Here is a 288,358-nt window from a genome sequence, read left to right as displayed (position 1 = left end):
TCTGTGGGTGTGGCCTGTGAAACCACTAGAAAGCCTGCAAGTGTTGATCTTATGCCCCCAGTGTCCTTGTCGATGTCGTTTCCGGATGTCTCATCAGGTGAGCAGTCGCACAGGCACAGTGGTTAGGGTGGGGACGGGATAAAGGACAGCGGGGGATGGAGGTCAGACTGATTCAAAAGGTATGTTCACCCTGAATGGGTATTGCACTAAATAGTGATTGTTGTTAACACCTATTTTTGTTGCTTGTTTGCAGGTTGTGTAGCTGGACCTCAGAGAGGTTTTATCTCTTGTTTGGATATGTGGCCATTCATTTATAAAGTTGGAGGCACGACAAGCATCAGAGAGGTGCTTTGGCCGGCCATTGGGATTTGATGACCTCAAAGTCCAGCTAAAATGGTTTGGTAACGGGGGAATGTGGTGAAGTAAGCTGTTGTTAACATTCAGCGCATTGCACAAGTGTTGGGGGTGTCTGGATGTACACAACATTTACTTGGGGCAAAACAGTCTTGTAAAGGTCAACGGATTAGGTGTGTTGAAATACATAAATCATGTTTACGGAGTTGATGATGCCTATAAGCAGACCCCCAGGATATAGCGGCATGGATTGGCAAATTTAGCGGCACAAAAATGAAAATTTAGCGGCACAAAAATGAAAATTTAGCAGCATTTTATTTTGGGGTTTTTCGACAACAAACACAGATATCTTATTGTTTGAGTTATTTTACAACATGGAGCTATGTACATTTTGTTAATTTACAATTCAGCCCATTTGTTTTGGTTAAAAGGCATGTTAATCTTGACCATGTATGTTCAGTTCTTCTGAGCACTCCAAATCTAGACCAGTATTGTGCTGCTGGTTATAATGTAAAAACAATAATACCAAGATCATGCAGCACATTTCAAGATGTGGTAAATACAAGTCAAGTGCTTCAAAATCAATCCACCTAACATCTACAGTTGAAAGTGGTGGAGAAATAATGCTGATAAAACCTGCACAGCTAAAATATGAATTAATCTGTGGGCAACCCTGTGACAAAAAAGCACCGGAAAGAAAGAAAAATGGACTTTGGGCCCCAAGGAATGCAATGTGGGCCCCCCGTGCCCCGTGAGCGGCGGGCCCCACCGGAAAGAACAACAACTGCAATTTGGGGCCCGCCGTGTGCCCCGTGTGCGGCGGGCCCCACCGGAAAGTAAAACAAATTGAATTTGGCCCCCGGGGCCCGCCGCGTGCCCCGTGTGCGGCGGGCCCCCACAGTAGCCCAGTAGCAGCAGGAAGGTACGTACCTGTACTCGCTGTCGTCGTCCCGGTCCTTGCTCCCTCCTGGCTCCTGCTTGCTCCCTCGCCGCCGGCTGCCGAGGAAGGTTCCTGTACTCGTCGTCATCGTCCCGGTCCTTGGCATCCTGCTTGCTCTCCCTCGACGCCGGCTGCTTCCACCTTCACCTCTTCCTGACCTGGGTGTCCCGCCCTGGGTGTCTGTCCCGCGAAATCCTGGATCGGGGAGAGTGAGGAGGCAATAAGAAGACGAGCGCGGCCGAGAGCAGAGCAGTTTCTATTGGCTTTCTATTGGCTCTCCGCGTGTGCCCAATGAAAACGGCGGATTTCGCGGCCGGTTTGCCAAAAATCGCGGGATTTGCACAAAGCTTCAAATTTCGCAATTTTTTTGCAAATCGCGAAATCGCGATATCCTGGGGGGTGAGGCGTAAAAGCAGGGTACCATTGACAAGGCTCATAGAAAGATAAATAGGGAGTTTCGCCATTTTTGCTGGGAGATAAGAATAGAGTAGATTGTCCACAAGAATACCAAGTACGAGATTAAGTCGATTTTTTCTGGATGATAGCATACATCTGACAGAGGTTGCAATAAAGTTATATCTTTTGCAGATGCTGGGGTAACATTTTATTACCCAGGTGTTGTTATGAGGGGAGTTGCAGTTCAAAAAGGGGTTTGTTTGGGGGGGCGGGTCCAGAAAAAATCCTAGACAGGATTTTTCTGGACGGCAGGTTTTGCACTTTAGGTAAGGTTAGGAACAGGGTTGGTTTCGCTGCATTGCGAGCAAATTAGCTCAAGAGGGAGGATCACTGAGTTTACAGTCATTTATAGAGAAAATACATCACGTTGGCCAGAAGAGTTGGAGAAAGACAAACAGTAATGGTGTCCTTCAGAAGACTCCTGAAGACCTGGCTCTTCGAGCAGTAGCAGCGTTCCCCCCTAGCGCCTTGAGAACCTCGCGGGTATGTAGTGCGCTTTACAAATGCCATGATTGATTGATTGATTGGTGGGGGACATTGAGAGACACAAGAGGGAGAAAATTAGGGCTTGTATAAGAATTTGATGCATTAGCAAGATTTATGTTATGCTTTGTTTGTAATTTTCCAAAGTCAATTATATGTGATGCATACCTGTTTCATTAAAGCAACCTTTTGCACACACTTATTTGGTATGTACCGTTTCATCTGATGGGGCTTTGGGTATGAGGGGGGCAGGTGGATGGTAACCTTGCCCCCTCTAGGGGTCTATATGCGAGTAGTGCAGGCCGAGCGCATTGCTGGACAAGGGTTGGCATGGGCAGGATGTAACCGCTTAGTTAGGCAGGGGAAGGACCCTTTAATGGCGATCAATACTCGGTAGCCACTAGTATGAGGTAGGGTAGGGCGATTTTAGCTTAGCTCGCCTGCCCATCATTTACCAGGGGCAAGGTTTTAATTTTTTTGGGTCAGAAAAGGTGAGGTGTTGGAGGTGCGACCTTAAGGTAACAGGTGTGTTTAATTTGTTATTGTAAGGGGGTGATTTTAGTTGCTGATGGGCAGGTGCTGGCAGGTTTTGCACTACAGGTAGTGTTAGAAAGAGAACATGTTTACCTGAAGTTGATCAGCTCGGGCAGAGGAGGGTCATTGAATGTAACGTTCTTTACAGGAAAAAGAGGTCACGTTGGCCAGAAGAGTTGGGGCAAGACACAGTAATGGTGTGAAAGGGAAGGGCAGTTGAGAAAACAAGAGGGAAGATTTTAGGACAGGGGCGGGGTTTGTACAGGAATTTGATGTATTATTAAGGTTTAAGTTATACTTTGCTTGGAAGTTGCCAAAGTTGTTTATGTGTGATGCGCATGTCTCAGTTAGGCAGCCGTTTGCACACACGTATTTGTCAGTGGTCAATTGGTATGCTGTCTGGACTGAACGCCTGATATGGCATTGCCAGCCTCACGTAATGCTAAAAAAGGAGGGAGGGAGATGCTGGGATGAAGATGTGACCCTAAGCTCACCTGCAGCACTCGGTGCCCTCTGGAACACCTACCTGCACCACTGTCCCCAATGCCCAGATCATCGGCCTGTCACCCGCCTTCATGCTCTGTCTTAGGAGGGTGAAGACAGCAACATAACCCCTCCCATGCATATGACAGAGCATGGCCTCAGCAAGTGAATCCCAGAAAACTGAGGACAAACTACTAGTCATATTACTTCTGTGAGGGCCCACAATCACAGGGCGATCAGTCCACTCACATAGGGCCCGCACTGAGTCCTGCACCTGCAGAAACGAAAGAGGGGCAAAAGTTACACGTGGTATGGCCACAGCACCCGAAAACCTGCATCTGTAACACCAACGCTCTAGCATCTTGCCGAAGATTAAACAGTGCGCAAGTAGAGTTGCCGCCTGGCCAGTTTTCTACCGACAACACCGTGTTTAGGCTGGTACGCAAATAAGCAAAATCACCCTAAACTGGTATTATTAGTTCTTATCTGTACATACTTCAACCAGAAAATATAAATAGAAATCACTTTTAAATATGTTCTAGAGCTGCATTAATGACTTCCCACTAATATTTTAAATAAACAAAGACAGAAAAGTAATGCTTCAAATAAAAAATACATGCGATTTTTCAAAGTCCTATTTAGAATCTTACAGGGCACAAGTGGAGGGTACATGTGGGTAGACGGCGTCTACCCACTCTTTTCACAGGGTGGACGCAGTCTACCTTGCCAAGTGGTTGGAACCCTCAGAAATAGGCTAAACTTGTCCTGGGGTAACTTTCAAACACCAGGACACAGTCAGTAGCGCCTGCACGTTGTCTTCTTTAGTTTCAAGCAGCAACATGCAGGCAAGGAGAGGGCTTATCAGTTTCCAGCTGGGCCCATTACAAAGGCCGAAGTTAAGGCGCATCAGTACTCTTTTTGTTGGAGCATCCTGGCTGCGACCTATTGGGGGCCTCACACCAAAATGCAAAGGAGGGTAAACAAAGGCACACAGGTAATGCACTTACAGGTACTTAAGAGAGGCAGCTTTTGACTCTGTTCAGTCTCTGTATATAAGAGATAAGCATACGCTGTAAGAATGTCAGATATGTTGGTCTGTCCGAATATTTACAAAAATAATAATTTAAATACCACTAATTTGTTTTATTTATTTTATAGCACTATAGCGCTACTCAACCCAATGCAGGGTGTCAGAGCGCTTTCCATCACACTTACACATTATACATTGACAATAAATCATGTGTGTAAATCAATGTGTAGGATGTGGTACATAACACAGTGAGGACTACTACATGTACTGTCCTCTATAGCTCACTGTGCTACATTAGAAGGATTACAAGTCATGTACTGCAAGTAATAAAAGAATCTCTGTGTTAAACGCAGTGACCCATTAACATCAAATAAAAATCTGTCATCTGCATGTTACATAATGTGCTTTGCAGGAAACATGTTAACCCTCTTGGCTACTTTGATTTAAAACTGGGACCAGACAAAACACAGATCTCTCCAGCAAATACGTTAACCTCCAGAGTTATAGTACCATTATTATTCCCAGAGATTTAGTTGGCATACAAAGATCTCTGAAGTAGCTGCCTTAACCCCAATAGACATTTTAAAATACAGTCTTTGCAACCAATTTATGCTTGACACACAATGTTACATTTCGGGAGAGGACCATTTCTAGGGTCACCAATGATACTGTGGATGTCTTGTCTGAATCACAGCAGAAGAGATTCTGTGGACTCGCAATGAAATGAAATAAATTTGTACTTGTATAGCGCACTTATACCCTGAGGTGTCTTGGCACTGTACGCATACCGCTGTGGAACCCTTCCTGGCTTTTCCCTGTGAAATGCCCACTCCTGGGCACCCCCAAGGTGAAGCCTGGCATCCCAGCGCTGTTGGGGCCATTGTGGAGATTAAGCAAGCTATTGCCCAGAGTTGCAGAGTGGGACCCATGATTAGAATAGGCACCAAGGCGAGAATTATCAGGCCCCAGGAAATTGAGCCCAAGATCCACTGAGGCAGGAATTGGTCCTGGTCCCGGGCCAGACCTCTGCATCTGGGTCTCCCGCTCTAACCATTGAGCCACACTTCTCCACAACGGAGGCAGACAGGGAGAGGACTCATATGCCACTAGAGCTCTGGACGATAGGCGAGGCAGATTGATGAATCTGGTGGAAGGGTCACTGGATTCATCCACGAGGAGAGCATACCGGCAAGCTTGGATTGAATTTATCAGTTCAGGAGGGCAGAGAAAGGACAGTATCGGAGTTTTGTGGAAGCACAGAAAAATTATGTAGTTACATTCATTTTAGGCTTGATAATTAGAGGGTTGCCTCCGTTGTCTATAGGTGGAAAACTATCTGGCGTAGCTTTCTAAGGGAAGATGTTCTGTGGTTTTGAACCTTCAGCTGGTGAATTGAGTAGAAGAATGCTAGAAGGGTGGGCAGGGTACAAAAAAAAGATCATGCCGTTGCTGGGAGTGGTTTGCAGCATGGATGACAAAATGACTTAGTCCACTGGTGTGATGGTTTGGCTGTCTTTTGTGGTTTTTCGGCTTTCACTCCCCGAAGGCAAGGCAGGGGAAGGATTGCACATTAATGATGTTTTACAGTGAGTGAAAGGCATTGAGGGGGAAAAACAGATCAACAATATTCAGTTCAGGAAGTTTGCCCGGTGATAGAATGGGAGGAGTTAAGGAACAGAGGGTTTTCTGTTCCATCATAAGGATGGTTCACATTTGAAAAGTGGACAGGTCTTGGCTGTGTTGAGTATGGCTTTAAGGGTTTTGAGCATGCCAGAACACAGGTTCGGAACTTACTCTTTTAGATCGGTCGTAGCCACAGAAGCAGACTGTAGTAGGGTTCACGGTATGACTCAGACCAGTGACAAAGGTGTGATGATTTTTAATAGGTTTTAATATAGTTATAGAAACTATAGGATTGGGTACGATTGTAAGTCTGTTCCGTATGGGGAACATCACTTACAATGCAACTTTTACCACACAGTGCCTTTACGATGCAACTTTTACAACGCAAACCATTACAACGCATTGCACTGGGGGGCGCTCTAGGATAGGGAATATATTTAATTTACTATCCAACACCTTCCCTACTATCCACGGGGACTGGAGTTGGAATAGTAAATTAAATAATTCACTATCCAGCGCCTCAAAGCACTATGCGTTGTAATGGTATGCTTTGTAAAACTCGCGTTGTAAAAGCATGCGATGTAAAAGCATGCGTTGTAATGTCGTACATCCGTTCCGTATATCTTCCTCAAGGTCTTTCCCTGCTTGCCTGACTTTACCAGGTCTCCAGAGTAAACTTCAGGGAAAACAATAACAGGAAGACCCCTGTGTTAGTGCCCTCTAGACCACCCAACATCAGTACCCCCTGTGGTACTGGCCTGAGGCCGTAACTATCCTCAAGTCATGGTGGAAAATTAGATTTTAAGGCGTGTTTTGCAACTTTTTGGCACCCCCCCAACGTAAAATCTAATTTGTTAAATATTATAATGCACTCAAACGTACTCATGATAGAACTGCTAAACTTATGTGTGAGGTCTTAAAACCTGATGTCACTTCTTGTGAGGTCATCGGTTGTGATTCCACTTCCTGTGGTTCCACGTGTGATGTCGCGCACCATGATGTCACACAAGGTGATGCCACGCGCCATGATGTTATGTTATGCTATGTTATGGTGATTTATACAGCGCATGGCTGCCCCAGCAACAGGGCGTCCCAGCGCTAGCAGAACAGGAAGCCGAGGAAATGTAACTAAATGGATGTGAAAAGCCAGGTTTTAATTAACCTCCTGAATGTCCAGTGATCGTGAGTGTTGCGAGCAGCCTGGGGTATGGAGTTCCACAGTGCGGGGGCCTGGGCTTTGAAGGAGCGACACCCGGCTCTGCAACGGCGAATTCGTGGGACACATAATAGATGTTGATCGGCGGAATGTAATGCTCGCCTAGGAACTTAGGCAGTGCAGAGCTCCTGCAGGATTCAGGGACCCTAGCCGTGCAGAATCTTATGGATAGTGCATAAGGTTTTAAACTGGATTCTTTGCCTAATGGGCAGACAATGAAGACGGTGGAGAAGATTTGAAGTGTGGCAGTGCCTAGGTACAGCGAAAAGAGTACGTGCTGCTGCATTTTGCACTCGTTGGAGTCTAGCAGTGACTGTGTTATGCATGCCAAGCAGAAGTCCATTGATGTCACTTGCATACTCCCTAACTTGGTTAGTCCCCCCACTTCTTTTTTAGGTCGAGCCTGGACAGTGCATGCTCTGCTCTGCGAGGCATGCTGTATTCAGGTATGGACTTGAAGCTCTGCCCACTCTCCGCCCATATTTTTCATTGGCTTGTGTCATTGTCCACTGTAAACTGTGGCTGGTCATTGGTCGATAGGCTTAGTATTCCCTCTTAAGTGCCTTGTCTCATTTTGTAACCTCCCATGAGGTCACCCCCTGTTAAGTTTATTGTTACTTGGTAGGCTTTAATTACAGCCTCTGAGCACTATTTTCTGAAATAGCTTTGTCCTGCCTGCAGGCAGGACACAGTCTCTCCTAATGTTTTTTTTGTGCTTGTTTCAGTGTCAGTTTTTGGGAGGATCGCCGCCTCTATAAGCTCAGTTTACACAAAGTGCTGCTCCTGAACCTCTGAACCCGCCGCTGTCTGTGGCTCGCCCTGTCCATTGGAGGCTGCTGAGGATGTATTTCAGAAATTTTAACTACAACTTCATCTCGCTGATCGCCTGTGTGTCAGGCACGGACCTCTTCAGCCACAACGAGAACCGAGTGGGCACCTGGCTGCTGTTACTGGACACTGTGTGCTTTAAAGTGCAGACTGTGGTGAAGTATTTTGCACAAGTGTATCTAAAGTTTGGGAAGCAGTCGTACATCTTCTATTGGTATATGATTGTTTGCATTGCTGCGTTAACCTGGTGAAATAGTGGGCGAATGCCCCTGCTACAGAAATACTTTTATCTTCATGCTGATCTGCTGGGTACCCTTGCTTTGTTATTTTTTTTCTCTCTTTTTTTTTTGAAAAAGAGAAAAAAAATAACTTGAAGCATTCACACAAGTAAAAACATCAAAGAAAAAAAAAGAAATTCAATTATTAACAAACAAGAGCCACAGAACAGCCTTTGTTGGACAGGCCCCACGAAGGGCTCGCTCCCTCCCCGCACGACAGGGCCCAGACACCGGCTCTCCGGGGGCTACCCGCAGAAGCGACCCGCAACCCGTCCCCTCCGGGACGCCTGCTCCCGGATATCTCTGTGTCACGGGCCCGGGCCCCCGTCAGCCCCATTGCCCGGCCCAGCCGCCATCTTGGACACTGCACCACGCGGCGGCGTGGCCTCAGCTCGACCCCAACCCTGGGCCCGGCCAGGCCCCGCCATCCCGGCACCACCATCCATCCAGGAGGTGAACGGACCACTTGGCAGGCTAATGGGAGAAAGAAGTGTCGATGGCTCTCCCCCGCCAGGTGCCGATCGCCCCCAGCCTCCCCGGGTGCTGGCTCCACCCCCCTGCTGGGTGTCTGGACTCCCTCATCCCGGACCTCCCGACCTCCCAGTGCGAGGGTCCGGACATCAAAGGGCGCCAGACCTATAACCGAGGCAGCCCCAGAGCAGGAAGGCAGTTGTATCCTGGAGTCGAGAGACACCGAGAAGAACTCATCCTTGACGGACTGCTGGCGCTGCCGCAACCCTGCCTTGTGAACTATCGTCCTGCCTGCTGGCGCTGCCGCGGCCTTCTGCAACCTTCATCCTCGTGGGACCTGCTGGCGCTGCCGCGGCCCGTTGTACCTTCCATCCTCGTTGGGACCTGCTGGCGCTGCCGCGGCCCGTTGCCACCTACGATCTCTTCGGGACCTGCTGGCGCTGCCGCGGTCCGACCCGTCTGACCACCGAGCTCGAGGATTGTGAGCTACCGCCGTTTCACCTCAGTACCCGTAGGTACCAAGACTGTCCCGCTACCCCCTTCCCCTACTAGAGACTAGAATTGAGAGGATCATCGTGTCCTGATCTCCTTGTATCGTACTACCTTACTTCAAGAACTGCCTATAAAAGGTGTTACTCTGATCTTCGTGTGGTGTCCATCTGTGGGGGGGGAAGTTACTTGTCTGTACGATCGCTGGAGACGGCCCTCACCGGAGGCCTCTCCCCTTGTGCTCGGCCGACCCTCCAGGTCCCCGTCTAACATTGGTGGCCAGCGGCGCGATCCGAACCAACGCGTAAACCGTACAGAGAGTAACTCACCCTACGACTAATCCACAATGACGACCAGAGAGAGCGGATCTGCAGAGAAATTCCAGATGGAAAAACTGGAAGAGTACAACCACCGAGAGCTAAAACAATTTTGCATAGAACTAGGCATTGCCACCACCGGTCTGAGCACGAAAGAGGACTTCAAACACGCCCTAGAATCCTGGACAGAGACAAATATCGCCGGACCCCGGGACCCCGAAGCCCCGGAAACAAACACCACTCTGATGGAAGAAAGGAGAACGGATCTCTCCCGGGAAGAGATCCGAGAACGAGAGAAAAATAGACTACACGAGTTAGAGCTGGCACGGCTCAAATTAGACGGAGAATTGAAACTGGCAGAACAAAAGATGAACTTAGAACACTTACGGCTCCAAGAAGAGCGAGAGGAAAAGCAGAGACAGAGAGAACTCGAAGAAAAAAACTGGCATACGAACACGAGTGCAAGCTAGCGGAGATAGAAATGCGCAAACAGAACAAAGACCTAGGGGTGCCCGAGCAACCGCGCCCCCAGGTACTACCGAACAGAAGGTCCACATCCCCAAGGATGTGGTCCGTGAATACTATCGGAACGACGACATACAGCAGTGGTTCAAGGCCTACGAGATCGCCATGACTGCCCACCGGATCGCTCGAAGTGACTGGGGAGCCGGTCTATGGGGGAGATTCGTCAATGAAGGCCGGGATGCCCTGCTGCAGCTTCCGGACCATCAAATGACGTCCTATGACCACATGAAGGCCGCCCTCCTCAGTCGATATGGGCTGACGCCCGAGATGTACCGCCAGAGGTTCCGCAACTGCACCCGGATCCCGGGTACAACCTGGATAGAATATGTAAACTATTTCAGCCGAGCCTTCGAGGGATGGATCAAGGGTAGCAACGTAACAACCTACGAACAGCTCTTCAACCTTATTGTGTGGGAGCACCTCTCCAACAACTGCTTCGTCGAGCTCAGGCAGCACCTCCTCGACAGTAAATTGACTGACCCACGGCAGCTCGCCGCCGAAGCTGACCGATGGGAGAGCACCTGAGTGACCCGGAGTGGGCCAAACGAGCAGAACAGAACCAACCAAGGTCATCATCGTCCCCGAGGAGGAGGAGGACAGGGCCGGGGCAGAGACGCCGTCCCGGCCGCTCCCGTCAACAACACCCCGCCCCCGGCCGGCCGGGGCAAACCCCCGATGCGCCCGGGGTTCCGAGCCCACGTTACGTGTCATCGATGCCAGCGAGTCGGCCACTATGCCAGTGACCCGACCTGCCCAAAGAACCAGACCCCCGGACCCCGCCAGGTGGCTGCCGCCGCCCTAGGAGAAGAGCAAGTCTCCGAAGAGCCTGAAGAGTATGAGCAGGAGCAGCCCGAGTGGGAACCTGCCGCCATGACCCTGGCCTGCCTAGGGGGAAGAGACCTGATCCTGCGGGCTCCCCTACCAGCCAACACCAGGAAATACAGCCAGTGGGTGAACATAAATGGGCGTAAGGCCGAAGCCCTGCGTGACACAGGGGCCAGTGTGACGGCCGTCCGTTGTCACCTGGTGACCCCAGAACAAATCCTGCCAAACGTTCTTTGCCCCGTCCGATCGGCCGACAATTCGGAGAGCCTGTGTCGGATGGCCTGCGTCCCCTTCGAATGGGGAGGAGTCTCCGGTATGTTAAAAGTGACTGTCCGCGACGATGCCCCCGTGGACTGCCTCCTGGGGAACGATCTCGAGAGTTCCCCGTGGGCAGCCGTTGAAAGAAGAGAGCACCTGGGGATGTTAGGCCTCCCGGGCTGGGCGTGCGTAACAACCCGGTCCATGGCCGCCGACACCATCCCTAGATCTGAAGAACCCGAATGGCCAGCACCTCCTCCCCCGATCGCTTCAGAGGGAGACTCCATCCCTGCGGACACCCCGGAACAAACCCACGAAGAGCCCGCTCAGCCCCAAGACCTCCCGGACCTGGCTCAGTGGCGTCAGGAAGGGGGGCCCACCCAAGAACGATTCCGGCAAGAGCAAAAGACATGTCCCTCCCTCGAGGGACTGCGACAGCAAGCGCTCGCCCAGGGCACGGGAGACACCGCAGGGGCCCACTGGATCTATTGGGACAATGACCTACTGTACAGCGAACAAAGAATAGCGGAGCTGGGGGCCAGTCGAGTGCTGGTGGTGCCCCTCCGTTTCAGAGACTTCCTTCTGAACTTGGCCCATGATGTCCCCCTGGCTGGACACTTGGGGCAAGACAAAACATACAACGCCTGGTGACTCACTTTTACTGGCCGAAAATGAGAAATGACGTCTCCACCCACTGCCGGTCCTGCCCGACCTGCCAGGCCAGCGGGAAGAGCGGCCGCAAGCTCAAGGCACCTCTTCAACCATTCCCCGTTGTGACCACCCCGTTCGAAAGAGTGGGAATAGACATTGTGGGGCCCCTGGACCCCCGAACAGCACAAGGGCATCGATTCATCCTGGTCCTGGTGGACCACGCCACCCGCTATCCTGAGGCGGTTCCCCTTCGAACTGTAACAGCACCAGTAGTAGGTCGAGCCTTAATGGGGATCTTCTCTCGAGTGGGCTTCCCCAGGGAAGTCGTCAGCGACAGGGGCACGAACTTTATCTCCAAATATATGAAATCCCTATGGCAACAGTGCGGAGTCACCTACCAATTCACAACCCCCTATCACCCGCAAGGAAACGGACTGGTCGAGCGGTTCAACCGCACTCTCAAGGGGATGATCATGGGGCTGGAAGAACCCCTACGCCGCCAGTGGGACGTGCTACTACCGTGCCTCCTCTTCGCCTACCGAGAAGTCCCCCAGAAGTCCCTCGGCTTCAGCCCTTTCGAACTCCTGTACGGACACCCTGTTCGCGGGCCTCTCAGCCTAGTTAAAGAAGAGTGGGAAATGGCCCCCCTGAAGACCCCTCCAGACGTCTACAAGTACCTCCTGACCCTCCGTAATCAGACCCGGCGATTCAGAGAGCTCGCCAAAGCCAATCTTGAAGCCAGTCAGGAGGACATGAAGAAGTGGTACGATCAACATGCCTCCTCCATCGAATTCGAGCCGGGCCAGCAGGTATGGGTGATGTCCCCCATCGAACCTTGTGCCTTACAGGACAAATGGACGGGGCCCTTCAAGGTGATCGAGCGTAAGAGCCCCGTCACCTACCTCATCGACATGGAATCCCCCCGGAACCCCCTCCGGGTCCTCCATGCCAAGAGACTCAAACCCCACTTCGTGCGCTCGGAGCTCAGCCTGCTGATGGCTACAGACAGTGGGGCAGAAGAGGACTCCGAGCCCCTCCCTGACCTACTGGGGGCCGGGGAAAAAGATGGTTCGGTGGACGGGGTCCAACTCTCCGAGGCTCTGACCCCGGAGCAGCGCCAAGACTGTCGGGCCCTCCTGCTGCAATTTGCAAACCTATTCTCCCTCACACCCGGGGTCACCCCCTGGTGTCTGCACGACGTGGACACTGGCGACAGTCCTCCTATCCGACACCGGCCGTACCGGGTACCAGATCGGGTACGCACCTGCATCCAAGAAGAAGTCTCCAAGATGCTCGCACTCGGAGTCATCGAACCCTCTGACAGCCCCCGGGCCAGCCCGGTTGTACTGGTCCCCAAAGCTGCGGCCCCGGGCACCACACCCGAGCTCCGGTTCTGCGTCGACTATCGGGGTCTGAACGCTGTCACCCGAACCGACGCTCACCCCATCCCCCGAGCCGACGAACTAGTTGACCGCATGGGGGCGGCCCGCTACCTAAGCATCTTCGACCTGACGGCGGGCTACTGGCAGATCGGCCTCACCCCCAGGGCACAAGAACGATCCGCTTTCTCCACCCCGGATGGACACTACCATTTCAGAGTGATGCCATTCGGCATGAAAAACGCTCCAGCCACGTTTCAACGACTTGTGAACCAGGTATTGGCGGGCCTCGAAGAGTTCAGCGCCGCATACCTGGACGACATCGCGGTGTATAGCCGCCACTGGTCAGACCACCTCCGCCACCTCCGAGGGGTCCTGCAGGCCCTCCAACGGGCCGGCCTCACAATCAAGGCCAGCAAGTGCCAAATCGGCCAGGGGTCCGTGACCTACCTCGGACACCAAGTGGGGAGCGGTCTGGTGGCCCCCCTCCAGCTCAAGATCGCTGCCATCCAGTCCTGGCGCCCCCCCGTAACCCAAACCGAGGTCCGAGCCTTCTTGGGGCTCACCGGATACTATCGGCGGTTCGTAAAGGACTATGGCAGCATTGTGGGGCCCCTCACGGAACTCACATCCAAGACCAACCCAAAAACAGTCAACTGGACTCCCGACTGTCAAGCGGCCTTCGAGAGGCTGAAGGCCGCCATGTGCACCGCTCCTGTGCTCCAGGCCCCCGACTACAGCCGTGAGTTCATCGTCCAGACGGATGCCTCAGACCATGGCATCGGGGCCGTCCTCTCCCAACTGAACCCCGAGGGAGTCAACCAACCAGTGGCCTTCATCAGCAGACGCCTCCTGCCCCGAGAACAGCGCTGGAGCACCATTGAGCGAGAGGCCTTCGCAGTAGTATGGGCCCTCAAGAAGCTCCGGCCTTACCTCTTCGGAACCCACTTCCGGGTACAAACAGATCATCGGCCCCTGCAATGGCTAATGCAAATGCGGGGGGAGAACCCCAAACTATTGCGATGGTCCATCTCCCTGCAGGGGATGGACTTCACTGTGGAGCATCGCCCTGGCCAAGACCACGCCAACGCGGATGGCCTGTCCCGCTTTTTCCGCCTCGACGAGGAGAGTCCCCAAGAGGATGGGTGACTCTCCCCGCCTTCAGCTGGGGGGGACGCATGTTGGACAGGCCCCACGAAGGGCTCGCTCCCTCCCCGCACGACAGGGCCCAGACACCGGCTCTCCGGGGGCTACCCGCAGAAGCAACCCGCAACCCGTCCCCTCCGGGACGCCTGCTCCCGGATATCTCTGTGTCACGGGCCCGGGCCCCCGTCAGCCCCATTGCCCAGCCCAGCCGCCATCTTGGACACTGCACCACGCGGCCGCGTGGCCTCAGCTCGACCCCAACCCTGGGCCCGGCCAGGCCCCGCCATCCCGGCACCACCATCCATCCAGGAGGTGAACGGACCACTTGGCAGGCTAATGGGAGAAAGAAGTGTCGATGGCTCTCCCCCGCCAGGTGCCGATCGCCCCCAGCCTCCCCGGGTGCTGGCTCCACCCCCCTGCTGGGTGTCTGGACTCCCTCATCCCGGACCTCCCGACCTCCCAGTGCGAGGGTCCGGACATCAAAGGGCGCCAGACCTATAACCGAGGCAGCCCCAGAGCAGGAAGGCAGTTGTATCCTGGAGTCGAGAGACATCGAGAAGAACTCATCCTTGACGGACTGCTGGCGCTGCCGCATCCCTGCCTTGTGAACTATCATCCTGCCTGCTGGCGCTGCCGCGGCCTTCTGCAACCTTCATCCTCGTGGGACCTGCTGGCGCTGCCGCGGCCCGTTGTACCTTCCATCCTCGTTGGGACCTGCTGGCGCTGCCGCGGCCCGTTGCCACCTACGATCTCTTCGGGACCTGCTGGCGCTGCCGCGGTCCGACCCGTCTGACCACCGAGCTCGAGGATTGTGAGCTACCGCCGTTTCACCTCAGTACCCGTAGGTACCAAGACTGTCCCGCTACCCCCTTCCCCTACTAGAGACTAGAATTGAGAGGATCATCGTGTCCTGATCTCCTTGTATCGTACTACCTTACTTCAAGAACTGCCTATAAAAGGTGTTACTCTGATCTTCGTGTGGTGTCCATCTGTGGGGGGGGAAGTTACTTGTCTGTTCGATCGCTGGAGACGGCCCTCACCGGAGGCCTCTCCCCTTGTGCTCGGCCGACCCTCCAGGTCCCCGTCTAACAGCCTTCAAACGTACACAGCGGGCACTATTATATATCACTTTTGCTTGAAAACAGGTGTCAGGTTAGTTACACAGGCTGGCCTCATATTTCCGTAGCGTGTTGGATACCAACATTCACAATCACAGTCAAATGTCTGCCGCATCAGGGAGTGATTCTGTGGCTGAGAGAGCCTTCCCGGCTAGATATTCTTGGTACAATCCCCAGATGTTCTTGGGGCGATTCCGGGTGGGGAGTAGCTCGCTATACAATTCCGTCTGTGTGTTGCACAACAACATATCCCGGGATCACTCCTGCATAGTGGGTGTGGGGCCATGCGTCCAACGCATTGCTATTCTACGCTTTGCAATTAGCAATCCCATTTCAACCAATCTTCGAATTTCCTTCTTTAATTTCTTAGTGTAACTCAACAAAGCAATCAGCGGATCAAGGGGCATAGCCACCTCAGTAATATCACTCAGTGTCTGGAACACCTTTTCCCAGTATTTAGCAATTGTTGGCAGGGCCGGACTGGCCGTTGTGGGCACTGGGCAATCCCCCGGTGCACCGCACGGGTGGAGCCATTTTTATTACAGGACCGTTTTTGCAGCATAGCTTCAAAATCGTCCCTGTAACAAAATCGGCCGAAAACCGCCCGGGCAAGGTGCTCGGTCGAACCCCCAGCGGGGGGATGGAAGGGTGGGGGTTGGCGTCTGAGCACTTTGCCAGGGACGGTTTTCGTTCCCAGTCCTGCCCTGATTGTTGGACATAGCCAGGCCACATGTAGAAAATCCGCAGGGCTCGTCCTACACCTTTCACACTCGGCTGTCTCACACAGCCCATACGGAAAGAGGCGCTCAGGCATGTAGTAGACTCTTTGCAAATATGAAATGAATCAGTCGGTGACGACCGTTCAAGGAGACCCGCCGCGTTGCCTCGCAGCTGTATCTCCAGGTGTCGTCATCAATGATCATACCCAGATCATACTGCCACTCCAACCTGGACTCTCTGTAGAAGTTCTTACGATAGGCCTACACCACACCATAAATATTGGACACCAGTCTACAGGGGGATTCTGATTTCAATATAATTGTGAGCGGGGTCACCTCTAGAGGCTCTGCCATTTCATCAACTAGTATCTCTCTCATAGCATGCCTCACCCTTTGGTACAGAAATATCACTACGGGTGTGACTGCAGGACCCTCTGTCTCGACATCAGCCCACATACGAGCTCTCCCATCCAGGAAGGTCACCAGCTGTAGTTATATTGATAGTCTTCAATGCCGTGAGCACTGCCCGATCTCCACTCATAGGTAGCCAAGTACACCATTCCAGCCGAACAATTGGGGAGTATAATATATTGCACGCCTGTCTTTTCACCAGGTCATGCCACACATGCACCGTAGAGTTGATGGAGTCTAGAATTCCCTACGGCGATCTGGGTCCCTGCTTTGTTACTAAAGCGGTCGCTCCTAAGGTCTTTGTTTTCAACCATCAGGTAACAGGTGCAACTCCCAGCAGGTCTATTTCCGCTTATCATCCTTCCGAAGTCATTACAATTGAGTCCCAGTGCTCTGGAAGACTATAACCAATTGTATTTACCTTATGTTACCACTAGTAATATTGTTGACATGTTTGAGCCCTGGCTGGGCTGAGTCGGTGTTTCATCATACTGAAGTTGGTGAAATTAGTACTGTAACACTCTTATTCCAATACTGAAAGGTTTTCGTGTTGCATAAAAAGGACACTCTCATTTAGGAGAAAAAATATATTTTTTAATACATGAGGTGTGAGAGAAGATGGGGCGTGGCTTGGATGCCGACCGAGGAAGCGGTGTGAGCGATCGGCTCCACGCCGGATCCCACCATTAATCCTGATATTGACCTGATTGAGCACCCCTGAGTGGCGTTTATCTACCGCCCAGGGTGTAGAGGGACCACGGGTGCTCGGCGGAGGATCTGCTGGTGCCTGGGCGCGACGCGGTGGACGACTCCCGAACCTCGGCGGAGCTGAGCGTTCGCAAAAGAAAGATGGCGGCGCCGAAACGCTGAGGAGACGGAGCTCGCTCAAAAGTGAGGAGCCGGGCGGAGCTGGAGTGCCGCGCTTGCCTGACCGCAACGAGTGGAGCGGGACCCTTCGAAGAATCATCCCGGTGCTGAGCGGGCGGGTGCACGGCTCTAACCGTCCGAGAGGCTGGCGGGCGTGGCGCCCATCCCCCCGCCTTCCTGCACTGGCGGAAGGGCACGGAACTGTTTGTTTACGAGCCGATGGGCCTGTCGGGGGCTGCGGCGCCCGCGGCTGAGTGCTGACTCGGGGGATATTGAGGTGGTCCTCCGTCACCCTGCGGAGGGCGCGGCCCCGATTTGAGACGTTTGCCTGCCGCACAACTCCACAGAACAACGGCGGATGCTGGAGATATGGAGGGGCAATGACGACTCGGCAATGGCGGCTCGGCGCATGACGCTGGCGGTGACCCTGGTTAGAGACAGTTGGTGCTCATTGAGGAGCTAATGGACTGCCGATGGGGGGAAGATGCAGAGCGCTCTTAGGGGGATCAGCGTCATTGTGTGAGCAGAGACCCTACCTGGGGCAGACTGCCGCCTCCACCATTGAGCCCTTCTGCTGATAAACACGTTTCCGCCCTGCACGTTCTTTGGCTATTGAAGTGGAGCTACCATGCTCCGGTATTGTGGGAAGCGCCCTGGGGTCGGGTGTGCTGGAGGTGCACGAAGAAGTGGCACCCTACAGATGTTCATTGGCCACGGGCGATTGGCTCTGACGCTGCCCTAGGCTGGGCCCTGCTGGGTAACGCTAGACACTGGTTTCCCCACGGCAGGTAAACGGGGGTCGCTCGTTGGGGTGACCCCGAGGGGGTGCTGGAGGACCCTGGGATGGCCGCTACTGGTGGCGCGCCCGATGTGTAACGAGGCCAGACCGACGTGATTTCCATGGCTCAAGATGGCGGGGCCCCGGCCCCCTTGGAAGCGACGACACAGGAACAACGGCTGAATCGGCGGCTGGACAGCATATTGGAAGCGATAACTGTGACAAAAGACTCGCTACACCACGACATTGCGCAGGTCGCTACAGGGCTGGGGCTCCTAAAGGCGGATCGGATCATGCAAAGCTTTCTGACAAGGTGAAGAACAACGCACAACTGTTGAAGGAACTGAAACCGGCGGTGGTCACTGTGGAACATAAATTGAGCGATATCCAGAACCGGTTGGCGACCCTGGAGAGACGTGCGGAAGCTGCCGAAAGCCGCAACCGGAGGAACAACGTGAGGGTCGTGGCCTTCCGGAAAAAATTGAGGGAGATGACGCTGTGGCCTACATGGAGGACTGGTTTAAAACGGTTGTGGTGCCGGAGGGCCTCTCTCCCTTCTTCTCCCTTGAGCGAGCACACAGGGTTCCGGCTCGACCGCCTCAGTTGGGCCGACCGCCTAGACCGATGGTGATTAAACTTTTACATTATAAGGACCGGGACCTCCTGATACAGCGAGCGCGCTCGCAAGGCCCGTTTCAAGTGGACAATTGCAAGGTAACGGTCTTTCCGGATTATACTCAGGAAGTCCAGAGAAATAGGGCGTCCTTCCTGTCCGTGAAGAAAGAATTAAGGGACGAGGGGATTCAGTACTCCCTGCTTTTCCCGGCTAAGTTGAGAGTGGTCCTGGATTGGAAGACACAATTCTTTCCGACCCCGGATGAGGCCTGGTCGTGGCTTGAACTTTATCGTGCTGGGACGGACCGTGCTGGTAAAAGTAGTAGGGACACGCAACCACAGCTCCGGGTCAGAAAATCTCAACGTATACGTAAACGGAATAAACTTAAAAAAGCGTTGCAGGAGGCCCAAATGGCCGCGGACAGGAAGGGCGCGCTAGCAGCGACGGCAATCATCACGGGATCGCAGCAAGAGAGGGCGTCTGAGGGGTCGGACTCTGACGAAGAAGGAACGAAAACGGGAGGAGATGAGTCGGAAGCGGAGAGTTCGAAAGGCCCAACGGTCACCCCACAGACTTCGGATGGACTGTTCAATGAGTGATATATTTGGAATGTACCCATTTCTGCCTTTTGTACAGGGCGGTTTATCTGAATGCTGCACGAATACTCAGGTATGGGGCTGAGACTACAAGATGGGATTGAGGGCGTGGGGTGGGAGCTCGGCTGGCTTTGGGTCGGTTCTGATACACCCCCTAGTGGCCCTTAAGGCCTTCTGCGGTAGTCACCGCGGAGTAGTGTAATGTGTGTTGTGTCACAAGTTTGGAACGGGGCTGAAGCTGGGTTAGTACTTCCTGTCCTGGGGAAAGGGGGTTGGGGAGTTTTTTGGGGAATTTGGGTTGGGGGAAGCAACTACTGCGATGCATGGGGCGCTGGATTGGTACTGATTCTATACGGGGATGACTACTATGGGGACGTTACCTAATCTGAAATGCATTTCATGGAATGTCCGTGGACTTCGAACGATGGTACGGCGTCACAGGGTGCATGCTCACTTGGTGAGACGTGGCGTTCAGATTGCACTATTGCAAGAAACTCATTTGACTGCAAAAGAATGCACCGCATTGCAGAGGAGGTGGCGTGGGCAGGTGTTTGGAACCACGTACTCAGCGTTTGCCAGAGGGGTATTGATACGGGTAAGAGCGGGAATACAGTTTCAGGTCCTGACCCAGCGGATAGATCCGGAGGGTAGATATGTGGTGATAGAAGGGAGGCTATACGGTAGGGAGGTAACACTCTGTAGTGTGTACGCCCCAAATGCTGATCAGGCCCTTTTCTTTGATAAACTTTCGGGCTCGCTGGCCCATTTCTTGGCGGGCCCCATCATTCTGGGAGGGGATTTTAACTCGATACTTAATGTGGACCTTGATAGATCGCATCCACCATTAGCCGCATCGACGGTGCGCAGGTTAGCCACTCAGAGGAAGGAATGGCAGGAGAGATGGGGATTAATAGATGTGTGGAGAGAACAGCATCCTAATACGAGAGATTATTCATTTTTCTCAGCACTACACGCATTACATGTAAGGATAGATTCGATCCTCTGTAGTGGTCCCCTGGCTGCCCTGGTTAGCCACACAGAATATTTAACTAGGACAATTTCAGATCATAATCCGTTACTGGCCTCCGTGCAGTGGCAGCAGGTGAGATCAGTGATCCCCACTTGGAGGTTGCAGCCCTGCACACTAGAAGATCCGGTGTTTGGCGAGGCGTTGAACAATATTTTAGGGAAAATGAGGGCTCGACAGCCACGAGATCGGTGGAATGGGATGCGATGAAAGTGGTGGTGAGAGGCGTGTGCATGGGCAGATTCTCGACTGTGAGGACGTCACTTCTGAATGATCTGATGAAAGCTGAGGATGTGCTCAGGGGATTAGAGCAGCGTAGACCTGAACGGCCTGAAATGCAGGAGCGGTTGCTTGAGGCTAAGGAGATTGTGGCGAGGGAAACTGAGCGACTGCGGTGCTATGATTATAAGCTGTACACTGTCAAGGTGTATGCAGAAAGGGATAAGGTGGGTACGCTCCTTGCCAGGCTTGCCAACCCAGAACCTAGAGGGTGCCCGATAATGAGCATAAGAACAGAAACAGGTGACATAGTTTACTCGCAGTTAGCGGTATTGGAGCGCTTCAAGACCTATTACACGGCTCTCTATGAGTGTCAGCTGGAGGTAGAGGCTGCCGAGATAGATACCTATTTGGAATCTGTCCCTTTACCGGTACTTGCGGTTGAGGATGCGGAGGATATAGGGGGACCCATAACGCTGTCAGAGATCAAACTGGCCATTAAACAGATGGCCAGAAACAAGACGCCGGGGGTGGATGGCCTGCCTATTGAATTTTACGTGAAATATATCGACATATTGGCACCCAGGCTATTGATAGTGTATTCGGAATCGAGACAGAAGGGTTATTTGCCCGAAACGATGAGGGAAGCACTGGTGGTCCCATTACTGAAACCGGGCAGGGAAGCATTGGATGTGACGTCCTATCGGCCCCTATCTATGCCGACGGTGGATTATAAGATCCTAAACCGTATACTGGCCACCAGACTGTTACCATTTATGACCAGATTAGTTCATGGGGATCAAGCAGGGTTTATCCCTACCAGGAACACATCCATGAATATACGCCGCCTGATCCAGATATTGGATAATGCCAGGGACTCACCACACGATCCGGTGGTATTGTCAGTCGACATTGAGAAGGCTTTCGATAGTCTTGAGTGGAAATATCTGGATGTGGTATTGGCAACATTCGGCATTGGTGAGGGTTTTAGGAGATGGACAAAGGTTCTGTACTCCTCCGCAACGGCGAGGTTGCAACTGGGACCGATTATATCTTTGGCTTACCCTGTGCGTAGGGGGACGAGACAGGGATGCTCGCTCTCTCCTTTGCTATTCGCGCTGGCCGTGGAACCTTTAGCAGCACTGGCGAGATTAGGAGCGGAATTTCAGGGAGTGACGCAGGGAGCGAAGTCGCATTTCATATCACTGTATGCGGACGACCTGTTACTGTACCTAGCCGATCCCGACCGAGCACTGGAGGGAGCTGTGGGAATGTTATCCAGATTTGGTAAGATATCGGGCCTTAAGGTGAACTGGACTAAGACATGTGTTTTCCCGTTAAAAGAGGGCATATTATGCCCCCCCCTTGGGTTGGACGTGGTTTGGGAACCTTCCAGCTTTACATACCTGGGCGTTCGGATATATCATGAGATTGCGAACCTATTGGAAGGTAATGTGGGGCGATGCGTGCGCGCGCTGAGAGGTTGCATGTCCTTTTGGGCGTCCCTCCCCTTATCTGTGCTGGGCCGAGTGGCGCTATTGAAGATGGTAGCACTTCCGAGGTTACTTTATTTTTTCAGGACTTTACCGGTATGGATCCCGCAGAGCGTGTTCAAAGACATACAGATGCTGGTGACTGGCTTCCTGTGGGGCCATGGTCGTCGCAGGGTGGCGTTGAGAACCCTGACTAGGCCCAAGCTCGAGGGGGGGATGGCAGTCCCCGATTTCGAGTTATATTATCTGGCAGCTCAATTGCAGATATTGACGCAGCATGTGGCCAGGGAATTCAGGGGACCGGACGTTGATCGGGGCCTCGGTATTCAGAGGCATGTCTTATCCTACGTAATTATGCAACAGAAACTGGATATGAGGGACCTTACGATGGAGGAAAGGACACTCAGACTCTGCTGGAACAGGAGTCTGAAGCGAGCGAACAGCACCCGAGCATATGCACCAGAGATCCTGTTGGGGATGCTGACTGCGCTGCCGCATGGGGGCGACTGGTCTCCGTTATCTGACTGGGAGGACTTGGGATTGCAAATGGTGGGAGACTTATACCTTGAGGGGACGCTGGCCCCCTTCCGGGCGTTGCAGGAACAGTTTGGACATTTTCTGCTGCACGCAGCGGTGGTCGCAGCGATACAAAAGCACTGGATGGGTGGGCTAGCTGAACCGGAGACGACCTTGGCGTGCCAATACGTGGTTATGGCTGCGGGCACTACCAAGGCGGTGACCTGCCTCCATGTTAGAATGCAACGCGAGGGATTAGAACCGCTGGTGGCGCTGAAGGCGAGATGGGGTCATATTCTGGGGCGCACGTGGAAGGGAACGAGGAATGCCCGATTCCAGCAGGTACACTTCTTCATTATACATAGAGCTTACCTGACACCGGAGAGGATTATGCGACACTTCGGGGCCCAAGACGCTGTGTGCCCGAGGTGCTTGACACCCGCGGTGGCTCTGGATCATCTGCTGTGGGGATGCCCAAAACTGGGGTCGTACTGGCCTGAGGTAGGGGATCTCCTGAACATGGTAACAGACAGGGAGGTAGACTTTGACATGGCGGCTTGCTTGCTGCTATGGTTCCCTCACACAAAGAGGACGAAAATCACAAGCAAATTTATCGATCTGGGACTTATGCTGGCTCAGAGGGAGATTACCTGGCACTGGAAGTCTAGGGAAGGCCCATCAGTGAAAAGGTGGATGTCTGAGCTGTTGAAATGGGCCGGTTGTGAAAGTACTATTAGGATGCGACAGGCTGCCAAGACTGATAATGTCAAAAGTTTGGAAATGGCGAGGGCATGGGAAATGATAGTCCAAGCTCTGCGTGATTACTTGGTGGAGGATGAGGATGAAGGTGAGGGGCAATGACTGTCCAGGACTCCATGAGGCACAACTGAGCAGTAGTTACCCCCGACTAGTGGTCTTAACCGAATCTACTACATCATATGTACACCCGCATCAGCAGCAGTTGGGGAAGGAGGGGAGGGGGAGAGAGGGTCGCATAGGGGTAGTTTCGCACACTGATCCAATTGTAGAGAGGGCGGAGAGATGGTTCTACTGGGAAACAGCAGTGCAAGGGCCCCGAAGTTTTAGGCGAGACCCGGGAGGCGTGAATAGCTTCTTACCTAGTGATCCGTTACTAACAGATATGATAGGATCATACAGCAATAGGGACTACACACTGATACTGACTCCGTAAGTTGTTTTTGTGGTAGGTGATGCAAGGGAAGTTGGAAGTTAGGGGAGTTAAAAGCGGAAACTGGATAATACTGGTAACCGACCACCCGTGATGGGTGAGCACTGTGGCATCTTATTATATGTATGACCTGCCACGCCGCCCGACCCCCGGGTTGTGGGCTAAATGGCTGTGTACGATATACCTGCCAACTGTATGCTTGATGATGTCGTAAGTGTATTGGTTTACCTGATCTGAGGTCTTGTTTCTAATTCCGCAATAAAAACTGTTTTAAAAAAAAAAAAAAAAAATGAAGTGTGAGAGAAAATTGGCCACTCTTTTTCTTAGTAAATTCTTGTTACTGGGAACATGTTTACAGGAGTGCTGCAGCGGAAAGATATGCCATCGATAACTTCAGCACAGCGATGGGGATAGCATGCCAGCTTGAAATATAAAACATTTTTCTGGTGATGGAATAACACCGCAGCAGTTTGCGAACAACTGTTGACAGACTGTACCGGCCAGTTTCCCTCTGGCACAAAAAGCTGTTGCACGTACATACACATTATTAATACCAGGCAGCATAACCTTCCATCGAGCATCTATCTACCCATGAAAGCATCACAGGGCGAACTGTTGGTGCACGGTCAAGCGCCTGGAATCAGTCGGGCACAACTTGAGGCGCACTGGCAGTGTTAGAACGTTGCATGTTGAACCTGCAGCGTGGTTCTTGTTTGTGTGTGATGGCTCAGGCCCAAGTATCACTGTCAGTACATGAGTAACAGCCCAGTGGAAAAAAGGTAACCCTATCTTGTACAGTAGGGGCGAAAGGCCGAACCTGGAGTGTCACGTGAGGGTAGAGGCTTCCTGGAGGGAAAAATACTTCTTGAAACCTTTCTATTGGTAGACGGCTTTCGGTATTTCATATTGGCATGCTTGTAGAAACATTTGGTATGGGCTCTGGTTATGTAGGAAAGACAGAACTGGCAAATAAACCTGATGGGCATAATACATATTTCATTATTAAGTGCACTTTTAATGATATATTGGCGTTTGGAAATCAGTTTCTCAAATGAACTAGTATTTTGGTGTTTTAGTAACAACAATCTTTTGTGAAGAATGAGTTGGAACCACCCAAAGGCTTTAGTTTTATGAATTGTGGAAGAAAGGTAGCACCGACTTCAAATTCGCTTTATTCTGAACCTTGGTTAAGACTTTGTGAAGGTAAAAGTAATCTGATTTTACTGAAATATAGAAGATGACTAGCATGTCGGTAAATCAGACAGGTGGCTGGCTGGTGGCTTGGAAATGTCAGTCTAGCTGGAGAAGAGTCAGTCACGTGTTTGCTGTGTAACATGTTGTTTCTCAGCATTATTTGCCTTGCAATCGCACACCTTGGCCCTTGTTCTTATTTTCCCACAGGCCTCTGCGCTTCTGGTGATGCAGTGCCCTCTCACATTAGCATCTTAATGTAGGGCTGACTTGACAGCTCAGAGGTCTGCATTTGCTATTACTACAAATTATTTTTAAATTATACATAGAGTGGCACTTTGCTCTGCCATGAGTATTTTGTCCTCACTAGGTGATATTGGATAGTTGGCGTATCATTCCATCTCCTATGGAGTGATTGCATTGCAATGCATGAGCAACTCTCATAGATGCATTGTATATTTATAGCAATCAGTTTTTGGTTTTTTTCACTACCACTTCAACAGGTTCTTTTTTGAGTTTTAAGCAGGACTAAACATAAAAGCCAGTCCTACTGCCTTTACCAATACATGCATATATTTATGTTTCTCCAAGTGCATCTTAATAACTGCTGTTACTAAAAGTACGATGGAGATTTGCGTCCTGTTCTTGATTTAGGCTAGCAGGTCAAATGCTCAGAAACCTTTCACTGCTATGGAACGCTGGGGTCGTGACCTATGTTCCCTGTAAAGAAACAAAAAATAGGTGGCATTGGGCATGGATAACAAAACACACACTCAAAGCAATTGGAGCAAGGACAACTTTAGAGCAACAGCTCTAATGTTAACAAATGCGAGACCTATTGCATGCAAATGCTTGTTTAGGGCATGTACCCTGGTATCTTGCCCTGGCCTTTGCAGACTCTTAAAACAACAGCAAATGGCCGGTATTTTTCCTTTGGACAGGTCACAGGTGGCAACCCTATGCATGAGTCTCGGAGGGGCGGTGCTGCTGCTGAGGTCGTTAGTGTCCTCATGCAGACGACGAGCAGGCCTGGTGGGACTAGCAGCATACTGCCGAGCCTCAGGGCTGTAAAACTTCGTTTACCCCTTGAAAGAAGCACTGAGCCAGGTCTTGGAAGTACAAGTATTTATTACAACGGAGCGCCGGGGTTGTGCGTGCGCTCTGTATCGCCGCGGCCGCCACACAAAATGGCCACCTTCCGGTTTCCGGTCGGGGACTTCCGGTTCCGGCGCACATCCCCAACTACTAGAGCGTCGCCACATATCTCCCCCCTTTTAGCACTCAACACAAGAATGAGATAAAACGTCTTACTTAATGTCCATATCATAGTCTTCAAATCTCTTGGGAGTTCTCACGACTCTTCCTGCTCTCGTTCTCACCATTCCTTTCACCATCTCTCCACCTTGCTCCTCGGGCAGGGTGGTCATCCCTAGTGTCTCTGTCCCTTCACCATCTCCTAGATATCTCTCTTCTTCGTTTCCCATCATGTCCATGTTTCTACCTCTCTCTCTCTCTCTCTGTTGATCCCGCCGCACGTGTTCTCTTCCTCTTCCACTTGCTGAACCTCTCTTTCTACTTGCTCTCGCCTTCTTCCTCTACCTTCCTCGTTCACCATCTCTGCACTACCTTCCACACCTTCTTCGGTTCCAATGGTCCACTTCAGTATTTTGCTGCATTTGGCCATTCTGTCCTGCGACCATACTTTGCCGTCGCTGAGCAATGCTGACCTGCCATATGGCTCCACTACCTGCAGGGGTGGAGTGAATTTGCTCTCTCCCTTCTTCCTCATGGTCGCCACCTTCACTCTCACCCAGTCTCCTTTCTCTAATGACACTTCTTGTACATTCCGTCGCTTGTTGAATTGTTCCGTGTAGGTCTCCTGAGCCTTCTCTAAGTTTCTCCTTACTTTCGCCGGCGACCACTTGCTTTGCATGACCATTTGTCTCCACGCGATGTTATCCTTGGTAAACGGCTCCCGACCCCTCAACACCTTAAAGGGGCTGTAGCCTGTGCTGCCCGGAGTGATGCGGTATGCCCATAACATTTTGGGTAACTCTCTCTCCCAATCCTTTCCGTCGTTTATGGCCGCTTGGATTGTTCCCATTATCACTCGGTTGAAACGTTCCACAAGCCCATTCCCAGCCGGGTGGTATATGGGAGTGTGCTTGACCTCTATCCCATTCCATGACATGTATGCTTCCCATTTGGCTGAGACGAACTGTGGCCCATTGTCACACGTTATCAGGTTGGGGATGCCTTCCTTAGTGAATACTGCGTTCAAGAACGATATCACCGCCTCCGAGTCCACAGCGTCCTTCACCGCTACCTCCGGCCATTTAGAGTACCTGTCCATCAATACTATGGCATACTTCTGTATTCCTTCCACATTCAGGATCGGTCCAATGATGTCGATGGACAACATTTCCCATGGTCCACTTGGCACGGGAAACTTTCCTAACTGGGGCCGTAGCATGACTTGGGACTTGTCCGCCTTGGAGCATGAGTCACATTGTCTCACGTATCTTTCTATCTGGGCATCAATTGCTGGCCACCAGTACGCCTGTCGGGCTAAAGCTTTGGTCTTCGTGATCCCTTGATGCACTTCATGCAACAACGTCATCAAGTGTTCAATGAGACTCTGGGGGACGACGACTTTGTCTCCCCTGAGCAGGAACACAGGATCCTCCCCAATTGACAGCTCTTCTCTCACCTCCCAGAATCTCCTCAGGTCCTCCTTTAGATGCCTCTTCTCCTGCCACCCATGGGTGACATATCCTTTGACTGCCTCCAAATCTCCGTCTTGCCTGTAGGCCTCGGCCCATTCCTGCGCACTAATCACTTGCTCCATGTCTTGTATGGTCGCTACCGTGTAGCCTTCCCATCCTGGTGTTTCTTGATTATCCACTCCTTCCTTGGCTGCTGCTCGACTTAGGAAATCTGCAACTTTGTTCTGAGGCCCTGGTATGTACTCCACCTCGTACACAAAGTCCAACAGCCTCAGTGTCATTTTGGCTATTCTCAGGGTGGCGTGCGCATGCCCACTGGATGTTAGGACCTTGACCAGGGGTTTGTGGTCTGTGGGGACTAAGAACTTGGCTCCCCACAAGTATTGGCGGAAACGTTCCATCGCCCACACCACCGCGAGCATCTCCTTCTCAATGACACTAAACTTCTCTCCATTTGGTGCCAGGGACCTGGATGTGAAGCTGACTGTAGTTAATCTTCCTTTGGCATCTCTTTGCATCAACACTGCCCCAAGGCCCCGATCACTGGCATCAGTGGTAAGTATGGAATCGGCAGCCGGGTCAAATCCTTCAAGTGGTATGGCTTCCCCCATTTCCCGTTTAAGGGCTTCAAATTCCTCCTGCTCCTCCTTGGTCCACTTGAACCAGTTCCTCTCCTTCAGCAACTGGCGTAGGTTGTGTGTTTTGGTAGTGTGACCGGCTGTGTGGGGATAGGCAAGATACGAGTCTTAGTAGGGTTCAAACTTGGCTTTATTGACTTAAACAGTCTGTCTGTACATGTCTGTCTGATCTGAAAATGACGCGGAGAGCGGCTTCTTTCTTTCCTGCTTTTCCGGATGACGCCCTCCTCTCTGCGCCGGGTCGGGCTCCGCCGTCCTTTCACTTCGGGATCCGTCGTGGCCCAGGTTCCACCGAAGGGGGAGACAGAAACAGAGGAGGTATCAGTTCTCGGTAAGACACAACTGTGGCTTTGGGAAAGGGGGTGAGGGAACACTGAGTGTTTCTATTACGGTCAGGTATGTGAGGGACGTGCACGGGACTTTACTCTAAGGGATTTAGGATTCTCCCTTCTACTGGAACCGTAACCACCCCGCAAACCTTCCATGCACCTCTGTTAGCCACGCCCCTCCGGGGGAGTGGCTGGGCGACGCGTGGGTCCGTTGTCCTCCTGGATCCGTCGCTCCCGATGGTCTCCATAGGAATCCGAGGCGTCTTCTTCCCGGCTTCTCCTCCTCTCCCGGTGAGACTCCTGATACAGATGCCGCTCCTGAAGCGCCGCTGCCCTCGGTCTCTGCTGACACCTCCGCTGTTACCACGCTCCCTTCCCTGGAACTGCTGCCTTCGGCTACGCCGCTCCACGCCTCTCCTCCGCTCCACGCCTCTCCTCCGCTCCAAGCCTCTCCTCCGCTCCACGCCTCTCCTCCGCTCCACGCTGCTCCTCTGCTCTGCTCGATTCCTCTGCTCCGCGCCGCACCTCCACTCCACTCCGCTCTGACCGCTCCTCCGGTGTAAAGACACACCTGGTCCGGCAGCTGGGCGTCCTTTAAGAGAATGTCGGGCTCCTCCTCCTCGTCACCTGGTCGAGGCCAGTTAAAGGAACCGTGTTCCATGTCTTCCTCATCACAGCTGTACTGATCTTCCACGTGGTTCCAGCTTGTTTTCTCTGACACCTGTGGAGACAAGAGGGGGGGGTCACAGTTTACAGGCACACTCCGGGTTACAGGGGGTGAGCGCATCGCCTCCTGGTTACACACCTCTCCCCCGGGACACTTCCGTTCGGGAAGGGGATTACGTGACAGGTAGTCCGCCCCAGTGTTGTCCACTCCCTTTTTGTGACGCACGGTGAAGGCAAATGGCTGCAGTGCCAAAAACCACCGCAACACCCGGGGATTATTGGATCGGTTACGGGCCATCCATTTGAGGGGGGCATGGTCCGTATATAGTGTGAAGGGACGTCCTTCAAGGTAGTAGGCCAGTTTGTCTACTGCCCATCTGATGGCCAAGCATTCCTTTTCCACCGTCGGATATTTTAACTCCCTCGGGAACAGTTTCCGACTAACATATAATATCGGATGGTCCACCCCGTCCTCCCCTGTCTGCGATAACACCGCCCCTATTCCATAATCCGAGGCGTCGGTATGTAGTGAAAACGGCTTGGTGAAATCCGGCGAGGTCAGGATAAGGGTCGTGGTGATCATTCGTTTTAGCGCGGCAAACGCGCTCAACATGTCCAATGTGGGTGATAACAACCCGGATTGTTTGAAGTTGGTCTGGAGGGTGTTCGTGAGGGGAGCAGCAAGCTGGGCAAACTGGGGGATGAACCGCCTGTAGTATCCGATAAGTCCAAGGAAGGCACGCATCTCCTTTTTGGTGCTCGGGAAGGGGGTTTCTGCAATGGCTCGGACTTTCTCAATTTGGGGCTCAATGAGGCCGTGCCCGAGCACGTATCCAAGATACTTCACTTTCTGGAAAGCCAAGCGTGTTTTCTTTGCGTTTATAGTCAATCCAGCTTTCGCGAGTGTCCCCAACACCCGATCCAGATGGGCTAGGTGGGTTTGCCAGTCCGGACTAAACACTACGATGTCGTCCAGATATGCGGATGTAAACATCGTTAGATCCTTCAATACATTGTTCATCAATCTCTGGAAGGTGGCAGGGGCTCCATGAAGCCCGAAGGGCAGGACGTTAAACTCATAGTGTCCTGAGTCCGTAGAAAAGGCCGTTTTGTGACGGTCTTCCTCCCGCAGGGGCACCTGCCAATATCCTTTGGTTAAATCAATGGTACTAATGTACTTGGCTTCTCCTAGTTTTTCTATTAATTCGTCGATCCTGGGAATCGGATAGGCGTCAAAGGTGGATATTTCGTTGAGGGCGCGGAAGTCCATGCAAAACCGGCGACTACCATCCGGTTTGGGTATCATTACTATCGGACTGGACCATTGGCTATTTGAGGGATGGATCACTCCCAGTTGCAGCATGTCGTCTACTTCTTGTTGTATCCCTTTTCGTCTAGCTTCGGGGACGCGATATGGTCGGATTTTTACCACCTGACCTGGATGGGTTCTTATCTGATGTTCTGCTAAGGATGTCCGTCCCGGCTGGTCTGAGAAAACAGGGGAATGCTTCTTGAGGGTTGTCATTAATTCGTTCTTCTCCTGAGCCATCAACTCGTCGTTGATCACGAGATGTCGTAGGGTACTCCTGTCTGTTGGGGGAGTTTGTTCGACCAAGTGTACACCTGAAGGAGGAGGTCCCAGCCACTTTTTGAGCATGTTTATGTGGTACACCTGGGTCTTCCGGGGGTGCACCTGCAGTTTGTAACTGGTGTTTCCGATAGTGGATATGACAAGATAAGGCCCTCCCCACTCGGCCTTAAACTTTTGATGGGAGGAGGGTAACAACACCAAAGCCCAGTCCCCTTTTTGCAGCCTCCTCCACCGTTTCCCTTTGTCATAGCACGTTTTCTGCTTCCTCTGACTTTGCTCTAGGTTGGTATATGCTAGATCCCTCATCTTTCCGAGTTTCGATCGGAGATTTCTGGCATACTCCAAGGTGTTCATAGTCTCTTCGGGGGTCTCCTTCTCCCACGCCTCCTTAGTCATGTCCAGGAGGGATCTTGGTTGTCTTCCGTAAAGTAGTTCGAAAGACGAGAAGCCTGTACTGCTCTGTTTTTGCCCCTTTATCACATACAGAGCTAGGGGCAATACTTGATCCCAATCCGACCCGTTCACCTCCAACATTTTCCTCAGGGTGGTCTTTAATGTTCTGTTATATCACTCCACGAGACCGTCGGTCTGCGGATGGTATACCGCGGTACGTATTTGGTGTATGTTGAGCAGATGACACACCTCCCTCATTAGCTGAGACACGAACGGGGTCCCCTGATCCGTCAAGATTTCTTTGGGGAACCCCACTCTGGAAAATAGTTCAAGCATTTTATCCGCAACCTGCCGAGTGGTGGTGGAGGATAGTGAAAACGCCTCAGGGAATCTGGTGGCGTAGTCCACCATCACTAAAACATATTGGTGACCTTTCCGGGTCTTTGGCAGAGGTCCGATAAGGTCCATTCCCACTCGTTCGAACGGCACTCCTATAATGGGGAGCGGCTGTAGGGGTACCGCTGGGGGGCGAGTCATGTTCTTTTTTTGACTCGTTTCACACTTCTGGCAATATTCCATGGCGTCCTTATATATGCCAGGCCAGTAGAAATGGCGGAGGATGTTCTGGGTCGTTTTCTCGGCCCCTGTGTGGCTGGCTACGAGGTGTGCATGTGAATAGAACAATACCTGTTCCCTGAACGCCAGGGGGACGAGCAGCTGCTCTGGCTCGTCTTTATTTCCCTGTCGGTATAGGAGCTCACTTTTTTATAAAGATACGGGGATAAACAACGGGGTTCAGGCCTTGGTTCCTCTGTGCGTTGTCCCAGGCGTTGAAGAGCGTGGCATTATTGGACTGCGAGAACCGGAAACTGCGGTCCAGTACCCATGGTTCCTGGGTCACCAGAGCCGGCTTAGGGCGTTTCCCTTATTGTTTTCCCAGGCTATCGTGGAACATCTCCAGAAATGCGGGGTTGTCCGTCCCTATAATGAGGTCCTCCGGGAGAGTATCTAACACCCCTACCTTAATGCTCTGCGGTCTACCCCCCGTGGGGTATATGGGGAGGAGCGCTACCGAATAGGAGCGGACGTCCCCATGAACACATCGAATATAGACCCGGTCGTCGGGGAGTAGGTGGGCTGCTTTCACATGTTGGGTCTGTACCACGGACTGACGGCACCCCAAATCTAACAATGCTTGTATGTGAGTCCCATTCACCCTCACACTCACTCGGAAGGCCGGTCCCATCTCCGCCGAGTACAACACTGTTCTAGGGAGGTATCCGACCTCCATGGGCTCTTCGTTGGGTTTTCTCCTAGGACACATCCGGGCGATGTGTCCCCAGTTGCCACAGTCAAAGCACTGAGGACCACTGTGCGACTGGGGTTCTGGCCGCCAGGGTTTGGGTATCACGGCGTCCGGCATACGTACCGGTTTCCTCTCTGGTTTTACCAAGGGCCTTATGTTCTCCTGCTCCCACCCCGAGGAGGGTCTGGGTTGGGCCCTCGTAAAGGTGGTGGCCATCTCCACAGCTTGGGCGGTAGTGAGATCATGGTGTTGTCTTAACCACCTCTGAGTGGCATACGGCAGGGCCTCCAAGAACTGCTCTAGATACACCCTGTCCATTATCTGTTCCTTGGTACACACCTGTGGGGTCAGCCATTTGTCTGCAGCCATCTTTAAACGCACAAACAATGTTTTGGGGTGTTTCCCCGGGGACACCCCTCTCTTTCCTAAATCTGATCCGATAGGCCTCAGTGTCCAAACCCAGATGATCCAGAAATATTTTTTTGATGTTGGCATACGTGGTGTCGCCCGTGGGATTAGCCACCTGATAGGCGGCCTGTGCTTCCCCAACCAACAGGGGGGCAAGAAAAAAAGGCCACTTGGCCACAGGCCATCCGCACGCCCTTGCAGCCCTTTCGAAATTGAGTAAGAACACATCCGGGTCCTCTCCAGGAATATATTTCTGTAGAGACACCCCACCGATGCTGTGGGGTACTGTGCCTGCCGTTGGGGCTACCGTAGCTATCACAGGATCCAGGGCATGGGCAGTCACGGCCGCCTTCATTATTTCTCTATCGGCGTCGGCCGACTGTATTTGCTTCTCAATCACCCATTCCAGCCTTTCCTGTCCCTTAGCTAGTCTCTGCAGGATCTCTTCCATCTTCGTTACGCAGATGGGTGGGCTGCCCGCATTCTTCACCACTGTGACCGGCTGTGTGGGGATAGGCAAGATACGAGTCTTAGTAGGGTTCAAACTTGGCTTTATTGACTTAAACAGTCTGTCTGTACAGGTCTGTCTGATCTGAAAATGACGCGGAGAGCGGCTTCTTTCTTTCCTGCTTTTCCGGATGACGCCCTCCTCTCTGCGCCGGGTCGGGCTCCGCCGTCCTTTCACTTCGGGATCCGTCGTGGCCCAGGTTCCACCGAAGGGGGAGACAGAAACAGAGGAGGTATCAGTTCTCGGTAAGACACAACTGTGGCTTTGGGAAAGGGGGCGAGGGAACACTCAGTGCTTCCATTACGGTCAGGTATGTGAGGGACGTGCACGGGACTTTACTCTAAGGGATTTAGGATTCTCCCTTCTTCTGGAACCGTAACCACCCCGCAACCCTTCCACGCACCTCTGTTAGCCACGCCCCTCCGGGGGAGTGGCTGGGCGACGCGTGGGTCCGTTGTCCTCCTGGATCCGTCGCTCCCGATGGTCTCCGTAGGAATCCGAGGCGTCTTCTTCCCGGCTTCTCCTCCTCTCCCGGTGAGACTCCTGATACAGATGCCGCTCCTGAAGCGCCGCCGCCCTCGGTCTCTGCTGACGCCTCCGCTGTTACCACGCTCCCTTCCCTGGAACTGCTGCCTTCAGCTACGCCGCTCCACGCCTCTCCTCTGCTCCATGCCTCTCCTCCGCTCCACGCCTCTCCTCCGCTCCACGCCTCTCCTCCGCTCCACGCCTCTCCTCCGCTCCACGCTGCTCCTCTGCTCTGCTCGATTCCTCTGCTCCACGCCGCACCTCCACTCCACTCCGCTCTGACCGCTCCTCCGGTGTAAAGACACACCTGGTCCGGCAGCTGGGCGTCCTTTAAGGGAATGTCGGGCTCCTCCTCCTCGTCACCTGGTCGGGGCCAGTTAAAGGAACCGTGTTCCATGTCTTCCTCATCACAGCTGTACTGATCTTCCACGTGGTTCCAGCTTGTTTTCTCTGACACCTGTGGAAACAAGAGGGGGGGTCACAGTTTACAGGCACACTCCGGGTTACAGGGGGTGAGCGCCCCGCCTCCTGGTTACAGGTAGCAAAGTTGGGGACAAACTTGCTATAGAATTCGGCCATTCCCAGGAATGACCGGACATCTTCCTTCTTTTCAGGCTGAGGGGCATCCTGTATCGCAGTCATATTGTCTCTTTTCAGCTTAATCCCCTTCTCACTAACTTCATGCCCTAGGTAGGTGATGGAGGGGACTCCAAACTTACACTTACAGCCTGATTCATCAAGCTTAATTGCGCTCGCAAAGGGCCAGATTCTGAGAATCTGGCCCTTTGTGAGTGCAATTTTTGCATTTGGGATTCATCATCCCAAATGCAAAATTCGCTATTAAAGAATTCGCATATTTGCGAGGAATTGCATTTAAGGAATCTCTATTTGAGATTCCTTAAATGCAATTCATGAACCATTTTAAAATACCGAAATCGCTATTTTGGGCCGCTATTTACCGCGAGGTCAAACCTCGTGGTAAATAGCGAAAACTTAGAAAAATGCATTTAAATGCATTTTTCGAAGTTGCATGTTACACACACACGTCCTTTGGACATGTGTGTGCGCAACACCAATGTAGATTACATTTCAGGGGTGCTACAGGGTGTCCTTTGGATACCCCTGGCACCCTTGAAATCGCTATCTTATTTGCGATTAGCAAATTGCTATTCGCAAATAAGGAATAACTCCCCATTCATTCCTATGAGCCTTTAGGCCCATAGGAATGAATGGGGAGTTATTCCTTATTTGCGATTAGCAATTTGCTAATCGCAAATAAGGAATGTGTAGGAATCGCATTTCTTTATGCAATTTCTACATGAATCCCGTTTTGCAAGTCCTTAATAGCGATTCCTTATGAATCGCTATTAGGGGCTCGCAAAACGGGAGAATGATGAATCAGGCTGTTAGTCCATTCCGCAGTAAGCCCGTTTTCTTGCAGTGTGCGTAGGACCGTGTGTAGCTTCTCGTTGTGCTCTTGCTTGGTTTTTCCCATTATCAGAATGTCATCCTGGAAAAACTGAACTCCATCCACCTTCCGAAAGAGTCTGTGCATCAGGTTCTGGAATACCGCTGCGGCGGATGCCAGTCCAAACGGCATTCTCACGAACTTGTAACACCCAAAAGGTGTTATGAAGGAGGTTAAGTGGTTGCAGGTCGGATGCAGTTTTACCTGGTGGTAGGCCGACGACAGGTCTATTGTCGAGAACCACTTGACATCTTTAGTCATGGCCAGCATTTCATTGATGCGTGGGAGTGGGAATTTGTCTATTAAAATGTTTTTGTTAAGCTCCCTGAGGTCTACACATAGCCTCACCTTCCCATTTGGCTTCTGAGCTACCACCAAGGGCGATAACCATTCTGCGCTCTCGATAGCTTGAATGACTCCGCTTTTCTCCAGTCTGTCCAACTCATCTTGCACTGCCTCCCTGCAGCGGAACGGTATGTTCCGTACCTTGTGGATGACGGGCTTCGCTCCTTCCTTTAATCTTATGACGTGTTTAAATTTGGCCAATTCTCCTATTTGTCCACTGAACACCTTTGGATATGCCTTGTGCCAAGCTTCGCTTTCCTGTCCGCCTTCCATGTCCATCAACAGTACCTTTTCAATGCCTCCTGGATTCAGCTGTATTCCCAGGGCGCCTTGATCCTTCCAACTGAGCACTGATGGTCCTTGTTCCGCTACATATAGTTTACACTGTGCTTGTCTTCCTTTAAATTCAAATAGCAGTGGACAATACCCTAGCATGGGTATCCTCTGTCCCGTGTAGGTGACTGGTCTCACATCCATGGGGCGTAGTTCTTCCTTAACTCTGGTCATGAACTTCTCTTCCCAAACTTGTCGTTGCACGATCGTGATGGGGGCACCCGAGTCTGCTACTATTTCAATCGGGATACCTCCCATATGCATGTTGAGTCTCGGCTTGTCCGTTTCCTTGCAGCCCACATCCAGGACTTGGACGTCGATGTAGAGGAGTTCTTCCGTGTCGTCTTCTTCCTCTTGCGTTTCTTCCTCTGCCTGGCCTCCTTTGTCAATGTATTTGACCGTGGCTTCCTTGGTCTTTCTACGACACACTTTCTCATAATGTCCGAACACGCCGCAGAACGTACACTTCGCCCTGAACGCTGGGCATACTTTGTCGTTGCCTAGGTGCGACATGCTTCCGCATCTGTAGGAGCTTGGTCTTCCTCCTCTACCTGTCTTCGGATATGCTCCCCCAGTGGGTTGGCTTCTTCTGGATTCTAGGCCCTTTGGTGGGTCACGTTGCCTCTGTTTATCCCCTTTGTTCTGCGTCATGATCTTGTAGACCGTTTCTTTCCAAGCTGATGCCCACGTGTCTGCACCAGGACACACTGATTCGTCCAAAATCACTAGAGAAATCGGAACTTGAATCCCACGCGTGTCCACAGTACTCTCCAGCACGCACGAGGACAGGCAGGTGTCATACAAATTTCCACAATCAGTCAAAAGGAAATCCCTGGGTGAACACTCGTTAAACTTTCAAGCCACTTAGGTACACATACGGAATTAAACGAAAAAAGGCTACACTAAAGGGAATACATATTAATTTCCACACCAAAATTGGATCGTTCACAGTCTATTTTTAATAAAAAAAATACACATAAAAAGATAAGCGCTTGAACAACACAGTTTAAAATTTCAAAGAAGTATTCTTTGAAGAGGAAAAATAAAATCAGTTAATCATAACACTTCATCACATATCTAAACAGCTCTAATTATAGAATTACGAACATAGAAGAACACATACATGTCATTTCATCACATCATAATTAACACGTAAAGGCAGTAATCAAAGACCTATTGGTAAACAACCCCCTAACAAAAATGTGGCTCCTTGATATTTTTGCCACTGTTAGTCTCTGGATCCAAAGGCCTGTAGCTTTTTTATCTATATGAACAACAGTGACACTGGTGCATGTACATCAGTTGTTCACTAGGCCCTGGTTGGATTCTCTGTGTGTAAAGAATGCGTCGACGCGTTTCGGTGCAGAACAAGTGGTACTGTAGCACCTTCTTCAGGACTTCTTAAATTGGGGTTACTCGCTTCAGTCAATGGTGACTGTCAACTTCTCCCTTCTATATGGGGGAGAGGATCCAAAGAGGTATATTTATGATATTCAGTATACTTCTTCAGTCGTTCAAATGTTAGTCCTCTTTCACACAAGATGAGCTCCCTGTAGTAGGGTATCTTTTCTGTTTTTCAAGTTTTTTTTAAAGTGCTTGGCTGTATATCTTAAAATTTAATAAAACTCTCCTCGAACGGGCATAGGACTGGTTATCTCCTTCAAAGAACTGGATGTGTTCTTGCCTACATAGGAGCCGCGTCTCTGCCTCGTTCCAACACTCTCACTTCCACAGCCATAGAGTTGAAATTACAGCCCGTCGTGTCTGCTGCCCCCATGGGAGACCAGTGGTACTGCACCAGTTACTCATCAAAACGTGAGGGAGGAAGGACCATTGGTTCATCATGCAGCCAGGAAGACGTCTCTTGGTTTGTAAACAAGTCTGGCCGGACCGGTCTCTGCGGCTCCCCGTGAAGAAGACAGACAGGCCTTTGGCGGACAAGCGATAAGAGCTGTCAGTGCCTGAATAAGACACAGCTGCTTTCACCTCTGCAGACACGTTGCTGAATAGCAAAGGGGTCCCCAAACTCATTAGACACCATGCACCCGGATGTGCTCGACTCACAAGAAAAGCAGGTTACTCCAGGATAGAGAAGCACCCAGTGGGAGCCATGGATTAAGCATGTGATGGGAAAGTTGCAGGAAAGGAAAGTTGATAGTGTCAAGGACGCAGGGCAGCTTTTACCGAAACGCTGCACTACACCATTAAACTCTTCTTACCCACTCGCCAGAAGATAAACATAGACTGAAAGCAAAAAGAAGAGATCATCGGAATAAGGCCTTCCAAAAAGTGCTATCCACCTGGGGCGCAGCTTTAGGGGGCGGGTGGGAGATACACCCCTCTGCCCCCCAAATAAATGTATTTTGTGATAAATAGTTGGGTGCAGGTGCTTTCAATCGGGTATGGGGAGACTGTCGCATTTCCCACAAATTTGCACACACAGAAACAAAAATGCTCACACACTCTTCTTCTCTTTGTTTGAAAAAACTTCACAAATGTTGGTTATTTCACAAAATAATGTGCACACATTCCCTCTCTCTGTTTGAAAAGACTTCACAAATGTTGGTTATTTCACAAAATAATGTGATTTATCTCACTTAGGATCCATATCAATCTGCATTCCTCTCTATATCTGCTGCCCCCTTAAGCCCCTAAGCCCCTCTTGTCGTTTAATATGTTTTTACATTATGTGCCAGCTCGATTACTGGGAAATGTAAAGCTCACCCTGCTGCCAGGCACCAAGATGTGAAAAGAAATGATAGGCCTCCCAATAATTAACCGTTGTTGTGGTCACCTCCAAATTAGCCAGACAGCACCACCTTGGGTCCGACAGTCACAATCACCTGTGTTGACAAGTAAATGCTGGTTTTGAGCACCAAAACCACCGGCTCAAATTAAGCACTGCTCTCCACCAGACATCAATCACTCCAAGGCTGGAGCACCACAACTGCTACTCTACACTGTTGCAACTCACTGGCTGTATCATTCCCCAGGCCCCTGCTTTCACCTCACCTTACAAGCGTAGCCAAAGTGACCCCTCATGAAGGAAGACTTGTACCACTGACTGTGACGGCATCTACCTATTTATGACAAGCAGGACAGTGATGTGCCGTTACAATGGCTTGGCGATGGCCTGGAGGGAGAAACAAGAGTAAGCCACACTCATGCGCGAAGAGTCTCTACCCCAAGCTTCCCAATGCGACTGTCCAGACACTATCATCTGCTGCCTTGCAGATTATGGCATCTATGCAAAAATCACAAACCCTTGACACACCATGAAGTAACCTCCAAGCTTATGGGTCAGCCATCGACAACTGTCATAAAGTTTTGCCAATCTATTTTCACCATCTTGCTAATTTTATTGAAAGTGCATAATCATTATCACAGGTAGAGCATTTTGCAACTTGACTGTAGTCAGAGCATCACACCAAAGACCAAGAAGCACCTGTGACACTCCTAAGCAACAGCCGACCAGTGACAATCTCCTCAATCCATCTGTATCCTGGTTCCGTCTTCTGCACGCCTTGACGATGACCATTCTAGGAGTGTGTAGACAGTGGCTCATTTGTGACACCGCAGCGGCATGTATGCAGCGCATGCGCATTCCCTATGCATCCCACACATAGTCCCATGGGGAACATGGAGAAGGAGCCTCCACAAGCGAAACATGGATTTGGCTCTGCTTGATTAAAGGATACTGAGCTGGAGGTGGACCAGAGTAGGGCTTTTGAGTATTGTCAACAAGTTTCTGAAACCCTTTAAAACTGTTCTGCGAGTCAGGCAAATCAGCAAAAGCAAGGTTCCTAATGGACTACAGCAGCACTTCTGCTGCACCATTTTGAAGTATGGACACTAACCACAAACTATCCAGAGCATCAACAAGAAGAACCAACTCTGTACTCTACAGACTTTATCCGGCTGTGATGCGGAGAAGCCCAGGATCTCTTGACGGCATCAGTGTTTGTGCCCTGAGTTACATGAGGTTAAACTATGAACTCTAGTAACAATGTCTTCTCACGGCGGGTGGTCATTGTCCCAGAGTCCCCTGATGCCCTCCTGATTGGCTCTTGACTCTGGTATTGATGGTGGTGCCCGTTTCTGTTTAATTATTTTCCACTGGTGGATTCTTTGACCTTTATTTTGTTTTTTGGGAAGAATGTAGTTTCCGGAGGACAATTCACAGTGTAACCAGCTCCCAGGGGGCTGTGCATTATGCCACCCCGCACCTGCATCACCAGGTTATGTGACTGAGCTAATAAAAGGGATCCTGCTGCAAGGGCCAGTACTTCAGTTATGTTCAGATCCCAGTGGATGTATCCTTTTTTTAATCTATTATGTGGGCCTTGGGCCCAAAACAGAACATTGCCCTGCTAAGCCATGCCTTTGCCTTTGGTACTTAGGTCTACCCAGCCCTATTATTGGGCGTCTACCTCTCCTTTCATCACTTTCATTTCTGGAACCCCAATGAAGCGTTCGAAAATGCAGTATATTGACTCTGTTTAAGGTCCATGCAAATAAAAATGGGAACTGCAATATTCCATCACTGAAATAGGGGTGACCATTAATCAATAGGTTGTGGCAAGATTCAGGTAGCAGGGCTGGCTGTTGCTGTTTCTTTGTGTTACACTGGTACTTTCTTTTCCCAACGAGCTTTGTAGGAAAGTAGGATCTGCTTTCATGGTAACCCCCACTTTTTGCTAGTGTCATTCTGTTTTCTTACTAGTCTGACTAGCATCCTGCTAATCAGGACCCCAGTTACTGTGCTCTCTCCCTAAATTGGACTATGGTAAGTAATTTGGTACCTTCCTAATTGGCTACTGGTGTACCCTTCTGAGTCCCTAGTGTATGGTAATAAGGTACCCAAGGCATAGGTACGCCAGGGGTTTCTCATGGGCTGCAACATGTATTATGCCACCCATGAGAGGCCATTCAAAGTGTGACTATAGGCCTGCCATGTAACCTACACTACATGACTAGTACTGGTAAACCAACTGCTTAACACTCCTTCTGGAATAAGCCTGAAGGCTGCTTTCTACAGCTACAACTTAGAGAACTTTCTAAGGCTGTCTAAGATCACTAAAATCACCATCCGGGTCATCCGGATTAGTGCAGGGTTCTTCACTTTAATAAGTGTGCACCATATACTAAGCCATACTCCTACAGGCTTTATTTAAATTAAATAAATATTTACAGAAAAGACAGTCCATTGCAGTGGTGTACAAAGTACTTTGCAGTATGCAGTATGGTAGAGTCACAGCTCGCTCATATACTCCGTTTCCATCTAGATCAGCTCACTTTTTTTAATTTGACAAGTGCCAATCCCTTATTTCAGGTGTGGCTATTTAGAAGGTGCAGCCATTCTCTCGGTTTTCAATTTTCCTCCACCCATTTGTATCCTTTCCGTTTCACATCAACAAATAAATATGTTTGGACTTTGTCTAGGCTATTCTGAAACATTCTTCAGGGGCCACATTTTATGCTTAAATAGTCTTAAATTCCTAGTAGCCCAAAGAAGACTCTCTTTGACTGGGTTTATAAGTCTCCATAGCCTGTTGTTTTTGTCTTCTTAGCAGGATGTGCCCATGCCGTACAAAATTAGTTCATAGGACATGGAAGATTGTTTTGTTGGGGGGACCCAGGGAGAGCCAGGCGCGAGCTGGTCTTTCCCTGGGTGCGTTCGCGCGAGTAATCGGGAAGCAGGTGGGTTAATTAGGGGAGTAGATATGGGGAAGTCAGGCTGGCGGTTGGGAACTGCGTAGCGGGAGGCAAGGGAGGGGAGGTTTGTTTTGCTGGCTCCGCGTCTTGTTTACCTTTAGTGGGGGCTATGGAGGAGGCGGCGGAGGTCCGGAGGGCTGTCCAGACGCTGTGTGCAGCCGGGCGCGAGGACCTCCTGCGGCCCGGAGTGCCGGCGGAGGCGTGGGTGGGTTTGGCCCGCCCCCATCGAAAGGCTGCTGAAGGCGTGTCTCGGGCGGTGACGGCATGTTTGTCACCTGACCCGGACGGAGAAGCTGCCATGCCGGCGGTTTTCGATATGCCGGCCCAGGTTCCCACAGACTCGGGGCCCCCGCCGGTTGACCCGGGCGCCCACCAGCAGGTATGTCTTTTACCCTTTTGGCAGTGCTGGCATGCGTGGGGCGCCCGGGGGGAGGCGGGGGCGTTCTGTGGGCCGGCAGGCCCAGCGTTTGGTTGGGCCCCCTCCTGGTAAGACCAGGAAGCCTTCTGTTGTTTCTGGGGTGAAGCGGGGGCGGAGCCTCGACCCCACATGCCCCGCCTGGGCACGGGCTACTGCCACTGTTCCTGGGGGCCCCTCCCCTTCTGGGCATGATGTGTCTGAAGGGGCTTTGCCCTATTTGTGGGTGAATGGGCAGTGCTACCTGCTGTCCCCTGCCACCTCCGTGCTGGGGCACGCTCCCCACCCTTCCCTCGGTGTTTTTGCTCAGGGCTGCCCAGACTCCGGGCCTGCTCCTTCTGTGCTGCCAGTTTTTTCCCCCCTCGGGGGCTCCCCCCCCCCCGGACACCGCCTTGGTCGCCTCTGGTGATGTCCCCCCCCGCCCCCGGCCCCCAGGTCCATGGTTCCTGGCCGGGTCCCCCCCCCTTCTGCTCCCCCGCAGTCCTTGTCGCCTGGTGGGCTGGGTCTGGACATTGGGGGGGCGCCCCCTGTTCCCTGCCACGTGCTGTTCCCGGCCCCTCAGGCGCAGCCTGGTGCCTCCCAGGGTGGTTTGGCGACCGGGTCGGGTGGTGGCTCTGGGTTGGCGCAGGTTGCTGGGTCCTCCTTTGGGGTTCCCCTTGCCGCTGTGGGGGGGGGGCAGTTTTGCTGATTCTTCGCATTCTGGCTTGAGCGGCCGCAATTTTCAGGTTGCTCCTCCAGCTGGGCGGCTGTTGCCTGGTTCTACGGGCTTGGGAACTGTCCCTACGGCTGTTTCCAGTGGTGGGATCACGGGAGAGTTATCTGGAGCGGATCTCTCTTCAACAGCTCTGCACGCGCGGAGTTTTCATGACATTGATTGGCAGTTTTATGATGGGGGTATTGGGGATGGGGCTCTGCCCAGTGGCAGTGCACAAGTTTCTTTTTCTGGTGATGCTTTACGTTTGGATATTCATGGAGATGATTTGGAAGACGGGGAATTGAGGGATATCGATGTTGGGCTTTTGGCAGCACGGGCCCAGAGGGGTGGGCTGGGGCAACCCCCTGTTTCTCGTATCTTGCAGGCGTCTTGTGCGGACCATGCAGCGGTACGTGAGGCGGCAAGGAGTAGACCACCTCCAGGGGCTCCTGTGGATTTTCAGCAGAAGTCGGCACAGTTGCCTAGAGGTAAGGACGGATGGTGGGCTGTGTGGAACCCAAGGGAGAGTCTCCCGGCTAAGCGTACCCGATCAATAGGTACGGGTGATGGGGTTATTGGTGAGCGAGTCGCTCTGGCACCGAGGCTTGAGCGGCCGGTGAGTTTGACTGTTTCTACTGTGCACAATGCGGGGGAAGTTTCTTCTGTTGGGGCTGGGGTGGCTGCTGTACAGCCTGCTACGGAGGATAGTATCCTGCCTAAAAAATTGCCATATTCTGGGGTGGGGATGCCTTTGGGGTCCCATTTGTCCGAGAAAACTAAAACCCGCATCTGGAATGGTGAATTTGTGGATGTGTTTCGGCTTCTCCATCGCGATGTCCAAGCTAAGGAGGGGTCGAAGGAAGAAGAATTGGAATTGGCTCGGAGGCCTCGAGTCCCGAAGTCTATTGAGAATTGGACTTCGGCCTTTTTAATTTATGCCAGCGTTTATTCCCAGCGTCATCCGAGTAAGGCGGTCGACCTGTTTAAATATGCGGATGTCATTCGTAAAGCGCATAGTTATTTTGGAGGCTTTGCCTGGTTGTCATACGACGAGGAGTTCCGGGCCCGGATGAGTGTTTTTCCAGAGCGTTCATGGGGTGAGGTTGATGCGGAATTGTGGCTCCAGTGGACGGCATCTGCTCACCCGCCCGCTACGACCCACACGGCTAGCGGGCAACCGGTACATTATCGGCCCTTTCCATTTCGCCCCGCTCTTGCTGGGGCGGGGGTTTGGGGCAGAGGGCAGTTTTCCGCCTCTGGCGCGTGCTGGCATTTTAACAGGGGTTCATGTAACCGACCAGCATGCCGATATAAGCATGAGTGTTCGCAGTGTGGGGGGCGGCATGCTCTCACCCAGTGTTTTCCCGGACAGCGTTTTGGAGACACGGGAGGGGTTCGGGGGGCAGGGGACAGCCTTCTCACTTTGTCTCAAAGGGCTCCTACTCCTATTAAACTGGATGTCCTTGATTTGTGGTTGGTGGACTATCCTGATTTTGAGGCTGCCAAGATTTTGTCCTGGGGTTTCAGAGTAGGTTTCAGGATTGGGTATCAGGGCCCCCGTTTGGGCAGGTGGTCTGACAATCTCAAGTCTGCCAAGGAGTCCCCACAGGTTGTGCAGAAGAAGTTGGATGCTGAGCTTGCAGCGGGCAGGATTGCTGGTCCTTTTCTTAGCTGTCCTCTCCCTGATTTGATAGTCTCTCCGCTGGGTGTGGTACCAAAAAAGGCGGCTGGGGAGTTTCGCCTCATTCATCATCTTTCTTGGCCTGAGGGTGCTTCCATCAATGATTTCATTGACCCGGCTGATTCTACTGTGACATATGCTTCCATGGACGACGCCTTGCGGCTCGTTCGCGTGGCTGGTGTTGGTGCCCTGCTGGCGAAGAGCGACATTCAGTCGGCCTTCCGGCTTCTGCCCATTCATCCTTGGGATTTTGGTCTCTTGGGTATGCACTTTGGTGGTTATTTCTATGTGGATAAGGTGTTGCCCATGGGCTGCTCGGTGTCCTGCTCCCTCTTCGAAACATTCAGTTCATTTCTGCAGTGGCGCTTCACTTTCATCAGCGGCCACGCCCTGGTCTGCCATTACCTTGATGACTTTCTTTTCATTGGTGAGGGTCAGTCGGGTCAGTGTCAGTTGGCTTTGGATACTTTTCAGGCTATGTCTGCGGAACTGGGCGTCCCTTTAGCGCCGGATAAGACCGAGGGTCCGCGTACTTCTCTGATTTTTCTGGGGATTGAGATTGATACCCTGGCTATGGTGGCACGCTTGCCTGCTGACAAAGTGCGGGAGATGTCTGCTTTTATCAGGTTGGTGCTGGGCGAGCGCAAATTGGATCTGCGGAAGGTTCAGAAGCTTTTGGGGTATCTGAATTTTGCATGTCGGGTTGTTCGGGCAGGTAGGACGTTTTGTAGACGTCTTGGCCTCTCGATGTCCGGCGCCAGCCTTCCTCACCATCGGGTGCGTATTACCACAGCTGTCCGTGCCGATTTGAGTGTCTGGTTACGTTTCCTGCAAGATTTCAACGGCGTGTCCTTGTTTTTTGCGGATGAGGACATTGTGTGGCAGGTACAGCTTTTCACGGATGCATCAGGAGCCAATGGTTTCGGCATCTTTTGGGAAGGTCGTTGGTGCGCGGCTGGCTGGCCGGGGCATTGGCGGGACCAGGGTCGCAGCATTGCGTTTTTGGAGCTCTTCCCTTTGTTGGTCGCTCTGTACATCTGGGGGGAGGAGTTTCAGAATCGTTCTGTTTTGTTCCATGTGGACAATATGGCGGTAGTTCACCTCGTTAATAAGCAGAGGGCCCGTGATTTGCGTGTCTTGAAGCTCTTGCGCGCTTTCATGTTGCGGTGTCTACAACTGAATATTGTCTTTAAAGCTCGGCATGTTCCAGGGGCTGCTAATTGCATCGCTGATTCTTTATCTCGATTTCAGTGGCCCGAATTCCGCAAATTGGCTCCTGGGGCGGACCTCGAACCGACGCCGATCCCACAGTACGTATGGGCATTGGGGGATTGAGGGTGCACCACTTGGTGGAGAATTCAGTGGCTGCGTCCACCCGTCGGAGTTATTTGAAGGCCTGGCAGGAGTTTCTGCAGTTTGGTAACGACATGGAGGGCCCAGTACGGGCTGGGTTATCTGATGAACAATTTGTCTTGCAGTTTGTTTTGCATTTGGCGGATACAGGCCTCTCCCACACAACCATCTCGGGCAAGTTGGCTGGGGTGTCCTTTTACGGGCTGCTTTGGTGGGGGAGGGATCCTGTTGGGGGGGTGTTGGTTCGGAAAGTTTTAAAAGGTTTGGGTAGGCTTCAGGCTGGTGCGCAGAAGCTGCGTCAGACGGTGACTTATGATTTGCTTCAGCTGCTTTTATCACGTTTGAAAGGGTGCTGTTACGATGCATTTGAGTGCCAGAAATTTTGTTTGTGTTTTGTCTGGTTATTCTTTGGGGCGTTTCGGGCCTCTGAGCTGCTTGGTTTGCGAGATAGAGTGGGTATGACTAGCAGTGAGGTAGTGGTGGAGCATGACAGGGTGCGTCTGTGGTTGCGTATGTCCAAGACTGATCAGATGGGGAGGGGTAAGTGGGTGTTTTTGGGACGGAGCGGTGTGTCTTCTTGCTGCCCTGTGGGGGAACGGGAGGTGTTTGTGTCTTCCCCTCACTTTGTTCCGGGGGCCATTTTTTGCCATGCTGATGGCAGCCCCATTATTGTTTCTCAGTTGTTGGCTGTCCTACGCAAGGTTTTATTGGCTCTGGGGTGGGATCCTTCTCAATTCGGTACCCATTCCTTCCGGATTGGGGCAGCGACAGAGGCCGCCAGGTTGGGGTGGGATTGGTCGCAAATTCGACGTATTGGGCGTTGGCGCTCCAGATGTTGTGAGAAGTATGTGAGAAAATTGATTTTTGCAACGGACAATGGCTGAATGCACAGGAACAAGTCATGAATAAATTACAACTAGTGCAAAATGCTGCTGCGAGAATTCTAACTGGTACACCGAAATTCTCATCCATCTCTCCCATTATCCGCCAACTACATTGGCTGCCTGTCAGAAGTCGCACAAAGTTTAAAGCGCTGTGCATCATTTATAAAACATTGAACGATATTGGACCTGACTTCCTAAAAAAATCTATCACTTTCCATAAACCTAATCGTTCCTTACGCTCTGCGGCATCTCAGCTACTCTATATTCCACGCACTAGGAAAGCAACATGGGGTGACAAACGCTTCACAGTTGCTGCCTCGAAATTGTGGAATCAGCTCCCCCTTAATATCAGATCAAGTTCTTCCTTGCTTATATTTCGGAAGCATATAAAAACTTGGCTTTTCAACCAGTAAGTCCCTGTGGGAGCTCCCTGCAATCTTAACGAACCCCAGCGCCGAGACACCGCAAGGTATTTGTGCGCTTCTAGAAATTTTATAAATAAAGAAATAAATAAATAAATAAAAATAGTTCGCCTGTGCTATGCCTAACATTTCTTTTTCTTCTAGGTCCTTGGCCCTCGGTCGCTGGAGCAAAACGGAGGGTGTGGATTCTTGGTCACTCTTTTGTTAAGAGGGCTGCTGTGGCCGCTGCTCGTCAGCTTTGTGGTAGATCTCTGGGTTTAAGCAGCCTGACACATGAAGTCTCCTGGCATGGCACAGGGGGCATGCGCTGGGGCGTTCTCTTTCCTGCCTTGGCTTCTTTGGTTTCAAAGGGTTGGGGGGGCCCACCAGATTTACTGGTGCTGCACCTGGGGGAAAACGACTTAGTTTCTCTTTCTGGTTTGACTTTGCTGAAGTTAATGAAACAAGATCTCGAAGTCATCAAGACCACATGGGTGAGCACCATGGTGGTATGGACTGAGTTTGTGCCTCGATTGCAATGGCGTGGGGCGAGGAGCTATTCCGCCATGGAGAAGGCACGACGCAAAGTGAATAGAACAATGCGACTTTTTTGTAACCATTTATGTATATACAGTTTGGCTCATTATCATTTGAAAGTTTCAGAAACGCATTTATTCTGTGAGGACGGTGTCCATCTGTCTACATTAGGCACTTCTTTTTACCTTCTGGAGCTCAGGGATTTGATTGCCAAAGTTCTTCAGGTGCAGTTGTGGTGTGCTCCTTCCCTTCCGCTTTTAGGTGGGGCAGGAAAACGCTAAAGGTTTTCCTGGGTGGCGGTTTTTGATAGTGGGGTGGGCAGCCTGGAGCGGGTTGGCCATCCTGAAGGGTAGCTCGTTGGGTAATCCTAGGGGTAGTAGTCAAGAGTTAGTTTCGGGTCTGTTAGGTAGGGATGTTTAGGCATACTTGTAGATTGGAATTTTATGAAATAAATAAATAATGAATGTGGTCAATAAATGTATTATGCACCTGTCTTAAAATAAAGTGGCCTTTCTTGCTCCTTGAAGAAGTGTGGACAGTGATTTCTTGCGCGAGGGGGGACCCAGGGAGAGCCAGGCGCGAGCTGGTCTTTCCCTGGGTGCGTTCGCGCGAGTAATCGGGAAGCAGGTGGGTTAATTAGGGGAGTAGATAAGGGGAAGTCAGGCTGGCGGTTGGGAACTGCGTAGTGGGAGGCAAGGGAGGGGAGGTTTGTTTTGCCCCACCCACCCTCCCTTTATTACTTTAGTTAGGTTTTTTATTTTGCGGTGCTCTAGGCGCTGCTTAGGTCTTCGGGCTTTGCCACTGTTAGGACAGGTGTCTTTGTTCTTTAGGAGGCGGTTTTTGATAGTGGGGTGGGCAGCCTGGAGCGGGTTGGCCATCCTGAAGGGTAGCTCGCTGGGTAATCCTAGGGGTAGTAGTCGAGTTAGTTTCGGGTCAGTTAGGTAGGGATGTTTAGGCATACTTGTAGATTGGAATTTTATGAAATAAATAAATAATGAATGTGGTCAATAAATGTATTATGCACCTGTCTTAAAATAAAGTGGCCTTTCTTGCTCCTTGAAGAAGTGTGGACAGTGATTTCTTGCGCGATGTTTTTTCATCAGTTTACCCATCCGCTTCCACACTTCTTGGGCATAACAGCAGTTCCATAAGAAGTGTAGGACTCCTTCTTCTCCTGTGCATGTCTGCCCTGAGCACTTTTCATCTTTTGCCAGCTTTTATCGCTGTTCGAAGCTTTCTACTAGTAAGCATCCAGTCACAGCCATCCATTAAACGTCCTTTTGGATGTTTGTCAGTTCTTTATTGTTTACTCGTCCTCAACCCCCTTGGTTTGTCTTTCAGAGAGGTTGCTTAGCATATGCAGGGTTTCAGAATCCTTTATGTCTAGCTTTAGTCCCTTTTTCTGGCCAGTTGTTTGAAAGTCGGTGTTTCTTTTCCCCAAGCCTGAATAAACAGTCTCTGCGGTTCAATATTTTTGGGGTGGTGAGGCAGTGGGGTTTGCTATTGTCCATTGTTCTTAGTCCATATGTGTGAAGTAAAAAACAAGTGGAAAACGTAATATATACAGTGAGGACATTCTCATTCTCTGTGGCTTCTATGCACAACATAAATACAGTGAGGCTGAGGACATTTATTTATTTATTTTTTATAAAATGTTATATAGCGCGAATTCTATGTGGCTTCTATGCACAGCATAAAGTATTTAATGTATAAAAACATAAAGAGGTTTGGGACGCCCTTGCCCCCGTTTTTCTTTTCGATTATACTCTGCTGCTCTGGCATTACCGCTGACAGATGCAAGAAACGAATCTGCTTTCCTCGCAACCTGGAGTCATCCCTGGCTCAATCCTATTCAGGCCTCCTACAGTGTGAGACTGATTTACATTTTTTTGGTAGGCCTGATTTTGGATTTCTGTCCGGCCCTGACCCCCCCTGCTGATATTTTCACTAATTACTGCACGGCCCTGGCACGCAAAAATAACCATCGACACGTGCTTCTCCTCGTCCCCCAATGACTCCCTCCCGCGCGCACACGCTCAGCAGCTGCACCGGCTCCAGGAGACGTGACGTCAGCAGGAGATGCGCTGTCACAAAAGAGGAAGGAGGCTCGGCTGCCGGCCACGCCTCTCCCTCCCGCCATTGGCCAGAAAAACATCGAATCAGATGACGTGCCGGCCGGGTTTCCGTTTTCCAGTGGGCCGCGGGTTACTCGCGGTCATTCACCCTCGCCGCCACGAGGAGAGCTGCGCTCGCGCCCGAGCCGTTGCCGCTGCCTCTGCTCAGGTATGGACGGCCTTGGGTGGGGTTTGTGGGGCCCGGTATGGTCAAAGGGGCAGTGGGGTGTGAGGGAGGGGCGGAGGCACCGCCCCCAGGGGAGGCGGCGTGGGTGGAGCCGCTGTCAGAGACGGCAGGTGCCGAGGCAGAGCTCACGCACCTGGGCAGGTGAAGAAGTGGTCCGTCGGCTAGACTGCCGACTTTGTTGATGGAGACCAGGGTTCGAGCCCCGGAGTCGCATCCACATTCTGGGCAACTCACTTAATCTCCTCGTGCCTGAATGTGTAATGTAAATATGGTGCTCCAGTACCTTCGGGTCGAGTTCGCGCTATGTAAATATGCTAAAAAAAATAAAAACATTCTCTCTTGAATCTTTAGAGGGGGAGGCGAAGGGGGTGTGTTATAGACCCATTGCTCTGTCACTCCAACTGGTCTAGGTTTGTAGTGTGAGGTTAGGCACTTGCACTCCTCACGCCATCATCTAATTTTTGGTGCTGGCAGTTAGAGGCTCCTCTTTCTGTATAATTTTGCATTTCTCAGTTTGATGGTGTCAGCCTCGCCTCACTGCAGCATCACCTCTGAGGTCCACAGGGATGGAGGAGGTGTGTTGCAAGAGGACGTGGGAGACTGTGGGAACACATTCACCGGCTATTTCCGGTGTGGGGAGAGGGGTGTCTTGCTCCATACTCCAAGTGAGGAAATGACAGCGCCTCCTGCGCTCGCCCCCACGTTCTGCAGGCACCTGACAAGCACCACTTGAGTGAGTGCCCCTTCTGCCCTCTCAGCTTTCATTCTGGCTCTTGTCCATTGTTGGATTGGGGGCAGGGGCATGGGGTATTGGGTTGGTTGGGATAGGAGGGGCTGTGGCAGCAACAGCTGTTGAAAAGTGATGGATGGATAGTCTTTTGTCTCCACGTACCTCCTGAAGTGTCCTTGAGACCCTGTCCAGCTTCGCTGCTCGCCTCTTTGTCAGCCATGCTGATAGTGTTCGTTCTCTTAACACGTGTTGCATCCCTAACGCTGCAATGTGATCTGCATTGCACCGCCTCCCACGTCCTCTTGTTTTATACCTCCTCCGACCTTTAAAGTGGGTGTCTTCGAACGGTTATATGCTCATCCACGCTTGTAAAATGATCTAACGGTACCAGAAATTGCGTAATATATTAAGACAATTGTGTTAACGGATGGTAACAGGCTTCTAGACAAAAAGGGGTATCCAGAAGCGATTTTCGATTTATTGCAATTTAATACGCAATGTAAACATTGCACAGATATAAACATTGCACAGAAGATATACTTTTCAAGTGCGATCAAAGGGGGAATTTTAAAGGGCGTGTTCGAAAACGGCGTGCTGTTACATTTTACAATATTCCCAATTTGTAAAATTATAATTGAGGCATGCAAAGTCTTCCAAAATTGGAAAGATGCTCACTTTGTAAGTTGGTACTTTTGCTTTCTTGATACTCTCTTAAAATGGCTGAGGACTCTCTAGTCTTATTTCTTGCCTCAGGGCACCCAATATACGTAGTTTCACAGTCTTGGTATCCTTAGAGAGGGCCTACACCACAGTTACACGACCACTTCCCACAGTGTATCCATTGCCTCTTGAGTGATTCAGGGAAATGATGTGTGTAACCAGTCAACTAAACATTTGCTGTTTCTTCCTTACAAATCAGGGTACAGTGACTTACTGGAAGGGTTTAGTAGCATGTTATAGAGAGATCGTAGGCAGTAATAATGTGCTTAATTTAGGGTTGGAGGGGGGGCTAGTGGTAAATAGAGTATTTGATTCCTCTTATTGAAATTGTTAGTTTCGGCAGAAACGATTCCCTGTAAGCAGTTCAGAGATGTTGTGAGAATAACTGAATTCTCCCGAACTGTTCTGCCAGTATACTTTGATATTTTACAGTTGGTATTTGCAGTGCTTTAAATGGGAACAAAATAGTGCAGGTACTCATTTAAATGTGGCGAGTGGGCGGGGCTAGGGGCATCGCCAAAGGCAAGACAGGACATACTTCTAGACTAGTTGTAGCACATACCAAAACACATGAGAAATGGCTTTTATGAACAAAATAGGTTAAATTGTTACACAAAACAAAAGACAAACGCAGTGATATTTTAACATTTCTTTGTTTTGTAATATTTGCAGCTTGAATACTGTTATTTGCTGTTACTTGGCACACTACTATATATTCTAGAGCATGCAGACACAGAAAGAAACCAGCAGATGTGCACACACAAAGCATTCCACACATTTCCTTTAATATTCCCTCAAGAGTGTCTCGATTCCCCCCCCCCCCCTCTTTTCTCTCACACGAAAACACGCACAGGTAAACAGACAAACATAAGAAGACACTCACACAAAAGAATATGCTCGGATTAAAGCCATTTTAGCCTTGTTACCTCCCTAGACAGTCACTCCGAGCATTTGCTCGACTGTCCGCGTGGAACCCCATTGAGGAACACCGCTTCTCTTCCCATACAGCGTATTCTCCCAAGCATCCCACCTCTAAGCTGCCAGATTTTCCCAGCCCGTGGAAACGCATTATGCCCTACCCTGCGGTTTTTAACCGGGTTCCGTCACTTGATCAATGCCGCAATTTTACAACTTTAGTTTAATTGGGCATGTAGCTTAAGAAGGATATGTAATACACGCATGAATAACAATGTCCTGAAGATGATCCCTTCATTTTAATATAAGGATCGAAACGTCGTCGACACCATATACACTATATGTATTTGACTGCATCATTTGAAATGTCACAGTAGTGTATTTACGATTCATTAGTCTGCAAAATTTGATTGTACGCAGATTGCCTCTCCTTGCCTGACAATTTTTTCCCCCTCTTTGTATGTCACATCTGTCTATATGTGGTAGTAGGACACAGGCTGTGTCCCACTTGATATTGTATAGATAAACTGACTACACAATCTTATTACTTATTAAATCCTGTCCGGCTGGACAGAGAATATACAATTCATTTGATCTATATTTATTTCGCACGAGTATCCCTCCTTGTCCAGGGACCACTGTTTCTGAAAATTGTTACCTCCCATGGCTTTCTTAATTGCACTGTCACCGGGCTTCCTCGATTCCTTGTAACACAGCATGGTGGTGAGCACCTGGATATCATGCAAATGAACCCACGCTGGATAGTTCAGCGGTGCTCGGCTCACGGCTACAGAAATGTTTTGACTATCATAGACAGGTCACCAGTACTAGCAGCCAATGTGCCTATTCTTTCATGAGTACTGGTACTCTACTCAGCAGCAGAGAAGTGCCGGTACTCAGAGTGATAAAAAAATAAGAAGTGCTGGTACTTAGTACCGGCCCATTTAAAGCACTGGGTATTTGCAAGTCATACGTAAAGAGCCCTAACTACTGAATTCTGTAGGCTATGCTAATTTCCCATTGTGTTATGTTTGTACAACACAATAAATGTATAAATTTCCAAAGTTTGTTAGTTCAAGATAATTCTATGTATACTTTCGAGGCAGTTTTATAGGTTTACTATGGTACCACCTACTGCATCTGCTGTGCCAACTTCTGTAGCATAAATGCTTCCTGTCTTTCCATATATCCATCTATGTGCCTGGTTAGCCAGTCTCAGTTTTTTTTAAATCTCTACTAGTTTTTCAGGAACAAATATAGCTAGTGATGAATAATGCCAACCAAGTAGTACACTACTCGTATAAGTATCTCCAGTGACAGCCATTAAATCACAGTTAACAAAATCACACTCAGCAGAATTACGAAGTATGTCTCATGCTACAGAAGTAAGGGTAATACGTCAGCAGCTCCAACCAAGGTGTATGATGTTGAGACAAGAAATCTAGGTTAACTGGGATATTCATGTCCCTTCCTGCACCAAATTTTCTACCTATTCTTTGTGTGCTGAGATTACTCTTGATGGACCGTTTAGGCCCTTTTTCACACATGTATTTCCAAACCACTCTCTTGGTCCTCCGATGGACCGTGTTTCGTTCTGAGAGGGGTCGGATAAGAGGGTTTACCCAGCCATCCAAAGAGGACCAGGAATTGGATAGCTGTATACAAACTTATAATCCAATTCATATAGATGACATATACCGTGCACATATGATATCAGGACTGATAGACCAAATCTCCTAAAGAGATGTAGTCTCTATAATATCATACAAACCAGTACCTCAGTAAAGGCTATACAGAACAATTACAATAGTACTCGATATCCACAGATCTCTCTCGTTCGGTCCCTTTTAGTCATTATTAACACAAATGTGGAGTGCACCACCAACACCCAAAAATAATTTTGTTAATCAACTTTAGAAATTACACAAGTTGTTCCTTTATTCTTCTTGTTCATTAAAACAACAGCCGACACGTTTCGTCCAACTGGTATGGACTTCATCAGGGCTTGAAATCTGGATATAGAATTCTAGGATAGTAGGTCTTATGCAAAGGTTGAAGAACATTTGGCAACTGAATTTAGAAGTGTAATGCAACTGTACCCTCCTGGATCCAGGGACAGTTCAAGAATAAATCTGATCCTGTGCCATGTCCCGCAGCAGCGAAGGCCTTCCTTGTTTTTTTGGTCTCTCGCTTTGTAAGTGCACAAAATTATGGACAAAATTATTTTTTGGTGTTGGTGGTGCATTCCACATTTGTGTTAAGATTGACACTGGTCTTGGAGACTGCTCCTTGGAAATGGCAGGAACAGTGGAGATGCACAGCATTTGAGCTATAAGACTCACAATTTTGGACTCTATTGGGAAGATTGTTTCGTGGGGACGTGCGTCACACTCACACAGGGGTGTGCTTGTTTGGCATGCTGTTTCAAGTTTGTGAGTGCACTTTTAATCATTAATAAATCAAAATAAATGCACCATCAATTAGGAATAGCATGGCGAGTCGGTTTGTTTATTTAAATTCTTTATCAAAATCTTAATAGTAAGTACATTAGTACTTGAGCTCAAATTAAAGATGCCGTATAATCACATGCATCCGAATATGCCATAGAATAACCAAAGCTCTAGAAAATTCAGGAAGGGGCATGAGTTATGCCTGTTCAAAGTTTTCCTGTAGCGGTGAGAGACCACTGTGGCGCACACATCGTATGCTTGAGTCCAAAGTCAGGGAAGGAGTTCTGGATAGATTCTGCAAAAGAAATCCACAAAAGTCAGAGTCCAAAGTTGAGAGCAATATTTGGATAGCAAGAGTGCCAGTCCTCCATCAAGTTAAGGCATGTTATATCTGAAAGTTCCAGGGTGACACCTCCTTAGTCACCTTAGTCAGACCACTCAGTCCATTGGTAGTTCATATAGGATGATTGTCATGAGGCATAAAGAAGACACATTTTGTGGACATATAGGCGTTTCTGTATACATAAAGCTTGGATCATCGGTATAGGTGGACCTTTAAAGAAAGACCCTTTAACAAAGGCACATAAGCGAGTTCGAAAAGGACAGTTTCTCAGGCATGCATTTTCAATGTAACAAATCTAGTATCAAATAGTGTTTGCAGACTAGTGAGACCTTCTGAAACAAATACAGTTGCAATACATTTGAAACAGTAGGATATTTTCCAATGAAATGAAGTCAAGCAAGAGAGAAGGAATATTTCATGAATAAACGGTGAGGCCTTTTCAGAATTTAGGCATCACAAGCGAAAATATAAAGTGTTAAAATATGCATTTCTGTCTATGAAGTATAAATGTAATCTTCACTTTGCTTTTCTTGTAATTAGGAAGCAAGTTCATTTATTTTTAAATGTTACATGCAGCTATAACTTACTACTACATTTTTGAAAGTACCAACGTTTGAAAATATTTCAAAACATATATTCTCCTTATCGTTCTACGTGATTTGCGTTAGTACATGTATAAAGATTATTCTCTGAAAGTATTAAAGCAGAAACTTGTAGTACATGGGTGAAGCACATTTCTTTTATAATTCACTGGTTGCACATTTTCACATCAGCAAAAGACGAAGCCTAAAAATGAAAGTTTCCATCGGCACATACATTTAGTCTATGCGACTTTTTAGTTTTAATCGATTTTACATATAATTAATTCTAATGAAGATTGTTAAACAAAACACTATAACACGAGAATTATCACTTTCAATGTTATATTATTTCTCTAAGAGAATACACCAATGCACTTTAGTAAACATGAGTCTATATTATTTCTGATTATTTCATCTAGTCTACTGTCTTTCTGCATGCTTTTACAATGCAGTATCTAATATTTCTCAAGTGTCTCTTGTGTTTTTGTGTAACATGCACACGTTTAGTATGGTCACTTCAAAACGTGTCATAATCGACTTATGTGTCTTTTACAAAGTTTGAAATCTTTTCTGCTTCATCACTCTTCATTACTGCCACCTATCCGTCTGCTCATGGTCCAACACTGGTTTTCAGGTTGGTTTTCTATTTCATGGCAATGGATCTTTGTGCCAGCACAATGCCAACTGACATCCATTCTCATCGCCTTTCTTATACGCCAGCTCTTGTTCTACTTAGTGTTTTACTTTCCTTCTATGCCAGGTGCATTCAACAGGCTTTCCAAGAAGCAACTATTAATTCTCTTGTCCACTAGTTGCCATCTTTTTTTTTTTTTTATTGTTTGTAGCATTTCTTGAATTAGTGCAAAGTACTGAGGGGGTGTAGGATACCTTTACATCAAAGTGGAAGACGTTGTTTTCAGTGAGATCACAACAGAGCTGAAATGTGAAGATGTTAACAGTTGTATCAAGAATTCACATAATCCTGATAGTTTTTAAGCTTAAAAAAACATGTAGATAATATAGGACCTGGAAAAGTCGGTGCGTCTGAATTAATGACATCTATATGCTGGAAGGCGCAAGAGCTAAGGGCAGGTACATTGGCTCAAAGGTACTTTTCTGCTAATTAAGGCAGAGTATGGTAATGAACAGCATTCCCCGCTCTTGCTAGAGAATGACGTGGTTGTCTTTCTCCGTCCAAGCTTGGCCAATACCCAGATGAGGATTCCTCTCCAGTTCCTCCTACCACCGTAGATTTTTAGTTTGTTTCGTCACATAAATTGCGTTCTCACATTTTCTGCCATCGCGTGGTGTTGAATCTACAAGTTGCTGTTATTTCTGTATTTTCCCTGGCTTGTGGCGTATTATCTCCTCTGCTGTCCGCATCATGCGCAGCCAGCATTCCTTCTAATTTTAACTATGCTGTACTTTCCACATTTCAAACCGAGTGGTCGAGTTTATCATATAGTTCATCGTTTTCCAGTAAGAGGAAGGACGGGGGTTTGTGTCGAGTAGCGCATGAGTCAGTTTAACATTTCTTTTCTGTTTCCATGACGATCTAAATAATTTATGATGTCGGAGCCCTAACCAAAGCTCTGCCTCTGGGCTGGGTCCGCGGTCTTCGGATGCCTCCAGCGGGTATGGGCAGGTCGACACGACTACAGAGGGGCGCCTCCCCTAAAACCCCTGTCACTGCTCTGATGTTGAGAAAGTAGTTTTTTCCACTTGTATGACACGCACATGCCTATTATTGTCTGGGCGCGTTAGTATTGGAACCAACCGGAAATAGCAGTCTTGTGTGGAAAACATGTAGTTGACTGGAAAAATATAATATAATGTTTCGGGGGGTGGGGGGGAGGGGTGGTTGGGGTAGTTTTCATCCGCTGTCTGTGTCTTCAACATGTGTGTATCGCACAACGCAGGTATTTTTGTTCATTTTCACCCAGTTGTTTTTGATCTTTGGTAAACAGCTGTCTAGCGTGACAATAACGCAACCATAACAGGTTGACTAGCTTGTTATTCTTTTATGATCCGTTAGACTGGATTGCACAAGAGACTATGGCTAACAAGCCCCTGGTGGGGTTAGAAAGAGGTTTTCTCGTCAGAAAGTTTCTTCTGCTATTGAAAGAGGGTCTGCTATATTGTATTATAATTCCTAATTACTCATTGGTAATGTTCAAGTTTCCTTGGACAGTATTTGGAGACATGAGTTTGATCTAGGCTATCCTGCTAAACATATATGCATTTCAGATTCTGTTGTCAAGAACATTCTTAGGAATACAAATGTCTTTGGAATTTGCTGTGTTCTTCGGTGGCCTTTCGAAAAAAAAATAGCTCTGCTTACCTCCCTGGTGATTCTAAGGTCCGCAGAGGGCTTTCTTGGGAAGGGACGTCATTAGTTTCTCACACACATTGAGGGTTATTATAATTTGGTAGACCGCTGGACCTCATTTATTTTACCCCATGCACTTTCATAGTCCTGGTTTCTTCAGGGAAGTGAGTTAATGATTCCTTACTAGACCAGCATGAATGAATGAATGACATGTCTGGAAAACATCGTAGTCGCCATTTGACCTTTTCAAACCATGTGGGCTTTAATGTTGACTTTCTTTATTAACCTTCTGTGGAGTTGCACTTGCACAATTAGGTTTGTTTTTCTCCACGCTTTATTTTTCTCCTTTTTGGGAGGCTAGCCAACTCATTTTTTTTTACAACGTCTTGCATGCTCTTTTTGTGTTACTGTCGTACGATGTATTCTGCTATTAAACTACTATGTTAACTTTGAAGTAGTTCATCTTTTGGAGCAGAATTAAAACTGTTTGTCTCTGGAATATTTTGAAGCTATTTTAGGGTTCCCACTTTTCTGTTTGGAAATAATGAGAATGTAATCTCATGGTTGTAATCTACTTTCTAACAGAAAAAAACAAAGGTGGCAGGTCCATTTCTTTATCAAAGCTAGTTGTAAGTAGTGAAGGTCAAAAGTACTCTGATTTCTTTAACACTGCAATGTACGAATTTACGAAAATGCCGATGTAACTTTTTTCATTTACTGGCACCGTGAGTCATTGGAATATGAGCCCAGTCTTGGGAATGGCACTGCTTTGATGCAACCACATATCTGTGTATTTGGAGAGTGCTAATGTTAATCATTTTCTTCCCACCATTTCCTCTATAAATGAGGTGAGCAACAAAATCAGGAGGGTGAAATTACAAATTTCACTTATAAAGGGGGACACTACTCCTAGTATTGAGGACTCTGATGTACAGACGAAGGACACTGAACCTGTGCCTTGTTATCCTATTGGGCTGGCTTTTTAAAGCTTGAGGACATGGTTATTTATATATGTTATGTTATGTTATGTTATGTGGTATCTATTAAGCGCATTATCACTTACAGGTTTTTAAGCGCTGTCAGAGAGGTCTTGACCTAGTCAGAAAGTAGATTATATCCAGGCTTCTGTAAAAAGGACTGGTTTTAATTTTTTCGTAAATGGATGGAGATCGTGTTCCTTCCGAAGGCTCTCCGGCAAGTTGTTCCAGATGGGGGGGATAGATGAAGAGAATGCTCTGCCGCCTTTCGTGGACAGGTTAAATCTAGGGCAGGCCAGGAGGCTAGCATCCGAGGACCGGAGTGCCCTACTGGGGGTGTATTTGGTAAGGCGGTCCTTGATGTAGTTAGGTGCTCGGCCGTAGAGGGTTTTGTATGCAATACAGAGGCCCTTGAATTTAGCTCTCTGTCTGACAGGGAGCCAATGCAGCTGCTTGAGGAGGGGCGATGCATGTGTTCGCCTAGGAGCTTTGAAAATGAGTCTAGCAGCGTCATTCATAACCACCTGAAGTCTTGACATTAGGTTCTCCGGGAGGCCGATGTATAGGGAGTTACCATAGTCAAGGCGTGATAGTATCAAGGCGGAAACTGCAGTTTGGAGTGTGTTGAATGTAAGGATAGGGGCAAGTTTGTGCAGATGTCTCAACAGACCAGTGCATGTTGCAACCACAGCCAAGACTTGCTGGGTCATGGTATGCTTAGCATCAATTTTAATCCCCAGACTTTTTACCACTTTCGCGGATTCTGGAGATGTACCCAGCTCTAGCGGCCAAAAGAGCTCTTTCCATGCGTTGGTGTCTGGGGTGACGGCCAGCACTTCCGTTTTGTCTGGGTTTATTTTCAATGAGTTAGCCGACATCCAGTTCACCGTGAATTTTAAGATGTTTTGAAAGCGTGCATGGGCTGAGGGCACATTGTCTATCTGGATAATTATTTGGGTGTCATCGACGTAGTTATAAACTTGACATTCCAAGTGGTTTAGGGCTGATATCAAGGGCTGGAGATGGGCATTAAAAAGGAGAGGGGATAATGCCGAACCCTGGGGTACACCACATGAGAGTGGGCCTGAATCAGACACAAGGTCGTTCAGTTGTGTTCTCTGTGAACGCTCCTCAAGAAAGGAGGGCAGCCAAGCCAAGGCTGTGCCCTGGATCCCTAGCTCTGAAATCCACGACATTAGTTGGTCATGATTGACCGTGTCAAATGCCACGGAAAGGTCTAGTAGAACCAAGGCACAAGGTTTTTTCCTATCGTCCCTTAGTCTAAGGTCATCTAGGACCGATAGCATCACCAACTCTGTGCTGTGGTGCCCCCTGAAACCTGCCTGATTTCACTGCAGGAGGTGGTTGTTTTCAATGTGGTCGGTCAGGGATTTTAGCACATGTTGTTCAAGCACTTTAGCAAGGAACGGTAGTTGTGAGATTGGCCTGAAGTTTTAAAGATTTTTTGTGCTCGCCCCAGGTTTCTCTAAGAGTGGGATAACACAGGCTTCTTTGAAGTTGGAAGGCACCTGCCCTGTGGCGAGGGATCGATTTTAAGGAGTGCGAGTACCTCATTTTCAATGCTAGCGAATGCTAGGTTGAAAATTTTGGGCGGGCAGGGATCCGTTGAGGACCCTAATTTCACTCTCCCAATAATGTGGGCCAGGGAGTCGTGCGTTAGGGCAGTGAAGGCGATGAGTGGTTCGGAGAAGGTAATGGGCGGCGGCGTAGGTGTCAAAGTGCAGGGGAACTGTTGGGTGGAGTGGATATCCATCAGTAGATCTTTGACTTTTGACAAGAAAAAGGACTGAAAGGTTTTCTAGTAGCAATTGTAATATTTTCTGACACTAAGCTGTAATTATGCCACAATTTTTATTGTAGAGTGAACACAGAATAGATGAGGGGTAAACCTCCGCCCTTTAAAAAGTCAGGCAATACAGCACTACAAGAAACTACTCCAACCCTGATGATGTAGGGGAAACAGCCTTTACAACACTGAAATTACCATGCAGTTCCTTTACCACGCATTATTTACCACACAAAGCTTTACCGCATACATGCTTTTCCCATGCATGAGTTTACCACGCATGGAAAGTCTATTTACGGTAAGAATAAATGTGTGTGTGTGTAATGTTATATAAAATCATTTTCAAAACAGATGGCCCACTAATTAAGCTGCTGTGTTGAAAATTTCGGGGTGATTTGTCAAGTAGGGGCAGAGAAAAGGGGGGTGTGAGGGTCCCAAAACGCTTTTATCCATTTTAATTACCATAGGAAACTGTTGACGTAGATACAGCCCGAGCTGCTGAATGGAATTACACTAAATTTGGCAGAAAGGTAGCTCTTGGTCCAGAGTGCACTCTTTTTGTTGAATGATGTAGACCTGTTTGGTAGTTCCTTAGAAATTTAAAGATTTCTCATATATACAAATAGGGACGCGAGGACCCGTGCACCCTCCTGAACTCGAGCCTGCGATCTGATTGTCTGCCAACACCTCAAACCAGGAAGTATTGGCAGCCATCTTGTGACTCTCTTGAACCAAGCCACTATAAAAAAAAAATTTAAATGTTGAAAATCAAGAAAAGGGGCCAGGGTAGAAACACCCTGAGCTCCTAAGCCTGCTCAGGGGGTTCCACAGGGACCCTTGGGGCCAAAAAGCATTAAAATAAAAGAATTTGGTGGGAGTCGCGGTGGATCTTCGAATCTGGCTGTAAATAAAAATTGAAAAAACCTGCGTGGGCCAGGTCCTGGGGGCAATTTAAAAATGAGATGCCCTGGGCACCGCCACCTCCTGGGACTTAAATTGAATGAAGGGGGGCTGCCGCCGCCCTACCCCCCACCCCGCGGCCCCAGGGACCGTCTTCTCCCCAGGCCTTACAAAAAGCTCCGGTGACTGCTACCTCCCCAAGGCTACATTTAAAAGTAAAGTGTGGTGGGGGCATGAGCTGACCCACACAGGCCCGGCAACCACCACCTTCCCAGGGCTAAAACACTTTTGGGGGTGGGGGATGGGGAAGGTGTGTCCCCCCTCTTGGTGCCATAAATATCCCTCGGGATTGCCACCCACCAGGGCTGGCTCCAGTAATGTCCAGGGGTGGCCACCCCCGGGACATTGCAGTTTGCTATGGCTTGGCAGGGATAGTAAACTCTCCTTAGCTCTATGGAAGCAAGAGCAAGAAAAATGCTCTTGCTTCCATGAAGCGAAGCTGAATTGCTTTTGGGCAAAGGAAGCTGCATGTTAGCAGGAGGCGGGGAGCCGGCAAGGACCACTGGGGCCTTGAGGCTCCCCTTGCGGTCCCCCAAGGACGTGGCCATGCCCCGGGGGAATGGGGTCCCTGGGGCCGAAAATGGCCTGGGTAGGGAGCCCGCGCAGGCCCTCTTTCCCACAATTTTTTTTTTTTAATGGAAGGATTTGGCCATGCCTGTGGAATGGGATCCCAGGCAATATCGGCCTCAGGAGGGCAGTCGCGTGGCCATCCTCCCCCAAAAGGAAAAGGGCAGGCCCCGGGGGATGGGGTCACCTGGGCCAAAACTGACCCGCGGGGAGGGGGGGCCACGCACCCTGCTCCTAGAATTAAACAAAAAAAACGGAAGCCGGCAACTCGCTGAGGCCCGCCCCATTTCTCCACTACTCTGCAAACGTGCCTCCTGGCACTCTCTTGGTTGGGTGAAGAAGTCCCCTTCGTTGCTGAGGGTCCTTAGAGGCCAACTAGCCCACCTGTTACCTCCAGTAAGCCCCACACAGCTGGATTACTGAGAGGTGGTCAGAGGTCACGCCCATTTTTCCACCACTCAGCAAATGTGCCTCTATGCGCACTTCTGGTGGGGTGATAAGGTCCCCTTGCCTCTTGAAGGCCTCAGGAGTAAAGTAGACTTCATTCCGAAATTCACGGTAAAAACAAAGGTTACAGGGACGTTATAGTTAGGCAGACGTTTCACTGCTACAAAACCAGAGAAATTCAGCTGTTATAGTTAGCGGAGCTAACTATAACTTGCGCCCCCAAAAGCACATATTACATCACTCAAGACATGGTCAGTGACATCCCCGATAACATCACCAGAAGAGTTAGATCAAAAGAGTGGAGCTCAGCATAAAGACCACAGCGCCCACCTCTTCCCCTCAAGCAGCAGTAGGAGTGCAAAGCGAGTCTGGGCCCCTACACAGCTTATGGAGGAACACCAGAGTCAACATCATCTTTGGATTTAAAAAGCTCAGACGTGTCTGTCAAGGTGTCATCAATAGCCACTTTCATCAGTACTGCACTCCCTCCATCCAAACCAGACAAGCCCCAGGGTTGTGGGGGCCTAGCGAGTCTACCGGGAGTGAGCATGCTTCCTCTGGGCCGGCCTTGGGGGAGGCGTGGAGCACCTCCCTCCACTATAGAGCTGGATCTGCTTAGTCTATCAGGTTATTGGATTTCCTTCCACTCCCTAGTCTGTTCCAGAGTATTGAAGAAATCAGTGTTTGAATTAAAGACCACCTTTGGCCGCGCCCGAAAGAGGAGTTTATACTGCAGGTTAAGGGCCCGGAGTTTTGGCTTGACCTTTTCAAAAGAGCGCAATTTCTGTGGACTGCTCGAGTGTAGTCAGGGAAGATCATAATTTTCTGATTCTGAAAGCAATGGTCTGTGTGCGCCTGTGCTTCACGAAGGACAGAGACTCTGTATTGGTGGTTAAGAATATGCACTATGAGCGGGCAGGCTGGGGCCCCGGGAGGGGATCGGCAGACCAAGGACCCATGAGCCCTCTCCACCACAAACCAAGGCGAGAGTTTGGCGGCTGGGACCCAAAAGCGAACCACTCCTCCATAAGCCTCTGGAAATCCAACAAATCCGATATTGTTCCTCTGACATGATTTTTGGCTTCCTCTGCAAAGTCTTCAAGCACTGCTGCGGTCGTTTGCTGATTGGAGACCTAGAGTTTAAGTGTGGTCACCTCATATTGCACTACCAACTCTGCCCCGTTACACAGCCCACCACATTGCGGAGATCGTGGTGCAATTTTTATTTTTATTTATTTAAGGACTTTTATATAGCGCTGGCCGGACCCGGGGGTATCGGAGCGATTTACAGCAGTTTTTTTCACAGGAGTCATATTATAGAGGCTGTTATCTTGTTATACATATAGGTGCGGAGGTCCAAGTGTGCTGTGCAGTTTTGAGGTAGTACGTGAGTCCTGAGATAACCTCAATTAGTGCACGCTGTCTTGGGTTGAACCACAGCAGTTTTACGCAAGAGTCGTATAGTAGAGCAGTGTTATACATATAGGTTCGGAGGTCCAAGTGTGCTGTGCAGTATTGAGGTAGTACGTGTGACCTGAGATGACCTCTAGTTAGTGCACTTTGTCTTGGGATGAACCCTTGGGGGGGAGGAACAGGAGGTGGTCAGAGAGGAGGTAGGACATTGTGATACTGTGTCGGGGGCAATGGCGAGTAGGAATATGTGTTGAGGCGGCAGCTATCCCTTCAGGAGGGAGCGGTTGAGAAAAAGGATTTTTAGTTTTTTTAAATAAATTTGTGAAATGACAGGATAGTTCTGATATCTGCTGGGATGGAGTTCCAGATTTTGGGTGCGTTTCCGGGGAAGGATGGTGAACAGTTGTGGTGAGAGCACTGAGCCTTGGGGGATGCCTCTGCTGATGGGGTGTAGATCGGAGGTAACGTTTTTGATTTTTATCCTTTGTGAGTGGCTGTGTAAGGAGGAGAACCAGCGTAGGACCACCTCATCTGCACCAACCCTTTCAGAGCCTTGATGAGTAGTTGGTGACGGACCGTGTCAAAGGCTGCCGCTAGGTCCAGGAGAATGAGTAGGCAGCATTGGTAGGTATCGAGGGATTTGTGGATGTCATCTGTGATGTTGAGGATCGCGGTCTCGGTGCTATTGCCATTTCTGAACCCCGATTGGTGGGGGTCCAGAAGGTTGATGCTCTCCATGTGCTCAGTCAGTTGCAAGAGGCGCATTTTTTGAGGTTTTCTGATCGGAGGGGGAGATTGCAGACAGGTCTGAAGTTATTTAGGTCCTTGGAGTCCAGGCCTGTTTTTTTTAGTAGTGGCGTGACTTGTCCAACTTTGAGGCATTCAGGTATGATGCCGGTTTCCAGGGAGATGTTTATGATTCTGCACCAGAAAGGGGCTATGGAGAGTTTCAGATTTTTGGTCAGTTGGGTGGGTATAGGGTCAAGGATGTGGGAAGCGGGTTTGGAGCTGGAGATCAGCTTCAGGATCTCGGCTTCCGGGATGGGTTCGAAGGACTTCCATGTTTTCATGGGGTGCATGCACATGCTGTCTTTTGTCACTGGGGGCAAACTTTTGCAGGCAGGTGGGCTTTGATGTTTAGTGAGAGCTCAATCTTGGTGATTTTTTCTTTGAAGAAGGCGGTGGAGTTTTCGCACAATTCTTTAGAGGCCTCCATTGAGGATTCGAGGGGCTTGGAGGTTAGTTGCTTGATGATTTTAAACAGTTTGTTGGGCCTATTTTTTGCGTTGTCCAGGGCAGAGCAGAAAAATATGGTTTTCTTGCTGCTGATGTGTTTTTTTGTACTTCTTCGGGCTGCTTTGAGTTGTTCGAGTAGGCTTGCGGAGGGGTTGCTCCTCCAAAGTCTTTCTGCAGCTCTAAGTTGTCTCCTTTTGTTATTAATGTCCGTGTTGAACCAGGATCTAGATGGTATGTTCCTGTTTTTTGTTCTTGTTTTTGTTTCAGTGAGTCTACTTGGTCTAGAATGGATGTCAAGGTTGTGTTGTAATGGGCAGTGAGTTCAGTGGTGGATAGATAATCCGCGGTGGAGGTGAGAAGAGAGTTAACCCTTTCTTCAAGGTCAGTCATGTTGATCTGAGTGAGGTTTCTGGTCCATTTGGGAGGGTCTTTGGTAGGGGGTTTGGAGTGTGATCAGTTGAGTGCGGTGGAAGAGTAAGTGGTAATCTGACCAAACCACGGGCAGGGTGTGATTTATTGTGATTGCATCGCGTTTGGCAATAATGGCATCTAGGATTGCTCCTTTGTTGCGCGTTTCCTCTATGCAGTGTTGGGTAAGGTTGTTGTTGTTGTGTAGCAGCTCATTCAGGTTCTGGATTAGCAGGTTTTCTTCATTCCAGTGTAGGTTGAGGTCACCCAGAATTAAATTGTTTGCATCTCGGAGAGAGCAGTGGGCAATTAGGTCAGACAGGTGTTCAGTGAATGTGTTGTTGTTGCCTGGGGGGGGTGGTAGATAAGGTGACAGATTAGTGTTTTGTTGTTGCTAGTGTTAATGGTGACGGTTAGGCATTCAAAGGTTTTGTAGTTAAAGGAGTCTGTTTCCGTCACAGAAATAGTGTTTTAATGGATGATTGATATGCCTCCTCCTCTTTGCTCTTTTTTTTATCTTAGTTGGTGATTGTAAATCCTGGGGGGACAAGAGTGTCCAGAAGAGGTAGGGAGGAATCATTTAGCCAGGTTTCAGTGATGAATGCTATGTCTGTTGTGAGTGAGGATCGATTCCGTTAGCTCTGTGGCGTGCTTCGTGGCTGATCTGCAGTTTATGAGAATGCAGTTGGTGGGGGTCATCTCTGTTTTGGGTTTCTTCGCGCTTGGGGCCTTGGGTATGATAGTGCGAGTTGCTGGGGTCTGGGGGATTTTGAAAGGGCCTGGTCTCTGCCTAGACCAGTGATCACCTGGATTTTGGATTAGAGGGCGACAGTAATGGGGTTGTCATACGAGGAGACTAGGTCTGCAGCTTCAATCTCAGACTTTGCATCTGTGGGTCATTTGGGTCTCTGTGTCTGGTTGGAGGGAGGGGTAGGGATCCATCTTTGGTGGGGGGGCCTTTGAGTATAAGTGGGGAGGGTGGGGATACGCGGAGGTTTATGGAGCACAGCGAGGTTGGTGAGGATTTCTCTTAAACCCTGGATTATAGTTACTATCTGGGTTTCAAGCAGGGTGAGTCGTTGCTCAGTTTCGAAGTTGGTGTAGGTATTCTGGGCGGCTATGTTAGACTTGAGTGGGGGGGAAGAGTCTTGGATTGCTTTTTAGTAGGTGCGTTGACCGTGTGGGTTCTGGGCGGGCCATGCGTGCAGGGTGGTGGGGGTAGTGTTGGGGTGTTGGTGTTTTGTTGCATGCAGGTTTGGGGAAGTGGTTGGGAGTCAGAGATTATGTGTTGAAGTCGTTCGAGGTTGGTTGCGGGGGGGTGGAGGACTGGTGGCGGTTGGAGGTGAATGCCAGGGGTTGGAAGTCGTGTGGTCTTGTTCTCTCTAGTAGTGGTGAGGGTGAGGTCGCTAGGCGGAGGGCAGGTGTACTTATTAGGGAGCACCTGGTGGGTGGGTGAGTTCTGGTGGCGGGTCCGGTTCTTCGGAGAGAGGAGTAGGGGTGGGAATGGGGAGGAGGGCATGAGAGGGGGCAGTCAGGAGGGATGGGAAGAGGGCGTCTAAGGACTCTAGATTGTCATTGTTGGCTTGTATTAGGACAGTGCCGTTGGACTAGATGGTCAAGGTGGTGTTACCAGTATGCCTAGTGCGGTTAGGAGATGATAGTGTCAGTTTGCAGCTATGTGAAGTGTTGGTTGTTTAGGAGATATTTAGCTGCGATCTGAGGATGGAGTTCCATATTCGGTGTAGAAAATGAGGTCCATTTTTACCTGTTCTTTGGAGGAGCAGTGGTAGATTTCCGCGAATAGTGATTCAGGATGTTGTCTGATCAGTTTTTGCTTAAAGTTTTTTTTCGCTTTGGGTGAGAGGTTAGGCGAGAAACTGATCGAGAAGGAGTTTGGGCCTTGGGGTTTTAGGTGCTCCACAGAGAAGGGGATGGTATGGGCTGACATGGCGGAATGCATTGTGTCTAGATAGGAGAGGGTGGGACGAAAGTCCCTGTAGGAGAGGTGGGAAAGTGTTTCCAGAGCCGTCCTTAATCATGGGTTCGTGTTGTATTTAATTAGGCTAGTAGTAGAGAGCAGATTTGGAGGTGCTGGCGGATTGAGGAGCGGGCGGTGGGGATTACTTAGGATCTCCACTGTGTGCAAAAGGTTAGGTATTCACTTGTGTGGGGAGTTAGATGGTAAAAGTTATGTGCCTCGGGCGGCCAACTTACGGTAGGGCACAGTGGGGAGCAGGCCTGCTAGCCCAGAGGGTGCGCAGGTTTACGCCACAGGGATGATGAGGCCGGGGGGTCAAGGCGAGGCAAGATTCAAGAGAGGAGGAAACTCCTTCTGATAATTAGTGACTCACCGGAGTGGATTCAGGCAAGTTATGAAACCGGGTGTCCATCTTAAGGTCAGGCGTGTTTGAGTGGCATTGTGTTTGGCACCGGAGAGGCATAGCATCCGGGGAGAGGTTAGTCTCAGCGAGCGGGGGGTCTCGCTGCATTGGGATCGGGTCCGACTGTCTCCATAAGTGTTTTTGAAGGCTCCTTGGAGTAGTAGGGTTAGTATACGAGCATTATAAGGTGCTGGTTTTGTGGCCAAGGGGGCCATCTTAAAGTCGCGCACAGGCGTGTTGTGGGGATCGATTGCCAGCTCAGAATCTCCTCTGGAAGGGGGTCGCGTTAGACCTGGGGCTGGTCAGAGGGTGTCGAGTTCTGTTCATCTCACCAGCGCAGTGGGCTCAGTAGAAGAAGGGATTTGGTTGCAGCTTTGTGGCCCTGGTGACTATTTTGGGGTCAGGCACCCACGGGCTGCGCGATGCAGACGTTACTTCCTGATTATGAAGTTCTTGTTCCAGTTTGTATAGGTTGTGGGCAAAATAATTTTAACTGAAGATTTGTTTTTTCCCCAATCATATTTCATGCTGGTGACGGTCTTTCGGCTGTTTTGTGGCCAGGGTGGCCATTTTGAGATCAGGCACCTGCTGGGTGCCTGCTCGGAACCTCCGCTCCGCTACCTTCGACCCATGACTCCGAAGCGTGATCCACGATGGTTCCGCAGGGTGGCGAGTTTCTCCAGTGTCCACCACTCCGACCCTTCAATCCTCAGCGCATCGGTGAGTCGGGGATCCCTCCCCTACCCCACCGATGTGAAAAGTAAAACATCGACTCGCACCTCACCCACCATAGTCTTGCCTGCCTCTCGAGGCCTGGTTTGCTTGAAGAATGGTGGCATGGTCTGAGTGTGCGGAAGGCGGGTGCAGTTCATGGACCCCGGCTGCAGCTCCGGATGATGATTTAGTAATCTGGTCGATCTTCATTAAGCTCGGTGTGGGTTGTCTGTCCTGACCCATCTCCACCAGGGCACACTGACCGAGGAGTAGGTGGACTGCATTCCACCAGCCGTAGCCCGTTTACCCCGAGGCGCAGCACGAGTAGCCAAGACAGCAGCAGCCACTCAAAGCAGCATAGCAGCAGCCACGTGAGGCCCAGGGGGAAGCACCGAAAGTCCTCATCAACCTGGAGTCAGAATGTCCCAGCAGCGCCACTGCCACGAACCCTGCAATCTGAGCAGACCCCCAGAAATTTTTTCGCAGATGAGGTCCAGGCGCAGCAATAATAATGCTGGTGGGTGCAAAGCTCTGGGCAGGTGCAGCCTCCCTGGCCAGCTTGTAGCTGCCACTGCATGCGGTCTGGATGGAGGAAGACAGGGGAGGGGCACCGGAGTCCAGGGCTGCTCCAACCCCGGGATCTGAGGTAGACTGCATCAACAGGGGTCCAAGGCAGCACCCAGTCCAACTTTCTCTTTCCCGGCAGGCCCCGGCCAGTCAATGGGTGGGGTGGGGCCCAAAAGCACAATAAAGGGGGAGGAAGGGGGCGTAGGAACCCTCCCAAGCTCCTAATCACTGGTGTGGGCCTTCTATGGGCCTGAGCCAGCGCCCTACTGCAGTCTCAACTTCAGTAGTCCCTTTCAGAAGGCAGCACACCTGATTTGTCCTCTTGTAACCCTGCACTTGCCCACGGCGCTACTAGCCTTTCCGCTGCAAAAGTGACTATTTGGGTTTTTCACTGTTAGGACATGTAAAAACACATGTTCCACTTTTTATTATACATCACTCTGCCTTATTGCCCGGTAGGTCTGCCTTAGGAGTGACTTGTATGAATTTAAAAGGAAGGTCTGCACTTTATTAATTTAACTAGAAAAGTCGAGTTAGCAGTTCGGAAACTACTGTGCCAGTCAGCAACGGCGGGCTTGCTTTGATTTGCCACACTGGTGGCACAATAAGTGCTGCAGTCACAAGGGACATTTTAACTTGCAGAGTCGGGATACTGCTGGTACCATATGCTATGGTCTTATAAGTAAGTTAACTTATGCCAATTGTTGCTGTGCTAGTCAGACATACACATTTTAATGGTCTGAGCACTGGCACTGAGACCCGTTTGGCAGTCTGCAGTCTACTCCGAGTTCCAACCAGCAGCATCAGTCCAAAACCTTGAGGGTGATTATGGAAATAGAGGCATTTCCGTACAGTGTGAATCTTCAAAAAGATGGTTTAAGTTACACTTGCTTGTGGGAGGCAGGTGATAACTTATGATGTCGTTTTTCCGAGCACAGCTGTCTCGTTCTTAACCAAATCTAAAAGACCCAATACAGAGCACATGTATAGCTAAACAGTTATTGTAATGTGAAGGGGCAGCCAGGAAAATGAGATGACTTAAGTGGTCTCTGCCTTTGTCTGCCATCAGTATGTTATAGTTCTCCTGATTCCATTTTGTGCCTCGGGAAGGTGTTTGCTTAGTTCACTGACATTTGTCATACAGCTTTACTGAGGAAGGAGTAATGGTCTAGTGCACACCCAAGTCACAGAAGTTCTTCCAGTTGTCACTATTCAGGATGTAACATCTTCCGCCACTTTGCACCTATTTAGGAAAAACATTCCTTCCCCACTATGACCATATCTGATGTGTAACACCACTAGTTGGTGTGTTGATTGGAAGAGCTGAGTGCCTCAAGTGGTTAAAAGTGTATCCGTTCTTGGTCAATGAGTTTCCAGTGTCAAACTACTCCATTGGCAAAGCATATGCCCCCAAAGTTGGTTTTCTTTTCCACTGGAAGATATTGCAACAACTGAATAGTTGGTGCCACATGTGAAATATCTTCATAGGCTGCTGTGTTCTGCACTTCTTGTAACTTCGTTTTTTTTTAAATTGGACCCCAATGAGGCCATAAAGACATTCCGAGAGATATATGATGCAGAAATAGCAAATATGTGGTAAGGTATGCAGTAACACTATTTGTTAAAAAGTAGCCTGTGAGTGCATTGGCATATTTGTGTTATTAGTACTTGTTGGACCTGGCCCTTTTGGCAGGTTTATCCCCAAACCTTTTGCCTCTGACCTGTTCTTGTGGGCTTCAGGACTCTTGGCAATTTACCACTGCAAATCAGTGCTAAAGTGCATATCCTCTCTGTGTAAATTGTGATCGTGATTGGTTCTCCATGATTGGCATATATGATATACTGATAAGTCCCTAGTAAAGTAAACAATGTGTGCCCAGGGTCTGTAAATCAAATGCTACTAGTGGGCCTGCAGCACTAATTGTGCCATCCACACAAGTAGTCTTTCAAATGTGTCTCAGACCTGCCACTGCAGTGTCTGCACGGGCAGTTTTTAACTGCCATGTCGACCTGACTAGTGCACCCACTTGCCAGGCCCTAACCTTCCCTTTTACTACATGTAAGGCACCCCTAAGGTAGGCCCAAGGTCTCCCCATGGGCATGGTGGGGTGTATGCTAAAGGTATTTATTTTATAAAGTTTTATATAGTGCGAACCATATCCCAAGGGATATCAGCGCTTTACAATATGAAGAAGGTAGAGTAATATTCTAGTATCGATAACAAAAAGAATGCCAAACAGTTGTAGTAACCAAAGATCAAATACAAGTGATACATTACAAGAAGAGAAGGAGAATAGAGCTCCAGTAACAATATCATATAAGGATATGAAACGGTTATTGTCACAATAATCACAAACAGGTGGTAGACAGCGAGTAATGCAATAAACAGGTCAATACCAAGCTGCTATGGGGGCAAACCTTACATCCGAGAGGCGCAGAGAGCAAAAACACAGGATAAGAAGGATGAAGAGTTAATCAAATCTGCCAAGTTAAGGTAAGAATTTGTTCAATAGGCATCTTTTGACTTCCAGTTTGAAAGCAGTTAATGATGATATCCTGCTCAAGTCCGGTGGAAGAGAGTTCCAGATCTTTGGTCCAGCACCCGAGAAGGCTCGACGTCAAGTTCTCTTTTTATTCGTGATAAGTGGCTTCAGGAGGAAGTTTAGCGCTTCTTGAAGATCCCTCGCCACATGATAATTCAAGCTTTTGTGAAAGGTACCTGGGGGTGTTGTCGTGCAGGGCTTTGTGTGCAAGAACGATAATCTTTAACTGGATTCGGGTTTCGTAGGGCAACCATTTAAGAGACTTTAGGACTGGGGAAATGTGCTCATTTTGTTTGGTACCAGTAACTAGTCTGGCTGCACCATTCAGAGCTGACCTCAGTGGAGCCAAGGTGTACTTGAGAAAGCCCCAAAGTGTAGCGCTGCCATAGTCTAGCCTCTGTAATACCAATGCTTGGACTGCATGTTTGAAGTCATTCTGTGGAAGGAATGGCTTGAGTGTCTTCATCAAGTGATTAGCTCCCTTACATACGTTACTGATATTTTTCATATTCAAGTGCTTGTCCACGGTGATTCCGAGGGATTTGGCAAAGTCTATGATGAGAGGGGTGCAATTGGAGGCAGTGAGGGGAGTCAACCAAAGATCTAGCTTGAAGGCGTCGTTCGGAGGAAAAAAGAGAAGAAATTCAGTTTTGGCTGTACTGAGCAGGAGGTGGTTCTCAGTTAACCAATTTTGGGTAGACGTTAATGTAGAGTTGAGAGAAATGATGTTATCCAGGGATGAGATTTTCAGGTAAAGTTGTGTGTCGTCAGCGTACATATGGAAGGGAATGTTCATGTCATTTAGAGAATTAGAAAGAGGTTCAAAAAAGAGGTTGAAAAGGATAGGAGAGAGGGCGGACCCTTGGGGGACCCCCATGAGTACTGGAGAGGGCTGGGAGAGAGAGTGGTTTGCCATAACTCTTTGTTTTCCCTGGTGGAGGAAGGAGGAGAACCATTGTAGCACCAGACCCGAGAATCCCATCCCATTCACTTGTGTGTTTTTACATGTGCTGATAGTGAAATACTGTGTATTTTGTTTTTCACTATTGCAAGGACTAGCTCTACAATTGGCTAACATGGGGGCTGTCTTGTAAAAAAAATTAGGAGTGTAACCTTCCATTGGGAACAGCTAGAGATTTGGAGTTAGAGTTTAGGCTCTCTGAACTCAGAATTTAATAACACCTTTTGGAGAAGATGGTTTATAATTTTTTTTTAAAATACTATTTTTAGAAAGTGGGCATTTTCTTGTTTACCTATCCTGTGCAACTCTGCCTGTTTGTGTATTCACCATCTTGGTTTGGAGTGACAGGATCTGGTTATGTGCATTCACTCTAGAAAGTCACAAGGAGGGATTGAGGTTCTGCCTCTCCTGGGTGACTCATAGCCAGGCTGAATAGACCTCTATGCATTTAGACGATTGGGAGGGGTTTTCACTAGCACCTGAATAGGCTGTGTCTGCTCTGTACTCCATCTCCCGTAGTGAAGCTGGCCCAGAGAGGACAGAATTGGGTTTACTGAACTCAAAGACTACAAAGAGAAAATGGGCTATAAATATTAGACATAAAACCCCAGAACTTTATATTACTTCTGGAATCAACAGGCACCTCTACCAAGGAGAAGAGCTGTAACGAGGAGACTGCCCCTTTGCTATGTGTTGCTTTGCTGGCTTGGCCAGCATTTGCTGCTTATGCCAAAGAGAGGACAAAGACTGGACTTTGCTGTGAACCTGCTTGAGAAGACTCTCCAAGGGCTTGTTTGTGCTTGCCTCCTGTTCTTAAGTCTCAAGGACACAAAGAGTTCACTTGCAGCATCCCTGAACTCCACATGCCGGGAGTTCTGACCTGCCTAGTGATGTCCATTCCAGGTCTGGCCCACTAGAGGGGTTTGCTGTGGCCGCAAACCTCACGACACCATCACCAATACCGCTGCCTGCACTAAATCCGTAGTCACAGCTCACTGGGTGAGTGCATCATCTACCTTGATGACACTACAGCCCCAAAGCCATCTCTACCTCGACTCAGGCGCCTTCAATGAGGTGGCTGCCTGCACCCGGGCCACCGCCCACGGAGCGCACAAAGCACTGCCAGACATCAGTGCCTCCCACACACCATTGCAGATTCGATAACCAACGTGGGTGACTTGAACGCTGCACTGTCGTAAGGAGCAGGTGCCGCTTCACCTGCCCTGCCAAGTAGGTAACTGATGCCTCCCTTCCCCAATGTAGCAGTAAGGAACCGACGCCTTACCTCCCTTGTGGCAGTAAGGAGCAGGTGCCATATGCCACAGGCACCGCATCACCTCCCAGATGCCGTGCAACACTGTTGTTTGGATCATCACAAAAGGTACTGTTTCTCTGGAGGTGACTAGTTAGCCGGCCCACGCACTTGGTGTTCTGCACCGTACTTTGGATTTGTACCTGTCACTACGTCGAGATAGCTCCAGTTGGAGCTATTGTCTTCTGAGAACTATGTTTTTGCAAGAAACCTTTTCCATGTGATATTTGGAATTATGTATGTTGAATTTTTGTTGTTTTGGTCTTGTTTGGTTTAGATAAAGATACCTTCTTTTTCTAACCGGTGTGGTGTCCATTTGTGGTGTTTTCACTGTTACTGTGTGTTATATACAAATGCTTTAAGCATTGCCTCTGTAGTTTAGGCTGACTGCTCTGTGCCAAGCTACCAGAGGGTGAGCACAGGCAAATGTAGGTGTGTACTTTACCCATCCTGAGTAGACGGAGTGTGTAGCACTGCCAACTAGAGACCCCAATTTCTAACAATTTCTCCCATATATCTTTCCCGTGTCACTGGTTTGAAGAGATGGGCCCGCTGTTTTAGGCTTGAGAGACCAGAATCGCAAGTCAAGGGTTTGATTTATTAGTACCTTTGAATTCAGTTTGCTTTCAATTTGAAGTGTTCCTGCACAATCCAGCTGCACTTTCAGTCATGCATGTCTTAAGTGTGCTTGGAGTGTTAATCAGGTGGGATTCAGAATGGAAGAGCACTCCGTTTTCTGAATACATTTAAAACCTAGACTTCCTAATTGGTGTTACCAGGATCTTAAAATCAGCAGAGAAGTGGAAAAGATCTAGGTCGCGCCAATGTCTGTGTCTTGGAAGTGTTTGTACGACGGAAACACGCGTGGAATTGCATTCCATGTCTTAACAACATGGTCGGTCTTTCCCACGACTGGGTCCTTACCTTGCATGCCCAGGTCTGGGCGATTGGGGCCACCGCACCATTCGCTAACTTCAGTGGGCATTGTGTTTTCACATATATAGTAGATTTAAAAGCTCCTGCTGCAGCCATCCTTGCCTCCAGCAAGTTTCATGCAACAATAAAAATGTCTAGAAGCTCTGGTGATTAATGGACCTGCTGGGACTCAATCAAGTTTTGTCTAGTGGAAGTTCTGACTCCTAAATTAATTCAGAGGTTTATTATACCTTCTGCAAAGCCCTTGCACCGTGTAGATCATAGAAGTGCATATAATGTAAATAGTTCAATGGGTTACTTCTTATGTCGGTGAGATCCTTTTATTACTTGCAATTTATAAATTAAAATCCTAATATAGATCAGTAAGCTATTAACTGTCTTCCAAGAGCTGTGTGTAAACTGCAAGGTATCGGTTGAAGCGTTGATTTCTCCCTCAGTCCGTCTTTGTCCTAACGTTGCAAACTGGGTTGATCCGGGTAGAAATCAATTCTTTTTTGTAAACGCAACTCCCCACCATGGTAGTACATTTTAAATTTTGAGTTTGTGCTTCTCCAGATTGAGCAGTATTAAATTATACCCAGTATGAATTACATGTTACTCCTATGTCCTCTAGTATCCTTTCTCATGTAACATTAGATTCCCTTTCCCTTTGTCAACTCAAGCTGTGGGGCGCCTTGTTTATTTCCTTCACCAGACTTCCATCTTTCATCCTGCAATGTGGAGGAGTCATCTAACCTCTCACTGGCACCCTCAAGGGAAAGGAGGAGGAGCCAGGATCCAACTTGGCTGCTTAGAGCCGCTGTTCCGCTGAAGCCCCGCTTTCATCAACTAAGTGAGGCGCTTAATTCCCCACCTAAACAACTGTTTCAACCATCTCCGGACATCGGATGGTCGGGAGCGTCTGACGCTGTGGCTGCCATTCCAACCGGTCGTAGCAAAACAAGGTTTCTGGCGAAAATCTCACCCGGCGTTTTAACGTCAAGATGGCGCCTGAGAAAGAACGGACCTGCTTTTTGAATGACTCGAAGCAGATCCATGGGAACTTTGACCAAACTACCTACCCCCTACCCCTCCCCGCTCTACTCCTCTCCACTTTCCTGCTACTGACCTCTGCCCTCACCTGTCCTGGCCCTAGTCCCCACCCTGTTTACCTGTGAATTTTCCCTCGTCATTTGAGATCTAGCTATTTTGTCTGATGCCCGATGGAGCTACCTGGTTTAGCTATAGAGGAGACAGGTCGGGGATTCCCTCCTTGGACGTCACCTACCCAGTCGATCTTTAGCCAGACTTCCTGTCGTCTCTTCCTGCATCCTCCCTCTATTTATGTCTCTCCTTCTCTCCTCTCTCAATGTATTGAGATTGAACTATTTTGTCTGATGCCCGATGGAGCTGCCTGGTTTAGCTATAGGGGAGATGGGCCGTGGACTCCCTCCTTGGTCGTCACCTACCCAGTCGACCTTTAGACAGATTTAATTTAGTTTCTCCTTGTTGTCTCTTCCCCTATCCTCCCTTTCTCATCTTCCCTGTCCCCTGCCCTCCTCGCTCCATTTATTTTGCCCTCCATGTTCCTTAAATGTTTTCCTTTGAGACCTAGCTATTTGGCCAAAGCCCGGTGGAGCGATGGGTTTTGGGACTTCCCCCTCGACCGTCACCTACCCAGCCGGACTTTGGGCAGACTTTCCTTCGTCTTTCTGCTGTATCTCCTCCCACCCTTTTACCCTTACCCCCTTCCCCTCTACACTTCACCTATCTCGTTGTCTATGCTCTTGTAATTATTTGTCTAGCAACTGATGTAAATTGTAACTGATGTAATCTTGTAATTTTGTGAAACCTCATTTAAAGCGCTCTGATACCTCCGGGTCTAGCCAGCGCTATATAAAACTCTTAAATTAAAATAACACGCCACATCCTGATCCTTCCATTCTCAGGAATTCATTGGAGGAAGTCCCTCCAAGTCTCCAACACCGTCCATCCCCGTTCATTTCCTCTGAATCTAGAGCGCTGGCTGCCTTTACCAAGCATATGCCTACTGCCTTTACAACAAAAATCGTTGTAAAGGCATATGCTTGGTAAAAGCAAGCATGGTAACGCTTGCATGGTAACGGAATGCATTGTTCTGTCTGCTTTGTAAATACAGTTTCCCCTTGGAGGTTGGCTCAAACGGTGGTGTGCTAAGCTTCAGTGATTAGGAGTCTATCCATTCTGTACCTTTTGTCCTTTACAAGCAGTGTGATGGTTTTTCAAGTTGGGTAGCTAATGCTATTTCTAATTCTAAGGATAGTAGCTCATTTGTGTCTTTCAGCCAAGGCAGCTATGCAGTTTATCGAAGTATCAGTTTTTAGAGAACAAAGTCTTTCTTTTGTTGGAGTTGTCGAGGTCGGATTTGTTGGCAGGCACAGTTGGTATGAACCCCAGTCGCTATTATTAAATATAAACTTGAGTTGTCTATACCGCCTCACTTCAAGCACGTTTTAAACAATTAGACAATGCCCATGTCTAAACCTAAGTGCACTTTGTTGCACTGAGCTACCAGTACGACCCATGTTCTAGGAAGTATAGTAGAAAGAATGAGTTGAACTATTTGAAGCTGTCTGTTTTACCTGCCATTTTAAATGGCGTTTTTCTCTGTAACTCCACATTAACGTGGCAGCATTCACAATAAGCATTGACAAAGCTAAATGGTCTGGCTTTGGCTGCCAACTTTTCTGCTTTGGCAATGTTTATTTTGGTTTGTCTTGATTTTTGTAAAACTTTAATTTTGGTCGAGTTGGTCAACACTCGCCAGTGTTAAAATACATTACAAATAAAAAAATGGCTAAAGCCAAAAACTTTTTTTTTTGTCCCTGGACAGAACTACTTTGAGTTTATTTGGGCTCGTTGAGAAGGCAGAATGCCGTCAGTTACTATAAAATTAACTAGTCGCTGAAGTGGGCTGACCTCTTGGCCCATGTTGCAGGCTGCAGTGAGCGAAGAAAAATGTAAATGCCTGGACAACAGAACAGTGTAGGAGAGCAGGGATGGCTGAAAGCCACTACAAGGAAGTACAGTCTATGTGTGTGTGGCACAAGTTATAGTTACCTTAGGGGACGAGTTATAGTTACCATAGGGCAGAAGTTATAGTTACATGAGCTAACTAACTGGTTAATTTGTGTGGTTTTCAGAGTTTGAAATGTTATGGTTTTTTTTTTTTTTTAAACGTTTTGTATAGCGCTAGCTAGACCCGTAGGTATCAGAGCGCTTCACATACACATTGTGAAAAACAGAAGGGCCTTACATTAGCTAGAAGGCTGACGGTAAGTAAGCAAACCATGGATAAAGTATACAGCATGAACAATAAATAACTCTTGTTTCTGAACGTTTAACCTAACTAGAACGTTACTTTAACCTTTGTTTTTCTGTGAATTTCCGGGATTTTTTTAACCCCTTCGCTGCTTCTGACGGCCAACGGCCAACAGCCAACAGCCATCACATCACGTGCACTACCGCCGTAGTGTTGCGCACATCCGTTGGCCGTCGCAACCCCGCCCACTGCGCTAAACCGTGGCGGAATCGCCGCCGCGTTTCAGCGGTTAACGCAGAGTAATGTTTTATTGCCTTACGAAAAACAAACTTTCGGCTGCTTATGTGCTTCAGCCCTGAGCCAACCCCCCCCCCCCAACCCCTGCCACAAGCAGCCAAACCCACGCTTCGCATAGCCTTTAGCCGTGCTCAGTGGGGGTTGGTCACATGAGCTGGCCTACCACCAGGTCCTGTCTCCAAACCCTCGGCAGGCTGCTAGACCTCGGGGACTCACCCCATGGGGCCAAATCATGTATATTAAGGGGAGGGGGCATGCAGCCCCATCCCAAGCCTTAATTTGACCCGGGGACCGCATTCCCAGGACTAGATCCAATAAAAAGAGATCGGTGATGACTGGCCCCCTCCACAAGCATGAAAAGGCCCGGGGGATTCCATCCCCTGGGCCAAACACAATTAAATGGAGATGGGGAAGAGGGGGAGGGGGGGTTGTAAGGACTCTTTTCCCCAAGCTTTCTAAGGCTCCTGCTACCCCATCCTTGGGGCCAAATTCAAGGGGAGGGGGTCATGCAGCTCCCTCTCAGTCCTAACCCCCCCTGGTCCAAATACAATAAAAAAGGAGAGGGGGCAGTGTGGCCCCCTTTCCGGAGCCTTATTAGGCCCTGGGGACCCAATCCCCTTGGTCAAATCTAAGGAGAGGGCTGTGTGTAACCCCACCCCCCTTCCGAGAGCCGTGATAGGCCCAGTGACCCCACCCATCAGTGCGGGAAGGGAAACTGAACAAATGTCTGTTGCCAGCCAGCAGCAGCATTTTTAAAGCTCCCGCCTGCTGGAGCAGACTTATTTGTACGCTCCCGTTTGACAGGAGATTTTAAAATGCTCCCACCAGACAGAAGTAAACACATGCTTTTCTGCCTGCAGTATTGGGGGTGCAGGGAAACTGCTGTGTTCTCGGGGTTGTCTCCTTGGGACACAGTAAGTGAGCTGGCTCCGGGGGATGGGGTCCCCAGGGCCATTTTAAGGGCCGGGTGGGCCGCACAGCCCCCTCCCCTAGTAAAGACACTGGACCCCAGGGCATGGGGTCCCCAGGGCCAAAAGAGGTTTGAGAGGGGGACTGCATACCTCTTCCTCTTTAATAAAAAACACCTGGCACTGGGCCCCAAAATGGGCTTGGTAAGGAAGCCATGCTCTCGTCCCGCTGCCACATATGGCAACTGCCGTTTTTTGGGGAGCAATCACACTGGACTGCCACAGGATTGCGACAAAATGTATCTTTTTTTCGGGGGCACGGGCAGAAGGGGGTGCGGTGGTCATGGGGCCTAGGTGGGCAGGTTATTCCTATGCTGCTGCCTTTTATCTTTTTTTTTAAACTTTTTTTTAATTTTATATATTATCTGGACAAGGGACTAAGTCCTCGAGTCCTGCGATGCCGTACAAAATTTTTCTCATGTTGCTGGTAGTCAGTCGGAGTGCTTGCTCCCGTGGCAGTCTGGCTTCCATAGGAGTGAGATGGCTCAAGGGTAAAATAGCACTCTGGGCCAATCGGAATGCTTTATTTTTTAATTGGTGCTCCTGTGAGACTCTTGTGAGCCTCTTGCAGATCCAATTGCCCAGATTTTCAAGTATTTTTTAACGTTAATCTTTCAAAAACTACTGAACAGATTTACACTAAATCACAAAAAGCAGTCTGCAAACCAAGATCTAGTTTCCTGCCAATTTTGGTGTAATTCTGTTCAGCATTCTTTGCTGTAGCGCTTTAAGAAATCTATGGGAAAATTTGCTTTTGGGACCCACCTTTTTTTTTTTCTCAGCCCTTGTTGGATGGATCACCCTGAAATTTTCCAGGAAGGAGCTGAAGTGAATTTGCTTTCCTTCTATTTTTGGGTAAAGTTTCATGAAGATTCATCAAACAGCACCTACGTTATTAGCAAAACAAATTACACCTTGTTGGAAAAACTAACCCAACTACAGCTACTCAGTGGTGGCCGTGACTGGATAATTGTGAGTATAACTTCCTAGGCAATTGACAATGGAAACAAGTAAAGGGAAGAAAAACAACAACGAACCAAACCGTATATAAAAAATGCAGTGTAATTTTAATAAACACAGTTAAAAATCATATAGTGTGCTAATTAGCATCACGATCTGACAGCAAACATACAAAGATAAAAATCATTAATTTTCAGTACTTGGAAGTACTGGTGGATAGTTTGTTGGCCTCCGAAGCAGAAACCGATTCATCGAATAGCTCCTTAAGTCCTTGCGGGTAAGGGAAGGGAAATCTAGTTGAATACTGCTAAATCGGGTGATAATGGATACTTATGTGATATACTTGTGCGTGTGGAATATTTAGACACTTTATTATTGACTGCTTTTCTTGATTACTGGTAATTGTGTGTGGGGGGCTGAGGCCACAGTTTTATTGTACTAATTTTAGTCGACTTGGGAAATGTGTGAAATAAACAGTAGTTGGAATATGGTTGAATGCTTGTGGGTGCACGTGATATGAGATATATTGATATCCCTTTTAACCAGTAATTTATACTTATATGGGCATTTCTCCTTTTTAAAGTATATTTTAATCTATCTATTATAATTATCTGTGTACTTTCTTAAAGCAAATTACTGTATATGTAGTGCACATCATTTATGATCGGTATAATTTATATTTATTTATCTATTTATACAATTTATATAGCGCGCAATACCCTGAGGTGTCTCGGCGCTGCTCAGTTCATATGCTGAAGGGAAGCATTGACTTATTACTGATTAAAAAGCCATGTTTTTAATTGTTTCCGAAATGTCATCAAGGAAGGACTGTTTTTGATATCGAGGGGGAGGGTGTTCCACAATCTGGAAACAGCCACTGTGAAGCGTCTATCTCCCCAAGCCACTTTTTTTGTCTGCGGGATTGGGAGCAAATAGGCTATGGATGAACGTAAGGTTCTTTTGGGAGTATATATACACAAGGCTTTTTTTTTAAAGAATTCTGGCACTGTGCTGTGCATGGCTTTATAGGTAATACACAGCACCTTAAATTTGGTGCGACTTCTGACCGGAAGCCAATGAAGTTGGCGAACAATGGTGGTGATGGAGGAGAATTTTGGAGTACGGGTCAGAATCCTGGCTGCTGCATTCTGGATTAGTTGCATCTTATTGAGGACTTGCTCTTGGGCATTTACTAACAGACCATTACAGTAATCGACCCTGGAAAGTACCAGGGTGCACATGAAGGTCTTGCCCGCGCTGGGGGGAGAAAAGGTAAGAGTTTCTTGACCATCCTAAGAGTGTAAAAAGATGCAGAGACTACCGCATTTGCATGGCTCACAAATGATAGTTTATTATCAAATAATACCCCCAAGTTCCTGACTTTGGTGACCGGTATTGGGGGAGAGCCTAGATCAGGGGGCCACCATACTGGGGACCAAGACGGGGTCCAGCTACCAAAGATCATGACCTCCGTCTTGTCGGAGTTTAATTTTAAGCAGTTATGATCCATCCAGGAACTAATGGCCATCATGCCTTCCTGAAAGTTGGCCGACACTGCTCCTCCGTTGTTATGAATGGCCAGTACCAGCTGGGTATCGTCGGCGTACGATGTTAGCCCAATTCCATATGATTTAATGACCCTCGCCAAGTCCGACACGTAGATGTTAAATAGTGTCGTACTTAACGAGGATCCTTGGGGAACACCGCAAGGTAGAGTGAAAACCGGAGAGTAGAAGCCACCCAGTTTAACAGACTGTATACGGTCAGACAGAAAAGAAGTCAGAAGAGATTTAGCTTTATCCTGGATGCCAATAGAGGCTACACGGTCGATCAAGATGGTGTGATCGACCGTGTCGAAGGCTGCAGACAAGTCCAGTAATATCAGGACTGCTGCGCCTCCTTGATCCATAATCATTCTGACTTCGTCTGCTGCCTTTATCAGTGCCTTTATCAGTGCCGTATATGCCTGACAAAATTGCACTAAGGTCTGAAACTAATCAAAATTATTTAAACTAAAGAGACATTATTACAGACACATTTTTGAATATGTACTAATATATAATATTGCAAGCATCAAAGGTATGCAGGACATTTTCTTTTGTCTCTGGTCTAGGTTTCTGTACGTGACTGACTAACCACGTGAGATTACCTATTATTGGCGTGTTTTCTGCAATGTGAGTTCAGGCTTTAATTGATGTCTAGTTATTCAGAAATATGATCGAAAGAGAAGATAGATATATAAATAACAGGTGGCACCCCCATCTTTTCTTGCACGCTTTGCATTGTAAGCACTTGTGTTCAACACATGCCTTCTTAGTATGCTGGGAGTGTTCTAGATAAGCTATTCTGTTAAAAAATATAATCAAGAAGGTGGCTGGGGTTACTGAAATGTCTATTCCTGAGGCAGTAACCATAACGAATTAGCCAGTGTATTTTGTGCAAATACTGCGAATCTAAAAGCTGTTGAGGACATTCATACTTTTGTATGTAGGTATTTCCTTAGAGCTACGGAACAGCTTGAAGGCGATAAGGAGTGCCTGTATTTTTTATGGGAACCATATTTAGTTGTGAGAGGACGTTTAACTCTGGTTTGCTACTGGCACGCTGATGATGATTCCATTGCTGCAAAGGAGCAGGGCTCTTCAGCGTTCTTGGCTCTGCACTGGGTCTGAAAGTACTCAAGTTCACTGGTAACTTGAGATGTTGCTCCTGTTTATGTGGCTGCACGAGCAGCTGCAGGAAGGGAAGGGGCTGCTTGGCCACCTGGTGTTTTACAGTAAAACATACTTTCTGTTTGACATCGAGTTCCTGCATTGCTGTATCACAAAATAAATGACTGTAAACATTGTAAGTCTGTTGGCAACAGTTGAACCCTTGTATCATTTAAGTGCCTCCATAAGGTAGACATGTGGACAGTTCATGTGGAATCCGTTTTCAGTGGGTCCGTGAGCAGGAAGATGGTAAGAAGCATCTCTCGGTTTAACAGTTTTTTTGGACACAGCTTCTTGAAGCTGTGTCGATTGTGGTTATGTTGCGCATTAGATATAATAAAATATACACCCTTGCTGTCAGCGTGCCTGCCGCTATCATTTGTCCTGCCTAAGCAGCCCTTACCTCTGCTCCTTTACCTTTATGGGGGAGAAACCATATTCTTCTTTTTATTTTATTTTTATTTTTAAGAAATAGGAGGCAAGGAGTGTGTAATGTCACATCCTAGTAACTATATTCGCCTTAGGGTAAGCAAATAAGATAGCATGCATAAATGCTCTTATGTGTAATATGTACTCATATCAATACTCCTGGAATCTTCTGAGTGTCTCAGCTTTCCAGGAGTTCTCCTGGAATTGTGAGAATTTCCAAAACGTTTGTTAATCTGCCCCTAATGCAGGTCTACAACTATACCAAACATATGTCACAGATATTTCGCTCAGCTGTACAAGCATTGCACCACAGGTGATGGATAGACCAGCAGAAATCTGCGCTAATGCCAGAGTAAATGCAATACTGAAAACTCATCTACCTTTTTGTTTGTGATCATCCATGTACATTCTCCATAATATTTTGGCGATCATCATGCACTTTTAAAATTGGAACCTTACAATTCGATGGCGGCACCACCATTCTCATCTAGTCTGCTTTCTTATCACTACCAACTCTGACAAAGAGACTGCCTGACCCACTGTATGGCTTGGTAGTTTGGACTGGACTGTCCCTTTTGAGCCAAAGTCAAGACTACAAGTGATGGATTGGAATTCAGCCCAGAGTAGTTACTCGTGACTTAGATCACTTCAAACAATTGCCCATCCATTTGGTACTTCTCTTGTCTAATTGATGGTTAATGTGTTTATTCATCCACCGTGCCCGATAGAGAAGAATGCAACCCTGTCCAAAGGAATCCTATTTACAAGCATTTTCAAAGCTAATAGGTCTTGCTTTGGGACCTAATGTTTTTAGTGTTTAGCAGCATGACTTAAGAATAAATAAAAAAAATTTTTTTAATTATTCGGCGCAGCTAGACTCCTGTTTGAAGGCGCATGCACCACACTACTGCACACCTACAAAAAGACAAAACTTTAGCTAAATAAACAACAATAGTGCATTTTATGAAACAAGTTAACAGAAATCTCACTTCCAATACAAACAACCTTATGTGGCTAATAGAGGTCCCTTTACTACTCCACAGGGGCACCTAGTAACAGCCTGTGGTACTTCACCCTTTTCTTGCAGTATGTACAACTTTCACTCACCGTTGAGCTGAGCTGAATTTAATGCGTCCATTAGTGGTGCAGCATAATTGCAGACAAAGAGCTAGGTTCACAGTGAGCCATTTGAGGAAGGATTAATACGTGGGAAGGACTGACCTGATTCAGTGAGCTGGGTGTGATCGGACAACACCATGTGAAGCAGGGGAAGTTTGGCTAGGGTTGTAGGATGACCGCAATAAGCAGCTGGCGCAAAAGTGGGGGCAGTGTGCTGCAAGGACATCACAGCAGTTAAAGGGACAGCATTGTTAAAGTAAAGGCCCGGCATGACGCGCTTTCAAAAAGAAACCATGTTTTCCAACTTCATCACGGTGAGCCGCGCAGAAAAGGCACGCAACTGCCATTGTTAAAGTGAAAGCACGCCATGGCGTACTTTGAAAAATAAACACTTCATATTTTCCAACTTGACTAGGATGATCCGCGCGGAAAGAAAGGCACCTGGCCATCATTGTTAAAGTGAAAGCGTGGCACGGGGCGCTCCAAAAAATAAACACTTAATCTTTTACAACTTGAATACGGCGAGCCGCTCAAAACAAAAGAAAGGCATGAAGCCGCCATTGCGAAAGTGAAAACATGCATGATGCGCTGCCAGAAAGAAAATAAGGTTTTAATGCAGCACTGTTAATAAGCAGCACATGCTAAAGAACAGAAACAAATGAAAAACACCACTTTAATTACAGGATCAACGTGTCTGGGTAAGTGCGTAGCTGTTGTGCCTGGAACACCAGTTACGACGACTTAATCATTAACAAAAGATTGCTGAGAAATTGCAAATGAAGCTACAGAGTATTGTCACATGTAACAGGGCCAATCCTTATGAGAGGTTACAAGAGTAGAAAAGAAGGGACTATACCAAAGAAATTAGCCAAAGAAGAAAAAAAGCATTCCAAAAGACAGTCAAAGGAGCCAATTTAAAACATGGGTGGTGCTTAAAGCCAATATTCTGAATACAACACTTCTGGATAAGACGGCGGAAGTGCTGCCTAAGCGAGACCTCAGAGCGGATTTCCATACCAGTCTGTCAATCACACTTTCAATATGTCAAACAGAAAAACACCCAAGAAGTTATGAGACCAAGTCCTGCATTCTTTTTGAGCAGTGAAAAATAAATAGCTACTCTGCTTCGATTTCTCTACAGTTAATGTCTGAATGTGAACAATGAGCATCTGTCAAAGTGCAATTGAGCACCATGGCTAGACTTTGAGACCAAAATCCTCACATTCACTTGTCTGTTCTAGGGACCAGAAATACACTTACTGAGATCTAGCCTATGGTCAGGTCAGTGGCGTAGTAAGGTCAGATGATACACGGTGCGCAACATTTGTCACCCCGGCTTGACAAAATGGCAAATATGTGTTTAAAACACATATTTTTGCCATTTTGTCACCCCCCTCAGTGATGACACCCGTGGCGGCCCGCACACAGCGCACTCCCCTTCCTACGCCACTGGATCAGGTGCAACAACTGGAGACATTTAAACCCTGTGCCAAATTCAAGATGGCCCCTGCATGTTAACCTTCTAAAAGTGTAAAGATCACTTTTTACCCAAATTGTTGACATTCACACTCCGAAAAGTGTTATTTTGCCAATTGTTCGAGATCTGCTTTTCCCCAGAGAAAACTGCTGATCATGGAGATTTAACACGGCTTTGTCACCATAAGATGGAAAATGTTCCCACTGCAGCAAAGCATGTTGGAAGGGAACATGGCTGCAGGAGTGTCTCAGGCATCCAGCAGAACAGAATCCATTGCCAACGAAATTTGCTTGGAGCGTATTCTGTTGCTGGATGGAAAAGATTAGTTGCATCACAAGGAGCAGCACAACTACCGAAAAGAGCCATTGCATTTACGTTTTCGAAACACCAAAAACGATCCACAAACAGTACCAGGTATAAAAAAGTAAATAAAAACTGTCAACAACCCAAACGAGAATCGTACAGCTGGGAAATACATTATGCATCATGTGCTATGGGCAACAACCAAGTCATTTCTTGAATGTTTGAGAAAAGTCAAGGTAAATGGTTGCCCGAGCAAGGGTTTGGACGCAGGTCTCAGCACAATATTTCTCCTGGGGCAAGTATTTATAATCCGGATGGGTCGAATGTACTTTCTGGCCTGTAAAGGACGTGGCCCAGTAGAGAAAATGGTAGGTAAAGGATGTTGCAGCCTACCTCAATCTGCAGACCTGAGTGAAAGTCTCTTAAGCTGATGACACCCAACTGGTTATCTCTTTGTCTTCCAAACAGAACCCCCCAATCTCCCTCTCTTGGCCCCTGCTTTGAAAGAGTTGCCAGTTGGATGAACAACTCTTGGCTTAAGCATAAATGGGGATAAAACTAAGCTGATATTGTGCAACAGTCTTAATCCGCACCTCAGTCTGGGATGGCCCGAATCCTTATGTGCCCCCCCACCTCCAAGACCGCCCTCAAAAGTCTAGAGGTTTGGCTGAATAAATCCCTGACAGTGTAATCTCAGGCCACCAAGCTCTTGGCCAGCTGCTTCGGCACTCTTCGAATGCTTCAAAAGATTGTGCACCTAACCTGCCCACCCCCCCTCCCTTTTCTCCAGAAGATTCGCAGTCCAGGCACTCATACTCTCCCACCTGGACTATGGAAATTCTCTTCATCTAGGAGCTCCAGAACCGGTTACCAAAATACTGCAGGTGGTACAGAAATCAGTACCCCACATTCTGCTAAAATAGTCCCCAGGCACAACTCTGCCTGATAAACCTTGCTGTTCCCTTCATTTGCTTCCAGTTGAGCAAAGGGTCAAATTCAAGGCCTTTTGTATAGTTCACAGGGCCCTTCTATCCTTCTCCCTCTGTTCTCCTATTACACTCCTAGGAGAAGCCTTCGGTCTCCTCACATTCGACGGGTAGTAGTCCCCTGAATCAAAAAGGCGAGATGTGGAAGAAGATCCTTAGGATATAATGCTGCTGAATTGTGGAACTCCCACTCCACGCGGAGAGCTGAGAACGAACTGGCTGTCCGCAAACTATTAAAAATGTTCTTCTTTGCTACCTAGCGTTTTAGAGACTCTAGTTTCAGCTTCTGTCACATTAATAGCGCTAGGATGCCTACGGGTAGCTGTGTGCTTTATATAGCCCCTTAGATGCGATTAGAAGGGTTGAACAAAGGCGATATAAAGAGAACGTGACCGTTCTAGCAAACTAACATTATCTTCCTACAATGTACACAGCATCACAAGTAGATGAGGCAGAGCAGTGTATTAAAACATGAAGCATTGCATAAAAGAGGTGATCGTTTTTCCCTAACTAGATGGAAAGCAATCCGAAATAATTTGTACATGTATCCAGTGTGCAGGCACTTAAGTTCTGGCTTCTTCCCAGACTAATATTGTCACTCCCTCCTCTATGTAAAGCAATCGCCTAATTTACTGCAGCGGTAAGACCTAATATCCGGGACACTATGTGCAAGAAGGGCCTTGCGGTGGATTCGCTCCCATTAGCTGATCTGTGGGCTCTTTTCTGTCCTTCCATGGAGGGCCTAACATAGAACCGAGGTGGACGTGTTCTGGTACTAGCAAACTTTCCCAAACCCATGTCATACGTCTTTTAATTGGAGGTGCATCTCTTAGTCTGAGCTTTTGAAGACCCTCACGACAAGCCTTTTTTGATGGGTTACCAGGCCAGCTGCAAGAGACCAAGATGTCCTCTCTCGACTCCTGATTGCATCGCATTGCCCCTTCTAGATCTCTGTTCATCACCGGTACGCCTGGCCATGGAGAGCTTATTTCACAGGAAGAAGCACTGCTTATTCTCTCCAGTTGGGTGAAAAGTATATAGTACATTCAGATTTACTGGCTTGCAAGAGTTGGATGTGAGTGCAGCCCTTCAACCAGCTAATACTGGCTCGAAATTCTCATCACAGTGCAAGCAAGAGACCAGGATATCTGTAATGCTCGTAAGTCACTAACCTACATTATCAACTTTTGTTGCCGTAGAGTTACAAATACGCAGGCTCAGAGGTCTAAAGACAATTCGAAAGTGAAGAGGCCTTTCTCAGACTGTTTTGCAATCTGCAGTTCCAATTTGCAGTCATAAGGTGTAATTCTGATGGAAGAATGACAAAACCCATGGTAAGCCTCTTGTACTTGATTACCTCCGCAGTGCAAACATCAGGTCACACTAACCTGGCCGCATTGATGCTTGTCTCTTTATTTAACCTGTTCAAAGATTGTCAGTGAATCCAAACAGAGCGGTTCATTAAGACAGTAATGGCAAGAGTTCAACTGAATAGGTTCTAGAATATCACGTCATCCCCACCAAGGTCATGACTGAAAGCCCTAAAGGGCTCGTTCAAAGGACAATCTTTAGTAATGCACGTCAAAGGCTTTCAGACGAAACATTTCCAGAAGTTATTTCCTTTTTTTCCACAGCAAATTTTGTAAAATTATTCTCCGCACAAGCGAGAACTTTCTCGGCGCTGAAACCTCCTTTCATAGACCCTTTTAAAGGTAACAACGTATTTGCACTTTTAGCTACCCATCGAACTCAATGAAAACTAACGACTTGAAAAATAAAATCTAATCTATAGGCTCACTTCTACAACACGGTACGTGAAGACGACCGCTCAAACCTAAACGAGCCTCGTGTGCTACACAAAGGTATGTAGGAAGTATAACATAGGTTGACCGTTAAACCACCCCTCCTTTCTCCTCTCGCTATGATGCTGTAGAATTACAGAAGGTATATACTTGTTTCTCTATCTCCCAGCAGTGTTAAAAGCGACTCGTCAACCAGAAGCTGCACTTTAGGGATGCCAATGACATCGCCTTCCTCTTAAGTATGCACATTAATGTTTATTATGTATGGTCACCAACCTATAGGGTTAGCGTAAGAATTAAAAGCTAACATCCATTCCATTTCTTTAGAATTGGCCCTTGGCGCACGTTGATGACCACTTTTAAATGAACATTGAGCAAGCCTTTCCTACAAGCAGGTACGCTAGGTGTGGAACACGAGGTGGTGTTGCATTTGTTTCTCCTCTACCACTTCTGAAGAGTAGATTGTTTGGGTCCCCCCACAGCTGTACTATGTCCACTTTTTGCTAGACTTGAAGCTCTGAGAATAGCTCTTGTGTTACATCTTTTACATAAACTGTTTTTTGTCATCTGAATACCCTTAGTGGTTACATGAACGCACCTTCTCTAATGAGATCGTGGACACTGCCTTACACATCGGTCGGCAGTTATCCAGATCTCCATTTACCGTTTCTGGTGGATGGTCTACCTTCCACAGAGCACTTTCGACTTACCAATAAAATAGTTGATTTCAAGAGTGTCGTTACACCTCCGATGCTTTGCTTTCCTCTCCCTGTCCAATTGAGTAGCGGTTCCTCTCGACGAACTTTTATGAAAATTACTCGGGATCTTATAAGACCCATGAACTAATTGTTTTTAATAATTCAATTTTTATACCGATCTATTGCCCCACCCCACAACGCCCCCGTCCTGATGAAGACCCTCTAGCAAGGTTTATCCACGCCTGCACTCCAACTGGGTCGAAACGGGTCGAAACGTCGACATTACCTTCTACGTTCAGCCTCGATTATCAGTTATTAGTATTGTTTTTCATTGAGGCATGATTTTTCCTAAACAGAAGATGATTTAATTCTGCATATAACTGATTGTATATTGTGGTTTTGCAGACCTCCCTTGAAGATCTTATTCTTTCACCATCCCAACACTACCCTTCCCTTCTTCACTCTCATAGGGGCTTTTTGAAAAGTGATGTATTGTTTGTTTATTGAATGAATTACTGTGCTATGAGACACATTGTGATTAAAAAACAATGTTGTTATAATTAAGAGTACATCTATTTCTATTGGTTGTTGAGTGTTTCTATTTGTTCTCTTGAAACTGGGACCATTTTGTTTGTACTGCTCACTTCTACAACAAGCATGAAATTATAGGTTTACATATGAAAATAACAAGAAAAAAAGAATCCTGGCTTATGGGTACCCTCAATATCACTTCATTGAAAAAGCTAGTCCCTATATCGGCAACTTGGCTTCAGGTTATTTAGGCCTATTTTCTAAACTCTCTAACTGAATAAAAACATGTATCATGGAGATCGTGTTTTGTCATTTCCAGGAACATATACAATTACATATTTTCCAAAGGTAACAATTTCACAGCCAAGTCAGGAGCAATACATGAATAAAATGACGTTGTGTTTTTCCTGCGATCTGTAAAACGACAGCAATGTCTTAGACAGATTTATTGCTAATTGGTTTCACAAAATGGTAGACCAGCACATAACATGGAAAGGCAGAATGCATGGAGGACAAAGAACATGGCTGCTTGCCTTGTCCGAATCCTTTCACTCCTGTAATTAAATGTTAAAAAGCGTTTTGAGCCTTACTTAGATTTGCAAATAAGTTTGTAGGAATTAGTCCCACTCTGAAGTCATAACGCTGCCTAGCCAGTTGACCCTTACCTAAAAGTTGTTGTGCGTTTGTTGTTTTGGAGTTCAAATTTGCATCATTTCACATGTACGCCATTGTACCAAGGATTTGTGCTCTGAACTTTGACTGCTAGTCATGTCTGCTGTTATATATTTCAGCCAGCGCCTATATTGCTTGCTCATTTTTATATTTATGTACATGTTCAAATCTATATCTGATCTCCTACCTTCCACTTAATTTCATGTGGCTGTCCTAATGCCATCTTCCAGCAATATTGTTTGTCCCATACCAGTTCAGTGTAGTTGTAACCTTAACCCACAGAGCAGATCTATGTTCCTTTTTAGATCGAGTATTCAAGACCTCTTGTATATACTTTAGTATATAATTATATGTGAATGCACTTTGGGGGCTCTGGAGATCAGCCCCAGGACTTGTATGCTTCCGCTTAGGGACTTTTTTTTTCTGTTTAACTGCCTTTATTGCTCATTAACTTTGTGAGCAATAAAAATGCCTTTTAATCTTGTTATCTTGTCACATTTGCTCCGTTTTCACAGACAGAGGACAAAAGTTGGTTTGTTTTCCTACTCCCTAGAAAGGGCGAGTAGGTCCTAAAAACAGCTCGACCTTGTTAAATTTAGCTCGACTATGCGAGCGGACGAGTGGAATTTTCGAGCACTGTGTCTTGATGGAAAACGACCAGTAGAGGTCAGTAAAATACCAGAATTGTTTTCTACTGAGGGACTTTCTTTTTTTATTTTTGTGGCAACTGCCTCTGTTTAACTTTCTTGATAGAAAACGACCAGCAGAGGTTAGTAAAATACAAGAATCACTTTAGCATTCTCTAGATTCCAGTCCATAGAAATTTTCTTCCACGAGCACCCGTAGACAACAATATTTTTTCAAATGTTGTATTTTCAGTGATATGACCACTGAAGGCCCTGATTTTGTATTAAAGACAGAGCTTTGGACAATACAATTTCCTGATGAAAGGCAATATTTCTCTCTATGTGTTCCCATACCTGGTGTGTCACACAGTTTGGTGCTTACTTTCCCTCCATATTAAAGAGCATTAGATGTTTCAGCACACAGGCTAATGTGCTGCATAGCTAAATACATATAAGGTCCGAAAGGCGAAACCGATTGCATTACAAATTCTTGTTATGGATTTTTATAATAACCTTTGTACTATCTGGACTGTAAAAGTATCTCTTGAACATACTATTTTTATCAGGGTGGCCCTTCTCAGTACATTTTTTAAGATTTGGTCCATCCTGCCAGAAACTGAGCTCTAATGTTATCGAATTGTGAATTGAGCAATGCTTCTTTCCTGTTTTTGAGAAATACTTTTTTGATAAGCACCTTCCTGTCAATTGCATTATCATCCCTTAAATACACGCGCTCTTGCAGTATTTTCAATTTCCTTCCTAGGCTATGTTGTCATTGCTGTACATAAAGATCATATCTCCAGCATAGTATTTCACATATATCGGGCTGTATCTGAATATTGCTATGTTTTGGGATAGTTGATCAAATTGCATGAAAAACTAGTAATTAAACCTCTAGCCACACTAGTTTATTCACATCACTTAGAACCTACCTAGCATTTATAACGTTATGTGCCAAATTAAAAGTTATGTCTTTTTGATACGCCCACACAAAGAAAACCACCATGAAATGGATTCTAATGTCCACCTTCATGGACATCAAACATTTCAAAGTTTTCATAAACACAGATTGATAAATGAGGTATTTAACTGTCAACATTTTGTAAGGAGGAAGTGCAGAGCATTCGCACAGGCTAAATAAAGTAAGTGTTACATGGAAGGGAAGCTTCCTGTCCTTTATTATGTACTTGTTGTGTGACGCATACTTGGAAAACAAAATGTAATACATAAGGCCTCATACAACTATATTGTGCCTATCATTTACCTATATGGTTGTGCTCCCATAGATAGCAAGGTCTATTAACTAGATGTTGGATTTGGATTTAAAAAACCAAAATTAAATTACGGTGAATTGTAAAAGCAAATGTGGTACTTTTAGCATTATGTAGTTGGATTTGGAAGATGTTTTCTGAAACTATTGGCAGCAGAGACCACTTTCAATATGGGGAAAAGCACCCAATACTTATTTTTATTTTGTTCATATCTGAAAATGCATCACATTAGCGTAGTTGTTTATTTTTCCCACTACACAGCTGACCCAGATGTTTTAATTTTTTTCTGAAATGATATGTAGTATCTAGGGTTTAGTTCAGGCCATTGGTGTGGTGATGCCGATTTATTTATATAAATATAGAAAGAAGTACTGATAGCTGATATCGTGTTCTAAACGCCTGGTGGAGACTAGGCATGAGTTTTGTTGCAGGGAAGGGTGGAAGGGACAAGCCTGTGAGGACCAGCAGTGTAAGTCTAGAGAGGTGGAAAACCGGTCAGCAAATATGACGTCGGAGGATACGATCTGGAAGAGATGGGGAGGTGCTAAGTACTGCCTTGAAGATTAATTTAAAGGGGGCTTGGTGTTCAATAGAGTCAGTTGACATTGCAACCATGTGAGAAGAGTAAGGCGTGTGTCGTGTGAGTAAACCAATGGGTTGAATGGCTGCTTAGTAATGTGGACCTTCTAGTTTGCCAAAAATGAGGGTGTGAGGATTTAATAGTTGAGAATAATTTCTAGTGGAGGGAGAGTGTATCAGGGAAGGATTTGTGGACGAATGAGTGGCCCTGAGGTAGATGCCTAACATACAAGGAGGGGAGAAGTGGTCTATGAAGTGTCTAGTAGGCTTGAGTGTGTTTATGTTCTACATTGAAGGCAAGTGCTGAGGGGTTGTAAAGGAGAAAATGTTTCTCATCAGTTGAGAGGTGGTAAGAAAAGCCTAGGGGTGAGTTATAACCAAAGTTTATGTATATAAATGAGTTTGGGTGCCTGGTCGGGACTGCGCTTTTGGAGATGTCCACCAGTAGAGGTGTTGGTGAGGTGTTGGAAACACCCTGAGACAGAAATTAAGTGGTTGGAAAGGGGGGGGGGGCAGTTTAGCACTGTGCCACAGATGCTCGAGGAGGCATTAGAGGTTTCTGTCGCAGTAGACTGGGTGTATTTTTCTTATTTCTTTGTTGTTTTACCTGTGTTACAGGTCAAGTATTCACTTGAGTGATATAATAGGTAATCTATTGGAAAATGTTATAATGTTTGGAACCTTTCTGATTTACGTTTGATTTTAAAAGTGCCGTTGTTTGATCTTTGTGAAATTTTCCCAAAATGTGTCAACGTAGGTTCTGTGTTTCATGGAAAGTTTGGGGGTGATCTGTGCAGTGGGGACAGAGAAATAGTGGCACAAAATAAGGGGGCATTTGTAATCTTAATTCCCGTAAGGACGAGTTGTCAGACCTTCAGCTCGAACTGCTGGGCAGAATTTCACCAAATTTATTTATTTGGTGCAAATCTGACAGTAGTTTTTGAGAAATTTAAGAAGGAAAAGATATATATATAGATTTAGTCTCAAAGTTTCGTGAAAAAGAAGAGCTTGTGCAGGAAAATGCACTGCTGTGTTTGGTTGCCAACACTTCAACCAGGAAGTGTTGACAGCCATCTTGGGACTTCGCTTCATGGAGTTGCCCCACCCCCCCAAAAGTTAAAATATAGAAAAGGGGGCAAGGTAGAAATAACTTTACCCCCAAGCGAAGGTCCTGGGGTTCCCCTGGGACCCTGCCATGTCATAAAAACATGTTTGTAAACAATTTGCAGCAAAATCGCGATAATCACGTCAGCAACAAAAAAAAAAGCAAGCGCGTGCTCCTGCTTGCTTTTAAATAACCCCCAGGCGGGCCAGGTCCTGCGGGCATGTCATGAATGTAGGAGGGGAGTGCTTAACAAAGCCCTGGGGACTGCCACCTCCCCGTATAAAACAAAAATTAAAGGCCGGGGGATAGGATCCCCGGGGACGAAATCTGCTCAGGCCGTGGGCCGTGCGGCTCCCCTACCTTTTTTTCCCGTAAAAGAAATAAGAAGCAGGCCCGAGGGCTGTGATCCCTGGGGGCCCAAAATGGGTCAGGGAAAAATTAGAAAAAGAAAAAAAAGCCAGCAACTCACCAGAGGCCCTGCCCCCTTCCTCCACCACTCTGCATATGTGCCTCCTGGCGCGCTGCTGGTTGGGGGATGAAGTCCCCTTGGCTGCTGATGGTCCACATGGGACCAACAAGACTTCCTTTTACCTCCAGTAAGCCCCACACAGTGGGATTGCTGAGAGCTGGTCAGAGGGCACGCCCCTTTCTCCAGAAATCTGCAAATGTGCCTCTAGGCGCACGGCTTGTGGGGGGATGACATTCCCCATGCCTCCTGGGGGCCTCGGGACTAAAGTGGACGTCTTCCCACAAGCAGCAGTGCGCCAGGAGGTACATTTGCAGAGTGCTGTAGAAAGGGGGCGTGGCCTCCAAACACCTCTCAGCAGTCCAGCTGTGTGGTGCTTACTGGAGGCAACAGGAGGGGTCATTGGCCCCCAAGGACCCTCAATAGCCAAGGGGACTTCATCCCACTATAAGTAGTGCACCAGGAGGTGTTGAGTGGTGGAAAAGGGGGCGTGGCCTCCGACAACCTCTCATCAATCCGGCTGTGTGGGACTTACTGGAGGGAACAGGAGGAGTAGTTGGCCCCCAAGGACGTCCTAAGGAGCCAACTACCCCTCCTGTTACCTCCAGTAAGTCCCACACAGCGGGATTGCTAATGCAGCTCTTGGCGCACTACTGGTTGAGGGATGAAGTCCACTTTACTGTATGAGTGGATATGTAAGCGTCTATATGACTGGATGTGTGTGGCTGCATTGATGAGTGTGTGGGTGTATGAGTGGCTATATGGGTGAGTAAGTAGGTGTGTGAGTGGCTGTATTAATGAGTGAATGGGTGTGTAGGTAATGTTATGGGTCTGTGGATGGGGTTGTGAGTGGTTAAACAGGTGTGTGTGTGGGCGTACACAAGGTGTGGGGGTGAGTGGATCTGTGGATGATGTCTCTTAAGATGTCATCAGTGATGTCATTAATGATGTAATAATATGTGAGGTCAAAAGCAGTGCATTGCAGGGGCATAAGTTATAGTTAGCTTGGGTAATTGTAACTGCTGAATTTAACAGGTTTTGTATGAGTGAAATCTTAGCCTAACTATAATGCTGCTGTAACCTTTGTTTTTTCAGTGAATTTAACAGGTTTTTAAATTCTATTTCCTAACTGTTACGTCGTTGTAACCTTTAGTTTTTTCAATGCAAATAAAGTGTGTGTGTGTGTGTGTGTCTGTCTGTCTCTAAAGATGAATTTAGCTTCTTAAAAATAGAGTACCCGGTAACTCCTGTGCTCTATTTTGTTCCCAAAATTCATAAAGATGTGGTCTCAGTTCCAGGCAGGCCCATTATATCGGCCAGGAAAAGCCTCGTGGAGATGATTCCCAAATACGTGGATTTCTTTTTACAGCCTTTTATCAATAACTTGCCCTCCTTCATAAAAGACAGTGGGGATTTCCTCTTGAAAATCAATTGTGTTGAATGGCGACCCGATTTCTTGCTAATTGTAATGGATATAGTCATTATATACCAGTATCAATCATCTAGATGGTTTAGCGGCAGTGAAATATTTTCTGGGCAGCAGATCTATTTATTTAGATGGGCACAATGATATGATTGTCAAAATGATTGACCTTTGTTGAATAACTATTTCCTATTCAACAATGATGTTTACCAACAGTTGAGAGCGGTGGCGATGGGGGCATGCTTCTCCCCTAGCTATGCATGTTTACATGTTGGCTGGTGGGAGAAGCTGGTCCTTGTGGCACATCACAGAGAAATCTGGGATAATCATGTGCAGCATTTTTGGCGCTATATAGGAGATATATTTTTGATATGGGAAGGGTCCAGAGAAGCAGACCATGTGTTCATATCAGCTGTCAACAACAATGCACAGAACTTGAAATTCACGGCCTCTGTCTGGGACCATAGTGTAGAATTTCTTGATGTTTTACTATGTCAATGAGGGTCGCATACACATGAGATTACATCGTAAAAAGACTGCGGCCAATTCCACATTACATGCGGGTAGCTCGCATCCCTGCCACTTGATCCAGAGGATTCCATACGGCGAGTTCTTACGAATTCGCTGTATCTGTAGTTCTGTTGCAGACTTGAAAATGTGCTAGAAAGATGCATTTGACCACTTTCTGAGTCGAGGATATTGTAAGTCTGTGCTCAACAAAGCACTATGCAAAGCTAAACTACATTCCAGGGAGGAAGTACTAATACCCAGAAAACAACAAGTGAGGAATCCGGTATCTTTTATTGATGGCATTAACAGTGATGCACGTGATATCGGATTTATCACTACATTCAGCAGGCAGGAACGTAAAATTTTTCAGATCATCTATTCCGAATGGCCCATTGTGCTTACGGATGTCACGTTAAAACCTATGTTACCAGCATTACCTTCTATCACGTTCAGGAGAGCTCTCTCAATGAGGGATGCATTAGTTGGAAGTAGTCCTGAGGTAACTGTCAAATCTACGTAGTTAGCGAAGTGGGGATTTTTCAAATGCAATTCATGCCTTGCCTGTAAATTTGGCATGAATCTAAAGGAATACTTGACTGCATTCAGTCCTAATCCAATTCCCATCAATGAGCCTTTAACTTGTCGTACTGAATTTGCTATCTGGTATAAAATCTTTATTTGGATAAAAGAAAAATATCCTTAAAAGAATTTGCTATCTATATTTTACAATGTACTTGTGGGCTCCAATACATTGGTAGTACTAAGCTTACTGTACATAAACGTATATTAAATGCACATACGGGCTATCGTTAATTCAGACCCAAGCTATCCCGTAGTCAGACATTTCAAGTTGGCGCATCAAAACAATCTTAATGATTTGCATTACTCAGTATTACGGGCCGTCCCCGTTTCCAAACCAGAGGGTGAAAAAAGCCCCCGCCAACTTCAGTCTCATTTTATTCTGGCGCTTGATACAAAAATACAGAATGGTCTGAATAAGGGTGAATGAAGACTTGCACAACTTCCTTTAAACCTCCATGTCTGTGCCCTCTTAATTTTATATTTATCACACATTCAATAGTCTATAACCTTGAATCTTCCACATATCGTCATTCAGTTTTCCAGCTATTTCTAATGGTATTAATTGGGTCTTCCCATGATCGTTGTATTGTATGCTGAACTGAGTTTGATCCATATAACAATGTACAGCATTGTTCTTCTTCTTGTCTCTCTGCTCTTTGCTTTCATGAAATATTATTCAAGCACTTTGAGTAATCTTGTGAAGCACTTTATAAGTGTCTTGTCTGGCCTTAATGTTGATACCTCTAAGTGGCCTTGTTATTTTATTGTTACAACCTTTGTGTGTTGCACTAGGGTTACTGTTATTTTCACATTAGCACAGCACTTTATTGACTATATGGACTTTTTGTACTTCTAAGCCAGATCTTTTTCGGGAGTAATATTTCCTTATATAATGGTAATGATGCTCATTGGACAGATCTAGGATTATGCAATTTATAGACGTCCTACAATTATGAGGCTGGAGTATTTGCAATTTTGCACTGACTTATGCATTTTTATCTCCTTTGGGTATTATTTATTCCCCTTGATTTTAAGTGTTCGTTTAGATACTGTAACACACTGAATCATAAGGTAATTTTGTACTGGTGAATCAAACACCATTTTGTAATACTGTTTTTATACATCTTCTTCATTGTATGTTTACATGGATTTTAAAGGACATTGAACAGTATTTGTCATGTTTGACCTGAGTCTGTTTTTACTTTCTACTAACCGGCTTGGCTATTTTTTTTAATCTGATAGTGCATACATTTTGTTTAAATTGTTAGCTGTCATGTGGCGAGTCATGTGATCAAGATCGCAGTTGGTGATCGAAACGTGTTGTGGCAGGCACTATGCCGGAGTTATATTGGAGTTTTTATTCACGGGAAATAAATCACTGCAACGGAAACCAGTAATTGGAGTCGGCCTTATTCTTCTGTGTGGCGTGGTCCATACCTGGACAGTCCCGTTATGATCATAGATGGGCCAGGATGGATATAGATATATATATATATATATATATATATATATATATATATATATATATATATATATATATATATATATATATATATATATATATATATATATATATATATATATATATATATATATATATAATTATTTGGGTTTTAATCATTTTTTATAAAAGCGAGGACCCAGGAGCTTCCCTCAACAAAGTTTTACAAAAAAAGACAAACCTGCATGGATGCCGCCAAAAACCTGGCACCCAATGCCAGACCTGTTGACTTTGCCAATGATTATTTATTACTTGAGGCAAGTGAGAGAGCTAAAGTGTGTCCCTAGGGCAGATCTAAAAGTGGACCTATTTAAAATGTTTTAGATTTATTCATTTTCAGTAATAAAAATTATTAAAAAAATAAAAAACATGTTTTCAACACTGTTTCCCAAATAATATTTCGTATTTGTGTTTCTATTAACCTTGATACTAATTAAAATCAACCTAAAAGCAGGTTCTGGATGGTTAGGAACTTACTAGTTTCTCTTGGCAACACTGGGTTGGATAGGAGAGTCAGGTTACAAAAAAAGACCACAAGACTGTCCTTGAAGCGCAATAAGAGCAGGTTTAATGGGAATGAACCGAGGCAGTGCTTTCATCAGCCTCAGACCGTGTTCAAATAGTTTATGTAAATGAAAAGAGATTCAAACAGTAAAACAAGGACTCCTCCCAGAGAACCCCCGTCTGCCTGCTGTGTTTATCTGTACAGTCCAGTGCACCAATGAACAAGAACCGTGGCCAGTGCCTACCTTAGTGAGACCAGGGCTGGCTTTTGTGCTGGTGGCGCCCAGTGCGACGATCATTTTTGATGCCCCAACACCCAATGACAACCTCCTTGGACCCCCTCATCTCTCTAATCATAAGTTATTGCTAAACACCGCGTCCCCCTGATGTCTCCACCCACCCCCCAGGTCAGCGCCCAGTGCGGCCCCACTGGTTGCACTGCCCTAAAGCCGGCCCTCAGTAAGACCTACACCAGCAGCCCACGCACAACAAGCTGTCTGGAGGGAAATAGGGCGGTTTCATAGTTGCTGGAGAATCACTAAACCCACAGCAACGGAAAAACATGTCGGATGCATTGAGTAACATGATGACGTTTTTTGGGGGAATGACTAACTTCGAAACCACTTGAAGTCTTTGTAACAGGGCACCTGTCGGGGGGTACACTTGGGTACATGGCGTCCACCCACTATTTTCACAGGGTGGACGCCGTCCCCCCTGCCAAGAAGTTGGGCCCCACAGAAATATGCTGAACTTGTCCTGGTGTAAGACATCGGGATACATTCAGCAGTGCCTGTACATTGTCTGCTTTTGATTCCCAGCAGCAACGTGCAGGCAGCGAGGGAGCTTTTTTTCACCTCCAGCTGGGCCGAAGTTAAGGGGCCATCAGGCCTCCTTTTGTTTGAATATCCTGACTGGAGGCGGCCTGGAACCTCACGCTTAAATGTAAATGCCACAGACGGGAAACAAAGAGACACAGCGTGTTATCTCTTCACAGGAACTTGAACTTAAGAGAGGCATGCATTTGCCTTTGCTCAGTCCCTGTATATAAGAGATGCATGCACTGTGAGAATGTCAGATGTGTTGGCCTGTCCCAGTATTTACAAAAAATAAAAATTTCAATAGCACTATTTTATTTGTTCTATAGCGTTACGCAACGCAATGCAGGGTGTCAGAGCTCTTTACGTAACATACACATTATACACTGACAATAAATCATGTACATGTGTTAATCAATGTACAAGATGAGATACATGAGACGGTTAAATGGTGTAGGAGTCGCAAGTGTTTCATAGTTCAGTGTACTATATTACAAGGATTACGATTTATGAACTGCAGGAAACAAAAGGATCTCTGTGCTGAAAGCAGTAACCCAATTTACTATCTACATTAAATACAAATCTGTCATCAGAAAATTACTTGATGTGCTTAGCAGGAGGCACATTAACCTTATACTACTTTGATTCAAATCTGGGACTTCACAAAACACAGATCTCTCCAACAAATGCATTAAACTCAAGAGTTATTTCACTATTATTACTATTACCTGAGATTTACTGGGCACCTTTACAGCAGATGCCTTAACCCAATCAAATATCTTAAAATGTAGACTTTGCAACCAATTAAGCATAACAGATCTACTGCGATGTTGCCAATATCTTTGTGGCAGGGCTTCGAAAAATAAATTTATTAGCTGAGACCCAGATTTTCTGTCGGGATTGCACCACTTTTTTGGCACAACCCAGACGCCACATTTCATTTGTTAAATCTCATAATGCGCTTAAATGAACACATGATATACCTGATCATCATAAGTGTGAGGTTTTAATATCTGCTGTCACTTCTTGTGATGTCACTTCCAGTGAGGAAGATATAACTTCTATAATCAAATATGATTAGTGTGAGAAAGTGGCTCTATATATACTGGACCAGAATAAGGTACCGCATGTATAGAGTCCACAAACCCCAGAGATATATCAGAGGTTAAAGCCAGGTGTGACCTTTATCTCTAAAGTGGTAGCTTGGTCGAGCAGTAAGGCAGTACCAGAGGACAGTGTAAACCATTTGTTGTAAACATTCAGTCAGCAAAAGGTTTCACACACTCAAAGACTGAACTCCAGGCCAATTGTCTTTATATCAAAAGATATAGTTGTTTTATTTCTAGAACCGACCGGTATCAAAATCTACTGCTCTCAATACGAGAGGTCTCAGATGAGTACTTTGCAGAAAGGCAATAAACTTTGTAAATACAATAGGTACAGGGGGTGCAGTAGGCAACACAATTCTGCACACAATTTAGCATTGAGCTTAATGGATTTCCTTATATAAACACAGTTGATTACTTTGTAGATTACTTTGGTAATTCCAGGACTGGCTCCTAGTTTCAGTCCTGGGGTCTAAGCTGAAAGCAGTTTAGCAAAAACGTTTTAGGTATTGTAGTGATTTTTCAGGAATAAAAAGCTATTTTAAAAGTTCACACTTAGAAACTTTTCAACAGAAATCTGGCAATGTTATCCAATGGGAGAAAATTCAGGTTGCAGGTTAAGTATGATCTTGTTACATTTGTAATCCAGTACTGGGCTCCTGGGGCCAGCACTGGGGTCTCCACTTAAAACAGGTAAGTAATTACGTTTCAGTATTTCGTATGATTTTTTTTAAAGAATATTTCTAGTTTTCAAAAGTAGACAGAAGAAATTTCATAGAAAAGCAGACAATGGATTCCTATGGAGAAAATACAAGTTACTAGTAAACCCGCTAGGGATTACTTCTGTGGTTCAGTACTGGGCTACAGGGTACAGCACTGGCTCCTCTCCTGATCACAGGTGAGTATTTTGGAATTCGGATGATTTTATATGAATATTTTAGGTTTTCAAAAGTAGACACTTAGAAGATTTTTCGAGTCAAACCAGTCCATGTTATTCAATAGCAGGTAAGTGAGTTACCGGTTTCCTGGTGAGTACTCGACTGGTGAAGTTGTGGTTCTGGGCATAGACTCAGCGGTCTCCCAGTGTAAGGTAGGTACAGTTGGTTCACCCTCTGCGGCGCAGGGGCGGCCGGGTGCAGAGGTAGTTAGGCCCAATGTTATCCAATGGGGGACAGGGGCCTCCGGTTGGGGACTGCTGGCTAGCAGGCCACGCGGCTGTGGGAGCTGGGCTCTTGGTCACTTGCTTAGGACAAAGGGGGAAGCAGGATAGGACAAAGGTGGCACAGCCAGCGGTACTCGGGCGCCTGGGTGCAGGGTGCTTTTGAGCCGTCGGGCGCTCAATGTTATCCAATAGAAAAGGTAAAAAGGGAACCAAGGCTGCAGTCTCGGGGGCTGAGACTCTCCAGGGGCGACCAGCACGTTGAGTGGTAAGTTGGGATCTTGGAGCACAGGTAGGTACCCCAAAGGAAGGCACAGGGGGCTGTAGGGCGCTGGGGTGTCTCTGGGTGTCGGAAAAGCTTACCCTTGGCTGGTTGCGGTTGGGTGGGGCCCCTGGTTCTGAGTCTGCAGGCGTCGTCTGGTTCGTCGAGGAGGGTCTTTGGGCACTGGACTTTGGGTCCCAGTCGCCGAGGGGACAACCTCGTGGTCTTGGATCACTCGGTCACGGCACGGGCCGGGCTCGGCGGTGCAGAGTGGGCTGGTCCGGAGCTTCCTGGCTGGCACTAGGGGGGTTGATGCAGCAGAGCCTCTGCTGATGGGAGTTCCAGGCTTTAAGAGGGTCAAGGCAGGCAGGTCCTCTGGGTGTCCCAAGATTGCTGTCCACAGGTGTCGCCGGGCTTCAGGCAGGAGCAGGTTCCAGGATCCACAGGCCGGTAGGGCTGGGGCCAAGTCAGTTGTTGTCGTCCTGTTGTTAGCAGCTGCACAGCGGGTCCTCTTCCTCTTAGTCTTCTTTCTTCTTTTCTTTTCGGGATCTCAGGAAGGAAGGTTCAGGGAGCCCCTAAATACTGAATTTAGGGGCGATGCTGGTAGGGCAAGGGCAGGGACCAATAGGTCCCTGTCCTGGGGTGGGTACACCCCCTAGCCTGCTCCTCTCCTGTGGGAGGGGGGCAGGAGCCTAGCTGTGATTGGGCAGGGCTCCCCTTCTTCAAGATGGCCGGAGCCCGGGGTCGTGCTTCACCTCGTCTCCCCCACCTGAGGGGTTAGGTTGGCACAGGTAGGCACCCCCCCCTTCCTGATGTAGTTTTTCCCGCCAGTCTTCCCGCCAGAGTGGGGGTCAGAACTGGTGGGGGCCAGTTGCTGGGTACAGCAAATGGTTTGGAGAAGCTCACAGAGGCAGCATGCCTTTAAAGCTTCTCCCTGCCCATCCTGGGGGAGGAGACCTAGCACCTCACCCAGGATGTGCATTGTTGCAGGCCCAGGAGAGCGGGGTGCCCTCCACCCAGGGGTCCAGCAACATGTCTGCTGTGTGGCAGCCTCTGCAGCCACTCAGCCCAGATGTGGATTGTAGGTTAGGTTTTCAGGGTGCATCTCTAACATGCCCTCTGGTGTATTTTACATTAAATCCCACACTGGCATCAGTGCGGGTTTAATGTGCTGAGAAGTTTGGTACCAAACTTGTCAGTCTTCAGTGTAGCCATTATGGTGCTGTGGAGTTCTTAATGACGACCTCCCAGCACCATATACTCTTAATGGCATCACTGCACTTACAGTGCCCAGGAATGGCCCTGGGTACTGTAGGGGCACAGGGCTCCTGCACCTGTGCCCACACCTCTGGCATAGGGCACCCAGCTGGAAGGGTGACTGAAGTATGCCAGGGCAGTGGGTTCTGTGGGCATGGCACACAGGGATGTGTTCCAAAACATAGAAAGCCTTACAGAAGGTAAGGACTATCCCTGGGCACTCTTGTTGCACACCAGTGCAGTGCATAAGTAAGTAAATGTTTAGCAGATCTGAAATATCCTTCCTGGATGTACAAATTAAACTGATCAACAATCAATTTGTTACATCTATACATACTAAACAAACAGACCGCAACAATTACCTCCATTACCAAAGCTTCCACCAACCAAGTCTGAAACGTCCTCTACCATATTCACAACTCCTTCGTGCTAAAAGGATTGCATCGACTTCAGATCTATATGCACAAGACAGTCAAAAAATTATCACCAAATTTCCCCAGCGTGGTTACCCCACAAATCTCACTGAAAGTGCAGAACAAAGAGCATCTGCTCGAACCAGGGAAGACCTATTGAAACCCAAAGATACTCCCCAGGAGGATGATACACGCCTTGTATTTGTATCCAAATTTTCTACTCAATCTGCTAAAATAAAAGAGTCGATTCGCAAATGCTGGCCAATGCTACAATTGGGAACTGATTTCAATAAGATTTTTGACAAACCACCAATTTTTGCTTACCAACGTTCCAAAAACATACAATCTCTATTAAAACAACCAACACTGTCCACAAAGACTGTCTTCAAAGGAACTATACAGTGTCACAACTGCGGGCACTGCAGCAGTATTATACCTGGTAACATTCTGTCTCACCCCACGAAAGGCACTCCGATTCATCTTCAAGTGAACGCTACGTGTGATACAACCAATGTTGTATATTGTATACATGTTAAAGTGCCCATGTGGCCTCCCTTATGTGGGAAAAACTGAACGCAAAATCAAAACGAGACTGACAGAACATCGCAGTAATATCCGTACGAAGAACCTAAAGTCCTGCATTACCGCACATTTTGTTGCACAATCCCAGTCAAATCCGTTTTCTAGTTTTGGAAGTGGTCAATAAATTACCACACAAAGACAACAACAAACATTTACTACAACGTGAACTACATTGGATACATTTTCTTCATGCGCTGCATCCGAAAGGACTGAATGACAGATTAGAATTTAGTTGTCATTTATGATCACTCTAACTGTATTTTGATTATCATGTAAAGATTCTCTTGGTCTCTCGATTGTCTGTATATCTCCGTTTACCTAGGTTTTCCACAGTCTATTTACACCCAATGCATCTTTTTCATTTTATCTACCTGTTCTTTTTATTTCTTTAGTTCACCTTCTTATTCTCCTTTTCCTTTTTCTCTTCTCTCTTTTTTTCAATTACGACCCATTCTACTCTCATGCATATACTTTGACCTGCATTTAATTTATACATGTTTGTATTCTTTCGAAGGCCTGTTTTTTTGTTCTTTCAACATTATTCTATCTCCAGTTTACAGCCGTTTCGAATTCATCTCACTCTTATCTCCTTTCCTGTTCAATTTTGAACGCGCAGTCCTATTTTCATGCTCACGAATTTACTTTCTAAATAGGAGCATGTGCGCATGCTCGGCGTCTTCCGGTTTGCCGTTCGGTCGGACCGGACCTACCTACCTTTTCTATCGTAACTGATTTACTCCATGCCTGGTAAGCGGTCATGTCACTGGCACTACATCGTTTTTGTTTTTCACATTTTCGGGCTGGGACCTACCAGCACCGATTTAAATTGTATGCACGCCATAGTTTTCTTATCTGCCATCTTCCTACAATATCCCGCACTCTCTCGGCACGTTATGGAGGCTTTTACCTTGTCACCTTATTTCAGCGACTATTTCTTCCACCTTCCTAACTTGTTACTTTCTTTAGTCCGGGTACTTTTGGGTGCTACGATCACAGCACGGCTTGCATGTACTTTAACACTGTCTTATTTTGATTTTGTATATGATTCTAAAATCTTCACGTTTTTTTGAAGCTATGGGTGTTTACTATTTTTATGACCATCCGTAAGTTCATGGGTACCTGTTAACAGACTGATATGAGCACTTCTCTTACCCAGTTTTCTGAATTATCTAGCTCCCAGCTATCAGCTCCCTATAGCAGTTCTTTTCTTTTTCTTATTCTTATACAGATTCCCCCTGAAGAAGTGCGAACCAGCACGAAATGCATCGGGGTTTTATTCTATTATGGAATTCTATTATGGAGTACTAAATGATGTGAAATCTTCATTTATATCGTCTACATCAAAACGCCATTAACATATGATGAAATATGCAAAAATGAGACTGTTTTGATTACCCTGTGGATTGAACCAATTAAAAACTACATTGCTAACATATGGAGTATTGCTAAACATTTACTTACTTATGCACTGGTGTGCATCAAGAGTGCCCAGGGATAGTCCTTACCTTCTGTAAGGCTTTCTATGTTTTGAAACTATCCAGCACCTTTTGAACCAGGAGGTGACCTCTCGGAGCACCTATATAATTGTACATCTTTTTGACTTTTTGCTTACATCGTTTATTTTGGAGTGCAGCGGTCACAATAACAATTCTTTGAAAACACAGGGATGTGTGCCATGTCGACTCCGTGTTCAGTTTTGTACTTAGACACAGCCTGCAAAGGCAGTGTGTGGGTGTCAGGGTACAGGGCCCCTGAGGGTGGCACACTAAGTGCTGCAGTCCTCCGGGGTCTTCTCTGGTCACCATGCCCTGGGTACCTAGGGAACCATTTACCAGGGGCTGATAGGTGGCCAGAGATGCCAATTGGGTTTTAGTTTCAACACAGTTTTTGGGGAAGGAACATGGGCCCTGGGTACCTAGTTGGCAGGAACCCAGGGCACACTCAGTCAAAGTACATCAGCAGTTCAGAAAAAAATGGGGCCATACCAGTGCAAGAAATATGGCACTTTCACACACTTAGTCCCTTAAACTGTCATCACGTGGTAATTTACACCGGAGAGAAATATATATAATCTTAAGTATGCACCAGAGAAAAAGAAGAAACCACCACTGTATTCTTAGGAGAGAACTTAGTTTTATATAGTCTATTATTATAAAGGTGGCACGCATATTACCATATAAGACAGCATATCAAAATAGGAGGTTGCTGTAGGGAAAAGGTGCAAAGAAAAAGTGCTTGTGTATGGAGTGAAACGGAAGGAAGGAATTCAAATAAATGCAATTTGGCAAAACAGTTTCGCAATTTACAATAAACACTGGCTGTAAAGAGAAATACACCAGTGTGGGTGCCCCAATCCTCTGGTATTGGGGAGGGGTGATACACGGTAGTTCAGGGCCTGTACTACTGTGTATCACACCTCCCCAATACCAGATGATGCATTGCTGAGCATACTAGAAAATTAATACTGAAGAATGAAGACCTAGAATTGACTCGTAGACCGGCCCACCTACACTGGTGTATTTCTCTTTACAGCCAGTGTTTATTGTAAATTGTGAAACTGTTTTTCCAAAATTGCATTTATTTGATTTTTAAGAGAGAGAGAGAGAGAGAGAGACACTAACTACACACTTTTTATTCTTGTAAATTCAGTGAGACTGTAAATTCACCTGGGGTGGGTGGGGGAAGAGACAGAGAGTGGATACTGATAACCACTCTTAATCTTGTCCAGGGTATTTCCGAAGGGGTGTGCTGATTAATTTACCATTCTTTTTCTTTGTACCTAGTATTTTGCTGTCCCATTACAGCATTCTTTCTTCCAGTCGGATATATAGCTGGTGACAAACAGCACATAAGCACAGATGCGCTCATGTTGTCCTCTCAAGCCATCCGTGTAACACTTGTAAGCCAGCCCTCCGCTGGAGGGATTGCACATTGGATAACCATGAGTGATGGGATGGGAAGGGACATCCGGTGGGCAAGAGTGAAGCTCGAGGTGTCACTGGTGTTACTCAGAAACCTTGGATGAAACTCCTCCCTTTTCTTCATCTACAGTTTTATGTTGCATATTGATGGGTCTCATAACCACCCACTGCAGACCTTTTGAATTGTGCCATCTTAAACCTAGAAAGACACCGGAACTGAAGAAGAGAGGCTGAAGTGTATGTTGAATGGTGCTTGGTGGGGTCCCATTGTCGCCTCCAGCGGTGGGAAACAAGCTTTGTTTTCTACTGCAGTGACGTAGGTGCAATGAATAACAGAACTTTAAAAAGTCCGTTCTCAATAGTTGATAGAGGTGGGCATGGACAGCTTAAGGATTTTGGAGGCCGTGGGCCAAACATATTTGGGGGGCCCCTGTTCGGAACAGCTTTGAATTTATGATCCAATTTCAGCTCTTATGGCCCTCTTTGGCCAGGTCACTGAGTGCACAGGCACACTCCTCCAAATTCTAAATGTGTTCACACCTAATATTGAGGGATAGCCACATGATTTCAGTTTTTTAACCGCGACATGATTTCAATTTTTTTAACGCAGCACAGCTCACTAATAGTACTGCAAATAATCTGTTACACCTTCCCTTTTCTCATTTGTGAAGTCCTGTTTCAATCTAAATTAAACTTTTTTATGGATGTTGCTTGAAACATAAACACAACAGTTCTCTACAAAATGTCTATAATACAATCTCGCACATCGCCCACATTAAAAATAAATTAAATGTAAATGGTATTTAAAACGATGTGCTTAAGAATTATTAAAGGTTATCAGGGCAAAACTCTCTGTAGAACAGAACTGGTTCTAAAAGGGCCCACTGAAAGGCTGGAACCCTCGGGCACAGCCCACTTTGCCCATGCCTTAAAACGTCTCTGGATGTGGGACACGGGTATAAACATTTTTATTATATGATCATGGGTGTGAACGAAAGACTCGCGACGAAGAAGAGAGAGTTGTTGCTGCTGCTTTTCCATGCACTAGGATCAGAGAGGCAAGCTGTCTTTCGCCACATCTAGGAGTATAAAGGGGAACAAAGGGGAATTTCGAGAGGACGCCGTGGATGAATTAAAAAACACAACACTTTTTTGCTGTGGATGTGTTCGATTTTTTTGTGTGAAGTGATATCGCTGAGCATATAGTATGGAGGCCTTAATGGGTTCCAGTGTAGATTTCAAAGCAGATTGATTCATGGCCACTGCAGGTGCCAATAGGTGCATGTGTCTATACATCCTCTTTTCTGTATCATTTCCATCCTCATTTGTATATTCAAATGTCAGCAATAGTTGCAGTATTTCACGTCTTGCTGCAGGTGCTCAGTCCGGTCTGCCACAGTGGTATACAGTGCTGAATGACCATATGGGCATACACGTTTACAAATAAGGCAGGGCAGCAGGCCTGCAAGAAGTACACAGAGATCAATGCACGTTAGAAAACAAATTCATAGTTTCAGTAACTAATGCAAATTGAATGTCGACAGCCAGAGGCTTTACCTCCGACAAGCCCGGATTCCTTAGAGCGGCCTCTATTTTAAAACTCGGGACATGTCTCTGTGATCTGCCATATCGAAATCTAGAAGCATCTCTACTCCAGTAACCACCTGAATCTGTCTGCTTCCTCCTTTTGTTTGGTAATCGGGTAAATAGAAGTGTGTGCCCACGAGAAAGAGGGTAGTGTCCACCTTCTAAAGAAATTTAGAATACTTTGGTTGCCTCTGAACCTCCCCATATCCTTTCTCCCATGTCATTCAAGAATGCGAGGTTGCATCATTTTTCGTGTATCACATTTCTGTGAAAGTCTTTGCTTTTACATTAGTTTGTCAAATACATATTTTTCTCTAACACAATGGTACTGAACACGGTCTACTCGTGTGAAAGAGTTCGTTTTCTACAATACCATTGTGTGTGTGGGAAAAGATACATTGTTCTCTGTAAAGGATAGATTTACCGATATAGTCTGCATGCCTTTTCCATGGTGGCTGGACACTATTACAGTAAGAATTGTTGCACAATATGAATTATCTCGCAAGATGCAGAATAAACTTGTATGGAAATGTTGCAATCTTTTCTAAGAGACAAAAATTCTGTAGGTTTGCAAAACTGCCGCTGAAAAGTTTGCGCCCCCAGTCTCCAGTGGGTTAATATGTGTGAACAGTCACTTGGCAAATCAAACTGGGTCTGTAACACCTCTGCCACATCTTCTCAGTATACAAGTTATCACAGTGCGTCATTGAGGGCTTCTTACCTGCATGCTTTGTAGTCGAGCATCCTTCTGAGATGTTCAGTGCATTTTTTTTAGTACAGCACGTGTCGAAAAAGGAAAGGAGAGCAAAAAAGCACATGTAAACCAATTCTAGTAAAGACCCGAGAAGGTCTCAAAACATTTACAAGAATTGTGCCCATGGAAACCTTGATGTGTGGCAAATCGCACTTTATGTGTGATGGTGATGGGATATTGGATTGCTTTTCTGAGAAGGGGGAAGTTCTGTGGTATATAATTTGCTTCAGCGCCGACCGACTTAAAGCTTGCTTACATTTCTCTAAGCCTCTTTAAATCTTCAACCTGGGTATTCTAGTGCAATGTGTTTTTTTTATATTGACTAGTTAGGACACATATGGAATGCAAAGGTTGATTTGTACTGGCACTGCAACATATTACATTAAGATACAGCAATGTGAAGGCTTCAGATTCCTACCACTGGGCAGTTCGCAGTGGTAGGCCTCAAGTCGAAGAGAGAGAAGTAGCTTGAGACAAATTGTGGCACCTAGAACTCTAAATACTTTTTCCCAAATGTATCTCTTTATACAATGTTTGTTTAGTATCTCAAGCCTTACAAGCCAATACAAGTAAAACATATATGCAAGTAAAAAGGGAGCTCATCACAATTTTATTTGCTCATGGAGACCAAAGTTGTACATGGACCTACAGGAATACTGAAGGATTTCATATGGGCTGACAGGGTCATGGTCTCTGAACGATTGCTAATACCATATCATACCATATCATACCATACCATGCTATACAATACCATGCCATGCTAATACCATGATTTAAAAACACATGGAACAAACTCCTACACAGTATCACAAATAATAGACATAATACAAAGCTATCAGCAGCTAACCAGAAGTTCTACACCTCACTCCCCTTCACATTTATTTTAGTAAGCGGTCCTGTGCATCCTCTTCCGGCACTTGCTGCGGTTTAGTGCCACTGGAAACCAGAGAAACAGATGTAAGCAAAAAGGAAGGTGCACCAGAAATCCAATCAATATTGCCAGTGTCCCTTAATCTTGTATTGAAAATTATTGATCATAAGCTTTAAAATCCGCCATCAGCCAACGCGTTTTGTTCCTTTTTCCAGTAGGAACTTCGTCAGGGCTCCAACTATTAAATAGTATATTCACGCTTGTGGATAAGAGTCGCAGTAACAGCACAAGGTTTGTCACTCCAGTATCAGGGTGTAGAGTATGTTCGTGTCCCGGCTCAAAATCCTCGGAATTCCCGGCGTGGGCACGGTCACCCAGGAAACTTCCGGGTTGACCGTGCCCACGCTGGGAATTCCGAGGACTCTGAATTCGAGCCGGGAAAACTATATTTAATAGTTGGAACCCTGACGAAGTTCCTACTAGAAAAGGGAACGAAACTCATTGGCTGATGGCTGATTTTAAAGCTTGTGATCAATAATTTTCAATAAAAGAAGATGATGAACTGGCAATATTGATTCTATTTCTGGTGCACCTTCCTTTTTGGTTATACAAATAATGGACATACTTGATTTGGGAATATGAGAGGTTCATACTGGGCAGACATAAACATTTCCCTTTCCTAGATTTAATTTCGTCTATAAACATGTTTATGTATCAAGCAAGACACTCCAGTTTTAGAATTCCAGTATGTATTCTCCCACCAGGAAGCTCAAAACTTTATAACCTCTTAAGTAGTCATGGGTTAGTGGAACTGATGAATTGGCATGCATAGGGCTTGATTGCTACGCTAAATTGAGGCATGACATTTCTCTCTTTCTGAACTAGTTTGCAGTAATCCACCCTAAACACCCCAGAACATTTATCTGTTCCTAAACTTTTTCTGGCAAATTTCCTGAATACATTTGTGATTTATCCTCCTTTCATAATTCAAGCACTCTGAGGAACATGATGTGCCCTTGTTATTAGCCTTTAGATCATGTAAAACATGAGGATATCTCCTTTAGCCATTAACTCTGAGCATAGTAAACCCCGCTCAAGTCCAAGTACTTGACTTAGCCACGATTTAGAGAGTAAAAAAAGACTCCATTCCGTTGCACCCCCACCCCACCCCCACTTCCCAGCAAGAAGTTGTAATCTAATTAATTCAAAGTCATACAATGATATAGTCTCTAACTTCCCATTAATTGTTCTGATTAATGTAGGGGACCATACTGTACATGAAATGTCCCCATCTACTGTACATTACATTTCCCCATCCCCTCTAGCACACTCAAAGCTCAGTTCTAACTATGTTCAAATGGGCCCTCTAGGAAAAAGCTTTAGTGCATACCATTCCTGAGTATCTGTATTGCTGAAATAAGTGTAAGTTTTCACCACGTTGTCACTAAAGGTTACTTTTTCTACCCAAACACAAAAGCTTTTTTCTTACTGGTAATTATATGTGTATTAACATGCCAATACTCATGGAGGGCTTCAGTTTACTTCTGCCATTCTAAAGGCATGTGATCAAGTATTGCGAAATCATAAGCATAAAACATGCCTGTTTGCCAATCTTGGGAGACGGAGGAAGATTCTTTTATTTGTTCCAATGCCCTAGGTAAATTGGCTAAAAAAACAAACCTGAATGGGACCGGGGCCCAAACACAGCTCTGCTTCAAGCAATTTCTGATAAATATTTTTTCATTCAGTACGCTATTTCTACATTCCTTCAGTGTAGCCCAAATTTGTGAATGCAACAGCACTGTTAAAAAACAAGCATTTGCAATGCAATAGGTCTCGCATTTACGCGAGTTTAAGCTATTGGCATTGTAAATGACAAGGCCTTTTATTTATGTTTTAAAAATAAAAATAAAAGACATTTTAATTTGCAATGTCAATAGCTCAAACAAGCATAAACGCGAGACCTATTGCTTTGTTGGATTAGTGAGTAGAAACGCTCCCTTTTGGCCAGTACCGCAAACTAATTAAATAAACAAGCGCGCCCGCTAAAGTGAAAGAGGACCGCTCTGCAAATTTTTTTTTTAAATAAATAGTACTTACCGACTTCTGAAGGAGACGTGTAACGCCACAAGTAAAAGCTCCAGTCCTCATGGGAGGTAACAAATGGCAACAGGGCGGTAACCAGGAGGGACTAACAAGCCTCATTATTAATTGGAAGCCAGCATTTACCAAGGACAATGACACCAGCCAAATCAAAAATATGGCCGGAGCGAAGGCGAAGCTTCCACAGCTTACTTGACTACTGCATGCCTCGCAGAGCGAGTAGCGCAAGCGCACTGCCGCTAGGCTCGACCTAAAAAAAAAAAAAGTACGCCGGGAGAACTGTTCCATTCACAGACCTTTTTTCTTCAGAATCTGTCTATCCACCAGATTGAAGGTCTCCATACCATCTGTGGGGCAGGAGTACAAAGCACCCATGTCCCCCATGGACATCTTGGTGACCTCCCACGGAGCCAGGCAGTTTTCCATTATGGAATAAATTGCCTTGGATTCTATTTGCACTGGAGGTATCAAATTATGGGCTGAAGCTTATGTCTTTAACTGGGCTAATATACATTTTGTAAACACTTTGGCATTAATATGAATTAAGGGAATACAATACGCCTGTAGGATGATTCTGGGCTGGATCAAACACTTAAAAAAAAAAATGGGTTTGATTATTGCTTTTGCCCAGTTTCTGTGGCTATCTGTTCCTCAAACGCTTTTGTGAAAAAGATGGGCATAGGCTAGTCTGCCAACAGTCAGAATTATTTCTCAAAAGAGTGGCTGAATATTGTCACGTCCTGCTGCTCGAATCCGATTTATTAATAAATTGCATCTTTACCATAATGACAAAGCTGCAGGTTATCATTTATCACATAGGTCAAAACAGCATTCACAACACTCCAGCATGAGTAGGTATCTGAAAGATAACTTATGCAAACTTTATCTGTGATTAGATAGTCCAGATCATTAAAGAAGTAGAACAGTAATCCCATAACAATCCAAAATCTGCGACAATCTCCAATTTTAATAATTTTGTGTGTTTCTTACCACATTAAAGAGCAATAAAACTGCATTTTATCCCACAAGCCAATTTTGATTTTATGTTTAACTTTATCTATTTAAGCCAGTTATCAGAACTTCTTAGACCCTTGTAGGCATGCAAGTGTTTCCCCATGTGAGGACACCCCTAGGTACACTATGAAATTATTTCTAGTGGATATATATTGTGGTCAGTATCTCGGTTCCTGGATCCCCAAATGTATTCCGTCATAACCACAGGGATTCTTAGTTCAGAATGTTCATAGGGAGATGGTCCTTATTAAGTCCAATAAGCGAGTGATTATTTCCATGTCCTCACTGCATATCTGGAGCTCTGTCTCAACCGAGATCGATTATTTGGAGACATCTTTGCCTGAGCAACTTGAGAAATCTGTATTTGTTGAGCCTGTTTATTTACAACCATAATGGTTTCCAAAATGCTCTGAAGCTTCCTTTGCATAAACAGCATCATTAGATTCACCATGGGTTGACTTGAAGTCCCTTCTATATTCACTTCTTTGAACTCCGGCGGCCTGCCTGTGCTGTCCCCACACCCACAGTAAGATGATAGGGTCCCGGATGAATAGCATAAGATTGTGACACCAAACTGTTTTTCCCAGGGACCCTCACTTTAGATATAGCAATATTGCTGGTCTGAAAGGGCAAAGTTGTTGAAGATAACCAGCCCAGATTAGTTACTGGGCTCAGTCTCCCCTGTAGCATGCACAAGTCTGTTCTCTGTTCAATTTAGTTGGATTCCCAATGTAACACTTGCGTGCTATCTCCAGCATTCCGTTTGAGACTTTTTAATGCTAAATGTTTCTTAATTAAATTATTTACAGAAGTGTTTACCCGGGACACTGACATTTTCCCTGTAACATGGATTTAAGATTTCTCAACTTTCTTTTTTTACCACAGTTTTTTTGGATTCAGGCATTTCTTCATTCAGGTTGGCCTTGCATAAACTAGCTTCAGAATCATGGTTGATAGTTTATTGGAAGGTATCTATAAACGTTGGTTCAACAAGGGGTCCTGAACTATGTCCTTTGGCTTGTTTGGGACACACTTTGTGTGCTTCACATGCTGACGTATGGTGTACACTCTGCCTCACTTTGTACGATAAAGAGGCAGACAGAGATGTGGGCGGTGTTCCCATCAATTCAGCAGATATGTTTAATAGTGATAAATGTGATTGTGCCTTAAGTACATGGAAAATAGCTGGAGACCAGTGCTTCAGCAAGAGGAGGATTTGATTAATCTTTAAAGTCTGTTTTATTTAAACCTGGACACTAACTCCGCTCCGCTGGTGGAGTTTGCGGAATTGTGCATACTTCGCGTTCCGCGGAGAACGCGAAGTTCCTGCAAAACTTCTGACTCTGCAGCGGAGCGGAGTTCAGCCCCTGACCCACCCGCCTCCCGCAATCTATATATATTTTTAATAAAATGTACAATTAAAGTAAAATAAAAGCGCACTTACCTTATTGCGGCGTCCCAGGCTGCCCCCGCCTCCTCGACGTAATCCCCTACATACGACGTACGTCATGGTAGGACTTTGCATGCGCAGTCCTACCATGGTGTACGGGATTACAGCGAGGTTGAGGAGGGGAACCCTGGACGCCGCGATAAGGGGAGTGCGCCTTTAATTTACTTTAATTGTACATTTTATTTAAAAAATATTTATTGCGGGGGTGGGAAGCACCGAGCGGAGTGGAGCTCCACAGAGTTTTTGGCCAACTCCATAGAGCTCTGCATAGAGCAACTCCGCCTGCTCCACCCGGGGTTCGTTTTCTTTCAAACTAAGACATTCGACCTGATTATTGCACCTCCACCACTTCAACCAGATATGGGTTTAGAACCGTGTCTCCCAAACTGGACGATTTTTGGTGGGTCCGGAAAGTACAAGCAATAAATAACGATGCCTTTCAATCATGTATTTAACTAGTCATATTTGCTGAGCTTTAAACACAGAGAGGAAACGTCTGTCTGTGTAATCTGACAAATGACGGCCTATTTATTAACATGGTGACTGGTGTTCACAAACTCCTTACTTTGCAGTAAGAGGTTGAAAATTAAAGTTAATTATGTGACAATCTTGTTAGTGTATAAGGAGTGGCTAATGAAAGACTGTAGGATATCCGTTTTTGTAACAAACAACAAAATGGAAATACCTGTAAATGAGCTGTTGACATTCAGCAAGCCACGCAAAAAATAGCACATTTAATTGTAATTCTGAAGTGTGATGGGAAACAAAGATTTTGTTTGCCTGAAAACAAATCAAGACACTATTGTTGATGGAAAAATGATAAATGGGTGGAAATCGGGTTTCAGTGAATATTTATCATTTGTGTGCAGTATACTTTTATCAGTAAAGCTGCGTCTGTGAATGTAGTGGCCGTTCCAATGGAAAATATGCAGTCTGTGAATTGGTGTGCTACCACATGATACTTTAGTTACATTAAAACATTGCCCAACCCCTGTCCATTAAAGCTAGGTGGGCCACAAAAGTTTGTCTTTTGAAAAATTGGGTCAGGGTCCTAAAGAGTTTGGAAGTACTCGTATAGACTAATTAGTTTGCTGTGTTGTACTACAGAATTCTACTTGAAATAGGGGCACTTGGACAGCATGCACAACACAATTCACCACCCCAGCTCTGGGAGGTCTACAGCAATGGACTCTTCTTAACCCCCATTTCTTACCCTGCTATTTTGCACAGAAAACACTAGCATTGTTAATGTGTACATTTTTTCTGTTGGGTACTGGTGTTTTTTGGGTCTGCCGTTATTATGTCTGATAATGTCCGTTCCCACAGAGAGTTTTGAGTGATAGTTGGCACTCCGTATAGTGGAAGTGCTTGACTAGCATCTACGAAGATAACTGTACTCTTAATCCACAACTCTCTACTCTATTCTCCTCTATGCCACAAACTTTTAGCCATGCTGAACAGCAGCCACACTGGTGTACAACATGGATAAAACATATTGGCAAAGCAAGTAGACCCTGCATAGGCAAGACCTATTGGCTTTGCCAATGCTTGTTTTACTGGTTGTTGAGTTCAACTATTACAATGTGTAAGGTGGATAGCAGGCAGGAATCGATAGAGGGCTGACACTTTCACCCTATGACTGACTGACTGAATGGTAGGCATGATTTCATGTACTGTGTTCCACTTTGGTGGGGAAGCTCTCTGGAGCGACTCCTGCCGTGGTGGTGGTGGTGGTGGCGGCGGCGGTGTGGCTGCGGCGCTCTTAGTGCAGGATAATGGCATGCACAGTAAATAGTGGAGTTCCCTCCACCAAGCCGTGTCACTTTTAAGGAGGCCAAGAGTATGTGCTGCAGTGATCAACTTTTTTAGGTCTCGCCTATCGTTGCAGCGCCCATGCGCTGCTCGCTTTGCCAAGCATGCAGTATACACTATAGCATGGAAGCTTCGTGGAAGATTCACCCACTATCCGCCCATCTTTTTGATTGACTTGGGTCCTAAATGCTGCCTTCCCAGTGGTTTTAGCCTTGTTAGTCCCGCCTTATGACGAGCAAGTCGTCATTGGTGTCCTTCACTGCACAGACTTTCTTCCCCACCCCTCCACCCCTCACCCGCAGTCCAATGCCTTCTCGCCAACCCCCTTCGTGCTAGTCACCCGCACACATTGCCATTTGCAATACAATAGGTCTCGCGTAAATGTGAGTCCTATTGCATTGCCAATGCTTGTTGCTCTCTGAAGCAGGAAATCACTTTGTTTATTTCCGTTTGGAAAAGTGGGCAAAGAACGCTCCAGTAGTCTGATAGAACATCGCTGGGCATTGATAGAAAAACATAATTTAAACAAATGATGAACATGTTGCCGCTCGACCTCTCTGAAGCAGGAATACTTCAACTTTATTTCTGGTTGGAAAAGTGCGCAAGGAACCCTCCAGTAGTCTGATAGAACATCGCTGGGCATTGATGGAAAAACCTAGTTTAAACAAACGATGAACCTTTTTTTCTTCACCTTATTATTGTCTTATAAGGTGTTCAAAGATGGCTACCAGTTTAACTTCATGTCACTTGTCTGCTTCTAGCGGTGTCTCACCCGCACTCTACTTCCTTTCTGTAGGGCAAGGAGGGGAAGTGACGTGCCTGCTGCATAGGACTAGGAGAGAGAGGTCGGAATCTGAGAGGTGATAACTAAGGAAGGGTAGGCGTCTCGGAGACAGAAACACGACAGATCAGCTCACCCGAATTTGCTCTGCTCTAGTGAGTTCTGATCTAATCATGGCTTCCCAGAACATGGACCCCACCGCTGCCACCAACTCCAACACCGGCCGCAAGGGAACCAAGCCTGGGTCCAGCGCCGCGAGCTGGGGATCCGTCGGTAAAAGGAGCTGGGGGGTTAGCAGTGGAAGTTTCTGTCCATGGTTTTTGGTGTGCTGAGTGAGAGTCCTCTAAGTGGGGACTGTGTTAAGGGATGTAAGGAGGGGTTGGGTTGAGCTTGCCTCAGTACTTCAAATGGAAAATAGAAGTGCACGTACTCTTTACCAGAGTATCTGCTCGTTTCTGAGAAGTACAGGTTCGCTCCAATTAAAAGTAATGCGTTTCTCTTGAAGTTCAGGTACTCTCTCGCTCAAAATAAAAAGTGCCGGTACTCTGTACCAGACAGTACTGGCCCATTTTAAAGCACTGGCTTGCTGCACGTAACTGGTCGGCTGTGACTCACGCCCATGTCGGAGGATGTTTTATATCATGCATATCTACAGTTTTTGGACTGTCACTGAGTTAGTGTTGCGAAGTGTTAGTCCTGGTTATGTAGTGGTGGGAAGTGTTTTGGAGTTTACGCGGACATGAGTGACTGAAGAACGAGGGGATGCTTTAAAACCGTAAAGTTGCGTGGTACTCTGGGGAGCAGTGAGGCAGATTTGACCAAGGGTTACCAACGAGGTGGAGGTCCAGAAACTGCAAAGATGTGACTGGAGAGTAGGGTGTTGGGTCGTTGACCATTGTGAGGGCGGTGGGAATTTTGCACAAAACTAACTCATCTGCGGTGTAGATACTCCGCAAGTTCTAGAGAAGAGGTAAATTGTATTTCTGTTTCTCAGTATTTTTGGGGGTAGGAGATGGGCTTTCTGAAAGCTGGAGATTTGTTTTTGATTGGATTTAAAGGCATTCATAAAACATATGTGGACATTGTGGGGAAGCGTGGCTCAGTGGTTAGAGGCGGCAGACCCGGAAGCTGAGATCGACCGTGGACCAGGGTTCGATTCCCCTCCTCAGCGGGTCTCGGGCTCATAAATTCTACGGTCTCGACAATTCTCGCTCCGGTGCCTACTCGACTCACGGGGTCACACTCTGCGACTCTGGGGAATAGCTTACTTAATCTCCACTACGGCCCCTCGCGGCGGGATGCCTGGCTTTCACCCTGTGGACACCCTGCCGGGGTTTCTCACAGGGGAATACCAGGACGGGTTCCCTAAGCAAGCGCCAGGATGCCCTTTGGGTGACAGGTCTGCGCTATATAAGTACACCTACATTTACATTTACATTTTACACGTTTAATTCTAAATAAGTCCTGGGCAGTTACTGCAGAATTTTGGAGTCTTTATTTCTGCCTGTTTCCAGCAGACCGCGACAGTCTGTAGAAATGATCAAGGAGTAAGTAACGGTGACTAGGACAAAGTACAAGGAGTTGCGGGGGCAGCTAGCAGCATAGGCTCACTCTTTGAAGTATTCACTTATGACAACGGTTAGTCCCCTGAGGTTGTTGGTGTGGGGCGGGCCTGGGCAGCTTGATTATAAGTGTGTTTGAGTATGCTGCCCAGCGGGAGTTACTCAGTCATCTAGTTATGGGATTGTTCTTCCCCCTGTAATTTAAAGTGAAACACGGACGCAGAATGACTCTACGTGGCACTGGATGATGGGTAGACAACCCCCCCCCCCCCCCCCCCCCCCCCAGCGGTGGCCAGAAACCTAGAAACCCCGCCAGTGGGTTCATTGTAATACAGAATAGGGCTTTTACTAGGCTGCTAATTTCATTAGCGGAGAGATCCTCGCGCCTGAGATAGCAACAGCGCGAGCCATCAACGGTCGGCAAAGCAGGGTATGGGAGGAGGCGTGCGCCTAAGGAGGAGCCATGTGTGAAGAGCCGTCTTGCCCGCTGTACGCCTGTACCGCTGCCATGGAGGACAAACCAAACCAGCAGTTGGTCTACCGGGCCGTGCAGGCACTGTACTATGACCCCAAACCCAGTGGGGGAGCTTCAATAATTGGTGAGCGCTGGGGGTTGGGACCCGGGTACAAGGGTTTTAAAGGAAAGGACACTGTTCTGTAGAGTTTTTACGAGCATATCACATGCCATATGTTGGCAGCGCATTGAGTTAAGCGAGATCCGTGTGAAACTGGGCAAGCGATTAGGGTCCGTTTTGGGTGTGAAGTTGCATGCATCGGCATCTTTGATAGTTTCAGTGGGAGTGTTCGGGAAGTTGGTCCGCACAGGCCCATAAGAGCTAACTCTAGGGAAAATAAAGTCGAGGTCGCAGGCAAGGCTGAGGCTCTTAAGCCAATCATATTACTTTATTTTCAGATATGGACTTGAATCAGCCAGTAAGTTAATGTCAGTTCCGAAGGGGCTGCATTCAGAGGGTAGTGTAGGAGAGTTGCATCTCTAACAAATGGTCCCATAGGAATGATTGGGAAGTTATTCTCAATTTGCGATTCGCAATTTGAGTATCGCAAATTGAGAAGAATTTCAAGGGTGCAAGGGTGTCTTGAGGACACCCTGCTGCACCCCTGAATTTTACATGTGTGCGCATATGGCACACATACATGCCTAAGGGCATGTATGAGCGCCACATGGCACCTTCACAAATGCCAAAAAGTGCATTTGTGATAGAAATCGCAAATTAACACCAACTTGAAGTTGGTGGAAATTTGCGATTTCTTAAGGTGAATTTGCTAAACTTAAGTGTTTCTTACATAGCATTTCAGAAATCGCTTTTTGCGATTCCTTAAATGCTCGCACAAAGTTAAGGAATCGCAAATTAATTTTGCGATGCCATTTCCTTCATACATCCCGTTTTCCTGATTTTTAGTTGCAAACGCTGCTTTTTTGCGAATCTCAGCGTTTGCGACTAAAAATCCCATTGATACATCTGCCCCTATGTCTCATGCATTCCCCATATGCATTCCCCATTGAGCTGTCTTATTGGGATTGGAATTTGTGTCCTGCAGGATACGCAGAAATATATGAAAAGGGTGCAGTCACTCACCACAGTTTTCTGAGTGGGCTAACAGGGTCGTGTTGGGATAACAATTAGGCACTCCTTAAAAAAAGTGGCCCGATTTCCCGGATCGTGTCAGATAAAAGAACAGTAAGTAGATGTTTCAGCAGCCAGGCTAATGTGCTGCATATCTAAATGCATATAGCGTCCCAAAGGCGAGACCGATGGCATTGCAAAATGCTAGTTATTAAATATATTTGTGATTGCATGTTGTTCCTGTTGCAGTATTATAGCTGGCTAAGATGTTGCTTCATAGCATTAGCTCCGCAACTAACTTGGTTTAGGGCCGTGCTTATTATCTCTTTGATGCTATTTATTACTCGAAACAGCAGCTCCCTGTCCTGTAGAACAGACTTTATGACCGATTCTGGCGTGCTACTATTTAGAATCAGAGACAGGCCTTACATCCATGACGAATCCGCCTCTTGGTCGCTGCCGCTTCTGCCTCGAGCGTCTTCCTGTTTTTATTAGACATTATTTTGTGAGCTCGCGCTTCTGTTTCTGGCAAGCAGTGGAGGCAGTCTTGCCCGATGCCTGTGTGGAATTTGAAGAATTGATGTAACGCAGCTCTGCTGCTCGTGTGAAATGTGCTCCCCTGCCTGTCCCGCTCCTTCGACGGGTGTTTCCGTGCTGAAGGGCCGCCCGGGGCGGCTCTCAGGAGGCTGCTGCTGGTTCTCGCCTGTGCCCCGCACACGGTGCGTCATGCAGTCCGGCGTCCGCCGTCCCCGCCTCGGGCTGCTCTGGGGTTACTGCCGAGCGCGCTTGTGCAATCCGTGGTGGTGCGTCCACGCAGGAAACGGCCCTTCTGACTGTACAGATGCTGGGGTTTCACATCTGCTTAACTGTTGGTGGGAGAACATAATGTACTGCTGAATATTCATTCATCAAGGGAGCCCGGCTCATTCATGCCCCGGCCCTCGGTCCGGATAATAGCAGCGTGGCCAATGCTGCGGGAAGTTATCACGCTCCTCCCTCGCACGTTAATCTTTGAAATAAACCGCCTGACTGAGCATTGTACAGGATTTCTGCTCGGAGAAAGGGGAAAGTGGTTGTGCTAGAGTAGACGCTTTACACCAACTAGGGTGTGAAGGAACTCTATTTTAAATGTAAAAAAAATTCTAAGCGCCAAGGTTAGACCGGAAAAACGAGTTCTTGGTCCACCAGGATTCTCTGTTGGGGAGGTAGGCACTTTATAAATAACTTATTTCATTTTATCGTTCTTGGCACCGTAGTAAATATTTGATGTTCCTTATGACTGCTGAAGTCCTGTTAGTAAATGAGAAGCTTTTTTAACTACATGATAATTGTAGCCACTAGAGCCAGGCTAATGGTTGTTTCCAGTTACTCAGGGCAAGAAAAGAGCAATGTGTGCTCCCTGTTCCTCGGTCTGCCAATGCATCATTGTTGGTGCCACTGAGACTCAAACTTTTCTTCATCCAGTGGTGTATGGTTCTGAACCAGCTTGAAATGTTCGTGTGTTCCTTTTTTTATTTTTGTGTGCTCCTACTGGCGTAAAATGTAAGAATTTAAATTGATATTTGTAAAGCGCACTACTCACCCGCAAGGGTCTCAAGGCGCTTTTACGAATACCACTGTGTAACCCATCCTGGCTTTCCCTGTGAGGTGTCCACTCCTGGGCACAGGCCAGGCATCCTTAGCGTTGTGGAGATTAAGCAAGCTATTGCCCAGAGTTGCATTCCATGATTGGAATAGGCACCGAGGCGAGAATTATCAGGTCCGTGGAATTTTTGAGCCCAAGACCCGCCGAGGCGGGGAATTGAACCTTGGTCCCGGGCTAGATCTCTGCATCAGGGTCTGCTGCTCTAACCATTCAGCCACACTTCTCCATTGAGCCACACTTCTCCAAACTTATGATTATTTGTAATTAGCACATAGTAAGAATTTCCCAAAAAATGAAACATAGTCACCTAAGAATTGGATATGAACTCACATATGAAGCTGCATACATCTGGCACTGGGGTTGGACCTTTTTAAGAGGTGTTAGATTTTGTAAAACAGGAAAGATAAAGATGAGCTCTGGTTTCTAATGTGACAGAGCCAATTCTGGCCTTCTGATTTGTATCAGAAAGGAAACCGGTACACCACTGTGGAGCTACACCATTAAATCGTGCTCTCCTTTCAATACGATGTAAAAAAAAAATTGTGATTCACAAAAATAATTCTAGATCATACATTTCCTTATGTTCCCCTACTGCGCTTAATCTACTCTTCCTGACTGTACACGGAAGAAAATATTGCTGAAATATGCATATGCGTTAGCATATGTAACATTTTAAATGTTTCCATATGGAAACCATGTAAAATGTTTGAAATGTTTGTTTTGTGGTTTCCTGCTATTTTGCATGACCATTCCTCATACCCTTTGGAAGTACCCTTGCTCCCACTCCTACTAAAGTGTATTAATTAGTTTTTTCCCCAGAGCTCAGTGGAATTTGGCATTGGAAACATCTGCAATTTCTAAATGCTGGTGCATATGGGGTTTTGTAATTTCCCACTGCCAATCCAACTTTATGTGCACATAACTGAAATGCATGTGACCAAAATATTTAGTGATTTCAATCCTACATGACTTCCTAATTCCTTTATCCATTGTGTTCTTAAACGTTAGACTTTGTAAAATGCGTTTCCTGTATCTGACATTTGTCAGTCCGGCTTACCTTTTGTCTAAAAGATACCCTCATCAACTATATAAAGCTGTAATTCCAGAGTCCATCGAGCCTTCTGAGATGCCTTGCTTGATATTTTCATTACTCAAGTACCTTCTAGGCCACACCCCAAGAGTTAATCTGCTCTTTTGGGTTTGCTGTTTCTAGTCACTCCAGTCCCAATGCCACACAACTCTGCACCTCCACATGTTCCTATGAACGCAGTTTCCGCTGATGTTTTGAACCTCTTACGCTTGCCCTGCCATCAAAACCATCAAAGTCTGTGGACATTATCCAAGAGTTAAAAGAGAAAGATTGGGCCTATTTTTCTGATGAACCTTGGTACAGGAACTTCCTAGGATCTAAAGATTTGCCCATATTAAGGAACTCTTCAGGTCCCACTGGAATGCTCCAGTCATGCCTAATAAAGTTATGGCTTTAACCCTTTGGCCGTGGCGCTAATTTCACCGCGGCGCTGGGGGGCTGGGCACAGCGCTTCCACGTTCATGCTGGAACCACGCAGTCATGAGCCACGGGCGGTGTGTGCTCATGACGGCGTGGTTCTGTCACGACCCCGTCCGCTCACTGGAATCAGTGCCACGTGGGCGGAGCGGCCTGCTCATGACGGAACCACGCCGTCATGAGCACTCGTCACCTGTGGTTCTTGATGGCTTGGTCAGGTCATGAGCAGGCAAGGGGTTAAGGAGGATGACGACTCAGAGGCGGATAGTCTCCTTTTCTGATATTACAGATGATTGCCTCTCCCTGGGCTTACAAAGTCCAAGTGGCCTGAATGCATCTCCAGAAGGGGACATCCCTTAACCTCCTTCAGAGGAAGTCTCTTCATTTCATGAGAAGGTACAGAAAGTAGCAGAAGACCAATCTTGCAGCCTTCCCCCTCAGTCTCCGGGCTTTTACTACCTTTCAGTGAGGCACTGGTTCCAGGGGTCAAAACGTATGTTTCTGGTAGCCTTGCCCACTGCAAAGCCATGTGCCTTTGTGTGCGATGTTTAGGCCTGAAGAAGCCTTTTCCACATTCGATCAGTGATGTTCTGATGCTACCAGGCTTCCTGAAGTCCACGCTGGAATTTGAGGACACTTTCATGCAGCAGCATTCTGCTTGGATGTGCTCCCCTGGCCTCCACTTACAAACTAAATCCTGGCTCATTTCCTACCACTCCACTGGACAGGGAATCCAAGAGGCTGGATACCTTGGGAAAGACTTTTTCTTCAGCCAGTCTAACACTGCAGTCGGTGAAGAACCGCGTGCCTTTTGAGCCGATAATACCACTCACTTTGGGACTCGGTTATGCAGGTGCTGCCTATATTTTCGGTGGAGGCTAGAGTCGTACTCTTGTAAGCTATTTCTGACTAGAGGGATGCAGCTAAGTTTGCCATATGCTGTGGGCTGGATACAACTGACTCACTAGACAGAGTGCATTGGTGGCCTTCAGTCTCCATGCCTGGTTGAGAACCACTGGCTTTTTGGAGGATGTACAGGTCTCACTCATGGACATGCACTTTGATGCTCACGTTTTTTCAGAGACATGGCGCACTCATCGCTAGAGCACTTCAAGGATAGCTGAGCTAAAGCCAAGTCCTTGGGTCTTTTCATCGCCCCTTGAAAACTCCAGTCCACCCTTTCGCTCCTATCGTGGCTAAGGAAGGGACTTCCAGCTGCGTCTCTCCCTGCCCGTCCACCACGGCACGCAAGCTGAGGATGTGGTACCCTCAGACCCTGTGAGTCAGGCAGCCATAAATTGGGCCAGTCCACTAGTCCCCCGACTGCAGCAGTCTTCAAGCCTCTTTAGTTTGCCCTCCGACCATCATAGGCACCCAGTGGGAGCGGGATATGCCACCACCTGCACCATTGGAGGTGGATATATCCGACTGCTGGGTTCTCCAGATTGTCTGAAGGGGCTACTCCCTTCATTTGATGACTACCCCTCCGTCCATTCTACCCACGTGTGACAGCCTTACTTTGCCAGGACGTGTCGGCTCTCTTGGCCAAGAGATCCATAGAGAGGGTGCTGGCAGCAGAAGTAGGTCATAGTTGCTATTCCCACTACTTTCTGGTGCCCAAGAAGGACTGAGGTATTTGTCCTATCCCAGACCTGCTCCCTCTCTATTTCTTCTTTTAAAAAAGGAAAAATTCAAAATGCTCATGCTCGCTCATGTCCTGCCTGCTCTGGACCCGGAAGACTGGATGGTACCATAGTACTTGCAGGATGCATACTTAAACATCCCTGTCCTTCCTGCCTACAGGTGTTACCTGTGGTTCATCATGGACCACAAGCACTTTTAGTTTGCCATGCTTCTTTTTGGCCTCATCAGCACCCCTCAGGTGTTCAGCAAGGTGATGGTAGTGGTTGCTGCTCATCTGTGGAGATCAGGGGTTCCAGTCTTCCCCTATCTCGACAACTGCCTAGGACGAGCCCATCTTCAAAAGCCAGTCACCTCCCACCTCCAGACTACAGTAGACCTCCTGCATTCGCTGGGGTTCACTAGCAAGGTGCCAAAGTCACACCTGACCCCTTCTCAGATGCTTCCTTTTTATTGGCGCTGTTCTGGACACAGTGCCTGGCTGATGAGGAGTGAAACCCTGAAACCGGTCCCAGGGTGCTTGTTTCCGGTCCAGGGAAGGCCTGGCAGTTCGGGTTGGAGTATTCCCATGGGGAGCAGGGTCAAGACTGATTTTGTATATAGCTGGCTCCAAACTGGGTAGCATAGTGAACTAAAGAACTATGGCTTAAACACAGATCTCTTGACTGGGCTGAGTGGTTGAATAGTTTCACCACTCTGTCCATCATCTTGTTATGTATGCTTAATTATTAGCAGGCTTGATATGGCAACTCTCTATTGGCTTCCGCAAATACGTTTTTGTTAGCTAAATTACAGGCCGTGCAAAACACAGCTGATCTGTAATCTTTCCTCTATATGTGCTTCTATGCCACTCTTGATATTTTTACATTGGCTACTGATCAGAAAGAGAATAATTTTCAAAGTCTGCTGTTCAACTCACAAATCCTTAATTTGTATAGATCCATTTTATCTGCATCAGAAGCTTTAATGCTTTCATCCTAATTGGACCTTGTAATCTATTAACAAAGCTTTTCTTACTATCCCCCATATCCGACGGTCAAGATGTGGAGCAGATCCTTTTCATATCTGGCTCCCATCTATTGGAATAAGCCTTTCCAGATCCGCTCTTGTACAGATTATGCTAAATTGAAACAATTATTAAAGACAGATTTATTTTGAAACCAGTATGTTGTTTCCCTGCTGTTTTTGTGCCTAGATACCCCTGTAGGGGTGATTTGTGCACAATATCAAATTATATTAACATAACCACTTTGAAACAATACATATTGTACAGAAACCACAATGTGGTTCGATTGACAGGACTCCGCATGACATTGTCCTAGGGTACCTGCAAGTAGAACTCTTGCAGCTCCGACTAGAGTTACTTGTTTTCTTGGAGCTGGACTAATATGAATATTTGGATGAATAAATTGGACTGATCCTGATTACCCAGGCAGAATCATTGGACCTTTCCATCTGCAGTCCATTTGTCTCCCCACATTACCCTGGGTGGGAATATGGGTGCTTGTGGGTACTTTTACAAGCAAAAGTCTGAATATAAATAAGCTTGTTTGCTGGTGTTCACAAACATTTTGCCGATAGTTTAACTCCCTAACACACGTAAAACTGTTTCTGTGAAAGGCAGGAGTTAGTGCCTCTCTAGGTTGAAAAATGAACGGGAACAGCACATCGTTTGGGAGTGTGGTTTCTTTAAAGTCAAAGGGACTATGTGAATCGGAACGATGTCTCTTCCAGACTATCTATGGGCACTTTATGTTATCAGGGTATTTGTAGAGTGCGCAGCTACTCGACAGAATGTCCCTGCGCTAGTGTAGTGTGGCAGCTTTACTGAGAGCAACAGCGCAAAGGCTACTGCTGGAACAGCCAAGTTTTCAAAGACTTCCTAAAAGGGCGGAGATCTTGCATCTGTTTTAAATTTGGCGGCTTACTGTTCCACAATTTTGCGACTTGAACCTGATAGGATCAACCTGCTATTCGAGATCGGCGGAACACAGGGGTCCGTGCCAGCTACAGAGATGCGTATCGTAGGGAGCGCCGAGGAAGATAGAAATGGACTCTATTCCTTAAATAAGGGGCTCCAGTATCATGCAGTGCCTTGAAAACCAGGACAATGGCTTTGAAAAGGACCCTCTTGCGGATCGGGAGCCAGTGGAGAGATTTAAGGTGTAGAGACATCGGCGTTCTTGGGCCAAGTAGAAGTGTCGCCCTGGCTGAGGCGTTTTGGACCACTTGAAGACGATCAGTAAATAGTCCAGCCTGGATCCGATCATGGGCTGGACCACTGTTTTTCTATGGGGGACCGAAAGAAGAGGTAGAAACTGCTTCAGCATTCTTAGGAGGCCGAAACATTGTCCCGTTACCGCTTGGATCTGAAATTTCATATTGAGGGTTTCATCCATTTTCACCCCCAAGTTTTTAACTACTCTGACCGAGTTTAGCGGGGGATGCATATCCTGTGCCCACCAGCACCACCACATATTGTTAGGGGGCAGACCAAAAATAATGATTTTCGATTTTTTGGGGAATTACATTTCAATTGGTTCTGCAGGAGCCAAGCAAACACCTCAGATAAACAGAAATTGATAATTTAACCATTGAAATCCTGGTCCCTGTCGCAGGTAAAGAGCAACTGCATGTCATCCGCACATGACACTATTTTTGCTCCGTGAGTCTCGGCCAGGTGTGCTAAGGGAGACAAGTAATTATTAAACAGTGTGGGGCTGAGAATGGAGCCCTGTGGGACTCCCACCTTTAAGGGGGCAATGGGGGCTGAAAAAGGTGGAACTCAAACTGTTGGCGATCCGACAGCAAGAAGGTGAACCACTTTCGTACCGTCCCACCAAAACCAGACTCCGGGAGCCTCACCAGGAGACTGTCATGGGGGATGGTATTGAAAGCCGCTGATAAGTCCAGCAATATCAGAACGGCTTTGCCGCCTCTGTCGAGGAAGTCTTTGGTGGTTTCTGGAATTTCCAGGAGCGTTGTTTCTGTACTAAAGTTAGGCCTCATGCCGGATTGGCTCTGATGCAGTATATGGTTGGTTTCAACAAAGGTAGTGGTGACCGAGTTGACTTACCTTTCCAGGGCTTTGGAAAAAAAAGGTAAAAGAAAGAGAGGCCTTTAGTTTGAGGCTTTAGTTTGAGGCTATCTGTGGGTCTAGAGTTGGCTTTTTCAGAAGGGGGAGTACAAGCACCTTCTTCCAACTGGCAGGGACCATCCCCTGCTGCAGAGACCTATTCAAGATCTGATTTACCACTGGGTTGATGGTCACAGCTAGTGAGGCTAGGGTAGAGCCTGGGCATGGATCAGAAGGAGCCCCCGACTTCAGAGATTTCATGATTTTGAGCGAAATGGCCAGAGGGAGGGAGAGGAACTCGGCAAAGAGTGGGACCCTGATCCGAGGGGAGGAGACAATGTCCTCTCTGCCACTCGAGAGAGACCAGACAAGGCCTGCTTAACAAATGACTTCTACTGTACAGCTGTGATGAGTGAGTACTTTTTCTTGTGACCACGCTTCCTTCTTAAGGCTCCTATTATTTTTTCTTTCGCACAGGTACATCATTTTTTTGGTTGCAAGCTAGTCAAATCGAGACCTGCATGCTTCGGAGCAGGAATGTTGTGCCTGTAGGTTTGCGCCCATTGCTGTCGACTAGAGTGCTCTCAGCCCACTCATCATTGAGGTTGGTCTCACCCCTAGAAGGAGTGTCTGGGAGCCCCAGGTCATCGGAGATACTCATTTTGACTGGCCAACATCACTAACCTTAAACTCGGGATTTATATTTATGCTTGTGATCACAAGCGCAAATCTAGGAGAGACACTTCTTTACATTACAGGTCAGGTTGAAGGCACATTGTTTTATCAGTTGTGCCTGTATTTGCTTAGCTTCCATTTGTTTTGAGATGCTCACGAACACCAGGGTCTTGAAATGTAAGCATTTACAACAAAGTATTTCAGCTTTGGTGGGATAATTCGGATCCTTTCATTTTACAGTGTTTGATTGCGATCAGTTCTAAATTGCAGTCAATAAATATATGCCTGTGAACATTGTTGAACCAATCAGATATACTAGTATTTGTTTTATTGTGTAATTGTTTTCGTTTTCAGATTTGTGTTGGTGATCCTAATCATTTAGTGATTGCAAATGATCTGGTGTTTGGTAGCCTGGGATGTTGGGTTTCCACTGCAGTGGGCGCAGAGCAGTCTTATGTGTGAGCAAAATGGCCCTGCTCTCTGCCCTCTAACCTACACACATGCATGACTACAGTGCAAGAGGTTTAATTATTTGTAGTTAGTGTAACTTTCCTCCAGTTCCAGCCCATTGAGTCATCATGGGGTGACGGTCAGGGCAATGAATCATTAAGACATCCATCTTTTGACCTGGGTTGTGTATCTGATTAGCTCATGCTGGAGTTGTGTAATGTTTGCTGTGACACGGTATCAGTAAGTAGTTCTCCGTGACCTTTGTTCTAGTCTGGTTAAGTGCATATGTGTTGTATTTATGCCTTTACAGGTTTCCTTTGTAAAGGTGTATGCTTTGAATACATGCATTTTGCCAGGGACAACAAATCAGAAATCAATTGTGTTTTCCTTTTGTGAGTAGTACATACGTGAAGGCACTTGTGAAGGCATCTGCGGTATGTCTCTTTCAAGCTGAGGATTAAGGGGGAGGTAGAGGCATATATTGTTGTGTTGCAAGTGTGCATTGTGATCCAACATCTGGTTTGTGTAGAGAAACTCTGTCAAAAAAGCATTTGATCTAGAAGATTAAAAGGCACCAGTGTTATGCTTCTGACGAACTATGCCTTGGCGGCTCGTTTGAGGCGAGTAATGGGAATGTACTCACTATGCTTCCCTGGTTTCTAGATGAACTGCAGTTAACTACTTTGATTTGAATATTTGCAGTTTCTAAGGTTTAACAGAAGAATGTTCAGTTGCAGATGATTCACTGGCTACGGGACTAAATATCTGTCTTTCCTGTTCCAAATGGGAGGACGGATTGTACTGTAGATATCCGTTGATGCAGCAGGTAACCGAGAGGCTTACGTTTGATAAAGGGGTCTGGTTTCTTCAAGGGTCCGTCTTGCCTTTAAATTTTAGGCCACATGAATTGCGATGGCTTCGGGTATTTTGATCTCGCGCCATAACAATTTATAATTCTCCGTTTTATGGAAATGGTCTTCTTGGATAGCCGTTTGACGTGATAGAGTAGAAACACTTTGTGACTTGGCTGCTCACTCAGTCATCTCTTCTTATACTTTCACCAAAGAAGCATGGAGGTAGGACATCAGATTGTAGATTCACTCCTAAGATTTGCACAGATTACCACTTGTTTGAAATTGTGCCAAAATCCAGAGGAGTTTCCGTGTGAATCTGCACTTTTTCATTGGCACAATTACCTTTTATTTCTTTATCTGAAATATTTCTCATTTCTCTGAGTGGAGAAATCCCTTGCCACACCCATATTTGCACACTTACGCCACATTGTTTGAACCAGGTGTAGTTGTGCAAATTAGGTCTTGTAAAATAAGTGGATATTTTATACATACTTATAAAGTTGTTTTTTTTGTTAGTTTTCGCGGAGACCCAGCGTGATGATAACTGGTATTTGGGAGAGCAGCTGCACTACACGTGACAGTGCCCATCTTATAGTGGGCGCTTGGCATGGTTGTACAGGACGTCAGTGGGTTCAAATGTCTGTTGAGAAGGCCCTGCCACGTGTGCCCCCCCCGGGTGGCACTGTGTTGGCATCAGTGGCGTAGCACAGAATGACTACCCCCACCTCCCCCTCCCCCCTGCAATATGGGAGAACTGTGGGGGGAGCTCTCTTCACATATCTTACAGATATTCATTGAACTTGGACTAAATCGAGCCTCCTTGGATGGTTGGAGGCCCTGGAGGTGCCTGCATTACGTCCCTGGTTTGTCGAGGTTTAGTTGGGCGCCCGAAATATTTGTGATTTGAGCTGAATTGGTGCTTGAAAGTAATATAATCTTAAACGTTGTGGAGCCTTTAAAATAAGATGAAACTATAGTTTTGAACGATTTAGTGGGGCTAGATTATGAATGCGCTTCTAAAGGTATCCACATTTGAAGGATTTTTTTTTTTTTTTTTTTTTTTTTTTATAATGGCTGTTGCACTTGATGCCTTTAATGTTTGTTTTTTACTGCTTGAATCTACGTAGCCTTGTCATAAACATCCACAACGCACTTGGGTGGCACTGAAATCAAATGCCACCCTAGGAATAATTAACACTTCGTTCGCATCTCAACTAATTGAACGCTTACAAGCGTTCGGGATTCTCCCAGTGGGTGCATGTTTACTGAACTGCACGCGGTATCTCCAAAAGATTCATAATTAACTGTATAAGTTGCCTCTCCACTTTTTGAATCGGGAAAAAATACCTTGTGAGGCCTTTTACGAGGAAGTCGTGTGTTCTTGGTCTTTCACATACGACCTTTGAGATGCTCAAACACAGCTCCTGTATATCTTTATAGCGCCTCTAACAGCACTTACGTTGTTAATCGCAGTAGATGGCTGATGTTTCTGTCGCTGGATTTAATAGGCATTAATGTCGTTACGTCGCACTGCTAAACTAAGCATGTCTGGTGACTGTAGATGTCAGTAGGGAGTGTTACCTATCTGAGTCATCTTGCATATCTATGTTGTGCGGTTGGCTCCTAATAACCCCCGCACTGCGCCCATACCGTGGGAAATATCTTCCCCAAACCCATCGCCCTGGTATCCCAATAAAATTAGCCAACAGGGAGTTGTAGTTGTTGTTGGCCGCAGTTTTATTAGGATTATACACAGACTGGTTATCCGGTCATCGTTAGCTTGAACCCTGGTCACATTGTGTCATTTGCGAACTGCCATATCTGGGTCATAAATCATATCTGGGTCATAAATCAAATATGTCATCATACTGTGCAGATCATATTGTGGGTCATAAATCATACATGTCCTCATCATACTGTGCAGATCATATTGTGGTACATTCAGTTCGTAAATGGTACGCCCAAAAACCAGGTCTTTTGTTAGTCCTTGGTAGTCCTCTTTGTAGTGTTACTTCTGGGTCTGGGCCGCAAGCGCCGTCTCAATTTGCTACTCCCCTCCTTGGCCCGGCCACCTCACCCTGCCAAGCGGCATCCCAAAATGAGTGGCCTACTTCCTACACACCGCCCTGTCGGTGTGTCTCCTTAGCTCACCATTGTACCAATTTCCGCCAACGCTTGTGTTGCTGTCCAGCACTGCGACATTTACTGGTTCCTAGGTGTGGGTGGGTGGATCCAGAAAATGAAGGTGCGCCGCTTCCCCGCTCCACGAAGTTAGGAGCTATCTGGGGGAGCGGATGCCTATACCCCCCCTCGCTCTTCCCGCCACCCAGGTGCTGCTCCCCCATTGGGGGGTTTGTACCTAGCGGGCCCCCATTGGCCGGGGGTTTTTTGGCGCCACCGTGGTGCTCCCGCGAGGGGTGGTGTGCCTCACTTGCTGCTTCTGGGCGCTTTTGGGCGCCCAGAACTGGTTCTCCCACTGGGGCTCGGCGTGGGTTATGGCGCCGGCCCCGGAGCCTCCTCCCCCCGCCCCTTCGGGGGGGAGCGGCAGCCTCTGCGAGAGTTCCAGTACTTAAGTTGAGTAAAAAGGAGTATTAAGACCAGTACAAAACAAGTCCGATAAATCCGTTCAGCCCGTTTCTAACCACCAGTCCACGGGTCCGCAGCCCTGCGTCTGACCCAAGACTTCCGTAGGCATTGGCGCTACGTATACTGGGCCCCCACAGAGAGCGGCGAGTGGCCTTCAAGAGGCTGTAAATCACGAATACTCTGAGGCCTTCGGTTCAGTGGGTCTGCTTTACGTCCCTGGCTTGAGTAGTCCGACAATCCCTCAGGCCTCATTCCTTCTGACCCCACCTGAGCAGTGGTTTAGTCGCCGCTGGTTTTTCTGAGAGAATGGTTGATCGGTTCACAGGGTTTTTTGGGTGTGTAAAAATACTTTATTTAGAAATTTTTGTCTGACATATACATTTCAACCAATCCCATAGGGTGGTGTACAAAAAACAACCTGTGTAGGGGGGTACACGCAGGCACCAACCTACCGGTTTTCCATCAAGATATTTTTCATAAGGCTCTCATTTTTATGCTGAAGTGAAGCAGATTTTAAGTAACCCATGCTGCCCATTTTTTTTTTATTCCAAGCTTTTACTGCTTTTTCTTTACCATGGTGTTTTTATATCCACATAATAAACAAGCATTGGAAATGCAATAGGTCTCGCAGCATTAGAGTTAGTGCTTTTAGAATTGTTTATGGGTTTTTTTGTAAATCTTTAGCATTTTTGTTTCCTGTAGCCAATGCTAAAGAATTAAAAAAAAAAAAACATAAACATTTCTAAAAGCTCTAACTCAAATGCTCCGAGACCTATTCCACTGTGTGAGGGTGAGGGGTTGAGGGTGAGTGAGGGTGAGTGAGGGTGGGTGAGGGTGAGTGAGGGTGAGGGGTTGAGGGTGAGTGAGAGTGAGAGTGAGAGTGAGGGTGAGGGTGAGTGAGGGTGAGTGTGAGGGTGAGTGAGGGTGAGGGTGAGTGAGGGTGAGTGTGAGTGAGGGTGAGTGAGGGTGAGTGAGGGTGAGGGTGAGTGAGGGTGAGGGTGAGTGAGGGTGAGGGGTTGATGTTGAGGGTGAGGGGTTGAGGGTGAGTGAGGGGTTGAGGGTGAGTGAGAGGGTGAGGGGTTGAGGGTGAGTGAGGGTGAGTGGTTGAGGGTGAGTGAGGGTGAGGGTGAGTGAGGGTGAGTGAGGGTGATGGGTTGAGGGTGAGTGAGGGTGAGGGTGAGTGAGGGTGAGGGTGAGTGAGGGTGAGTGAGGGTGAGGGGTTGAGGGTGAGTGCAATTAGGTTAATGTCAGGTTGATTGCCCATTCAAATTATCACTGTCCTGTAACTCAGGATTGCTTTTAAAACCAGGGAATCCTGTCTGAGAAAAAAGCATGAAACATGCGTAATTACTGTGGTCTTCACTGGCTAAACTAAACACGTGAGAAGTCACATAAAATCAGCCTCTTACTTAATTGTACGAGGAATCCTGGAGACCTATTTAGTGCCCAAATGCTTGTGCTAAATAAATGTATTATATTTCGCAAAGTCCACCACAAACTTCAAAAAGCAAAGAGAGATACAGTAAAATTCCCCTCGATACAATGCCCAGCAAAAATGTGAGACTCCGGCCATGCTTATGTATAATATCTCGTGGCCCGAGAGGGCACTGCTTAGAATTGGTAAAGCATCTCAGCCAGCCATATACACAGGGTGTCGAGTCCATCACAATCTCACATGTTCCTGTGTTTTTAACACTTGGTAAATTTCAAATACCATTGCGGTTACAAGACCTAGGAGGGGAAGGGAACTCCAGGTCGCCAGCGTCACGAAGGTTCAAGAACCAAAATGTTTTAAAGAGGTTTATATTCTGTGCCTTGCAAAGAATGTCTTAAAAGAAATCCACCATCATTCGCACGCAAAAGGAGCAGAAAAAGATTTTTTTGTTAATAAAAAAAAATGGTAGTCACAAACAGAAATCCACAGCCTGCTCAGCGAGTAGAATAGCTTTTTGTGAAAAGCTTCTCTTTTTATGGCTTTTTTCCCTTGCTGTGCTGCTGGTTTGCTTGGGCGTCGTCTGGCTGCTCCGCCTGACGGAATTGTCAGGTTATCTTTTATTCACGGGAGGATGAAGGGGAGAAAACACACCGGGCTGTTTAAATCAAGCCAGGCAGGGGGTCGGGCCTGCCTTTCTCGCAGGCAGCGGGAATGCCAGGAATTAGAGACATCAAAAAAATCATACGTTTGTCTAAACAAATATGAATGACGTCTTGCACATCTAGATTTTAATATATTTAAATAGAAGCAGATTTCTAGAGATCCATAAACTTCCTTTTGCGCAAAAAAGTATTTTCCATAGGGCTCTTATTTTTATTTTTGATCGGTTCACAGATACTGCATGTAAGTAAGGATTACCACATATTACCTTAAACGGACAAGACAACACTTCGCAAACTCGGTATTTGGAATGGCGTGAAGTCACCGGTCACCAGCGCTACGAAGCCCGACTAATAGCAGGCTGCGCTACACAATGCTAATATCCCAAATAAGGCGCTTCCATGCGGCGTGGTCCAGGGGGCCCGACGCGCATCCTCCCCGCTCCGCCGGTGACGCAGCCGCGGCCTGTGGTAACCCTTCACCCAGTCATGGTTAGACGCCTTCTTTCTCAATCGGCTGTTGTTGCGGGGGCGTGCCCGCCGCCGCCCGCGGCTCATCTTAAGAGGCGTCGCTCCTCCCGCAGCGCAGGTTCTTCGGCTGGCTTTTGAGGAAGAGGCAAGATCTCTGGTGAGCTGGCTGCGCGCTTTGCACGAGATCTAAAATGCTTTTATGTGGGCACTCGGCGGGGGGAAAGTGAAGTGTTGTTGCTTGGTTGTTAGCAGTATACTTTGCACAGGCGTGCCGCGAGCTGTGGCTTGGAATGATGCACCCCAGGACTGCCCCAGCCATCGCACCATCTGTTTAGAAGCGATTTAAAGGCCTGGATGTCGGAGTGTTGCAAACCTCCACGCAGCATCGGATAGCTGCAGCGCCTCGAGACCCGCACCCCGCACGCTTTATATACATGTTTGGATATATTGATGCCTGTTAGCTCCTGGACTGCAGGTGACTGTCGGTGACTGTCGGAAAGGTTTTTTTTTTGTCCTCGGCGGGTGTTATTTGGTTGGTATTGTACAAATGTGCTCTGTGCGGTCTTGTTAATGGACGTGTGCCGATGGTCAGAAACTGGTTTCTTTTTAGGGGTTCTGTACTCTTCATGTGGTTCGTCGCAGTCTGTGGTGCGACCACGTCAGTTGTGAGGGAGGGGCACGTGATTTGACATTACTACGATGCAGCATGTGTCTAATGAACACGTGTCCTACGTGTTGTGTGGCGTTTCTGACCCAGCTGTGGCTCTCAGTAAAGCAGTGGGTGGGTTTACTGCGTGTTGTTGTGTCGGTTATTCCTACTCGAAGGTAGGTAGAAATGTGAAAGGACCCGTTTGTACTTTTATTTTTATTTTTTGAAAGTGGTTCTTGGGTTGAAGCATAGTTACGGCAACGCGGGTTCAGCTGAGAGAGGCAGAAACTGCTGGATGGGGCTCTTGTATGCGGCCGCCCCCTGGCCCCCACCTGAAGCAGGCAGCTTGCTTCTTCCATCCATAGTCCGGCTACTCCACCGCTGCCCCGGGCATGTGACGGAGGCGCTGGATTGCTGTCAAACATCTTGTAACTACTGAAATGCGGCAGTGAATGTTTGGGGACTGATCCTCAGAGCTTTATGAAATGGGGCGTCTGTTCGGAAAGTTATAATTTAAGCTTCTTTGTTTTATCATGGTTTTTTTAGGACCATGTCACTCACTTTGTATGCAGTTACACAACCTACAGAATTAGAAACCTAACCATAGGAAGAACATGGATTCCACTGAACATAAGTGAAAAACCCTCCTTCCAGAAATAAAAATTCTGTTCTAGAGTACCCTCACCCACCAGGGTTACCCCTAGGTGGCATGCTTCATCATTGGGGTCCTCGCAATCCTCTGCAGATTGAGGCGTGCGGCGACTTGCGAACTACGTAAGAGCACTTCGTTTTTGAACAATATGTGTGTTGCAGTGATGTGGAGTGGGAAAATAAGTTACAAATATCTAGCTAGTGAGCTCATATTTTATTCCTGCTCCTAGTCAGTATGTTTAAAAATCAGGGGTTCATACTAGGGAAAGACTTAACTGTAATGCGTTTGGTATCCCTAGTACTGGGTCCTCACGTTGTATGCTCAGCTCAAGGTTCTCTTGGATCCTCGAGCATAGAACAGACTGAGCTTTCATGTTTCTTATATCACCATCCACAGTCTAACCTGCTGTGCCAAGAATTGAAGACCAAGCACGAACTTGATGTGAAATATGAGAGTCGAAGAGAGAGACCCATCTAGTGCCTGAATTGCACAGTGTGAAAACCAGATAACCGGGGATCAATCCTGGCTTCCTCACCTGACCAAATTCTGGGATCCTGGGAAATTGTTTTATTTCACTTTGCCTCCTTATTCTTAATTATTGCATATGAGAACACATTGACATACATGAGTTCCAAATAGGCACTGTACGAAACCAGTTGTGTTTGATCTAGTGCAGTATAATGGTGTTCCAATTGTATCCACAACCTGGGTCCCCCTGAGGGTGCACATGGCAAATGTCATCCCTTTTGGCTCACTAATGGCATTGCTGGCATGGCAGGGAAAGGCATGAATGTTTATAAGTTCATTTTGAAAACAATCACTTCTAATAAATGCCTCTAAATCCAGTGATCTAATTAATCCATGTGCTAAGGTGAAACGTGTCAGCATGTTAATGAAATTCACTTTTTTAATTTGAAAGAGTTCATCATGTTTGTCCAAGTTTGTTACACCGTATCTTTAAAAATGAATGCGGTGCTTCTTTTCCTTTACCTTTAGTTAAGTGTAAGTAAAGGCTTGCCCGTTTAACATGTTTGTTTATGAATGTAAGTACTCTGTCAAGCGAAAAGCAATGCAGTGCTGCTGTTCACCAGGGGACAACATGTAAATGTTAGGAGAGCGGAAGCAGGGCTGGGTTCGGAGCCTAATCCAGACCTGGCAAATTTTATCAAACCGACCTGGGAAATTTGGTCAAGCCAGCCCCAATACGGTGCATAGTGGGTGCAGCGAGCAAGTCTGACCACTACAAGGGGGCGGGGGAGGATGGGATTCTCCACCAAGTCAGTTTGTGCAAAAATGGTGCATTATACAACACACTGTTAATTATAAATTCTAATGTATTACTTTTAAAGCATAGTAAATGATGACCTTCCAGTGCACCAGGATACGCCAATCTTCATTGGGGCTCTTCAATTAATCCCACACTATCATCCTCCAGCCGTGCCCTTCGTCTCTCAATAGTCCTAATCTAACATGTATTTAATTTATTTTCTAGCGCCTCTCATACCAGTGTAGGGTGTCGGAGCATTTTATATCTCACACACAATAAATCAGATGTGTGCAAATCGGGGTTTAGAAAATGTTACATAAGACAAAGGGGACTGCAAGGTGTAGGATTTACATGTCATCCATACTGGTAGGAATTTTTTAAGATTGCTTGGTCTGGGGAAGCATTCAAACATAAGACAGTGATTAGGGTTGACTTTACTAATCAGAATTTTTATTGCAAATTATGAAATGCGCAGTAACAAAGGATTTCTGTGACAGAAGCAGTAACCCACATAGCCATGCACATAAAATACTATTCTGTGATCTGCATAGTATGCACTCTTTGCAGCAGGCAAATTAACCTTCTGTGCTACCTTAAATGAGTCAAAACTGCCACTAGACAAAACTCGGATCTCTCTCCAGTAGGTAAATTAATCACCAGATTTATCTTGCCACTTTTATTGTTGCCTGAAAACTGTTGAATATACAAGGAACTCTGCAGTGCTTTTAAAACTGTTGCAAGGCTATAAAACCTGCCCACCACCCCTCCAGGCTCCTGGGGAAATGCCCGATGCCCAGTTCGGCCTTGGCCGGAGGCAGCCCCTGTGCCATACTTTGAGTATCCCCCAGTTTAACAATGGCTGAAGTGAACTGACACATTGCCCTATTCTGTACGTTAGGGGGGGTAGTATAAAAATGAGAATGGCTGAACTGACCAAGGATGAAAAAGGCTAGGTGAAAGTTCCTATAAGTAAGTATACTATACATAGGAGTTTAATACAATCAAAAGGTGTGGGTTAACATCAGACCTGAAAAGTCAAAAATGGGCTCTGTAGAGTTTCTTACAATTTACATAGTCACACTTTTTATTGACTTTAGGCATTCACAGATGGCTAGAACCGTGCACTGAAATCTGAACACTTCATAGTCATCAGTACATACTCTTGTGTTCTGTGACTTAAACCTGTGGGATGGCTGCTGGACTTAATATATCCTTTATTTACATCCACACATGAATCTTTTCACAGTTGTAAATACCACTTCCAATAAACCTACATGCAAAGGTGTTGTCCCTCTTTCCCTCCCTAAAAGCACACTTTGCCCTACCTTTTGTTGGAGTAATTGGCTTTCAGGGTGGGAATTGCCTTGTAAATATTTGGGAATACCAACAAAATTCTAACTCTTATGGGAGTATCTGTTCCTACGCTAACCTTTACACTGTGTGGGGAAAATCTGTTTGCATTGCTCAATGGAATTGTTGTCCTGAAAATCCATAAATCAGGTTTTGTGTGTTGCGACTGTAAGGTAAACGTTTTCTGTAATTAAATAACATGTATGTATACTAAACGGTTGGATATATTGTATAATGCCATATACCACCTCACTACCGTTTCATGGTGCTTTATTGAATAAGCTGATAGGCATGGCCTATACAGTATCATGTGCAGTTAGTTGAAGTTGGGTTAGTTGAATTGTGTTTGCTGCAGAATAAAGCATCTTGTGGGCTGCTGATTGGTGCAGTCCAGCTCAATGTATATACTGTCTCATTGGTCAATTATGTGCTTGTTTGAAAAGTGTGATGTTCAGAGCTGGCTTTAAAAATAGGTAATTAGGAGTGCTGCCATTTCTAGGTAGTGAATTTCGGAAATCTGGCACCCTGTGCCTTTAATATTATGCCCTGTGTTTTATTCGTATTTATTATAAGCAACATCTACCAGAAAGCAGCGTTGGGCCAGGTGTGCAAAGCATTTTCCGGTCGCAAATCAGGCTGTGTGACCAGAAAATACTTTTTCTAAAGTAAAATTTGGTAACTTGTGGATTTTTGTAAAGAGCGTCCCTTCCAAATACCGTATCAGTATGGTATGTATTACGGTTTTGTGACGAATGTTGGTTGCAAAACAGTAATACTTTACCACCAGTTTAAAACTGGTGGTAACCCATTTGAAGAGAAAAGAGTCCTCAAGTGACCCTTTCCCCTTTGGGAATGTAAATATTATTTTTTAAGAGCAGGCCATGGATCCACGGACCACTGCCCAGTCTTAAAAAATTAAACTTCAAGGCTTCATTTTTGTTTCTTTTTAAACGCAACCCATTTTTCTTTTTGGATAAACTGACTTCATTAAAACAAGCATTGGAAATGCAATAGGTCTCGCATTAGGAAAGTTTGAGCTATTCTTATAAATTACTTTTTTTTTTATTTATGTGTTTGTTAAAATAGCTAAATTAATAGCTCTGTCATTTACAATGCCAATAGTTACAACTTTCGCAAATGTGACACCTATAGCATTTGTAATGCAACATGTTTTGTATTTACGTGACTTAGATGTATTAATATTACAAATAACAATGGCTTTTATTTTTTTTGTTAAATTAATTGTTAAATAATTTATTTAATTTGTAATGGCAATAGCTTAAACTTTTGTAAATAACTTTTGTGAAGATTATATTCAGTGTTTTTTATTGTGACGAAAATCCAAAGAACAGAAGTGAAATATTAACATCTTTTTTGTGATTTGTAATAAAGCTTGAAAACAGCTTGAAACAGTGTTGCCTGTCGTGAACTGAGGGCTGTAACTCACTGTGTAATGCACTATGTAAAGGCGACCACAAAATACAGAAACTGTGAATTGAACTTTACAGGAAATGGGAGCCGAACAATGGGGAGAGGGAGGGCAGGGTGATTTATGCTTCCAGATTATGAGGTGGAAGTGCTCTGGCGAATACACCGCCCCCTCCCCACAGTTGCAAGTCCAATTTGAGCGAAGAGAACAACATGCAGTGTTGCAGATCCTGAGCTAACTTTTGTTTACCTTTGTCAGTGGCAGTGTAATCCCTGTCAAAGATTACATGTTGTTTTTTATTTACTTTGTGTTTCAGCCTGCCGCTAGTTGTGTGCGTGTGTGCGTGTGTGTCTGAGTGGGAGTATTCACTCACTCGCTCATCTTACATGAAACCGAGCTGCATAAAGCCTTGGGGAGTCCTCAATACTTAGGAACCTCCGCTGTCACAATACTAAGGAAACAAGCTTGGCAATGAAGCCAGCTGGTTTAAAAGGGGGAAGGCTGTCGTTTCTCTGACATCTAAGATAACATAAAGCACAGAGTGATGTTACCATAGTGTAGCCCACTTCTTGGTAAAGTTAGTGGCAAAATAACAAGACGGTTGATGCATCATAATCTTGGTCATGGGCAAAAGCTGGATCAAGGTTATCCAGGCAAAGAACTGGTCACGGGCCACTAGTGCGTGATCGCTCATTATAATGAACCAAAAATAGCTCCCCTTAATACACTGCTGCCAGGTGAGGCTTGCTACCTTCTTTTTGTAGCCTTTCCTGCCTTTCTCCTGACTTACGGATACGTTTTTTTTTCAAATTAATTGTGAATCGGCATCAGCTATTTGGCCATTTGTGTGGTTGCATAGCGGCAAAGAAGAAATACATTTAACTGCTCCTGGAAAAGGCAGAGAATGTCCTTGTCAAAGCTCTAGGGGAACTAAGTATTTAATTACTCTTCTATTCTCTGAGTACTTTAGCATACAAAATTACATAAAAATACATCCTACGCAAGAGTTTGTGATATTTCTCGTATGTGGCAGAAAATGTGCTGCACATGCTTTCCTTGTGATGGGAAAACATAACACTCCTTGGATGCCGCTAGTTGTGTGCGTGTGTGTCTGAGTGGGAGTATTCATGTGAGTGTGAGTGTATGTGAGTGCATGCATGTGAGTCTGTTTGCAAGTGCATGTGTGTGTCTGTGTGGGTGTGTGTCTGTGTGTGTGAAGAATTCTCTCATGCTGTATTTTGAGAAAGCTTTTGTGTATGCTGTCTGTTTGTAAGCGCTGCGTTTAAAAAACAAGACGGAGGGAAGGCAGAGAAGGGGACGGGGAGGAGAAATGCGACACGGCGGGGAGGGGGCGGAGCGGGTAAAAACAAACAAGACGGAGGGAAGGCAGAGAAGGGGAGGGGGGAGGAGAAATGCGACACAGCGGGCAGGGGAGGGGCGGAGCGGGGAGAGCGGCGATGAGGGTGTGAAGCAGCAGGGGCCTTTGAAGTGAAGCTAAGCTTCACTTCAAAGGTGTGGGAGGAGTGCTGCTGGTGATTGACTGGCCATTTGATGATGATGCGCTTGCGCATTGACCTAAAAGCGCACGGGCACAGCATCAAATCGCCAGTCAATCGCCAGCCTAGGTAAAGCTTATTTAAGCCCCTATAGTCTCGCTCTGCTCAATAAGCATTGAGAGGCGAGACCTAAAAAAAAAAAAAAAATATATATATATATATATATATATATATATATATATATGTATATATATATATATATATATATATATGTATGTAAAAAGCAATGACGGGCATGGTAGTCTGCTTACCTTAGCAGACCACCAACACTTTGATGGCTGTTATTCCTAATGGGTTGCAAAATGCGACCTACCACATTAATATTTATGAGGTAGCTCCGCAAGAATCCCTAAATGAAACTCTGAGTTTCAAACATTAGGATTACTGATTTCCTAATTTCGATTTGGAGAGAATCCCAATTATTAAATCAGTATTCCTAATGTTTGTATATCTGGTCCTTAGTTGTTAGGCACAAAGGAGGAGGAAACGAGGAAAGGGACGTAAGGAGACAGGGCTACTGCAGGGTGAGACAATATGCAAGAGGGGGCACTAAAGACACTTTTTAGGAGTACTTTGGGGTTCAGCAGAGGGTCACTTAGTCAGAAGCTTTTTCAGAGTACCTTTTGTAAGTCTTTAGAGTCTGAGTGTCCGAGGGAGAAGGTTTGCTCCATAATTCAGTACCCGCTGCAGGGAGTTGTTTTTCTTCTGCATTAGGTTGTGGAGAGCTTAATGTCTTTGTTGGCTTAGGTTTCTTTCAGACTTGGTCTGTATAAATAAATGTGATGTATTAGGAGGGGCTTTTTAGTGTGTTAGATTTTTGTCTTTTGTCTTTTTTCTTGTCCGATGGTGGTTGTGCTGCCATGAAAGATTCCTTAACATGTGCCTGGCCATCCTCAGCATATAACTTGGGTCCTTCTGCCAAATCGCCTTCTGTATGATGCACCAGATGGTGAACTTACTTTTTGCCTCAAGAGTAGGCTTTTACATTGTCTTTTTGGGGCTGCATTTGTTCTATTGGAGGGTCAGCCTAAGATGAAAGGAAGCTCCGCCCTTGCCCCCTTCTGATTGACTATAGTTTCAGAAAATCGGCATTAGTATCGGTCTGTCTCTATCTCTCGGCCGGAATCACAAAGCCGTTTTGGGTCATAAAAGAGCATTTATAGTCCAAAATGACTGGATTTACCCTTGCAAGACATTCACAAAAGAAGACTTTGCAGCCTTTCTACTCCAACAAATAATTACCCAATTTTAGTGTAATATTGTGCGGGAGCAAATTGCAAGCAAAAGATGGGCAGAGGCACAATCAAGTCATGGTTTACTTTGGAAGTTCATGAACGCCCACAGATGTCATTTTATGAGCATTACCAAACTACTCTTCAACCTTTCCGACCCTGGAAATGGTTGGAGATTACACCAGACAAGGAGCAGAGGAATTTCCTTTACGAATGGGAATGGAACACCCACAAACTTAGTGGGGGTGTAGAAGAAGGGAGCTCCTCTTAAGGAAAAAAAAAAGAGCAAGGTGGCGAACATTTCCCAATGAATTTAATGTGCTTACAATTACGTAGTGGGGAATTGCCTGTGCACAAAAGTCACATTGGTAGGCTTGGAAAGTCATGCTGCCGGTAAGGTTTGTTAGTACCTGTCGCAAAAAAACACATCTTGTCTAGTCTATCCTGTTTGGAATGCCCCCAGCTACATTTTGACTGAAAATCCTCATCCACCAAAAGTGGCAAACTTCACCATCCTGGTCCTCCCCGCAGTAACCTTCTGTGTGTTTTTTTTGGTCCATGGTAGTCTACTGTCGGAAAGGGGCCAGTCCGTTACAAAAGCGTGGCATCTTTGTAAGATTTCCCTACTGTCTCTGTCTCTACCATCACCATAGAAGGACGTGTACAAATATAGATTCGACTTTTGTTTGACTCGAGCCTACTGTATTTTTATTTCTTCTATATTGTAGGTAAGCCAGGCCTTTTCTGCTCATTTATTGTAGAGAAGTGTGGCTCAATGGTTAGAGTGGCAGACCCTGATGCAGAGGTCTAAATTCCCCGCCTCGGCGGGTCTTGAGCTCAAAATTCCACGGACCTGATAATTCTCGCCTCGGTGCCTATTCCAATCATGGAGTCCCACTCTGCAACTCTGGGCAATAGCTTGCTTAATCTCCACAACGGCCCCCACAACGCTAAGGATGCCTGGCCTCCACCTTGGGGGTGCCCAGGAGTGGACACCTCACAGGGAAAGCCAGGATGGGTTCCACAGCGGTATTCGTACAAGCGCCTTGAGACCCTTGCGGGTGAGTAGTGCGCTATACAAGTATCAATTTACATTTACATTACATTACATTTCTGTGGTCTTCATTTCTTCGTAAGTAGCAAGTCAGAATAAGCAGAATCATTTAAGTAACCTCGGCTATGCACATGGTAGGAAGTAGCAGACCTATTTTATCATTTTGTCACTGCAATATATTCGATTCTACAATTGATGCGGTTAATGTTCCTCATAAAAAATGTAAAAAACTTTAGATTTGGCTAATGGTGTATTTCTGGAACTAAATATCCTTGCCCCTTATGCTTTTTTAAAGTAACCTTTTATTTATGCTCTCGGTTTCGTTTACCTTGAAAACACCCTTGAGACTTGATGCCTGTCACTTGACATCTGTTTTGCGCAGTACAAAAATATTTTCGAAGGATTGACCTTAAAACTGTCGCCTCCTTTAGCTCATGGTCATGATGCAGACTGAACTGGATACTTCTGTCCTAGCCTCGTGGTGGTGTGCGCATGCACCACCACGGGTGCCCTATGCTGACCTAAGAACAACATGCAAGAAAACTAGATATGTCAATACAGGTGAAAGAAGGTTTATTAAGTGCTGGGCCAGGTTAAACTGGGGTTTGCCTGGGGGCAAACTGGCTGCAATCAAGAGCAACGACACACCCAGTTAGATTCATGGGAGTGCCCGAAGAGAGGCCATGTCACATCTCTGCATCTAGACGGGTAGTGATTTGATACAGCGAGTTGATATGGGCATGTGTTGACTTGTGGCCTTCTGGTTGTGCAAGATCTGGAGTCCGAATCCAGGTCTTTTCTTCAGTCGGACGATCACAAACATGAGGTGACCTAGCATGGAAAGGGCCTAATGAGGCTGTTTCCTATGACCATCCTTCTGCCCAGTTAGAGGATAGATAGCCTAGAGGAACTACATTGTGGTTTGCTTAAAAGGATTTTTTTATCTCGCTCATTAATGCTCCTAATGTTCATGCAAGGATGTAATTAATGATTGCTAATGTATGGTATTAGATTTTTGCGTCTAAGCTGACTGCACAGTTGCCTGAAAGAACGAATGCTTGCAGCATAAATAGAGTGAACATTGGAACAGGGCAACACCCCTCCCTGCCCCGCATTGCCATTTGCCTATTTGAATCGGACTATTTTAGCTACTGGCTGGAGATATTTTCAATTCCATCTCAGCCACATCACATCCAGAGGAGGGTTTCTCTCACCATCATGGCATATGCGGTTTATAGCATCATTCCGCAGTCTACATTTGTGTGAGGATCTAAGGGACTATTTTACATCTAAAAAGTACTCTCAACCATCTCCGTTTTTGTCCCATTCAATTCACTGTATATAGAAAGCAAGCTTTTTTCATTGTTTTTTTCTCATTAATGATTTTGTTATGACTTGAGTCAGAGCCTAACGTTAGCCTGACCTGAATATTGCTTCAGAACTGCTTTTTGTTTACCACAGCAAAATGCCATCTTGCTCTCAGGCCATGTAGCAAACCACCATCAATACCACTCGTACCGTCACCATTACTAGTACTACCACCAACATCAACATGTAAACATCGCCAGTATAACCATAATAATACCAATACTGTCAACGTGACCAGTAGTACCACTACAAATCTACTTCCATCTATACTACACAACCCAAACAAACCACCACCAATATTACCAACAGTTTGCACAGTACCACCATCCCCAAAGCCAGCTTTTGCAGTACCGTCATAGATCTCCCCATCACAAGTACTACCAGCAATACCACAACAATACTAAAAATACCAATATCCATACTTCCTACAAGAACACCACAGCCACCATCTCCAGCACCACTCCAACCAACACTCCCACTTAGACCACCACTACCTATACTGAAACTCCAGCAGCACTGCCATTAGCATTACTACCAAACATTTGGAGAGCCAAAAGGTCTAGCTTTAATTTCTCATAGCTTGGAACTATCAATTTTGCGCATCCTGTTTGCCTCCATTGTCTCAGTAAATCTAAGCCAATTGGCTTTGCGAAAATACTTCTTGCTTATATCTTTTTACAAAACTGGGCATACCATTATATGGTCATTGCTCCTGCAACGTATTGTGTTCTGCCAGTTATCTAAATTGTTCCCACAACCTTTTACACCCTCTAATGGCTGGCTTTCAGCATGGGTATAGTTGCAAACTGTGGTGGTGGTGACCGCTGCCCTTGATGAACGTCATTAATGTGGCGATCAAGATGTAATTGCTGCACTATTCTTATTAAATTGTCTGCAGCTACTAGAACGCTGGTATGAGGTTGCAGTTAAAGACCTACCCCATGCTTGATTTCAGAACTCCCTAATCAATAGGCCTTTCTGAGTGCATCTGGACCCGTATATGTGGTCTCTTGGGCCTTCCTCAACCAGTGTTTTAATCTGACACGTCTACGCTAACAAGACCCAGGTCATCTGCGAAATTGATTACCCAAAGAGCAGAAAGTTTAACTATTTACAAGGTGTCTGGTCATGGATGAGGAAGCAGCAACTCCAAATTAATGAGAACAAAACAGAAATCTTAGCCCAATTTCAATTGCTCCCAAACCAAGAATCTGTCTGGTCACCTAAACTGGAGGTGAGAAACCCCCACCCACATAATGTTTAAAAAAAAAATGCATACCTTTTGAGTCAAGCTTGTCTCTCAATTAATTTTGTCGAGCCAAATTAACTCCATTGTTAACTTGCGCTTTCTCTACTCGCCTACTCTAAAGAGGAGTAAACGTCCTTTCTCCCATTCTCATGGGAGAAAGGTCTTGTCTCCTATTCTCAAAGTACAGCTTCTAGACGTTTTTTTGTGTCCCGACTGCACTATTATAATTCTGTCTAATTTGATCGGCTTAGAAAGTCCATCAGAGTCCTACCTGGCCCAGAATGCAGCAGCTAGTATGATTAGGTCCTTAGATGGTTTAAGCATGCATCTCTCACCTTCTCAGATCTGCACAGGTTTAACCGTGAAGCAGAGAATCCTCCTCGAGGCTCTGTGTGGTACATAGTACTGTAGGACCATCATGTAGTAATCTCTTGTTACGAGCCAAAACGAGCATTGTGATCCGAATCTGTTCTATTATTGCCAGTCCCTGATTCTTGCAATTGCTCTTGCTGGCAGAACCTTCTCAATAGCCACTGCAAAGCATTGGAACCTCCCTGCCTTTCCCTCTTTCTTTATATGTATTCCGACGGGCATTTACGAAGATGTTAAAAACCTGGCCATTCTCTTCGTTATGAGTATTTAAGCTTGCTTATTGTGTGACTGTTCCTTGCCTCGATTACTAGGGCCAAGGCATTTTTAGGTGTAAGTATGCTTTATGAATGCCTGCAGGTAAGGTTAAGACATCCAGAGAGGGGGGGCTCAGGAAAGCGAGCTCTTATTTGTAACTAACGAAGTCGTTTATATTTGTCAGAAGATTAAAAAAAATTACATCAAACATGAAATGCATAGCATTGTGGAATTTAATATTTTACAGTAATTGCAGTCTTTTGGATGAGTCATGGTTTGACGGCTTCATAGGATGGATATACTATTTTCGGTAAATCTTGAACATCTATTGCTGAATCGTTTAGACGTATTTGTTTTTGTGGTTAATTAACGGTTCTGATTTCATTTACTGTTGGTAAAGGGTTTGGGGTGTAATCCAATAGTGCGTTTTTTTAATTACCAGCATTTTATGCCTTTATGACTGTTTTGCTGCCCTCATGAGCCACTACAGGCACACGCTTCTCCTTATTAAATCCTGGTAATAAAATAATGTGTAACTGCTTTAAAAAATGTAATTGATCATGGTGGAAAATCGGATGTTTGATTACCCCCTCCCCCATTGATTTGCATATTTTTAAAGGGAGAATGCTTTTTTGTGCCAGAGAGGTTGTGTATAGCCAGGTGCTTTAAACCCGCCTGTCGCTTACCATTTGTTGGCTTCATTGTCACTCTTATTTGCTACCTCCTAATAGGCCAGTGCGTGCTGGCTACACTTTTTTTTTTTTGTATGAAGCATGGACCAAGTACTTGTTGCTTTATCTTAAGTAGTGTCCTTTCACTTCTTGCATTGTGATTGAGGTGCTTGATTATTTTTTGTATTATGTCTTACCCTTCCATCCTTGTTATTACTGCTTGTCTGTTTAACTTCTCTCCTCCCCGGTCACCCCATTCAACCCCCTGTTGTCGGTGTTTTCTTTCCTCTTCCACCCGCATTGTCCATGTTGTGTTTTCCCTCTCCCCACTAAGCCGCCTTCGAACTTCCTCTCGCATCCCCCATGTCTTGTTGTACAGGGGCCTGGTTCTGCCACCAACACATTCTACATTCGGGTTGTTTATCCTTTGGAATGTATATTGTTTACATTTTCCAGCATGTTTTAGCTGTTTTTTATACCTGTTGCAATACCTCAGTTTCATTTTAATTTCCTGATGTCTTTGTTTTCCCCCACCCGCCGTAAGAAATTAAAAGTGCTATGATGCGGCTGCGCTTTTTTCTAACTTTCAGCCACACTGCACACCAGCTGCCCTGCTCTACAACATGGCGGAAAGACATTGGCAAAGCCAATCACTCTATCATAGGCGAGACCTTTGAGCTTTGCCAATGCTCGTTCGTGCCAGAATATGTGGCATATGCTAAGGGCTCAGTACTTAACCACTTGGATGCTATGGCATGTCCATCAGGTCCATGTAAATTCCATTGAAATGAATGGGAACTCCATGACGAGTTACCCTTGTCATTAGCATCCAAGTGTAAATAGTGTTAGAAGAGCCTGTCAGTTCTGTGGCTTCTCTTCCCCTTTGTAGGTCTGCTACATTTTAGATTCTCGCAGTCCAGACCACTTGTTTTCAGTGAAAGCCATATCCAGTGCTGGGGCGGAACTGCTCAGAAGCATGTGCAATAATAGTGTTTGATTGTGAAATGCTTATTGAAATCTTTAGCCCCATTTATTGCAAGTAACCAGAATCTTCTCGAGAATCATTTGAGGTTTAAAATCCGCGTCGAGAGAGGGAGTGTTAACGTACCAGGTTATTGTGAAGAGACAGGAAATGTGAGGCTTGCTTCCTCTCCACAAGGGCACTTTATTCTGTTGAGTATTTCATGAACTTAACTGTTAAGACAATATCTACGGATGGAAATAACACATTCATATGTGTTTAATGTATGGCTCTTTTGGGGTCCTAAAAATCCAGTTCTGTTTTTTTTTTTTTTTTAATTAAATATTTTCCTTTTACTTTTCTGTGCTTCAGAATAGCAATTTAGAAATGTTTTCTCTTTTTATTGCAGATCAGTTGCTACAGTTGCCTGTGAAGAAAACGAAGAATTAATTATTCCCTTCAGAAGTCCTGTATGTATTGCCTCAGAAGCTGTACTTTGCATTCTTGAGTTTTATTATTGTATGAGCGATGTTTCACCTACATTTGCTCGCTTTACACCTATTGATGTGAGCGAGATCTGATCTCGCGCCTGTTGAGTCATTAAGGCACTCAGTCTAACATTGAAACAGAAGGTAACCACGCAAGAACACGTGTTTTATTTTGCCGGGTTAGCTGGTGCGATGTTAAAGTAATTGCAGCAAATTAGTCTTGTAAATACCCCCCTGCCCTCCCTTCCTGACGAACAATCCTGCATAGATCGCTGGGGGGCCGCGCATCAGTTCTTGGGCCAGTGGGTTTTGCTTGGGGGTAGATTCACATTGAACGCACAGAGTCTCGTGTATTCGTGAAAAACGGCGCTCTGTACAGTGTGTACTCCTCGTATACCCGGACACCTGCATCCGGTGCGCGGTGGCAGCCTGACAGCATTGCATAATACATGTTAGTGGTCGTCTGCGTGCAATGTCTGGCTGAAGGGCTCATAGAAGGAAACGCACGCCTCCTAGCTTGCGAAAGTGAGCGCTGTCAATGCTGCTGGTTTGCTGCCACTCCTTATTCCCGTCACAGTAAAGGCTAATGAAAACTAACCCCTTTCACAGCGAATGAGAGCAGCGGCCCTTGGACCCAAGACATTTCATTGAAGCCTGTTCCTTCGTCGGGGGTGTACCTGGCCTGCTCACCTGCCAGCCCTGCAAAAAAAACAGCCTGGCTGTCACCCCCGTTGCGTCATACACCAAAGCATGCTTCTGTTTGAAGTTCATTGGAGGCCATGGACTGTTCCATCATTTAGTGTCTAAGATTCAAAGTTAGATTTTTATTTTAAAATACGTCAAATAATCTGTTGGCCAAGTGAGTTGGGACGGGACGGACATATCGCAAAGAGAATGATCTACCTCTCCAAGCTACCATGACACCAATATCAAACAATGCCGAAATTAATCTATGTAATATTTTAATTTATTTGAAAATATATTATTGCACTTCATCATTTAGTGTATGTTTGGCAGTTTGAATTTGTAAAATGGTGGTGTTTGCTCATGCACCTCAGTGATACTACAGTGGACAGAATACATTTTTTGCTGATGGATTACTATAGATTTCCTTCTGCCGTTTTAAAACAACAAAAAAACAAGTAATCCTAGTGTAGTACATGTTGGCATCCATGCACCCCTATAGTCACACAGTTGACATGTCTTTAATTCAGCGTTTCTCTGATACCGAGGTTGTGAGCCTTCTCTCCCACCTTTATCTTATCGATGTTGTCCTTCCGGTTATTATTATTTTTGACATTTCACCAGCACGACCCCTGACAGCTACATTTTCCGTATTAAAGTCAATTTACTGATCTTCTTACGTGGCCAACAGAAAACTCCATTCTGGTAACTCCTAGCAGAAAATTGACCCGTTGCACCTCGCTAATGGCCAGTGTCTATAAAAGCACTTTCTTTGTATACTTTCATACCCGAGAAACTTTGAGCTAGCTGTCCTTAGGGGTTAGTACCATCTAAACCGATTTTATAAAAAGACAAGACATCGAGGTATTGTGTGAACACCACCCAAGCAGGAGCTCCCTGCTAGAGTGGAGCCCACCACAGTCAAATATACCCAATGATGAAGCATGGCACTGGAGTGAGTGAGTGAGGGCTCGGGGCCCTTTAATAGAGCGGGTTTAAGTTATGGGTTAGCCCTGATGACAGGATTACAGTTTTAAAAAACTGGCAATTGGACATGGATCGCTCTAAGCTCCTCAAGCTTTCAGTTTGTCATGTCGTTTATGTAAACTGTGCTGCTTCATAAATGCTTCTAAGATGGTTTGCTCAAACACAAACTCATCAGTTGACATTGCATGCGGATGTGAAGATGGCCTATCAACACACGGAATGAGAGGGGTGTAGACGTGGCTTTCAGTGCTGTGGTTTGTCACTTTGCATGTTTATGGCTGTTGAGACACTGCTGTGCTGCATTTGTTTTCAGTTTTTTAGTTACAATCTAACCATTTAGTGTTTTTTCTTATTATTTTTTAAATTAACGTTGGCACAAGGCCATCTGAAATAACTGGATGGAAACGAGAGGCAATCGGGCAGCCATCACAGTGGAACAGAACTACCAGTTTTTTACCCTTTAGCAACTGGTGTCACTGGGTGGATGGAGGTAGAGTAGCTCTGTTCGGTGGTGAGATCTGAACCACTGGCGAGTTTCTGTGCAAATTGTCTAACCGGACTTTTTGTTCATCAAATCACTTTCCAAGAAAGAAAACCAGCAGCGTGTATTGGTCTTTCTTTTTAATGCAACTCTCCATACGTTCAAATGTAAGATACCACTAATGAAAGTGCTTAGTTTGAGAACTTGTGTTTTTTTTCTTGTACCTCACTATCACTCGCAGCGATTTAGGCCAAATCCTGGTTCAGAATGCAAACTTTGCACATTGTCGTCTTCTCGACGAGGGAAGGCTCCTTGGAAGTGATTTTTGTTTTTTTGTTAATCTTCTTAATAAATGCTTTGAAGGCAGATTATAATCTTCCCATGCCGCCCTCACTGATATGTCTAGCACCGCAGCAGATGCTAGGAAACGTTTGGGCAGAGCTCGGGTCTGGCATAGAGGAATGCATCTGTGTAGGTAATGTCAGGACGAAAATACGTCGCTGGTTTCTGGGGGTGTTTTTAAAGATGGCCGTAGCAAAGGCTCGAACGAACCCCTGCCTCATGAGCTAAACGTCTTGCTCGCACTATAGTCCCCAAATGATAACTGCTACCAGAAAGCAACATTTTTAGGTCAAAAGTATGGCAAAGTAGAAGCACCGACCATTCCCACTTGTCTAAATATTTAAAGGCAAAGCTATTAACATTTTGGCTGTTGGCCATTTTGATTGCACTAAGCTGAAGGAGGAATTTTCTAGACCTTTTTGATGCTGGTGGGATGTGTAGATGGATATTGAAGTACACAAAAGCAGTAAATATTTATAAGGGAAAAAAAGTGAGCAAAAGGGCCTGTGCGCTTGAGCGCCTCTCGTGTCCAGTTATTTCAGAGTCCTTCCTGTAGACGTCAGAATAAGACCAAAAGCTTACACTGTACTAACCATGCCACTAACGTCTTGACTTTATTCTCTTCTTGCTTCCGGCCTGGATGCGGTCTCACTTACAGATGTATACTGTTCACTTCCAAAGATCTCTCCATGTTTAGTTGTAGCGCTTGAAAGCCGAGCTTACTCTTGTTGGCTGTAGCACTACTGCTGCTTCTGTTATTGCCTTCTCGACTGTGGAAAAAAGCCTTCACAACCAAAGAATACCCAGAGACAGTCACTTTTCCAAATCGCAAGCTCTGCCGCCATGACACTAAACACCGAATTGCATTTCTGTGTGTTGCTTCCACTTTACCTGTTGATGTATGTATACAGTGCCATTACATTTATACCCTGGTATTTTCTCACCAATGCCAAGAAGAAAATAGAAATGGCCAAACGCCTCAAAGCAAAACCAGTCTCAGACCAGCTAGGAAGTCCCTACCGGGCCATGTCCCATTTCGAGTGCCTGGCCACCATCGACTTCCCCGAAGCGGACACCCTCGACAAGTTGTTCGACCTCGCTGTTGAGAAGTATGCAAAAAAGGATTGCCTGGGCACCAGGGAGTTGCTGTGCGAAGAAAATGAAATTCAGCCGAATGGCAAAATATTTAAAAAGGTAACATCTGATATTTGTTTTGCTAAAATAATTTCTGTAAATTAATTTAATGCACTCTAGATCATTTAGGTAACGTTTGCAACTTTCCCTCTTTTTCTTTTTATTCTTTACATGAACATTTCAAGGTACTAAAGATAGACCAGTCACATTTCTATTGTAATCTGTATTGAGACCAAATTTATGAAACTGCTAGAGTACTTGCTTTGTAAAAGTCCTTGCAATATTGAAACTGCATATTCTTTGGTTTTTGGAATGTCCTTCAGGTCAGCTGTGCTCAATGATGCAGGTGGTCTGCTGTGTCACGTCTGCAGGGAGCCTGCATAGCACCATCCTGATGCAGGCCACTTGAACTGCCTTCAAAATCCTTCCTGTAGTAATATTTTCAAATGTATGAAACCAGTGCCGATTAAAACAGTACACTCATTATGTGACAAATGAATATAGCAACCACAAGTGTATGCAGGAATTATTGAAATAAAACAGACATACCCCGAACCGGTCTGAATCTTATATATGTGCAGAACAATTAGTCGCTCCAGACAATGCTGCTGCATTAAATTGTTAGGTGTTAAGGGAATTGTTCAAAATGTCGCTTGAATATAATGTATACACCAACTGTACTCTTAATGGATTATCCATCTCGATTTTGATAAGTCATTGCAGAGGGCTTGTGATCTGTAAGGTGTAACACTTTATCAGAATTTCAGCAAGCGTATGATGAGACTCAAAGGTATACTCCTCTAATACAGTTTTTAGAAAAATTGATACAATAATACACATTACTACATATTTTGTAAAATATGTGTTAACAAGCATTGCTCTGAAAGGGCACTCTTGAATATTTCCGGTACTTTATTATGGTGTGCACACTAAACCTGAGCCACTCCCGGCTTATTGCCGGTTTCACTGCTGACCGATAATGTTGATAAAATGGTAGCAAAAAAGTAATTGAAAGCCATATGTAAAATGGTTTGTTTGGTAATTGCAATTCTGTGCAGCCTGGCTTTTAGTGTAGGTGAATGTGCTGGCTGGTCACCAGACCTGGCATATTTGGCGAGAATTCTTAATTTTTTAAGGCATCCATGGCAGGATGCTGCCTACACTGTGAAAATCAATCTACCTCGCATGTTAGAAATCATTCATAGCATTGTGGGGCTACCCAGCTACACCTGCATTTATTTTTAATTCTGACCGAACAGCTCAGCTGTCTGCATGGCCTGCAGATACCAGTACGTAAACTTAGAATTGGAATAGGCTTTGGCTCCACACTCAGAAGTATTACTCTCTCAATCAAACAATCAGTCGTTGTAAAGCGCAGCTTATCACCCGAGAGGGTATCCAGGCACTGGGTTGCTGGGCTTAGTCGAACAGCCAGATCTTGAGTCTCTTCCTGAAGTCAGATAGCAAAGGTGGTGTTCGAAGGTGGAGGGCGTTCCATCACTTGGCAGCGAGGTGGGAATAGGAATGGCCTCCCCTGTGGCTCTGGTGGATGCGCAGTGACAGGGCGAGGGAGGCAGAGCAAAGGTTTCTGGGTGGTGGGTGAAAGTTCATGTGGTGATTCATCTATGCAGGTCCTTGGTCGTGGGGGTCTTTGTAGGCATGTGTCAGTATCTTGAATTGCCATCTTTTCTGGACTGAGAGCCAGTGGAGGTTCCTCAGGTGTGGAGTGATGTGGGTCGGTTGAAGATAAGTCAGAGTTTTGTATAATCTGGAGCTTTTTCATGAGTTCAGTGGTGGTTACTGCATTCAGTTAGTTGCCTTAGTCCAGCCGACTGGTGATTTAAGGCATGTGTGACTGTTTTTCTCGTGCTGATGGTGAGCCATTTGAAAACTTAGTAGCATGCAAAGTGTGGAAAAAAATCAAGGAGACTGCTTAATCTGTTGTTTCAGCCTCATACTATTGGCTTTTTGCACCGTTCCAACTCGTATGAAGTTGTTTCATTGCAGTCATCACACTTTATACTCATTTTCTCATAGTACCATTTTATAAAGCATGCACTTTTGTTTTTCTTTTTTCACTGTAGCAAGCTTTTGAAATATTTTGGTCCCGACTTAAAATCAAACCCAGACTTATTGGCTGCATCCATCTGTTGGCAAACCAATCTACTTCAAATGGGCGAGATTACTTCCAAAGGCCTACAAACACGTTCTTGTGTAACCTCCAATTTCTTCAATCTTCCAAATTCTGGCAAAACCAGTCGAACACACACATGCTCAATCCCGGGATATGGTCTGCAAGAACCACTATTCCCATTGCTAGAGCTTTACTCCAAAATGTCTTTGCCGTCCCTGCCAGACCCTTCATTTGTATTTGTGGTCTTTATCCAGATAATTAATGGGTTAAATCTCTCTCCTCTTCTGACCATCTTTCTCCTGTTGACATCTGACCACACCTTGCACTCAGTCCTTCCAGACTTGCAGCCAAATAACCTTATCAAATCTGTCTCTTTCCTAAAAATTGCTTTTTTGTCCAAGCCTGCACGTTTAATGACCACATTAATTTCTCTATTACCTCCTATGTCAGCAAGTCGCACTTTTTCTCCAAAAACTTTAAAGGACGAAAAGGGAAGATTACTGATTTGGCTTCAGTAACTAAAATCCAAATAAAACCCTTTATCTGAGGAGAACAATGATGATTCCTTAAAGACTGGAAAGAGGGATAGGTCTCATGAAAGTGTCTCCAGGGTCACCTAAAAAGGCTATGAAGAATATTCACCATGGGTTGACAGGACATTCAAAAAGATCAGAGGGACATGCACATTCTTCAATAATGAGAAACTTCCCTCAGAAAAGGTTCAATTTGAGCCTAATGCCTCTTCACTGAAGGAAACCCAACTGAAAAAGGCATCCAAATTCCTTCTGTTGACGATTAAACCACCGAAAAAGAATACTACATCTCAATTTGAGTTCTCGTCGATGACGGCACCATCGACTACCTCCCCGTTGACTGTCACTACCACAGCATCAACCTTGATGTCAGCTGCATCGCCTATGATCATCTTTCCATCGCCGATAGCCTTGACAATGATAACGGCGAGAATTCTCTCGACAATGGCACTTTTGACCAAGAAGATAGCACAGAAGATCTCAATGGAAATATTGTTGACCACGACACCACCGCCCCATCGAAGCTTATCATCCCATCGATGACGACAAAACTGATGAGAACCCAGTCGATGACGACACTTTTTAAAATCTTGACGAAACACTATTAACACCTGTGATGCCATTTTCGATTATTTCTGTAAGAGGAGAATCAGCTACAGAACCAATATTACCAGCTCATATTTCACCAAGTTAGATTTAACCTTTGTCACCTGCACATCTGCTGGATGACAACTAATTGGAGAATGGGGACCCTCTTGGGGTGGCACATAGTCCATCTGAGCTGCATGTGAATTGTCAAGAGGATGCCGAAGACTAGGAACGATATTGTGCTCCATGGGAATAGCTTGAGCAATATCAGGATGAGTACTCTGGTTATGGTCAACCAGCGCAGCGGAAAGAGTCAGTACAAATGTCACTGACTTTAGTTAATCTTCAACACATCCCCAGGATTATTGTAAGAGGTTTCTTGATCCTAAAATAACTGCTCCTCCACCTCAAACACCAAGACCAGTGCGATAACCACAAATACATACTCCGGTCTCGCGTCCACTAACTACATTAGCAGCACCAGTGACCTCATTACTCACTCTGGCTAGTACATTGGCAGAACCACCAGTGGATGGCGCACCTTCTACAGAGGCAGACCGGGAAGAATGTGAAATCGGGGACCCTGCTTCAATTCCTAATGAATGGGATGACTATCTGATCGAACACTATGCCCGTCTATGTGGCCACCAGTGGATTCCCCATCGGACGACATTGGTGGCTTTCACAACCTTCTGGAAAGAACAGCTAAAATATTCCAGCTCTCTCTAACAACAAAGCAATCCGATTGCTTCCTCTACGATTGCAAGGAGCCCATGAAAAAATCAATCAGAGCCATCTCCATCGTGGACTTTATATGGTAGGAAGACATCAAGACTATGAAGAATCGAGCTTCAGTATCGGCAATGCTGCGTAGACTGGATAAAAAGTATAAAGCCTCTGACGATTCACCGGCATGTTTAATTGGTCATACCAAAGTGGGTTCAGTTATAACGCAAGCGGGCCAGCATCGCTCAAAGAATCCATCCACCCCTACTACAACAGCACCAGCTCGAGATGAGCGTAGGCTCGTTAATATAGGGAAGCATTTCTCTACCGTGGTAGCCACTGCTGTCGGAGCAGCAAACTCTCTAGTGATATTAGGATGCTACAACAGGCAGATGTGGTCAGACATTGTTGCATAGATTGACCGCTTGCCAGATGGTGCAAAGAGTGAAGCCAGGAAAATTCTGCAGGAAGCTGAGAACGTCTGCAGAAATTATCAACTGTGCAATAGATATAGTCACCTGGATTTAGACCACTTGCTTGTACAGCTATCCTCAGGAGACGGGGATGGCTGAAGGCAACATATATTTCAGGGCAGAAATATAAAGCAAGGTCCTAGATATGCCATACGATAGTGAGGCATTATTCGGCCAGCATGTTGAGGACCCTCTCCAGACCATAAATACGGATAAGGCCAAATCCTTGGGAACACTACAAATAAGCAGACAGCCCTTTCGAGGAGCAAGGGTTAGAGAATCATACTCCTACAGAGAAGGATTTAAACCATACACACGACAGTACCAGCCCTTTCAAAGCCAGTATCTCTCTCAATAATACCAGCAGCAAAACAGACAGCCACCTACAGCAGCATACAAGTAAGCACCCTGACGTAAACCACCTCCCCAAGGGGGGAAACACTGCTAGAAAGCAGTGACCTTTCAATGGTGCCGGATATCCCCCACAATTTGCAATAACGACTTGGGGGTCAAGTCTCGAATTATCTCTCTCAATGGTCCCTCCTAACAGACGGATGGGGGCTGGATGTCATTACTCATGGGCACACATTGGAATTCATCCCAAAACCACCAAATACCCCCGCCCCTCCAAAGGGGCACCTCCTCCCCATATAAAACAACTTCTGCAAGAGGCATTAACTGTGCTAAGAAAAGGGTCAATAGAAGAGGTCCCGAAGACCCAGAGGGGAATCTGTTTCTACTCCTGTTTCTTTCTGATAAAGGAAAAAGCCAGGCGACTTGCACCCCATCTTAGACCTTCAGAATCTAAACAAGTATTTAAGAAAACAATCCTGTCACATGGTCACCCTGCAAAATATCCTAAATCTTCTCAATCATTTTAATCACATGCTCGCACTAGATCTTCTAGGATGCATATTTCCATGTTCCAATTCACCCAAAGCATTGCAAAATCCTACAATTCAAGGTAGCCTGCACCCGCTACCAATTCAAGGTTCTCCATTTCGGGCTGAAGTCGGCACCCTGCATCTTTACCAAATTGCATGGCTCCGGTGGCTACTAACTTGAGGCAAAAGGGGGTGCAGGTATTCCCATACCTCAACGACTGGTTGACAAGGGCAGCCACGTCTTGTCAAGCAAAAAGAGATAAATCATCCCGTCTCACACTCCACGATCTGAGCCTTACAGTCAACAAGCAGAAATCCTATCTCCCACCATCAATAACCTTGACTTTCTTGGGAGCAGCTCTAGATAAGGACCAGGACAAGACATTCACCTCGCAAGAAAGACAGACCAGGAATCGACAACTAGCACGAACATTAAGCAGAAAAGTCAGTTTCAGTCAGACTGTACAAATCATTCCTCGGAATGATATCATTTTGCATCCCACTAATTCCACATTGCCACCATCATATGCAACCATTACAAGAGGAGTAAGACAAACCATGGTTAGAGATTCTTCCGCTCACCAGACAGTGACCACAGGGGCCCCCCAGTGGTCCTCTTAGCCCCCTCCTTTTTAACGTTTACGTTACACCATTGGTTTACTTGGCAGAATAACTGGGGGCGAAGATTATAGACCACGCTGATGATACCCAGCTTCTCTTTACATGGGATAAAAATACGGATTCCGTCTGCGAAGCACTGTATGTCCTCCGTTTTTAAATGGCTTGCCTCCGCACCGCTCAAATGCAACAAAGAGAAGTCCGAGATTCTCCTCTTCGGGAAACTTCCATCTAAGTTTAGGGACACTCTGGCCATTAGAGTCCCTGCCTATCCCCTCTGCCTACCTCAATTGGGAAGCCTGTTAATAATTTGGGGGAGTGGTTTGAGGAGAACCTTTTCCTTCTACACTCAGGTCAAGAAGCTTGCCGACACTTGCTTCAGACTTCTTAAAACCCTAAGGAAGTTTCTCCCCCTTCTGCCTAGGGCTGCAAAAGAGATAGTCATCCGCACCCTCATTCTATCTCGGCTGGACTACGCCAATGCTCTCTATGTGGGCATTCCTAGCTACCTGCTGAAAGCTTCAGGTGGTCCAGAATGCGGAGCCAGGCTTCTCCGTGACCTGCCCTCCAGAAGTAGTGTGAGCCACTACTTGCGCTCATTGCACTGGCTGCCCATGGCTGCAAGGGTTAAGTTTATATCGCTGGTCATTGCCCATCGTGCTCTCTACGGCAAAGGCTGACTTAACTGCAAAAACGCTTCTCTTTCTATGCCCCTCTGAGACAAATGCGCTCCTCGTCTCACTACTGGCTCCCCGCTTTAAATGCCAGAGGTTAGGTGGCCGCTCTCTCGCCCGGAAAGCGGCCGTGGCATGGAACGCCCTTCCCTTTGCTCTTCTGAACATCAGGGATCCACTTCCACTGGCTTTTAGAAAGCTCTTGAAAATACATCTTTGTCGAAGGATCATTCTCCACCCCTCGTATGGCACCGCACCGGGACACTCCTGAATATCTGTGCACATTATAAAATTAAATAATATAACATAACAAGGGTCCTTCGATGACATTCTGATTTCTCCAACCATGGTAAAAATCCATGGAATGGTGGGCACAGAGTGTAAACCTGTCTAAGAGGCTAACATTCCTTACACAGATCTCTGACTTTATAATAACAGACACATCCCTGAAGAGATGGGGCTCTCGTTTCCAGGATTTGACAACCAGTCGAAAGTGGAATCACTGACAGAAGAAAATGCACATAAACTTTCTGGAACACCGAGCCATAGCATTGGCCCTAATCTCTTTCCTTTCCAAAATAGTAAAGTCATCAGTGCTAATTTGCACAGACAACACCACCAGCATGCATTATATATTATAAAGAAAAAGGGAGGCACAGCATAATGTACCAGATCATTTTGTAGTAGTTGGTTCTGCTGTGAAATTAAAGTTCTTTTTCCATAAAAGCGGAGCACTAGGCGTGGATATTACCATTGTGTTTGCTGGTTTGCTATCTTGCTTTCTACCCCCACCTCACTAGCTTCCTACCTCCTAGAGAAGCCTGTGACTGCTGTCAGGGTAGGGAGGACAAGCAAATTGTGGAAAAGATTGTACTTGGCCAGTTTGCAGAGCAATGGTAGGATTGACTTCTGGACACCAATGGCAGATTACATCACCTGCAGTGATTCGGCTCAAGCCCCTGCCTGCCTGTGGCCCCATGAATGGGGTTTTGTGGGTCTTGGACACTACAAACAACTCCCCCAGTTTCCTTATTTCCCTCCACAAATCCCTAATCCTAATGTTGCATTGTACCATTCTGTTTGTTGCTGCTGTAAGTGGCCAGTATTAGCAATTATTTGTAGTTTTAGCCTCATTGGCTTGCCATAAAATCACTTTCTGAACCTTTCCAGGTCAACTCAAAATTGGTTACATAAAGCCAATTCTACAAACACCTGGTCTTGTTCTGAACTCTTCCAACTGTAACCAGCATCGGACTGTTGCCCTTTATTTTAGGCATGCTCATCGAAACAACATCTGTTTTTTTAATCACACATCCCTGTTGATTTGAAGAAAATATATCACCCTAAGACTATCAGACTAGATTCTCTCCTTGCCATGAAACTGAAGCTGCATTATTAGCCGCATTGGATCTTAATAGATCTACTGTAGTATACTCAAATGAAGTAGCAGTAATCCTACTTGAACTTTTATCGGCCTTTGAAATGATGCATCTCCCTATGCTCCCACAGAGACCTAGGAGTTAAGAGATGTCCAGAAATGGATTACCTATTGCCTCACTGACAGATCTCCAATTCTCTCACCTTCTACCAGACCATTCAGAAACTAGGGCTCCTGCCACCCTACTCGGCCAAAGTGAGCTACCTACAGGTGATTACATACTCTCATGCCTACACATTGGAGCACCCCTGATAATACTCAAAAAAGAATTGCAGAGCATGCAGAAAGCTGCTGCCAGACAGCTTCTCAAAGTATTGTTCATTATTTGCTTCACATCAGTCAGCAGACCCTTAAGCTAGGTGCCCTTGGCTAGACACATCAACTTCAAAGCAATGTTCATTGCTTATCCACCAACCCACACAAATGGGCCACTCTTCTTTCAACAGAAACCACACAACCACAAACGACCATTATGTTCTAGGCTGACTCCTTGTATTTTGTTTATTAGACACTTCAACATGTCGCATCCTGACAGAATCTCATCACTTTAAACAATGCATTTTGGAACTCGATCACTGCACGAATAAGAATCAACATTCACCTTGAATTCAGGACAATATTAAAAATCTGGCTTTTCTATTTACTCAAAAGCTGCAAATCAACAGAACCATAATACGATCGGTTGTCATGTACATTACGTGCAGGCATTACTCAACATCTTGGTCAACTGAGAAAGGGGAGGCATCATTAAAGGGGATACATATCATCCCTCTGCGTACATTCCATGGTCCCCAAATGTTAGTCCATTTTTGTGGGCATCCCCTGCCTTCATAAATCACCCTTACTGCCTGCATACACCAGTCCATGTCTGATTCCCAATCTCCAAACCTCAACTTCGTCACTCCTTTCCAAGTTTAGCTATGTTGTGTTTTCCTATCATACAGCCCAGGGAAACCCACAATCTCTCAGGTCTGGATATGTCGGTAGCCTCCCAAATGTTGAGAAAGCAGAGTGACACTTCCATGGGTTTATGACAGGGGGTGGACATCACAGAATGATGCCACCCTCCCCCAGTACCCCTGAAGGAGCGGGCATTCCCATGGGTTTATGACAGGGGGTGGACATCACAGAATGATGCCACCCTCCCCCAGTACCCCTGAAGGAGCGGGCATTCCCACCACTGGTGGAAGTAGGTGCCGTTGTGGCCACACCCACGGGGACAGGCGGGGGAGCCCAACACCCCCATTTTGACAAGCACCGAGCTGGTGTAGTAAGCCCTGTGTAATATTTTAAGTTGGACAAGATTGCAACTGGAGAGAATCGCCACCTCACGGGGTGAGGCCAGTGCCTCCTGCCAGTCTTCGTTGTTGTTGAACAGGTCATGGCTTCTTAGGACTTGGTTTTGTTAAAGACATGCAGCTTCTGTGATAGATACTCGTTGGTTGGGACATGGATTGTCTTGTGTGATACATGCAGTTTAATGGGTGGGTCAGACTTTAAGGCAATTTCACCCGAGGGATGCTAAGACAGGTGTGATTATACAACTTAAGCTGTTGTGCTTGGCTAAAGGCTCTACAGACAATCTGGTCAATGGCCCACATTGGTTGCATTCATGTCACAAGAGTTCCTTCATCCGGGTAGACTTTGCTGCCTTATCTGGATACAGAAGAATGCCAGTACAACTACTTATATTCTTTGATCAGTTTGAGTATTGACTTTTCAAAACCTTTCTACTGGTATTTAAATCGTACTCCATTTAGGAACATGACTTGTCTGTCGAATACATTAAATGAAGTAGGACTGCATCTAGTAGTCTCGTTAGCCAGAAGTGTTGTCGAGAGCCAGGGTTTCTTGTCAGAGGTTTTCTTACTATTCTTAGAAGATAGTCATTTTGTAGAATTATTTTAGAAATAATAATCAAGAGACCCTGGTTAATTTAGGTGATACTCTGTTTTTACAGATTTACTAACACCAGTGATCTAATCACTCCTGCACTAAGACTTGAGGCTGGTTCTTCTTGGTGAATCATACGTCCTTCAGGCTATCCAAGCATCTATATGTTTCCTTCCACTACTCTAATAAACAGACTGCCTCCAAACAGGAGGTTGCTTGTATGATATCTGGTTTCTCAGGCATTATCCATGCATTCCATGAGTCATGGCAACCTCTTAAGTGCTTTTCACTGGAAAGATATTTGCAGGCATCTACACTGAAAGTACATGACCGGGGTATCATACTTTTCAAAGGACTACATCTTGGACATTGAGACTAGGGTGGGTGTAGTGCACATGCACCTGTTTCAATAAGGGGAGCATCATTCACAGCTTCCTTAATTTCTTTTTGTAATTATTTATCTTTGATTCATTTAAATCTGACTGAGTGCTGGAAAAGTTATTTGCCTGTGCGTCCCTAGATAGGTTGTAAACACTACTATTTCGAATAAATGTATTTATTGTTGTGTGTAATTTTTAACCAGCATTCCCTGCCTGAAGACCGAATAAGTAAACTCATGGAAATATATCAAAGGTACCAACTCTGATGGGTTGCAATTCTAGGTAAACTGTTTCTTCCCTCTCAGTCAGATCTTTTATTGGTTGAGCCCATGCACCACAAGTGGCCTCCAGCTGAACACTCCTCCAATTTTGGATGGAAGGTCATGTGGAGGATACTATTAAGTAGGTTTTTTTAATATGGTGAATTGCCGGAGGTTTGATATTTATTAACCTAAATTTCCCACTATGCAAATAGGTTCAGTGGTAAATATTTACTAGAAATACACTCCCACATGTAGTTAAGGTAACTTTGGACTTTTTGGTAATATTGACTCTTTATTTACAGTAAGCCAGTATTTGTAAATAAGTCAGATTTCCAGCTTCCTTATGTTAATTGAGTATTCGTTTCATGTCTTTTTAATACTTTACCTCTTCAACAGTGGATCCTTGGAGACTACAAATGGCAGAGCTATGAAGACGTAAATGCCCGAGTGAATCATTTTGGAAGCGGTCTGGTTGCACTAGGACTGAAGCCAAAGAGTACGGTTGCAATTTTTTGTGAAACGCGGGCGGAGTGGATGATTGCAGCACAAGCCTGCTTCAAGTACAACTTTCCTCGTACGTACAAACGTTTATATTTTCATACTAGAACTTTTCCACCAATTGGTCTTCAGAAATATTTAAATATAAAAATATTAACTCCTGCAAGATGGCTCACTGAGGTAATGTGCTTCTGGCATCTACAGTGATCTGAAGAGCATGAGTTTGAGACTCCATCCGTCTGAGGTTGGGAAGTTCACTACTAATAAAATTGGCAATGGTAACACCTGTCACGTACAATAGACAGAAATCTGCGATGTGCAGTATGAAGACGTGTATATAAAAACAAGTGGGGTTTGCGTGTATATGCACGCTCACTCCCCAATCAGCAACCAGTGCAACATTATTAAATGAGACTATTATTTTTGGTGAATACCGTTTGACACTAGGATGTAGGTTACATTGTAATGGACATGCCACACTCTAATAAGACATACCCATGATTAACACCCAGCAGATCCAGTAAGGCTGATCTCACTGTTACTGATCAGATCTAACTGAAGTAGATCAGTTAGTCTTACTTACCGTATTTTCCGGCGTATAAGACGACTTTTTAACCCATGAAAATCTTCTCAGAAGTCGGGGGTCGTCTTATACGCCGGTAAATAAAAAATAATAGATCTTGGAGCAGCGGCACTTCTTTACTGGGTTGTGATACTGGTAATATATGCACAGTAGCACTTCTTGGCTGGGTTGTGATACTGGTAATATATGCACAGTAGCACTTCTTGGCTGGGTTGTTACACTGGTTACACACAAGCAGTGACTTTTTTGACAGGGTTGTAATACTGGTTCTGTATGGGCACTAGCACTTCTCAGCTGGGTTGACTACTGGTTATATACACGCAGTGGCATTCCTTGACTGAGTTGTAATACTGGTTCTATATGGGCACTAGCACTTCTCAGCTGGGTTGACTACTGGTTATATACACGCAGTGGCATTCCTTGACTGAGTTGTAATACTGGTTACATATGTGCATTAGTCCTTCTCAGCTAGGTGGAGTAGTGGTTGTATACGAACATTGGCATTTCTCCTTTGGGGGTTTAATACTGGACGCAAGAGAATGCCTGGAGTGAGGCAGCTCTCAACTACTGTATGTTTCTCGGTAACCATTTGCGGAGTGACGCTTACAGTGGGGTCTCACCCCCACTGGACTCTAAAACGTGTTATGTAGACTCCTCCATATCAATATATACTATAATAACGACGTGGGAGTGAGGGGGGCGGAAGGATAGGATGTGGCTTCTAAGTTACAGTTTTCATATTGGTCTGTTTGTGGCTTAAAACCTAATAAACATATTAAAAAAATGAAAGTAGGTTAAAGCTTGAGGCCTTGTTTGCAGATTTTTTTTCAAAAATGTTTGGGACTGAACAGGAACCAGAGTGCGCACCTGCTTGCTCACATCACTGGAATATTACATAACTCTCGATTCTGTGACAATGAGGTGCTACCAGATGTGAAGTGGCCTGGCAGAATGTGTCACCATCAGGCAGCCGTGGCTTTTAAGTCACCAGCGCTTTGCATGCTAGGATTTTTGAGCCCGTACTTGCGGGGCATTATGTGCCCCTGGCCCTCCCCACTTCAGACCTTCATAACATGACGTGTATTTGTAAAGCGCACGTTCACCCCAGCAACGGACCATCTTGACGCTGAAATAATAGATGTATATTGTTACCCAACTCCATGGTACTCCTGTGATTTTTTTTTATTTAAATAACAGATGTATATTGTTACCCAACTCCATGGTACTCCTGTGATTTTTTTTAATTTAAATAACAGATGTATATTGTTACCCAACTCCATGGTACTCCTATGATTTTTAATATGGACATACTTTAATTGCAACGCTGGATAGACGGCATGGAAGAAACGGACAGAAAATTAGATTCCAAAGCATTGCTATAACCTTACAAGGTTTTAAATACAAATGTGCATGAAAAGTGAAACCACTGTGGAACAAAGGTGCAGAGCGCCGCATTTTCCAAGCTTTCACAGCACTGGCTTACCATAATGCAGGGCTATTTAAAAAAAAATCGTCCACCTCCATGTTAGAGGACACTGGCAATGAATGTGTACAGGATCACAAACTGGTTGGGAGCAATTCAGAGAGAGAAAAAAGTGGAACGGGTTACATTTTCCGTCATTAGTCCCATAGATGCACACTAGCCGGCAATGGGTGCTGACATAAGTATGAAAGGCAGCCACTGGCGGAAGATGGTATAGAGACAGTGCGCAAGCTGAGTCAAAACAAAAAGTAGTGCGCAAAACTTGCTTAAGTGGTCAAAAGTGAACTGATCCATGCACCTATTTCAGTCCCAGGGCGGAAACAAACAGCCAAAAGGCGGGACAAAGACAACAAAGGAACCAGAGAACATCACTTATTGTGCCACCCATAGAGGCCCTGTACCTCTACACACACACACACTGCCTTTGCAGGCTGCGTATTTTGGTGCAGAACAAAGTGAAGAGTCGACATGGCACACAACTCTGTGTGCCATGCCTACAACCCACTGACCTGGCCTAGATCAGTCACCCCTCTAGCTGGGTGCACTATACCAGAGGTGAGGGTCCAGGTGCAGATGACCTGTACCCCTACAGTGTCTAAGTCCATTCTTAGAACACTGTTAGTGCAGTGCTGTCATTAAGAGTATATGGTGCTGGTAGTTTGTCATTACGAACTCCACAGCACCATAGTAGCTACACTGAAAACTGAGAAGTTTGGTATCAAACTTCTCAGCATATTAAACCCACACTGATGCCAGTGTGGGATTTAATGAAAAATGCACACAGGGGGCATATTAGAGATGCTCCCTGAAAACGAACCTACCACTAGTGTCCAGGCTGAGTGGCTGCTTTCAGTTGCCACCACCAGACATGTTTCTATCCCCTGCTGCTCTCTGGGGCCCTAAACAATGCACATTCCTGTGATAAGGTGCCAAGGGTGGGCAGGGTTCACGAAGGGGAAGCTTCAAAGGCTTGCCGCCTTTGATAGCTTCCCCAGGCCACTTGCTGCTTTCAGCAACTGGTCCCCAATGGTTCTGACCCCCACTTTGGGTGGGAGAACCGGCGTGAAAAACAAGTGAGGAAGAGAGGTGTGCCCACCTCTGCCAACTCCACCCCTCAGGTGGGAGAGGCGAGGTGAAGCACAACTCTTAGAATCAGCCATCTTGCAGATGGGGGGATTCGGCCAACCACTGGAGGGTGGCATAATAGGGGGTGTACACACCAGGGAAGGGACCCAGTGGTCCCTGCCTTTGACCCAACTGTAACGCTTTAAATATAGTATTTAGCGGCACCCCTGAACCGTGCTTCAAGAAGATGAAGGGCCGAATATCTGTGCAGTAGCTAACAAGAGGAAGACGCCCACTGACTTGGCCCCAGCCCTACCGGCCTGTCTGCCCCTGCTCCTGCGAAATCCTGGTGTGTCCTGCAGCCAGCAACCTCGAAAACCCTGGAGGACCAGCCTGCCTTCAACTACAAAGACTGTCTCCAGTGAACACCAGATTTGTTCATCTGCAACCTCAGACTCCGGCCGGACACCGCAGATCCGCCCCACTCTGCACCCGCCCTCCACGGCCTGAGCTCGAGTGGGCAAACACCACGAGGAGGTCACCCTGGCTATCCTGACCCGAGATCTACCGGCCCCTGACCTGCCTCAAGCCTCCAGTCGACGCCTGCAGCCTAAAGCCAGAGAGCCCCCCTAACCGCGACCAGGAGCTGGTAGGAAAATCCGACCCCAAATTGCACCCCTGCACCCGACGCCCCACGACCTTGTGTGCCCAAACCGACGGTGCCTATCCAACCCCTAACTTCCCAATTTACATCTCGAAGTAGTGGTCGCACCCAGAAAACCTGCGTCCCCGAGCCTGCAGTGCCTTTGCAAACTGGAGGTTTCCCATTGAAAGCAACAGGGCACTCAACGTCGAAACAGCACCCTGCACCCGGCCGCCGTAGTGCCGCTGAGGGTGCACCTTTGGTGCTACTTTGTTTCCCCATTTGCCCTGAGCTAAAGTCCAGGAGCTTTGCTCTCACAACCCAGTGGCCTGCTTGCCAGCAGCCACCAATAGCAGGCCCCCTATTGGATAACATTGGGCCTCAGCACTCTGCACCCGGCCGCCCTAGTGCCGCTGAGGGTGTAACAAGTGCATTTCTCAGTATTGCATTACCAGTAATTCAAACTGTAACCATTTCAAAGTACATTTACAATTGCATTTCAAACTGTATATTTACTGCAAAGTATTTCTCAACTTATCTGTGCCAGGCTCGCTTGGTTTTAGGATAATAAAATAACTAAGAATATTTGTATACAAAAACAATTGGTCTGAAATTCTGTCTTTGAGCTTGTGAATTAATTTGCTTATTGAGTGTGAACAACAAATGCTTAACACGAGCCTCTGATACTGCCTTACTGCTCGACCATACTACCACAAATAGAAAGAAAGGTTCTATCTAATTTTACCTCTGCCTACCTTTGGTATAGTATATATAGAGCCAGCTTCCTACATCTCTGTGCAAAGTGGCATACGTTATCCCCAGAACCCGCAGTCCATGGTGATCTACCTGATAATGCTGCTCTTCATTCTTAACATTGCCATTATGATAGTCTTCCTTTTTCCTTATTGGCAGGTGTTTATCAACCCTAACAAGAGATCAGGGCATCTTAGTCCTTGCTCTCAGTCCATCGCAACACCGACAATCCATCCCTTCATGTTGTGTTGAATCTGCAGTTAATAAAAAAAATATTTTGGATCTAGGTGTAGAAGTTCATGGTGCACAGATAAGGGATGAAACTCCATACGCGTGCTAGTGAATTGAGAACTCCAATTCTCTTAAAGTGACGGTATTCTTCTCGAGATGCCCTTTCCTGATCTGCTTGTGGCCCAAGTTATACCCAACCAGTAGCTTAAGTAGGTGTGCTACGCACAGATGAACGTTGACTGTTACACACCAAGATGTAGGAGTGCAGAGACCGAGAGAGACATTATCACAGTAAAAGTAATATTTCCTCAGTTATCAGTAGCTTGTTTTACGTATGGATAAAAAGAATTCTTATTTCAGCACAGACATTTCTTATGACTTTCACACCTTCCATGTAGCCTTTTCAGGTTTTTCCCAATGTCATGGGGCTGCTTATTTGCACTGTGCGACGTCCTGATTTTAACTGTGATATGCCTTTGTGTCTATTTTTGTTCTGGGAACTTTAGACCTTGTCTCAGAGATTCCTCAACATACCATCTCACAGGAGTGGGCAGACTCACTCTCAACCTTTTTTGTAAATAAAATCAATGATATACATAAATGTTTTCAACACAATGCTAACACACTCCATAGTCCGAATAAAACTCCCCCACCAAATACACATTCTCTTAAAGCATTTAGTAAACTTACAATAGAAGACACCTCCATTTTACTTGATAGGATGAAAGATTCTACTCAAAATTGGTTCAGCACTCATCCCCAACCTAACCCATATCCTTAACCTCTCTTAATCAGAATCCACTGTGCCAGCACACTGGAAAAAAGCTATTAGACCAATTCTAAAAATAAAAAAAAGGCCGACCCCAAACAACTAGCCAACTACAGGCCTATCTCTCTTCTTCCCCTGTTTGGCAAAGTAATGGAAGCAGCAGTGAAGCAGCAACTGTCAACCTATCTCGAAAAAAATAATCTACTGGACTCATCCCAATCAGGCTTCTGGTCTTATCACAGTTCTGAGACAGCCCTAGTAGAGATAGTTGACAACATTAGGTTCTCCCTAGATGCCAGACAATCGGCCATCCTCATCCTGCTCGACTTGTCGGCGGCTTTCGACACCATCTCACACGACATTCTTTTAGAACGTCTAGGAGAGTTTGGTGTCGAGGGCCTGGCTCTGTAATGGCTAAAAAACTACCTAGCGGAAAGGACTACAACGGTACAAATAGGGGATTTCTGCTCTAAGAGCCTAATCATTGATAAGGGTGTTCCTCAAGGATCTATTTTAAGTCCAACACTCTTCAACCTTTACGTAGAGCCGCTGGCCACAATTATCAGACCATGGCTTCGGCACAATCTCCTATGCTGACGACACGCAACTGCTGATCACTCTTGATGCTGACCCAACTGACACACAGCGCAGATTTATACAATGCATGACATCAGTAAACAAATGAATGTCAACAAATCATCTGCTCCTCAACGCGAGCAAAACAGAGATCATGCTCTTTGGAGACGCACTTAACATATGGTCCGCAGACTGGTGGCCTCCCTCACTCAGACCATGTCCGTTGCCCAAAACAACGGTTCGTAACCTGGGAGTTATCATGGACAACAAATTGTCCATGAAGGACCATATCAACTCCCTGGTCCATACTAGTTACGGATAAATGCGCTCTTTGAAAAAAATCTTTAAATGGATCCCTCTCAGCGCTAGGCTGCCACTAGTAAAAGGCCTAATCATCAACCGATTAAATTATGGCAATGCACTGTTTGCATCCATTAATGAAAGACTTCTCCCTAAACCGCAAGTGCTTCAAAACACTGCGGCCAGCTTGGTCCTTAATCTCCCTTCCCGATCACCATCAGCCCCCAGTCTTAGAACCCTCCATTGGCTGTTGATTAAAAAAGAGTTTCTTTTAAATTATGTTGCCTCGCCCACAAAACTTTGAATGTCCAGGGACCTATCTGTCTGGCAAAGAAACTGGTTAAATATCCGACAAGACGCCCCCTTTGCTCATCCAACAAGCACCTCTTGAACATCCCCAAGGTACGCACGTTAAAAAATGGGGATAGGTCTTTCTCCAAAATTGCCCCGGAGCTATGGAACTTATTGCTGATGCAACCCCGCCAGGAGACGAACCATAAAAAAATTCGTAAAGATCTCCAGTCATGGCTATTCTAACTCTGTCTCTCCCCTCTAGTTACTGTTGTTGGCAAAAGTGCTATGAGACCTAAGGGTGAAATATGCGCTCAAGAAATGTCTGTTACTACTACTAGACAATTGTGAAATCATAACGCAACCTTAGAAAATGATATCGCAACATTGGAAAAAGACATCCAAGTGCATCAGCAGACCACAACGTGAGACAGAGGAGAACAAACTGTCTTTAAATTAAACCTGCTCTGTGTGCCAAACCCCACCAATAAGGCGTCATTAGCTGTGTCATTGCCTCGTCTGCTATTAGTGATTAAAGCACTGAGCTGTAATCTCGCCGTAAATTGCGCAATATAATTGCCATGTGTGCTGCCAGGACTGTGAATCAGTGCACATGCTTTAAACAGATTTCTTTTCCTTGACACCCCTTGGATTAATGTTTTAGAATAGACAGGTGTTCATATGAAAGAATGGCGACCATGTTAAAGTCGAATTCCTCTTTTTCTGAGAATTGTAAAAAAGGAGTAGCCCAAGGCAATTCTTTGGCACGCTTCCAATCACAGTGCTTTTGAATTTGTTCTGCCAGAGTATAAAATGCATCTCATGTGTTTGCACCACTGTGGGTTGACGACGTAAAGAAAAGTCTCCAAAATATTGTGACTGTCTAAATAAGTTTATTCATTGAAGGGTTTTTGTGAAACCATGCCTGCCATATTTTGGGTGCCTCAGATCTTTATAGGGAGTGTAGTTGGGGGGGGGGGGGGGTATAGAGCAGTTCTACTCTGCCACACCTAGAACTGGTTAACAAATTCTTCAAGATACTTGGGTGCCTACTTGGAATTATGGATTAGTGGAAAAATCTTATGAAGGAGTCGTTTGGGGCAAGGATCAGTCATCGGCACCTGTTGACTGATGAGTGAGGGCTTTTGGTGTTGTCAGACTGTATTGGAGGCCGGATGAATATTTTTCCTGGTCTGAGTGTTCAGGTTGTAGGCAGAGCAGAAAACCTCTCAATTTAGAATCCATGAAGGACAGATCGGGACGTTCCAGACAGTGCACCCCTGTGCGCGCGGGATCTGGCATTCAATCTTTTGAAATGAGGAAGCTGGTAGTTGTAGAGGACCTTAGAAGCTGCAGAGGCGCTTGTGGACTGTGAAAAGTCATGAACTCTCCTCCCTTTGGATGAGAGCCCGTACAGCATTTCAAGAGTAGAGTGGTATAAATATAGCTACCGTTGTCGAGGAGTAAGGTCACCACAGACGGCACAAGGTGTGGGTAAATCTGGGATTGGCATGTAAATTGGGCAGGCTCTGCTGTCACTGTTTGCTTTTTTTTAGACTCTTTATCAGGGTGACCTTTCTTCAGTTGTCATTTGCTTCATAACCTGTTTCGACGGATTCTCCTTTGCATGAAGTCACTTTAAATAACATTTCAACAAAATTGGTAAATAGTTTTATAAAAGTTGAGGCAGTCGTGAAATTCTTTTTAAAGGTCACAGTGTACAAGAAGTATTGGTGCAGATGTTTGAAAAAAAAAACCTCATATAGATTTTGAATATAGTTTTTTGTGCCTTCAACAAAATACTGCCAGTTTCTAAATATTACATATCTAGTGAAAGTCACATATACACATATACTTCTTTCTATTACTTGGCAGGCTGATTTCCTCCCCCATTGACAGTCACACTTATGTTATTGCTTGTTTGGATGTCTTTTAATTTGTTTCAGCGCTAATCTGTATTAATAGTTTTCCTTTGAGTGGTCTGTAAATTGCACCTCGTTGTGTACAAGAGTCTCTTACCTGAACAGAGAGCAGGAAGTAAGAGGAATACAGCTACAGCTAGTGAAATAGGGTTGATTCATAATAGCAAAAAGGCAAACCATAGTATGGGTAAAGGCAATGTCATCTTAACAGATAGGGCAACAAGGAAGGATGTTGCGGTAAAACTGAATTTGAACACTGTAACCAAAGTCAAAAATTCAATTAAAACAAAAGATATAAGTTTAAATGAACAACAAATAAGCGTAGTAACGTGGAATGTGTGTGGGATTGCTAATAAAGTGACAGAAACACTTTGGGGAGAGTTCGTTACCAACGTCGACATACTTTGTGTCCAGGAAACGTGGGTTTTAACCGAAGTGCACATAGATGGTTTTAAAACTTTTCACGTCCCTGCAGTAACCTCCAGCCATGGCAGGCACAAAGGGGGCCTATGTGTATATGTGTCCAATCGTTTCAATACCAGTACCAGCGTAGGCAGATCAATGTCACCCTATTTTCAATTGGTCACTATCCACTTAAATTGTAGAAATGTGCTGATAGTGGTTAATTTTTATAATAATATTGAAAAGGCACATTTCAGGGAAGAATTATTGAAAGTGTCAAAAGAAATGAGGGAGATAAAACCCTTAAAAGGGAAGGAATTAATCTGGGTTTGGGTAGGGGACTTTAATGTGAACATATGTACTAGTGAAACATGTGGCTTTCAGGACTATGGGGAGGGTGAACATGGGGATAGCAGTCACTTTGAACATCATACAAAAGGGGAAATTTTAAATGACATTACGGCCAAGTTTGACCTAGGGTTTGCCAACAGGTTATGCTACCCTAAGGTTAAGTTCACCCCCACTTTTATGGCAAGGGGACTGCACTCAATTATAGATTTTATCATCCTCCCAAACAGGTTTGGGAGCAGGGTGATGAACTTCGAAACCCTTACTATGGGCTTGAGTGATCACCTACCGTTGAGAATTCACCTTAACATACCGGGTATAAAAACAACCTCACTAACTGAGACCCTGGCATGGACCCAAAATTTAGTGGTCGCACGCCAAAATGGTATTGCTTTAAAATGGAGCATGGCGGACCCCGAAAAAATCTTACAAAAAATCGTGAAAGACGCCCTCCCTTCACTACTCGTGTGTTTAGAGGATAATCCTACAAGTGGCGAAATATTGGAGGCATTTAACAATATCACGGGGACTATACAGGCTGTTCTGACCAGGAAGTGTCCAAGAAAGAACAATACTCCCAAGGGATGGTTTGACACCCAATGCACTAAGGCATACAAAGCCCTAAAAAAGGCTCTAAAAGAATCAATAAGGGATCATGATATGATTAGAACACTTAGAAAAGCATATAAAGTAGCAAGAGACCAAAGAAAGAAAGCAATCAAGGAAAAGGCTTGGCAAGACTTAATGGATGCAGCGGAAAGTAGAGACCCTAAGTTATTTTGGCAGGTAGTCAACTCACCATTCATTAACAACAAGGTGACAGCTAAAATGAAATTGCTATTGATAAACTCTTGGGTGGAGTTTTTTTCTAAGTTATATTGTAACGCCCAAAATGAGTCCCAAATACAGAGTAAGCACCACCCGATCTCAATAGAGTTTAAATTAGAGGAGGTCGAGGCAGCTATAAAGTCTACTCAGAATAATAAAGCCCCGGGACCAGATGGGATCCCAAGTGATCTTTATAAAATGAACACAGATCTCTGGGCACCCGTCTGCCTACGAGTAATGGGGGCCTGCTGTGAAATAGGTTTTGTCAAAACTTGGGCAGAATCATTGATCATCCCAATATATAAAAAGGGGGATAGGGAAAGCCCATCAAATTACAGACCGATATCATTATTAGATTCTATAGTGAAAATCGCAGGAAGGGTGGTCTTGACTAGACTCCAGGACTGGGCAGAAGAACATAACATCTTGACCCCAGTACAATATGGATTTCGGCTAGGGATGGGCACCGTGGAACAAGTGTTAAATTTTGTCCTACTACAGGGGAAATACACTAGAGCTAAAGAGGGATGCTTCTACGCAATCTTCGTCGACCTTTCGTCGGCGTTTTATTGTGTCATACACAATAAATTATGGACAATATTAGAGGAGATGAAAGTGGACCCATCGATTGTTCTCTTTTTGAGACAACTATACTCGAATGCTTCTGCCAGAGTAAGGTACTGGTTGGGGGGGAATGTACAGGCTCTTTCCGTATACAGAAGGGGGTGAGGCAAGGATGCGTGCTGGCCCCATTCCTTTTCTCATTATATACTAACAGCTTGGAGAAGGAATTGGGTGCCAGCAACATTGATTCTCCTAAGGTCGGGAATAGGCAGATCAGCTCCCTTTTGTATGCGGACGACGCTGTGTTGATGGCAAGAACAAAGGTTGGCGCCCGAAAAGTATTAAACAAATACGTAACTTACATGTAGGATAGGGGCCTCAAACTGAATGCTAAAAAGTCCTTTGTGATGGGATCTGGCAAAGGTGGAGCCAGATGTAAGCAACTCAACGTGGCAGGCACCCAATTACATGCCACCAAAACATTCCCATACCTAGGAGTCACAATCGAGGCTACAGGGGCTTGGGGTCCCGAGGTAAAAAATAGATCGTTAGCTTTTAAACACTCGGTCGTGGCTATAAAGCACTTAGCTAGCAAACTGGGCAGAAAACAACCAAAAATAATGCTCAGTATATATGTGGCCAAGTGTAGAAGTATCGCTCTGTACGGAGCAGGGATATGGGGATACCATGACGTGACTGTGCTCCAGATTATCGAAAATAACTTCTTCCGATACCTCCTGTCTCTTCCAAAAAGTATGTCAAATTATAACTGTCACATGGAATTAGGAATGGATCACCTGACGGATTTGATTAAAACCCAGCCAATTCTTCTTTGGAGGAGAATTTGGGCGACGCCAGAGTTGGGCCTAAACCGAGAAGTAATCAAGGACGTCAAGGCACTAGCCAATGTAAAAAGAATCAAATGGCTTGAGTACGTGAGGAAAACCCTGATGGACATCGAAAGGCCAGAATGGTATCATAAACCTGAACTAATTGGGAAAATCCCTAAGAAAGCCTTAAAAAATTTATGTATGGAACATTTTAACATCTTAAGGCTTGGGAACGAAGTCAGTAAAAGATCCGTGCTCGACCATCAGCCGCTGCTGACTACTTTCAAAATACAACCATACTTAACTTTCGTTACTCTGGGATTTGAACGCTTTGTCCTGACTAGATTCAGGTTTAACATTTTCCACCACCTGGTCTCATATCCGGAGAAAAATGACTGGAATAGAACTTTGCCCCCATGCCCATGTGACAATGTATCCACTCAGTCTACCTTCCATCTGGTACTATTTTGCAAACTGTATAAAAAAGAGCGTGCTAGATGGTTGAAACAATATTTGAGAGGTGGGGCATGGAGGCAATGTAGGCCGGCTTATCTAAATCTCCAACAACTAGGAAACCCTCTATGTATTAGCTCTATGTCGATGTTTTTAAAAAGTGTTTTGAAATCACAGAATTTATTATGAACTTCTCAATTATCGATTAATCACCCCAATCTGATTTAATATCCTTTTATAATTATTTATTATATGTATTCGGAATGTGAAATTTTTGTCTGAACTGCTTTTATGATTTTTAACAAAGGTGAAAATCGAATAAAGTACATTGAATTGAAATTGCACCTCAGATGGTACCATGTCATTATACTTAAAACTAGGCTCTTGTCACTTCTCACACTACATTGTCTCTAGAACCTTACATGTTCTGAATTTGATCCTTTCCTGGAGGTCACGGTTTCTCATGCAACCCCTTCTTCTCCTAAACAGTTGTAACTCTATATGCCACTCTTGGGGAGGAAGCGGTATCCTATGGTCTAAACGAGTCTGGGGCCTCGTATCTCTTCACCAGCACAGAACTTTTAGAAACCAAACTTAAGGTAAGGATGAACTCAAATGTGCAGGTGGCATTTGCAAATCTGTTTCTGTCCAGTAAAGAATGAGTTGGCTTTTATGGACCATTCCTATCGACATTTAATCAAGCAAATGAAAATGGGAAACTTAAAAACAAATACTGTGAGGAGGGATTCCATTTGGCCATGGATGTACAGTGGGTCCTCAGGATTTTACCCAGCCTTCCTTTTTTTCTGATAATGTATCATAACTCATTTCCCCTTTCCCCAATGTATGAGAATCCGTGCACATTAGCTGTAATCATGCATATGTTTGAATGATTCAGTTTACATTTTCTGTATGTGGTTGTCTTACATATGATCCTGCAGCCTGTGTTATCGGACATCCCAAGTCTCAAACATGTCATCTACGTGGGCAAGAAAATCAGTAACAGCTCAGATTGCCCACGAGGAATGGCGCTTCACAACATGCACGATGTGGAAAAACTAGGAGAGAAACCAGAGAACCGTAAGCGAAGACACTTGCACTTTTCCTTTAACGTTTTTATTAAACCTGTTTGTATCATTTGCTTGTTGCATTGTCATTTCTTTTTGATAAACTGCATCACAAATCGGAGTTAACGTCATCTAAACTACTGGTTAATAGTGCAGTGTATAAACACAGTGGTGATTGGTTTAAACCTGTAACTCTTACAGGGTACCTTTTTTAGTAAAACATTTCAGGAATGTCACCTGGTTGGTTATGTGTCTGTGTATGTCTTTGTTTGTGTGTGTCTTTGTGTGTGTGCGTGTGTCTTTGTGTGTGTGCATGCGTCTTTGTGTGTGTCTTTGTGTGTGTCTTTGTTTGTGTGTCTTTGTTTGTGTGTCTTTGTTTGTGTGTCTTTGTGTGTGTCTTTGTGTGCGTCTTTGTGTACGTCTTTGTGTGTGTCTTTGTGTCCGTGTGTGTGATGTGAATTGCTGATTTCACAGTGCTTTTCACATTGCTAAGAACAGGCAGTGTTTTTTTCTGGTTTCACTTAAATGATTTTCTGTTCTTGGCACTTAGTGCTTCATAGTAACGTCTGTGCACAAGCAGTTTTCTTGCAGATGGTAAGAAAAGCAAATGTTAATTTGGACTAGGGTTCTCAGTTGGGATTGAATGGTATAGCTGATTGATTTGCATCAGTCCTAGCGACTAAGATATCATAGGCACCTTAATGCGTTGTTTTGAATGCTAAGCCTCATATTTGGAAGGATTTATGCGCAACTTTCTTCCTCTTAGTGGACTTGCCATCAGAAAGACCTCTTCCTACAGACTTGGCAGTTGTCATGTACACAAGCGGCTCTACTGGGCGACCAAAAGGAGTGATGATGATCCACAGCAACTTGATAGCAGGAATGGCAGGCCAGTGTGAAAGAATACCTGGGCTGGGGTAAGTTTACCAAATTCCTAAGCTAAGAGTCCACTGAGTTTCAGATAGGTACTTTGGTTCAGAGGCCCTGTATGTCCAAGATATGATGGCATGTCTGCTTTACCATCTCCTCTTCACTACTACTTTCAATTTTGCTTGGCTAAAATTGAAATGAATATAAGAAGCGCCGCTACTTTCACTAGACAATTGTGGTGGTGCTTGTTTCATTCTTCCTGCATGCCGGAACTGACAGCTAGATGATGACATTTTAAATTAAAGTTGCAGGGTTCAATCCTGCAATTTCATTTTCCAGGTATCCCATTATAAGGACCCACTCACCATATTTAATTATTTCCACTTCTGCTCAGTAGTAGATTGTACTGATGGCTTTCTAAACCATTCAGTACACTCTCAACATAATTGGCAAATAGACGCTCAAATTAACCTAATTCATTTGGACTATTTTATGATAGCATTGATTATTTCTCTGACCATAGTTGGAACCTATTGTTTGGTCTACTGTCTTAATCTGTACACATACACACTTTGTTCCTTTAAACCTACACTCTGCCTCTCGTGAGTTATAGCCAGCCCTTCGTCACAATGGCAATAAATTGCAAATTACACTCTGTGCATCTGTGTATAAACTATATATAGGATATATATATATCGTGCTACTCCTGAAAAGCGCTTCAATGCCTCATCAGGGGTAGTAAGCGCAGATCAAGAGTGACGTAAGAATGGTCCTTAATGTTTATTTTAAAAACTATCATTAACCTGAAGCAGGGTGCAAAAGGTTACATTTGTTCAGCGAGGTGAAATCTTATGAGGGCTAGTGACCTAAAGGAGAAATTATTCCACTTATAAAGCAATTGTAAAATCCATCTTTGAGGCAGTGAATAGGGATTGTCCCAGATAAGATCATTCTACTGTGCTAATAAACTCGAATTGGCATTTGCACTGTAGTACTAAATATGTGAATGCGTTTATTTGTACAGTTGCCCTCAATAACGTACTTTTGGGCCACATTTATTTTTACTGCTATGACATAAATTACATTTTAGAAACATTTGTATAGTCTGATTTAATTAAGTACTTCTTTATTAGCCCAAAGGACACTTACATAGGCTACTTGCCTTTGGCGCATGTGCTGGAGATGACTGCAGAGGTTTCATGCATGACATATGGCTGCCGGATTGGCTACTCCTCTCCACAGACGCTATCAGATCAGGTAAAACAATATTCTTTGTCTTGAAGCTTGATAGCTGTGATTTACTTCATGGAGTTTCATTTATGAACTTGCATGCTTTCAAAGTTTCCTTGTTACTTTTGAACACATTACTAGCTGTAAGATCATATAATTGGCTTCATCTTTTTGAGCTAGAACTGAGTTCGAGCACTTCAGGGTGGTTGGGTGCTTGTTGCGGCTCTTTCTGTCAGAATTTGACAGCTAGTATCCCCAGCTCTTAGGGGAATAATTCCCAATAACTGCTCCACAGGTTTGGGTTGACATTGTAGGAGACCTTGCTCAAAAGTTGTAGACTACAAAAATCTGAGAACTCAAAGTTTGAGCAGCTGCTTTCTAATGTTACATTTTTGTTCTGTTGTAGTTCTCCTTGTTTAGCCTATTTCTCCAAATCCTCAAATAAGGCCATTTTCCTCCTTATAACAGAAACTGGCCTACAAAATTAGATTTTCTATGGAAATCAAATATTATTAGAATTATTCCTGCAATATTAAGGGCAGGTCCGTGTGATCTCACTCCCCTCAAATATAATTTTTCTCGTATGGCACATCCACTGCAAACAAGTCACTCCATGACACCAATTGATTGGTATTGTTCTCGCGTGCCACAGGATTAATCTGTCTGGGATCTTTTTTAATTACAAGCACTCTACCCCCCCCACCCCCCTGCCCCCAGGCAGTAGGTAGCACAGCAGAACCCAGCTGTCATTGGTAGACCAGCTCTCGTAACATGACTGGTGCCGGTACACTTTATATTCAGAGTAATGCAGTCAGCTGGGAATTCTCCACAGAAAATAAGCTCCTTCCGTATACACAGGAATGTCTCCTAGCAAGTATCTTCCTGTAGCTATTTTCTCAAAGCAGGCAAAGAAGACTTGGTGACAGATTCAAACCTCACTTTTTAATCCTTTGAGCAGGACTGTTTCTCTGCTAGTACATATTGATTTTTCACAAGGAGAGTAGACTTCCTTTCTCTACAGTTTTTCAAAGCTTGAACTGAGAAAATATTTAAAGACATATTTTAGCATGCCATCCAATCCTGCACCAGTCCCTTGTCTGTAGTTTAATGTCAGCAGTTCTGTGAGATTTACTTTTAGTCACAGGAAGCCTGCAGAGAAATTGGGTGAAAAATTAAAACTAGAGTACATCCTTAATAGAAAAGTTATTCCTAAAACCTGTATTCTCCAGTATTGGCTCTTTCATAGATTCACATGCTTGAATCTTTCCCCGTCCTCAAAGTGGGAGTCCCATGGTATTATATCAAAGCAATCATAGTAGTAGCATTGGCTATAATGGCACTAAGCCATGAATTTAATAGCCTATCTATGACCTTTAAAAAAAAAAAAAAAAAAAAAGACCAAACTTAGTCTACAACCAGTCAGACGACAGCACCCTCTAGAATCTTCCCCCCCAGAGGTTAGTTCACTCAGATTTTATACTGCACGTCATGTGAAGGGAGTCTCCCTGAGCTCTGCTCAGTTTATCCTTCAAATCTACTCATTCAAGAAACTTCGTCTCAGGTTGGGCAAATATTTCTTTCTAATATTCCCTTGGACATTCTGACCATGTCAGAATGTCCAAGGGAATATTAGAAAGGGATTATTCCGGCCATGTAACTTTTGGCAATAAAGAGACTTTATATTGATGATCCTCATAAAAAGTGCATTTATTGTCTCTATCCTGATCACACAGTCAAAGACTGTAAAACATGTTGCACCTTCTCACAGAAAATCCTCAAGGACAGAGAGGGAAGACTTCTGGTGTGGCTACAGGGGATTAAATCTAAAGAAAACCCTGTTTCTGAGGGGGAGAGTGATGATTCTTTTACGTCTGGCAAATCGCTAACCAGGGCTAGATCCTCTGATAAAGAGTCTTCTGAACTCCCTAAGAAGGCCCTTCAGAAATACCACCTTGAGACACCTGATCATTCTAAGAAATATCAGGAGGAATCGCATCATAGACTTTCCTCAAAGGTTCCTTCAGAACCTACTACGCCATCTGATAAACAAATGTCTGGCAAAAGGTTGTCTAAATCCCCTCTGTCTACGACAAAATAAAGATTTCTCCATCTTTTATTCTGTCGACGATGACACTGTTGATGCCGATCTCGTCGACGATGACGTCTACAATCACTATGGCGGCATAATAACGTTATCTCCGGCGTTGACAACCATATTTACATGTAGATTGTTGACGACAACATCGAAGTTCATTCCTCGGTCTCCACCTCCGTCGACTAAGCGTTCATCTAAGCGCTTGTCGACGACCACGACTAAGGAGCTTACTCCGTCGACAAAGACATCCATCTCGACGGACCTATTAAAAAAAACACTGTGGACAGTGCGTTAGTCGATGACCACATCGTCCATGACTTCAACTTGTCGATGGCTGTTTTGCCTGAAAAAACTCAAAAATCCTCAGTGACGGCTGATTTATCGTTGACAGAGGTCAAGAAATTTACGATTTCAGCACCTTTAACACCTCTGGTGCCATTATCACGCCTTTCATATGCTGACAAACCCAGTGCGATGTGATTCTTCCAGTTCACACATCCCTAAGCAAAGTTTTGCCTTTTCCCGCCAGCTCTGCTACTGGATGAAGAATCCAAAGATGATCTAGCCCTTCAGAATTATAGTAAAATGACAAGTTTGATCAATACTATGAAGACCATTCTCAACAATATCCTGCATATATGCCTCCAGATCTGCAGGAACTTTCTATCCAAATGCCTTCTTGACTTAGTAACCAATCTCTAAGGCATGGACAGGACTATTATAAACCATTCCGGAACCTGCTTCTTCTACACCTACCACTCAACTTTCACCATCAATGCCGTCTTCACAACCAACACCACCTCCTCTGCCATGCACATTACAAATTTCAGGTACTCCTCTGTCATTACCAATGTGGACCTGCCTGCTCATGACACTGACCTTTCGGATGGTGATCAAGAAGAGGAGGGAGGGATCAGGGATTGCGTATCCACAGTTATGGAGTGGGATGACTATATGATCACTACACCATTTCCCCCGGTTGCACCTCCATTGGATTCACCTCTGGACGATATAGGAGGTTTCCATAACATCATGTAAAGAGCAGCAAACTGCCTTTCACTACCAAATAGGCAGACTGTTTTCTTTACAATTATAAAGAACCAATTAGAACAGCGATAAGGGCTATTGACATTATAGATTTGATATGGCAAGGAGTACCTATAATGAAGAACCTGGCAACGGTGACAGCGGTTATGCCCAGATTCAATAATAAATGCAAGGCGCCGGATGATGCTCCTGCATGCCTAATTGGACAACCAAGACTAGATTCCGTCAGCAGTCAAGCAGTCCAGAGACGTTCCAGAAATCCTGCTACCCTTGTCACACCACCACCAGATCGAGTACGGCAGCGCCTTGACATGATTAGGAAGCATTTTTCCAGCATGGAGGCAGTTGGAGCAGCAAATTCTCTAGCAATTCCAGAATGATTTGACAAACAAATGTGGTTGGAAATTACACATTCTATCGACCTACTGCGAGAGAATGTTAAACCTGACTCCAGGAAGATTCTTCTAGAAGGCGAACAAGCTTCTTTAGAGATAATCGACTGTGCCGTCAATTCGATCTTAAACAGGTTTCCATCAACTGGCTAGGGCAGCAGTCCTTTGTAGGCAGGGCTGGCAAAAAACGACAACGTTCAGACCAGAAGTTCAGATGAAGGTCCTGCATGTGCCTTATGACGGGGAAGCATTGCTCGGAAAAAACATTGAAGAAACTCTGCAAATTATTAAGGCGGATACTGACCCCAGCAACTACCTTTTCGAGGAGCCACAGGAAAAAGTTCCTACTCTTACGGAGGAGGATTTCAGAATTATAGGCAACAATATCAGCCTACAATATGCGCAACAGTACAGACTGCCATCCTGCAGGAGCTTACAAACAATAGAAAACAATGATCTTCCCTTTCAGCTGGCTACCTTCCCCAAATCCAAGAAGCAACTAGGAGAACGCCTTTCTCATTATTTTCACCAATGGTCCATGATAACATCGGACAAATGGGTTCTGGACATCCTAGCTCAAGGGCATACCCTCTAATTCGTCCGCAAACCACGAATGTGCCTCCAAAATGGGAAGTTTTCTCCACATATGAAACAGCTACTGAAGGAAGTTACTATCATGTTGCAGAAAGGTGTGATAGCGAAGGTCCCGAAATCCCAGCGGGGCATGGGCTTCTATTCCAGTTTCTTCCTTATCAGCAGATTGGGACTCTGTCTTGGATCTTCGACAGTTGAACAAAATTGAAAAAAATTATTTTGGGTGGTCCCCTACAAGACATTTTACACCTTCTCAATCATGGAAACCATATGACTGCTCTAAACCTTCAAGATGCATACTTTCACATCCCAATCCATCACAGAGCAGACATCGGAGATACCTCAGTTTCCAGGTAGCCGGCACACACGATCAGTTCAAACTGCTCTTCTTTGGACTACGATCAGCCCTAAGAATATTCACCAAGTGAATTGCCTCATTTGCAGCCATCCAAGGCTAAACGGATATCAAATCTTCCCATATTTAGATGATTGGCTAATAAAATCTCCAACATATCAACAAGCCATAGCGGACATACTGCACTAGGCCTTATTAAAAAAAATTGGGTCTCATACCAAATCTACAAAAATTAACTCTCAACCTAATAACAACATTAATGTTTCTAGGAGCAGTCTTAGACACCCAGTCAGACAAAGCTTTTGCCTCTCCAGAACGACAAGATCCAACTCCTGACCTAAAGGTTTTGCCAAAGAAAGTCTGTTTCTGTCCTACTGTACAAGTAGTTTCTGGGCATGTGCTCCTCCTGCATTCCCCTGATAGCAAACTGCAGACTTCATATCCGTCCCCTACAGGGACAGCTAGACTAACCATGGCTACAAGTTTGGGGTCATTCGAAAATGTAATGTTCATAACCCCAGCAATGATCATGCACTGGTGGACAGTGTCCTCCAATATCTTTCGAGGGAGGACTTTTCTCTCTCAAGCAACAGATCTCATCCCTGGATGCGTACCTGGAGGGATTGGGTGCTCCTCTTGAAGAGCTTTCAGTCAGTGGCAAATGGACAACCTCCGAAAAAAGGATGCATATAAACTTTCTAGATCTGAAGGTTATAGCTTTGGCTCTGTTCTCATACCTCCCCTAAATTTCAGGCTCGTCCGTACTTATATGTATGGACAATACCACCAGCATGCACTACCTAAACCAACAAAGAGGTATGAGATCAGCTGATCTATCAGAGCAGGAGCAAACAACTTGAAATTGGGCCTTGCAACACAATGTACACTGAGGTCAGGAACAGGTCCCAGGAGTGTACAATGTGCTGGCGTAAACTTTGAGCAGACTGACAACCAGTTGCCACAATTGGGAACTCGATCCTCTAGTTCTACAGGACATCTTCCTTCGATAGGGCACACTGCAACTCTATCTTTTTGTGACCAAGACAAACCAGAAATGCTGATACTACGCAAGCTGGCATCCCGGTAAAGGATCGTGGGGAAATAACTTTTTGATCAGATGGTAGAAAATCTTAGCTTACGCTTTTCCTCTAATTTCTTTGATGCCACGAGTGCTTAAGAAAATGAAGAAAAGAACCATGCAGATTAATCCTCATTGCTTGGAAATGGCCCTGGCAATTCTGGTAAACTGAACTTCTCCTTCTCTCGGAACATCAAACCAATCAGGGGTTTATAAAGTGCGCTACTCACCCATGAGGGTCTCAAGGTGCTGGGTGGTGCAGCTCTCTGACAACTATCCATGAACACGGGCCAAGTACATCATCCCAATCCGACTTCTCTTCGTTTTTCAGCCTAGATCCTGACAACCATGATCTCGAAGCATTAGATATCCCCAGAGACTGCAGAGAAAACCTTTCTAATACGCTAGCAGACTCCACTAATAAGTCATATCAATTAAAGGGGAAATGTTCTGTATACGGTGTCAAAGAGTTGCATCCCATCCTCGCAACACCAGTGCAGATCTTACCTTCTCTTCTTCAGTTAGACAAGTCTAGCCTTGCACATTCATCAATAAAAGTGCACTTAGCAGCAATATTTCGCTTAATGAGATCGGGAAACTCATCCTTTTTCTGGTCTGTGAGAATTGTTAAACAGTTCCTCAAGGGTCTCTTTAGAGTTTTTCCACCTGTGAAAGAGCCTCCTCCTTGGCATCTCAATTTGGTATTAAGTCAGTTAGAACAAATCCACAAGACTCAATTTAAATATCTTCCTGAAAGGTGGATTTACTATTGGCACTAACATCAGCAAGAAGAGTTAGTGAATTGCAAGCATTCAGTATACAACAATCATCCATGCACTTAAAAAAGGACATAGTAATTTTAAGGACTAACCCTAATTTCATACCATAAGTACCTTTTGGATTTCCATCTTAACGAACCTATTGCACTAAAGACATTCTTTTCAAGCTCACAAACCATTGCAGAGAGATCTCTGCATACCTTAGATGTTAAAAGGTGTATTAAGCTTTTTTTATACAGCATTCCGTACATTTTTTATTACTCATTGCACCTTTTTGACTATTAACTATATTTGCATTATTATTGTATGCTAATATGTATTCATGTTTACTGCTGACTATTCTGATTCAAGCATGTGGCTCTATGAAAGATCCAATACTAGCGATCAAAAAATAAATTACTTACCCGTAACTGTAGTTCTCCAGTATTGGTATCTTTCATAGATTCACATGCGACCCTCCCTCCTCCCCTAGAGGCTCCCCTTTACTATTTGGGTTTATATTTATTCCCACTTGTGCTTGAAAATCTAAGGGAACTAGCCTCTGTGGGGGAGGTTCTAGAGGGTGCTGTTGCCTGACTAAGTTTGGGTCTTTTTTTAAAAAAGGGCATAAATTCATGGCTTAGTGCCATAATAGCCTATGCTACTAACTTGATTGCTTTGCTATAATACTGTGGGACTCCCACTTCGACAACGGGGAATGATTCAAGCATGTAAATATATGAAAGATACCAATACTGGAGAACTACAGTTATAGGTAAGTAACTTATTTTCTTCTCCCATAGCTTGTGCCATATACTCTAGCATATCTCCTACCCAACAAAAAGCAAAGGCGTTTCTCCACCTTCCAATGAACCTGTTTGTCAGAAGCTCCAACACAAATCTGCAGTCATTGGGGTTTGAAGTTATAAATTCGTAAATAATACGTGAACAAAATGACCATCAGAACTTTCCTGAATGAAGTACACTAATGCCTAAACCTCTCCAATTCTTGTGCCTACCCTAAAACCAAGGAAGCCCTTTTTTACTCTGAGATTTGCAGAGAATTTGAAAAGAAAAGTAAAATACGTGTACCAATTCAGCCTTCTGAATAGTCTTATGCTAAGCTACTCTGATGCAGAAAAAGCCATCTTAATCATTGCCACAAGTCTGAATCCGATTTTAAAAAATTTTTTTTTTTTACATATTTTAGAAAATGTTTGGAAAAAGCGACATCTTTACATATCCCGGATCCAGTGCCCAGATTGTGTTGTGCTACGCAGTGCAGCCCTAATCCATTGGGTACCAATGACACAAAAGCAATTTCTAGAAATCTTGTTATCTTCTGCTTTATGAACACTGAATTACTTGACCCACTTATCCTGCCCAGGGCCCTCCTGTAGGCATGGTAATTAGCCTTATTCTGAACTCAGAGGTATTCTGTCAATGCTTGAATTAATAGTGTAAAAGCTCTTTTGTGGAAAGATGATGCTGCTTGTGGAAATCTAAGATAAGAAGGTGATAGGGGGCATGTGTCACCCAAAGACAGGCTGGCTTGAAAGCCTCTCTCACTTTCCAAAAAACAGACTAAGTGGGTAAAAGGGCTTTTTAACGTAGGCCTTTCTAAAGCCACCCCGGCATCTTCAATTTAGAGATGCAATGGAGTGGACTGACCATCTTAAAGTTTCTCTTTTATGTAGAGGGGTGACTGGTTAGAATGGGACCAGTCCACGGATGGATTTAGTGAGCCCAGAGAGCTACTGTAAAGGCTTTCTGTGAAGCCGAATGTTTCTGAACCTGAAGAACGTCAGACAAGATTGTGAGGGTGGACCAAAGGGCAATCCTGCTGCTTCCTTAACAGTCAGGTTAACTGGCCACCAGCAGCCCACAGGGGCCCAGGCGAGCCACTGCGGTGCCTAGGAAAAGAGTGTGGTATGTAACCTGGAGATAACCAGCTTGACCAGTTCATGTTATGCCTCTGGCTTTGGTCCTGAAGAATGGTTGAGGAGCTTACAGGTAAACGACTTAATCCTTGGATCAACATTTTTTTTCACCATTGTGCATCATTGTGAATACTTGTGAATGATGTGCATCATTGTGAATACTTGTGAATGATGTTTTCGTCTAAGCAGGAGGCTTTCTTAATATCTAATAACTAAGCCAGTTTAGCTACAGTCTAGTGCACCATATGAAAAGCTCATTATTTTGTCAATGCAGAACGTCTGTTCAGCTGTTAAAATGTACGATTATATTGATTATACTAGTTAAACTCTACCTCAATGTTTGCTCTTAGCCTTTTGTTGTAAAGTGATGTTGGCATGCAGTGACCGTATTGTCATAGTAAGTGCGTATAATTGATGAGCTTCATGGAAAAGTGCAAGAATCTAGTGCCAAGTGATTTCCTTTCATCCAAGAGGCTTACCTGCTGGATACAGTTAAATGCAGGGACTCGTTTCCTCTTAAAACATTGTCATGGTCTAGTAATCGTCACTGAATGACTGTTGCGCCAATTTTGAAGTTGGCAACAGTCCATGTAACAGAGCTCAGCTTATCTGCCTACACTGTAAGTTTAGTGAGCGTATGGAGGTGCAAGCTCAAGAACCTGTGTTAGGTTAGATTGGGATGGTATTAAATAGCCTTATTCCCCACATGCTTTGATGTGTTAGCTGTTAACTTTGCTTCAGACCTAAAAGTGGAGGGTTGTTAAGTAACAACAGTTTCGTACTGTTGCAAGGAGTACTGATAGCGACCAGAACAGCAGACCATAACGTTGTTTCACAAATTCAAAAGCAGACTTGGATATATTTTAGATAGCACTGTACAATTATGAAGAGTGATGCACACAAAGTGTAGTAGTTTGCATTTGTTTCAGATGTAGTATTACAGGTCACACCTTCCAGGATAGCTAACAGCAAATGCCTGCCACGGGTTGGCACCTCCAAACATTCTACTTTACCTAGAATCCCAGTATGCAGTTTTGAATTGCTTTGCTCTGGAGCGAATTGCTATCAATTGTAAAAGGATTTTTTTTGTATTTTCTTTCAGGCAAGTAAAATTAAAAAGGGAAGCAAAGGAGACTGCAGTGTGTTAAAACCCACTTTGATGGCAGCTGTGCCGGTGAGTAGTTATCTTCATTCATTCTATATACATTCAATTTAAAGGCATTCCTTATACAATGCAGGTGTCTGCTACTGATAAGATATGCAGCTTATTGGAACTGAGTGGCGGACACTGTATATATTCAGGTACATTAAGAGGCACTCTACCAGTTATTGTAGGTGAGATTTGCATATTCATGGTTACCACATATGCAGGCCCTGCATCTCTTCTTAAGATGTGCTTTTTGATTTGTCCAATATATAATCTGTGGCCCTTTAGTTGTAAAACAGAATTCAAATGTAGATTATTTCCTTCTGCTCTAATCCTACTCAAGCAGTATATCATGCCCCCATTACACTCTACATTCAAAGATTTCTACAGGAGCCCTACACTTTCACCCTCTATGTATATTAATTGGCTCACTTTATCTGTGTCTTTGCTCTAAGGCATTTGTGTTACTCTGACAACACTCAAATTCCCATATCTCTTGATGAGAATGCTTATCATTTGACATGACTTTTCACAATTGTGTGCTCAAAGTGGTGGTGTGGATAAGTAACAACTCCCTCAATATGGACAAAACTTGGATCCTGCTTATTTTGGGTCATAATTCCCATTTTACCTTGCCAGATTATTTCTTGCCCACCCAGCTTTGACAAGCACCAACCCCAGTTTTTCTGTGTGGGCCCTTCGGTTCATGTTTGACCATCACTTGTGTCAGTAGTTCAGATGAACAAACTTGCTGCAGCCTGTTTTCATTTTTAATGTTTGTTGCCTAAAAATCTTCCCCACTTCACTTTTCCATTAGAATGATACAGTCAACTTTATAATGCCACCTACATTACTGTAATTCTCTCTTCCTGAGATCTCCAGCCTATATACTTTAGTGTCCTAACATTTACAGAATACAGCTGCCTGTCCTGCCCTTGTTTGGACTATCGGAGCATCCGTTTTTAAGGTGCTGAAGCCCATGCATTGGCTTCTCGGTTGCAGAGGATTTTTTCTAAAATTGCGGTCTGGTTATCAAATCCTTTCTTTACCAAGGACCTATCCATCTTCAAGATGAGCTCTTCACTACCTGCCTACTCATACCCTGAGGTCGTCTCTGCACGATTCCAGTCTATTCTGAAGCACTACTGTGCTAGGTTTGGGGGTGTGCTTTTTAGGTCTCGTGACCTATCCATGTGCATGCGCATTGAGCGGAGCGAGATATAAAGGGGCTTAAACAGAGCTTACCGAGATCGGGCGATTCCATGCAGTGCCCGTGAAAGCTCGCTCAATGCGCATGTGCATTGCCATAAAAAGCGCGTGCACAGACACCAGCCCCCCTCCCACAGTCATCCCCCAGCGTGCGCTGTGCCAACAAGCCTTTGAAGTGAAGCTTAGCTTCACTTCAAAGGTATCCGCTACCCCCGCCCCCTGCTTCACACGTTTCTCGCATTTCTCAATCTCCTCCCTCCCTCGCCTCCCTCGCCCTTCAGTGTGCCTTCAGCCTCCATCCTCTCCGTTTTGCACGTTTCCCCCTATGCTGCGCGCTCTGCCTCTGGTCTTCATCCATGTCCTTGTGTGCTAATCCCTCTTTTGTGTTCCTTTTTCACCCGTTTGTTTCTCCCCCATTTACGTGTTGCAATCTCTCCTGTTTGTTAGTTCCTACCACGTTCCTCTCTCTCTCTGTTTGCTCCCTTCTGTATTCCCTACACCAATACCATGGGAAAACAACCATACCCAGGAATTCACAATTAATTCAAAGGGAGACACTGGAATTCAACCCAAATCTGTTGCTGAAATCTTGAACGTTAGCAGCTTCTCACATTCCTCTCATTGCTTCCCCATCACAGAAGCTACAGGACGATAAAGAAAGTATATGGCATGTGCATGGTAGAGTGTGTTAGCGTTTTTTCTTTGTGCAAGATCCAAGACCATAAAGCCCTATCAGGTGGATTCAATTTCACAACTGACTCTGGTCAACCAATTAATACAGTCATTAAATGTGAAGCACATTAGGTTCCACAAGAAAGGCAGAGAATATTTAAGTTTCAAATATGAAGATTTATTAAAGGTTAATCGCTTAAAGTAAACAAAAATCAAGGTGGTATTGATTAATCAAAATATGAATGCATCAAATAATTAATAAATGTGCACACTTCTAGAGCGCATGGCTACTCAGAGAGTGTCCTGGTGCTGCAGGCAGAAGCAAATCAAGGGATAAGATCGTAACAAACTAAACAAGTGGGTTTTTACGAAAACACTCCTCATTCAGCATGTTTCTAAGATAACAAGCATTGGCATAGCCAATAGGTCTCGCCTTTGGGACCTTATAAGTGTTTATCCATGCAACAGTTGATGTTGTTGCACCAAGGATATTGTGCTGCACAACTAAATACTTATAAGGTCCCAAAGGCGAGACCTATTGGCTATGCCAATGCTTGTTATATTCTTGCCACAAATTTGCGGAGTTCACTTCCAGACTATCTCCATGCACACAATGAACTTTTCATGCTCTACAATGCTTTAAATACCTGGTGGTCCTCTACATCCTTGTGTTCCTTTTTATTATGGGTTTCTTTTCAACCCCCGGTTCTAGCAGCAGGAAAACTTTTAGGCTACCACACTCTCTACAAATCAGTACATACATATATAGCTCTTCTGTAATAGATTGCTAGACTGTGGCTTCTGTTGCTCTTCCTGTTCATGGTAAGCTGTTTTGATCAACCTTAAACAGTGTGTTGCATCGTTTGAAATCAAGGTGATGGGATACCAGTTGAGTAAGGATTATCCTCTGACTGACAATCCCCCCCAGTTATTCAAGTGGTCTAAAGCAGATACATAAAATTCAGACAGGAGCAGAGTAGTGCTTTATACTGTGACCGGAGCAGCTTGCAACTGTGCGTTTGGTTAGCGAGATGCTACTATTTGGTGGATGTGACCTTTCTAATTCTACTCTGGTTTTAAACTTCAGTACCATGAAGTGCTGAGTTGGCAATAGCTGAATTCAGAGGTTAACATCTTAAGTACCCTTTAATTGGGCCATATGCCACCAGTCATGCACATTGCTTAGAAATTGCAAAAACCTTAAAGTTCATATTAAATACAGTCTTAATATTATATAACAAGATTCAAGTTGGAAAGACTCCACAACACCCTGTAGAATCTCCAAACCTGGCTTCTGCCCTAAACATTTTGAGATATTCTCTGTACACTTCAACAGGTCAGTGAGACCGTAAAAGTAGCAAACCTTCATAGGCACAGTGTGACTTGCAGCTCTGAATGGCCCAAACAGTACAGTAATCTAGCCTGACTAATGAGAAAGTGCCTATTGGACAGGGCATAATGAAATATTCAGGCCCCAAAAAGTATCACTTAATGTGATGCATGGTTCCAACTAAACATAACAAGCCTTGGTGCTTGCAACTTGTTCCGGTACCTCGGGTATTGGGGCAGGGCGGCTCCTGGGGTTCATGGCATCTCAAAACAGGGAGACTTATCTGACCGCCTGGTTCATGAAGAGCTCTTGTTGGGGTGCTGCTCCCTCAGTGGGCTCAGGAGTCGACATAACGCTGTACAGAGCAGCTGCAGTCTGTGCCTGCTGTTCCAAGGAGTGGCTCCTCCACTCCAAAGGAGGTGCTGCTGGGTCGAAGAAGAGCTGAGGAGACCTCTACGAGTTTGTGGAGACTGTTCCACTTCTGGACGAGCCAGTGCCTGTTATTATCAGAAGAGCAGCAGCCAGGCAGGATTTTGTCCTGGGGGCCATCTAAATAATAACTTTAGGGGTGTTAAAGAGAATAAAGGGTAGTAGCCAGTGGGCCCCTGTATGACCACTTCCTGTGGGGAGCGAGTATAACCCTGACCCAGAGTTCCTAATTCCACCAAAAACAAGATGATGGAACCCTTCTTTCATGGAGCACATCAGGTAGCCTGGAGGTGCAACACGCCTACTTGCATAGCTAATATTTTGCCTGTTCTGGTGGCAAATGGGCCTTAGGGCAGGGATGGCATCTCCCAGGTCTGGGGGAAGCCAGGGTTGCATATCAGAGGCAGCAGGGGCTTTGAAGTCCCTGGCCTTGATATGCTAATTCACTAGCCAACCTGCTGGAGGAGTTGTGACCACTTTCCTCCGGAGCGAGCATAGTTTCTGACCTCAGAGCATAGACGGTCACTGCAGGGGGTCATAAACTTGTCTGTGGTTGCACGCTGGACGATACCAGTCAGCCAGCAATATAAGTACTTGTGGGCTTTTCAGGGGGCACCTCTAATGTGCCCTCTGGGTGCATGTCTAAATCTAGTACTGGCAACAGCACAGATTTATTAAGACCTAGTGTTTGATACCAAACACCAGAGGTTTCAGTAAAGCCAACATGTAGCTGGGGAACTCGTACCAGTGCCCAGTACATATACTTAAGACGGCTTCCCTATTTAGTTGTACCATCTAGTAATTGAACTAGACAGTACAGGGGCAAAGCTGACCATGCATATATGCCCTCACATGTGGTGTATGCACCTTGCCTTAGGGCTACAAGGCCTGTTGTTGTAGGGGTGACTTGCATATGTTACATGAAGAGACTTTGGCAATGCACACAGTGAGTATGCCATATCGTGTTTTCATTCATGGTTTACACCATGCCACGCAGACTGCAATGGCTGCCTGCATGCAATTTGTATGGGAGTCCCTTAGGGTGGCATAATACCTGCTGCAGCCCTTAGGTACCCTCTTCAGTACTCATGCCCTAGGTCCCAGGGGGATCACTTATTTTAGGGACTTACAGTGGTGCTAAAGCCTTTCCTAATTGGGGTACAATTGAACACATACTATGTATTCTCCTTAGATTCGGGTGTTAGGGCAGGTATCTGCTGCCTTTGATATGGTCATTTATAGTTGTTTGATTGTTTGCGGTCTATTGGGGCACATAGACACAGCTCTTGCCGTCCTCCTTTATTTCTCAGTGATAGATCTCAATCTGTAACAAATAAAGGTTTTACTGCAAAGTCTTTTACTTTCCCTTGTGGGATCCCAAAGGGCTCGTTTCTGACCCCAACCTTGTTTAACGTTTGTCTCCCCCTGGCTGATCTGATAAAATAATTTGGGTTCTCATTGGTAACCTAAGCAGATGACACACAGATTATTGTCAGTTACCAATGATATTCTAAACATAAATTTCTGCAACTGTATGAGGGCAGTCAGTGAATGGAGGAGCATGAACTGTTAAAAACTAAATTCAACTAAGACTGAAGACCTGCTATTTGAAAATGATGTCTTTTTGGTTTCCCACCTGGTGGCCCCAAGAGCTGGGGAACTTACCCAAGCCAAAAAATAAGGTAAAAAATCTGGGCGTGATTGTAGACGATAAACTGATCTTTAAAGAACAAGTCAACACAGTGATTTCAATTTGCTTTGATATTCTAAAAATAATAAAGAAGATTGCACATCTGCTCACCTTTGATCTCTTAAAGATCGCGGTTACTGCTGTAGTCTTGGCAAGATTAGATTATTTTAAGGGTCTTTTTCAAGGGCATGGAAAAGATCATTGAGTATTTCAGACATTGCAAAGCACAGCAGCAAGGATCCTCTTTAACATCCCTAGGTCTGATTCTGCATCCTTAGAAACAATTACATTGGCTTACAACTGAAAAACTTATAACCCTTAAGGTTCCATGTCTTGCATAGAAAGCGTTGCAAGGAACTGGCCCAGATTACCTAACAAGAAATTAAAATGGTATGTTCCAGTTGGGTCCTTATGCTCTACCTTCCAAAACAATCTGGTAGTTCCGTCTTACCTTATAAACAATTGAGAGAGAAAGGGTGGTTAGACCTTGAAGGTCTAGTAGGAACTCCTGGTCCCCCTAGGTATAATAATTAAACAAATGGAGGAGTAACCACTAAGGGTACTAAATACCTGTTATAGTTATTACGGTATTGAGGTGCATGCCCTGCGACCCAATCTGGGACAATCCTTTGTCCTTAGAAGTCCCCTCACTCACCAACCTAGTTGGTGACATGCTTCATCAACGGGGTCCCACCCGGACGGCCGAATGCCATCCAGGTGTGCTGCGACACCTGATTACAGTGGAGCTGGTTATTCTTGTTTTATATGTGATATGAATAGAAAAGTGTAGTTAAAAGTTGTCTCAACACTACCCACTCGAAGACTTTATTCTGGAGTGGTTGGACAACCAGTAAAAATATATATACAATTATATTTACATGTGGCACCTTTGCCTGATTAGGTAGGCTGTGGTGTCGAAAAAAAGACGTAAAGAAAGTTAAAAGGGGAGGTCTACATGTTTCAACCTTCGTGTGATTATAGAGGTTTTCATCAGGACCAGTGTATCTTAGGCTGGGTGGTCTACACACGCTAAGGGGTATCCTACCCTCGCCTAATAGTATGCATGAAATCACAAAACGGTGATTTCTAAAAAGTGTTCTCCGTGTAGTTTCGATTAAAAACCTGTGGAAAAAACGGGGAGAAAGGGCGTGGTGAGGGCATATTAATCCAGTGCAAACATCCAGAGAATATGTGCTTGGTGAACTGTGAGGAGATGTGCCTGTTTTCGGACTGGAACAATCGTAACTGGAGCAGGCTTACTTGCTGTTTGTGAAAAAAACACGCGTTTACTGCCATCAGGGTGTTACGCTACATTCGGAGCTGTGGTGTATCGTGACTTTGCCAAAATATGATTGCCGCTGTACCCGTGAGTGCCAGAAACATGAGTGAGTACGGCTCATGTGGTAATAGCAGTATCAAAGCTCCGGTATCGGAGCGTGCCGTGATTGAACAATAAATAAATAAAGTGATGCGGCGCAAAACAGATCTTAAGTGCTGATAATTTAAGATCTAATTAAAAAACACACACACACAACATACTCGCATACAGGCAGCACAAGCAGTCATCCACATACGAGCAGATTGACAGAATGTTCTTACTTGAAGCACGCTGATTTAGGGCTTCATGAGCTCCCCCAACCCTGCTTTATCGTGCAACCACCATCTAAAACGGAAAGTGGTAGGGAAGTGAGAGGATCGGAACGGTTCCGTCGAACCTTGACCCATCTGGTTGGGCTATATCAGGACTTACTTGTGGCTTCAGGAAATCAGGCTGATTAGCCTAGCAGCGATTCGGTCGGGAGCTCCGTGGGAGTGAGGTACGGGCTCTAGCGTGAAGCTTAAAATTAACTTCCGTGTTTGCCGAGAGGGCGGGGAATAGTCACGTGGGGCCCGGTTGCTAGGGTAACTCCAGCTCGAGTCAGACGCTAGGCTTGCGCAGCCGCAGATGGCTGTGCTGCCAGGAAGCGTCAAACTCGGGATTTTAAGGACTTGGGTTATTTGGGGGGTAGAGGGAGACGCTCGTCAGCGTAGTGTTGGACTAAATGTGATACGTAGTGATCGAGTTATCAGAAAGGAGCGAGGGATCACTTAATGATCCTAGGGGGGACAGAATCTTGTAACGGATCATTATTACATGAACTTAAAGCAAAAAACAGATCAGTGATTTTAACTGGAGAGCACTGTATTCCAGGGGATATTGTCGTTGAGACCTGTACTCTGGGTGCACAGTCTATATATCCAACATTGCTCTTTTTCATAGAGTCGTTGTGGTAGTCTGTTGCCCGGTGTTAGCTGTTCTATGACAGTCCATGTCATATCATTGGGCGTATGGTTCATGGAAAGGTAGTGTTCAGTCAGTTTAGTCATAGATTTCTTGCACCGGATGGTGCTTCTATGCTCGCCAATTCTTTGCTTGACCTTCCTGCTGGTCATGCCTACGTAGCGAAGGTTGCAGGGACAGATGATAAGGTATACTACGTTTGTACTGTTACAGTTGGTGTGGGACCTGATGGTCCAAGTTTTTCCTGGTTCCAACGAAAGAGTTTTAGTGTTCTCCGTCAGGTGGCACACGCTGCAATTGCCGCATTTATAGTGCCCTAAATCAGCGTGCTTCGAGTAAGAACATTCTGTCAATCTGCTCGTATGTGGATGACTGCTTGTGCTGCCTGTATGCGAGTATGTTGTGTGTGTGTGTGTGTTTTTTAATTAGATCTTAAATTATCAGCACTTAAGATCTGTTTTGCGCCGCATCACTTTATTTATTTATTGTTCAATCACGGCACGCTCCGATACCGGAGGTTTGATACTGCTATTACCACATGAGCCGTACTCGCTCCTGTTTCTGGCACTCACGGGTACAGCGGCAATCGTATTTTGGCAAAGTCACGATACACCACAGCTCCGAATGTAGCGTAACACCCTGATGGCAGTAAACGCGTGTTTTTTTCACAAACCGCACATAAGCCTGCTCCAGTTACTATTGTCCCAGTCCGAAAACGGGCACATCTCCTCACAGTGCACCAAGCACATATTCTCTGGATGTTTGCACTGGATTAATATGCCCTCACCACACCCTTTCTCCCCGTTTTTTCCACAGGTTTTTAATCGAAACTACACGGAGAACAACACTTTTTAGAAATCAGTTTTGTGATTTCATGCATACTATTAGGCGAGGGCAGGATACACCTTAGCGTGTGTAGACCACCCAACCTAAGATACACTGGTCCTGATGAAAACCTCTATAATCACACGAAGGTTGAAACATGTAGACCTCCCCTTTTAACTTTCTTTACGACTTTTTTTCGACACCACAGCCTACCTAATCAGGCAAAGGTGCCACATGTAAATATAATTGTATATACATTTTTACTGGTTGTCCAACCACTCCAGAATAAAGTCTTCGAGTGGGTAGTGTTGAGACAACTTTTAACTACACTTTTCTATTCATATCACATATAAAACAAGAATAACCAGCTCCACTGTAATCAGGTGTCGCAGCACACCTGGATGGCATTCGGCCGTCCGGGTGGGACCCCGATGATGAAGCATGTCACCAACTAGGTTGGTGAGTGAGGGGTCTTATAAGGACAAAGGATTGTCCCAGATTGGGTCGCAGGGCATGCACCTCAATACCGTAATAACTATACAGGTATTTAGTACCCTTAGTGGTTACTCCCCTATAGTTCTGTCTTACCAACGGATGTCTTGGGGTGGCAGGAGCTTTATTAGAAACACTGCCCTTAAATGGAACAGTCTCCCCAAATAAGTGAAGTCTACAACCAATCTTCTAGCTTTGAGAAGTTTTTAAAACCTGGCTCTTCTTCAAATAAAGAAAATCTCTTTACTGATTACAGACACCCCAAGATACATGGAGGTATATTCTGCGCTTTATAAATGTATTCAATATCAATATCTGATAGACACCGAGACGCAGATTCCTAACTTCAGTATCCTCTCCCAGGTGCGAAACTAGATCCATAAACCTTCCACACCAGGCAACTCCGTATCAACGCCATCATGCGATGTCAATGGAATTTATATAACCTCCGTGCTAGCGCACTGACTTCAGTCCCTTCTTTTCCATGCTTGCAACGCTGATCCAGAAGTTTATGGTTGTTTACCTTGCGATTCTGTCAACTTTTTAGCCTGACCCTTCCTCCATTCAGTTACAATTATAGGGCTGCATTTATTCTGCAGTAAACTTGTGTTCTTTGCACTATATTCCACGACATGCAGCTTTCTCGATTACTATTTTGTGCTTGGCGCAAACGTCGTGCCTTTCTCCTTCAGCTCTTTATTTGTGTTTGATTTTTGATTGATACCTCCTAAATATGTCTTGCAGTTTGCTTTACTCTGCTGAAGCGCTCGAGCTCAAGAGTTGATACCTACATGGTACGTTCTGTACTCTATGTGGAGTATTTTTTGTATGCTATGTGAGCATTTCTAAGAGTGTGTGCGCGTGTGTATATGGATATGTGTGTGTGTGTGTGTGTGTGTGTGTGTGTATGTGTATATATATATATATCTGTGTTATAGTTTGGCTTTCACCCAAGCCGCTTACTCGGCGGGCTCACGGCAGGGGTACCAACGCCCACGAATCCAAAACTAACAACCAATGCGCAACTCCTCCTTAGAATGCGTAAAAACACTGGAGCCGTTGCCTCTATTGGAAAGTGTGTTTATTCCATCAACACTACGTCCAACGCGTTTTGGAGTTGAAGTGACTCCTTCATCATGGGCAAAAGACTGTGCTGCAATGTTTACATTTAAAGTGCTTAGTTTAGTTTGATTTGGTTTGGTTTGGTACCCCTTGTTAGGTGCTTTTGATATTTGTACCTCCATGGAAGTCTCAGTATATATTATCATTGTTGGCCGCAAGATTATCGTCTTGTGAGCATTAAAACACTTTGTATTTTTGCTCTTCATGGTTATGTCTTCTAGCCATTGCTATTTGATTGGTTATTCCACCTCTTCGCGTAGACGTAGAGGTTGGTTTGTACATGTCCCTTCATCATGATTGGTTTATTTTCCTGGGATTATGTCATGTTATTGGTCTCCAGGGAGACATGTCTCTCCATCAATTCCATTCCTTCTCTTCTGAAGGGTACTTAATACTCTTGACTCTTTTGAGTTGTTATAACGCTTTGCGTTATTACTAAAGATTTATTCTTCCTGAAGGGCATTTCCCTCAAATGATGTTCTTTTTCTTCTCTCTGAGGGTATGACGTGGCCATGAGCGGACTAGGCATTTGCCCTATAGCTTCTACTTTTTTGTAAATGGCTTTTATTCTTTTCCTCCTGGACCATTGCTCTTGTAGAGGACAACTTTTTTCATCATTTATCTAACTCTAGTTGTTGTAGTTGGGTTCGCACATTGCGAAGTGTGATAGCTAGATGGCATATACATATTTAATGTTTATTTTATAGATCACTCTGATTATTTTATTCTGCAATCCTTTAAAATTGTTCAGCTTCTGCATGACTGGATTTTTCTACATAATCTGTTAATGTTAATGTTAATGTTATGTTAATGTTATTTGTACTTGTAGAGCGCTAACTGATACCCGAAGGTGTCCTGGCGCTGTGAGAAGGCCTACTGCAAGCTAAAGAAGTGGGGCGTCTCCAGTTATGTTGTGAATAACCAGGTTTTGAGAGTTTTTCTGAAAAGGAGGAGGTTAGGGATGTTTCTTATGTTTAGTGGTAGAGTGTTCCAGGCTTTTGCTGCGTTATTCGTGAAACTCCTTCTACCCCAGTTTGCTTTTCTCACTCTAGGAGTGCCAGTCAGCTTTTGGTCGGCTGACCGTAGTGCTCTGTTTGGTATGTACCAGGTAAAACGTTCTTGGAGAAATTTTGGTCCTATGCCATGGAGAGCTTTGAATACCAGGCAAAGTGCTTTGAATTTCGAGCGCTTACTGACTGAGCCAGTGTAGCTGTTTTATTTTGTTCGAGATGGATTTATATTTGGGTGTGGCTGTTATCAGTCGTGTGGCTGCATTTTGTATCATCTGCAGCTTGTTCATTGATCCTTTTTGAACAGTTAGGTACAGACTGTTGTAACAATCCAGTCTTGACATTATTAGGGCTGATACCACAGTTTGTTGAGCTTCCTTAGGTAAGAGTGGCATAATTTTGTTGCACGATTTGAGGATATGTGATGTGGTAGAGACAACCTGATTTATTTGGTTCTTGAAATTCATTTTTTCATCGATCAAGACACCCTGATTTTTTATTTTTTTTATGGGGATCGGCAGTGATTCCATCTCTTCAGGCCAGCAGTTTGGAGTCCAGAAATTGGGGTCATTGCCAAAGAGAATCACCTCCGTTTTACCGGAGTTCAGCTTTAAGCAATTTTGGGACAACCATGCTCCTACTGCTTTTATGTAATCCTTTAGTTTAATTGTGGTTTCATGTAGATTTTTCGGTAAAAGAGAGACGACTATTTGGGTGTCGTCAGCGTATGAAGTTAGGGAAAATCCGAAACTTTGGATTAAGGGGGATAGAGAGGACACATAGACATTGAATAGTGTTGGGCTTATTGCACACCACACGGAAAGGAAAAAGGTGTGGCCGTAAATTCATCTAAGGTTACAGTTTGGGTCCTGTCAGTAAGAAATGACTTAAGCAATTTCCATGCATTGTCTTTGATTCCTAGCTTGTCCAGTCGGTTCCTCAACAGGTCGTGATGGACCGTGTCGAAAGCCGCAGATAAATCTAGCATTATCAGTACGGCTTTTCCTCCATGATCTAAGATGGTTCTGATCTCTTCTGTGGACTTCAGGAGTGCTGTCTCTGTGCTGTGTGCCTCTCTAAAACCATATTGGGTCAGATCAAGAGCTTGTGTGTCCTGTAGGAACCTACAAAGCTGTGAGTTCATGTTACTTTCTAGGAGTTTTGCAGGAAGGGGAAGCCTGGAAATGGGTCTGAAACTATTTGGATCATTGGTGTCCAGATTTGTCTTTTTTAAGAGTGGTAGGATGGTTGCATGTTTCCATTCCTTGGGAAAATAGCCCTCCTGATAGAAACAATTAAATATGTTGGTCGGCTGAACAGCAATAGGTCTGGCTGCCATTTTTACTATAGTACAGGGGCATGGATCCGTAGGGGAGCCTGACTTTGCCTTATTTAAAAGTTTAAGAGTATTGTCTATCTCTAAGGTAGAGAAGACGTTGAAGGTTTGCATATCAGGATTAGTTTCTTGCCAGTTGACATTTGGAATAGTACTCTGGTCCAACAATGAAAAAGATTGAAAGATGTTGTTAACTTTGTCAAATAAGCCACAAGCAATCTTATTACATAATTCCTGACGGGCCACTATCGGCGGCGTTTGGGGATGGGCCAGGGAGTTTACAATTTTAAAGAGTTATTTTGCTGAGTTCCCTTTTATATCGCAAGTTCTTTGCTGAAGCAATTTTATTACTAAAGAATTCCTGTTTTGAACTCTTGAGGAGTTGTTTATATAGTAACAGTCCTGTTTTGTACTTTTTAAAAATCATTTTCTGGTAGCCTTCCCCCCCATGCCCTCTCCAGGCGTTTGCAGGCTAGCTTTTGCTTTTTCAGCTCCTTCGAGTACCAAGGTGCGGAGGGGTGTTGTCTAGTATGACTATAGGTTTTTTGGGGAGCTAGTTTGTTTCCTGCAGATTCAAGCCATTTGGAGTAGGTCCTAGTGGCCTCATCCAGGTCGCTAGGGGTGGGGGTGGCGGATTCCATTAGTGTTTGGACAAGTTCCTCTTCTTTTATCTTGTTCCAAGCTCTGTTTTTAGTGTATTTTACCGCTAGTTTCCCTGTTTTTCGATCAGGAGTTTGAAGTTCAAAGAGAATGACTGAGTGATCGGACCATGCTAGAGTCGGAGTTTTTGTTCCTGATATTTGCGAGTTATTAAAAAAAATTCCATCTAGGGTGTGACCAGCCTGATGCGTGGCCCCTTGGACTAGCTGTTCCAGATTCCCACCTCTCATGGTATCCAGTAAGTTCAAGGTATCGGGGTCCATAGATTCCAGATGGTAATTAAAATCCCCTAGGATGGTATAAGATTCTGAGCATATACCCCTTTCTATTATGCTACTAAGAAGGGACGGGAATGGGCCTTTTGGGCAAGGTGCCCTATAGAGGAGTGTGAGGTATAGTACTGGGAAAGTTGGAGGCAGAATGCAAGCGCTTCACAGTCTTCTATCGTTATCGGATTGAAGGATGCCATGATCGATTGATGATAGATGATGGCAAGGCCTCCTCCCCATTTATGCTGTCTGTTTAGGGTATAGCTGAAGTAATCAGGGGGGGGGGGGTGGCTTTGACTAAATCCGGTCCAGAGGCCAAATCTGTCCATGTCTCAGTTATAAAGGCCACATGTATGTTCTCATCAGTGATTAAGGAGGCGATTTCCGTGCTATGTTTTACTAACGATCTAGCATTAAACAGGGCACATGTCCAGGGATTTATAGGGGCATTTTGCTTAATGGTTGGTCGAATATAGCATCTCTCACGGACCGGTTTGTTGGTCAGGGGAGGAACAGTGACTTTACACCCTTTACGGTATACTGCACTACTTGGACTTATGGTGTCCAGACGGATGATGGTGCATCTATGGGTGTTTGGGGTGATGTTACCCGTCAGTAGATCCTCTCTTGAATATTTTAACTTAGGATTCATTTCTGCTACGTTTGGGGGGGTGGCACGGGCACGACCCGGGCGCGGACAGGCGCAGACGGACTTGCCTTCGGCGCGCTTACGGCGTGCGTCCACTGCGCGGTTGCTTCAGGGCAGTTTTAAGTAGGTTATGGGGCATCAAGCCTAGCCCGCTAACCCTTAATCCTCCTGAGATGGCCGCCTCGGCGTCGAAATCCAGCTGAAAATCGCGGTATTCTTCTAGCCGAAGATGGTGAATGTGCAAAATAGGCAGTATTCAATTAATTCTGGATATCAGTGCAAGTATTATTAAAACAATGTCACTTTTAAAAACCAGCCAAACAGTTTAAAATAGCCTCCACAATTGTCCCCTTACGTTTGACTCACCCGGCTGTGCCTCAGGAGGACTTCTCAATGCGCGGTCGCTGCAGGGCGGTTTTAAGTAGGTTATGGGGCACTACTTGGACTTATGGTGTCCGGACGGATGATGGTGCATCTATGGGTGTTTGGGGTGATGTTACCCGTCAGTAGATTCTCTCTTGAATATTTTAACTTAGGATTCATTTCTGCTACGTTTGGGGGGGTGGCATGGGCATGACCCGGGCGCGGACAGGCGCAGACGGACTTGCCTTCGACGCGCGCCGTAGTCCGCTGCGCGGTTGCTTCAGGGCAGTTTTAAGTAGGTTATGGGGCATCAAGCCTGGCCCGCTAACCCTTAATCCTCCCTAGATGGCCGCCTCGGCGTCGGAAGTCCCGCTGTAAATCTCTGTATTCTTCTTGCCGAAGACGGTCAATGTGCAAAATAGGCAGTATTCAATTAATTCTGAATATCAGTGCAAGTATTATTAAAAACAATGTAGATGAATTTCTTCATATTGTAAGATCACATACTAAGCTTGGGATTCTCTAAGCTTCAAGGTTTCTTTTTCATACTTTATATCATATTCAACTTTATTCTCTATTGGCGGCTAATGCTGTCTCAAGCAATTACGCTGACGTTTTGGATGGCTGTTGTTTTCCTACGTGAAATTGTGGCCTCTATGGTTCCGGTTCTATTATGTCCGCATTGTTTTGCTGGTTATTCGACTTTACTTATATTTCTAAGTGTTATATTTTCTCTTGTCTATACTTAGGTGGGTGGGTATTTGCTCCTCGGTCAGTGTATTTCTTGGAGATAGGCGAGCGGTCTTTATATTATCTCTAGGGATATGACTGCTTCTATGCCACTAGTTGCTATTGTCGGGTCTAGTGGCTTTGTGAGTTATACGTCCACAGTAGGGCCTGTGTTTAACCGTATGGTCACAGGTTCATATACCAGCGACTCAGGCTTTCTCCATTCTGAGGTTGATAACATGAGCACCATTAAACATCTGTTATTCTGCACCAAGGTACCCTTGCAGTGAACGTGCACTTTACAAATACACAATATGTCTTCTACTGTTTTAAAAAAAATTTAATAGAGCTTTCGGTCTCCTTTTCCACGAGTGATAGACCTCTCATGCTGTTACAGTGTAGGTCTGGCTCCAGTAGAACTCTATATGGCATGGAAATTTACCTCCATGGCATCACCTGCTGTTCCGTGTCTCACAATTATCGGACACTCTGTTCGAGTCTGGATATGTGCAACAATAGCTTTATATTCTAGAGTTATTTGGCAATTTGTCCTACTATCATGGGTAACATTCTTCCCATTCCTTCTGTGTCTTTTTGACCTTCCTTATGACGGTCCCTTCAGTGCTTCTGCGGTGAGCATGCATGGATTTGGCTTCCCTTAAAGATGCAAGACGTTTTTTATTGATCTTTTTGGTTTGATTCTACCACAGTTGTCATGCTAACATGGATAATTGTTATTGCCATGCTTCTTTAATGTCTTTTGACTTAACTTGTATGTTATTGCTCACCTACATTATTATGAAGGTCTGGTCTTGTTCTCTGGTTCTAGACTGGTCTTGTTCTAGTTAGAGACTTTTGGTGGTCTCAGTTCGCAGACCCTCCTACAGAGATGGCTGGCATGCTTTTGGTATTTGATTCTAAAGTAAGGAATCTGAGGCTAGATGTCTCTTTCAGATGAACAAGTTACTTACCTCTGGTAACGCATTATCTGGTCGAGACCGGATCTAGCTGCAGATTCCTTACTCCCCTCAGACCCTCCCCACTCTGCGAACCTATTCCTCTTTGGTCTCGCACTTATTTGAGACTTCACATACTGAACTGAGAACTCTGTGTTTCTTTGAGAGTGAGTCCTCTCATCTCTGTGTTTTCATTATGATATCCACATACTGAACTAATTGTGTTTTATTTACACAAAGGTGTCTTTCAATTTGGCACACTGTTTCAATAGGCAGTTTCTATATGTGCCTCCACGTTTTGACTGCAGAAAACAGTAACATTAGAAATTGACATCGGGAAGAGAGTTATATAGACTCCGTCACATCTTGTGATGACGTCGATACAGAGTTGCACGGCACCCTCTTCCGACGCGCGAACATGCTGTGGGAAACGTTTCTGGATCAAGTCTTGCACCTTGGGGAGGATTCTAAAGTAAGTAGCCTGCAGCTGGATCCTGTCTCTCCCAGATAATGTGTTACAAAAGGTAAGTAACTAGTTCTTCAAGGAAAGAACACTGGGACTGGAGCCTGGTTAGCAGGCTTCAGGAGTGTAAAACCAGCACCTAGTAGTTCTAATGAGGGCAAAAGAGGGGAGGGGGGGGGGGCAACTGCAACAAAATTCCAGTTTCTTACAGTCCCTTATCGGTATAGAGAGAAAAGCTGAGTTTGCAGCTTTAGATCAGCGGAATAGAACAAAAATTGAACATTGCACAGCTCACCTTTTCCATCCAGATTACCATGGCAAAAATGTAGAGAATATTCTCATTCCATACAGTATCAGATTCCCGAGTTTGTCTAGGGGAGTGAAAAGAATGGTACCATTTTTTTCTCTGTAACATTCTTTAAAGCAGGCTACATAGAGAATTCTTGGACTGGAAATCATCAGTAGAGGAAAGGTACTTTGGCTACACAGGTTTGACTTAGTTGTACACATTTCTCACCAATAGAAAGGTTATCAGATGTACCTGTGGTTGGAATGGTAATGGACACATCTCAGTTGCTATTGATTTGCCGCAACTACAGCCCTCTGAAGAGGTGTCCAACATATTTTTTCAGATTTATTGACTCGACCTTTTGGAAACTGACCTTATCTGCTCAGCAATCTGATTATGGCCCTAGATCATTCACTGAACAGAGGTTCTTTTCAGTAAGAGCGAAGTGGACCAATGTTACCATTGCCCGCCACAAAGACAGGGTGCAGATATGCTTATGTACTTTAAATAATCACCTGGCATGTGTTCAGTACCCTTATTGAGTGCTAGAGAGTGGATTTTAAATCTGTGCCATTACCTCTCGGAATTTGTGTCTGTTGTAATTATCACCTTATTCTTTATTGATAAATGTATAGTGTGCTTTGTTTGTGTATGTGTGAGGTGTTGCAACTTTCATTAATCTTCAGTGTATCATACTCCTATTTAGAGCTGTACAGTAGGATTTAGTGTGTCTTTGCACTTTTAGCACAGCGTAATACAATGTGTCTTTTTTAATATAGGAAATCATGGACCGTATTTATAAGAATGTGATGAGCAAAGTGCAAGAAATGAACTACATTCAGAGAACACTATTTAAGCTTGGCTACGACTACAAATTGGATCAAATCAAAAGAGGATACGATGCCCCACTGTGCAATGTGTAAGTGATAATAATTTTACCTTTCTGCCTCAATTTAATGCTATTCACAAGCCAAAGGATGATTGCCTTTTTTCTACAAACACAAGCGTGGTTGGAGTATCCAATGAGAATCAGCTTTTTCCTTATTTTCTGTTATTTGGCCATTTGTTTTCACAATAACAGTGAATTTTGAAGTCCTATATTTTTGGCTCACAGTTCTTATGAGCAAAGGCACTATTGTGATTGCAAACCGATTACACTCATACTGGAAGGTCAATTTTACAATTTTCTTACAATTTACATTTGGATTCCTGCCATCATACACTGGTGTGAATGTTAGTGGGTTTTACTCCATATGTTCTTCTGCATCTGATTCATATTGCAGTACTCACCTTAAGGGTGCTAGAGCTTTGTTTTTCCCTGGTGTCAATGTATGGACTAGGGAACTCATGGGGATGAAGAATGCTGTTGTGCTCTTTTATTTTTATACAATAATATATCAAATTCTAGTTTGTGGACCTTCTACTAATAGAATAATGCCTGATAAGACTAGCAGCGTATTGAAATGTCCTCATATCAAATGAAAAAAATACAAAGCACACATTTTATTTAAATGATCACTATTAAAGATAAACTATTTTAAAGGGATACAGTTGACTTAAAAATCCTCAAAGTACATTGAAGGTATTTGACATTTCTCTGAACCTCGATCTCAGGGGTGATAGTTTTATAGAGAACTTTTCTGGTCAGAGGAGCATATCCAGCTTGAAATGCTGTATGGAGTATGGTGTGATATGTGTGGTTCTGCTGCTGGCTGTATTATAGAAACCAGCCGGTGATGGGAGCATATAATCTTGGCACTCCTAAGCAGCACAATGTATAGTTGCTGTATACATCACACTATTTATGGTAAATAATTATGCATAATTACTTCACACACGAGGCACCAGGGAAAATTTAATTTGCCCAGAATCGCACATGTTGTTGAGTGTTCATGTTGAATTTATACTATAGATCCACATGTTAAATGTGGTATACTTGTAAAGCGCACAGCTGCCCCAGCAAAGGGGCGTCCCGGTGCTGTATACCGCTGGGGAACCCGTCCTGGCTTTCCCTGTGGGATGGTCCCTACTGGGAATCCCCAAGGTGGAGCCAGGCATCCCCGGCGTTGATAGGGCCGTTGTGGAGATTAGGCAAGCTAATGCCCAGAGTTGCTGAGTGGGACCCCAGGTTAGAGTAGGCACCAAGGCGAGAATTGTCGAGTCCGCTGACCCTGGTCCACGACCCTGCCGCGTCGGGAATTGAACCCTGGTCGCGGGCCGACTTCTGCTCCCGGGTCTGCCGCCTCTAACCAGTGAGCCACACCACTCCACCATGTTCCAGGACAGCATCTTAAACAGATCGCTTCCATTTTCCATGCTCTAGTAGCCCACCTAGGGGGATAATCATATTCTAGCAGCTGCATTATGTTTGTGGGTAAAGCTGCATGACGTGTGAGAAGTACAGTGTAGGTGGAATATTACAAGCATCACTTGTACAATGAGCATCATGACCCATGGAAGCCTCAATCTCCCTTCCTTGCATCTTCATCAGACTGTCTCTCTCTCTTGCTCGATCTCTCTCTCTGTCTCTGTCTCTCTCTGTCTCTCTCTCTGTCTCTGTCTCTCTTTCTCTCTCTGTCTCGCTGTCTCTCTTTCTCTCTCTGTCTGTCTCTGTCTCTGTCTCTGTCTCTCTCTCTCTCTCTCTCTCTCGCTCTCTTTCCAACAAAAAAGCTTTTTTTGTCTTTGCTCCACAATGTGAATATGATCATTAAGTTTGTATTCTGCTATGAAGTGTTCGCTGGTTTTCTGTTCTGTTTTTGATGTTCACATATTGAGGCTGACAAGGTCTGTACTTGAAAAGGAAATTACTATACATCATCAACTTGTCTGTGTATGCTATACCTTGTTCATTTGTTGCCAGGTCTCAACATTAGATATTTCACAACTTCATATTTTTTAATATTTCCTAACACCAGTATTAGTAGTAGACCTCCTTAGAATGACTGACTGAAAGTAAACCATGTCGAACCACCCCTTTCTTTTCCATTTTCTCTACAGGCGAAGTAGAAAAACAGGTATGCCTAAAAAGAAAAGCCTTTGTTCGGGCTTCTGGTTCCCCCCAGGACCATCAAATATAACCCTTGAAAATGTGGGATGCCCAGATGGATACTGATTTGCTGCCAACTTCCAGTCAGAATGGTGTTGGCATAGGGAACCCTTCGAAATAGGCCAGATACTTGGCCCATTCTGATTGGCTGCCCTTCTTTTTACTCTTGTAGGCGGATGAATATCAAGTGCAGGTATGCACAGAAGTCACATCTACGTTATAAAGTTATCCCCATGTGACCAGCAGCACACACTTTTCCCCAACCAATTTATTAAGCACAATCTAGTTATTTCACAGTACATTTTAAGAGCATCTCTGCTCCACCCCTAGTAGCAGTGGCACAAGCAGCAGGCATATCTCTTGAGAAATGTTTCTAAATTATCAGCAGTACGAAACAATAAAGTCTCAAAGTACAATAAAATTCCCCAAGCAGTTTAGACGAATGAAGAAAACTAAGGAGCAAAAAAACACAAAAAAAAGCTGAATATAACTGATTCTAGGCATGATTTCAGGCCAGCTGTGGTGGAAAGAGATGGTGGTAAGCTAAGCGGGTAGCACCAGGTACATTATAACTTTTCTAGAGCTTCATTTTATCAAATGTTGTAAAACAAGTAGAATACAGCGAGCTCCTACTGAGTCCGTTGGATCTGAAAGAGACTGTAGTTATGGATTCCCTACCTTTGAAATTACCCAAAGGCGTCAGACTAAATCCAGAGATTTTTAGGTTTCGCCCTGGCGTTGCAACTGCGTAGCAGTTGCTCCGCCCAGGGCGAAATCTCATGATCCTACATATGGGGCTTTGGTCCCGCCTCTGTCTCCCATTGGCTAGCTCCATAAATGGAGGCTAGCCATTGGGAGACAGAGGCTGTCAATCACGCTTTCCCGTGAAAACTCGATTCGGGGCGTTTCTCGGTCTTTTTTTAAGTCCCGCCCCTTTGTCCTGGGCCGCGCTGTCATTGGCTGCCGGCCCGGGACACCCCCGTGACGTCATTCCCCGGGCCGCTCTGTGATTGGCTGACAGGCCCGGGACCTGACTTGTTTTTAAATGTTTCCGATGCGTGGTTTCTTGTTTATTTAATGAATGTGCTTGGGCGCCGCGATGCCTACCACAGTGCCCAGTTTTATTATTTTTATGTTCACGTAACCTCATACTCTCCCCGCACCTTTACATCTCCCCGGAAACCACATGACAGACTCTGCTCATTTGCAAGCCCCGTCTCCGGTCTGCGATATAGCCCTCCCTCGCAAAACATAAATCTGAAACCACATCCTCTTTCGTGTACACATGTGCCCCTCCTCCCGCTGCTCGTGCTAAACATGTCTTGGTAGACTCTTTCACAACATGGCTGCTAAACTCTGCAATGTACAGCCTGCCTCTCCAATCCATGAATCCCTCCCCTTACACAGGCTCCAGTTTCCAAACACACTCGCCATTCATTGTTTTACTTTTTTATCTTTACCCCACATATAGCTGCATTTTCTTTTTGGAAGGCACACAGATCCAACACCAACACTCAGTAGAGTTGGTGGCTTGAGGTGAATGAAGCTATGTAAGTGCTGCACACGCACCTCTGTTGCTGTTCGCACACACTTCCATTGCTTGGTTAAAATGCTTCGGAAAGCGTGTGCGCTTTGGCAAGTGTTCACTGTGAGCATGTCTGGATCTCCGTTAAACACTTTAATGCTCTGTGCCTTCGGGCGACCTCGCTGCGCTACTGAAGCTGGTGAAACAGAGTCAGGATGAGGAGGCGCTGCCGCCAATGCCTGAGTGTCCAGGTTCGTCACTCTGTAGCCGCTTGCTGCCAAAGTCCATGCACCATTTCCAGTGTACTATCTCCCGCCCAATGCCTTTTAAATTGAGCATGTGCCACAGTCTTCAGCCGGACGCTTGTGTATCATGCTTCAGAACACCTCCCAAAGGTACGTAGTGAGTGACTAGCAGTGTGACAGTGTCTGCAGAGCTATGCTTGCAGAACAAAAAACACACACAGGAGGTGTACTTGCTCACATAGTCTCTCGCTCTTTCGTTTTTAAACGGAATCTTAGCGCCCTGGAGAGTGATGCTCTACGGTCATGTACTGGGCACCCCTCTTAATTTCTTTAACTTCTATCATAACCTTTTGCCCAAACTTTATACCCCTTCCATGTATGCGCTACTGATGAATGCAGAAAAAAACATTTCAACACTGCTAGACTCCTCCCGCATGAAAGGTAGGCACAGTCACTGCAACACAAACTCAGCATAGCAAGTAAAGAATGAAATGTCTCTTAACCATGCAACTTTTTCATTTAGTTTCACAAAACATTTTAACGTCTAGACAATAGTCAAAAGCAGCTGGAAATGCTATAGCGTAAGTTTGTTTCAGTCTACATTTGGAGTACATCTCTGGCTAAAAAGGATATTAACAGTTGCAGATCCAGAGATTGCTAGTGGAGTTATTTTTTCAATTCAATGCTGCTTACATGGGTTTCCATTTATGTATGTTGGTTTTCACTTTGATGTATAAAGCATATGCTTTATTTATTGCATCTATGGCAAATCATTTTGGAGAGTTGGTGAAGTTTAAAGGCACTTTTTATGAAATCTTTTGTGTTTGTGCATTCCGTCTGCAACTGTGCCTTTTTCAAAACACATATTATTGGATATTAACAGTTTCCTCATTTGTGTTGGCAGGAACTTTGGCCAAAATGCAAATTCACTTTAGCATTCTTTAGTTTCCAGTCCATGTTCAAGAACAGTAAATGTTTCAGCACCAGAGCTAAGATGCTGCATAGATAAATACATATAAGGTCCTAAAGGCGAGACCGATTGCATTGCAAATGCTTGTTTTTTGTAGCGGTACCCCTGTGCATCCGAAGGTTGCGTTGGTTGACTCTGCGTCCGTTGTTGGCGTCTTGGTCGCTGGAATGACGTTGGTACTTAGACGCCGCATCTGCGCGCTGACGTCCGTTCTTTCTTTTCCCTCATCAGCCTTGCACAGATTTGGAAAGAGCTACCCCTTTCTCACTTTTTGACTCACTTTTTTTGCCTTTTTGTTGGCTTCTTTTTGAGTGTTAACGACTCCTGGTGTACAAGAGATATCCTGTTGACAGACCGGGTTCAAGCAGTGCAAGGCCTGTAACCACCTGATGTCGGTTACGGACCCCCTCCTTGTGTGCCTCAGCTGCCTGGAGCGCGACCACAACCCGAAGTTGTGCTCTGACTGACGGGCCATGAATCCCAAGCCTTTGGGGAGCAGTCCCGAAAGTTGTGGAGGCCCAGCAGTCAACTTCGCCCCACTAGTGGTCCCGGTCGAGAGAATGGTCTCTGGACCAGTTGAGGAGCCACCACCATTCATCATCCAAGTCTTCGAGATCTTCGGATAAGTCGAAGCATAAGAAGGCGGCGAAGAAGCAAGGTCTCTATTCGCCTTCTCCCCATCAGTCGGCTGATGGGGGACCCAGAGCATAGTCGTTCTCCAGCTCCATCTTCAGAGCATGCTCCAGGGATGGCTCAGAGTTTTCCCCTTTTCCCCAGTACTGGAGCGTCCCCTGCTCAGCTTTGAGGCTTCTACAAAGCACTTCATGACATCTTTGGGCAGTCCGGCTCAGCCGGCGCACCTTTGGGTCCTGCGGACTCGGCTGGCAGCCCTGGGACTTTGATGGCGGAGGCTCTGGCCCCGGATGGCCCCCAAGAATCCAGGCCTGGATCCGGATCGGTGCCGGTCGACCTCACTGTACCTTCCCCGGCGCCGATCCAGACAATGGCTGAGGCGCAGGTCATGCCCCTGACCGGCGCCAACCTCACCCCCGACTTGGACACAGCACTGGACCTACGTTGGGCCTGTCACAGGAGTCTACTTTTGTGCCTCTGTTCATCCCTGGTGTTCCTTTCAGGCCTAACTGGCAACCAGAGGAGGGTGAGGAGAACTGGGTGGGGTCTGTAGACCCTTTGGCTGACCAACTGGATGAGCCAGACTGGCACGAGGACCTGGGTGACACCAGTGGTCAGGAAACCTCTCCAGACCTTGGCATGCTTTCTCCCCTACCGTGGCTACAGCGGACGGAGCGTCCTATGCAGTGGTGTTGCGTAGGGCGGCTGAGGCCTTGGACCTGGAGCTTCCAGCAATGGCAGTCAGGACTAACCTAACAGAGGTGCTTCAACCGGAGTGGCCTCTTCGGAGCCTCTTCTGCCTTTCAATGAAGCCCTCACGGACGACCTTCTGGGCACTTGGTCCAAGCCCATCTCAGGGGCTCCTGTGGACAGGATGATTCTCCAATGCCTCCACCCGGCCAACCCACATTTCCTCTTCCAACACCTGACCCCCAGAGCTTGGTAGTTCAAGTCTCGTCCTCAAAGGAGCATTCTCTACCGCTCCCCTAGATAGGAAATCCAAGAAGCTGGACCACCTTGGGAAGAAGATGTTTTCTTCTGCCAGCTTAGCACTGCAGTCGATAAATACCACATGCCTCCTGGGCCGCTATACCCATACAGTGTGGGATATGGTTGTGCAAGTGGCAGAGGGTAGAGACTCCTCTAAATTCACCATCGGGTGTGGGCTGATGTCTGCTACGCCTGGTTGAGGACGTCTGGTTTCTCTGGGAATGACCAATCCACCTTACTGGGCATGCCCTTTGATGGGCGTCGCCTTTTTGGTGACAAGCTGGACTCGGTGCTCGAGCACTTCAAAGATTCCAGGCTACTGTCAGATCCTTGGGCCTCACGGTGACTTCTCGCCCCACACCGTCTGCTTTTTGCCCCTTTCATGGCTACAGAAGGGGTGCCCCGCCATGTTCGACCCAGTCAAGCCACCGGTTCCTGCAAGCTACCATGCTTGTGTGTGGCCATGGATGTGGTGCCCAGCGACGGGAGTCCTGGGGCCAGCAGGTGGGCCAGTCCACCCATATGCCTCCCTCCAGCAGCCTCCAAACCCTCCTAGTCTGACCTTTCAAGGCCATCAGAGGCCAGTGGGTGACGGGATTCGCCATCACCTCCCCCTCTCGCACACTATCCTGTCATACAGTTGGGTTTTGCAGATAGTCTGAAGGGGCTACTCCCTCCACCATCCATTGCATGTTGGAGGATCATTTGGCCCTTCTGGCCCAGGAAATTGGAGCACTCTCAGCCAAGGGATATATCGAAAGGGTCCCTTTGCCAGAAGTAGGTCGTGGTTGTTACTCCCAGTACTTTCTGGTACCCAAAGAGGACAAAAGCCTGCACCCTGTCTTAGACTTCAAGGCCCTCAACCGCTTCCTCCAGAAGGAGAAGTTCAAGATGCTCATGTTGGCTCAGGTCCTGTCTGCCCTCGACCCCGGAGACTGGATGGTAATGTTGGACTTGCAGGCCACCTGGTGGCCCACAGGCATTGGCCACGAGCATTTTCAGTTCACCGTGCTCCCCTTTGGCCTTACCAGTGCCCCTTGGGTATTCATGAAAGTGATGGCAGTGATGGCAGTGGTCGCAGCTCCTCTGCGCAGATCAGGGGTTTTAGTCTTCCTCCTTGACGACAAGCTGTTTAAATGCAAGTTTTCCCCATGCTGTCGTCTTCCACCTCCAGGCTACGGCAGACCTCCTGCAATTGCTGGGGTTCACTGTCAGCGTGCCGAAGTCTCACCTGACTCCCTCTCAGAAGCTCCTTTTCTTCGGAGCGGTTCTGGATACAGCGCAGTTTCGGGTTTATCCTCCCGAACAGTGAGTCTGGAATATTCGGGCTATGATACCGATATTTCAGCCTCTATCACGGTTCTCGGTGAGAATAACCCTGAGGCTGCTGGGCATCATCGCCTTCTGCATCCTGCTGGTAGATAATGCCGGGTGGCATATGTGATCTCTGCAGTGGGACCTAAAGTTTCAGTGGGCGCAGCATCGGGGCGATCTTTCCAACGTTGTCCAGATCTCGGAGAGGACTGCATGTCAATTGTGGTAGTGGTTAACGAACCAAGCTTGGGTCAGCGGCAGATCCCTCTCCCTTCCCCAACCAGAGCCAACCATGGTGACCGATGCAGCACTTCTGGGATAAGGCGGCCACATAGGAGAGGCGGAGATCAGAGGACTCTGGTCTCCGGTGGAGTCCTGCCTCCATTTGAACCTTCTGGAGCTCTGTGCAAATTCATCTAGCACTGACGGCATTCCTTTCATCTATCAAAGTAAGTGTAGTGCAGGTGTTCAGACAACACCGCTGCCATGTGGTACTGCAGCAAACCGGATGGGGATGTGGACCCTATGTCAAGAGGCTCTTCGCCATTGGACATGGCTGGAACATCAGGGCATGTCCCTGATGGTTCAACACCTGGCAGGTTCCCGCCACGCCAGGGCGGATGAGCTCAGCTGTCGGTGCATGATGGATCACGAATAGCGTCATCACTCAGAGGTGGTGCAAGGTCTTTTTCAACAGTGGGGAGAGCCTTGTTTAGATCTGTTCGCCACCGACGAGAACGCGCACTGTTAGCAGTTCTGCGTGTTGGAATTTCCAAGTGAGCACACGCTTGCCGGCGCTTTTTGTTGCTATTGGAGTTTCGGCCTCCTGTACGCTTTGCCGCCAGGACCACTTCTGCCCGAGTGCTGAAGATCAAGCGCGACGGGGCCCAAGTCATTCTTGTGGCACTGGACTGGACACGAAGAGTCTGGTACCCCGAGCTCTTGAGCGTTGCCATCGAGTCTCCGATCAGATTGCCTCTTTGGGAGGATCTTCTGTCGCAACAGCAGTGTATGGTCTTCACCCCCATCCCCAGCAAACCTGTCCAGCCTCCACCTCCTTGCGTGGAGATTGAGCGGCAGAAGTTGACAGCTTTTGACCTTCCGTCCAAAGTCTGTAATGTCATCTTGGCAGCAAGGTGTTCCTCCACCAAGTCTTTATACGCCTGTAGATGAAACAAGTTTGTGGCATGGTGCACAGCAAAGGCTGTGGATCCCCTTTCTGCTCCCCTCTCGGAGGTACTCTTGTTCATCCTCTCTCTAGCCCAGCAGGGCTTTGCCCTGGGCACTCTTAAAAGCTACCTTTTGGCCATTTCTGCCTTTCTTCACCTTCCTGCTTAGCCATCCCTTTTCAAGTCCCCTTTTGTAAATAGATTTCTGAAGGGCATAACTAGTCTCTTTGCTCCTTCTCCTTTCCTAATGCCCCAGTGAGACTTGCACCTTGTCTTGACATTCCTTATGTGTGCTCCCTTTGAGCTTCTCCATAACTGCCCTATCAGGCTTCTTACTCTGACTGCCTTTCTTGTCGCCATCACCTCTGCTCGCAGAGTGAGGGAGCTTCAGGCTCTGTCCTTTAAACCTCTTTTTCTTGCGGTTCATCCGGACAAAGTAGTCCCTTACACTCTGGCCTCTTTTTTCTTCCTAAAGTGGTTACCTCATTCCACATACGATAGACCGTCACTCTGCCCACCTTTTTCCCGCCCGCATCCCTCCAAAGAGGAGGAGAGACTTCACCGCCTGGACACAAAATGGGCACTGTTTTTCTATCTGTATTTCTGGGTGGACGATCAACTCTTCGACCAAGAAAGGTCAGGTTGTGCACAAACGCACCATCTCTCAAAACATTGTCCTGTGTATTGAACTCTGCTACTCATTGGCAAAGAAGGAAGCCCTGGTGGGTTTGCGGGCCCACTCCACCAGTGTGGCAGCAGTTACTACTGCTTTGGGGCGTGGAGTTCCACTCCTTGACATCTGTCAGGCGGCCACGTGGGCATCATGTTCACCAAGCATTAGTGCCTGGACAAAGAGTCTGGAGAGACGGCTACTTTGGCCGTTCTGTTCTCCAGGATCTTCTGGTGTGAACCCCAGCAATGCCACCTTCAGGGTTGGCATTGCTGGGGTATCTATTCTAAAGGTAAGGAATCTATAACTACATTCGCTTTCAGATGAACAAGCTACTTACCTTTGATAATGATGTATTTGAAGAGACATATGTACTTAATGATTCTTTACTGTCCTACCCATCCTCCCTGTTCTGCGCACTGACTTCTAGGGATAGGGACTCCCTTCCTCGGCCCCAGTTATGTGCACCAGTGGTCAGGGTCTTGCATGGCCCTGCGCTTATGGCATGGATCAGTGCGCAGGGGTGGTGTCCAAGTAAAAACTGCAACGTCATTCTCGCGACCACGACACCAGCAATGGATGTAGAGTCGGCCGACACCACCTACCGGTGCGCAAGGGTACTGCTAAGAAACAAAAATTCTCTGGATCCAGACAGACGCCTGGGGGTAATTCTAAAGGTAAGGAATCTATAACTTCCACCTTCTATCTCCTTAAATAAGCCAAGCAGATGAAACCAGTACACAATATTTTAGGTTTTAAACATATGTGCTGTGCCACTGTATAGTTGTGGCATAGCATACAGGGTGGTAAGCCAGCAAAAATTGGACAAAGTATGGGGGAAGACACCAACAAATGATGTCCTTTCTTACAGTCATCGGTTAATAAAACACACAGATCAGCAACTTTCAGTAGTTTTGTGTTAAAAAAAAATGCACCTTTAAATGTTCCATATCACTTCTTAAGAATAAGTTGTTGCTAAAGAAGTGCACATTATTACTTGATCATCTGGACGTAGTCCTACCTGTAACCGTTCTTTTGCTGATCACAGAAAAAAACGTATTAAACTATTTACAAATAATATGAAGTTAATCTTTCCACAGTGAGGGAGAGAAGTTACAAATGGAGCAAGATCAAGGGAGTTGATATTGAGCCGAAGAGTGAACCACTCCACAAATTCACTCAAAGATCAGACTGTATAATACTTCTAGAGATTGCAAGCAACCTCAAAGCTACACCCATGGATCTAAAGGCCTCTCTCAGTATGGGACACCTTAGAGTTCATGAATTCACCAAGTACAACTTTTGTGTAAGGGTGACAAAAGCCCTTCAAACCAAAAATAATAATGGTGTGCTGCTGAGGTTTGCAAAACAGCACCTGAATGAACAGCAAGACTGTTAAAGCAATGACCTCTGGACAGATGAGCAAAGTAGAGTTGTCTGTTTATTTATTATTTTCTTGGTATAAATTATATACCAAAGAAGAAATATCACCAAATTCAATGACCTGCAAGTACAGCATAAATAAATAGTAAGATACAAATGCTGTTTGCAATACATATACCAATTACTAAAATATAAGAAAGGAAGAAAAAAATCGAATGGAGTGAGAAAAAAGTAGTTTTTGGGCGTAAAAAAATCATTACATACCACAACACAACTAATACCGGCTGACAAGTGTTGTGGTGGTACAAAAGGGGGTGGTGATGGACGGAGCATCTGAACCAATCAAACACTCACACCCAGTCAAAAGATCTGTGTTAAATCCATCACCCTTCTTTAGCCCACTCTGCCACCCCAGTTCAGACATGGCCATATGCAAATCAGTCTGACCCTGTGCCTCATCGGAACAGTCCAGCCCGAACTGCCAAGCCATGCCTTACCTGGACCGGAAACAAGCTTCCTAGGACCGGTTTCTGGCATTCCAGCCGTCTTCAGCCAGGCTTGCTTCAATCCAGTGGCAAAGTGAGCAAGGGACTCACGTCTGAGCATACCCTGCAAACGTATGGCGAACAAAGCGGTACAAAAGGGGGTGGTGATGGACGGAGTGTTGTGGTGGAGCAAGTAAAGATTTGGCCCTGCTGCTCAGCCACACGGAATAGTCATCTCATAGCATGGAGCCCACCATCAATTCCTCTCTGTGCCAGCACATTCTAGAGGTAAATGTGAAACCATCTGTCCAGTAAGCTTAGCAGAAAATAGACCATCCGAAATTCATGGGTAGATATGACTGAATGGCTGGAAAACCAAGAATTTATATTTTGAAATGGCAAAATCAAGGTCCAGACCTCAACTCCATTAAGAGTCTGTAGCAGGACCTAAAGAGTTGTGCCTGCCTGAATGCCTTCAAACGCCACCAAGCTTAGCCAGTTTTATAAGGCTGAGCGGCTCAAAATTCCTTCCTGGTGATGTGAAAGACTGATACACTCTTGTATAAAACCTTTACTTTAAGTTATTACTGCTAAATTGGTTCTACATGTTACTGAATCACAGAATGAACCAAGTGTCCATTAAATGTTGGTCACGTTTGTGTTATTTGTCACAAGAAATTAGATTTATCTACTTTTACCTTTAAACACCTTGGTCAGGTGAGGCACAAGGAAATATCTACCCACTTCATAGTATTCCCCAGGAAATCCATCGTCATTCAGGGACATGCATGGTGAGAGTTGATTTTTGTCTCAGCCACATCTTCCTCTGTAAACGACCCTGACAATATATCCTGTCACGGTCTGATAACACAGGGAGATGCAAAGGGGCCAGGAAGGCTGCCATTCACAAAGACCGCTGAGTCCGGCGCATAAAGAGGCGTAGTAAGAGGAGAACAGAGTCCCAGTATTATTTGGGTGCACCAATATATTCCCTGTTGAGTCGTATTTTGCTGGTATGGCTAGGTGGGACTCCTTCTGGTTCAGTTGGACTGCCCCATAGGCATACCGCCGCCATCGCAACTTGAACAGGGCTTTCTCAGCTGCTTTAGTAAAGTAGGAATTCAGGTGAATTATGTCAAGCTCCAGTTGTTTCTGGAGCGCTGGTAACGGATGTACTGCATACTGTCTGTGAGAGTTTGAAGACTTTATTCTAACAGATGAAGGCCTTGCAGTCTTTTATGTTTGAGCATTGTCGAATCTGCTATCTTATGGTCCCGTAGTGTAGCCTTGTATATGTGATGTACTTTTTTTCAAAGAAAAATACTTGACTAGATAATCATTTGAGTTTAATTATTGCTTGCCAGTGAGTGGTGATTACTAGCCCACGCCATGTCTCCTGAGTAGGCCTTGGATTGCTGTGCTTGGCTACCCTGAGAGTCAAGTGCTACAATAGGGTGCTTGCTCCCCAGTATGGAGAAATAGTGGAACTATTACCTGTGCAGGCCTAGTATTCTGCACAACTAATAACCCAATTTCTTACCAGGTCCCCACCCTTACCCCCATATAACCAATTTTATAGGTTAAGGTAATTGTCACTTACTGATCATGACAATTGATACCATACATTGATATCCACATGGGCTTGTGATTCTTTGATTATTGTGGTTGGTGTTCTATGACATTTCGGTTCACTGTTGACCAGCTGTCCAAGCCGATGGGCACCACAGATATTATTAGACAGTATTTGTGATGAGTAGTTGTTAGGCTAGAACTCTTTACAAAATCCTGTCTGCCACCTGAACCAATAGAAAATATTTGTAAAATAAGGTAGTTTGGTGAGTTACTGAAATTGTAACAGCCACCATTGACAGTGGCTTTCCTCCCTTTCATTAAGTGCATATGCTAACTTAGTGACCTGTACATAGATTTCTATTTGTTTGGTTTAATTCCCACCTCATGAGTTAAATGCGGACTCTTCAGTGCATACCTGTTTGCTTGATACACTATTTGGATGCTATTTTTTCATTTGCTGTAATGGGAGCCCATTCTGAGGGATTTCAGAGGGAAGTGCCAATTTGTTATTCTGCAAATAAAATAGTATGTTTGAGGCATATGAGCTGCAGAATACATACTTGTGCATAGATCGCCATCTGGTGTTGGGCTCGGATGTTTGCAGTTTGTCTTGGAAGAAGTCTCTGTAGTCACGAGATAGGTGACTCCTCCCTTGGACGATAGTGCGCATGGGCATCGATTCCATCCCCAGATTGTTTTTTTTCCACCATCGGGTTCAGATGGGACTTGCTGTGCTCCAGTTTGGTACTGTGTTTCCAAACCTCTTACGACGCGCAACCTACCAAGCTCGATGGTATTGTTTCGTTCGCGTGCCTTTCGATGCGCTATCTCCCAAATCCTCGATTCCGGTCATCGACGCTTGCCGCTGGGCCTATCGGCGCCATTCGGGCCTACGGCTAATGGAGAGGACTCCATTTAAAAAATACCCCCAGTGTGGAGCTAAATTTCCACACAGTGACCACCACAAGATCTTCAACCTTTGTCTATCGCCAGAACATGAAGAAAAGGATTGCTAAGCCTGTGCCTCTTTTCGATCCAAGAAAACCATCCGTGATCGCTGGGCTCGATGACTATGGCACAACAGGCTGCACCGGTGCCAGAAGACCTTTTCGATCAAGGCCCGACGTTCCAGAGGCAGAGGATTCTGAAGAGCTCGAGAGCATCTCTGAAGCCGGCGACCCAGACTCCGATGACCACATCACTCCAGGGCAACAAGTGAGTGCAAATGTCACAGAAGGTTCTGGTCAAAACTTCGCCTGAAGGCCTTAGTTGAGACTGAAAGAAAATCAGAAGCCCCGCCTCCGGGCCTGGCTCCTAAAACTAAGGTAAAGCCTTCCAGCAGCTCGGGACCGATCAAGCCACATATCAGTACCCAGAAAACACCTTCGATACTGAAAACGAGGATACACATCTCCATTACATCCAAAAAGGCCTCAGCGCTGAACCCTTTGGCACCGAAAGACCATAAGGCCTTGGAACTGAAAAACCACCAACAATCTTCGGATCCGAAGAAAAGTTCCGACTCTGCACCTACTTCGAAGCCAAGGAGCACCAAGCTCCTCCTACGGCTATACAGACCAAATCAAAGCCACGCTGGGAACCAAGACAATCGGCACCGAAAGGAGACCAGATCCAAAACAAAAAATATTACATGTGGACCCTAAAACAGGCCATATTGTCAGTCTTCCAACAAAGAAGAGGAAATCTGATACCTCAAACACACCTGAGTTACCTGCGAAGAAGCTTTGCAGCTTCACCCTCTTCTCCTATCCTTCCTACTAAACCTTTGTCTCCTATAAACTCTCCTATACACTCTCCTAGACTTTCTCCATGCTCATCCTAGACTTTCTCCATGCTCACCCTTACAGGATGAGGATGAATTAGGGATGGGATGGGGTGGATACGGTAAGGATCCCTTAGATGACCCTGATGACAACACTACCCCACCACAGGACACAAGGGATGATTACAATGATCCCACAGATCCTCCAGACCTTCCTGATCCAGACCCATACCCATCTAAGCCATCCCCCAGATAATAGTATAGGATTTAGTCCGCTCATTAATAGGGCTGCGCAGTATCATGGCGTTTACAGGACTAAACCCTTTAGGAAAACAAACCAACTGTTTGTAGGTTTCTCTCAACCTGATAAAGGAAACCCAATCTCCAAAGCTGGAATTGCCAGGTGGATAGTAAAATGTATTCAAATATGCTACCAAAACGCACATTAACAGTCCCCCCTAGAGCGCACTCAACACGTAAACTAGGGGCTTCAATGGCATTCTTAGGGAACATTACCTTAGATGCCAACTGTAGGACCGCAACATGGTCTACAACACATACCTTCACCAAACACTATTGTGTAGATGTGCAGGCAAAACAGGCTTCTGTGGGCCAGGCTGTTCTTGAAAAAACTTTTTCGAACCACTGCATCAGATACAGGTGATCACCCTTAAGGGAGAGTACTGCTGTACAGTCTATGCACAAGTATGTATTCTGCAGCTCATATGCCTCGAATGGAAAATGTTACTTACCAGTATGCATCAGTTCTTGGCATGTAGAGCTGCAGAATTCAAACGCCCAGCCGCCTCACCGGTGCCTCTCGGTTCCAGTGTGATCTTACTTAGATACATTACACATGGACATCTTTTCTGTTTCTTACAAACTCCATCATTTTCGTTCATGGCGAAAAACAAATTGGGGATTGAGTTGATGCTCATGCGCACTATTGTCCAAGGGAGGAGTTCCCTATCTTGTGACTACAAAGACTTCTTCCTAGACAGCAACAAACTGCAAACATCTGAGCCCAACACCAGATGGCGATCTATGCACAAGTATGAATTCTGCATTTCTACATGCCAAGAAAAGATGCATACTGGTAAGTAGCATTTTCCTTATATGCATTACTTGTTCAATTAAAACCAAAATTATGAGGAATATTTGGTTATATGTTTTAAGGAGTGCTAGATGTATCCTGTTTGCTTCCAAAGATGAACAATAGACAATCTCTGAAATCTTGCAGAAGTGAAGTGTAGTTAATGTTCTGGATTACACAGGTGTTCATTATAGCAAGACTGAACAACATGGCCTTTGCCCGGTGGAGCTGTTTAGGCAGCTATAGTGGAGTTTGGCTCTGGGTCACCCCGTCGACCGTCACCTACCCAGCTTAACATTGGACATAGTTTTTCCTCGTCTCCCCGTTATGTTTCCTTCCCTCAGCAGCCAACATTGTTTTGCCTGTATTTTGCTATGCTCTTGTAACTGATGTAATTTGCAACTTATAACTTAATGTTCCTCATGCAAAGCGCTCTGATACCTCCGGGTCTAGCCAGTTCTATATACAACTTTTCAAATATATAATTAGTGCACATTTGTAGGAAGCTGGCTGTGTATAAACTATTTCAAAAAGAGGTATAGTGTGCACAGAGTCCAGCGGGTCCCCAATGGTATAGCAGAGGCTAAAGAAGATAATACCTTACTCTCAATTTAGTGGTAGCTGGGCTAAGCAGTTAAGCTTATCAGAGGTGGGTTTGAATGGATTTGTTGTAATTACTCATCCAAGGCAGGAACACGCATTCAATGACTAACTGCAGGCCAATGGTTTCGAAAATATTAGTTTAGTTACTTTTACTTTAGAAACCAAGTTGAACTCTGTTACAGGTAAGTAAACTTTATGATGCAGTACTTTCAATTACGGTTGGTAAAGGTTTGTAGAAGCGTTCACAATACTATAAAGATGCATGTAAGTTTTGTCAAAGTCAAAAAGAGACACTGTATTATTCTCAGTATCCACACTTAGGGCAATACAGAGAAAACCAATGCAATCCCATGGGACGAAAAACAGCTAAGTAATTTCAGGTAAGTACTCAGCTTACAAGTTCCATCTTCGGAGGTTTTGACCAACACAGGGCATGGTTCGGACCATAGTTGGTACTGCACCACCAGCGGCACTGGGGCGGCCGGGTGCAGAGGCCATTGGCCCAATGTTAGCCTGTGGGAGCTGGGGCACCGCGAAGAGATACCAGTTTCTAGGTAAGTACCTGCGGGTCAGGGACACAACCCCTGGGAGTTGAGGTCAGCAATGGAGGGGCCACAAAGTAGCACAAAGGCTGCACCACCAGCAGCACATGCGTGGCAAGGTGCAGTGTGCAAAGGAGGCTTCTAGTGCTCTGTGGAAACCAATGGAGATCCTCGATTGAAGAAAACTGCTACAGGCTTGAACCAGTAGGCTGGAAGGCGGAATCCAACGACTTAAGAGGTAAGTTAGATGGTGGGAGGATGACAGGACATAGTCAGTTGGGCACTCCAAGGCCTGGGGGCTGCAGGTGCGGGGGTTTCTTTAGGCATCTGGTTTCTCACACTGGATCCAGTTGCAGGGAACCTTCGAGTTGCGGCTGCAGGCATCGTGGGGGAGGTGAGGAGAGGTTGTCCAATGCCGGATCCCAGGTCAGAATTGCCCGGGAGATGTTGGTGGGCCACGTGGACTCAGGCGACGGTGCAGAGGCCTCGGACCCACCTGGATCCAGAGTCGTGTGGTTTGTTTCTTGCCGGACAAATCCAGTGTCCACGAGAGAAGTGTGTTTGTTGAAGACCGTATTTATCAAAGAAGGAGAGGGGGTTGGAGGACCCAGGAGCTGATTACGGTCCAGTGTCCATGCTCCTTGTCAACAGTAAAACCAACAAGGGACCCGGTTACTGACTGCAGGGTACAAACAGTCACCCATGCATAAGGGTGCAAATAGTCACCCGTATATTAGAAGAAAAATTAGAAAAAAGAAGAGTTTAAAAAAAAAGTATCCTAGGTGAAAGGGACCCACCAGGTGAAGAACACATTTTGTCCTCTGTTGCCCTCACACACCCCAAGGGGTGTAATGCTTCATCATTGGGCGTTTGCTCCTCGTAGGGCCGGCGCTGCAATTCCCTACGGGTCCCCCGAAGGGTTTCTTTATTGTAGATCTTTGTAGGACAGCCGGATGGTGCATGCATGCCACTTTTGGTTTTTGACTTCTGTAGCACATCCCGGAAAGGGGTTACGCCCAGGCTCTTGACCGCATTACTTTATTAGTACCAGCATCTGTGTCTCTTTTTGCTCACTTCTGGCTGACACATAGACGGGGTAGGTGTAAAGAAGACTGCAAAAAAATCACGAGAAAATAATGTATGACTACTGTCTTCCGCATGTACACGTTGTTCTCGGCTGTGATGTAACTCACATAAACACAGCCGAGAACAACGTAGTCTGGAACACAACTACCAGAGAATCTTTCACAAATCTTGACACGAGTAAGTGCATTGAAGCGCTCGATGGCGCAACAGATAAAATATTAACGCGCCGCATGTACATGCGGAAGACAGTAGTCATACGTGATTTTTTTGCAGCGGTTAGAAAAACGAAGGACAGCATACATGTAAGACGCCGTGAGCGTATTTATTCTATTTAATCACGTTTTTACACATTTTATACACAATTTTTCGGGCATGCACAAGTCCGTAACAGTATATGAATCACGATTGCGGCACAAACACTGATGCATGAATATAAATGTTGTCTGACAATCATTACAACATAATATGTTTGCACAATACAGGAAATATAATATGAACGAACAAACAGGAGTAAATATTCAGTGTGTTATGGTTCTATTGTAGATCGTCGCTCCCTGATGACGAGTGTATGCTCAAAATGCATTGGAGTATTATATGTATAAAGAAAGATTTGTGATGCTATCTAACAGTCTATTGACAAGTTGAAATTAAATGAATTTCAAGAAAAACAATCCATAAAAATACTAACAAGAAACTATCAAGCTCAACGTGTTCATTAAACCTAAGAATCCTTTTGCCACAACAGTGGTGTGCCCATTTGGGGGATGTAACTAAAATGTATTGGAGGCACAATCTGGCCCTACGAATGTGCCAGGCCAAGGTGGACACTCCTACTGTGCTTACTAATTTTCCTGCCTGTCCTGCCGCCAAAGTGGGGCTAGGACAGGTAGGTGGGCATCTCCACTAGTTGGAGCTGCCCAAATCAGCATAACACAAGGTTAGAGCCTTTGAGGCTCACCACCAAGTGTTGGTGTTCCTGCTAGCAAGGTTGAGAAGCACCTCCACCCATAGTCTGCTTGGTTTCTGACCTCCGAGAAACCTGCCTGGGGGTGGCTGGTTGGCCAATACACTAGAAGTTGGTCGTTTTTCAGGGAATATCTCTAAAGATGCCCTCTGAGTGCATTTTACAATCCATCACTGGCATCAGTGTGGGTTTATCATTGTGAGAAGTTTGATACCGAGCTTCTCAGACTTCATTAAAGCCATCATGGGGCTGTGGAGTTCGTCTTGACAAATTCCCAGTTCATGTACTCAAAATGGCTTCAATGCACTTAGTGTCCAATAATTGACTCAGTCGCTGTAGGGGCATACTGCTCATGCAGCCATGCCCTCACCTGTGGTATAGTGCACTCTGCCTCGGGCTGTAAGGCCTGTCAGAGGGGCGACTTAACTATGCCACAGGCAGTGGTGGGTAGGCATGTCACCCAGTTAGTTGTGCCATGTCGACTATTTTAGTTTAGTGACACAACAAAACATAGCCTGCAATGGCATTGTGTATGTGTTTGGTATAGGGCCCCTGCAGCTCCAAGGGACCCACTCTGGTCACAAGGTCCTTGGTACCACTGGTACCTTTTACAAGGGACTTAAATGTGGTCCAGAGATGTGCCAATTGTGGGAGCAGTGGTAGTTTTGTGAAAGACCACAGGTGCTGGGGCCTAGCTAGCAGTGTCTCACCATACACTCAGTCAAGTTGGCATCAGGTATCTAGCAAAAATTTAGGGGGTAACCATGCAAAAAGGGACACTTTCATACAACATTTCTTAGGAACCGGGCCACATAAAAAAGGATATCTTTGAAGTATAATCCCTCCTGCCTTCTGAGAACTCTGATCCATAACCTGTTTTAAATAAGAGGACAAAGTCATGGGCCACACCTCATATCCTCATCTGGAGTTGGAATTGAAAAGCATACATACATACTACCTTTCACCTGCCTGACCGAAAGTGCCTCGCAAGTCCAGTGCCCAGCCTGGTAGTTATAGAACCTGGAGTTTGTTGAGGAGAATAATATACAACTGTCTAAAGTAGACAATACGGCAAGCAGAATCAGAACCACAGTCCAATTTTACCAGCAGTCATCATCAAAAACAGTTTTGAAGAAGTGTTTTGAGAGGCTTCCTGTTCTTAAACTAGGCTAGACTTGGCGCAGGATACAATTTTCTTTTACAAAAGAAATGCTGCAGTTGTCGGACTACCTATTCCTGCAATTAGGCTGAGTACGTGAGGATATAAGAGATGCTCAGTGCTAAAGTAAAAAAAGCAAATGGAAGCAAATGTTAAGACTGCATTTAAATTGTGATTTAACAAGAGATGCTTGACCGTAATGATGGCAATGCAATTCCCTTTCCCAGTAGTAAATTAAAAAAAATTAAAACGTAAAGTGTTTTAAGCATACATTGCTGTGCACCAGGATTGGAGACTATCCATTCCTTAGCCAAATTTGAAACCAAATGTACAAAGTCTTTGTTTAAGTTCATATAATAAACTGCTCAAAAATGGATGGTGAATCTCTTTAGGTTTTTTTTTTTTAATTACACTTGCTGACCCACAGCATCATTTCAAAAGTTCAAAAATCTGCAGACTTGAACTGCGCTCGCCCTTGGCAGCACCCTCCAAAGCCCTGGCATAATGTCCTGCTGTCATAATGTCCTGCTGTATGCCTCATGTGGCCCTAACCATTCCTTCTAATCATGACCCATGCTGTGGCAATGGTTCACTCAATGGGCCATTTTTTTTTTTTGGGGGGTGGGGGCAGTGTCAGACCGAATGTTGCTCACAATGTTACTATAATTGTTGTTCTGCAAGTAGAAGCTGTTCACAATTTAGTAGTCTGTTATACAATTTTGACATTCTTAAGAGTTCATCTCCACTGGCCAATGCTTGGATGGCAAAAAAAACTGCTATTTACCCGCAAGTTCTAATTACGTGTTGTTGCAGTGAAGCACAAACATGTTAAGTCCTCAACATACTTATGTACTGCCAGAAAGAGATTATGAGTATTCTCCAGAGATCAGCTGAGCTTGTTGGCAAGTAATACAGTAACATGGAACCACTGTTGACTGACAGAAGTTAGTATGAGTAATATTACATCAAATGTATGTTCCTTTTTAAAAAAGGGTGTTGCACTTTTCATTTAGTTGTTATATTTTTCCTATTAAGCTAGCATGATTTGTAAGTTCTGTATTCTACCTCGTAGATCACCTGAACATATTTTAATTCCTGTTTCCACAGGCTTTTGTTTAACAAAGTGAAAGCACTATTGGGAGGTAATGTACGAATGATGCTGTCAGGAGGTGCTCCACTCTCTTCTCAGACACAACGGTTCATGAACATTTGCTTCTGCTGCCCCATTGGTCAAGGATATGGCTTGACCGAAACATGTGGTGCTGGAACGATCACTGAAGGTCAGTTAAAGTTCCCCTTTTTTCACCCATTTATGCTTTTCAGATTCTGGTTTCATATTAAGAAAAAGTTGATTAAGTAAATTTTAATGCTAGAGAGATTGTACTTCTCGCTGCAACCCTTTCTGCCTAAGGTCCATCCTGTACAGAGATCTCTCTCTTCCAAGACCAGTGCTGCCCCATAAGCAAAGCCGCCAGTACGTCTATATCACCTTACTAGGTTACAGCAGTGCTTCCCCAAAACTGTGGTAGTCTATTTTAACAGCTAGAACCTTGCATACTAAAGGTATATATTGAGAAGTGCAGAAACTATATATGCCAAGCTTTATTTTTATGTTTAAGCCATTTGCTGGACTATACCTATGCCACTCAGTTTAAATTCCAAAGATACTTGATTGGTCTAGCAATATGTGGGCTTGCCAATTCAGAGGTTTTCGTGGTAGATTCAATTTTTCCACATTTGAAATGGCTTCAGTTTTTGTAAAAGCTCCTCTTTCTAATATCCAGCAGTATTTTCCCTCTGTATGTTTAAGGAATCAGGACTACTTTCTGAAATTTTCAAATACGGCATTGAGGAGAAAATATTTTGAGGATGTTTTTATGTAGCTACTATATGTCAAAGTGGATAGCCACACAGCCCATCTCTGCTCCCCTCCTTTCACCTCTTTTGGTGGATCCCTTTTCCAGTCACAATCTTTACTTGCATTTTCTTATGATATTCCTAGCAGGTTTTTGATCCCTGTACTCCTGAACCAAGATCCCATATTGTGAACTTGAATGTAATTTTAATTTGAGATTTTAACAATAGTATGCAACATTTTTGCCTCTTTTAAGCATTTTCCCATTAACCAAGTTAAACAAAAACAGTACACTTAACTAAAACACCAATCTAACTATATGTTTTTAAATGAAAAAGAAAGGAGGAAATTAGTTGTTGTTTAGACTGCATCAGAGAAAACTGATCCTGTCTCATTGAGAGCTATGCAAAGTGCATTAACCTATCCTACTCTGTAGGGAGTGATCCAAGAATGTCAGTGTGTTTGCTCACTGAAGAAGAAGGCCTAATCAGCGTTTATATTTATTCATTATTTAAGGATGTTTGCTAGGTTTTTCAACATTCTTTTTCTGTAGAATTGAGTAGTTTTATATCTTTTCAGGTAATTTGTTTTCTTACTTCATTTCCCTCAGTAACCATGTCAACTTTGTAGGTTTAGCTATCTGTTAGAGGTGTAGGTGTGTGTGTCCCCCCACCCCATATGCCCCAGTTCCTGTCTCTAGTCTTTTCATTCTCCCTCAGCACCTGCTTACCCATCTTCCAAAGCAGCAGCCATGGATACACCTATCCAGATGTATGGCCTTCTTGGTTTGGCTTTTGTTTGCATTTTGAAAAGATTGTAAGACGGCTAACTGTGCATATTCATGCATAGTGGCCATTTTGGAATGCTTTTCCTTATGCTTTATGAAAAAAAAAATCAAGATGGCACCCACACGTAGCCATTTTACAATGGTATGATGGCAAAACCACTATAATGTTTACGCAAAGTCATCTGTTTTGCTTCCAATGTCACAAGTGAGACCTGTTCGCTTTGCCGATACTTGTATTCACAGGTGCCCCTCCAGTGGTTGTAAGCTGTTAAAGGATGTCCACAGTGGATATGTGGCTTGCCTTTTTCCGACTCTCAAACAACCATACTATTAAGATATGTTAATTTGTCATACAGGAGGCCAAGGAGCAGGGTTCTGAGTTAAATCCAAAGCCGAATATAATAATGGAAATGAGACGCCTCCTCCCACCCTTATCAAAGGCTAAATGTGTCCCCTCCTCATTAGGTGCAACTTCAAAATCCTGGAATCGCTGCTGCCGCAGTTGATGTGGAGGCATTTGTTACCCCAGTTAAATGCCTAAACATAGAGGGAGATCAAGATACTCTGATTCACTGTTGAGGCTCCCTTCAGTGTTGAGGTCCTCACTTTTACCTGGGGCCTTATCTTTTGAAACTAATTTTGTTTATATAGAATTCCTGAAAGAGTATCAGAGCTGTATCCTCGTCACCTATGTCCTCCACTAGGACACTGTTTGATCATTCTAAAGTGGCTCTCCTGCAAGACACAACTAGAGGCACTCCTGAACGTCCTCTTTCTAGACCGCCATGTGCATTTTCTGACATTTCCCTACCCCCGTTTCCTGGGCGACCTCATCTGAGTTCTTCGAAACTGTGTCTAAGGAAAGAACATCATGGAAGCTACCATTCTACCGCAAATTTCAGCCCCAATGTGCACTGAAATGTTTCTAGGAGAGATTTCAGCATACATAGGACTTCAACATTTCCTAGAAGACTCCATACAACAGATGGATTCTTCCTCCCAATTGCTCCGGAACCTACAGTCCGGTCCCATCTTGAAATTCAGCATTAAAGCTGTTGCCCCAGTGGGAGCATACTCCAGTGATTTTTGAAAATCTTAAAACAAAGCAGCAAGCCAGAACTTCCTTTTAAATAGTTCCTGTACTCCTAGAGCCAGTAGTGGATATATTTCTAACTCCCTTCTTGACTGGACCTATATAGAAAAAATACAGGCTGTCAGAAAATGATCCTAAGTTCCCGAAGGAAAGCCCTATTGTTGATTCTCTGATAATGGTTGCATTCACAAAGATGTTCAATGCCCTCAGATATCCCTTATTTAGCTCCTCCGAAAGGTAGAGATCAGAAGGAGGGACAAGTGAGCAGGGCGAGGGGTGGGGGTGAGGTATGCCACTACTCTTTTGGGACATTTTCGCAAGGTTCTGTTGGACTCCTTGGATCAGCTTGTTGACCCCTAGGTCAAAGGAAAAAGTATTGCAAGACATTATGATAGAATACATGAGTACTTCATATATCCTAACTGGCAGACCAATAAATATCACAGATTTATCTTTATTAGACAACTGACATGTTCTTTCAGTGAAACCAGCCTCCTTGCTCTATTGCACATCATTATTACCTCTAGAATAGCAAAAGATCGTAGCCCTTCACTTCACAGTTTCTGTAATTTTTGACTCGCATGTGGACAATGAGATCTACAAGCTTAATTCTGAAGTTGAAACATAAAAGTATGTTGGCAAAGAAAAAGGAAGATATTTATTCATGTTGAGGTTCAAGTGGTATAGCAGTGGCACGCTTTTAGAGCCATCTGGCCAAGTCCGCTTCAGGAACTATCACCAACTGAAGCAGCAACCAGCAACAAAAACCATACAGCAACCAGCAACTTTCAGCCGCTGCAGGAGGAAAGGCTCTATCCACCTAAAAACAGTGTCTTGACCATCCTTCTTCAACCATGATGTACTCAGGTGGGACAAAGGTTTTCAACCATCCTCCATGGAGTAGAAAAACAGACAGTGTTAGATTTTAAGCTAAATGGGTAAAAAGCCAGATATCTAGTTCTCCACTACAACTTGTCATCGTAGTTGAAGCCTTCACTTCTACACTGGCTATTACAGAAGATAAGTCTGATGCAGAAGGAAAAACACCAAAGAAACAAACAATGTAACTTACATCTACTTTCTCGTCAAGAGAAAGCCCAGAGCAGTTTAGTCCTATCCTAAGCCAGAATACTGGGAATGAGCGCTTCAGGGGGCAGATGTTTAGGATGTTAGCGTGTCACCAGATCTTTACACATGTAGAGGAAGCCGACTGGATGTGCGATAAAGAAGACTAAAATGAAATACTTTCAGATTCATGCATACATAAAACAGACATTTACTGAGGTTCTGTATCGGTAACAAACACTACCAACACAGTGTTTTCTTATGTGTTGGGTAATCCCCCTTTTCGACATGTATGGGGTGTTTGGGTCTTTGCTTTTTGATAAAGAAATTTTCCCCCCAAACTCGACATTTGCTAATCTGTTTCACCTCTTGCCAACCGATACATCATGAGATTACAATCCTAACATCTTGTTCTTGAGTAGGAATACGTAGCGTCCATCTTAAACAATGGATCCCTCTTAACATGATTTCCCTTATAAAATGCATATACTGCATATCAGATAATCCCTAAGATAGAACCTGCTACCTTAGTCCTGTTACACCCCTCGCTCTGCTGAGGAGGTACTCCTAATTGGTTTTTTGTAAGAACCCTCACCCAGTAAGACTATTTGTGGCATGCTTCGTCATAGAGTTCCCACCCAAGATACTTTGTGAATCTGGGCGTGCTTCGACACCTGGTTTACAGTGGAGCAGTTTGTTGATATTTTGTCAGAGATCAGGATAGTTTAAATCACCTCAAGGATTCCCTACCATTGGAGGCAGTATTTAATATTTGGAATCGTAGTTAAGGTTAAAAGCAGCATCAGATGTGACACAAGACTATTATGGTCTCTTGTTTCAGCCATGGTCTCAGCTGCTCCTCAGTGTCAAATGGCTTTCATCAGGACTGAGTGATCCCTATGATCATGTGCCTCGTGTATATTAGTGTACACATGCACACTATTAAATGTCAATCTGTGCAATATTATCATAACTTACAGTTTCCGTTATGATTCAGTACCAGATAATGACCTGAGAATGTATCTGTAATGATCAAGGCAAGAGAACATCATTATACAGGATTCTATTGGTAGGCATATTCATACTGTGCATAAGAACATTTGTAACAGACTGCATTCCAGTCATCCAGTCTATATCAAAAGTGCTGAAAAGAAGGAACTTGTTTGGGTTCCTTCGTGGATGTAACCTTGGTATCAAACTGCATTAAATTAATGCAGTAGACAACAAAATGTCTGAAAAAGGAATCATTGCAGGTTCTCTTGTGTATTTTCATATTAATCAGTGGCAGTGCAATACATGCATTTCATGCTCTGAGGTTCACAATAGGGGCTAAAATTGACCTCCATTAAATAGTGTTGTCCATAGATACTTGGAGGCAGCTGGGCTCTGTAGTCAAACACCAGGGAAGAAGGTATAGCTGTTAGAATCATCACAGGAGCCAAAATGCATAGTTACAAGAAGGCCCCAATTCCCCAAGACTTATTTTGTCAAGGTGTCTCGCCTGTAATCTACCTATTTGCTGTCCTCCATGTTCTTCGTTTTACTGCGTCCTTGTGTACCGGAGAATATATGCATCTTCCCAGCATGGATGCAGTGTGTAAATCTGCACATACTGCCACGCGGCCATACTAGGCGTGTAGGTATTTGTGGTGCTATCATCAAAGCCAACACTGTAATGCACATGTAGACCGAAGATCACCAGCGAGGGCAAACAAGCTTGTGCTTTACATCTCATCTATCACCCGCCTGGTGACAACCTCATATTCACCCAACAACTCATGGACATGATCACTTCCAATGCCGGTCGGCAGACAACCCAAGTCTACCTGGGTGACTTCAATCTTCACTGGAACGATCAGAAAGACACAGTGGTGAATAGTCTCAAAACTTTCCTTAATGCGCTTGACCTCACCCAAATATGCGATAGACCAACACATGACAAAGGCTCGATACTCGATCTCATCATTGCCAAAGAGAACTCAACACAACTGGAGGCGATCCAACCCTGCGACTGGTCTGACCACCACATTATCACCTTCTTTATCAATGAAAAAGTGAAACCTATCCCAGCTCAACCAATCAAATCCAAAACTTGGAAAAGGGACAGGAAGAACCTTAACCCCTCTACCCTGCCTCCCCACATCGGCAATCTCCTCCTTCCCCCTTCAGGTGCCTCGGATGTTCAAACACTGATGGACCACTACCTTGACTCTATGAACACAGCAGTCAATGAAGGTGCCCCACTTCAACTGAAGAGAGTCTCCACCAAAACTTCTAACCCCTGGTATGATGATAGACTCAATGACGACAGGCGTACTATGCGAATGGCAGAGCGCACCTGGAGATCGGACCCTTCAGCACTGCACCTCAAAAGGCTTAAGAACAAAAGAAACGCCTACTTCAGGAAAATAAAGCGCACAAAGGCGGACTTTTTCAGCCGTCAGTTGGATCAAGCAAAAAACAGGCCAAGAAAGCTGTTCGAACTAATCAAGACCCAAACAAAGACTCAACCCCTACAATCAAACAGCACAACAAGCGACACCCCACACTGTGAAGCCTTCTCTGCTTTCTTTAAGCTAAAGACTGACAACATAAGAAATGACCTCATCTTGGATGTAAGTCGATTCCCCAACAATACCAGAATGTCTTACACTCAACCTAAAAACAAGGCATCTTGGCTGTACTTCGATACCTACTCGGAAGAAGCAATCCGCAAACTGCTCTGCACCTTGAAGCCCTCTAATCACCTCACAGACCCTCTACCTGCTAATGCGGTAAAAGACTTCATCCCCTTGCTCCTCCCTCTCTGGACCAAAATCATCAACAGCTCCCTGCAACAAGGCCTCATTTCGGACTCCCTCAAGGTGGGGCAAGTGACGCCTATACACAAGAAACCTACAGCTGATCCGTCTGACCTAAACAATTACCGGCCCATCACCAATATCCCCACCCTGGCCAAACTGCTGGAGAAATGTGTCCAACTCCAACTAACAAGACACATTGACCAATTTGACCTCCTCAACTCATCAATCAGGCTTCCGAGCGAAACATAGCACGGAAACAGCTATGACACACATAATTGATGACGCCCTCCAAATTCTTGATCGCAATGAGTCCTGCCTCCTCATCCTTCTGGACCTCTCGTCAGCATTTGACACGGTCAAACATGAGAACTTGCTGGAGCTGCTAAGCACTAGAATGGGACTATCGGGAACGGTTCTCAAATGGTTTTCGTCCTTCTTTCACAACCGGACCCAGAAGTTCAAGATCGACAATGTGCTATCTTCACCTGTGCCTGCAGATCTAGGTGTTCCACAAGGATCCTCCCTCTCCCCCACATTGTTCAACCTTGTCATGGAACCGCTCGCCACCTTGCTCCAAGCTTCTAATGTCCAATTCCATATGTACGCCGACGACACACAACTGTACCTAAAGCTTCAATCCCCGGAAGATATCAAACATCTGAATTCCACGCTTATTAACACTCAATCTTGGCTAGCCGATAATCACCTCAAACTAAATGCTCTGAAAACTGAGTTCCTTCTCATCTCACCCCCGGCGAAAATTTCAACCACCCAAACATGGCTCAACAACCTAACAGCACTCAATGTCCAACCCACCATCGTGGACTCAGCGAAATCCCGAGGCATCACACTGGACGCCAAGCTCAACATGCAGCAGCACGTCAGCAAAGCCACAAAAGCAGCTAATTTCCAAATCAACACACTGAGGAAAATTAAACCCTTCCTCCCTGCTGAAGACTTCCGAACTGCTGTACAAGCGTTAGTCATCCCTCGAATAGACTACGGAATTGTGGCCCTCAGCGGACTCCCGCTATCCACAACAGCACCCTTAAGAGCCTCCCTGAACGCTGCCGCAAGACTCATTACTGGCTCAAGAAAACATTCGCATATTTCCCCAGACTTAAAGTCCCTAAAATGGCTGCCTTTTGAAGCCAGAATACAACTAAAAATTGCAGTTATGACACACGCGGCAGTGCACCACAATGCACCCAACTACCTCGCTCAAAAGTTGTCTATATCAGGAGGTTCGAGATCCAATAGAAGCTCAAAAAATCTACTCCTGAAACCCCGTAGATTCCGGAAAGAGAAAACTTACAAGCGCTCCTTCTCAGGAATGGCACCCAGGATCTGGAATGCGCTCCCTCCTGAAACCAGGCTTATCTCCTCCACTCTTCAAGAAAGAGGTGAAAACCATCCTTCTGGACAAGATCTCCTGAACGCTATAGGTGTTGGATCAGAGACTCTGCATTGCCTTGTGTCAATGCTCACTTTGTCCTTTGGCACTATACCTCTACTTGAGGGAGACACTATTACGCTACTTTCTTACTACCGACCAATATATGATACACGTTGGGTCACTGATTCACCCTCCCGCTGCCCCCACTCAGTGCTCTCTCTATACTAAAACACTGTTATAAGCCTTCCACACACCCAAAGTGTACCTGAACACCTCTGTAGTGGGATCAATGACTTATGCCGTCTTATATTACTTGTTTACCTGACTGTATATTGATATGTTTTATGTATGTTATTATTATCCTTTCATGTTAGTGACTACTACATTGCTCCCATTACCTCTGTTCATTCCTACTGCCCCTACCCTGTCATTGTGAAGCGCTCTGATATCTGTAAGGATCTTGTTCGCGCTATATAAAACTTTGAATAAATAAATAAATAAATAAGATGTGGGAGACCATAATAATCTTGTGTCATATCTAATACTGCTTTCAACCTTACCTACGATTCCCAATACTAAATATCGCCTCAAATGGTAGGGAATCATAGAGGTCATTTTAACTATTCTGATCCCTGACAAAATATCAACATGATTCAATGCTGATCAGGCATCGAACCACACCCAGGTCTTGTGTAGGAACCCTATGATGAAAACTAACACTAACTAGTGTTAGTGTGTGAGGGTTCTTTAAAAACCAAGTAGGAATCCTTACTCATCTGAGTGACGGGTCTAACAAGATTAAGGTAGCAGGTTCTCTTAGTGATTGTCTATTTTGATTGGGAAGTAGAGCGAGACTTCATTCTTCACTCTCCATTTAATGGTCATTTGTTCAATGCATATCATTCAAAACACAGATCAGTCTCCTTTATATGATGAGATCATATCATCCTTCCCTGTAAAATGTTCTGGTTCCTCAACTTGCATAAATTTACATGCTTACATCTTCCCATTGAAACACACACTCAACAAAACAGCATGTTTAATGGCCATTCAACCTCCCTTGAAAAGACCAGAATGTCAGTCAAGGAAGTTGAAGGATCATGAACTCCACAGAGGTTAATAAATCAATCAAGCATTTGTAGAGCGCACTACTCACCCGTGAGGGTCTCAAGGCACTATGGGGGGTGGCGGCGGCGCACTGCTACTGTTCAAAACAGCCAGTTCTTGAGAAGTCTCCTGAAGGTCAGAGGGTCCTGGGTCTGTCGCAGGTGGATGGGGAGGGTGTTCCATGTCTTGGTGGCAAGGTGGGAGAAAGTTCTGCCGCCGGTGGTCGTTCTGTGGATGCGTGGAACGGTGGCGAGGGTGAGGTCAGCGGAGCGAAGCTGGCGGTTGGGAGTGTAGAAGGTGAGCCGTTTGATTTATGTTGGTCCGGCGTCGTGAAGTGCTTTGTGTATGTGGGTGAGGAGCTTGAAGGGGATCCTCTTTTTGACGGGGAGCGAGTGCAGGTCTCTCTATTGGGCAGTGATGTGACAGGGAATGTCGAGGACGAGGTGTGTGGAGGCGTTCTGTATGCGTTTGAGTCTTTTCTGGAGTTTGGCTGTGGTTCCCATGTAGAAGGCGTTGCCGTAGTCCAGCCTGCTGGTAACGAGGGCCTGTTTGACTGTCCTTCTGGTCCGGTGGGGATCCATCTGTAGATCTTGCGAAGCCTGCAGAGGGTGTTGAAGCAGGAGGAGGAGACAGCGTTGACTTGCTGGATCATCGACAGTGATGAGTCCAGGATGAACTCCAGGTTGAGTGTGTGGTCTGTGGGAGTCGGTGCAGCTCCCAGCGAGGCCGGACACCAGGAGTCGTCCCAGGCGGAGGGGGTGGAGCCGGGCATGAGTAACTCCGTCTTGTCCAAGTTCAGTTTCAGGCGACTGTTCTTCATCCATGCGGCGACGGCCTTCATTCCTTCGTGGAAGTTGGTTTTGGCGGTGGGGGGTCCTTGGTAAGGAAGAGGATCAGCTGGGCGTCGTCGGCGTATGAGACGATGTTGAGGTTGTGCGATCGGATGATGTTGGCAATGTTGTAGACGTTGAAAAGGGTCAGGCTGAGGGATGATCCTCGGGGTAAGTCGCAGGTGATCTTGGTGGCTTCGGATCGGAATGGGGGATGCGGACTCTCTGGGTTCTGTTGGTGAGGAAGGAGGTGATCCAGTCCAGGGCTTTGTCTGGAATCCCTGCGTTGAGGAGGCGTGTGCGTAGGGTGTGGTGGCAGACTGTGTTGAAGGCGGCCGAGAGGTCTAAGAGGATGAGGGTCGCGGTTTCGCTATTGTCCAGCAGGGTCCTGATGTCGTCGGTGGCGGCGATGAGGGCGGGTTCGGCGCTGTGGTTGCTGCGGAATCCAGATTGGGACGAGTCCAGGATGTTGTTCTCTTCGAGGAAGTGGGTCAGTTGTCTGTTTACTATCTTCTCGCTGACTTTCGCCGGAAAAGGGAACAGGGAGATGGGCCGGAAGTTCTTGAGGTCCTTTGGGTCTGCCTTGGGTTTCTTGAGTAGGGCGTTGATCTCTGCTTGTTTCCAGCTCTCCAGTAAGGTGGTGGTCTCAAAGGAGCTGTTAAAGATCTTCCGGAGTTGGGGTATGATGATGAAGCTCGCTTTGTTGTTGAAGATGTGGTGAGGGCAGGGGTCTGACGGTGAGCCGGAGTGGATGGTGTTCATGGTTTTGATGTCTTCGTTGTTGATGTGGTTCCAGGAGAGCAGGAGCCTGTGTGACTGGGGGGGTGGCGTGTCTGAGGTGTTGGCGTCTTGTCGCGGGGTCTGAGTGTTGAAGCTGTTGTGGATGTCATCTCACAGATTTCCACAGCATGTGAGTGCAGGGAGTCTCCACTTAGCTCTGCTCAGGTTGCCACAGAGCAGTGTGTTTCTCAATTTAGGGGTATTCTCTGATTTGCCAACCCCTTTGGCTGTTCTTCTGCTTGAATTTCGTTTTTTTAGTTTTTTGACAAGTTCTTGCCCTCTTCTCCAGGATGTGTGATTGTTCGAGGAAAGCCCTTTTCAGGCCCCCTGGAAATTGCGGGGGAAAAAACCTCTCTAAGCAGAGGATCAATAAAAACCAGTTTACTTCTTCTAAACTGAGCAACTTCTCAAGCACCCCAAATAAAAGAAGGCCAAACCTATATTGTGGGAGGTTTCAAGCATGGATCCCCTTGTTAAGATGCATAAAAAATATCTGGCAAGTAGGTGGTTAAAAATATTAAAGGATAATGTCCTTGTCTACTACTGATGTGACCACCTAAGTTCTTCTGCAGCCTTCATGTGAGGTGCTTTGGCCATTCTCTTTGGCATCAAGATCACCTACAGCATCAAAAAGAAAGTCCTGGATGCTGATGCCTTCACCTATCAATAAGGCAATTGTAAGCGCGGTACTCGCCCATAAGGGTCTCAAGGAGCTGGGGGGAAGGTGGGGTCTGCAGATCGATTAACCGAAAAGCCAGGTCTTGAGGGCCTTCCGGAAGTTTTCCAGGGAGGAGGTGCATCCCATGTGTTCCGGCAGTTCATTCCAAGTTTTGGCTGCCATGTGAGAGAAAGATCGTCCTATAAAGCCAGAACTCATCACTGCAGATGGCTCATCATTGACCACTCTGCCATCTGCAGTACAGGTAGGGCTTTCGACAGGTCCCTTGTTCACAGCACCATCACTGTCCTTTCACTACCAGTGGCAATGATTTCAAAAGTCCTAGTACATCATATACAATGTATGACGTTCACTACTGAAATTTCTGGTATTCAGCCATTCCAGACTTTTCAAGCAAGGAATTTCCCACTCTGCCTGTAAAGCAATTTGGCACTGAAGGGGACTAAGTGGAGTCGAAAGACTACGATCAATTCAGACCTGCTTATAACCCAAGAGCCTTGAAGTCAAGTGCCAAGAACTTGATGACCCTCACTTTTCACCTGTTCCTCATCAAGTGGATGAATGCCCTTAGCACAAGGGGAATTCCCATTATGACAGACACCATGATTCTTATTATGAGGAACCTCATAATGAACCTCTAATTATGCATGTACCTTTGGATCTCATTAAAGAACTCCAGGTCTTGAAGTTCGATTTATTATGCAAGATCTCTTCAACAATCTGAATCTTTTTATCCTGTACAACCACATTAGCCGCTGTAACTGCAACAGCTGCTGCCACAACAATCAACTCTGTAACCTCCAACGCTCCAGCTTCCACCTTCGCTACCACCACCAAGGATAGCAGTCCTAGCTGTAGAATATGAAGTTGAAGAGGAGGCCTACCAAGAATAGGCTAAATATGTGGTGAACGCTTCAGGTGAAGATTCTCACTGGATGATATTTCCAGATTCCACTCTCTCATTGAGAGTGCTTAAAGAGATTTGTTCTGCCAATTCAAGTGCAAACTGGTCTTTTTTCCTTAAGATTTTAAAGACATTCCCAAAAAACGTTAAAAGCCATTCCTGACCACATATGGAATTAGGAGAAAAAGGTGACACAGAGTCCAGCTATTATCTTGCTACTGTTCCAAGGTTGGAAGAATATTGAGCTCTGGACTCTGTACCAGCATACCTGATAGGCCATCCCAACGCTGACTCAGTCATTCAATAAGGGGCTCAGCGCAGTAACCATCATTGCGGGATTTATGGATGCTGAAACATTGTTTGGCCTCCATATTAATGACGCCCTTGAAAATGTGAAAGCAGACACTGACCGAGCGAAATTGTTGGGTTCTCTTCAGGCTCGGAGATCAATATTATTATGTTGCTCAAGAACACAAAGTTAGACGTTAGTTAGGTGTGCCAACCAGGTATATCGGCCTTTTCAACTACAACAGCAACAACAATACTCATTCTGTAGGAGACCATACTAGCCAATGCAACAATTCATGCAACCTCATAGGCACAACTAGCTGGCCCCTCCACCATTGAGAAGACCCTTACATTCAAAAGGTCAGCAACCAAGGAGACTGACTCCAGAGCAGAGCCAGGTAGCGATTACTCCCTTCCTTCCTGTGTTGGGGAACCAATTGCTGCCTTCCATCAAGAGTGACCTACAATCAATATGGACGGGTGGAGCATGTAGACATGTGAATGTAGTGCATTATAGGCATACTTTGGAATTAATTCAAAATCCATTGATAACCCTGCTTATGCAAAATGTGCACTTCCGCCTTTCTCTTATGAAGGCAGAATTTCTTTCCTTGCTGCATAAAGGGGCCCTTGAGCCCATTCACAAGTCTTAACATAAAGGATTTTGTTGAACGTCCTTCCTTGACAGGAAGAAGCCCGGTGAAGGGAAACCGATTTTGCATTTAAAACATTCAATCAAATCTATTCTTTATGTAAAGGATTTACACCTGAATGAGCCTGCCATTCTGAACTTTCTTCCCTGCTACATCTAAAGAAGTTGAGCCATGGATGTTAAGTATTTGAAAATCCACCTTTCAAAAACAACACTTCTGGAACTGTAATCCGTTATTTATCTCCTTTAGCCACCCAAATAGCAGCTGCAATCAAAACAATGCTTTGGATTGTAGCAGCAATAACCTTTTGTCATGAGAAAACGAATAGGCCTCTATCGACCAAAGTAATGGCACGCTCTGCAAGAAGAGTAGCAGTGATTTCAGCTTTGTATGCAGGATTGCCTGTCATTGACATCTGTTGCACAGCAACTTGGAAAAACAGCAAAGTATTTACGCACTACTGCCTGGCTCCAGAAGCAGTAAAGGATTCAGCTGTAGGACAAGCTGTACATGCAACCGTAAACTGTTTGTTTGTTTGTTTACTGCAACCTCCTTCTAGAAGGTCAGCCTTGTTCCCACCTTCCTTTATGAAATGTATTGTATATTGCTTGCTATTCTGCTTCAAGCATGTGAATCAATGAAAGATGTTAGAGAAAAATATGAGTTACTTACCTATAACTTCAGTTCTCCAACATTAATATCTTTCATAGATGCACATACATCCCTCATGCTCCCCTAGATTGGCTCACCTGTTGGTACTGTGTTTAATAACCAGGCATCACATATACTGAGAAATCTGAGGTAATGACCTCTGTAAGGAGTGGAATTCAAGGACCTTCAATCTTGTTAGCTTAAGTTCAGGTCTTTTTCAAATTAGATTGAATTGCTTCTATACAGGCACTATTTTGTAGTCGTTTTTGTCGGAAATTGTTTCCAGTACTGCTCAGTGTGTACCAGAGACTTTCATTTCGATGACAAGGAAGTTTCAAACATGTAAATCTATGATAAATACCAGAGCTGAGAGAACTAATGTTGCAGGTTACTTGCTCATTTGCTTCCTTGTTGCTAAATGGTACTCCTACCCTCATCCCAGTCTGCAAAATTGTAAATAATAAAAAATAAAAAAAAACCTGGTGTGAGTACTTTAGCTGTCGGTCGGGATTTATCCAGAGTATTGACTGTGAATTGGGTGCTCAAGGGCTCTAAACCTTACAAAGTACTTACTGTACTTGTGGTTTAAGATTAACTCCCCATCACAGCAGTGGTTGCTGTAAAAGAAAGTAATCTGACCAGTAAAACAAAATAAGTGAGGCAAATAACCTCTGTCGCACTATAGTTTCTGTGGTCCATGATGCATGAGAGATAGATACACTTAAGTGCATTGAGGTACATTGACTGAACATACACACTGCCATAGTGCCAGTTTTTATCTTTTGTAAATTGTCTTTGTTGAAGCATTTTGAAAGTTATACTCCGTAAAGTGGGACGTATACAGGAATGTTATCCAGATATTTAATCACATCCTATGTATTGCCGCTAATGTTTTTTCAAAGCACCCTACATCGATGCATTTTAGTAAAAGTAACTAATGCAGTAAAGTGAAAATAAAGATTAGTAGAAATTGGCACATTTGTTTCTCAACTTTTTTTATTCTTAGTTTCAGACTACAGTACAGGCAGAGTTGGAGCGCCACTTATTTGCTGTGAGATTAAGCTAAAAGACTGGAAAGAAGGTGAGACTATCATCAGACTGAATGGTGCATTGAACACACATGCATACTAGTACCATGTTTTTACAAAATTTAGAAAGCCAGGGCATGGGGTTAAAGATTTCCCTACGATCCAACGATTTACCTGAACGTAAGTTTATTTTTCACCAGATTTCACTATCAAGCTACTTTCGCTGGTGAGATGCCCTTAAAACACTGAAAATGGTTTAGCTAATAATGTTCTTCACCGTGGAATTATATGCATAGTTATAAAAGGTAATTTACAAAAAGGGGGTGGTGATGGACAGAGTATCTGAGTTAATCAGAACACTCCTACCCAGTCAACAGATCAGGGCTTGATCCATCACCGTTTTTTAGCTCACTGCACCATCCCAGTTCAGAACCTGGCTATATGCAAATTAGTCTGTCCCTGGCCCAGTGCATCATGGGAACAGGGCAGACCAAACTACCAAGCCAATTCTTCACTGGAAAGGTGGAATATGTGTGGATGAATTTGAATACTGGAACTCATTTCGATTTCTGAACTCCACTCAGCAAGTGGATGTTTTATATGCACAGCATATTGCATTCCAGACCAGTTAGAAGAGCCACGATCCTTTATCTCTTGTTAAGAGCAATCAACCCCTGTACTGGTTATGTTCATCATTATGCTTTTCCAGTGTGGGAGTATTTATCCCACTCCACCAAAGCCTAGGATACTCCTTCCTGACCTCTCAACTGTCCTCCAACTGACTGTCTACCTACAGCTTCAGAGGCCCACAGTATGCCCGACCTTTACCACCCTACTTTCTCTAACCTGTAAATACTACCCAATAATCCAGAACCGGGGGAACTCCAGGTGTCCATCCCTTGCACTGTCCGTTGATTCAGAGGATCACTGTCTTGCGGGAACTTCTGAGCCTCCCTTGTGTCGAACTACATATCGGCAAACCAAGGTCCAAATGAATAACTTTCCACTACCTCAATGTTTCAGCCGCTGTCTCAGCCTTCACCTTTCCACTTCCCCCCCCAAATCTCCAGTCATCCGATTATACATTCTATAGGGACTATGACTGCTGCAGATGTCGCTATTTCCATAACCAAGATGCATTTGATATGCACACGATCTGCTGGGTTAGATCCTTGATCTTCATTTGAGTGATTTGTGTCCATTTGCCTATGGTTTGCGCCCCCTCTTAATCTCTCTCTCTATATATATATATATATATATATATATATATATATCCATCTCGATATATATCTTTCTCTCTGATCCACATCCTTTGCTACCATCTGTCCTCAAAGTCGGTCCACCCAGCACAAATTCTGGCATTGCATACATTTCCAGACAGCTCTGTTCTCCATGTTCTAATCAAAAGTGCAGGTTTTGCAACTTTTGCAGATCTTCAGTGTTTCTGCTACACAAGCCTCTACTCTTCCACAGGACTCTGCATGAGGGAAGTTCTCATAGAAGATTTACTGATGATACCAGTTTAGTTTCTTTGCGTGTACTGAGCTGTGTCAAACCCCGACATGATGCATTATAGCTGCTGGGTATTATCTTGAATCTTGCCTAAATTGTTTCAAAGTTTGATGTGATCTTTGTAAAAGTTTAGGGGTCCAAACCCCTTGAAACAGACAACCTTCTGATTTAACAACTGTTACATAATATTCATGATTTCCTGCATGTAGGGTTTGGTGAGACCCATGTCCGTTTGCTAACCCATAGAACTCTTCTGAAAATTAGATCATACTTCCTAAATGTTTTATATAGTATTTTGTTCAATTTATGTTCACTGGCATCGGTTCACAAATGGGCGTAATGCTTAAACTGTGTAAAAGTGACTTATAAATCAGTTTGCTAATGGGCCTCGGTTGCTAGCCACTATGACTACCACTACCCCATTTGATAAAGTGAGAACCATTCCATTAATTGCTAGATTATGGTATGGTCCTTTAAATTCTATACTGTGAAGGAGAGAGTATGCCACTCTCTAGTCTGTTTTCAATGTTTCAACAGCAAGGAACAAAAGTAATTTGGTAAACTGTCCTTTGGAATACAACTGCATGGTTTGTGAATGGTACTGGGTGTACTGTAGATTTACTTAAAGACAATATGGCTGCCTGTAGTGGGGGCCCACATGCTCATTGATGGCTTTTATAAACCGTAGCATTATATAAATTCACGTGAAAGAAAAATCTCCAGCTAATGTTGCATTTAAGGCTTGTTGATCCTGCTCGAATGACCTAATGAAAAAAAGGATTGAAAATGTCCTAAATTACTATGATAAGGTTAGCGATACTCCGGATGAAAAATGAGAGTGATTCATTGAAGGGCAATAATTGATGGAGTGTTAGCAAAATTTTGTCACCAAGATTTAATCCGCACTCCCTTAACTCCTCAGTGTATTACTGATAAAATCACAGATTACATCACTGTAATAATTAGCGTCACTGCCCATTTCAATATGTACTAATTGTGCGTCTTTGAATTTTGGGTTGCATTAGCGCTCTGTTAAAATGTTACTTTTCATTGCAGTAGAAGGATTGGCAAGATATATGTGCTCAAGACTCTAAAAGCAGTACAGTTACGCTGCTAGAATATCTGTATTCCACTAAATTTATTCTAATAAAATGAAATGTGACAATATCTTTTTAATAGATGGACTCTTATTAAATGTTACTCAGCAGGAAATATTAGTTATATAGTTTTTAATTTTATATTTTTTTACATTTTATTTCACTGTCGTGCTTGGGGCATTTTCTAATCCTTGGTCTAGAGGTGTCTGTTTTGCCTACCATTCTCTGACTTTTCTTTGGCATAATACAGTCAAAAGACGTTTTACATTATATGCATAATTAAAGTATTATTATGTTTTAATTCCTGCAGTATTTTTTTTTCTACTCGGTTTACATTTGACAACTTCTTCATTTTCTGCTAAACCATTTGCGGTCCACTGATGCATAGTTTTTTATTAACAAATAGAGCCTAAATATCCACCATTTATATAATGCACTCAGTATGTTGAATAATTAGATTTCATGTGATGGGTGCTTCTGTTATCCTACTAATGGTACTCTACGTCACAAGGACAAAACTGTAGGGGCCTGATTACATGTTTGCAGGAAAATTCCAGTACATGTGAAAAACCCTGTTCGAGCAGCATTAGAATTCTGAGGAGTGCAGAGTTTATTGTTCCTAGAAATACCTGGAGTGTATTTTTATAACCTGGTTTAATCTGTAATCTTGGGTTTGCTTTGTGTTTTCTAGGGGGTTATACCAGTCGAGACACGCCACACCCCAGAGGAGAGATCATAATTGGTGGGCCCAATGTATCTATGGGATACTTTAAAAATGAAGAGAAGACCAAGGAGGATTTCTCTGTGGACGAGAACGGACAGAGATGGTTCTCAACTGGTGATATTGGGGAGATCCATTCTGATGGCTGCTTACAAATCATCGGTAGGTGTCTCCTCGGACAATTAGATGAATCAAGTTCTTACTCCTGTATTCTCTCCTGTGGACCCAGCTCACAAGCTGCTGTTATATAGTTCCTAACCAGTGACTTGGTATCCTAGCATTTCATAGTTCTTCCATAACCATTAACAAACAACTCTCCGCTGCCAAGTTTCACATTTGTAAGTTTGACTGCCAATATGCATTTAAGGAAAGTCCGAATAAAATGCTCTGACCTTATCTGTTCGGTTTTATCATACAGATCGTAAAAAAGACTTGGTGAAGTTGCAAGCAGGAGAGTATGTGTCTTTGGGCAAAGTGGAGGCTGCACTGAAGAACTGTCCGCTTATTGACAATATCTGTGCTTATGCCAACAGGTAAAGTGAACATCAACAATCTCTTTTCTTGTGAATGTTGTAATGCAGCAGTTAAATTTCTAAAGGATGTTGACATAGTGGGCTAACCAGGGAATAATTGAAACCACTGCCATGAGATCTAGAACTAAGTATAAGATTTTCATATTGTTCCAGTATGCGTTTGTAGAGATTGACTGTCAGTCCATTACGATTCAGAACTCAACGAGCTTTCGATTCTTCTGATAGAACATTAGAAATGTGTATTATGTGATGAATAGGCATCTGTTAGCCATGATAACATACTCTTGAATCTATTACATAATACATGAAGGAAGTTGGATTTTCCAGCAGGGCAACTTCTCCCACCACCATGCAAATCCAGCTCCTAATCAGGCAAACACTGTTTCTCGAAGACCGCTTCATGTACACTTTAATAATGGAGGACCAAAATGGAAGGCAGCTTCAGAAAATGTATGTTAAGGCTACCAAGACCAACATTTGCATCAAGTCAACACTCAGAAAAGCACCCAGACCATTTTAGTTAAATTGCAAAGTATTTCATAATTAAATTAAGGCCAAAACTGAAAACAATTAGATCAGTACATGAAAATGTTATCTTCTTAAAGTGACACTTACATTCCACATGACTACTCCAATCTTCAAGGATAATCAATGAATGTTACTGCACAGTACTAACCAGTGGCTAAAGGAAGCATGCAGATGGGAGTCGCACTACATGACTCCCATCTCCAGGCTTCCTCTCAAGCCTTCAGTTAGGCCGGAGGGTTTGGATAAGAGTCAGTCGTCTTGTGCAGGCACAGTTCATAGCTTCCAAACTTCAGAGTTGCTCTAGTGTATCTCTAGCTTGCGTCTCCGTGGCAGACAGACTCTGAGTCTGCCTGAGCTTATAGGCCTCCTCTCTTTCTTTGCAGTCAGCCCGGTCCTTGATCTTGAATACAAAGACCTCACCATCCCAGATCACTGTGAATATCAGTTAGTTTTGCCACAAATGTTTCAGTTCCAGAAACAATTCTTCATTATGTCTAGTTGCAGGCCATGTACAGCTGTTCAGCTCTATTCTGTTTCACAAGAAGAGTCCATGGGGGTTCGTGGGTGGTATGGTTGTCAACCGGGACATCAGCTAACACTGAACCTTTTGTAGAACAAAATACATTTAGTATACCTGGTTCGCTTCCAAGACCTGCACCATGTAAGTTTCTGGTTATCATTTTCTTCCAGAAGCGGTGGGCTCTAGTTAAAGAGGGAAGTGTGGAATAGACAGTTACAGGAGAGGGGGACACATGGTAGCCAGGGGATGTGCTCCCGCACCACCTGAAGTTGTCACTGTTGCCAAAACCAAGTTGCCCACCTCTACCAGACAGTTGCTCATTGGACTTTCATTAGAGACATTTAAACCAGAAAAAGAGGAATCAAACATATCTGCACAAAACCTCAATACAGAGTAAGACTAGTGGATCCTTTTCATGTATATTTGTCTTTTATTCGGGTTCTTCATCTGAAACCACAAGCGCAGCCAACACATTTCACCTTAACCAAGGCTTCCTCAGGTCAGCTTAGTCTATCAAATAGTGTCAGACCCCTGATTTCTGCGCCAAACACGGCAAGAATGACAGACTTTGAGGATTTGGACCTTCATACCTCCCGACTTTGGGATATTTATGGTCTTGGGTTGAATGTACGGACTGCAGTATAAATATGCACTCTGTTGCAAGTGTACCCTGGATTTTTCCATTTCAAATCATTTTGATTAGTTTTCAGAAAAGAAACATTAAAGGCGACATACGATAAATGGTGTACAGCGATATGAAATTATTGTGATACATGATCATTTTAATTTTGTGAAAAACAAGGAACATTAACCCCAATACTAAATAAGTAATGTGAAAAATATAATGCTAGGTGATACATCAAACTGTACACTAATAGCTAATCTTCATACAGTCTATAAGATGAGAAATAAAGAGAAAGAAGAGAGAAAGAATAAAAAGGACTAATAAGAACTAAGTAAAGAAATAGGAGAAGAGAAGATAGTTCGATCAGATCAATAAAGAGGTCTACCCATGCTTATGATAGGTGTCATGTCAAATACGCGAGTTGAGAAGAAAGACATGGCAGAGGAATTTTCGAGGTTAGAACATCTAAGAGTCCTAATAGTTATCCTTCTATTAAAACTGAGCTATTACTAGCGGGTAAAAGGAGATATAAGTGGGAGATATCTTCTAATAACGTTCGTACTCTGTTCATGGTGGTTTGTGTGTACCGAAATATGCATCTGGTCTATCCCACATGTGTCTAGTGGATGATTTACAGGGAGAGTTTTGAAGAGCGATATTGTCTGCACCCCTGAGGTGGGTAATCCAGTTCAACCAAAATGTATATGATGCTTTGTGCTTGTCTTTCAAATTGTTTAGAACAATTTTTATTGCAGATGTAAATAGTTGGTCCAATAGGGCCTTGTCTGTATCTTTTAGTGTATCCGCGTCAAAGCCTATCATTAAGTTTTCTTTTTAACTGGCAAGTGAATAATTTTTATAGGAAGTCATATACATTGTCCCAAAATGTCGATACGGCTTTACAGTGCAGTATAAAGATGGGCTACATCGCCTGTTTCTTCCTTACAGTTCCAGCAAAGCAGGTCATCGTGGAGATGTTGTGAGTGCAGTCGGACAGGTGTCCAGAAGGCTTTGTGTAGGAGCCAAAATTTTGTTTGAGATAAGACCAAGGATATTTTGTTGCTGGTGGTAGTGCTCCATATTTGAGGCCATTTAGCTTCGGGTATCGGATCAGAAGAGTGCAATTCCCAGAACGTAATGATTTTTATTGCGAGTCGAGATTTTAGGGCGGAGTAATTTATAAATAAGTGAGACTTGGTGGCCTAGTTTGTTGATCTTCGTTACAAAGTTTGGTAACGATGGAGTTGCATTATGTAAGTTGGCTTTTGACAGTGCAGCTAAGCTCTTTAAAAAGTTATAAAATTCCACGTTGTCCAGGTTATAACAGGTTATAACTCGATTGGAGGTAATAGGATAGGATGAGCTTTCTAGTTGATGGGAGGGGAAAGATCCCTTTATCAATCCAGATATCATAATGCTTAGTTTTCCCTTTGTATCTAAAGTTGCGATTGTTCCATTTGGATTCCATCTTAGAGCGCTTTATGCTTAAGTCAAGTTTCTGATCTAATTTTAACAGCGCTTTCTTTGTATTTTTGAGGATAGACTTTGATCTACTTAGATTTGTGCGGTTAGAGGTAAGCAGGGCAACAGGCATAAGACTATTAAGGATGGATTTCTCGACTTCAAGCCATACTGGAGTGTAGTTGATGGGAGGCAAAATCCAGTAAGAGCTTTGTTTTGCCAGGAAAGCTGTTTGGTAAATTTTAAAAATCTGCTAAGTTGACTCCACCTAGGGATTTGTCTAGCCTTCATTTTTTAAGTCCAGTTCTAGATTTTTTGCATTGCCATATAAATTTAGTTAAGAGGGTATCCAGTTTGCGGTGAAAGTCGTCCGTTAAGATGACAGGGAGCATGTTTATTAGGGGTGTAATCATCATCTTTATTCTTTCAATTCTTCCCCACCAAGTGATACATTTTTGAGACCTGGCGTCTAGAAGTTTCTTAACTTGTTCCAGTATAGTACTTTCATTGTGGGGTAAGGTGTCGATTATATTGCTACCAAATTCTATACCCAAGTATTTTATATATCATGCTGCCATGCAAGACCCGAGTTACCTAAATTCTCTCTGGTGCAATGGACGTTTAGGGGCTTTACCTGTGATTTATCCCTATTTAATTTGTACCCCGAGTGTATAGAAGATTTCTCTATTGTTCGCATCAGAGCATTAATTGAGGGACCCAGGCCCTGTGTTACCATAAGTAGATCATCCGCATAGGCGGATAACTCAACTTGAATAATATTAAGTCTCACTCCTGTAATATCTGTATTCTGTTTGATGTCCTGTGTTAAGGGCTCTAGAAAAAGTAAAAAAAAAGTGATGGTGCCAGAGGGCAGCCTTGTCTTGTACCTTGTTAGAGAGTGAAGGATTCCGAAAGTGATCCATTAATTACTGTACACACAGTAGGTGCCAAGTAAAGGGCCATGGCCATAGTTATATAGGGTTCCCCCCCAAGTCAAATTAATTCATAGTGTTTTAAGAATGGCCAATGTCCATTGTCTAACGCCTTTTCTGCGTCCAGGGTAATTGCTATAGAAGGAACTGGTTTAAAAGATGCGTTTTCTAGAGCATAGCATAGTAGGCAGGTGTTGTCATTTGACATGCGATTCTTAAGGAAACCTACTTGTGACTTACTAATAAGGTGTGGGAGGACTGCATGGAGTCTTGTGGCTAATATTTTTGCATCGATTTTACAATCCACATTAATGAGAGATATTGGTCTGTAATTTTTTGGTAGTGGGGGATCCTGCCCTTCCTTAGGGATAACAATACTATTGGCCTCTGTCATTTGTCCCATCTTGGCTATATTATTAAATACTTTTAACATTGTTGGTTGTATTGACCCTGCAAATGTCTTATAAAAAGTGGGTGAGAAACCATCAGGTCCCAGGGCCTTATTGTCTTTCAGGGATTTAATAGAGTTCAACACTTCAAATACACTTATAGGTTTTCCTAAATCCAGTTAATCTGCTTCATTCAGTTGGAGGAGGTTCAGTTTGTTTAAGTACTGGGTGCACTTTTCTGATTTAAATTCTGGATTGTCCTTGTATATGTCTTCATAGAAGGATCTAAATGTGATTAAGATTTCCTTTTGTTTAGTCTGCATTTTATTGTTAGTATCCTTGATTGATGAGAAAGTGTTTTGTTCGGTTTGTGTTTAAGATGGTAAGCTAACAATTTACCTGTTCTGTTTGCTTCGTAGAGTTTGATAGCCTTCAATTTATTTATCCATACTCCAGCATGGTTGCTCAGAATTTTGTTGTATTCGTATTTCTTTTGTGTTAGTTGATTAACAATATTATTATTGTTTAGGGAATTAGCTTGGAAAATCTACTGGAGTTTAATTTCACGTTCTAATTTAATTAGCTCAGTGTCAAGCTTTTAATTGATGATTTTTTTTTTAGGTCTCGCAGACCTAGCGTTGCTGCGTGCATGCCCTGCTCGCTCTGCGAGGCATATTGGAGTCGGGTAGGTTTTAGAAGTGGGGTGGAAGCCCCGCCCCTATTTTTCATTGGCTGGCGTCATCGTCTATGGTAAACGCTGGCCTCCGATTGTAAATGAGGCTTCTTAGTCCCTCCTTATTACCGCCCTGTCTTGTTTCAGGACGGCCCATCTGGACTGGATCGTTTACTCGTGGCGTTACACGGTCCTCGATATGTAGGCGGTGAGCACTAATTTGTTTCAGGCGCACACTGCTCAGCAGCGGCGCTGCTTCCCCCATCAGTGGCCAGCTGCCAGAGGGCCTTCTGCAGCCTCCGTCCACCCACACAAGGAAGTGGCTACGTTTCTGGAAGAGGAAAGGGGAAGTGAAGTGCTCGGAGAGACTGAAGTGAACTTGTGCCGTAGACTGACACCGACCGGGTTGGGTTTGTGTCGACTGCTCCGAGTCCGCAAACTGACTCTCCCCTCAGAGACCCTTCCCGCCTTCGCCGCGTGACCAGACTGAGCTCCCTGACCCCAGCTGTCTTTTTGGCAATTACATGAAGGCCAGTTTCCTGAGTTGGCACCCCTGTCGCGATGTTCCATCTGGTTTTTTATTTTGTCAAACTAATAAAAGCTTCCTGCATTACGTTAACAGTCACGCTTTCAAACACAACTGTGGTGCGAACTGTTAACAACCAATAGTCTTTAATGCATGGCCTAGTCTATTTTTAAGCGTTCCCAAGGAAACCGTGGCAAAGGGCGTGTGTGATCTTGGGCTAGTCACCCTGTTTTGTCAAATGAGGAAACTGCATTAAATCCCACTGGACCAGTTTCCCATGATAATTGTCGGATCCGGATCGCCCACTAACGGCAGTGGATGTTTTGCAGCTTCTGCACTCTGTGATGGGCTAACAGGAGGCTCCTGTCTTGACATACTGTATGACCTCGGATGGGCCCCTCTGAATTTGTTTTGCTGCTGATATGCAATGCTTAGTCTTGTACTCTTTATACTCTTTACATCAGCTGATGGTTATTGTTCGTGTTTTTACTGTTTCGTCTTCCTAGCCACAATGCAGGAAAGAGGCTAGCATAATTACAAAGTCGGGGTAAATCATGCAGCGTGGATTGACGTGCCTTCTCTTTATGAAAACGAGACCAAAGTGGTTTGCTTGCAGGGCTAGTGTGCTGCCGCCCAATATCGCCTTGTCCTATATGGAAAGTGGTGGGCCTTAAACTATTTTGTTTACTGGTTTTACGACTACACAATTATATGGTTTTACAAGATCAGCTTTAAAGTTAATCGCTGATTTTCGTTGTGTTTTCCCACAGCGAACTAACCCAATTTCGCGGTGTTTAAAAGTGCTGGCTTTCGAGTAATTAAAACCTGGCGGCATATATAGATACTGTCACTTTTTCAAACTAGGAAGGAGGTATGCAGGATAACGCAATCCACTAGTTTGCAGTAGAATAGCAATGCTGCTTCAGGAGTTTTTCTTTCATGCTTTCTCCATCTGACACTGTTTTTTGTTATCTTTATCTTCCTCTTGCGTAATGTCTTGTGCTCTGGGTTTGAGCTTTGCGATGGAAATGTCTTTTCCCCAAAGTGAGTGCAGGAACCACTTGGACCCACTAGCACAAATTAACCACATGGGACAAAAGTAGTGGCACTCCTGAATGCTTTTTTCAGCATCATTGTGTTGCTTAGAAATTTTGATCATCTTTGCAGTTGATGTTTGGAGAGGTAAAAAAAATATGGTTGACATTCTGAAACGCATTGACAAATGGCAGGCAGAAACTCCATGGGGCAGTGCCTGATTAGAGGTTAGCGTTTGGTATGGGTTACTCAAGGCTGTTAATGTAAACCCAAGCTTGCAGTGCTAGAATCGGAAGGGTACAAACTGTGACACAAGAAGGCGTTGACACTGGGGTGAAATGCTGAGGTTTAATAAGAATTGCATTTTACTCTCCAACTCGTTATGAGGGTATCCCTGAACGGGCTGGGCATTCTGAAAAGAGGGAAGAAATTAAACATCTGTTATTTACTATTTATATCGTGGGCGGGCAGCTGTCAGTGTGACCATATTGTGTTATCTGGGAACTGGCCACAGCCTTACTCAGTAGTTGGTTGGCTTGTGTGTTGGATGGCATATTTTGTGCCAAAAGGTTGTGCTCTTAACCTGTTTTGACCAACATTCTAGAGTAACAAACATAAATCGTCACGCTGTGAGCATATTGCATGACTGTTTTCTGGAAAATCAGTCCTTTGTGTTACTGCGTTGTGTTAAATCCAAAGATGGTGGAAGCGTGCAAGATCTCACTTGGGAATCCTGAGGTGGTCAGTGCTGCATTGGTTAATTTATGAAGTGGTGGCAGTGGGTAGCCAGGTTGTTAGGGGGCTCGGCAAGATGAAGCTGTCCCATAACTTCAGGTCTGTTGCAAAACACAGTTCTGCCATTTGAACCTCAAAAAAAGCTACCTTGTAGGTGAGATTTAGATTTGTGGATCTGCTATAGAGGCTGGGATTTTACACACAGGCTTCTCCCTGGCCTTTAGGTATGCATTTTAGGCTATAGTGACCCTGATCAATTTGGATAATGCAAAAATCAAATGAGTATTGTAAGCCATGTTGGGTGGGTGTGTAGGGGGGTGCAGGGGTGTAATGGAGAAAACTTAGTTGTACTAACTGTGTGCAAAAAGGGGTAGATTGAATCTACTTCCAGCAGGAGTAGTGGTTGAGAATCTGTAGCATAACTGAAAGGCCCACGAGTGGTGATTGATGGTTGAAGGGCTTATGATTATGGTAGCAGACTAGATGGTCTTGATGTTCCTCATAAGCTGTCAATATTGCGTGATTTTAGGTGGGCTGGCATGACTGGTAGCCCAGATGTATATCCATAAGCTGTTGGCATTGTAAATGCGTTTTACTTAGGTTTCAAAAACCAAAACCTAAATAAAAGGCATTGTCATTTATAATGCCAATAGCTCAAACTTGCGTCAATGCGAGACCTGTTGCATTGCAAATGCTTGTGTTTTAATCTGAATAAGAACTCTCCTAATGGTCGCCTTTAATGCATCCCAGAGGGTGTTTACGTTTGTTTCAGGGAGATCGTTATGGTTGAGGGTAATCTATGATTGCTTCTACAATTTTCTTTTTATCTTCAGGATCTGAAAGGAAATCATTATTAAACTTCCATCTTTTGGGTGAAGGTGTGGTGTGGCTACCAGCTAGTTTAGTACTGATACATGAGTGATCTGACACTAACTTTGGTGAAATTTCTGTTTAATCAATTAGTTGTGTGAGAGCTAGGAATAAGGATACAGTCTATTCTAGTATATGAGTTATGTGGGGGCAGAGTAAAAAGTGTAATCTCTAGAGTCCGGGTGTTGAAGGTGCCAGGAATCCTTGAGGTTAAATTTAGAACCTAATTTCTGAACTATGCATGAGATCTAGTGACGTGGTAATTGCAGGTTGATTGGCGATCAATTATAGGGTCTAATGGGATATTAAAGTCGCTGCCAACTATGAGTAAATCATCTTGGGGGAGATTATCTAGGATTTGCCACATACTTTCCCAGAAATTGGGTTCATCCGTATTAGGACTACATATGTTTACAACGCGTATCTGGTCATCCCCTTTATTCATAGGTATAACCAATACTCTCCCCTCCTCATCATGAGTGTGATTCAAGGGAAATATTGGCTTTCCTCGCTATAAGGGACTTCCTTCTTTTTATGGTCTGCAGGAGACGTGTGATATCCAGGTAGGTTTAATAAAGGCAGCATCTTCTTCAGATAATTTCGTTTCTTGTAGAAGTATGATATCCCCTTTGGTTTTAGCTAGATAATCCAAGATTTTCCAGCGCTTAAGTAGGTGATTTAGTCCTTTCACATTTAGGGAAACAATATTAAGGTCTTCTGCAATGTTATAAGTCTTATTTTGAATCATTATATAAGCCAGTGGAGGTAGTCTGATCTGGTCTCATGTAAGGTAAGTAGGGTATGTTGATTGACACGCGCAGTAGGGAGCTTAACTTCACTCCATATGGGTGCTAAACATTTGTGGGTGTCTTATGATGTTCGTAATCAAAGCAGTGGCACTGCCATCATATAAAGTACGCAGTACGTATGACCTCTAAATGAATGAGCAAGTAAAGACAAGAAGGAAAAATAGATCAAAAATAACTAAAGCTAATCCTTCCCAACACCCCCCTTCACCCCTCCCTCCCCAACCTCCCATACCTGAAGTTTTCAAATAATTGAGGTGCGACGAAAGGAGCGTCATTCTGACAACTTAAGTGGAGTATAACAAGATAATTAACAATCTGGAATGCAGCAAAAAATCACAGATATACACTCCCTATAACTATATTAATCTACATCATATGGGTATATAGATAAACTGTATCATAACGTTCAACGCCTAATTGTGAACAAGTAAAATAAGAAGATTCTAGTCTAAAGGTATGGCGATAAAGCTGATTTCTATTCGGTGGGGAGACCAGATATTACATTACATTGTCTAGGTTAAAAAAGTAAGGCAACATTGATGTACAAACATAGTGTCATACATTGCTGCACAAACACTACACTTATGATAAATTGATACGCAAGTGTGTAGAAAGCACAATACTGAAGATACAACAATATAATCTATTCATTAATAAGTAGGCTCTCTGGCTCTAGGGAAAGCATATAAGGTTTGCATAATTGACAACCTTTAATATGGTATGCTGCCAAGAGAATATAAAAAGAAAAAAATATTACTAACTATCAAACCCTGCTAAACCTTAACATGTATCCTACAGATGTAGGGTGAATTGGTTCACAAAAAGGATATCATTACTTTTTTTATTCGAAGTGGAGGTGGTGAAGTCCATGTCTTTGAGCTGTCGTAGAGTCTAGGTGCGTTGCTAGATTATTCAGGTTTGTGAAGAAGTGTGGTCTTCCTTTTTTAAAAATTCCAAATTTTGCAGGTCTAGCAAAGGAGAATTGGCTATCTTTGTCCCTTAGTTTATCCCTTTTGTAGAAGAAAACTTTTTCTCGTGTCCACAGTGGTTTTGAGTAATCCTGCGCAAATGTGATTTTTTGGCCTTCCCAGGAGACCTGACGATTTTTGCGGGCAAAGTTAAGGAAGGCTTCTGTGTGTTGTTATCACAGAGGCTTGCAAATGATAGGCCGGTCATTTTCCTTGTCGAAGAGCTAAATGTTGGTACTCTGAGCCCGGTCCAGTTCTAAATTTTGATGGAACTTTATGCCTGTGATCGTGGATATCCAGGATTCCAAAAAAGCAACACATGACTCTGAATCTTCTGAGCCCTCTGGAATGCCAAACATTCTAATATTGCCCCTCCTGTTGCACTCTTCAAGATCGGCTGCATGTCTTTTAAGATTACTGGTAATGTCCAGAAGGGTTTTTTATTTCTTTATTGGCTTGAAACGCGGTGTCTTCAATTTCACTTATTATTTGTTCAGCATCTGAAATTTTAGAGTTGATTGTGCTCATGTTGCATGGTGTCTGTTTTGTTTTGTTGATTTTGCCAGATCATGGACACCGGCTAACTTTTTGAGAATAATTTCCATTGTGCTATTCACATCTGGTTTAGCCTTGACTGGAGAGTCTGATAGTGAAGACTGAGCTTTAGATTTTTTGTATTGCACCTTGGGTTCTTTATCCGCCATATTGGATCGAGTCAGCACCGGGCCAATAAACTGCTAGCGTATGAAAGTAGGATCTTGGCATGATGTTGTAGTGTCGACCCGTTCTTGGGTGATCTTGGAATGTAACTGGGCTGAAGCTGGGTTATAGCTAGACAAAGGAATCACTGATGAGTATTGTCTCTATATTGAACGGTAAGTAATGATGATAGTGTACAAATTAGACTGGCATTACAGTCTCTACAGCGCTGAAGGCGATGTAAACATAGAAGTGAGGAGGCCACACATTAGATGCAAATCCCAGAAAACCGACGCTATCGGCAGTTACTTCTTGGTGGCTGGTTGGCATTGGAGCTTGGAGGCATAAGGGTCCTGCGCCAAACCTTACCCCACGCCAAAGTGGGTGTTAAGCAGTACGTCCTCTGTGTCTCCTATGCCATCCACGTACTTATTTAGTGTTTTATGACCTTATACAACTGATGCCATTATTTCCACTCATATCCCTGTTGAAGAGTCAGAGTTGCCACAGTACTTATCTTCAAGACTGGCGCTAAACCCATTTGGTTGAATAGTCAATGTAGTATAGGCAACATACAGGAGGACTCGCATCGCATTCTTCACGTTATCTGTGATTCAGCACCGAAAAGTAAGCACACTCTAATTGCAATGAGTAAGATCAGAGCACCTCCATTTTAGGGTCAGGCCAGTATTACGAGAGGAGCCACTTCAAACATGTCCCTGAGCCTTAGGATTCCCAGAGTGAGCCACTGATGATGGATCAATGCTACACAGGTAACCAAAACAATCCTGGGTGTCCGTAAATTGCGCCTTGTCTCGCCGCTTAGAAAGACCAAGACACAAGGTGTTACGCAGTGATCAATATAATCGCCATTTTGGGTTCAGGCAAGTTGTGACGGTGTGATTGTAGCGGTACAAAACATACCGATTCAGGTCAGAAATCCGCAGACCTTACTTGGTGGTGGTCGGTACTGCTTACCGCTAACTTAGCAGAATGACATGCAGGGGTTCCCTGCAACGCCATTTTAGATCGCCGTCTCCGTCGAATCTCTGCAGAATCAACAACAATTGACAGCTATTCCAAGGCTTCCCACAGATCAGATGATGGAAGTATCAGCAGGTGCCGCTTCACTTTAGGGAGTGAAATCCGTGGTTCATTTTAGGTCCGCTTATGGCAAACTCCAGAACAGAAAACAATTACTCCCTCGTTGTGCAGAGTGACGGATTCAGGCAGCCATTATCTCTGCCGTCCAAGCCACCCCCTGTACCCTGGATTTTTGATTGTGCATTGTGACGTTGCTTATCCTTTTTGGCTGACACTAGTTGATGGACTAAGCTGCTATGAGGAAGCCTTTTTTACGGTGAAACACTTTGGCTGAAGAATCCATATAAAAGACAAGTGTACATGAAAAAGATCTACTAGTCTTACTTTAGGATGAGTTATTGTGCTTACATGTTTATACGTTGCCTATTTCTAGTTTAAATGTGTCTACAGGAAAGGTGGATACAGAGATGGAAAAGGTGTTGATGAGTAGACATTGGACTGTTGGACAGCGATTGGCGAGGAAACATAGACTGATGTTGGACAGATAGACACGGACAGGGAGGGTCAGTAGTGAAGGCAGAGTGGGAAGTGATGGGCGATCTGATAAGTGAGGTTAGTGAAGGTGGAAGACTTTCTTCCAGCCTTAAGTTATGGCAACAAGGCTTTTCATGGAAGGCTATCGCTCAGCTAGATCTTGCTCTGTGCAGTTTATATTGGAGACGGTTTTGCCTTCCACAGTCATCATCACAAGAGCAGATTAGGTTATAGTTATGTGTCCCTGGTATATGGTACTATAGGTCCCTAGGGCCTGTAAATGAAATGCTGCAAGTGGGCAGCAGCACCCATTGTGCCACCCACTAAAATAGCATTGGGAAAACATCTCTCAGGTTTGAAACAGTCAATTCCACTGGCAAATAATGCTTTTGCCAGGCCTAAACATTCCTTTTTTATACATATAGGTTGCCCTTTGGGTAGGCCCTAAACGCTCATAGGGAACGGTGCCTAGTATTAGAAAAATCCTGGCTGAAGACGGCTGATAGCCAGAAACCGGTACTAGGATGCTTGATTCTGATCCAGGAAAGACATGGCTTGGCAGTTCGGTCTGGGCTGTTCCCATGAGGCACAGGGTCAAGACTGATTTCCATATGGCCATGTCTGAACTGGGGTGGCTTGGTGAGCAAAATATCGATGGATTAAAACCAGATCTGTGACTGGGGGTGAATGTTTTGCCATTTTGAAACATTCCGTCCATCATCTTGTGTGTATTAGAAAAGTGGCACTGTGGAAAGGCTATTTCCCATACAAAACACTGGGTTACCTTATTATACCTAATAAGGAATAACTTTAGTTTGGAAATAGAGAAATGCTTCTTCAACTCGTTTGAGTTGTAATTTTAAATCCTCTTTAATGGTAAAGTCATTTTTCAAGTAAATATTCTGAAAATGCCCCTTTTTTAAAAAGTTCACTTTTAGCTGCCTAACCCAAATGTGTCTTCTTGCCTGTGTTCTGGGTCACATGACTGTGAATGTCTCTCCTGTGGTGAGTTGTGTATTCCCTGCAGACAGGGGCGCAACTAGATCTTAATTTCGGGGGGGGCTAACATGGCAAATGAAGGGGCGTGGCTAATGTTAATCAATGGGGCGGAGCTAAAATGGCAGATAATCAGGATCGGTTAATGGTCAGGTCAAGCTGAGAAAAAATATGGTGAATTCTGCATTTGAAACTGGACAAAAATTAGAGCACACATTTTTGTTAATTTGATGCATTTATATGCTATTGTCTTATGAAAAAGGAACAGAATGTACTGAATTAAAAGGCCAATTTAATATATTTTACTACAAAGCACTTTAGGAACACAATATAACCAATTTTCACAATGCCATTTCAAGGCGACGACCCTTTTTCGCCAGTTCATTAACAATTGCTTCTATAGGAGGACAATGTGCTCGTGAAATCCATAGACAGGTGTGTGGGAATGCCCTAGCTCCACCCATGGAACGACTTCCCTACGCAAGGTAACTCAAGGCAGCTCAATGCTCTGCCTCTCATTACTCTGGAGTTTCTAAACCACGCAAAACCACACAAAGTGGCCTTTGTGTGGGTTAGGTAAATCCCAATTAAATGGGTAAAATGATGGCAGCGTAAAAGAAAATCAGAATGGATGGATACAAGGGTGAAAGTATAGTAAATGTAAATGTGAGAGGATGGATGCGTTGGTGAAGGGATGGTAGAGTAAATAAATATCTGAGATGATGGCTAAAAGGATGGGTGTAAGGTTGGCAGAGTAAATTGAAATCAGAAAGGATGGATGGTTGGATTGATGGATGAAAGGATAGCAGCTTCAGCATCGCACACATGTATGACATTACAACACATGCCATCACAACGCATGCCTTTACAACGGTTGTAACAACTCAAGTGCTGTTACAACACGTTACCATATGCCTTCACAACAAAGGCATATGCGTGGTAAAAGTTTCGTTTTAAAATATAACTATTTTACAGGTAAGTATAAACGCTATATATATATATATATATATATATATATATATATATATATATATATATATATATATATATATATATATATATATATATAGGTTTATATATCCCTGTAAATGGCTTATTTTTTTAAGTAAAGTGTGTATATATATATATATATACACACCCACCCACATTTCCTTAAAAACCCTTCAACCCATACCAACCCTAAAATTGCCCCCCTGGCACCCCAAAGCCCATACCCATCCTGAACCCTCAAATTAACCCAAAACCCATACCCACACTGAACCCCAAAATTACTCCCGACACCCAAAAACCCATTACCAGCCTGAACTTTGAAATTAACCCCCTGGGACCCCAAAACCCATATCCGCCCTGAACTCTAAAATCACCCCTGGCACCCCAAAACCCATACCCACCCTGAACCCTAAAATTACCCCTGGCACCCCAAAACCCATACCTGCACTGATCCCTACAATTACACCCTTGCCCCCCAAAACCCACTCCCACCCTGAACCTTAAAATGACCCCCCGGCACCCCATAACCCATACCCAACCGGAACCATAAATTCCCCCCAGGCACCCCATAACCCATACCAACCCTGAAACATAAATTCCCCCCTGGCACCCCATAACACATACACACCCTGAACCCTAAAATAGCCCCCTCTCATCCCAAAACGCACACCTGCCCTGAACCCTAAAATTCCCCCTGGCACACCAAACACATACCCACGCTGAACACTAAAATTAACCCCGTGGCACCCCAAAACCCATACCCACCCTGAACCTTAAAATTACCCCAGGCACCCCAAAACCCATACCCATGCTGAACCATAATTTCCCCTCTGGCACCCCATAACCCATACCCACCCTGAACCAGAAATTACCCCCTGGCACCCCATAACCCATACCCACCCTGAACCCTAAAATAGCCCCCTGACACCCCAAAACCCACACCTGCCCTGAACCCTAAAATTACCCCTGGCACACCAAACACATACCCACGCTGAACACTAAAATGAACCCTGTGGCACCCCAAAACCCATACCCACCCTGAACCTTAAAATTACCCCTGGCACCCCAAAACCCATACCTACCCTGAACCTTAAAATTACCCCTGGCACCGCAAAACCCATACCCAAGCTGAACCATAATTTCCCCTCTGGCACCCCATAACCCATACCCACCCTGAACCATAAATTCCCCCTGGCACCCCCATAACCCATACCCACCCCCTGAACCTTAAAATTACCCCTGGCACCGCAAAACCCATACCCAAGCTGAACCATAATTTCCCCTCTGGCACCCCATAACCCATACCCACCCTGAACCATAAATTCCCCCTGGCACCCCCATAACCCATACCCACCCCCTGAACCTTAAAATTACCCCTGGCACCGCAAAACCCATACCCAAGCTGAACCATAATTTCCCCTCTGGCACCCCATAACCCATACCCACCCTGAACCATAAATTCCCCTGGCACCCTCATAACCCATACCCACCCTGAACCCTAAAATTGCCCCCTGACACCCCAAAACCCACACCCACTCTGAACCCTAAAATAACCCTTGCTACCCCAAAACCCACACCCGCCATGATACCTAAAATTACCCCCTTGGAATCCCAAAACCCATACCCACTCAGAACCCTAACATTACCCCCTGGCACCCCAATACGTAACCAACCCTGAACCCTAAAATGACTCCCTGGCACACTAAAACCCACACCCACCCTGAACCCTAAAGTTACCCACTAGCACCCCAAAAAATGAACACTACATTTGCATATTCGGAGTGGACTGTCCTCTTTGACGTTTCCATGTATGTAAGTCAAGAACAACATTCACAGTAACCTAGATATGCAGGCAGTAGGTAATGCTGTGCTGAAAAATGCATTAAAGTTACTGGAACTTACATACAAAACTGATGCCTGCTCTTCTGATACTATACTGTGGAGTCTGGCTGATCAGCAGCACTGCGTCCTGGCATCCAGCCCCTTCCGAAGCACTCACAGTGTAGATAGGTGTGGGTCAAAAGTTTCCTGGTTTCTCCTTGCCAGGGCCTCTTCTGCTTCATTGTGGGTGCCCTTGGATGCAAAAAGAGAAAGATCCATGGCCCTGCTCACCATTCATCTAGTGAGAAGTGCAGTGAGTTCGAGGTCCCCTCTCATTTCCACCTTTCATCTCTTCAGGTCTGTGCCAGTTCCTCATGCATGACGTAGAGCTGTCAGCTGTGAAGAGCCAAGGCAGTGGCCTAATAATGTCCTGACCTCTCTTTAAAAATGGGTTCAAGCAACATATCCCTATATCCTACCACCTTGTCTAGCCATTGCGAAAGCTTCAATTTGAACACCTCTTGTTTTGTCCAAACAGGCCACTATACAGGTTGATCTCGTTGAGTGTTCCAAGTAAGATTCTTAAAATCCAGGATAAGCAAGTGTGATATACATAGTTACAGCATACATTTGCTGATATCACCATCTCAAAATAGTGTATCATTGTCTTTGCAAGAAGCCACTGTTACTAAATACCTTTGCTGATACGACAGATGAATAAAGATGCTGGACTACCCTCAGTCACAATCAGATGGCGCTGGGACCATGACAAGCGCAGCAGGCATGCGTGCCTACCCTAAATAGGTGTCGACCAGGATAAGACCAAAGGAAAGCAGTGCACAGACAGCAGGGGCAAAGGGATGGCAGTGCAGGTGACGCTTTTCCATTGTAATTTAATTTCTGCTGGTGTCATAGCCCAGGGTGTGCTGTCTGTGCACTTGTATGGAATACACATCTATACAAGTGCACAAAGAGCAAACCCTGGGCTATGACGCCAGCAGAAAGTCCTTTGCAAAGGAAAAGTGTCACCTGCACTGGCCAGCCCTTTCCCCCTGCTGTGCACTTCACACCCCATGCTCACAATACATCAAGTGCTTAGGTGAAATCCCTGCCTTCAGGCAAGGATTTCACCTCAGTGCCACTCTAAGGGAAAACAAGAGGTGGGGGCAGGGGGGTTCACTCGCTGGAACTGTTTAGAGGCTGTCTGTCTGTCTGGCTCGGGCTGCCGGGCCTCTCAGAAAGCATTAAAAAAAAATCACATCCTCGGATCGGATAGCAGCCTTCTTGCACCATTTCAGTGCGTGTCATCTTAGCCTGGGCAGAGGAGGCGACGGGGGGGGCTGAAGCCCGGTGAGCCCAATGGGTGTTGCGCGCCTGCCTGCAGATATGGGGACAGAAGGGCCTGGGAGTAGGAGGAGGGGATCTTCCTGACGGGATGACTGGGGAGGAGTTGTGCCCTGCCCGGATTGTGCTTCAAAGGACCTTGCCAGCAGCACACAGTGGAAACGGACACTTGGCCTGCCAATGCTCTTGTCACTCTAGACAGTTTCAACCCTAACCCAGGGAAAGCGGAAGAACTGACTAGAACCAGTTTTGGAGTAGCCGGGGATTGTTCCCCACACAAAGGCTGCCACTAGGAATAAATGTAGCACCTTCAGAACTTTTCATCAGGACACTCATAGACCTGAGGAAGAATCAGAAGAACTACCCTGCTGTCTGAAGAAGGAAGACTGGAACTACTTGCCCCCAGGATCCCCCAGATCAGAGTCAGTTGGCTGACCTCCTGTTTGAGCTACAAGGACACAATAAGCTTCCAGAGACCACCTCTGCAACTACCCAGCTGACCAGCTAAGCAGCAGAGCTCAAGCAGGGCCACTGCCCGAGTCCTGCTGCTGGCCTCTGCTGGAGTGAGCCCTGGTCTCCAAGAGATGCCCCAAGGTCCTGGTTCCTTGGCTAGCGTCAGAGTGTAGTCCCCTGCTTCAAGACAGAACTCAAGGTGACTCCAGATATTTTGGGCTCCTTGCAACCACAAGCTGACTCTGTGCACCAAGAACCAACTTTTTACTCAAGCACTCCATGAGAGTGTATATGGTTTTCAGCTCTTTCTATCCCCGTGTGGTCCACCAAATGCCCCCTCCCCGTCCATGTTTCTCATGTACCTTTCTCCCCATTCCTTCTCGCTCTACGTTGTTAACTGGTCTCACCACAAATGTCCCCCAGCTCGAAAAAACAAACTCATTGACTGGCCAGTGTTGAACATCTCATGTCTGCCATGTAGAAAAAACCTCCAACATCTTCAAGCAGCACACCATTCAAAAGGATACGTTAATATTTTGTTTAATGTGCTGAATGTCGAATCCCAGACTCTGCATTTCAATAACGTACTCTCAATCCGCTACACCCTAAGTATCCATCAATTCTCCATTCATCTAGGTGAAATTCAGCCTTTTCACCACTTTCTCTATATATTGTAATTTTGTTTTACTCTTACAGAAAACAACCAAAGGACTGAAGAGCTCGATTACACCTTCCTGCAAGGGACCTCAGCGAGGTGTACCTGTTTTTCCCACAAACCAACTGAAGACAGAGCTGTCAGTCATTGCTGTGAATATAATGAAATTGACCGTACAGCAAGAAACGTCTCGAATTACAGCCTCAGTACTTAGTTCCAAACTGCTTACTGCCAACATCAGCGCTACATAGCATATCACATGACTTCACTGCTCAGAACGCATATACGTTCCTTGGTATCACTACCAACCTCTCAATAGCTAAAGCTCCATGTGATCCTGGTCAGACCAGTGCTCACTGAATTCTTCATTTGTACTCTCCTATCTTCAGAATTTTAACTCTGTGCCAAAGCGGTGCACTGCAGTTACTGCCTCTGAGCTACTAGATGAAGGTATTGGTGGGCTTCACAACTTTTCCATAAATGCTCACTTCCTGTAGTAGGAAGCAGCAAGCTCTTTCAGTGTTAAAGTGATTTTATTTTTTTGTTTCTATCATATTAACAATTCCATCTACATTGTGAACCTCAATCAACCTTAAAACAGTTGCTGTGAAACAAACGAGACCTCATATTTTTAGGTCTTGCTTTGTGACAGCTTTATTTATGCCCCATCCGAATGGTTTCAAAAATGCATAATAAAATACAAATGTTTTGTATTTTCATACAGGACATCGTTCACATCTGTTCAGGTGGCAGTGTTTTTCCTATTTTTCTCCTGCCAACCACAATTTACCACAGGGAGTAATGGGTTGGCCCATTTTTTAAATTGGCTCTTTTCATTGTGTGTGATTTTGCTGTGGATATATGCTCAGGCACCTAAAACATATTTCACTCCAGTGCCAAGGATAGTAGGCCAAACGTTGCTTTTATTTCATTTTTTTAAAGTTCTTTTTTGTAATGGGCCAGTGTGTATCTTTTTGTAAACCTATACTCCCCACCTTCAAAGCGTGGCAGGTCTTACTTTTACGCTTTAAAAACAAAAAACTCTTCCCACCCCCCAATCCAGCTTTATTTTATCTCCCCACGTTGCTTTCATCACTACCTCCATTTTTCCCTCACCCCTTGCTAAACTATAATTTGGAAGGCCCAGCTGCTGCGTGGCTGCTCTGGGGGCATAGAAAGCATTTTCACGCTAAAACATTTAATTTTACATTTTCCTTTTCAAGTGGTGTCCGCCATCTTGGGGTCAGTAAATAATATAATCAAAATTCATCCTTGTCATGACTCATGCCAGTGCATACATTGGTACGCATGTGCACACCAGTTGAATGACCGTGGTTGTGTCGTCGTAGATTTTTCCCATTCTTTTTTTTTTTGGGGTTTTTTTTTGTGATGCTGTACTACATCAGCAGAAAACCTTTTGCTTTTTGCCGTTGCTGCAGAGCTGCGGTAAACAACCTCTGCTAGGTCCAAACGGAAATCTGTCTGCCAATAATTGTTTACAAAAAAAAACGTTTTCATCCACACCCCTCCTTTTTGATTCCTCTGCCTTTCTAACTTTTGACCCTTGAATAAGCTGTGTAAAATTCCGGAAGAAAAAACTGAATATGGTTTTGCCAAATTTTTGTGTGTCTCCAAATTGTTAATTAGCATAACCAGCTTGCGTGTTCTAACCACAACTACAAAGGAGCTACTGCTCTTCTATAGAATCTTTGCTAGATATGATTTTGCAGTCTTGAAAAAGACTTCATGCTGCGTAGTCCGAGTCTCCAAATTGAACATTATTACTGAAGTTTCTAGTTATGATCTACATTGTGCTTAGTGCTCCAGAGATTCCACCTTACTATCCGTTTAGAGAGGAAAATGACTGGCTCTATTTAGTGAGATTTTGTTTCACTGCACTTGATTTCTAGTTGAATATCTTTGTTTATAAATTAAGCACATGAAAAAACTCCAGACTAACCCATGTGTGCAGATCCACCAATAGCACATTGTTTTTATTTCCATTGGGAGGGAGGCCAGGGACATCATTACTCAAGCCAGCATTTCCCTCTGGTGAGCCATGGCCGCAGTCAGCAATGGCAGTAGGTTGACAGTTCTATGGTAATGTGCTGCTGCTTCCTGAATTACTCACACTGTTTGGAAACTCTCAAAGTGTGGGTTTATTGTGTTTGGGGTTGAGCATTTCCACCGCTACTAACGGGTGCAAATGCTGGGCAATTATTGTGTGCCCGGGGCACTCAACTAAGGCTGTGATCCTTGCAGACATGGACACTCAGAGCAAACGTAGACAGGGGTGACCGCCAGGCCCTGGTGCTCCTGGATTTGTCGGCCGCGTTCGACACGGTCGACCATAACATCTTGTTGAACTGTGTCAAACAGGCTGGCCTGAGAGGATCCACACTCAGTTGGATAGAATCTTTCCTTGCTGATCGTACCCAATCAGTTAGGCTCTGAACCTTCACTGCCCCTAAGCTCACTTCCATCTGTGGGGTTCCTCAGGGCTCTTCTCTATCCCCGCTACTGTTTAATCTATAGCTCAGACCCCTGATTCATTTGTTAAAAACCAGAAAGATCACCATCTTTAACTACGCAGATGATCTTCAGCTCATAATTCCACTAGGATCCCCTGACTCCGCGGCTGAGTTTCAGGCGACCATGTCTCACATCCAGCGATGGATGGACACAAACCACCTGAAACTCAACCCAGGCAAGACGGAATTAGTGCTGCCTAGGAAGAGCGAGATAAGCTGGGGCCCGCACTACTGGCCGGTGGAACTGGGGCCTCCCCCCTCGGTTAAAAGCCTAGGGGTTATTCTCAATGCCGATCTCTTGCTCAGAGGACAGGTGGGAGCTGTGATTTCCTCTAGTTTTTACCAATTACGGACAATTAAAATCGCCCACCTGCTGAAACATTCAGCCCTCATACAGGTGGTGATAGCTCTGGTACTCTCGCGGCTCGACTTTTCGAACTCCATTTACCTCGGTTTGCCAGCTGGCCTATTAAAATAACAATTGTTCAGAACCAGGCAGCAAGACTCATTCATAAACAGCCTAAATGGCGGTCAGCTAGACCTGGACTGTCGCAACTCCACTGGCTAAAGATGGCCCAACGGACAGCATTTAAGACCGGATGCTTAACCTTTAAGGCCTTGCACGGTAACAGCCCCAGATTTATCAGAAGTATGATCACAAAGTACTCACCCCCGCAAAGTCTCTGTTAAGCCCACCTCCACCTGTTAACTATTCCCTCATTCAAACGGAATCGGCAAGGAGGGTGCTGTTTCTCTTACCCAGCTCCCAGAATCTGGAATTCTCTTCCCCTCGCACTCAGAAGCTGTGACAATCTCCTGGGTTTCAGGAAAGCCCTGAAGACATGGCTGTTTGAGCAAGTTTACACATAGTAACTGCTGCAACACTTCTCATGCTCAGCGCCATGAAACCTACGAGTGACCGCGTGCTCTACAAGTTGTTATTAACATAACCTAACACGTTTAGAGCGTCGAAGGATAACTAAATATCTGTACTCTTCATGTTTCTAGATTTGTTTAAACTGGTGGTTGTGGGAGTGTTCGTCATACAGGTGCATAATTCAACAGTTTTGTTTAATCTTTTTTTCAGTTTCCACTCGTATGTTATCAGCTTTGTGGTGCCCAATCAGAAGAAGCTGACTATGTTAGCACACCACAATGGAATTGAAGGAACTTGGGAAGAGATCTGTAACAATTCCTTGATGGAAACCGAAGTATTAAAAGAAATTAAAGAGGTAGCAAATTCAAGTAAGTAGAGATTTAATACATTTTTACATACCTGTCTTGTAGTTCACCTTGACAGTTGTCCTACGATCCCACCAAATATTGATTTTTTTGTTGTTGATTTTTTTCTTTTACTTTTTGAAGAGCTTATCAGAATGGAAATGTATTTAAAATGAGTGATATTGTAATGCAATAAAAACTGCTTTTTCTGGACTTATACAATAATAGACCATAAATAATTGAGAGGCTCCGTTTTGTTGCAGTGTGAATCCTCTACTCGCACTGCGGTACTACAGTGGTGCAAAACGGCAGCTGCAGAGCGAACGGTGTCCCACAATACCGAATGCGCTTCTTTGGCCTCTGCCACTATCTCGAAGTACCAGTTTGTAGAGAGCACTTTAAGCTGCTGTGGGCAGTAACCACTGGGAGCAAGCACCTTTAGGAATATCACCACGTGAGGCCCCTTTGTAAATTCAGTCTGAGATGAAGGCACCACAGGTATTAAATCAGCTGAATTCTTAAAAAAACAAAGAATCTTGGGTGGTTGGATCCTAAGAACTATGCTGAGACGTTTACTGTTTTCTCTGACATCCTTAAGTACCCAAGGGCGCCTGTCCAGGAGCACCAACATGGCGGTCTCATAATAGCAAAGCTCATTCTCGGTCCTGCAGATATCCTGCATTTATCCAACACAGGGTGATGCTGCAGCCCACTAAAGGTGTGGAAATTAATAACACATCAGCAGTGGGAAACGCAAAGAAGAGAGTTCCTGGCACCGGAGGGCTCTGGAGAAAAGCGACGTACGCAGGACACTGGCCGCAGGCCCCGAGACATAGGAGTTGCAGTAGGATGAAGGCGGCACCTGAGACCTCGCTTGGACCAAATCAGAACAGCGCCGAGCTGAGGCAATCCGAAAGCGGAAAAGCGGAAATAGGTGAAGGCCTGTAGAGCGTTGCCCCCGAGCAGCGCTGGGATGCCTTCGGGTAGCCATGCGCTTTACAAATGTAGTATTCATTTTATTTTTCATTTTTCATGAGGAGATGGTGGCGATAAAGGTAGAAAGAAGGGGGAGTAAATTCATCCTCTGCCCAATACAAGTAATCTGAGCTGGACACGAGCGGGGAGCACCTGCCTATCTTCATCCGGAAGCTGTGCTTGAGAACTACTGTGGGGTCTTAGGCCGCTGATCAGATGAAGCCCAGCTCCTGGGCCGGAGCTCTCACCCAGGAAGGTCCGATGGAAACAAGCAAAGCACTCGGCCCAGGAGGAAGAGGCCACATGGAGAGCGAGACAGACCATTCTCCTCTGATAAGGGACGTGATATCATGTAAGACAGTCTGCATAGAGTAGAGGGGGAGAAGCTGCCTGATACACACCCGGTGGCTCCCAGAGAACCCGCAGCAAGGAAGTATAGCCGGAAGGTCCTGGGTGAGAAACGGAAGACTTAGAGGAACCGTAGGAGAACCTCGTTAGGCATAGGACAAAAGGGATCACTCTGCTAAACCTGAATGGGAGACAGAGGCCCCAGTGTGGTGTGACAAGGTCAGATTGAAGATTCCAAGGCCTGGCCGGGAGAAAGACAGGACCCGGCTGGGAGCACGAGCAGCCCACCGATCCTAAAGAAAGAGAGCAGGTGAGCCAAGCCCACAGCTGAGAGTCAAACAGGAATTGACTAGGAGGAGAGGGGATCACCCAGGGTGTTGTGATGCCAGCAAGTAAGGAACACTAAAGCCAGGGAGGAAACGATGATTAAGGCCTGAAACGGCGGGTAAGGCACCAGTGACGCGGCTGTGAAGGCGAGAACGGAGACGTGCACGGCCGAACACTAACCCTGACAGATAAGCCACAGTGACCCACTGAGCCCCGGGAGGTGCCAGGGAAGCGAATTGCCAGAACCACACAGGTTCGGGCATCCATATAAAGACATAGTAGGGCCAGTAAACACTCCCTTATCCAGCAATATCCACGATAATGGAGGCAAAGATGCCGCGACCAAAGAGCGAAGCCGGGAACACTCAGCCCAACACATGTGAACCCTCCCCACTACCCACCAAGAACGATAGCGGAGAGCCTGTGGAGAAAGAAACATTTGCACCTCCACTTAGACAAGGTACTAGCGGTGATAGCAGACACAAAAGCGGTGCTTAAGCAAAACATAGGGGCGGTGTTCGTGGGACTTTAATTGTTGCAGGCGGAGCACCGTAAGTTGGCCGATAGGGTCAAAGAAGTTGCAAACAGTCACTGAACTCATAACAGAAGACAAACCGGGGCCCCGAGTCTGGATGACCTCGCCTATAAAGTGACAGATCTGGAACGACGGGCTGAAGACGCTGAAGGACAAAATGGAAGAAACAATATCAGGTTTGTGGACATCCCAGAAAGCACGGAGGGCATGGACATGTCGGTCCTAGAGAAATGGATGAGAGAAGAAATGCCACCAGACTCCCTATCTAAATTCTTCGCTCTAAAGAGGGCGTACCAAGTCCCTGGGCGTTCTCCTGCTCCGAAGAGGCCCCTCTACCTGTGGCTGCCAAACTTCTACACTACAGGGATAGGGACGTTATCTTACAGCAAGCACAAGCTCACGGCCCATACATAATGGGTAACAGCAAAGTAGTAATGTTTCCGGATTTTACAGCCAGAGTGCAGGTGCATCATTCATCGAGGCCAAGAAGGCCCTCAAGGAAGCAGGTTTGCAGTACTCACTGGTATTTCCAGCGAAACTCCGGATCATCCTGGATGGCACTACACATTTCTGTAACTCACCTGAGGAGGCATGGACCTGGCCAGAAGCTTACGAAAAAGGCACACTACTGCCCAAGCCACAAGCGAGCCCCCGAGGGAAGAAACGCATAGCCAGAAACGGACAACGCCGCCCCAAGAAATCAAAGGCACTGCAGATGCCCACAACCTCCCAGACGCAACAAGATAGGGAAGCCGCACTACAGGCGGTGGCACAGCTGATGTCACCTCAAAAATCGGACAAAGCAATGGATTCTTTATCGGAGCACCTAGCACAATCATTTGACTCTGAGGACAACACAGACAATGAATCATGCTTACCGAAAGTCGCCTCACGAACAGCTGATATTCATTTAATGTCATTAAAAGATGGACAACCGGCTGTGAGGACTATAACTGAGTACTTGACATGGAAATGGATAGATCCCCTCCCCTTCCCCTATGGGGTACTATGACTGCCTCGACAGATGAGGCCTGTGAGAATGGACTTCCGGGTGGGAACTTTTCGATATTTGGAGACTACAAAACAAATGGAAGAGGGAATACTCATTTTACTTGCCACTATACGGCCTGCACACCAGACCAGATATGTTTCTCTGCTCCAGTCAATTGGCACCCACACAGACGGGGTCAGAGTACCTAGGGCGTTCCATGTCAGATCACAGCCTTCTCCTTCTAAGATTTTCTCCAATTGTTCTCGAAGATGACTATTTTTAGACAGCAGTTGTCCGGTGCAATATCCTCTTATTTGGTAATGAACCAAGGAAATGCAAGCTCCACCTGTCCCCCCGCCAGGGCTTTAAGTGGGCCGGGTCTCAAGGGGTCTGAGCACCGGCAGTTTTTTTCAGGGGGCCTCGAAACGGGTCTCTATTGGGCTCTGTTTTGAGCCCTGGCACAGGTGGTCCATTTTTTTCATGGACTGCTATGACAGCATTCTGCTGTCACTGTACTGCAGAAAAAAGTGCCAGGGCGCAAAACAGCCCGATAGAGACCCGTTTCGAGACAGCAGGCACATGGATGTGCGCTGCTCACTTGTCACTAGTGGAGAAGTTACGGCATGACGTCATGCCAGGTGAGCGCTGTAGGGGAAGGGAAATCCTTTACAGTCATTTTCTTTCTGGATTTCCCTTCTCTTTCTAAAACGCAAGAGCAGCAACATTGTGGTAGGGTCACCAGGGCTTTAAGTGGAAGCTTTTTCAATATTATATGTAACAAGCCATAGTTGCAGCTTATTTAGCTTATGCAACTAATAACCATTGACAAAGCCAATAGTCCTTACTTGTTGTAGGTATGATGTTACTTGTATCACATATCTGGATGCAATGACAGAAACAGCAAAATACAAGTCGGGCGGCACACTATGCTAAACACAGATTTTTAGCGTAAGTGTTTTAAGCCACGCCCCTAATTACACTGGCCACGCCCCTTTGAGAGACCCCCCAGTTTTTTCATCCCACTTAAAGCCCTGCCCCCCGCCCCTCCTCACTCCCTCCTCCCCCCTTCACTCCCTCCTCCCCCCTGTTGAATGGGATGCCTTTAAGGTGGTGGTGAGTGGACAATGCATGTGTCAAACAGTAAGTGCCAGAAGGGAGATTAATCAAGACCTCGGGTCTTTGGAAGCCCAAATATTGACACTAGACATGGAAATTGGGAGTGGAGGCCAAGAAATGTCTGTCGGACATAAAGATCAAATACTATGAAACCTGGGAACTGTTGAGACTCCTATATGTCTGAACATACCATGAGAGTCAGCATGTAGGAGGAAAAGCATTGAAATTAGTAGCCTGTCTAATTCGATCCGAAGGCAGGGGGTCCCTGATCACCAGTTTTTCAGCTCCTGAAGAATAGACAACTTTTTCCCCATAAGTTATAAATTACTTATTTAGAGACTACTATGTTAAATTCTATGGGAGACCAGGAGAGATGCAGGTAGAAAAGATGGTGGCATACCTAGAGGGAGTGGGATTACAAAGGCTAGATTAGGTCTCGGGGGAAAAAGCCTGGAAATGGCGATCACCACACAGGAAGTCAGCACAGCAATTAAGGAAATGTCCAGGACGCCCCTTCGCTGGGGCAGCTGTTGCGCCTAATAAATGTTATTAACATAACATAACATAACATAACAGAGGGAAAACGCCAGGGCCGGATGGTCTATCTTTTGGCCACACGACTTGAGAAAATGTACACAGCTGCACTACTGGGGGACCATCTGCCAGTCTCCACTAGAGAAGCCCTGGTGATCCCACTATCCAAATCTGATATGGCGGCTACAGTGGACTTTCGTCCTCTGTCAATGCTGAATCTCAATTTTAAAATACTTAGCAAAGTGCTAGCATTAAGGCATCTGTCGCAAATTCAGCAACTGGTCCAGACAGAGGGGTGGTTCTCTGGGTTCGCTTATTATACTTGGACCCAACGGCTAGGGTGTGCATGGGCGCAGTGGTGTCTGCACCCTATTGCATATATAGAGGAACTCGACAGGGCAGCCCACTGTCGCTGCTGCTCTTCGCTCTGGTGATGGAACCACTAGCAGAAAGCTTTAGACAGGAAGGCAGGGACCATGGAATAAAGCTAGATTGAAGGGTGCATATTATAACATTATATGCAGATGATATTTTACTATGCATACTAGATGGAGCACAAGGCATATTGAAAGCAATGCACATCTTGGAGTTTGCAGAGTTATCAGGGCTCAGAGTTAACACCCGGAAGACCCATTTATTTCCGGCGAGGCCCGCACTGGCCAGACCAGGTGACCTTCCAGTAGGACCCACATGGACCCCAAGCTCCTTTAAATCCCTATGTATTCAGGTGTTCCATAAGCAAACTGCCCTCCTAGAGGGGAACCCGGGCACTAATGGCAAATGTGTCCTTCTGGCGATTCCTTCAACTCTCGGTCATGGCCGGAATAGCACTCTCCAAAATGTTGGTGCTGCCCAGGTTACTATATTATTTTGTCACCTCCCAGTGATGATCCCAAAGAAGTGGCTCAGCGATATGGATAACTTGTTGAGGGAACGGGTTTGGGATGGAGGTCGAAATAGGATCTCCCTCAGAATTTTGAGACAGCTCTTAACAATGGTATGACTTCGCGTTCCGGATTTTGAAGCGTACTACCTAGCGGCTCAGCTTTAGTGGCTGAATGGGAAGGGTTTAGAGACGCTGGCAGTGCAAGAACAGTCCCCTCAGGGAACATTACTCCCTAAGATGTTAAACCTCAAACATAAGATCAAAAATATGGGTGTGCTACTTGAAGTAGCATGGCATTCTGTGATAGATGTATAAAGCGAGCAGCAGGAACACCACTTTATGCATCCGACCTACCAGTAGTAGGACTACCATGGATGTGTGTTGGTCCCCCCTTCACCCAGGACCAATTGAGGGGTTGGGTAGCGGTGCGAGTGACTACAGTCCGGGACTGTTACCAGGATGGAGAATTATTCCCTTTATTGTAATTCCTGGAATATCATGAACTATCACCAGGGCAGTTCTTAAATTACCACAATGTCCGGGGAACACTAGCCACACTCTGGGGGTAGAGACACAAACTAGCCCACCACGCATAAGGCTCTCCAGGCAATGGTGACACTAGTATCAGCCAGACACTTGGTAAAATGGTTATATGTTGCGATAATGGCCATGACGGAGATGCCCCTGTCCCATGTAAAGGAGAAAATGGAGGATATGGTTAGGAGGCCATTGACTGGTGCGGAGTGGAAGAGTCTCTTAGGGAGCCCTAAAAATATATATGGGAAAGCCGATTTTAAACTCCTACAGTTTAACACACTCAATATGACTTACCTCACTCTACTTAGGCTAAACATCATGTATGGGAAAGATGATCGGAAATGCACTAGATGCACAGAACTAGATGCCAATTTGGCACACTGGAACTGGGATCCTTTTTTTCCTCAAAAAAAACACTGACTTGGGGCGTTCCGCAAGGCTCTGCCCTTAGCCCGCTCCTTTTCAATGTGTACCTCAAATCACTGGCAAAAGGGTTGAATCCTGTGGCGTCAAAGTAACCTTTTACGACGACGACACCCAACTGGTGTTCTCTTTCAAAGACCACGCTGAAAAATCATTCAACAACTTTCGCCATTGTATGCTGAATATCGCCTCCTGGATGTCTGCCATTAACCTAAAGCTCAATACAGATAAGACGGAGATCTTATTCTTCAATCAGAAATCGCCCTTATCTTCCAATCTCTGGTGGCCGTCTGAACTCAATCCCTCCCCGGAACCAGTCCAGGCCGCCCAAAATCTAGGCTTTCAATTTGATAACGCCCTCTCCTGTAAGACCCAAATCAACAAAGTCACTTCAGCCTGTTTTGGGAAAATACGAATGATAAAAAAAATAATCCCCTACCTACCGCTAGACTCTCGAAAAACAGTAGTCCATGCCCTCATCACCGCTCACCTGGACTACGCCAACAGCCTGTATGTAGGTGCTCCTACTTACCTCATTAATCAACTACAGAGAGTCCAGAACGCAGCGGCTAGGCTGATTTGCAATATTCCCTACCGTCACTCCATTTCACCCCTCTTGATTAAATTTCACTGGCTCCCAATAAGACTGCGCATTCAATTTAAGGCCCTAACTCTGGCCTTTAGAGCACTCAATGATCGAGGCCCCATTTACCTACGTCGCAGAATGAGGTTCTCACAAGCCCCACGAAACCTCAGATCCAACCATCTCCGCCTCATGATCTGCCCCCGCTTTCGTCTTGCATGCACGGGAGGAAGGGCCCTTGCAGTAGCCACATCCAAACTATGGAATCAGCTGCCCACAGAGTTAAGATTCCTGACGTCAGAACCTTTATTCCGGAAAAAATTAAAGACCTGGCTTTTTTCCCAGATCTAATACTAATTCCTCTTTTCACCCTCCCTTGACCCCTCTGAGATAATGTCTTCAGCGCCGGGACACCTCCGTCGGAGGTAGCTGTGCGCTCTACAAAATACTAAATAAATAAATACTACAGATCTATTGGAAAACGATCGAAGGGACCATAAACTGAGTTTGCCTGTTAGAACTTTTTCCGAGGCCTAAAGCTGAAAAAATAGGACACGCTTGTTTACGTAGCTTTGCTACTGGCCAAACTACAAATTGCCTTCAGATGGCGAGCATATGTGTGCCCCAAAGTCGGTGACTGGAAGAATGACGTGTCAACATGGGTTAGGGCAGAGGAAAGGGCACTGACACGCATGGAAAAAGTTCCCAAAAGGCGCAAATCCTTGGCTGAAATATTAAGGGCATGGAAAACAAGAGTATCGGGGGATACTGAAAACCATACGGAGGACCCTCAGCCTGCAATAGGAGAAGAGACTAACACCAACCGAGCAGCAGCCTAGCAGGCTGCTAGATACATGTCATACCAAGTAGACAGTGCGGATAGGCAACAGAGGTGGTTTGAGAAGGACCCCCCCCCCCCATCCCATCCCATCCTGTGTGCCCGCGATACACGACTAAGCCAGACCTTTGAACAAAACAGGAAATCGTAGATTAATTGACGGCTAACCCCAGGTAGAAGAAGTAGTTGGTTTTCCTTTTTTCTTTGTTTTGTTTTTTTAAAAGTTCATAATGCATAGATTAAAACATGTATAAGATATTAGCTACAGACTTGACTAGCTCCACACATCGACCATGGTTATACCCGGAGCATGCATGATAATAGATTCTAAAGAAATAATACAACACTCTGGCATAAAAGCTTAATGAGAATGGAATATGAAAGTCTATTTGGATATAACTAGGTCACCTGCTGTCCTACTCCTATACCATCTGCATGCAATAAATGTCATACTGAATGTATAATTAATGCAACTGGTATGAAAAGTGGATTGTAAGGTAATAAATAACAAAATGCTATTAAAAACAATATTTTTTTTAAAAAAATCCTAAGTACAGACACAGATTGTACACATTAAATACATTTTACACATTAAGTCTATTTTTTCCCTCAAAATAACAGACAATTTCATTGTAACCTATGTAAAGTCGATGCCAATAAAATGCAGATATGGTCTCACCCCTCCACCCCACCCCCCACACAAGATGCCTGAAATAAATTAGAAACTGCAAACCACTTTTTACAACTTTTCTTCTCAAGACTATCTGATTCAAAGCACTGTTTTGAAATGAGGGTCTCCGAGGGTGTTTGTCTTCTTAGTAGCCAAATAGACCTTTCCATCGACATCCTGCTTAGGTTAGAAGTTACAGCAATGGTGCCTGGATAGCAAACATAGGTACTACATTTAGAAAAGCCCATGGGTAGTTACCATCGTCTGGGTAGTTTACTTTAAAATGTTCAGTTGTAAGCTCTCATTTATACTTCCTTTTAATGTTGCTAAAATTGTATGTTTAATATATTTCGAGGAGCTTTTAGCCAGACCTCTTCATCAACTGGTCTGTGGTATCTCTCACATTTTTTGTTCTACCCACTACACCATACAACATTGGGTTGTGGGTCAGCCCACTTCAGTCAATGGCAAACTTCACTGTGAGTGGCAGCGTTCACACGGAGCACATCTGGACATATAATAGTTATTTTCAGCACCACAGGATACTATGGCAATGGGTGCTTTTTACACACAAGCATTGCTTTGCTTTTTGCAATTTTTCAAAAAATCAGCGAGGGCCTTACAGCTCACCCAGTAATTGTTTTCGAAAATCCATAACAAAACGTGCATTAACAAAGCTGAAGGGTGGCAACCAACGCCAGATTTGTTAGCTTTGCCAGTGCTTGTTTTCTTTGCTGGCACTTGGAATCCAGAGATGGAAAACATCACCACGGTGATAACTACCTACCGCGAATGTTCTGTGTCTCTCTCTTCCCACATTAGTCTCTCGATGGACATCTGTGGAGGAGGATAGGAGTCTAATGGATGTGCACAAATAGCACCTTTCATAAAACGTGATGTCTGCCTTGATTAAGCACGGACAAAAACCTTTGGAATAACAGAACGTTTTTATCCATGTGAAATTATTTCTTATATTTGGAAATGAAGAAGTCCTACCTCAACCTGGAGTAAAAAAAATACAGTTACTTACAGAACGTTTTTCACAAACCAATCCTAGAAATTCCGATATTTCATCAGAATGGTGTATTTTTTGACATGTGTGTCAACGTCATTGACTAGTAAAGCTGCAGCCTTCTGACAGTATGTTATGTGCAAACTATATCCAAAAGCCTGGCCTTGCAAGGCAGTCTTAACTCCTTCCCATCTCTGGGACCTGCATGTGGTGAAATCAGGTTTCCAGCCAGTCAGAAAAGCAGGCCGTGCTGTAAGTGCGAACTGCCTTTGTGGTTATTGTGATATTCAAAGTGCTTTCTCTGCTTTCTTCATAACACCCACCCAAGCATGCTATGCACCAACAGTGCTTGTCAGAAAAAAACACGTAACACTGGTCGATGGGTTGGCGATAAAAGAAATGGGCTTGTACAGCATTTAAGGCAACCCTCCTGCTGCTTATTAAAGCGGCTGCTTTTCTGTGTTCACTGCAGCTCATTTTCAGACTGAGCATAGACTAGAACTGCCACAAAACCATCACGTGATTTCTCCTTCCTATTGTGTGCCTTTGGTCTAATTTACAAGCTTTTTTTGAACACCCGAACTGAAATTAGAGGTGCAAAAGAGTCCACTGCAGGTGCAAATTCTGCTTAACCCCAACGAGACCCCAAAATGCCTCTGCTGGATGGCTATGGCTACAGTTTATTCTCACCCTGTCACAATCTTTCAAATGTATATATGTGAATCTGTTTTGGTGCAGCTTTGCATCATGTCCTTCTAGTATAGAGCGAATGGATGCTGTTCCATAGTTCTATGCACAATAGACCTTTTAAATGCATTGTGTACTGGATGAAGGTGAGCTTTGAAAGACATTTTTTACTAAATCTTTCCCTTTATACTTTCTCATTCTTCAACAGTGAAACTAGAACGATTCGAGATACCCATTAAGGTACGACTAAGCCCAGAGCCATGGACTCCAGAAACAGGCCTCGTGACTGATGCTTTCAAGCTCAAACGTAAAGAACTGAAAAACCATTACCTCAACGACATCGAGAGAATGTACGGAGGCAAATAGCACCTTTATCCTTGTGGAGTAGGCAGACAGTGTGCAAGGAGGTTTTCAATAAGGGCAGCGTTTGAGAGAGCTTTATAAACACACGCTATCTGATTATTATTATTTTTTTGTGTTTTTTTTTTTGTTTAGTTAGAATGTGGGTTGTTGTCACACGTCTGTTTTTTCCACTTCATTTCAGAATTCATTTCAGTGAAGGCCACTACTCTAGAATTGTTTTGTGAACAAATTACCAACTATTTGTATTTTTATACTTATTTATTTTTGGTTTGTGTCGTGAAAGGATATGTACATTATTTATGTCTTTGAATTCCGCAGTTTTCTACTTAAAGCAGAAAATGAATGTAAAAATGTTGCAGATTCATGCCTTGTCCACAAGAGCAATAGTGCGGAAGATTGAACCATGCACGTTCTCCCTACTTTGGAGAAAAGATGTCTTTTGGAACCCGCCTGTCCCTAATACTTCATTCAAATGATCAAAGCTAATGGAGAAGTGAAGTTCCACCTTTCCCATTTATTTTAAAGTGGATAGATACCGAATCAAGTGTGTGTGTTAGATCCATTCTGAAAAGGGATCACTTAAAATGCGCTCAACGCTTTTTGTTGTACCTGCGAAAAATGTCTTAACTGAATGTGGTGTTCCCACTTTATCTCATCATCCAAAGGAATCTAGTGCACCTCACTCTTATCTCCAGAATACAAGTATATGGTGCCTGATGAGTGAGCATTCCATTTGTGCATGTGAGAAGACTGCAACTACATTCCAAGTAGGGCAAAGAAAGGGCAGCAATTGATGGGATTCATACTGGTTGTTTTAAGAACTGTGCAGAAATTAGTAAATCACTAGATTTCATTATGCGGTTAGTGTTTAAAATAAAAAAAGTTATCTTAGAAACTGGAAATTTTTGATGCTCTAGTTAACGGGTTAGTGTGGGAATGTCAAAAAGGATCGGTTACGACTGCTGGGCATTTTTTTTGTCCTGGCTGGCTGTATATATTCAAATGTAGTCAATAACGAGTGAAAACTATTGATACTGCTATACTTTGCACTTTTAAATTATTTTAAATCATCTTAGATGGATTTAATATATTGCTTTGTACATATGTGGACTTTCGAACGGGTATAGGAGAAGCTGAGTTCTCTTTAACAGAAAAATCCAAAATATTTATTGAGGGAAGACCTTTTTCTGGTTACGACTGTTGAAATGTATATATACAGATCTAGTTTTGTCCTTGTAACACAAGAAGAGGTTTTCTACAAGCTGGATTTGGGGTATTTAACGAAGAAGAATTAATGGCACAATTTACCTGCTGTAATCCTCAGGTTTTCTTTTGTTTTTGTTTCATCATCACACCAAGTGTGTGTCTATAGCTTATTCACGCTTTTGAAGAACATTCTATCAATGAAACCTCACTTGTATTTATGAATCGCAACCAAAACTGTAATTGTACCTAATGCACATCACTGCCATGGGAAAAGCCTTCCATCTCTTATAACTCATCGTGTTTGCTGTGTAAAAGTCAAGACTAACGGTAGTATTCATGGCTAATCTGACTAATTCAAGGTAAACGACGAACGTGGAGTATAAGAAGAGTACCGTAGAAGGGACCACAAGCGCACAATGACTTGTTTCAAACCTACCCATATCTAAAGTCCTAAGTGTGAAGTTTTTACTTGGACTAGCCTGTCTGATATGAAATTATTTGCCTTTGTTGCATCATTTACTTCCAAGCAGTTTCCAGGCACCGCACAGAATTTGCACTTCATCATAAAGGACCTCACCTATATTCTGTGCGTGTTCCTAACTCTTTTTAGTGCACTATTTGTGGTTTTCTTTCACATTTATGAAATTTGCAGTGTATATACGTATTAATGCCTCTCCATTTGTATGACTTTTCTATTGGTTGAAGTGACTACTTCTGTTGTCCTTGAAAGTTCTTGAATAAGATTTAAAAAACAAATAAAGCCTTGCATTGTTTCAGGCTGCAAATGTGTGCCTTTATTTGCTTTTTTGGTGCATTTATTTTCATTCTTTAGATTTGTTGGGTTCTATCTCTTTGGCTGATTTTGATAGACGTTGATTAACATTCAGCATTTTTTTTTACTGTGCTGTGTAATTGTATATTATGTCAAGTGGCAGAACAGTACAGTATGACTTGCAGGGTGAGGATGGCACATCATAGGAAAATAATATAGAATTCCAGCAAATCTAGGAAATCCCATGAGCTATGTGTAATTGTTTAAAAACCTTGACCCTGCTGCACAACTGTTTGAAAGTCATTTATTTGTTTGGGTGGATTGGTGTTCACCTCAAGTAATAAAATAACTATCTTGTTTGGTCCAGTCAAAAGTTTCAGTAATTTAAACCTTAGCTCAACCCCTAATAGCTATGGAACAGAGCAGACCGGTTTAACTTCAGGCAAATATGCAAAGCATTTAGATGTAGCCAAACATTTACATAGTTGAAAACACAGCACATTAAAAATCCTACTCAAATATATAAGGAGGGTACAATTTAATGAATGAAATGTCACCAAAACAAGGGTAACCAAAGATCTATTGTTGTAAAGATTTATAAGAAAATCATGCCAAGAAGAACAAAGATCAGTTGTGGTAGACGGGGACCTAGGCACAATTTCAGGCAAACACGTGTGTCGGTAGGCTACACCAACCAGGTTTGCTGGTCAAAGATTTTATCTTATGACTTAGTATTTTAAGTTGATATCAACCGCAGGAGATCAATTCTAAAGCCCCAGGGCCTCAGTAGAGGGTACTTGGAGACCCGGGGTATCAGGCAAAGGCCGCCAGCAGAGTCCATTCCAAGTCCATTTGGTACTGGTCAGCTGGGCCCTTCAGGAAAAAGGCCAAACAGGAGGTCAGCCAAGTGACCTTTGTAGTGCCTTGGATACAAAGGGAGTGTTGGAAATTGGGTTACTGGTTGAAGGGGGTGTAACCCTACTCAAGCAGCAACTGCAAGGTCTGTTAAGATTAAACACAAGGAAACCCCAAATAAATCTGTGGTTAACCCTCTGAAAGCTTGGAACAAAACCAGTCAGGCCTATCTTGGAGCCAATATGTAAAGTATGTGTGCAGCACCTCAAATAGTAATAAAGTAAAAACAATATAAGAAAAAAATCCCACACAAATTTAGAAAAATAAAGTTAGATTTAATAAATTATTTGAGATCCAAACAAAAATCCAATCAGTAGAACTGGAGATATGCAATTTCAAAGTTTTAAGTAAAAATAGTCCCTAGAAGCCAAAGAGCCAACTTTGGTTATTTGGTTGCACCAGACCAGGACAAAGTCACAAGTTCAGGCAGACAGCAATTGAGTGTGGGCAGATACAGAGCCCAAGTTAGGTTAGTTGAATACAGTACCTTAAATTCTGGTTTGTGGCGCTTTGTGAGAACCTGCGTTGAGGATGCATCGCACAGTGGTGGTTCAGAGGAGCTGCAGGGCTGCAATGCAGAGGCCTGAATTGTCATTGAGTATGTTCGGCATTGATGCAGCGGCTGTTCCTTAGAACCTGCGCTGCGGAGTCTGGCGTAATGGTCTATGGTGTCGTCAACGAGGGACTGGCGATGCAAAGTTCTGCTTCGAGGATGGGTTGCACAGCAGCGGTCCGATGAGACTTTGGGCTGTGATGTGGGGTTTAGCGTCAGAGATGCGGCGCTGTTCCTAAGCGGGGCTGTGTCAGTTCTGCCAACAGAACCACATTTGGGCCTGCAGTGCACCTCCAGACCCACTTCCAAGGGTCTAGAACTGGAGTGGCATCCCTTGTGGGGGTGACACTCACAGTAGACTGAGTCCAAGAGCTGGGCCCGAGTGTTGGTCCATTATTTATACCTGATGACCACTTTGGGAGTGGTAATCTTCAGAACCTTTTCCTACTTCAGAGGTGCTTGGATGTCCTGCCTCCCTGCTTTGGCCCCAGCTTGTTTGGGGTCACAAAAGACTAGTGTCAAACCTTTTGTGACTGTACTCAGCGCCTTTGTGACATACACATGTGGGTGTGATAGGTGACAGCTCCTTCCCCTTCAGGAAGACCAACTGCCAGCCACACCTAGTCATGTGATCTGGGCTGCAGGCACAAATTGGTTAGGACAGAATGCCAATGTTTTGAGGAATTACAGGATTGTTTAATATACAGTGGGTACAGTGGGTGTCCAACGATCAGTTGGTTGAGTGGTTTCTTTTATTTATTGTAAAGACCACTGACGAAGAGCCACATAGGCTATGAACACACAGGTCTATTCCACAATATGATTGACCTTAACGTGTCATTGTACGAAGCCTGGACGGCCATACAGCACATGAGAAGACTTGAATAAAGAATTTGAGTGCTATCATGTTGTCTCCGCAGTGATGAAAAGAGTAGAGTATAAATTTGGAAGAAGATAATGTTAAACACTTGGTATCGTGTGTGCACTATGAATTACCTGGATGAATTGTTACATTGGATGGATTATTTCCCATATGGCAGAGCGACAGTTTGGAGAGCGAGGAAAGTGCCCTTTTTGGATTAACTTTCTAAAAGTGACGTTTTCAGAATTGTGATTCAAAATCCAATGTTAAAATTAAAGAGGGTTTTAAATTACAATTCTTTAGACAGCATCCTTAATATTTCTACCTGCTCCCAAACAAAAGTTGTCACTTATTGAATGTGATAAAACTCAGTTATCTTCTAGAAGAGATGGTTCTTGCCGTAGTGAAAAACTAAATTTTATTTTCAGTACCAGAACATTTAAAACTTGAAGTATATGTTCAACTTTTTTAATACATTCCACCGTGCCCTATAGGCTTTTTAGGGCCTACCCTAGTGGTGACATGTATTAACAAGCATTTGCAATGCAATAGGTCTCGCAGTTACAAGAGTTTGAGCCATTGGCATTGTAAATAACAATGCCTTTTATGTTTTTAAAACAAAAATAAAAGGGATTATTATATTTACTTTGTTTATGCAAACATGAGCAAAACATTTTTGGCAAGAAATTTATTAAATATATAGATATAAAGTATACAAATATGAAATAAAGTAGTGGTCAAGTAGTCTAGGAAGACCATTCCTGGCACTGCACTCCTTAGAAGGTGCACGCAAAATGCCAACCCTCCCAGTCCAAGCTGCCAGTGGATGAAGTGGGCAGATCCATGGCCCATCATGTATGCTTTGGTGGGCAGGAGCCTAAACGGCATGAACAGATGAATGCAGGAAGGGAGGGGAGGCATCGAAACCCCGCCTACGTACTCATGTATTTTTATTATGATTATTTTTGGGGGGAAACAGGAGTGGCATAAAACCTAAGCACAGATAGTCCTCCGCAGGTGCTGCCTCGAGAATCTGGAAGAGCATTCCCACAGCCCTTAGAACATCAAACTGTTGCATAACCTTCAAGAAGCAGTTGAATGATTCCTTATTAAACTGTCCATTGTGCTCACACTGGATCAATCGTCTGAGTCTAGGGCACCGTATATAACTTTCAAGAAGAAATAACGCAGCAAAAGTTAAGCTAAAATAACCCTTTCTTCCTACAATGTACATGATGAAACCAAAGATGTAAAGCAACTCTTGGCAAAAAACGTAATTCTGCTAGATTTCTCTACACTCTTATTATTCGTAGATATATAACGTGTATGCAGGGATGTTTGAAATTGTATACAGGTCTGAGGATATGTAAAGTGGTCTGTTGTTTATCAACAATCAGGGGAGAGTCAGGCTCGTTCACACTCATGCACACATGCCTGCACGGGGTGTCCGGCTCGTTCACACTCACGCACATGTCGGCTGGGGGCGTCATGCTCGTTCACACTCACGCACACGCTACAGGGGGGTGTCGGGCTCGTTCACACTCACTCACACATGCCAGCGGGGGGGGGGGGGGGGGGGTTCCCGGCTCGTTCACACTCACACATGCCAGCACGGGGTGTCAGGCCGATCACTCTCACATGCCAGCAGGGGGTGGGGAGGGTGTCTGCCGGGGGCACCCACCTTCCTGCGCAGCCGCAACTGGCAGGTAAGGATCGCCAGCAGGAACATCTTAAGCAGCAGGGATGTGTGTTTTCCATCCCCGTGGCCGTGATAGGGCTGCTCTCTGCCGAGGGTCACCGAGCAGT

The 288,358-nt window shown here is 45.2% G+C and overlaps 1 protein-coding gene across 6 annotated transcripts; it reads left to right on the top strand.

The window, feature by feature from the left end:
• Window positions 1-50,087: 50,087 nt before the first annotated feature.
• Window positions 50,088-284,235, top strand: ACSL4 (acyl-CoA synthetase long chain family member 4). 6 transcript variants are annotated; one of them, XM_078688793.1, is made up of 16 exons: window positions 50,088-50,225; window positions 151,849-151,909; window positions 155,379-155,615; window positions 166,556-166,733; window positions 179,188-179,297; window positions 179,640-179,778; window positions 180,532-180,682; window positions 181,769-181,892; window positions 191,227-191,298; window positions 208,825-208,964; window positions 230,385-230,557; window positions 245,176-245,250; window positions 248,498-248,689; window positions 248,946-249,060; window positions 271,286-271,443; window positions 282,090-284,235. In XM_078688793.1, exons 3-16 carry the CDS (start codon window positions 155,388-155,390, stop codon window positions 282,245-282,247), a joined length of 2,013 nt encoding a protein of 670 aa, XP_078544919.1. In that variant the 5' UTR covers window positions 50,088-50,225; window positions 151,849-151,909; window positions 155,379-155,387; the 3' UTR covers window positions 282,248-284,235. The 6 variants fall into 6 exon arrangements, with proteins under 6 accessions (XP_078544919.1, XP_078544921.1, XP_078544918.1 ...); XM_078688795.1 differs by having other exon boundaries at window positions 155,376-155,615; XM_078688792.1 differs by having other exon boundaries at window positions 155,080-155,615.
• Window positions 284,236-288,358: the final 4,123 nt, after the last annotated feature.

This window comes from Lissotriton helveticus, chromosome 4_1 (assembly GCF_964261635.1).
Source record: "Lissotriton helveticus chromosome 4_1, aLisHel1.1, whole genome shotgun sequence".
Classification (NCBI taxonomy): domain Eukaryota; kingdom Metazoa; phylum Chordata; class Amphibia; order Caudata; family Salamandridae; genus Lissotriton; species Lissotriton helveticus.
The sequence above is the reverse complement of the archived record's forward strand: the minus strand, read 5'-3'. Positions and strand labels throughout refer to the sequence as shown.

Bases quoted from the DNA above. Each gene is read 5' to 3' on its own strand.
- ACSL4 (XM_078688792.1), top strand. From the start codon at position 155,265: ATGACACTAAACACCGAATTGCATTTCTGTGTGTTGCTTCCACTTTAC. The intron at 179,779-180,531 runs GTAAGCGAAGAC...TCTTCCTCTTAG, and splicing joins AGGAGAGAAACCAGAGAACC to TGGACTTGCCATCAGAAAGA. The intron at 245,251-248,497 runs GTGAGACTATCA...TGTGTTTTCTAG, and splicing joins GCTAAAAGACTGGAAAGAAG to GGGGTTATACCAGTCGAGAC.